This window comes from Pinus tabuliformis, chromosome 7, assembly GCF_031772625.1.
Source record: "Pinus tabuliformis cultivar Carrire ecotype Pingquan chromosome 7, CPIR1, whole genome shotgun sequence".
NCBI lineage: Eukaryota > Viridiplantae > Streptophyta > Pinopsida > Pinales > Pinaceae > Pinus > Pinus tabuliformis.
The window spans coordinates 45233957-45522314 of NC_142293.1; the positions used below are offsets into that span (position 1 = coordinate 45233957).

At 39.2% G+C, this 288358-nt stretch overlaps 2 protein-coding genes across 8 annotated transcripts; both read right to left on the reverse strand.

The window, feature by feature from the left end:
* Positions 1 to 23827: 23827 nt before the first annotated feature.
* Positions 23828 to 220737, reverse strand: LOC149245151 (protein cornichon homolog 1-like). Of its 7 annotated transcripts, XR_016266502.1 has the most exons (7): positions 220404 to 220737; positions 66241 to 66422; positions 33286 to 33408; positions 33043 to 33085; positions 32874 to 32943; positions 24457 to 24553; positions 23828 to 24153 (listed from the first exon to the last, which is right to left on the reverse strand). XR_016266502.1 is itself a non-coding variant. In XM_089457678.1 (5 exons), the coding sequence occupies exons 1-4, from the start codon at positions 220476 to 220478 to the stop codon at positions 33052 to 33054; spliced, it is 414 nt and encodes a 137-aa protein (XP_089313804.1). In that variant the 5' UTR covers positions 220479 to 220735; the 3' UTR covers positions 24306 to 24553; positions 33043 to 33051. The 7 variants fall into 7 exon arrangements, 3 of the variants coding, with proteins under 3 accessions (XP_089313804.1, XP_089313805.1, XP_089313806.1); XR_016266499.1 differs by lacking the exon at positions 32874 to 32943 and having other exon boundaries at positions 220404 to 220735; XR_016266500.1 differs by lacking the exon at positions 32874 to 32943 and having other exon boundaries at positions 24453 to 24553; positions 220404 to 220735.
* Positions 220738 to 258461: 37724 nt separating this feature from the next.
* On the reverse strand, positions 258462 to 259274 carry LOC149245152 (uncharacterized). The gene has a single exon (XM_089437249.1). The coding sequence runs from the start codon at positions 259272 to 259274 to the stop codon at positions 258462 to 258464; it is 813 nt and encodes a 270-aa protein (XP_089293375.1).
* Positions 259275 to 288358: the final 29084 nt, after the last annotated feature.

Genomic DNA, 288358 nt, shown 5'->3' on the forward strand with positions numbered 1-288358 from the left:
CCTGCAGGCCAGTACAAAAAGTAATATAACACACAGTTATGATTAGTGTTGGAAGATATAACACACGGTTACTTGAAGACCAATTGAAACCGAGCAGAATCTCAGTTTCTCCCTGGTTACAACTTTTGTTCACATATCTGCAGGATTTTGGCTAGTGTGTATATTTTCCAGCTTCAACTGTCCATCTTCCAACACTATCCGTATGAAATGGTGCTTGACTTGTATATGTTTAGTTTTGGAATAAAATACAGAGTTCTTTGCAAGATGAATGGCACTCTGGTTGTAACTATATAACCTGCCCAACTCTTGCTTATTACCCAATTCATCCATAAACCTTTGTAACCAAATCATTTCTTTATTAGCCTCTGTAGCAGCAACATACTCTGCTTCCGTTGTTGAGAGTGCAATAACACTTTGCAATTTTGAAACCTAAATGACAGTTTTTCCACCTACAGTAAACACATACCATGTGGTGCTCCTCCTATTATCTCTATCACCTGCCATATCTACATCAACATATCTCTGTAGAGAAATTTTTGAACCACCAAAGCATAATGCTTGATATGTGGTACCTCTCAAATACCTTAGAATCCACTTCACTGCCATCCAATATTCTTTTCCTGGGTTGTTCATGTACCTGCTTACAACTCCCACTACATGCGTAATATCAAACCTTGTGCAGACCATTGCATACATTAAGCTTCCAACAGCTGATGAATATGGAACTTTAGACATATAATCCATCTCTTCCTGAATCTTTGGACACATATCCTTACCTAGTTTGAAATGGCTAGCCAAAGGTGTAGTAACTAGTTTTGCGTCCTGCATATTAAATCTTTCCAACACCTTTTGTGTGTACTCACTCTGAGACAATGTTAATTTACGATTTTTTCTGTCTCTAGTTATTCTCATACCAAGGATTTGTTTTGCAACACCCAAATCCTTCATTGCAAATGAATTTGCCATTTTTTCTTTGAGCACGTTTATTTCCTGCATGTTAGACCCTGCAACAAGAATGTAATCTACATACAATAATAATATAATATAGCTACCATCATTTTTTCTTTTCAAATAAACACAATGATCAAAGTGACATCTAGTATAACCTTGTTCAGACATAGCCTGTCAAATTTTAAATACGACTGCCTTGGAGCCTGTTTTAAGCCATACAAGCTCTTCTTCAACCTGCACACTAGTTTCTCCTTCCCTTTGACCTCATATCCTTGTGGTTGCTGCATATAGATCTCTTCCTCCAAATCCCCATGGAGAAAGTTCATCTTTACATCTAACTGCTCAAGACATAAATCTTCAACTGCTATTAGACTTAAAATAGTTCTAATTGAAGTCATTTTAACAATAGGAGAAAATATTTCATCAAAGTCTATACCTTTTTTCTATGAAAACCACTTCACCACAAGTCTATCTTTATACCTTTTTCTACCTCCATCTTCTTCCTTCAGCCTGTAAACCCATTTATTTTGCAATGTTGTCTTACCCGTAGGCAACCTGACTAAGTTCCAAGTCTGTTTATGTACCAAGGGGTCCATCTCTTCTTTCATGGCTAGCTCCCACTTTTTCATGGTTTCTACCCGCACTGCTTCTTCATAAAATTTTGGTTCACTAGAATTAGTCAACAATACATAATATAATGAAGGAGAGTATCGTTCAGGGGGTCTACTTATCATGGTAGATCTTCTAACACCGCTTTCAGGGGTTTGAGGTGCTTGTTGTTGTTGTGGTTTCTATTGTTGTTCTGGATGTTCATCATTGTGATTTTCAGACAGCTTTACTTTTTTTGTATGATTTTCGCATGCATTATATTAGATATCATTTTTGGGATTCAACTGCGTTAAGTTCATTCTATGACCATTTCCATTTTAAAGTGACTAATTTCTCATGATTCTTGAATAGTTCACTTAGCACTCATTGCATTGATACAAAACATTGAAACTTCAAATGTGAATCACATAGCATCAATCATCACTTTTGCTAACCTAAGGTGAACTTTTGTTAACTGTTTTTCATCAATTAGCATAAAAGCAAGTATATGAACCAAAATCATTAATAAGTATATCCAATAAATAATATTCATTTCATTTGATTTCTGCCATCAAACTGTGTATCTCTATTTTCTTTATTAATGTTTCAAAGGCTTCACAATCAAATCTTTTTCATTGAATATGACATATTTTCTCCTAATCCATGTTTTTCCTCATGGAATACATATACCATCAAAGGAACTTGAAGGGTTCTTGGGACAAAGGCTAACAACAGTATCTACAGCATCTTTCCAAAAGTGTAAAGGCAATCCTACATGTAATCTCATGCACCTTAGATAACAACAGTATCTACAGCATCTTTCCAAAAGTGATCCTACATGTAATCTCATGCACCTTGCACGCTCCATGATTGTCATGTTCATCATTTCTGACATGCCATTTTCTTGTGGTGTTCCTGGAACTGTCTTCTCTCTGCGAATTCCATGCTATGAACAGTACTTATCAAACTCTTTTCTGCAATATTCTCCTCCATTGTATAATCTAAGACACTTCAACCTTTTTCCTGTATCATTCTCAACCAAATCTTTCCATTTCTTGAAAGTATCAAATACATCAGATTTATTTCGAATACAATAAATCCAGGTTTTTTTGGTTGCATCATCAATAAAAGTAACATAATAGTGAGAGCCACTGAGAGATGATAACCGAGTAGGTCCCATACATTTGTATGCACAAGATCTAATTTTTCACTATTCTTTTCTTTCCCAACTCTAAGAAATCTGACTCTCTTCTGTTTTCCATAAACACAATTTTCACATAATTCTAAATCAACAAGCTTTAAACCTAGCAACAAATTTCTTGAGTGAAGAATTTTCATCCCCTTCTCACTCATGTGCCTGAGACTATGATGCCACAATGTTGTATTTGCTCCTGTAGGGGTTTTAAACCATTAACATAATTAGAGATACCATTACATAAATACAATGTACCAACCTTTTCTCCTTTTGCTATGACCAGTGTTCCTTTAGTGACCTTCCAAGTTTTATCTATAAAAGTAGTTACACAACCTTCACCTCCCAACTTCTCTGTTGAAATTAGATTTTTCTTCATATCTAGAACATGCCTTACCTCCTTCAATAGCCATTGGTTTCCATTATGTTGTTTTATGAAAAATTTACCCATTCCAATGATTTTATAGGGTTTATCATCACCCAAACGAATTTGTCCAAATATCCTTGAACATAATCATGAAAATTTTTCCTATCAGGTGTGGCATGGAATGAGGCCCCTGAATCTACCACCTAGGCATCAATAATATTTTCTACAGAAAGAATCAAAGCATCTTGCAACACATCACCTGTCACATTTCCTTCATGATTATTTTCTTGTTGCATGTCTCCTTCTTTTCTTCGAGACTTACAATCTTTCTTCAGGTGTGACCCTTTCTTCCTGCATTTCCAGCACACTATCCTCGGTATGGACTTGGATCTGCCTTTCCTTGACTTACTATGATATCGTGGGCTCTTTCCTCTTTCCATTTTTCTTCCCATAGTCTTTGCAGTCAAAGCATTACCTGGTGTCTCACTGGAGCTTTTTTGTCGCATCTCCTCACTAAGGATTGCACCGACAATATCATCAAACTTTAAAGTACTAGATCCAGAGACAAAGTTACTAATGACCATAACTAAACCATTCCAAATTTCTGGAAATGAGCACAGAAATAATAGATCCCTAACTTCACCATCAAAAATTACCCCTCCAGAACTTAATTGACTGGTAACCATATTAAATTCATTTAAATGATCAGCAATGTATCCACCTTTTAACACCTTCATCTTAAATAAACGCTTCTTAAGAAATACTTTATTTAAGGCTGAGGGTTTTTCATATATTTTGGCTAATGCCGACATTAAACCCTTTGTTGTTGTTTCCTTTGAAATATTAAAGGCTACCGATGCTGCTAGGCACAGCCGTATTGTTCCAAGTGCCTTTCTATCAAGAATATCCCATTATGTGTCTATCATACTCGTCGACTTCTTTTTCTTTCCACTCAATGGTAGGTACGGATAATCTTCCATTTGCATCTCCCACAGCTGGTAGTTCTGGTCGTTAAATTTTTCGACCCTAAACCTACCATCTTCTGCCATTGATCCCACTCGAACTAGGAACCCTTCTCTCCTACAATTTTATCAGCCAAATAGACCTTCGGCTCTGATACCAGTTGTTAGAAAATTATATATTATAGAGCAATGGAACACATAAAATATTGCAAAAATATAAGCACAGAAAATGCATAAAACAAGAGAGACGTAGATATACGTGGTTCACCCAATTTAGATTACTTCCACAGAAAAACAATCAATCCTTCCTTTATATTATGCAGCAAAATGAAGAGATACAACCTACAACAAATCCGTTGTAATTCCCTCTTCGCTCTCACACAATCTCCTCTCTCTTTCTCGCTCAGAATACACACACATATCCAACCGCAATACAATTTTCTCATGTATAGCAAGGGGTTGCCTTCTAGGGAAAAAAAACCCTAAATTAAACATAACTTCTACTGTCAGATCATTCGCCTAATGAACAGCTCAGATTGACTACAAAATTATAATATTTTACAATGCAAGTTTACATCTATTTTTACCTTCGGGGGCGCTGCCCCTGAACCCCCGCCAGGGGGGGCTCTAAAAATCATTGTCACCACCCCTGGAGGCGAAAAAACGAGCAACGTTGCCACCCCATTACAAACTGGGGTCCAATGCGGCGATACCTTTGAGAAAAGAAGATAATCAGCGTCCACAATCATCATAGTCATATTTTTATGGCTTCTTCACTAAGCATGCTACTATGAAGATTATGTCTCAAGATATTAGCTCAATTTCTCATGAAAGTGGCATAGCTGGAAAATGCTTGGAAAGATCTTTCCAACAGTATGTGGAAGTCAGCAAATGACGCTCTGGATCAAAATTTATGGTTATTCAAGCTAGCGACCTTTAAGCCACAAGTAGCAGTGCCCGGAACCCTGAAAGTCCTGGAAGCCCGCAGGTTTATTTAAAATATTTATGGGATGGCATTGACCCAAGGTAGTAGGAATAGTGCCCAGAACCCCAAAAGGCCCAGAAGCCCGTAAAGAATACGGAATTTAGTTCAAAAGGGTTATGGGCAAGCGGGCATCCCAGATCTGACTCAACAGCTATAAATATATGAGTTGAGCCAACAGGAAAAGGCCAGCACTACTTACAAGATGTCGACAAGTGGGTCAGGTCAAAAGCCCGTAAGGAGTAGTCAATTTATTTTACAAAATGTTAAGGGCATGCAGGCATCCGAGCTCCAACTTTGCAAGGGCTAATAAACGTAAGAGGATAAATCATCGGTAATTTGTGGAAAGTAATAGAGATGGGTGACAGAAGTTTTCCTGACATTTGAGAGTCCATCAAAAGTCGAAAGGTGCGCCCAAGACATGGTTTTGCGGTGATTTCACAATTTTTTGTGACCAAGGAGCATGTGCTAATAATAAAAGAAATAACATCGTGGGTGTATGGTAATGGAGATTGTGGGCCATACACAGAGGCTATAGCCCAAAAGTTTGAAGAATTGAATTTTATAAAAGGTTATGGGCATGTGGGCCTCCAGGTTCATACTCTATGTTGTGATTTAGATGAGTGGGAAGCCCTTTGGACTATGTGCCATATTTGGCAATGTGTCACATTCATGGATGAGTTGACGGCTTTAGGGCACAGTATTCAAAGGACATACGAGTTGGTAGCTGAGTTAAATGTGCATGGTAAGGTGAGTGGTTGGATTAATGACGACTGCAAATTTTGTCCCGATCAGAAGAAGGCCTCCTTTATTCTCACTTGCACACCACGAGGAATTAAATTAAGAAAATGGCTCAGGGACACCATGCCAATGAATGATGGACTCTGATGGAGTGCTACAGTGAAAAGCAGGAATGGAGACATACCTAGAGCATGAGTTGAGATTTGTGGACATTTAAGAGGAATGGAGGACCATGTTATTTACGGAGGAATAATTCAATAGAAGTATATTTTTAGTGTGTAGGGTTGACTGAGATTTCTCAGTATGAAGAGACACTCAAATGTTCATTCTGTAATTTAATGCAACATCGATGGTTGAGTAAATAAATCACATTTTTAGCGTTTAATGTAGTTATAGTGGCCTTGCATTTTTATGGAACCAATAGCATTTAGAGCCATGCATAAGCACACTTTCAGGTATTGTGTTGCAAATACTGCATAGACAATAGATATGACAGGAGGACAATAGAGACAACATCGACCTTTGTGCAAAAGAGGAAAAAAACCCAGGATTTCCATTGAGCAAGTGGGGATGCAACAGTTGTGTTGAGTCAAAGTGTGTGAGGAGCAGAGATATAAGTGTTGAGAAGTAATTGTTTTATAGTGGATCTGAGGGCCATCATGTCGAGAAATGTAGAGGGCAGTGGAAAGTGGAACTACAAAGCAAAAGGAAAGGAGCTACTACATCAACAGATCAGGTTTATATTTCTGAGCATTTGTACTGCCTTCTATTTTCAGTCTGAAAATTGTATGAAAAGCATAACAGTGGCTAGAGCAGGTAGTGAGTTGCATTCAAAAGAGGTTGGTGTCTCTTGGCAAGTGGTGGATTTCTATATGAAGGGTGTTGGGGCCTCCTATGAGTGGGTGCTCACAAACAACTTGATGTAATTAAGTGGGTTCTTAATTTACATCATAATAACAAATAGATTGGTGGTTTTCTCCCTTTGGGTTTCCACATAAAAATACCTGTGTCAATATGTGTGTGCTGCTCAATTGATGGATTGTGTGCTCATGTGAATGGTTTACTTTATTGTACATCTATATTATAGTCTAAATTATCTCACAAATAACTGGCAGAAGTAAAAAGAAATATAAGAATTGAGCTAAAATTTTTAGAACCTCACTATTACTGATTCACCCCCCCTCTCAGTAATTCCTTATTCCAACACATCCTAGCATCAAATGTCAACATCCAAGGTCTTGGGGCTAAATAAGGGTTACATCATCTATTATTAGTCCTCATCAAGGCCATCAAGGCCAATGCTCCTTAAAGGAGCTCCAATGTCCTCAATCAATTTTATTACATTATCATGGAATGTGGCCATACATCTTCTACAAAGTGTTAGATCCCATCGCCCCTCAAGGGATCTCGGTTTCACTTGTAAACATCATCTAACACATACTAAACGAATCAAGTGAAATCAATGCCATGGGTACAAGAACCATTAAATCATCAAGGTGGAATATGTTTAATGTTAAAGCTATCAAAGTACTTCTCACAAGTATTATATTCAAGTGTCCTACTAGCTTATGATTGTGAACAAGTTATCATTCTTAGGTATGGTAGGGTTATCACATTACGTTATTAGGTGCTTCCTACCCTAAGGGGAGGAATGGTGCATAGGCCAGCCCTTTGAAATGATAGTTTCAAGACGCAGATGTTAAGGCTTGGGGTTTACTTCATGAAAGGTGTGACAATCTTATACTAGGTCATGTAAACCATTGTCCATCAACACCTTTGTAGAGGGAGTGTTTTAGTTTCTTGAGTTACCCTGGCTCACTTTTGTTATTTGAAGTGCTTGGACTTTCCTTTTTCTTTCTTTCTTTGAAATGGCTTGTTTAACAAAATTTGTTATTTTATTAAGTAATAACAATGACATAATTCTCCGTTAATTATGGGTAGTTTATGGCTTTGTCATGGTTGGGATGTTTTATAAGAATTCATTTTTCTTTGATGGGTCTGGTATGCATGTTGCATTCACACTTATATTGGGGGGGGGGGAGAATCAATATAAGAAATTTGCTTATTTAAACTTTCAAGAATCATAACCAAACAATCTCACTTATGAAACACAAGATATAAATGGAAACTTTTTTATACCAGTTCCTTATAGGCACCAACCTATTGATATAAATATTGCATGCACCATCCTACAAGAGACACCAATCTCCACTACTACAAGATCTGTACACAACAACTTACAAGACAGACCAAACACCCTTGCTACAAAATTCGTAGGCACCAACCTATAGGAGACACCAATCTCCTCTACTACAAGATTGGTAGGCACCAACCTATACACCAATCCCCTCTACTACAAGATATTTCTAGGAAATAACCTACTTCATTGATTCTGCTTGTTACTTCTACCTTGACTGGGTCTATTAGCGACTCTCGCCTTAACCAAGTCTAATTGTTGTTTTTCGTTCACTAGGTCTACTTGCTACTTCTACCTTCACCAAGTCTATTTCTCCTAGAACTAGTTGTTTTTATCCTCTTACCAAAAACAAACTTATACAAAAATTCATGTAACCAATTTTCGAAATATAATTACAAAATTTTTACATGGGGCACTTATGTATGTCTCCATTAATCTCTGAAATTTTCATAGTCTAAAAAGACCCAAAAAATAAGTTAAGGAAAAATGTCAAATTGGCCTATTTGGAGCTAATTTTAGGAATATTCAATAATTCCAACTTCCATAGGGAATATCTTTTAAATTATAGTAAATCAAAGTTTGAAATTTATATTGCATGTACCTAGATATCTCTTCTCGATATTTTCCATATTTCATAGCCTGAAACATCCTACAAACAAAACTATAACAAAAATTCCATCAAACTATTTGTAGCATATTTCAATAGCATTTAGGAACCCTGACTTCCTCATAACATATCCACAAAATTATAGAAAACCAAGATTTGAAATTTATATCATAAATACCTAGTGATCTATCATATGTTTCCTCTTTATTTAATAGTTTGAAACACATGAAATCAAGTTATAGTGGAAATGTCAAATTGACTTATTCGATGCATATTTCAGGAGCATCCAGAAAGCCTAACTTCCTAAGAGAATATATCCAAAATTGTAGCACAAAAAGATCTGAAATTTCTGCCCCGTGTACCTAATGATCTCTTCATTGTCTCCTCCATATTTACGAGTATGAAACATCTCAAGAAAAAATTATAGTGAAAATTCCAAGCTATTTTGTTTGAAGTAGATTTGAGTAGCATTCAGGAGCATTAACTTCCTCAAAGAATATCTCTAAAATTATATTAAACTAAAGCCTGAAATTTTTAGCATGGGTACTTGAATATGTCTCATCCATCTCTTTCGATTTTCACATTTTAAAATATCCCATAAGAAACATTATAGATAAAATTCCAAGTTGACATGTTTGAAGAAGATTTCAAAATCATTTAGGAACCTTGACTTCCTCAGAGCATATCTTCGAAATTATAGTGAACCAGTATATGAAATATCTAACACAAGTAGTTGAATATCTTACATCCACATCCTCCATACTTCATCATTTTGAAACATCTCAAAAGAAAAGTTATAGTGAAAATTCCAAGATGACTCATTCACTCCATAAATCACATTTTTGCTCCAACTTTAAGACCCCATGAGTATTCCCCAACTTCTGGTGTGCACATTAGATCTCTTCTTGATTCGATGGTATTCAAATGCACTCATATATCCTTTATTTATAGTGTTTCTATATTCACTTATGGGGATGACTTTTAAAACTAGTTGGCTTGACCTATACTTTATTATTGGAACGGCCTAACAAAATCTTTCACATCTCCTCATTCCTATGTAGTTAGAGGGAGTTACCTATATCATTGAAAAGGTATCAAAACTATATATATATATATATATATATATATATATATATATATCCCATTTTAACTAGGTATTTATAGTAAAAAATCCTTCAAAGTTAGGGTATCCAAACTATGCATTAAGAAAAAACCTAGGTATCGAAACAATATTTCCAACAATCATCATCTTTGAATCCTTACCTTGGGCATATGTAGTCTCCTTGTCTTTGATATCAATGACAACAATATTTCCAATAATCTCCCCCTTTGTCATTGATGGAAACCCCTAGGTAATTAGTCTCCCCCTATCTTTGGTATCAATGGAAATAATACTTCCAACAATCTCTCCCTTTGTCATTGATAGAAACCCTTAGTGATTATGCAACAATATTGTAGTACTCACTATCCTTTAGTTGGGCATCCATCTTGGTCTCCCCCTGACTTTGACATTCTTAGTCTCCCTCTATCTTTGACATCAATAAAAACACAATATTCAACAATCTCTCTCTTTGTCATTGACAGAAATCCCAGACATTTAAGCACCATTGTTGAAGAACTCCCCCTATCTACAATTCCTCCCACTTTGACATCAATGGAAAAGGGATACTCCCCTTGTCTACAATTTCTCCCTTTGTCTAAAACTTCTTTCTCTTTAACATCAAAGGCAAAGGGTTTCTCCCCCTGTGCTTACTCTTTTCTTTACTGATGATTTGAGAGGGATATCACAACAATTTTCTCCTTTAACTTCATCAAGGACATATGCATTACTTGAAGTCCTAGTTGCTTTTAACACCAATCTTCCTAAATCCACTTACCTGATTTTACATTATCTAGAACAAAATTGAGACCATACCTTGATCACACATTTGAATTAAACTTATAATATTATATTTTATACCTTCAACATACAAGACTTTCTGAGATTTAATCTTTCCATGATCAAGACTAATTGTGCCCCTTCTAGCTATCTGTGTGATCCAGGTGGCTCCAGACACATGCAGAAGTCCAAGAGGACTCAGGAAGGGTCAAAAATCAAAGTGTTTGGATTATGCTCGAACTAGGTTCATGTTAAATATCTCATCGTCGTGATCGTGGTGGTGTGAATGGTTCGTCAATCCGAGTTTGGATGAGGAAGATAGAGGAAGTCAAAGTTTGGTTGACTTTTGCTAACTGGGCAGGATTAAAAGAGACACAGTTTGGACTTTTCCGGCAGATAGAATCCGGCCAACTCTGGCAAGATTCCGGGCAAAATTGTTGCCTGGTTAAAAAGACTCCTTCAATCAAAATCCGAATTTTCAAAAACAGCCTGTTGTTTTTTATAACAAAAAAAAAAAGGTGGCGGGCCACCAACCCCGCCACCCCAACTCTCATCAATGCAATTATTAATGGAGGGGCAGGCCACGACCCCCGGCCCCTCCCACCATTCACGGGATTTTTGTACGCAGGCGGAATATTGGGTGGGTCGGCCCTTGGGGCACGGACCCAACCTTAACCCTTCCACCTTAATAAAGGGTATGATCCGGCAGTAGGTGGAATGGGCAGGTCGCCCAAGGTGGGCCCAGCCTAAACCTATTTTAAAATAACATTTTTGTTGTGTAAAAAAAGGAGGCGGGGTTTGACTGCCCGACCTCCTCCATAATAACCGAATCATAAACCAACTCGCCAACGGAAGTTCTTGTGATGTCTGCTGCCAACTTATTATTTAAACGTAGTTTATCAATGCGCCTAGGGCAGGGGGAGCATGGAGGAACCAGGAGCAGGCACAAAAAACAAGGCAGAGTTAATTTTTAATTAATTTTTATGCAGGTGGAACCATGACTGAGCAAAATTTCCAAGAGGGTGAAATTTTTGCAGTTTCCAAATTGGACAAACTTTATGTCAATCTTACACCTCTCAGCGACATGAACTTGATGGCACAATCAGTTTCTTGATCTAAGCAGCCGATTTGCAGAGGACTCGAAGGAGGAAATCTTTGAGGAATCTAGGGGGAATCTAAAAGATTCCTTGAGCCCCAGATTCTCACTTTCTCATAATTTAGAAATTTGACAGTCGATTTTGCACTATTCGACGCCACAAATTTGATGGTGCTTTCATATTTTTCATTTCTTCATTTCATTTTCTGGCACTTTTCTAAGTGGAGTGCGGGTGTCATCATTCATGTGCGAGTGGCCATTTCCATGAGATTCGACGTCGCGAGATTCGATGTGCGACCAACTTCAGCAGCTTGACATCCTTCTTCAGATGGCCCCATGATGTGAGGTATATGCAGTGTGTTCATGTACTTCTTTTTCTATGCATTGTGCTGCACAGATCCCTGTTTGATGTTTGATGTGGGATCCTGTTTCTTACTTGTTTGATGTGACGCGGAATCATCTGTGTGATTACTTGTTGTCATGATTCGTCATGTTTTATTTGAGATACCTTTGTCGTTATGTTGATGGGATACTCATGTTGTCGTCATGTATGTTTGCATTGAGATCCATTTTATGCCATGTTGACGGGATGTTCATTATCATCATGCATGAGTTTGTGTCATACTGATAGGAGTCCTTTTGACTAAGATTTCCTATAGCGGAACATCTCTTGGAGCCACTCCTGCATGAGGGCATTTTCCTTGTATGATAGCGACATCACCTCTTATGTACATCATCATTATTGACAACACTTAATGCAATAGCCTACACTATCTTGACACGGGGGCCCGAAGATGTAGTCCCTCCTGGACGATTTCCGTTATCAACGTCTTGTTATTTTATGTTGCTAATGATTGTCATGTTCCTCTTCTTTACAACATCTAGATGTATTCATTTATGTTCTTTTAAAAATGCAGTTTAACACATCACGAAAGTAAAAGGTCTTGGAAGGGTCCTTTGTCACACCTGAACCTGGATCAAGTGGTATCAGAGCGGTCTTTGCGTGGATGTGAATTGCAAGCGTGAACAATGGAACGTGCAGCAACAAAGGATGAAAAAACAATGTACGGGACCATGCTCAAAATTTCCAAAAGGGTGGAAATAATGTATGAAACTCTACAGAAAGAGATAGAGGAAAAGGAGCAATCGCAGCTTCAGTTGCAAGCCACGGAAGAGGCCCTAGAAGAACTGAAGCACAACAAGCAAAATCTTCAAGCAGAGAATGTTGAATTAAAGATTCTTCTACGTGAAGAGAAAGAGGAAAAACAAAGTTTGCTACGACAGCTGCAAGCTAAGGACGAGGCCTTGGAAAAGCTGCAGCATGACCCATGTGAAGTAAAATGTAATTCTCTGAATTCATGTATGTGTCCTGATGATGATTTTTGAAAATCATACCACAAGAATTGGCTCCAAACTATTGAAGAAAATGGGGTATGAAGGAAAAGGCTTGGACGTTAATGGCCAAGGCATTGTCAACCTCATCAAAGTAGAGGAATTACCCTATCGAACAGGACTTAGGTATGTCAGAAAAGAAGTTGGGTAATGCACCGAGACAGCTAGCAAACCACCAACAATAGATGATGAGAAGCCCTCATCAGTTCTTTCCAAATCGACAGAGGAGGTAAAAGATGTTGATTTCCTTTCGGTTTCGTCATCACATAGTATGAATTCTGTTGGAGATTTGGAGATCCCAATTACAGGGACAAGCATGAGGCTCCTTACAAGGACAAGGCGCGAGGAGGAGAAAGAACTTGGTGTTAATAACCAAGGCATAACTCAACCATTGGAGGTTGTGCAGAGACCTCAATTTGTAGGCTTGAGATACACCAAAGGATAATGCTCGAAGGTGTCAGATGCTTCCGAGACATCGTTGAAATCATCGAGGAAAGAGAATGATGGGAACACATTCCCATCATCCCATGGCAATTTCCATTGCAGAGAAAGAGCTGAGGCAAGCTCTCATCGCCATACTTACACCAGAGACAGCAAGGAAAGGTATAACCACTCTCGACATTCGAATGTTCATTTCGCTTATAATCATGTTGTTAATGATGAACGTAAAACATGGAATCGAAAAATATGTATCTTTTGTGGATCACATAACCATACATTTTCTAAGTGTCAGAAAAGAATGGCAGCACACAAAAGGATGAGGCGTGAAAAACCCTCTCAACAGCAGGTAAAGAAACATGTTAAGCAGATCTGGAGGAAGAAAACCTATTGCAGTCATTGCAACAGAAGTGGCCATCAAAAAGCCACTTGTTGGAGGCTCCATCCAGAGCAACGCCTTAAAGACAAAGTGTCAGTGCATGAACCAGGTGAGACAATTGTTCGACAAGCAAAACTGCCATAGGGGGATGACCCATTCACAGTGATAAGTGAAAAATGGTTTCTCGACATGTTAGCATTTCATGGTCATGCTTTTGTAAATCATTTGTTGCATTTTAAAATGTAAAACTGATGATGTGTTTTCCATCACTTGTTCAACAACAATGATGTCTGGTATTATTTTGAGTCGCATTTTACACTCTGAAAGTAATGTTGTGTTTCCATCACTTGTCAAAACAATGGTGTTTGGCCTTATCTTTGTAAATCATGTGTTGCAGTGATGAAGTGTTTTCCATCACTTGTTGAAGCAACAATGAGATGTTGGCCTTGTTTTCATAGCTGGGGTATTGTGTCCATCCTTATGTAAACTTGACCACCGAGTATGTGTTATAAACTTGTGGCAGGTATGGGATTCTTGGGTCATTAGTTGGTCTTGTAAATCAAGCATGTAATTTTCATAATTGTACTACAGGTTTGCAGAGGTGGTAGGTGTCGGCTCATCGCTTAAGGCTCCGAAGAACAAAGGTGAAGGAAATGGAAGCGAGACCTTTCAGGATGCTTGTGATGCAGACAAGGTACAGAGAAGTTACAGATTATTTTTCATGCTTTTGGAGGACCAAAAGCGCCTTAGTGGGGAGGATTGATCCAGGGGGCTCCAAACACATGCAAAAGTCCAAGAGGACTCAAGAAGGGTCAAAATCAAAGTGTTTGGATTATACTCGAACCAGGTTCATGTTAAAGATCTCGTCGTCGTGATCGTGGTGGTACAAACGGTTCATCAATCTGAGTCCGAATGAGGAAGATAGAGGCAGTCAAAGTTTGTTTGACTTTCGCTCATTGGGCAGGATTAAAAGAGACATAATTTGGACTTTTCTAGCGGACGGAATCCGTCCAACTCCGGCCAGATTCTGGGTGAAATTGTCGCCTGGTTAAAAAGACTCCTTCGGTCAAAATCCGAATTTTCAAAAACAGCCTGTTGTTTTTTATAACACAAAAAAAAAGGTGGCGGGCCACCAACCCCGCCACCCCAACTCTCATCAATGCAATTATTAATGGAGGGGCGGGCCACAACCCCCGGCCCCTCCCCCATTCACAAGACTTTTGTACGCACGTAGAAGATTGGGTGGGCCGGCCCTTGGGGCACAAACCCAACCCTCTTAACACAAAAACATGCACGCAAAAGGTGGGTTGACCCTTGGGGCACAGACCCAACCTTAACCCTTCCACCTTAATAAAGGATATGATCCGGCAGTAGGTGGAGTGGGCGGGTCACCCAAGGTGGGCCCAACCCAAACCTATTTTAAAATAACATTTATGTTGTGTAAAAAAAGGAGGAGGCGGGGTTTGACCGCCTGACCTCCTCCATAATAATCGGATCGTAAACCAACTCGCCAACAGAAGTTCTTGTGATGTCCACCGCCAACTTATTATTTAAACGTAGTTTATCAGTGCGCCCAGGGCAGGGGGAGCATGGAGGAACCAGGAGCGTGCACGGAAAACGAGGCAGATTTAATTTTTAATTAATTTTTATGAGGTGGAACCATGACTGAGCAAAATTTCCAAGAGGGTGAAATTTTCGGAGTGTCCAAATTGGACAATCTTTATGTTGATCTTACACCTCTCAGCGACACGAACTCAATGGAGTAGTCAATTTCCTGATTTGAGCAGCCGATTTGCAGAGGACCCGGAGGAGGGAATCTTTGAGGAATCTAGGGGGAATCTAAAAGATTCCTTGAGCCCCAAATTCTCACTTTCTCATAATTCAGAAATTTAACAATTGATTTTGCACTATTCGACGCCTCAAATCTGATGGTGCATTCATATTTTTCATTTTCTCATTTCATTTTCTGGCCACTTTTATAAGTGGAGTGCGAATGTCATCATTCATGTGCGAGCAGCCATTTCCATGAGATTTGACGTGCAACTAGCTTCAGCAGCTTGACATCCTTCTTCAGATGGCCCCAGGATGTGAGGTATATGCAGTGCGTTCATGTATTTCTTTTGTTATGCATTGTGTTGCACATATCCCTATTTGATGTTTGATGTGGGATCATGTTTCTTACTTGTTTTCATGATTCTTGCTTGATGTGACACGCAATCATCTGTGTGATGTACTTGTTGTCATGATTCGTCATGTTTTATTTGAGATCCCTTTGTCGTTATGTTGATGGGATACTCATTTTGTCATCATGTATGTTTCCATTGAGATCCATTTTATGCCATGTTTGCGAGATATTCATTATCATCATGCATGAGTTTGTGTCATACTGATAGGAGTCCTTTTGACTGACAATTCCTATAGCGGAACATCTCTTGGAGCCACTCTTACGTGAGGGAATTTTCCTTGTATGATAGCGACATCACCTCTTATGTACATCATCACTATTGACAGCACTTAATGCAGCAGCCTACACCATCTTGACACTAGGGCCCGGAGACGTCGTCCCTCCTGGACGAACTCCGTTATCAATGTCTTGTTATTTTATGTTGCTGATGATTGTCATGTTCCTCTTTTTTACAACATGTAGATGTATTCATTTATGTTCTTTTAAAAATGCAATTTAACGCATCGCGAAAGTAAAAGGTCTTGGAAGGGTCCTTTGTCACACCCGGACCTGGATCACTGTGTTGATGCATTATCTCTAAGGGTAGCATTGCCTCCTCTTTTTTAGAGTAAGAAATTTACCCTCATCTCTTATCAGGTGTTTTGAACATCCACTACCAATAAATCATTTTCTTTATTTTCTTTTAGTGTATAGAGCAAGTTCACGATCCTCTTATTTTTCTTGCTTCCTTTTCCAGACCTTTATTCATTGTTCACTTAGTATAGTAATATATTTTTCCTTCATTTGCGTAGGAAACCTTATTGTGTTGTGTGTACAATGACGTGCTTTGTGCCCATAGTTATGACACTTGTAACATTAAATATGATCCAATAGGGGAGAAAATGAGTTGTATCTTCTAAAACCACCTTCATTAACACTTCTAGTTTTGCTGCACACAAAACCATTTTTTGAGGTCTTATAAGATCCTTTGTTTCTATTTCTCACATAGTCATTTCTTACATAATCTCTATAATGCATTGTTTTATGACCAAATCTATTACAAGCAAAGCAATAGCCAAAGAAGAGAATTTAATACTGAGATGTGAAAGGCTTCTTTGTGGAGCATATATTTTGAATTCATTCTTGTTGATCTTGTGAGAAAAGTAACGACTTTCCTGGTCTTCATCTCCTTTCCTAGTGTTTCTTTCATTATTGAAGGAGCTCTTGACAACATTAGCATAGCTTTTGGGATTTTCTACATTTTCATTTTTTGATGGCCTTTTGCTTGACTCTCCCTTGGAGGTCTTATAATTTCCTTGTAACCAAGACTTGTTTTGATGAAAGGTGACCTCTGACAATTGAGAATATCGTCTAAGATTTCAATACTCTTTCCCAACTTCAAGCTTTGATTCAATTGAGGATTTTCTTTCTCTAGTTCCTTTCTCAAGGAAATAACTTTTGCTTGTAGCTTTTCACAATCTTCTTCGGTTTCTTTCAATTGACTTCTCAGTGCTTTTATCCTCCTTTCTCCTCTAGTTGTGTCTTTAGGATGGAATTATTGTTTCATAAAGATCACAATTCTTTTTCTTATATTTTTGCAATAGCTTATGCTTTTTTATCTTACCTCTAAGTCTATTTATTTTTTCTAGGGCACTAAAAAGTTTTGTGTTACACTTCCCCATAAATATCATAATCCAATGAATATATTTTCTCTTCTTGATGGTATTCATCTTCTTTATCAATATTCTTTGCATCAATGACCATGAAAATAAATTCATCTCTATCAATATTATATGCATATTATCACTCTTTTCTAAGGGGTCACTATCTTCTCTATAACAAAAACCTTTCTTCTTGGAATACTTTCATCTTTTGTGTCTATAATACTTACTTCTCTTTTCATGCTCTTCTGCATCATCATTGTCCTCACAATTTGCATATGGACATTTAGCAACAAAATGCCCTATTCTACCACAATTAAAACATTCGGATGGTATATTACCTTTGTATTTGCTAGGTCTTATTTTCATTGTTCTCATAATCCATGCTTCTTTTGCATCTGATTCAATTGGAATTGACTTTCCTTTTTCTATCCTCATTTCATATGTAATGTTAATCCCATGTAGCTCATCCATATTCATATTTTCTAGACCCTTCATTTCTTTAATAGTTGAGACCTTTACATCAAATATTAAAGGGAGAAATCTCAAACACCTTTTGTACAATCATTGATTCCATAACTTTTGCACCAAGTCCTTTGATAATATTGATAATCTCATCCAACGAAGGAAGTAGGCCGCAATAGCTTCTTCATCATTAATTTTCAAGCTCTCAAATTGTCTTCTATGGATTTGAAGCTTTACACTCTTCACCTAATCATCTTCTTCATAATTGTTTTGAAATTTTCCCCAATGTTCTTTGCAAATTTAGCATGCATTCCTTTAACAAACTCTAATTCTAATAGGCCGCACAAGATGGCACCCATGGATTTTGCATTATTTACACAAGGGTTCTTACCATCTTGATTAGTTGGAGGAATTATTGGAACTTTATAACCATCCACTGCAGATTACCAAATGTCAAAAACAAGACACATTAGATAAGTCCTCATCTTTACCCTCTAGAAGGTAGAATTTGTTGTTATCACACTAAAAGTAATTGCCTCGCAAAAATCACTATGTGGATTGAAATACACTATGTTAACATGGGTTTTACACATTAAAACCCACTTTCACCTAAGGAAATAGCTTAAGGAACCACTTTGTCTAAGTTATTTCCATTAGTTTACTTTTTTACATGAGAATAATACCAAGATAAAGTAAATAAATTAACTTGCTTTACCATGCAACAACCAATATCCCCATAGCCATCCATGAAAAGAGATCACACCAAATCACAAGATCCACCCAAGAAAGTATCTTTATTGATCCTCCATTGTGCACTAGAGAAAGGTCACTAATGAAGAGTTCTTATGTTCCAAGTGCAACAATAATCCAAAAGAAAATCAACTCCCATATGTGTACGAGGGTAACCAAGTCTATTTCCTTCAAAATAGACTAGAAGCCTTAATTTTCTTATTCTATTTGCTTCACAGTTAGTTAGGGTTAAATTGCAACACATTCTTGTGTTTTAAGAATTTAATGACTTTTTTATGTAATCCCTAGGGTTAGGTCTTGTATAAAAGTGCATTAAAGAAACTAGTTTAATTTTTTTCATGCATTTTTATGACGCCAAACTTTATTTGTTGTTAGTACAAGCCATATTAACCATCAAAATTTGTTGTATTGAGATGAACATTATGCATTGCAATAATGTATATCATTATGTTAATAATGATTATTAGTGAGTTAAAGATAGCCATGTTTTTTAATCTATCTATGGCTTGGCTATGACATTTTTGGTGTTGTCTCTTATGCTAGACATTGTTATGGAAATATGTTATGCCTTTTTGTTCAAAAAAACTAGTAGGAATTTGTATTCAAAAAAAAATTGGTTACTAGGCCAGAACCTTTACATATTCCAATTTTGCTTGGAGTTTTGAAATTTAGCACAGGGGCTCAATCCAAACCCTCAAACAAGTTCCCCATGACACAAAAATTTCAGACCCTTTCCAGCGAAAAATTCTCCAAAAGACTCCCAATATCTAGATATTTTTACATTCCATTATTCACTACTTTTGCTTTGACTTAGTCGGACTTCTTGTTTTCCTTGGTGAAATGTCTTTTCCTTTCTTCCCAACTTGAGTCCAATTCATGTTTTTTTTCTATTTCCAGCATATCATTCTTCAACAAATGAAATTTGGATTCTTCCTCATCCACTTGATCTACCCAAGAAGATGTTTTTCCAACAAGAATCCTTGTGGATTCAGGAGGGGATCCCTTTTCCACAAGGGTTTGTTGGTTTTCTACTATTGGTGAGTGTAGAGGATCATCATTGGCATTCAATATTTCCTACTTGGTTTTTGTTGTTGTTGATGCAATTTCTTTGGTCTTATATGCTTCCTTCTTGTATTTTGGTTCTTATTATCCTGAATCACTTGCTCTTTAAATACCATATAGTGGATACCCTAAGCTCCTTCCCACCATTTGAGCCTTCGGTATTTTTTTCCAATCTTTGTTGTTTGATAAATGCTTGGGGCACTTTTTAATTACATGCCCCATTTCCTAGCATGCTCTACACCAGAAAGAAGTATTCCCATAATCGAGCCTCTGGACCCAAACATAATTTAGAGTTGTTATATTAATTTTCGCGAGAAAACCCTTGTTGAAGTCTCTCCACACATATTCGGGCATACGTAGCCTTGAAAATTTTTGCAGTTGCAAGACAACAACAATAAAACTTTCCCAACGAGTTCCCAATGGAGGACAGTAATGGAAGATTCCAAAATTGCAAGAAAATTTTCGAAAGTCGTACCCAAACTGAGCAATAGAGATTGATGTCATTACCGGATCAAAAGTGGGAGCCCAGGGCTACATGAAGAAGCCCACACTACCCCAAAACCACAGCTAACTTCGTAAATGGCCATATTGTCCTCTATATTATCAAAAAGCACAACAAAAAAACCTTGTGCCAAAGGGTAAATATTTAATTCATTCATCAAAAGGGGTTTTCATGTCTCAAAGATCCATTTGTGCATATCAACCAACCGAAGCAAGAACCCATTAAACTTGCAAACCAAACCTTGCTCCAAATTTTTTTATTATCAAATGCTCCAAAATTCTTTTTAATGTTAATTCTCATTTTATATGTAAGATAACCATATTTTTGTTGTTACATTATTAAATTATTGTTGATCATCTTTTATATTTTGTTAAATCTTGTTTCATGGTCTATTATTACAGCTTAAGTGGGCTTAATGGTTAAGAGCATGTGTTTCTTCCTAAGGGGTAACAGGTTCAAAACCAGAGGGGGTAGAGTATGTATTTCTTCGTAGACTTAGCAGTGAAATTGTTGCGTGGAAGGGGGTCCCTTGTCCCACAAACAAAGGGGTCTCATACACCAATTTGATATCTGGCTTGGTTGTAACCTTAAAAATGAATAATAGTCATTATTATTATAATTTTATTGTCAAATTGTTGCATGGAGGTGGGTCCCTTGTCCCATAAACAAAGGGGTCTCATACACCAATTTGATATCTGGCTTGGTCGTGACCTTAAAAATGAATAATAATTATTATTATTATAATTTTATTGATTATCTTTTAATATATTTCTATCATTTCTTTTGTATTCTTCACATTCAAATATCCTTGTATGTCTCTTCCATCAAAGTACACCCTTTTTTAATTGCCATACAAACAGGTTTGTTTATTTGAGAATCACAAACATTATTACATACAATATTTATATATTTGAAAAAGAAAAAATAAAATAAAATAAAATATTTGTAATAAAAATTGACATGTATAGTAAAATATGAGAATTTTAAACCATTAAATTGAATTACTTACTTTCTCCAAAAAAAAATTAGAAAAAAATACTTTAAAAAATATATATTAACAAAAACAAAAAAAAAATAATGAACTCATAAAATACTTCAAACTTTTGACGAAATTCAAACATAAAATCTCTTTGCAAATTTTTGAACTTTTGACGAAATTCAAACATAAAATCTCTTTGCAAATTTTTAACTTCGTAGAGAAATTTAAAATTTTATATAAAATTATTTACATTAAAAAATTATTATTATAATTTTAAATTTTTGTCTACAAAATCATCCATTCGGAATTAAAAAATAAAGAAATATATATATATATATATATATATATATATATATATACTTTATTTTTACAAAATCCTTTAAAAAAATTATTTTATTTTATTTCTACAAAATCCTTTATATTCCTCAAGAGCCACTCATTTTACATACATTAATATATTCTTCTTATCAAAATAAATAAATAAAATTTTCTTATTAGCTTTCAAAATCTCTTCTTATTAGCTTTCAATATTTCTTTTACACTTCTAAGGAATTAAGTATTCAAAAAAAATTCATTATTTTTGCCATCGCCCCATAAGACTCCATCAACGATATTAAAGTAATGACTCCATTGCCAATAAGCACGCATTTAATGATTTGGTTCCTTATGTTTGAAGTTTAAAGTTACATCAGAGTATCTAAAATGGGGAATGAACGTTCTTGCACCGCACATAGTGGAAATATTCAACAACATCATTCAGCAAGGATTCCCAAGAGACTGGACAACTAGCCTAGCAATACCCATTTTTAAAAGTAGAGACATAAATAATCCATCCAACTATAGAACCATTATAACCAATCCTTCGTTAGCAAATCTTTTCGGCAACATGGTAGAAAACGAAATCAATAAGGGAGCAGAAGTAAAAGAAAAGAGGGCAAGAGGACAAGCGGGTTTTAGGCCGAAGCATTCTATAGTGGATCGTGGTATCACGTTGAGACACATTATTGAAAAGGTTTGGGAGGACAAAGAAGTATTTTGTTGCTTTGTTGACTTCAAAAAAAGCATTTGACACAGTCCTTAGAGATAAGTTGTGGCGTAGAATGGAAGAACTTGAAATTCTTGTGCATTATAGAGCCGTTGTCCATAGACTTTATGAAGAGGTGAAAGCCAAAATTAGAACCTCAGCAGATATTTCAAAAAGTTTTAGAAGTGACATTGGAGTCAAGCAAGGTTGCCCTTTATCCCCTACTCTTTTTGGTTTATATATTGATAACTTGGAAGAGTGGCTAAATCTGCAAGGTGGAGACGGTGTTCGGTTGGGGGGGTTTGTGATAAAGCTTATTTTATATGCTGATGATATTGTATTGATTTCTAAATCGACCCATGGATTGCAAATACACTTATATGCCATTGAGCATTTTTGTAGAGCAGTGGGGATGCAAGTCAATACTAGCAAGACCAAAATAATGATTTTCTCTAATAAAAGAAAGCGGAGCCAGCATACTTTTTTCTTTGAAGACAACATTCTTGAAGAAGTAAATGAATACAAGTACCTCGGGATTGATTTCAACAAAAAACTCAATTGGGAGGACTGCAGAAAGTGAATTTTAGGAGGGTGGAAAGCATTATATGCTCTTCAAAATAAGTGCTTTTTGGACTCCTAGTTTGTCCAACGATGCTATATGGGTGTGAATCGTGAGCTAGTAGCACCCCCGTCTCAAAATGGAAAAGGATTGAGAAAATCCAAAAACATTGGATCATGAGCAAGTTCAAAATAAAAAGTTTAGTACCTTGTTAGATAATGTTGAGTGAAACAGGAGCAACTTCCATCGAAGCAATTGCTATGGTGCAGCTCATAAGATGTCTAAAAAGCACTGAGCAAATGAGAGTAGGTAGATGGCCTAATGTTATCTTCAACGAAGGTATGAGTGAAAGAAAGAAAACATGGATGAAACAAAACTACACATGGATGCAAAAATGGAATATCTACCTCAATGCATGTCCCACAAATAGCAAGGGGCTAAAGAATTTTGCTATGGAGAAGTTTAGTAAAAGGGTATGGGGAAAATAGTTGGGTAGAAAGAAGAAGTACTACATTGAGGAATTCAACCCTACGTGTGATCTACAGCAAAAAGAGTTCATTGGAGCTAGCATTCCATGGAGGGTAAAGGTTCTTACTTCTCAATTAAGGACCAACTCACATCAACTTCGGTGTGAAACAGGACAATGGAAAAGGCCTAAAGAAACTTGGGAAGAACGGGTGTGTACATTTTGCACGTCTGGGGCAGTGGAATCGGAAAAACATTTCATTTTGAAATGTGAGGCATTCAAAGACATCAGAGAAAGTTATGAGAACATGTTAGCATTAGTTTCTTGGCATTGTCTTTTCAGCGAGGGGATTTTTGGAAGGTTGGGCCAGCACATCATCAATTTGAATCGGAAAAGGATTGAATTGCAAAAAGCGAAAAACAAGGAACTAATGGTCTCATAGACTATTTTTAGTGTCGTGGACCTTAAAATATCATTTCATTTCAAAATACTAACATCATTATCACAGCTAAATGAAATTGTTAGAAACGTTTTATAACTTTGTTGACAATAAGCTCTTAGTCATTTGGCTCATTATGCTAAACACCAAGTTTAATGTGACATCAGTTGAAAATCCTATATCATTATCACAAATAGGATGAAATTAGAAACGTTCTCCATAAATCTGATAAAGAAATGCATATCGATATGCCACGGAAAAGAGAGTTGTGTACCATAATATTACCATGAAATCTTCCACAGAAGTGAAGTCTACAAAGAGGTAGATGACCAAAGAATCCATCGGTCCAAAAATGAAATGCATAAATGCGTATCCATATGCCACACAAAAGAGAGTAGTAAGATATTGCAATGCAATCTTTGGCACGAAGGTAAAGTCTACAAAGGTGCAGATGACTAAAGAATGATTGAAAAACAAATAACTTCATTAAGGTTATGCCATCCCATCAAAAGTTACCAAGACCAAAGAAATATTGATTATCTATACAATTCATTAAACTTGGTTGCACATGAAAATGAACTCAATCTTTTCAAAATTTGAAGCGACTCACTCACTGTAGTATTCAATAGCCATTGTCTCTTCGCTCATCAACAGTCTTCAACGACGAGACGTGGTTGTCCAACCCTCAAGGAGAAGACGAGACAAGAAGTCCTGGTGACATTCAAATCACAGAAACCCAATTTTATTCTTATATGCTAAGATTACTCTAGCAATAATCAGCAACAGTGGTAATCAACTCAGTTGAATTAAATTGGCAAATAGCCTTTGTAATAATTAAGCATTTGCATCACAAACATATTGAACATAAAAAGATAAAACTTGAATAAGCTTAATGGTTGTCTTTTTTCAGGAGGTTAAAATCAAGAGGTTATCTACACCTCGATAATGTTTAGCAGTTAAATCACTTATCTTTATATTTAGCTTAACAGCATTTCTCCAACCAATGAAGAGGTTTCATAAATACCATGTTTATGTTTAGGTTAACAGTATTATTATTAGTATTAGCAGTAACTGTTTGTGTAATATTTTAACATTGGCATTCACAAATAAATTAGGAATGAAACTAACTTATGAGGTGTAGACCAATTGGTTTGTGGGGGGTTTAGTCCTCATCAAGTCATAGATTCAAATCGCATGGGGAGAGATTGAAGATAGGGGAATTAAACTATCCCAAAGGGCGTCTAAGCTTGACTGATCTTTGCACAACCTTGATGATAGCATCTCACTGGTGTGCAAATCATTCTTCCATCCAACATTAAGGCTGGCCCAGCCTAGTTAGTTAATAAAATAAAATAAAAAAACTCTTTACCCATAAATAAAAAAATCAAATCCGAGATGACTTCTGTAATAGTTAAACATCGGCATTCACAAATTAAGAATACAAACATAAAATCATCAATTGACTCGAAATTGTGACGAAATATAATTGTGAATGGATTTATAAATCATTTCAATCAAATCAGTAGTGTATTGACACTCAAAATATGTTCAGAATAAAATATGTGACTATATACTAAATCGACCTAAAGACATAACAGGAAGACTTAAGTGCATTAACTAAAAGCTTGATATTAACAGATAAATAAATCATTTAAACAACGGTTAAATCAAAACAACACATTTTTTCATATGACAAATCGCCCTTTCGTGGGCTTTACTTCCGAAGGTGTGTTTGGCATTAATCTTAGATCCCATCATTAAAGGTATCCATTAAATCACGACATATGCCTGGCCTTGTTCATTGCTCATTGAAATATCTTGTACCCCATAAACTGCTGAGGTTGTCAATAAATTCACAATTCATCTGGAGTTGTGGTAATTTAATAATTTCCTCTATATGAATATCACGAGCATCGCTGTCATAAGCTAGGTCATTATCATACGAAGCACTCCAAATACAGCCAGATCACAACCTGTTAAGTAAAATGGACTTTGTTAATTATAGAAGTGATAATTTATGTTAGATATGGATGACTCTAACTTACAGAAACGACAACTCACTCCGAGTTACAGGTAAATCACAACCTGATAGATACGCTGGACTTTGTTACTTGTAGAAACAATAAATTGTAACATTTTTAATAGGAAGAACTTTTATTTTTATTTTTGCAAAATACATCTTTATATTTACAAAAATATGTACAAAGGGTATTTACTGTGGTGATCATAACCTAGTCCTTAGAGAAACAAGAGCAGAAATAAAGTTAGAATAACCAACTGGATTCAAAGAACTAACGTCATGTACAAAAACAGCATTGCATCTAATTTTCCGAAGAAAAAATAAAGCAAAGATCCTCAAACAATGAAAACAACTTGCAAATGCAGGGCGAACCTAAAAGCAATAATCACCAAATACAGTGCTAGTGAATCCTGCCCTGAAGCACCCTTGAACATTGATTCTCAAGAAACCTCCAGCATTGCCTGACAAATTGACACTCCCAAAATATTTGTTTAACTACCTTTGAACTCCTTCAAAATGGACAAAGGTTATTAGGGAGTCCACTGTTGGCTAGCCTGGCGTTGGATGGAATCCCTTGATATATCCCAACCATGCAAAAACTTTCAGCTTATAGGAAAGCCATATTGATGAATCCGTGGAGAGTTAGCAAGCATTTGGGACCAGGGATAACAAATGTATTTGATGAAGCATGGAATACAAATGAATAGAATCATACTGCACAAGCCAACAACCAAAGAACCAACACCAATCCTTCCAAAATGGCTCAAACATTCCAATGTTCATTTTATGTAATTCAGTCTCCTAGACAACCCTTCCCAACTCCATAATTGAGAGACGATTAAGGGCAAGGAGGCCACACTCCTTAGCAAGACCATGCCACTTCCAAAAATAAAAGGTTGAATCCCATAAAAAATATCCTTTCTGCTCAATCTACGAGACTGGAAGCAAGATGACTCTGCCACAGAAGAACCCTGAACCCTCCACCTCCAAGTAGGTTGACAAGCTAAGTCCCAACCTGCCTTGTTGCCCTCCCATTGTCAATGGACCAAAATTGCAACCATTTTCCAAGATACCTAGATGCTCCCAAAAATGAGGGAATCCAACCTCTAAAAAAAGGTGAGGCGGCAGATGATATTGCAAAGTCCAAAAGTCCCTTAAACTTGTTATCATGTAAATCTACACCAGCATGTTTGCTTAATGACTATAGATAGCCAACCTTGTCACGTTGGAAGCCTCTCCATTCAGACTAGTGCTCTTCCAGTCTCAAGGGGGTGTCCCTAGCAGTTGCATGTTGTTATCAAACTAAAAATTCTGTGTAAAGCTTTAATTGATTAAAAATAATAAAAACTCGCTCTTAAGCTATCAATAAGCCATCAAAGGCAAGTTAAGCTTCAAAAAAAGTTATAGTGGTTAGGGTCAGATCCTAAAGATAGTTATAACAATGAGTTTAATTTAATGTGTGAAGTGAATGTGCACCTTAGGTAAAGAAGATGCAAAATAAATGCACTGTAAACTATCATAACACTGCAAAACAACTTAATAAATGACATCCAAAAGGTTCAAACTGTTAGAAACTTAGAACAAAGCATAATTGTACCAAATCACATATAACCCAAGAGATTGATTGCATCATAGTAAGTCATAAGTTGCAGGCTGCCATGCATCTCCTTGCTTGTAGTGGAGGTAGTGATCAAAGGTCTTGAAGGTGGCAGAGAGAAAAGTTGTCCACTGCTACAATCTGCTATCACAAAATACTATTTAACCCCCTCATTGTCTTCTTCCTCTACATATATAGATACTTTAGATCTCCAAGGCCAATTCACCCAACTACTGTTAAAAGGAAAGAAAGCACATCAGGACAAAAAGACTTTTGTACGCATGTCAAATTTGCCTTGTTTTCTTTTTAGGTTAGTTTTTATGAAAAAGAACGCTGTTGTAATGTCCCCATCCGCTTAGGATACATAAGGAAGGGGATTCGCTAGACTAATAAGGTTCCCATAGGCTAGTATGGGAAAAATTAATCAAGGGAACACAATTCACCTAGGAGACAACATTACAAAAGTTAAAGTGGTGAAAAGGGGGACATGGGTCCTAAGCTAATCAAAAGTCACTTTTAAATTATAAAGTGAGAAAACCTACTCAAGTGACTTTATTAAAATAAAAAAGTAACAAACTGGCAAAAATGGCGAATGAGTTATAAAATGGGAAAATGAGGAGTCTCTCCTCATTCTTGCTTTTGCTCACTTGAAAATTAGAATTTTGGAGAGCTCTTGAGAAAGAGTCTAGGGTTTTGGAAACCCTCATTCCTATTACTGGTTTCGATGTTGAAACTATACACCCTAGCTAGTTTAGGGGCGGGATCACAGATAACGACATTGTGCTTCAAGGAGAAGAAGATATTTGTAGAAAAGAAGTACAAGGTGTTATCAGTTTATTTTATGAACTCATTCCTTGTATTTCACATTCTCTATGCAGGTTGGTTTATGAGCTATATCTGACCCGATTTTCTTCTCTCTTAACTGTCTAAGTTCATCCATAACACAAAGGGATGAGTTATGCTACAAAGAGCTCGAGTATCATTGATAAGGAAGGAACCGAGTTACCCATATTTGTTGGTCGTATCATTGTCCAATAATCTATATATTTGGGGGTCAAGTTCCCTATTCTGTGGGAGTTGTGTGTGACCAAGGGCAGCATCAGGAAGAGGGTTGAGTTCTATCTTGAAATAGCAGGTCGAGTTACCATCTGTTGTGAAGAGATTGTGTGCTAATCTATTGGTCTACCATCCCACTATTAGAAAATCAAAAAAGCAGAAAGAATTTCTTATATAGATAATTACTCGTGATTCTTTTATCTTTATGTTCTTTTATCTTTTAGTTCATCAAGCAATTACCAAAACAATAGCACAAAGAACACACACACCAAATATAGGCAGACAGCTAGGAAAAAACCCCTATCTAGAGGAAAACCCAGTCAACAACCCTTTCTTAATAACTTCTTGAGATAATCCAAGACTCTTGACCTAGACCCAAACTTTCTCCACACCAAGTCAGCCCTTTCTTCCTTCTTGCAAATGATAACCCTTCAATAGCAACTTCGACCGAGCAGCGACAACTTGCAGTAGCAGCTTCGACCCAGCAACTAGCAGCAGCAGCAATAATTTCGACTTGACAAAAGAGACTTCGATCTCCTAGAGGAATCAACACGAGAGAGAGAGAGAGAGATAGCCCAAAATTTTGATTTTCTCTTTTTCTTCCTCTTTCTCCAACTTCACACTCCTTTTGCCCTTCTTTCTTACTTCGCACTTTGCCAGCGCTTTCTTCTAGATATCGAACTTGTGTGTGAGACAACATTACAAACGCTAAAGTGGTGAAAAGGGGGACATTGGTCCTAGGCTAATCAAAAGTCACTTTTAAATTATAAAGTGAGAAAACCCACTAAAACTGGCAAAAATGGTGAATGAATTATAAAATGGGAAAATGAGGAGTCTCTCCTCATTCTTGCTTTTGCTCACTTGAAAATTAGAATTTTGGAGAGCTCTTGAAAAAGAGTCTAGGGTTTTGGAAACCCTCATTCCTATTACTGGTTTCGATGTTGAAACTATACACCCTAGCTAGTTTAGGAGTGGGGTCACTCAGATAACGACATTGTGCTTCAAGAAAGAAAATATTTGTAGAAAGGAAGTAAAAGGTGCTATCAGTTGATTTTATGAGCTCATTCCTTGTATTTCACATTCTCTATGCAGGTTGGTTTTTGAGCTATATCTGACCCGATTTTCTTCTCTCTTAACTGACTGAGTTCATCCATAACACAAAGGGATGAGTTCTGCTACAAAGAGCTCGAGTATCATTGATAAGTAAGGAACCGAGTTACCCATATTTGTTGGTCGTATCACTGTCCAATAATCTATGTATTTGGGGGTCGAGTTCCCTGTTCTGTGGGAGTTGTGTGTGACCAAGGGAAGCGTTGGGAAGAGGGTTGAGTTCTATCTTGAAATAGCAGGTCAAGTTACCATCTGTTGTGAAGAGATTGTGTGCTAATCTGTTGGTCTACCATCCCACTATTAGAAAATCAGAAAAGTAGAAAGATTTTCTTATGTAGATAATTACTTGTGATTCTTTTATCTTTATGTTCTTCTTTTATCTTTTAGTTCATCAAGAAATTATCAAAACAATAGCACAAAGAACACACACACACCAGATATAGGCGGACAGCCAGGGAAAAACCCCTATCTAAGGGAAAACCCAATCAACAACTCTTTCTTAATAACTTCTTGAGATAATCCAAGTCTCTTGACCTAGACCCAGATTTTCTCCACACCAAATCAGCCCTTTCTTCCTTCTTGCAAATGATAACCCTTCAATAGCAACTTCGACCTAGCAACAACAACTTGAAATAGCAGCTTTGACCTAGCAACTGGCAGCAGTAGCAGCAACAACAATTTCGACTTGACAAAAGAGACTTCGATCTCCTAGAGGAATCAACACGAGAGAGAGAGAAAGAGAGAGAGATAGCCCAAAATTTCGATTCTCTTTTTCTTCCTCTTTCTCCAACTTCACACTCTTTTTGCCCTTCTTTCTTACTTCACACTTTTCCAGCTCTTTCTTCTGGATATCGAACTTGTGTGTGAGTCAGTGAATGCTCCAAATGAAATCGAACTGCTCCAATATATAGGCTTCTGGTGAGGTCGAATTACCCTATTTGAGGCCGAATTAGTGTGGAGGTGACAAATAGCTTATTTGACTCAATATTAATTCTTTTTACATGATTCAAAAGCCCAATAAGGGTCTCTTTAAATGGACAATGACTCTAATGACTCAGAATAAATCCTAGAAGTCCTCAATGGGGACTTTGACCTAAAACATGATGACCCAAGCATGAAACCCATGGTTTAATAAGTCGTAATAATAATAATAATAATAATAATAATAAAATTCTTTTTTCATAAGTACATTTCATTGTGACTCAAATACAATTATGAAGACCAAACCTAGTTACATTTTTCAACATCCACCACTTTCAGGATACATCCCTCCACTCCCAGCATCAAAGCATTGCCCTCTTTATGGATGCCTTCCAATAAAAATAGCCACTGAAAACCACAAATAATAATTTCTCAATCGTCATCCACGGCCTTCAAATTCACCTCCATGTAGTACTTTGTTGTTGTTGAAATAGAGTTTCCAAGGTTACCCTATTTCCCAACATCTTCTTCTTCCTTGACCTCATGAAGCATCTTTTCAATTCATCCTTCTCTTCAATAGGATGCACAACCCAATAGATTGTGAGTACTTCATCACCATTCTATGGATCATCATCGTGGGCCACGTATGGCATTTCCTAATCTACAAAACCCTTCTAACTCTCAAAAGAGGGTTCTAGGTTTCCACAATACATGAAACTTATGGCAGATTTTCATGCAAAGGCACTTGCAATATTTCCTAACTTGCAAAACACTTGTAACTCTCGAAAGAGGGTTCTAGGTTTCCATAATCCATGGGCCTTTTTCCCTCCAACTATAGCTGCAAGATCCCTCTGACTTCATCTACAAAGAACTTAAAGTTCTCTTGGAACTCGGCCTTGGAGTTAACAATATCTTCTCACAATTTTCTCTTTTCTTTTCGTATGTGTTTTTCTCCCTTAAAAACCCATGCACAAACCCTATGAATTTTGACTAAAGCTCTGATACCACTTGCTTCATCCCTAAATACCAAATGGCACAACACTTGCACACCTACTAATCTAAATAAATGGAGGAAAATATTTCCACGAATAACAGATTGAAGTTCATTGTTATATTGATAAAGATAATAAGGTACATAAGATAGGGGAAACCCCTGTTTATAACAATAAGATGTATAAACCCTAAACTAAGCTTATATCAGGCCTTTAATATATAAAGGTAACCTCTATGGACATTTGACCTTATTACAAAGACTACCTATCTTGTGTTTGGGTACACAACATCAACTAACTAATTTGTACAATTTATAATGGCCCCAGTGAAGGATTCTAGGCCATCAGCATATGCTCATCTCCCAAGATGATGATGTGGCAACTTCAGTGCATCTCACTTGCCCCTGCACCAAAACAAAAAACCTTTGCACCAAAAGCTTCATCAAACTACGTGCCCTCAGCAGATCTTCTCCTATATTTTCTCTTTCCTTTTCTATAGTATCTTGGTACTGTTACTGTATCACCGTTTGTTGAATTCTGTAACTTTTGGTTTGGCTACTAAACAAGGGAAAACGACCACCAGCCAAAGATTGGTTTCTGTCACAAGGTGGCACTGGCCACAGCCAGCAGCGATGAAACCCACTCTGATACCAATTGTCATGAACCTAACATTTCATCAAACAAGCATGCATCAACAAAGAATACAAGACTTGTAAATATTATGTCGAAGGAAAAATAATAAAATATGATTGCTATGAAAAGTAATGATAGAATTGAAGGATATGATCTCTTGATATAGCACTGAAGAAATGGGTCACAAGAATGGCCATGATCACAAGGACTTTAATTACTAATAATTAATAATTATATATATTTTATAACGCATCAAACCTATATTAGGATAAGGAAAATTGTACAATTTACAAAAAAGGGTTGCATAGCAGCCACCACAAGCTATAGCCGAAAGGAATAAAAGGGTTAGCCAATCAAAAACGCTCACACAGGGCCACTCAAAAATAAATTGCATGAAGTATCCCATGCCAAGGAAGAAAGAAATCAATACATAAACATTAAGCCAACCAGCCAGAGAACGGAAAGATCAGGATGCTGAAGGAATTAATCCCAAATCAGGTGAAAGGCTTTTGTCCTTAGGAGGAGACCCCCATCCTTCATCTATGGTTTAAATATCAGCCACAATGGACTCCCATCAGTCATTGCCCTGCTTGGGTTCTTCAGGATGCTTTAGTTCAGATATGGCCAGACTCCAGAGGTACAGTAGTAAACATGTCAAACCACAGGATCTCCAGTTTCCTTCTTTGAGGCCAGCTTCTTCACCTCTCTCGGTGCTCCATTTCAGCTCAGCCTCCTTTGTGATGGTGCTGATGGCCACTGGAGGCCCAGAACTCTGAAGATAAAATGATATATTATATAATTAACTTATATTATATTATAGTAGGTATATAACAGCCATTGGACAGTTGACAAATAAAGACTACGGGAATACCTGCATCCATTAGATATCTTCTTCGATTACAGCCCAAAGCATCCTGCAAATAATGAAAACAAGTTTTCAAATATAAAACAAGTCTTTTTTTCTTTTCCTGGAATTTCAATGGCATTGCTGAATATAAGCATCAAATGATTTTTTACCATCTCTACTGTTTCTTGTATAAGATGCACTGCTCAAGAGTGATGAAAAATCCAGTATGCAATAACATAAATGAAAAGATTCAAGCAAAAATCAAACCTGTAGAGAACGATGAAGAAAAGAACGAGATAATAGCCAAGTTTGATCATGCGATATTTTTTCTCACCATTTAGCAGATTAAAAATTTCTGTCACATCCAACAAATGCCTTCCAGTAATATACCTGCAACATAAAGAAAAATCTCCATAAACTGAGCCTGAAAATCAATATATGCTAAGCACAATTACTAAATAATGCAGAAATTAATAAGGTCATCATCAACATCAACAAAATAATAAAGCATATGCGAGCTTTTCTCATTCAATAATATAGCTTAATGAGAAGTTCCAGTATGTATTTCAAACTATAGGCAACAATTGCAAATTTTAAATCAACATCAAAAGATTAACAGAAACACCCACAAAAATTTAGCCAAAATTAAATTTAAATTCAATATTTTATACTGTAGCAGCAAACTTGCAAAGATAGCAGAAGAAATCCAGACAGATTTTCTGCCTCGAGGAGATTAGGTTGTCAATATCCATTTTGTTCCTGATTCCATGCGTAACTCACCATAAATAAGACAATGTAGAAAGCAGATATTTGTGTGTTTGACAGTATCATATCTCCTCCGAGGTACTGAACCATGCCAAAACACAATTCCTGCTAAACAGGGAATATGAGACACCATAGCAGATCAACAAGATGCCATTGAGGATCAGGTGAATACAGCTTTACAAGGTTTATAGGAATCCCATTTGGTCTCCGTGTCTTATATTTACATAAAAATATTTGCAAATAGTAGAACAAAAAGTGGAAGGGTATATACAATGGAAATCATTACCACTTTCATACAGCAACTAAAATAGAAATAAATTCAGAGTATGCTATGGACTCTAAAGTCTTAACATTTTTTATCAAGAAAGCAACTTTAGCCAGGGGCTGATGGCGAACCTTATCACACCACAAGGAAAACCAAAGGTAGACAATGAGCTAACTTCATTCTCATAAACAGATTTACATCAAATCTTCCAAAGAATGAATAAAGAAGAGATTCTCAAGCATGTCAAAACTAGAAAAGGAAAAATGGACTAGAGATCAGCAATAGTCAGACAGGCAGCCTGCCAATGAATGTGTCCTTCACACATCACTAACTACCAATCCTGCAGAAGTTGCCAGAAACTCTTGGCAAACTGACACTCCAAAAGAATATGCGTTACAGTATCCAACCAATGATATAAAACACAAAGACCATCTAAACATCCACTCTTGACCAATCGGGCCTTGGCCGGAAATTGGAATCTCCTGATACATCATAAACCAGGCAAAAACTTGCAGCTTATAAGAACCTGGACAGACCAGATGTTGTGGAGTCTATGCACTATTAACCCACAGATTCTGCATAGCTAGAGGGTTAAGATCTAGCTGCATTTTGTAATTCTACTTCCATTACAGGTGCATCTAGGTCTTGTTAGCACATGTTACCCCTCTTGTTAGCTGGGGTACATACATTTTTTTAGTGCAGCATTCACCACCATTGTAAGCCGAAGGTCACATGTCAGAAGCCATGTAAAATGCATGTGAGGCCCTATAGTAGGCTTCCTAGACCTGTGACTTGTCAATTTGAATATGTATTCAATTGTTTGATCAGACCATGCCCTGTCCCTCAAAAGCTTCACTTAAGCATTCTCATCCCTAATTGGATTGGATGGCTTTTGGTGGACTCTCTTGAGTCATGGTTTTATGGGAGCCTACATTTTGTAGGGATGATCCTAAGTTGCACGAAACGGGGAAACGGGTACGAGTTTCCGAAATGGGCACTGGTACGAAACATGACCTCCCAAAATTTTGGAAACGGGGAAACGCAATATATATATATATACATATTAGGACATTTAAGAAACATGTGCAATCATAAAGTGTATATGATACATTCTAATTTATTACATTATGATTAAATTGTCAATGCATAAACTATAAGCCCCTAAATTTACATCACATTTACTCATGAATGATCACATAATGAAAATAGCAATATCCAAAATCAACCACGAGAAATTTCTAATTTCTTGTCTCATGCTTGATTGGGAGTCTCCTCCTACATATAGTTGAACGACCTTAGTGCTCTTGATTAAATACAAGTTCCATACCCTAGTATCCTACTTGCTCTTGATTATTGGGAGTCTCCCCTGCATAGAGGGCTTGGTTCTCTTGATTAAATACAAGTTCCATACCCTAGTACATGACAAAATCCAATGGAAACATTGTAATCCCCCCAATCCTGGAATCCTGAAAAATAGATAAGTCTGCGGGATTTTGAGTGAGATCTAAAATTCTACTTTCTCCATATGAAATCCAATGAGGGCGAAACCACTCTCAAACATCCTGAGTCATTTCGTGGTAATGTTAAAAATTTAAGTAAAAGTGACATTCTCCTTTATTTTTCATTTTCATCCTTTTACTTAAAGAATTTAACATTACCATGAACTGCATATCAACACTAGGGCCATAGGCTTGAACATTAGGTTGCCCCACTCAAAAAAATCCTCTTTTTTATAACTTGAGAGGCATCCAAAAGATATTTTAGTCGCCCAATAAAAAATTAGAAGCTGAAAAATAAAATAAAAAATACAAGAAAAAGTCAAGTTAGAAGAGGAAACTCTGTCATACGGCCTGGAAACGCGTTTCCGGCCGTACTGGCCACATTTCCTCCTCGAGAAACGGGCCAGTACGGCTGGAAACGCATTTCCAGGCTGTACGGTACGAGTTTCCTCGTTTCCATTTCGTTTCCGGCTAGAAACATGCCCTTCTCCAACGTTTCCTGCAACTTAGGGGTGACCACTGTGTGAAGGTGCACCTATGTCATTCCACGTGGTTAGAGTCTTATGAGTCAATAGGTGACCTTGGCCTCGGTGCAGTATTCCCCATGAGAGCTCTCATATGACAGTTTCCATATTCCCTGAGGTAGTTCAAGGTTCCCAATGCAAAATGGTCCAGGTTGTCAAAAAGTCTATCTAGTATCAAATTGCAGAGCATGACTAGAGGATTCCATGCCATGTGGAATATTCCTAATCTGAGCATCTAGTGGCTAGTTATAGCTTGATCAAACTAGGTCAATGGGTCAGAAAAAGATTCTGAGGGATTTTCAGGCATAGCGTTGGACAAAATCTTGCATGCATTACATCAAAAGTGGTAAACACGAAGAAACGAACAATACCCAGGTGTCAGAATTCAATGATCCACAAGGGATTTAAACAACAGGCACATGGGAAATATGACGTGGCACACATGGTGATAATGTGGCAACACCCTAGGTTGTGTGGCAAAACAAAGATATACCTAGTACAGATCAACACCAATACAACAAAACCCAGGTTTTGGAACTACCTGAAGGAAAAGGGCATTGGAGATATAGTGGTAGGGTGACCAAGTCGAATTTACCAAAGCAAAGTCAATGCCAAGGCAAGTCAAACTAGTCGTTGGGGAGGACTTGACTAGTTGTTATACTCACCATGGATCAGGAAGTTAAGTGATGAACCAATGAAACAACTGTTATAACAAATTCCTCTTTCAAGGGACCAAATCGAGCTACTCTAACAATTCACACTTCTTTTGGGCAAGTCGAGTGGGAATATTAACCAAGCAAGCTAAATGTTGGAGAAAAGTTGCTACTACATTGATTTTTGACCACCAAAAACAATTTTCAAAGGGAAGTCGTGGCATTTCTTGGAACATTTGATTCAATTCAACCCACTTGGGGAGTAATTAAATTTATTTTGTAATATTTTCAAGGAATTAAAAAATTGCTAAGTCCCAATATGTGGAGGACTTTAGCAATATTTTATTGAGAAGAGTCTTACTAGCCATTAGAAATTTTTCTATAAAGGCTAGGATCTCCTTTGTAAGTTGTTGTTGTTCATTTGACACAAAGTGCTATCACAATAAATAGCTCATTTAATTGCAAACATTATGTAATTTTTGTACATAGGTGGAGTGGTTCTGGTTCTATTTTTTCTCTTGTTATCTGATTTGGGCATTTTAATTTAATTCATTTGAATGATAAATAAAATTATCCCAAGACTAATGCTCCTTGCCATTGAGGAACTACATAGTTACATGGAGAAAAACAATTAGGGGGAAAACCCACTTGAAAATTTATTTTGCAGGTAAAGTCAATCCTAACAATGAACTATTTCAAGAGAAAGTTTCACTAGTCTTCTGGATTTCGTATTTTTTCGCACATAAGGGACGAAAGTTGGAGACACCATTCCAAGAAAAGGTCATGTTGCCGCAAAATCTAGCAGGCCTTGAAAAGGGAAACCCTACAAGGCATAAATTAGACCAAGAGACAACAACAGGGTACTGGCTTCTTACCCACCATTTTGTGGGTGATATCCCTATAAGAAAATTTTTCTCCCAGATGGTCCTCAGCCGGCAGTCAACAACCCCTTGCAGCCACCAACTAGCTCATTGTGCCATTTCTCCACCACCTAAGCCAGCCATTTGGTCCCTCGCCCATCTACCATGATCGTATGTTTAAAGGTGGGCCTCCCAAACCTAAAGGTATGCCTTGTTATTTGGTAATTGGCTATTGTAGTTTGCTTATCATGGACACTTTTGGGCATGGATTAATGGGGGGATTCGACAGAAAGAATGGGTTAGGTCTGTACCCCTGTCCCCTAGACCCTTTTGGATATTAACGTTGCATTCTAGTCCTGTGGGATCTCTTTTACTGGCCATTTGGATTTAGGGATGGTATTTCATGGGAAACCCCAATTTTGGTTGCGTGGTCCCGCTCCCTTACCTGATTATATTACTCTCTTTCCACTCATTATTACCCCATTCATCATTTCTCCCACCTGGGTCCGCATTCTTCCACTGGATCCACCTAGGGTTAGCTCACCCCTTCCCCTCACCCACACCTCAGGCCATGGCCTAGAATGATGCCTGGAGGTTGATGCAACTAAAAAGAAAGATGAACGCATATTTGGCCACATTCAACAGGAAAATGTACCGCAAAATGCAAAAGATGGCCAAGACAAACATATTTAGCACGTGGGCAAAAGCCAATACATGAGCTCTACCCCCTCATCATGGCCATCACCCTAGTTCCTACAGGTTCTATGAACCTCCATCATATAGGAACCCATGATTGTCCCAACTCCTGGTGGGCAATGAACCGTGCTAACTTAAAAGGGGGTATTCACTACTATATCCTATGCATCATGCTCTTACCCCTTGAGCCCCGAGCAGTTAATCAAAGAAAATCATAAAAAGGCAAAAGGCATATAAAAAAGGATGGAAAAATCAAGGCCAGGGCACCTCATGTACCACGATTGCTCCCTCTTATACATTATAAACCCAAGTGTGGGCTTCCATTTTATTAGCTACCCTTGTACCCCAGCATGTGGCCCAGGGTTTCCCCTTCTCATCCCCTACTTCATTCACCTATTTGTCACATGCCACCACCTTTTGAAGGATGTACCTTAAATATATTATCCCCTTTAGAAGTAGAAACCACCTAAAAGGATTCTTGGTTAACCCCATTTAAATTTAGGAGACATTGGCACATCCCAAAGCCCATTATGGAAGGGCGGGCCGTTATGAAATCCCCACCTATGGTCCATGATTGGTAAGCTCATTTGCTCGATTTCTCTAATGACTTGTTGTACTGGAAGGCTAGGGGACGCATTGGATCTTATGCAAGATTGTAGATGGTCTCCATCTTGGGTTTGGTCTCCCTATACAAGATCCTAATCCTCCAGAGGGCTACATTGGCACATGTAGGGTGTGCGTTGAGAGCCATGGGCCTCCATAGCAGTAGACAGCACTCCATGGATCCCCGAGGATGGTCAGAGATGCTCGAGATACTCCCATTGGACGAGGAAGATGCACCTGGTTCATTTTTGCCCAACTGACCCCACAGATGTATCATGCACTTGGCAGTTAACCCAGGACTTGTAGGACGATGTGGCATCCCCTACATCATCATCAGAGCCCTTGCAGATGATCTACAGGCATCTTCGACTCATTTTGGAGACCCATGAGGTTATTGATGTGCCCCCACACCCATTGGGAGCACCACAGGTTTATTGTTTGGAGAACAAGGGACCCCCTTGTCCATCACTTTTGAGGGTCCTACTCTTCATTATGGCACCCATGGACCTCATTAGGCCTCTTAGAGGGCCCTATGACATGCTAAGATTATTATTTGACCTCTTGAGAGGCTTATTCCTTCATTTATGAGCTAGTTTGGTGGGCTTGTCACCTAAAGTTAGATTATTAGAACATTATTTTAATTTTGGGGCTTATGTAGGCCAGGGAGGCTAATTCGAACCCCTCATTAGTGTATAAATACAAGTGAGATGAGTTCATTATCTCATCATCACTTTGGATTATATATCTCTCTCTCCCTTGAGAATTTCACACTTTTTCTTAGTGGATGAATTGGAGCTTTATGGATGAATTTTTATGTGTGGATTTGGTCGATCTTACCTTAGAGCTTCTCTCTTGTCAAATTGTGGATGGTTGGATATATTCTATTACATGTAAGTACATGCTTTTAATGTTATTCTTGTTTTACTTTGTCATATACATTGGACTGGGGTTTTCGTTATTCTTAGGGCTAATTGTTGCATGCATTTACTGCTTTAAATTGTGGAGTTTTGTCTCTATTATAGCATCTCTCAATGTATCGGCCATGTAATGTCAACGAAATCTCGGGCAATTCTATTAACAAATCGATCTTGATAATCCATCACCTTTTGCACATTGAAGTATAAAAGCTGCAAGATTGCTTCTCGTTGACCTAGAAGGCTAGCGAAGTAGTCTTGAGGCCTCCTTGACCAAGAACCAAAGGTCCTCACTCATATTCATCATAGACTCCATTCTCTCAAGACTAAAGGCAAACCAACTTCTTTCACCTTTTCCTGGGTCTAGCCAAGTTGGGTCACCTAGGGCACCATTTTCCAGATGAACTAGCCCTCCAAAAAGTTTGATCTCCTAGGCCCTCCTGCGTTGGTGTTTCCTCAAGAACTCCTCCAAATTTGAGGCCATTCCGATGGTGGAGTTATGAGAAAATCCAAGCCCTAGCTCGGAGACCAAACTTCGCCCTAGCATCCTCAAAGGCTAGTACCTTATTAGATCAATTCAACACCTTTAAGTGAATATTCTTTCTTTGATCCTTTCCCCTACCTTGTTTAGGCTAAGGACACCATTGGTTGCTAAACTCCTTCCTCCTAACCTAGACCGAGTCCACTTGGTCCCGTGTGGTCCCGTTCCTTTAAAAGACAATTCTTCAAGAACCATCCGAGATTCCAATTTCGACAAGGATTTCACGGATTGGGAAACTCCTTCACAAGTCATATCCTCGAGGACCTACCGGAAGTCCTGGTTACCGGGTGCAAGCCCCAAAAGTGAGGATTGACTCTATGTGATTCATTTCACTAGTTTTAATCCCACTACTTCAACCCTGTGAGCATCACCCGATGCAATGAGTGCTAAGTGGACTATTCAAAAATCATGAGAAATTAGTCAGTTACGACTACCTCTCATGGAAATGGCCATAGAAGAATGACTTTCTTAACGCAGTTGAATCCCAAAAAATGATATGCAATATAATGCACTACGAAAGACCCTCAATACTTAAAGTCGTATCCTATAAACCTAACCCTCAAATCCACTCTTCCTTTTCCCAGAAGACATTGTACCATGCTTAGAAAGCAAGCAAACTCCATCTTTCAAACTCTTCTGAAAAGGGCATTATTTGGGTCACTCCATATCCATTCATTGGTTTATCCTTCATCGGTGACTCCATAATATACTAGGTCTCCTCCCATGGGTGAAAGTCTATAAATAAAAGGGAGCCTTAGCTGAGGTGACAGTGGGCTAAGTCTCCATTTGTTGCCCTTGTTCTAGCATTTTCCCTTTAGGGATCCCCTTTAGGTCCTCTGCTAGTTTGAGCGGTAACATTTTGGCATTGTTGCCGAGGAGGAAGCAGGTCTACCTCCCTAGTGAATCATTAAGGAATTGATTCATTAACAAAATCTATAAAATATTCCTCTAGCGACTCCACATTCTCTTTCCTAAATGGAAAATCTTGAGGTTATGACTTACCATCGACGGAGAGATGATGAACCCCATATTCCTTTCTTTAACAAAAAGTTCAATCTATTAAGGAAGAAACACAAGACCTTTAGGCCTTTCCTCCATGACTGGGGCTCTCTTTTGTGCAGTAATTGAAGACCACAAAAGTGTGAAAATTCGAAAACCCCGAATCCTACTGCAACAACTGATTTAGTTTCTTCTATTTGTTAAATAACTGAACAAATTATTTACTGTGTTCTATAGTGAATATCGAAACTAATACACCGCAGCCTTCACAAATACAATATTGCAAAAGAAAAATAATGTTGAAGAATAGAATCACACAAACATAAATAACACTGTTATTTTTGGACCAATGTCCCCGGAAAAACCCAACTTGGGAAAACTGATTCAACAACTGAGGGTTTTATTTATTATGCAGTAGTAAATCTCAGTACCAATCTATGGAAGCTCAAATCTAGCTTTCCATACAGAGAAATAACTGACAGGAGATCTAGTGAGAAAAATCTCACTCCCACTAGTGATCCGACATTGACCTTGGCTCAAGATGAGCTGCCTCTTGTTGCCTCTGCATCAACCCACACAGATATGTGTCACCCATCTCAGACCAGCGTCTCTCTCACTAACTAATCAGCTTCTATCTGGAAAGTTGATCCTCTTGGCCTCCAGGCTCCTGCTCCAACATCCGGGACTGAATTTCAACTTCTCCTCAGCAAAATACAGATCTCCCTCAGAAGCTCTGCGCTGCCTCTCTGTGGCACTCACTGCCTCTCTACTATGCACTCACCGGACTGGAGAAACTTCCTTCCGGTCTTCCTATCCTTGCCCCCCTCTCTCACTGCTTCGCTCTTACTGAATCACCTCGGGCAACTCACAACTGCTACTCTGGAGTTTGATTTCCCAGCAAAATCGAATTCCTTGTCTCTCAAGTGTGTTCTCCAACCCCCATCGAATTTCTTCTTATAATCTCTCGTTGAGACATCAATGGCCAAGATTAAAACATAATCGATGGCTAAGATTAACTAGAACTCGATCCATGTCTTCTTCTACAAGATTTCACCATGACTTAATTAATACCTTTAATTAATCAATTTTCCCGAGTTTAGACTTAGGTACCATTAAAAAAAGATTAATTATTTTATTTAAGTCGTCTCTAGGTGGAATTTCCAGAAACGATTTATGGGTTTTGAAGAATACATATATTCTAGCCTCTCCACCAAATTTCGTGGCTAGAACACATCCGATGCTACAAAAATCAACACTCCCTCTTAGAGAGGAATGTGTTCTAGCACTGCAACCCACTGAAGCAACACCCTAACTCTGTACCACCTCCTGTTACGTTGTTGATGTCTAGCTGCTGCTGCCCACCAACTACTGTGCAACTCTGATAAACGTTGCATCCGTGTTGCTGCTGCCCTGCTGAACTGTTTCTAACCCTGCATCTACACTGCAAATCCCTCTCCATCTGTTGTTGTTGCCCATCAAATACTGTGCAACTCTAATAAACGTTGCATCCGTGTTGCTGCTGGCCCTGCTGAACTATTGCCAACCATGCATCTACACTGCAACTCCCTCTCCATCTATTGTTGCTGCAACTGCAACGAAAATGCATCCAAAATACTGAACCAACTATGGTTAATATGATGCATTTGTCACCTGAGTCCTGACTGTTGCTAGACTCTGCATTGTCACTGAAGCCTTTGTATTGCTGCTAACTCTGCTCTGTGCCAACTGCACTACTGCCAACTCTACTCTGCGTTAACCAGTATCTAACATGCTACTAGCCACTGCATTTGTCACTCTAGCACCTGAATGCACCAACTGCCACTGATCCATCCTACTACTACATGTTTTTGGCTCTCATAGCAAGATATTGATTCATGACATGGACCTCCTCAAGAATCCTACCCATCCTGTAGCTCTTTGGGGCTACAAAACCAAATCACCCCACCTCACTCCTGAAGGTATATCGGTGACCATGGCAAACTCTTCCTCCAATTTGGAGGACAACCTGTCAATCTCCATGGATGCAGCCTGTTGATCTTGCTTCTCCTCCTTGTCCTTCTTTCTGAGAGGACATTGAGTGTTGTAGCGTCCAAGCTCACCACATCTAAAGCATTTCACCTTGCAAATGTCCTCCTTCCTCCTGCGCTGCTCTTGCTGCCCCTTCAATGTGAGGGCCACATCTTCCTCTTCCTTTACTAACTTCGTCCCACTGTTGTTGCTGCTGCCAGTGATGGTGGTCTTCACCAAATCTCACCTCATCTCTTCCTGCTGCAGATCAACCCACATACGATCCCAGTCTGGCAACTTTTCTCTGCCCATAATACTCTGGACGAAGACTTGCCACTCTTCGGAAACGTTGTTTAGAGAAAACCGCACCAACTCAGTAGGCTGAGGTGCTGACCCTATTGCAAACAGTTGGTCTTGGATATCCTAAAGCCTAGTAAGGAATGGGTCTATACGCTCCCCTTTCTGCATCCTCGTGCATCTCAACTTCTCCTCAAGATACATCTTCCACTGCTTGGAAGATCCCTCGTATAGTGTAGCAAGTGCTTCCCACATCTGTCGGGCAGTATCTTTGCCAGCTATGTGAGACACCACATGATCTCGAACTCCATCGAGAATCAGCCTCTTTGCCTTCGCCATCTCCTTCTTGTAGGCCTTAAGCAGATCTGCATCTGCGGGTATAGCTACCACTCCATTGATATAAGCTTTGAGATCATACTCATCCAGAAGACAGGAAATTCTTTCCTTCTAGATCACATAGTTGGAGGCTCCATCCAACCGATCCTGATCTCTTAGCCCTACTGATGCCATCTCTGCAAAAATGTTGAATTCCTCCTCTTCTCCTCTGCGCAACTGCTGACTAGCTCTACGCACTCCCTGCTGGAGTGGGCAAATATGCTCATGGCTATTGCTGCTCTGCTAGGAAAATTCGAACTTCTGGGCTAGAAGTCCCCTGAGGAAAGAATTCCCTCAGTGTGTGCTCTTCCTTCCTCCTGACGCTATTTTGCACTAGCAAACTGCTGCAAAATAACTACGTCCCAGCTGAAGATCTGCTCTACAAGGAAAAATATTGTGTCTCCCTCTGCCTCTAGTAACCTCTAATCTGGAAAATCTATTCTCTGTCGACTCTCTCAGAGAAATAAATCTTCCTCAAAAACTGACCCTCCTAGCCCACGGACTGTGCTTCCTCTTGAGGTTTTCGAACCGCTGCCTATGTAGAAATTTGAACCTCCTTCTCCTTTGCTACTACTGAGCTCTCTGGCTTCTATCTGTGCTCCGATACCATGTGAAAATTTAGAAACCTCGAATCCTACTCAGCAACTGATTTAGTTTCTTCTAGTTGTTAAATAACTAAACAAATTATTTATTGTGTTCTACGGTAAATATTGAAAGTAATACACTGGCCTTTTTTTTCGAAAAATTTTCGGGGGAATACTTGGAGCTCTGAAAACGCGCGGAACTAGGGTTTGCAGCAGGATTTCAGAGTTGGGCACCATGGAGGGGCGAGAAGGGGGGAGCTCCACTCCCTCCTACAGTCATGTTGTATCAAACCGCTTCAAGAAGCCCATGGAAGCGGAAACCGGGGGTACAGACAGAGGAAAACAGGAAAACAACAGAGCACAGAGGCAGGCAGAAACACAGGAGGAAGTCAGAAGAGAGAAGCATACAGGAGTAGATAGTCAGAAGGCTAACCCCAGCAGTAGGACAGGACCATGTAAACCTAAGGCATCCATCACACCCTGAGTGGTGTTAAGTGACCTAGTGCTACAGGCGCATAGGGAGCACATGGCGACTTATGCAGTGATATGTAAATTCATGGGGTTTTGGCCAACAGAGAAGGCACTACACGCATGGATAAAGAACCATTGGAAACCTAAGGGAGAAATAGATCTACACCTTGGATCCAAGGGTTTCTTCACAGTTGTGTTTACAAACCTAGTGGATAAAGATAGGGTGTTTGAAGGAGGACCTTACTTCTATGCGGTTGTAGGCCTCTATATGAGGCCATGGGTAATGAACTTTGTTCTGGAGCAAGAAACATTTACATCGGTGCCGGTATGGGTAAGGCTATATTCCCTACCTCTAGATTACTGGCTACCAGAATCATTAAAAGCCATAGGTAATAAACTACGGCATTTTTTAAAAATATCAAAAGCCACTCTGCAAGGAAAATATACCTCCTTTGCCAGAATATGCGTGGAAATGGACCTTTCTAGGGCTTTGCCAAATGAAATAATTCTAGAAGTATATGATGAAGAATGGGTACAGGCGGTGGACTATGAGCATGTACCCTTTAGATGTCGCAAATGCCATGAACACGGGCACCTCTTCAGAGACTGCCCTTTAAGTAAAATGGAGAGCAGTATCAAAGCAACCTCAGGTAAAGAGACTGAAAGCTTTACCAAGGTGGGGGGCAAAGGAAAAGGAGGGAGAAAAAACCCAAAAAAAAGCTATGAGGAAAAACAACCTAGTCATAATAGGTTCAAGATATTAGAAGAAGAAGAGGGGGATGAAAAAACGAATCAAGTAATGAAGGACAATCCTATAGAGAAGGAAAAGGATGAGAGCATGGAGGATAGACCTGATAAAATCCAGCAAAAGGAGGATCAGCCAAGCACTATGGAACTTGATAGGGACCAAGAGATGACCCCAAGCGAAGTGGGTACGGAGGATCATGAACTGCAGGACATTCTGGAAAGGGAGCATCTCGATCTAGAAAAGTTCCTGGAGGAAGGAACAACCAAAGGAGTGGATTCGCTACCTCAAGATGAATTTAACAGAGTACAACAACTCTTTCTCTAGAGAATGCAGGAAAAGGGTTCAGGGGTCAAAAGAAACTATGATAGTCAGGATAATGGAGGGGTTAAAACTATGGAGGCAACAGAAGGAAAAGCTCCCAAGAACCCAGGAAGGAAAAGAGGAAGAAAAAAACAGAATGAGTTGTTGATTGAATGTGGAAAACTCATGATCAACTCAGGTAAGATGAAAGACCTAACTAGTTACTCATTTACAAATCTTTCTTAATGAAGCTTACAACATGGAATATTAGGGGTCTAGGAAGCAAAAGGAAACAAAGAAATCTCAGCAATAGAATGAAAGAAGAAAAACCAGATATGATATTTATCCAGGAAACAAAATGTTCAATAGAAAAAATAAGAGAAATACACAGCAAATGGTTGATTAAATATGAATATCTAGAAGTTAAAGCAGATAAAACAGCAAGAGGAATTCTCACACTTTGGAACCCTTAGAAAATAGGAATCCTAGATGTTGAAGCATCCAGGAACTATCTATCAGTGGTCATCCAACCTTTGGGGGACAAGGAAGTTTATTTGATCACAAATGTTTATGGTCCACAAAAGCCTGAAGACAAACTCGGGCTTCTTACCTCACTGGAGGAATTAAGAAACAGACATTTGGGTATCCCCTGGATTCTGGGAGGGGACTTTAACATGATCAGGTCCCTATCAAAAAAAAAAGGTGGAACCAGATCACTAGGCAGAGATTCCATAGCATTTCAGAATTTCATAAACAACATGAGGCTAGTAGATACAGAGACAAGTAATGGTATCTTCACCTGGAATAATAAAAGGGGAGGAGAGTCTCAAGTGGCCTCAAAACTAGACAGATTTATTATCTCGAAGGACCTCATCCTTACAGGCCTTGACTTGTCAGCTACGATACTCCCTTTTGGTGGCTCGGATCACTGGTTTAAAAACATTTGGCTTACCCATCCTGACTTTATCAGCAATATTGAAAAATGGTGGACAGAGGATATCCAAGTTCAAGGCACTAAAATGTTCCTCCTGCATAAAAGATTGAAACACATCAAACTCGGGCTTAAAGATTGGAATAAGAATGAGTTTGGCAACATTTTTTAAGCCAAAAAAGTAGTTGAACGAAAGCTACAAGAAATTAACCAGATCCTCATCACAAATGGCTTCAACGAGGAGAGAAAGGAACAAGCTGACCATCATCAACAAGAATGGGAAGGATTATGCAAGCAAGAGGAGATATTCTGGAAACAGAAATCAAGGGTACAATGGTTAAAAGAAGGAGAAAGGAATACACGGTTTTTTCACAAATCTACCATGGATCACAGGTCTCATAATAGGATTTCAAAAATCAAAGATTCTCAAGGAAATCAACTCAATACCCATAAAGAAATAGAAGTTGCTCTGGGTCAACATTTCCAAGCCATAGTTGAGGAACCTCTCTTAGACAGATCACAATTCATCAATGACTTTACAAAGCACATCCCTAAGCTTGTGACAAGAAAAGAAAATTATAATCTAAACAAAGCAGTGAATGAAGAGGAGGTCATCGGAGTCATCAAAGAGATGCAAAATGGAAAAGCACCAGGTTGGGATGCTTTCAATGTTGACTTCTTTAAAGCATGTTAGGGAATAGTCAAGCACGATATCATCGATGTGGTGGAGGACTCAAGGAAAAACAAAATTATTTTGAAGGTGCTCAATACCTCTTTCATATCCTTGATTCCAAAGTAGGATAATGCTATGACACCAGACAGATTTAGACCAATAGCATTATGCAATGTGGTGTACAAAATTATTTCCAAAATAATTGCCAACAGGCTTAAGCCCCTTCTTCCAACTCTCGTGTCTGAGGAGCAAACTGGATATGTGGAAGGCAGGCAAATTCTCAACAATATCATTCAAGCTCACGAGGTGGTTCACTCACTTAAGAGCAATAGGCAGGCAGGAATGATTATACAACTTGACCTAGAAAAGGCTTATGATAAGCTAAGCTGGGCTTACATCAGGGAAGTTCTAATAGCTTATGGCTTCGACCATAACTGGATAAGATGGGTAATGGCCCTTGTAACTACCTCCAGTTTTTCAATCTTGTTAAATGGTTCACCATCCACAACCTTTAAACCTTCGAGAGGTCTCAGACAAGGAGATCCACTCTCACCCTTCCTCTTTATTCTCATGATGGAAGGGCTAGGCAATGCTATCAAATCTGCCAAAGCAGAAGGCCAAATCCAGGGTCTCAAACTCACCATGAATGGAGAGGCTTTGACCCATCAACAATTTGTGGACGATACCATGCTGCAGGGTACACCCACGGTCAAGGAAGCTCTAGCCTACAAACAAATCCTAAACGACTTTGCAATGGCTGCGGGTACAGAGGTAAGCCTTACCAAATCAAAGATTTTCTTTTTTAATACTGACATTGCTATTCAGAGAAATATATCTACAATTCTAGGCTTTCAAAGAGATATGCTACCCTCCAAATATTTGGGAGTACCTCTAACAGACAAACCTTTGAGCAAGGCAGTTTGGGAACCTGTGACTAATAAGCTCCAGGATAAAATCCGGAAATGGACAAACAAATCTTTGAATTTAATAGGAAGACTAGTGCTCACAAAAGTTGTCCTACAAACTGTCCCCATCCTTATGTTTTCAGCCCTTCCAGCTCCTAAAGGAGTTATGCAACAATGTAGAAATATCCAAAGAGATTTTCTTTCGAGCAAAGGGGAAGAGAAAAAAAAATGGGCTTTGGTAGCCTGGGAGAAGATCTGTAAACCTAAGACACATGAAGGTTTGGGACTTGATGACCCTGAAATACTTAACAAAGTTTTGGGGGCAAAACTATGGTGGAGATGGCTAAAAGATTTGGTTTCACCTTGGGCCAAAATTTGGAAAAAGAAATATGCAAACAATTGGCAAGAGAGGGATCACATTAGAATGTCTGGGCTCATCAAAGGCTCCCACATTTGGAACAAAGCTTGGGAGAATAGAGCCATTGTTCAGAAACACAGTTTCTGGGAAATAAGAGATGGAAACCTTGCTTGGTTTGGGGAAGATAATTGGCAACAGGAACCTAAGCTGTTAAGAGAAGAATTCGTCAATCTGTGATGACTCCCCGTTGAAGGCACAGGCAGAAGCTTTAACAGCCATCTTGGAACAGAGAAAGATTCTGACATCAGCAGATTCAGACCAGTTGAGATGGGGCAAAAACAATGAAGGCAACTTTAACCTCAAAGAGGCCAAGCGCATAGCCCTTGGGCTTGACTTTCCAAACCCTGATTGGGTATGGAAGGACCTATGGCAGAACCAAAGCTAGATGAAAATCAAACTGTTCATGTGGTTAGTGCAGCATAAAAAAAATTGACCTGGGAAAACCTTAGGAAAAGAGGGGTATCCGGTCCATCTAGATGCCAGCTATGTGAATTACAAGAAGAAACTATGGATCACCTACTCAACTTCTGCCCATTCACATCCACCTTGTGGAACTGGGTAGCTTCAATATTCAGACAAACAGACAGGGACATGGGCAACATTACCAGCACTTTGAAGAAGTGGAGGAAAAATTTCTCTGATAATGAAATAATCAACAAAGCTTGGGCTTTAGTTCCAGGCTTTCTAATCTGGGATGTCTGGAAAGAACGCAACAACAGAATATTCAAGAACAAGAAAGGTTCTTCCCAGAGCATCATGGCTCAGATTTTAAGACAGCTCAATGAGACGGTAGGAACCCTCATTAAAAACCCCCCTGAGGACCAACCAAAAGATACGGATGTGCAGATACTACTACATTTGGGTCTTCAGGGGCTTGTCCCACAGGGCAAAAACATGAATGTAAGTCATATACTAACTGATAAGGATTTCTGGCAACCTCCCCCTCAGGGTTTTATGAAATGCAATATAGATGGGGCCTCAAAAGGAAACCTGGGTATGGCTGGGTATGGAGGAGTAATAAGAGATGAAAAGGGTTTCATAAAAACCATCTTTCATAGTCATTTGGGGAAAGCCACTAATAATATGGCAGAGCTCATGGCCCTTGAGCAATGCCTAGAAATCTTGAGGGACTCAAATCTTCATAATACCATAATTGAAGCTGATTCTGAATTGATTATTAATTCAGTCAAGAAAATTTGTTATGGCTCAGCTCCAGATAAAGTATCGAGACATTGGCAACTTCTGCAAGTTTATCAACGAATTCAATCCCACCTGCAGAACATGAGAACCCTTAGTTTTACTCATGTGTGCCAAACAACCAACAAATTAGCGGATATATTAGCTAATGAAGGCGTACTCTGTGCTAAGAGCAATAAAAAATATGACTGGATAGAGACCCCCCAAGGTAGATTGAGGGAAGAGTGTCTCAGACAGGCGAATGCGGACAGGGAGTTCTATCAGAGCAGGGGAAACTAGCAGGAGGTAGACTAATGGAAACAGAGGAATTTTGGTCTATACGGTGAAGCAGTGCATGGAAATATGCGGACAGGATATCCGATCTTCGGGCGGGAATATGTACCCAGAACTCTACAAACCCAAAGTTCTCAGGCAGGAGTCAATATATAGGACAAGTCTTTTTATGAAAACAAAATTCACTAAAGATCGCCTTTGAATTAGCTATGCCGGGAACTTAGTTAACGTGTTGGCAGATAGGCAAAATAGAGGCAATCCTAGGAATTTCGCATGGCAAATAGCAAGGCAGTTACCATGCCAAACGGACCCAAAATTAACTTAAGCAATGGCTTTATTAGACTTCGGGTCCGGGGGCGTTGTTAATTACCATGCAAGTTACTCAGCAAGGTTGGGATCGGTGGATTTTGGGCATCTTTATATTGTTGTCTCTATATCCTTATCGGGTTCGATTCAAAGCTTAAAGGGTTTGCATGTTAGCTTTCCGAAATAGATCCTCGACCGTAAGATCTCGGGAGGCAGATCGCACGGTCTTGGCGAAAGATTGAATTATGGAGGTCACGATGTAATGTTTTGTGGGCCCTTGGCCCAGATTGTGGGCCTTTGGCTCGGCTCCCAAGGCTTTGTGTGGCTCGATAACTTTATGGCCCACATCTCCTTTGGGTATGTTGTACTTTATGTAATTTGTTTTTATGATATAATTAAATAGAAGGACCGACTCTTGCTTTAGCAAAAAAAAGAAAGTAATACACTGCAGCCTTCACAAATACAATACTGTGGAAGAAAAATAATGATGAAGAATAGAATCACACCCACATAAATAACACTGTTATTTTTGGACCATTGTCCCCGAAAAAACCCAACTTCGGAAAATTGGTGCAGCAACTGAGGGCTTTATTTATTATGTAGTAGTAAATCTGAGTACAAATCTATGGAAGCTAAAATGTAGCTTTCCATACAAAGAAATAACTGACAGGAGATCTAGTTAGAAAAATCTCACTCCCACCGGTGATCTGACACTGACCTTGGCTCAAGATGAGTTGCCTCTTGCCGCCTCTGTGTCAGCCTACGCAGATATGCGTCACCCAGCTCGAACCAGCGTCTCTCTCATTGACTGATCAATTGCTATCTGGAAAGTCTATCCTCCTGGCTTTCGAGCTCCCACTCCAGCTTCTGGCACTGAATTTCGGCTTCTCCTCAACAAAATACGGATTTCCCTCTGAAGCTTTGCATTGCCTCTCTGTGGCACTCACTGCCTCTCTACTATGCACTCACCGAACTGGAGAAACTTCCTTCCAATCTTACTATCCCTGCCCCTCTCTCACTGCTTCGATCTTATTGAATCACCTCCAGAAACTCACAACTGCTACTCTGGAATTCGATTTCCCAACAAAATCGAATTCCTTGTCTCTCAAGTGTGTTCTCCAACCCCCATCGAATTTCTTCTTATAATCTCTCGTTGAGACATCAACGGACAAGATTAAACCATAATCAATGGCTAAGATTATCTAGAACTCGATCCATGTCTTCCTCTAGAAGATTTCACCATGACTTAATTAATACCCTTTAATTAATCAATTTTCCTAAGTTTAGACTTAGGTACCATTAAAAAAAATTAATTATTTTAATTAAGTCTTCTCTAGGTGGAATTTCCAGAAACGATTTCTGGGTTTTGGAGAATACATGTATTCTAGCCATTCCACCAAATTTCGTGGCTAGAACACATCTGATGCTACAAAAATCAACAAAATGCCTGTGTTCATAAGGGAAGAAGACCCCCAAGAACATCTCCAAAAATTTGAATACCAGACATGCGATAACCTATATAATGAGTATAGCCAAATGATTGCCTTTGCTACAACCATGATAGGAAACGCCCAGGATTGGTATTTCAACCTTCCATCATCTTCCATATCTACATGGGAAGGATTTGTCCAAACTTTTTGAAGAAGGTGGTTCCCCAGAAAGGACGGGGTCCAAATATACAAAGGGCTCTTGTCTAGTGAAACAAGGGGGGATGAGATCATTGTCGAGTTCAACCAACGATTCAATATGGTTATCCATTCTATCCCTCAAGAAATGTCTCCCCCAAAGGATGTAGCCATGGTCGCTTACCTCAATGCCTTCGAAATGAAGTTGGTCTTCGATGTCCAAAACAAAAACCCCTCTAGTCTCTTCCAAGCTCAAAACATGATGATTGACCTTGATGAAGCCATGAGGCATAATTCCATCAACATGCTACAAATCGAAGATGAGCCTCCCCCCTCAAGTGAAAGTATTCCCCATCATGAAGAAATTATGTTGCAAGAAATCAGCTACAAGGCAAAGGAACCTCTTGACCCCACTACAAGAATTCCCCTAAGACTGATTTTAAGCATGACTGACCCTTTCTATGTGACTCTGGGAATAAACGGGCATACTTTGAAAAATTGCATCCTAAACTTTGGGAGCCCTATCCATATCATGCCTTTGAGTATTAGGAAAAGATTGGCATTACTTTGTCAAAGAAATGTCGGGGCAAGGTGATTCTAAACTGTGAAGAATTCAGGGTATCTGGGCTGGTAAAAGGTAGAAAGATCTTTTTCCATACATACCCTGAAAAAGAGTTCTCCATAAACATTATCATTATCAAAACAAATCCAACATGGGGTATGATTCTATCAAAACAATTCATTGAAGACCTTAACCTATCCATCAGTGAAGATAGTTCCACTATATACCTCCCTTGGAAAGAAAACTCCTATGTGTCCATCCCTAGGCAGGAATTCTCTACCCCAATGATTGCCACCTCTCAAGAATCTGATAATGACTTAGAAGAAGAAGATAATAAACTTGGGGAATGGAGAATTTTCAAAAGTGAGCATATCAAGACTCCCCCTCTCCCTGGGTGATGGGTTATGTATTTTGATGGGGCTCACTCTAAGATTGGATCAGGGGCTGGCATTGTCATCATATCCCCTTTTGAGGAGTACTTGTTATTCTCTTTAAGACTCCAATTTACTTGCACCAATAACATAGCTGAGTATGAGGCCCTCCTATTAGGACTTGAGGCGGCCCGATCAAGGGAGATCCAACAATTAATCATAATTGGAGACTCTGACCTTGTCATCTCACAAATAAGGGGGACTTTCGAAACAAAGGATGAAAAATTGAAACCCTATAGGGAAAGAATCACTAGCATGATCAAGGGGTTCAAAGAGCTATAATTTGTGGCCCTTGATCGATGTCTTAATGACATGGCCAATGCCATAGCCATAGTTGCATCCACGTCCTCAATCATTCAGAGTGATATCGCTAAAAGGGGGAAGTGTATAGTTGACACAATCCACCAGCCCTTCGTCCTTGACTATGAGGAACATTGGCCTGTTTTTGAAGATGATCAAGATATAGCCAATTTCCTTCAAGACCATGAAGATCCCGATAGGAAAGGTAAAGATTTAATAAACGAACAACACTTTGATAGTGAAGCAACAAAACTTATGGCTTTTTGACTTTAATGTAAAAATACACAAAGGTATTTGTAATAATAATTTATTAATATCTATAAAATGTACAAGTGATGTTGAATGTTACAATGAGGCCCTGCTTTTATACATAGGCAGGTGTCCTTTCATGATTAGGCATGTCTTTTAGACATGCCTTTTCACTTAACTAATGACTATTTCAAATAATCATTATTATTTACATTTATTTATATTTATTTTATTTTATATAATTTATGTTTGTAACATAGGCCATAGGTCTTAAGGGAAATTCTGGGTAGTATTTATCATCCTTTGCTGACCAAGATCCAACAAGAATGTAGCCGCAGATCTGAGGGTTGTTTGGAAGATATTTTAGGGTTGTCTTGTATGGAGTTCCTCTTGTGCAGGTGGGCCGCAACTCCAGGAGTTTGTTTCAGGTAAGTCGCAAGCCTAAAGAAGCTTGTTCTGAGGTCACAAGACTGCTCAGATAAGTCGCAGACATCAGGAGGGTTTTGAGGTAAGCTTGAGGGTTGAAACTAGCCCAGATCAGCCCTAAAGACCAGCAAAGGATAGCTCCTTGTGTGCCAGGGTAAGTCGCACTTAAAAGAAGGTGCTTTGGAACAGTTGAGCAAGACAACAGTATATTGTAAGAAGCCCTAACCAGACCATGGGTAACTACCATTGGCAAAGTGCTGGAATTGCAACCTTTTGAGCCATCTTCTTGTCTAAGGTTGGATCTTCAAATTGGCAAGTCATTTTGACTTTAAGTTATTGTACTCTCTCTCTATTGAACATTCGATATTAATAATAAGAAGATTTGATCAAGGGTTTTCCCTGGCTTGAGCCATATTATTGTGTCCTCTTGTCTTGGCTTGTCTTCGTTATTTATTGTACATGTTCTTTCTTCAGTTACTGTCAATATGATAATGTTTCACGTGATTGCTAATGGTTTAATAATTGGGCTAATATGAGAATTGAATCAATTGTCCTAAGCAAAGAACATGTTATCCTAAATATTAACAGAATCACTTGATGAAGATCAATATGATGACCAATAGGAAAAAGGGAGGAAGAAGCATTGTATTCAATGGGTTTTTCTTTTCCCAATATCATAATCTAAAGGCTCAAGCGATTTGAAGATAGAATCATACTCATGAGAAGTGGGAGCCTTATCAATTTCCTTAGTATCAAAGATTGGGTCTCTCCTAAAATGAAAATTGATCACTTCCAACTGCCCCTTTTTATGCAAAGGAAAATGAAGGTTCTCCTTCCCAAGGGATCAATGGGTATTTCATCATAAATAGTGTCTGAGGGGAAGGGAAGACCAATCTCATCCTCATCCTCCTTGTTAGTGTCGTAAATGGGAGCACAATCAAATTGAGGACCAACAATTTCCCATATCTCCCTTTAAATGTGGAAATAATCTTCAATGTCATCTTTCAAGGGGTTAATGGGGTCACCTTCTTCAAGGTTCTCAAAAGGAAAATCATCAGGTGTACTATCCTTAAGAAAGGTAAGATTAGTCTCAACTTCACTTTTCATAGATTCATTCTGACCAACACATGTGTCCTCATCCTCTTCATCATGTGGACCCAAGGAGGACTCGTCTTCCTTCTCATAACTTAGATTCTCAATGTCTTGATGATGCTCGATGAAGGCTTCCTCTTGGATGCTTAATGCGGGGTGTACTTGAAAATGTCTGAGAAAGCCATCAACGAACTCTTCAATACAGCAAATACTCCTAGGTTAATGATCATGCAACGATGAGTTATGACCACCGAGAGATCCCATGAACAATAACATAAGGACATCTTGGTGAACAACCTTCTCTTTCAAAGCATGTGCATTAAATCTTTCTACTTGGCCAATTGCGAAGAGTGGATCACCATCAAACACAGGCACCCCATGTACCATCCTTCCCATGACATGATTAGGATGCCCAGGGATGCTAGCAATGTCCAAAGCGGGAAATTTATCAAAGAAAGACAACCTATTTGAGGTATACATGAAAAATATGTAGGAGTCTCCAAGGTGAATTTAAAGATGCCTAGAAAAATGCTTGCTTCACCCTACAAGCATCGACTTTAAAGTTCAATGAAGAACTAGGGCTTTTTTCTTCCAATGGAGTCGCCAATAATGATATGTCAATATACCGCATGGGGAATAAAACACATGTTTCGTGTCCTCGGCAATGGCGCCAAAATGTTACTGCTCAAACTAGCAGGGGCATAAAAGGGACTCCTAAAGGGAAACTGCTAGATCAAATGGTAACGATGGAGGCTTAGCCCACTGTCACCTCAGCTAAGAATCCCCACTCTTTACGGACTTTCACTGATGGGAGGAGACCCGGTATAAAGAAGGTTACTTGTGAAGGATGAATCAACCAATGGATGTGAAGTGACTCTTATAATCCTTTTCCTAGAAGGGGTTTAAGAATAGAGCTTTCTTGCTTGTTAAGAAAGGTTCAAAGATTTCTGGATGAGGTGAGGATTTAAGGGTTAAAAAAGAGGAATATGCCTTGTGAAGGAGTTTCCCAATCCTGAAATCCTTATTGAACTTGACTTCCCGAATGGTTCTTGAAGATTTTACTTTTCAAAGGTGTGGGACCACATGGGACCAAGTGGACCCAGCCTAGGTTAAGGGGGAAGAATCTAGCAACCAATGGTGTTCTTAACCCAGACAAGGAAGGGGAAAGAATCAAAGCAATAATTTCCACTTAAAGGTGTCAAATTGATCCTATGGGGCACTAGCCTGGGGAACACTAGGGAAAAGTTTGTTCTCGGAGCTAGGGCTTGGGTTATCTCACAACTCCACCTTCGGAATGGCTTCAAAATTGGAAGAGGCGTTCAGGACACACCAACGCAGGAGAGGCTAGGAGATCAAACATTTTCTTGGGCTATTTTGTCAGGAAAATGTTCACCTAGGTGACCCAACTTGGCTAGACGTAGAAGAGAGGGAAAGGTGAAGAAAAGTATTCTGAGTGATCACCTATTGGAGGTTCAGTGCCTTAATCCCTTGGAGATAATGGAGTCTAGGAAAATGATGAGAAAGGAACTTGTATTTCGGTCAAGGAGGCCTTGAGGACTTCTTCGCTTAGCTTTTAGGGCAAGAGGAAGAGACCTCAAAGCTTTTATACTTCGCTTGGCAAAAAGAGATGGCTTATCAAGATAAATTCCCTTGGGATATTCCAAATGGTCAGTGAAAGAGATCCCACGGGACTAGAATCCAAGGTTAATATCCCAAAGGGGTCTAGGGGACAAAAGCATAGACCTAGCCCATTCTTTTCGTCGAATCTCGCATCTCGCCATTAATCCATGCCAAGAACTATCCATGATAAGCAAACTATAATACTCAATTACCAAATGACAAGGCATACCTTTGGGTTCGGGAGGCCCACCTTCAAACATACATGTTGGGAATCACAATTGTCATTAGACCAAAACCCGCATGCTGTTGGCTGTCGGTTGAGGACCATCTTGGAGAAAAAAAAAATCTCTTTGGCATATCACCCACAAAATGGTGGGTAACAGGTCCCATCTCTTGAAAGGACTCATCAATTTTATTATTTATTAAAAAGCCAACAAAAAAACTACTTTGTGACTAACTAAGTAGGTGTACCCTCCCTGTATCTGTTTTCGGGGGACCACGCACCCTTTTACGGGGTACCGAATAGCCACCACAAAGAAAACCCATTTTTAAATTTCAAAGTATCAGGTTCTTCATACCCAAACTGGGTTCGGAAGGGTGCATTTGAGAAGAACCAGAACCTGTTTCCAGTGCGCGAATCGGGTACGGGTACGCGGACCCCACCTTTGGGTTCGTGTACCCCTGCTTCACATATTATATTCATTTATTGTTATTCTATTCTAGTCAAAGCATTTTCTTCATGCTTATAGGGTCATTTGAGTCAAAAGAAATTTATTATGAGTTAAAGAAATGTAATTGAGTCAAAGTCCCATTTGGACTTCTTGTAAGAAAAAGGATAAAATATTTTATTTGAGTCAAAAATGTCACCACATAGACCAAGTTGGCCCTCCTTGACTAGTCAGCCTAAGAGGCATCTTTTTGACCTCCTGGACAACAATAAATATAAGGCAATTTGATCACTTGAGGAGCTAATCAATTCAGCGATCCATCACATCGATTTTTGTGCTAAGATAAGAAGAAAAAATAGCTAGGTCAAGGGGGAGAGAATACGAAGCTATTTCTGCCCTAGTTCTGCTCACACATGCAGTTTCCTGAGGCAAATTTTGTGCTACTACAAGCTCGAAATTTCAGGGGGGGAAATTTCAGGAGATGATCAAATTTCAGAGATTTGACTAGTGTTGACTTCTATTGACTATGACTTGTTGGAGATGGCTTGGGGGAGGGTTGAATTGGATCTTTGTAGCAGTCTTGATCTTGGTCTTGGGTCTTGGATATCTCATTTTGATCTGATTCTATAAGAAGAGATTTTCTTGGGTTTTCCCCCTTGTGGGGTTTTTCCCAGGCTTGCGGCGTGATTTCTTGTGTCCTTTGTCTCTCTATGATCTTCATGTTTTGTACATTTTGGTAATTGCTTGATAAATAGAATATAAATTTAATACAAAGCCAACAAACATTCACAAGTAATTATCAAGTTAAGAGAAATCAATTCTAATTTACAAGCATCTTGGTTTTTCAACATGGTATCAGAACTAAGGTTAAGGGTATGCAGCTTGAAGATCACACCTTGTTGGCATATTTGAAGACACTCTTGCAACAGTTATCTCTCTTCCTCTATCTAAGCAAAGGAAGAAGATTCGAAGATCACCATCTTCGCAGCAGCCATCACTCTAGTACATCCTTGGAAACCAAATCAATATTCTGGATAGTTTCTCTCTCCTTTTTACAAGTAAGTTCTCCTCTATGTTGTAAAGCCCAAATTGGGCAATTTAACTAGAGAACTTATTCTAAAACCCGTAACTGTGTAATTTTAACCAAATAGTATAAAGCCCTTATTTTGAAATTTTAACCAAATAGTAACTGAAATTTTAAAGAAGAATTTAAATTTCAGGAGAATACCTGGTAATCGATTGAAAGTGTTGTTGTTCCTGCTACTGCAGTTACCAAACCGCCCTTCACCTCCCAGCCTATCTGGGGTCTACCTGTATGGTCCCTAGATCCAGAAAACAAATCTTCTAGCCCCCGTGCCCAAAATTCCAAGAACAATCAAGCTCAATGTCTCCCTCTGTGGCTCAGTTGAAAGTTTTTGTCCTCTCTCTATCTCCATCTCCTTTTCCCAAAATTTCTCTCCCCTTGTTATGGCCTCTTTGACTACCTTATATGCTCAAACCCAACATCTTCCAACCTCCTTGCTATCAATCTCCTTCTTTCCACCGTCTCTCCATTATTTTCCGTTGTCACTCTCCTACCTTCTCGACCCTTCTCTCCTTTTGGTTAAAGGCAATTGTATTATATAACCAAAAAAAATCCCCGTGAGTTTGATTATTTCACCTTTAAATAATATAATTTGTCGACTATTTTTATTCCATAGATTTTATTTAGGGGATCATATTTATTCAAATATCTATGTCCTTTATTCTTTTGATATACTTATATTTAGTATTATTATTTTTGTAAAGTAAAATATATAATTATTTTGGTTAATATATGAAAGAAATAATGTATATTTTTACTCATTTTTATTTTATACAATCCTTTGTATTTATTAATATGTATATTATTTGAAAAATGCTTTGATTTGTGTTATTTATAGTGATGGTATACTTAATAAGTACCCTACTCTACATATTCATTACATTCCGGTGAATTAGATATTTACTTAGTGCTTCATAATTAATCCATTACCCTATACTTAGTCATTTTCCAATATCAGCTAATATATATATATATATACTAGTGCGATACATGCGATGCATGCATATGTAGCTATCATATGCATGCCTCGTATGCTTTCTAATATTCCTATGTTCACTGTAATTTGATGGGTCATTACGTATGCTCTATGTCTGCAATCTAAAGTCCATATCCAAGTTTGAGACTATGGTTTGAAGCATCTGTCTAAGAGGTTTGTACGACGAATCCTAAAAGAGTCTAGACCGAGATTGAAAGAATAAATCCTATGTCTCTTTGAAGCTAATCTCTAGACCAAGCTATAGGAACAAGCCTTCATGACATCCAAGCCTTCTACAGTTTACAGTATTCTTTATGATTTATGGAGGAAAAATGGTGAGTGCCCATTAAATTTTAAAGCCTTTTAACCATCTATTATAGCTCGCTCTTGCTCTAGGTTGAAGGTCGAGTTTATGAGAATCATATTTAAAAAAGGATCAATATATTCTAGGTAAACAAAGGTAGAAAATGAAGCATATCGAAACTTGAAAGAGCCCCTTATATCTGTGATCAATCACTATTCAAAAGAAATCTGAATTCTATGACATGTGACATGAGTAAAAGTATTAAAGTAAAGCATTTAATTTCAAAGATTGGGACAATTGTTTTATGTGTACAGTCTACATCAATTCTCAAGAATTTACAATGGCAAAGACAAGAAGCATACACGACAGTTCCAAACCTATGACTTCTATGGTGGCATCTGAATCTTTTATAGCTCTGTAGTATATGAAATTTTTGACACTATGACATACTAGTCTTGAAATCTCTCTGGCATTATGCCTATGTAGCATCTGAGTTTTATGACACATCTCTCTCTTTATACAAATCTTTGTGATTGTGCTAGTACAAATTTCAAAGGTTCATAATGATGTGAATTTTAGAAGCACCTTCTTTTCAATAACAAAGAAGTAGCCCTCGCTCAAGTGGAAGCTTATAGTCTAAATATACATGAAGTTTATTTTTGTGATACCTTGAACAAAGTACTATGCAAAGGTCCGAAGCATACTCTTTCTCAAGTTCTATAACCCTGAGGAAAGTCTGAATTTAGTACTCTTGCACTGCCATCCGAAATCTAGTTCTAGATCGAGACATAGAAATTCAAGCATCCAAGAGTTTGTTTTTTATCTTTGCATTCAAAAGTTAATCTCTAGGTTGAGCCCTAGAGGGACAATGTTTGGTCCAAGGTACTGATGAATATTACTATGTGATGAATATGAAGGACGGAATAGAAGTTTATCATTAAGATTCTAAGACTCATCATTTATGCAACAAGATTAATGTTGAAGATGACCTTGTTATAAATCTTCATAAGGGACAAACCTATAACATTTAGTTTAATAAAATATCATGGTATAGTGAAAGGGACTGAAACTATAAAGGCATAGGAAGCCCATCCCAGAAGCACAAGTATGAAAAGCAGCTATGTTACCTCTCGTCCAATACATAAAAGAAGGACCTACTACATCAATGAAGTTGACCTATCTAAGAAGCCCTAGCAGCTCAAAGAAAGATGACATTTCGTGACTAAAAAGTGTTGAAAATTGAATGTGGCAGTTATTAATTTCGCTTTTCCTTAACCTTAACAATTGCTTATGATCTTTATTTATCTTCTTGCGTTTACTTTATTAGGTCTTCTTCATCAAACAATTATTAAGAGCAAAATAGTAAAGACAGTGGACACAGAAATTAGGCTCCAAGCTAGGGCAAAACCCCTCCATGGGGAAAACCTAGAAAATATCTTCTCTTCTTATAGAATTTGCTTCAAATGAGAAAAACCAAGACCCAAAAACCTAGACCAAGTCCTCTAGCACCAAGTCAGCCCTCCAAAAAGACCTTCCAATTAGGTCAATGTCAAACCAAGTCAACCAAAGACAAACCCTTCCATTACTGCAACAAACTCAGAATTCCGGACCCCCTACAACAGAATTTCAGACCTGCAGTTACTTCAGAAATTTCGGCCCCTATAGCTGCTCCAGAAACTCGCACATGAGAGTGAGAATGCCCAAAAACTCGTCTTCTTTCCTTCGCTAGGGTTTTTCTCCTTGATTCCTTGTCCTTCACTCTTCTTTCTTCTTCTTTCTATTGCCAATCGAACTTGTTGACGTGATGTGTCAAATGAGGTTGAAGATGTCTCTATATATAACCTTTCCAAGAGGTCGAAATGCCAACTTGTCTCTGCCAGGGCCAACTTGTACTAGGAGGCTTCCAAGACTTTCTAGACTCAAAAATAAATTCTTTTACAAAGTATATCTTGCCCGGAAGGGTCTTATAAACATGTTGACTCTCTTGACTCATGACAATATATCCTCTGACCTAAAAAACCCTAGAAGCACAAAGAACATGCTTTTACCTAGAAGACCATCAATAAGAAGCATGAAACCCATGCTTTACAATAATAACTTTTCTTTCTTCTTTTTTTTGTTACATAAGATATATATATTGAAATGAGTACAATAACAATGATGAAGACCGAAACCAGTTACATTTCCAACAGAAAGTACATAAGACATCTTGAAGACTGAATCCTTCTAGGATTTATCTCTATGGTTTGAAGCCTAGCTTGAAGGACAAATCACTGAGATCAATGCCAAGACCATATGAACACCTGGTTGCCGAAGTGTATGGACAGAATTGAATAAGACGTTTGAATTTAGTGTAAGCATATCTTTTAAAGTAGCCCCAAGTAGTTACAATATAATACCATACTCGAAGGTAATAATGGAGATCAAGTAAAGTTAAAAGAGGTACGTGTAAACTATGTTCAATCAATGATCTATGTCAATAGTAGTAATGCTAAGATATCTCTTGAAAGATGCTAATGAATCATAAAAAGGGTTTGTGTAGATATATTTTAGAGATCAAAGTCATGATAGCATTTGAAGCCTTTCCTTGCTAGTTTCTTTATGATCAAGAAATGAAAATCTCATGCATAGAAGGCTTGACTAGAGTTTTGCAACTAACTCTCTAGTACATTTGTAGAATTTGCAATTTTTCACTAACAGGTCTTAAAGACTTCGACATCTAGGGTTTGCAAACCCTAGCAAAGTTTGGACTAAGAAGAACCCTATGAACAAAACCCTATCTTCCATTGTAAGAAGTAGATCTAATCCTTGACATCATGCTAATATGAGAACAAGGTTGTTGAACAGGTCCAAGATTAAGAGGGAGCTGACCTTCTCCAAAAGATAAGTACTCTACATCTCCTTGAATACAGTAATGTTATTGTCTTTATACTTTGTCTTTTGATCTTTCTTGGTCTTTTAATAAAGCTTGCAAATCAAGACAAGAACTATCTAAACTTGACAAATAGTTGGAAGAATTGAAAGAATGCAACAAAGCACGAAGACTTGTCTAGATCCTAATAGAAGTAATTGACAAAGGAGAAAGCAATTTAAAGTATGCATTAAAGAACTCGATTAGATGGCAAGAAGTTCACTTATCTCAACTAGAAAGTGGGAGCTATAAGATTTTAGATGGATACATATTAATTGAAGTTTTGACAGAAAAGCCAGAGAAGCTTGTGATCAAAAAAGAGAAGATGGTTCATGTAGGGCAATATCCTGTAGCAAGAAGTTGAAGAGTTCTAATATCGTTGTACCAGCAGCTGATTAGTTCGATCTAGGAACACATTGATTGGGTTGACAATACTGATGCTAATAGAGATATTACTGTTGATTGGAAGTTGATATAATTTCTTGGAAGAGCATGAAAGCATAACTTTGTTACAAAGAAAGAAGATGTGAAGGCTTGTGCAATCAACTGTGAAGAAGTTTGGCTCCATAAGATGTTTGATGAACTACTTGATGACATGTTGGATTCAAAGTTGCATGAAGATTGTCAGAGAACCAGGAAGGTTGAAGCTCGTTATGACGTGATGTAGATAGGAGCCAAGAAGCTACAATAGATCTCCACGGAAGAACAAGTAGTCAATGCATTAATGAGTATTTTTAACAAGCTTAAGCTTGTGGTTATTTCTTCCTGTTGAAAGGGAGTGAGGATGGACACCATATTCTCCATGTGTCATGCACTATGGCCAAGACTAACAATCGTAATCCTAGTGAAGGCACTGGTAGGGAGAATGGTGGATTGGATAAGCATCTGGGACCGATATTCTTTGAGGATTTGTATCCAAGATAAGAATAGTCCCGAGGACTGATATTCTTTGAGGATAGGTATCCAAGATAAGAATAGTCCTGTGAGGACATACCTGGTGAACATTTGGATGGGGTATGTGCCTAGAGAGGTGGTGGTGTCCAAATTTATGCCTCCCAGCATTGTGCTCTAATCTAGTGGAGAGATAGAGCTTGTTAGTCAAGGCCTTGCTATTTTTGACAATGCTAGTTATGATGATGCTTATCAATTTGAATCCCTTCTTATGAGAATATTTCAACTTGAGAGTATCATGTTGTGTCATTATGAATACCTCCCTAATTAAGAGGGAGTGTTGGAAATGTAGCCATTGTCGGTATTCATAATGTAATTCAAATGTACTATTGATGTATCTATTATATTCATTTATTATTATTCTATTTTAGTCAAAGTATATTCTTCATGCTTATAGGGTCATTTGAGTCAAAAGAAAATTTACTATGAGTCAAAGAAATGTAATTTTGAGTCAAATTCTCATTTGGACTTCTTGTAAGAAAAAAGAAAAATGATTTTAATTGAGTCAAAAATGTCACCACATAGACCAAGTTGGCCCTCCTTGACTAGTCGGCCTAGGAGGCATCTTTTCGACCTCATGAACAGCTATAATATAAGGCAATCCGATCACTTGAGGAGCTAATCCATTCAATCATCCATCACATCGATTTCTATGCCAAGATAAGAAGAAAAAACAGTAAAGTCAAGGGAGAGAGAAGACAGTCAAAGGAGAGAGAAGACGAAGCTATTTCTGCCCTAGTTCTGCTCACACGTGTGAGTTTTCCTGAGGCAAATTCTGTGCTACTGCAGGACCGAAATTCAAAGATTTGACCTGCGTTGACTTCTGTTGACTATGACTTGTTGGAGATGACTTGGAGGAGGGTTGATTTGGGTCTTTGCAGCAGTCTTGGTCTTGGGTCTTGGATATCTCACTTTGATCTGATTCTATAAGAAGAGGATTTTCTTGGGTTTTCCCCCTTGTGGGATTTTGCCCTGGCTTGGAGCCTAATTTCTTGTGTCCTTTGTCTCTTTGTGATCTTCATGTTTTGTACATTTTGGTAATTGCTTGATGAAGAGAATATAAATTTAATAAGAAGCCAACAAACATTCACAAGTAATTATCAAGTTAAGAGAAATCAATTCTAATTTACAAGCATCTTGATTTCTCAACATCTTCTACCATTTATCTATATATTTGCCAGTCCCACCTTGAACTTACCTTCTCATAACCTTCTTTCCCATTTCTCCTTGACTGTCTACAGACTTTCTGACTCTTTCTAATTACTCACTGAAATGTCTGGTTTCATTTTTCTATTTTGAACCATTTCTAAAGCTCAAATATTTCCTAGCCCTACCCTAGTCCACGATGTGTATACATAACAAGTGGAACATCCACTGAAAAGTTATTGTCAAACTTTGGTTTTTGTCTCCAATTTAGCTTCTAATTAGATTTGAATATACTGAACAATTTCCAACCACTATTAGGTTTTAAGAAAAATAACTCTTTTGGTGTTCTGTTATATCAGCATGAGATCCTTCATTGCCTGTTTTAAACAACGATTATTTCGCTGAATAGATATACATTCAGGAGCTAGGTCTTGCCCTTGTATGATGATGTGTTGTGTGAACAATCATCATAGTTTGCAGGAAAGGCGCAGGCAATTATTAGGCCAAGAACAAGTTAAAAATAAGAATAGAATGACTTCAATGCCCTCCTGTCAAGAAAAGGGGGTTCCCTGACCCAGAAAAAAAAAAATAATAAAACCATGCACAAAAAAGTCAATATCTTTAAAGAATAAAGGGAGTAGATATTAAGTGATGCCCATTCAGAGCAGATTATGATAATTCCTTATCCAAAACTTGAAATCAATGTTTTCGCTATTGTTTTAAACACCTATTAAAAGAATTAATAGGTGGAAGTACGATATTTATTGAAAGAACACTGAAATTTTCACAATTAGGATACCATAAATACAATGTAATTTTCTATGTCTTTCCCCCTTCTCTCATGCCCTTGCAAATGGTGGTTAATTTTTGTAAAAGATATCTGAATCTAAAAACAAAATATACCTATAAATTTCTAGCTGTTATATATGTTTGGCTCATTTAAATCCCCTGTTGCATGTAGCAGAAATTCCACTAAAACCATCAAACATTTCTCAAACACTTTCCACTCAGAACAACTCCTGACAGTAGCATTCTTACAATCAACCATTTCCATCCAAAAAAAGAAAACTTACAATTGTGCATGGTAGTACATAAGGGGTGCAGATAATAGGAACATAATCCAATGCCCAGTGAAAAGAAACAGTAAGCCAAGGCCTCCTTGGATTGCAAATTCTGGAATCACAAGCATATTTACACGAGATGATGAATCATAAGGATTGATGAAGTCAAATTCCAAGTCTGACAAGCTCATCAGCTGCAAACGCACCAAACATATATTAGAGTGGGTTAGAAGCCAGCTGTAGCTCTTTTAAAGGGGCCCCATGACCGATTGATTCTCAAGGTATCTGAAAGCTGATAAAAAAGAGAAGATGAAAAGCATAACTTGCCTTGCAATTCTAGGCAAATACAAAACTGTGTAAAAAAATGCTAGAAGCTCTAGAAAATTATGCAAAGAAAGAAAAGACGCGTTTCTCACTTTTATCTTTTCCATGTTCTACATCCTTCAAGAGTTTCGTCGCAACAAGACAATAGTATGCTAGCAGTCAAAAGATGAGTCCCATGTAACCTACTTACTGTGACCAACCTGTTACCTACTAGGATCTCACTAGGTGCAAAAGTAGTAATCATGCTATGAGGCCTTAATAGCAACTATAGGCAAGAGTCAAGACACCACTATCACTTTGGTGACTTTGCCTTTCTCACTTTAGACTACAAAGATTCCTAGTTAAGCTCAAAGTGTAGTAATGTGTAGTGGGAGCAAGTAAAAGCTTAGTAATGTCATTGATATCCAATTTCACATGTATCATTACCATCTTTAATTTAACCACTTAAATCAAAATTTATTTGGCCTTAACATTATCCAATGCACAACAGGGTTAGATAACGTAAGTAAATCCAATATAATGCAATAAATCTCAAAAAGTCTTGCTTATAAACAATAAAAGATCACTTCTAAATCTGTTTATGAGATAAAAATGCAGAAAATTCCAGATTTAAAGAAGTTTACAAACAGCCCACTTATTCAAGATGTTACAAGTGACAAACTAGGCTATTTCTTGCAAATCAACTTAGAGATTTTACCAAGTTATTATAGATTTGCCACTTAAACACATAAGTGAATCTAAAATCTGATATTATAATAATATTTAAAGAGAAATTTCAGATTTTTAACTAGCTTATCAAATGCCCTTAAAACAAGAAGAGACAAACATGAAACTAGGCAAATTGGAAAAGATATCTAGGTTTTTTAGCCCTAGAGTCTTGTTCCGTAAGTCTAAATCTGTGTGAACGATATTGTAGAAGTAAATTCCAGATTTATGACTAAATTTAAACAATGCTCTCTCACAATGAACAAGATAATGCCAAACTAGTGCAAAAAAGAGCAATACATCTAGGGTTTTCTTGACCTAGATCATACAATTCCAACTTCAAACCTGTGTATGTGATATTCTAAGATGTTCAAATGAGATTTAAAACCAGAATATAATGTCTATTTAACAGAGTTTCAACAAATAATGAGGAGACCAAACAAAGAAAAGCATCTAGGGAACGTAAGACAATTTGCCTTTAAACTATATCTAAAACAAGCTCAAATATGCTTTTATGATTTCCATTCAAAATCAGATCTAAACAATGATTCATGGCCCTGTCATCATGGCCAATGAATGTCTCACAATATTCAAGGCAATCACAATGCCCAAGGTAGGTCTCATGGATCCCAAAGCAGTCACAAACCTCAAAGCAGGTACATGGATCCCGAGGCAATACAAATCCCAATGCAACATAAATGATAAATTATGTCAAAATGCAAGTGCCATTAGGTATAGAAACATTAACATATAATCTTCAAACTTCTCAATAACTCATAGAACTTATACTGTTAGCCAAGTTTAACCATGTTGTGGACAACATTAAACCCCTATGACATGTGACAACTCCTAAGACAAGAAATAGTTCCTAGGACACTAAGTAAGGGTATGTGCCATGAAGGATGATCCGACTTGGCGGGTGACTTCATGAATTGATTAGCATAGCCACATAAGCCATGTTAAAGATATTCATCCACATGAACACCTTTAAAGATTAGGGTGCACTTACTTGCATTGGGTTACCATTTTCTTAGCACTTACTTCCACTTTTCTTGCCTTTTTCTTTATTTGATTTGCCCATTTTTCTTTACTTATGCTTTTTTATTTTCAAGCATGGAACTTGTGGCATTGGCCTCCGAGTGAGGTGGCATACCTCAAGATTTTCATTTGGCTTTATGTTTTTTCTTTGGCTACATCCACCTCGACCTTATAGCTCTTAAGATGAGGCTTCTCTCATGAGCTAAGTCTAACACAGGGACACGCAGGACACGAAAATTTGACTGCCTGACACGGGCACGTTGACACCCCGAAACAGGACACGTAGGACACGTTATATATTATTTATTAAAATATATATATATATATATATATATAAAAAAATTAATACTAAATAGATATTGCTTACAGAAATTCTCATTCATGATACAAATTCAAACATAGATCTAGATTCTACATTGTAAATTTAAAATTTGTAAGTTTTACAAAGTAATATTATGCATACAAATACAATTGTGATAGATTCATCAATGATCCAATAGGAGAAAGACAAGAAACTGCAGTTTTCTCATTAAGTCATCAAAATCAAAATGTGTTACATAGGTAGTAGCAATGTCAATGGAAAATAGAAATAGAAAATACAAAACAACTACAAGGTAGTAGGTAGCTCATCAATCATCAATATCATCATCAAAATCAGCATCACTATCATGGTCACCACTGCTCTCCTCTGCTGCATCCTCCTCCTCTATATCCAATGTAATCTTTGCATCTACTGGTGTGGAGGATGACCCCTCAAGAGTATCACCATCATCAAAAGTCACAGACTCGAGCATTGGGTCATTAAGATCCAAGTTGGCCAATGCCAACTCAACACTGTCCAAACCCATATCATTAGGAAAGACATCCCACGTCTATGTCTTTCCCTTCAACCACTCATCCCTTTGCATGTAAATAAGACAAAGATTGGTGTGCACATACACCATTGTCTCTGCACTAGACTACTCAAGCCTACTCTTTTTGACACTACAAATTCCCATATGTGCTCCAATTCCTCTCGTAACAAGAGGATGAAGTCACCTGAGAGAGTTGTCTCATGGCTAACTGTTGTAGAGGAGGGCTTGTTGCCCCATGAGTTTCCCACCAAGAATAGGGCTTCTTAGCCCCCCTGTCTCTAATCACATCATAGTCTACAAATCGCCCAGTGCCAGTGGGAAAATCTACAAAGACATCCTCCACCTCATCAAGGGATGCTCTATCCTAAAATATTATGCTCAACGCATCCTTCCTCCCCTGTGAAAGTTCAAAATCCATGTGAGGAGGGAATCTACGGCAAGGTCCACCATTCAACCACTCATGGTCGTAGTATTTTGGGTTCAATGAGTGAGCCAAACAATGCAAAGGTGTGCAATTCGTGTCCCATCTGCTAACAAGAATATCCTATATGCTAGTGAAGAAGGCCTTTGATGATGTCTCATACTTAGGGCACTCACTATGTAAAATAATGGTCCTCACGGACTCAACCATGGAATCCCATCCCTCATAAACCTCTCCTAGGATGAGTTGGTGTGTATCTGCAAATCGTAGCAAAGCAATGATAGAGTCCATGATCTTAATAGTAAAGATCTACCCTGTCCCACCAAGCATCATCTAACATTGTGTCCTTGACTCTTTTTTAGGTTGTTTGATCTATCTTTCTCCATAAAAACCAAAACTCTGAAATAACCATGGCCCCAAGAGTAGTCTTGACCTCCCTCAACCTCTTCAACGTGATGAATGAAGAGGCAAACCGTGTATCTGCAATCTTCAAAAATGATGGATGGGTGTACTCCTTGTAGATTATGAGGGCATTTATATGATTTTGTACAAAGTTGTGGATATGTCGTGCATCCTCAATAATACTTCCAATCCAAGGCACATCATAAGCAATAGATTTAAGTGCTAAATTCAAGGAATGGAAAATGCAAGGTATCCAAAATACTTGTGGATATTTAGATTCCACAATCATGTCAGCAGCCTTGCAAACAAGTGCATTGTCTGTAATGATTTGCGCACAAGAACCAACACCTACATCTTCAATAACTTTAATGAACAACTCACCAATACATTGTGCATCCTTGTATTTTCCAAGTGCAACCACTGATTTCAAGAAAACTGGCTCATTCAAGGAAGACACCATGAAGTTGATGAGTGGGTGGCGTGCAAGATCTGTCCATCCATCAAAAACAATACTATCCCCAAATGTTGGCCATGCTGATTTAATAGGTTCAAGCATTTTGCCCGCCTCTTTCTTTGCCTTAGTCAACATTGTGGTTCTAAGCTTCTCTGATCCAAGAGGTGTTAGAAAATGTAAATAAGTTCGGTCTTCAATAATGTACTTGAGTCATCATGTAATGTACTTGTCAAAAGAATAAGGAAAGAATTTTTGTTACTATTATTGTGGCCTATTAAAGCATGGGTTTCATGCTTGGGTCACCTTGTTTTAGGTCAAAGTCCCCATTGACGACTTCTAAGATTTATTCTAAGTCTATAGAGTTATTATACATTTAAAGAGACCCTTCTTGGGCTTTTGAATCATGTAAAAAGGTTAAGTATTGAGTCAAATATGAATTATGTAACCTCCACACCATGTCGGCCTAAGGAAAGATCAAGTCAGCCTAAGGACCCTATTCAACCCCACAAGAATCCTATAAAAGGAAGGTCATCGAATTCATTTGGAGCATCATTCTCTCATCAAGTTCGAATTCTCTTGTAGCTGGGAAGAAGTGCGAAAATCTCTTGTTGTTGGGCAGAAGTGCGAAGTTCTCTTGTAGCTGGGAAAAGGTGCGAAGTTTGTTGCCGAGAAGCCGAAGTGAATGCGAGTTTGGGGAAGTCTAAGGAGACAAGGAAAAATGAAATTTTGGTGTGTCTCTCTCTCTGTTTTGTGTCCTGGATTGGGAGATCGGAGTCTTCCAAGTTTCACTATTGTCGAAAGTTGTTGCATAATCGAAGTTGCTAGGAAGAGGTCGAAATTTTGGGAGGCTGACTTGGTGTGGAGGGAAGGTCTGGTCTTGGTCTAGGGTGAAGAGTCTCAAAGAATACTATTGAAAGGAAGAATTATCTTGACTGGGTTTTCCCCTCGAGGGGGGTTTTGCCCTGGCATGTGCCTACTGTTAGTTTTGGTAGCATCGGATGTGTTCTAGCCACGAAATTTGGTGGATAGGCTAGAATAGATCTATTCTCCAAAACCCAGAAATCGTTTCTAGAAATTCCACCTAGAGACGACTTAATTAAAATAATTAATCGTGTTTTAATGTTTTTAAGTCTAAACTTAGGAAATCTGATTAATTAAAGGATATTAATTAAGTCATGGTGAGAATCTTCTAGAAGAAGACATGGATCGAGTTCTAGTTAATCTTAGCCATCGATAATGTTTGAATCTTAGCCGTTGATGCCCCAATGAAAGATTATAAAAATAAATTTGATGGGGCTTGGAGAACACACTGGAGGCACCAAAGCAGTTACTCAGTTGGCCAGGCAGATCGATTATCTCAATCGCTGAAGTTCAGCAGAGGACATAGAGCCAGTGGGTGAGTTGCAGGGGAGAGAGAGAGGGCATTAGCAGTGGTCCAGAAAGTGTTGGTCGAATTCAGGAGACAGCGTGAGGAAAGAGGGACAGACGCAATCCACTAGAGCCCTGTGCAGTCACTGCGCAGAAGGTGACACAGAAACACCTGCGTATGGGCAAAGGGTCCATCTCGAGATCAGGAAGTCACTGTGGAGAGTGAGAAATTTGTTTCTAAATTTCTCTCAGTATTTTCCTCTAATTTGTTGTCTGAATTCTTGTACTTGAATTATTGTTGAAGAATTAGTAAAAAAACCCTCATCTACTACACCAGTTTTCCCACATTGGGTTTTTTCAAGAACAATTGTCTAAAAATAACTGTGTCAATATCTTTATGTGTGTACTAGAATTTCTCTAATTTTCCAGCATTTATTTTCTTCCACAGTATTTGTTTTGTGAAGGATGCAATGTGTATGTTTCGATATTTGTCGTAGGAAACTGCGTATAATTTGTTTAATTAATTTAACAAATAGAAGAAATATTATCAGTTGCTACAGTAGGATTCCGAATTTCGGAATTTTCACATAGTATCAGAGTATAGCTTGGAAACTAGAGAGCTTAGTGGCAAAAGGGAAGAGGAATTTTGAAGCTCTACGTAGACAGCAATTCGAAACCCTCAAAGGTAGCGCAGTGCCTTTGGCCAGAAGATTCTGTTTTGAGAAAAATAATATCTTTCTAAGAGAATTGACAGAGAATAAATTTTCCAGATCAAAGATTACTAGAGGCAGAGGGAGCAACAGTATTTTCCTTTCATAACAGAGCTTCAGCTGAGACGCAGTTATTTTGCAGCAGTTTGTTGGTACAAAACAACGTCAAGAAGGAAAGGAGAAATAGCACAAAAAATCATGGACAGAATCAACAGTCAGGAAGCCTCAGAATTATCTTCCAAGTTGGAGGATGAGTTCGTGTGCTTGTCAGGTTCAACATCATCTGGTGTCTAGTATATTGATAGTGAAGCTTCAGCTCATACGACAGGAGTTAGAGAATATTTCTCTAGCTATTAGGAGGAGCAGATGGACTTCCAGATCACTATGGGTAACAAAACTAAATGTACTCCAATAGGGAGAGGCACATAGAATTTCAGACAAAAACAGCAACCAGCACCAACGCTACTAATGTACTACATGTGCAAGGATTGGGTATGAACATAATTTCAGTGTCCCAGTTGCAGGACAAGGGGTACAATGTACACTTCATGGGGAAGAAAGTGTATGTCAAACACTCTAGCTGGAAGAAGGTGAGACAGATTGGAGCTCAAAGCAACAGGTTATACAAGTTGCAACTCGATTCTCCAATGGCACTGATAGGCAGTGAGAATAGCAGTGGGAAGGAGCTGAACGAACTATGGCACAGGAGGATGGGACATTTACACCATGGAGCACTTAGGATGCTCAGAGAAACTGTAACAGGAGTTCCAGTTCTCAGCACAGAGCACGATGATGTGTGTAGAGGATGCGTACTTGGGAAGTATGCAAAGGCAGCATTTCCTAGAAGTGACAGTAGAGCAAATGGCGTGTTGGGATTGATACACTCAGATATTTGTGGCCCTATGTCCACTAGAGCTCTTAGCAATGGCGAATATTTCGTCACCTTTATTGATGATCATTCCAAGAAAACCTGGATCTATTTCTTAAAGACCAAAGATGAGGTCTTTGATCGGTTCAGAGAGTTCAAGGCTCTCATAGAGAACACGACAAGGAAAAATATCAAGGTGCTACATTCAGATAATGGTGGAGAATACACAGATAAAGACTTCACAGACTTTTGCGCAAAGGAAGGCATCAAAAGAGAATGGACAGCTCCATATAATCCTCAGCAAAATGGAGTAGCAGAGCGAAAGAACAGAACAATAGTTGGGGCTGCAAAGGCTATGATGTATGACCAGGATTTGCCTAGATTTTTATGGGCAAAGGCATGCAACACAGCGGTGTACATTCAAAACAAAACACCTCATAGAGCATTGGGGAAGAAAACGCCAAAGGGGGTCTTCACAGGAAAGAAGCCTGAAGTAAGTCATTTGAGGATATTCGAGAGTGTGGCTTACTGTCACATACCAAATGAAAAACGCAGTAAATTGGATCAGACTGCAGAAAAGGGGTTCCTTGTAGGGTATAGGGAGACCTCAAAGGCATACAGGATCTACATTCCTAGCAGTAGGAAGATTGTAGTGAGACTAGATGTAAATTTCATGGAAGACAGAGCTTTCAGAAGATCTCGAGAAATGCCTGCAGGTGATGAGTCAGCAGAAGTTCTGTTAGTCCAGCAGCAGGGACAGCAAGTAAGACAAGCAGGAGGACAATCACAGGGATTGAGAACGGTGACCAGTGCCAGTATCTCCTTAGGGGTAGGAGATCCAGCGAGTTCTCAGCAGACGGAACAACAGGAACAGGAGGAGGAACTGATTAAGCCTCCCACCACCAGTGGTAGAGCCAGTAGGGAAGTGCGTCAGCCCTTGAGGGACGTAGAGGAGTTTGTCAGAGCTCCTAGGACAGACAAGAGATAGCGCAGGCAACCTGACAACTATCAAGCTTTGGTAGCTTAGGTTACAGAACCCTCCAGCTTTCAAGAAGCCACACAGCATCAGGTGTGGGTGGATGTCATGGTAGAAGAATACAGTTCTATCATGACAAACAATGTTTAGGAGGTAGTGCCTGGACCAAAAGGCAAATCAGTTGTAGGTTCCAAATGGATCTAGAAGATCAAGTACGCTGCAGATGGAAATGTAGAGAAGTATAAGGCTAGATTCGTGGCAAAGGGGTATGCACAGAAGGAAGGGATAGACTATGAGGAGACCTTCACCCCCATTGCCATATATACCTCTATCAGATTTGTTATATCCCTAGCAATGCGGTTAGGATGGGAGATTCACCAGATGGTTGTCAAGACAACATTCTTGAACGGGGTGATAGAAGAAGAGGTGTATATAGAACAGCCTGAAGGCTTCGAAACTTATGAGAAAGACACTCATGTATGCAGGTTGAAGAAATCCATATATGGGCTCAAACAGGAACCTAGGGCGTAGTATGCTCGAACTGACAGTTATTTGCAGCAGTTGGGATTCATCAACGGTGATGCAGATCCCAATCTCTACTATTTGATGGTGGAGAATGAGCCTCTCATTCTAGTTTTGTATGTAGATGACCTGTTTCTGACAAGATCATCAAGGCTTATAAAGGACTGCAAAAGAAACCTTGAAGCAGAATTCGACATGAAGGATATGGGGTTAATGCACTATTTTCTAGGATTGGAAGTATGGCAGAAGAATGGGGAGATTTTCCTTGGGCAAGGGAGATATGCTACAGATATTCTGAAGAGGTTCAAAATGCAAGATTGTCGACCCATGACGACGCCCATGATCACCAATTGGAAGAAGATAGATGCATCAGGGGACAAAGAAGTTGACCCCACCTTGTACAGATAGCTCATTGGGTCGCTCATGTATCTAGTTAACACTAGGCTACACATTTGTTTCACTATCAATACCCTTAGTCAGTTCATGGTAGAACCGAAAAGGGTACATTGGGCAGCAACTAGGCACATTCTTAGATATGTGCGTGGAACAGTCAGATATGGGTTGAAATACACTCAAGGAGATGACATCAAATTATGTGGATTCACAGATGCAGATTGGGCAGGTAGTTCAATGGACAGGAAAAGTACCTTCGGGTACTGCTTCAGTGTTGGATCAGGGATGGTCTCATGGTGCAACAGGAAGCAGAAGTCAGTAGCACTAAGCTCAACAGAAGCTGAATATATGGCAACCAGCACAGCTACGTGTGAAGCTATATGGCTTAAGAAGTTGCTCGTGTGTTTGTTCAGGAAGAAGATGGGAGCGACTAGTGTTTACTGTGATAATTAAAGTTGCATAAAACTCTCTGAGAATCCAGTATTTCATGATAGGTCAGAGCACATTGATATCAGATGTCATTTCATTAGAGACTATGTCCAGCACGGGGCAGTCCAACTGCAGTATGTTCCCACAGGAGATCAGGTAGAAGACATACTCATGAAAGCTCTATGGAGAGCTAAATTCATCCTGTTCAGGGAACAAATGGGTATGGTGGAGAACTCGTTTCAGCAGCAAAAACAAATGGATTCTCAGTTGCAGCTGCAGTAGATGAGGGGGAGTTGCAGTGCAGATGCAGTAGTTGACAGTGGTTCAGCAGGGTCAACAGTAGCACAGATGCAGCTCATATCAGAGTTGCGCAGTAGTGATGAGCAGAGCAGCCATACATCAGCAACGTGACAGGAGATGGTGCAGAGACAGGGTGTTGCTTCAATGGGTTGCAACACTAGAACCTAAGTCACATGACACGAGGACACAAGACACGAAGGACACATAAATACGAGTATTTGCCACGAGACAGTGGCCCTAGAAACAAGACACAAGGGACACGTTTTATATATATTTATATATATATATAATAGTATAATATTGAAATATAGTATTAGTTTATTAATTTACTACTTCAATGATGTTCAATGGTTCATTGTTCATAGTTCAATGTTCGTTCTTGAATCTTCATTAGTATTAGTTTATTAATTTACTACTTCAATGATGTTAAATGGTTCATTGTTCATAGTTCAATGTTCGTTCTTGAATCTTCATGTTATTAACTTATTAACAATTGTACAAGGCTACAAGCACATAAGAAAAAACTAACTAGAAATTTAGAAGAACTTAGATATTAAAACCATAAAATGCAGATTTTCCATTAAGTAAAAGGTAGGAAGACACTTCCAATAGTGATGGCATGAAATTGGTTGTTTAAGACCACAAGCAACAAAATGCAAGTTCTATTTTAGAAATGTAGAAGAGCTTTTTGCATTTGCTTTGTTGGACTAATTCGAATAGTTTTTAACTTTTTACAAAGACAAGCTTGAGACAATTCCAAAGGTGTATGCTGCTCCAACATGTGAGTTGCAGGAATTGCTCCAACATGAGCTGCACACTTCTCTTGACCTCCACTTCAAGCCTCATCACATTGCTCTGTGAAAGTGTGGGCACTTGCAAGTCAGGCAACTCTCCATTGAATAATGAAGATCACCCTTCCGTGATTGGTGACATGTAACCTTCTTCTATATCACTAGCAGCAGAGGGCATAACCCATTTGCTCAAGAATGATGTAAGGTGCAGATTTTGGCAGTTTAAAGAACAAGAAGTCAAATAAGGTAGGGTATGCCTTGTTAGGCATGAAATCTATTATTTTTAGCACACCTTATCCCATCCTATTTTTATCCTGAAGTCATGCACATGCATACTATGGCACTAGATGTTTTCTTTATTGGAAATTCCCTTTATTTAATTGGCACAAGTGCATGTGGATCTTGGAAGAGGATTCGATGGGCTACTGAGGTTGGTGTATTCTTGGAAAGATGGCCATTTACTATGTAGTTGTTTTAGATGATATGTTCCTTGAAGTAGGGTTAGGCTCAAAACATCAAGGGTGGAATAAACACCAGACGATTGCAACAGTCTTTGATGCATTGTAATGGAAAGTCTAATAAAGTCGTGACAACAGAATGGGAATAGACACGACAGTGTGAACCATTGTAATATTGTCATGACAAAGAAATATAACTCGGCTACCTCGCATAACTCGGTTACAAGACAGTTGCCATCTGTTTGTTTGGTTTTTTGATATTACAAATTATACATGAATTTGCAAAATGCTTGCATGGCTCCACACAAACAATGACCAGCAACTCAGCGAGCAAACAAAGAAACTCCAGCAAGACGACAAAAACTCCAGCGAGCTTCGACGATGAAAATTGATTGAAAAACCCGAAAAAATGAACCTTATGTGGGCTTTATGAGCGATTTTTCATGGGACACATGTCCTCGGAGGAAAAAATGATAGGGCACATTTTCGCCACGTCAAACACGCATGTCTTGATTGGAGGAAACGTTCAACACTGTGTTGGACACGTTTTAGGTCGCATTTCATGTCCAAGACGTGAAATACGGGACACGTGACCCTGGGGGACGTGTCCTGTGACTTAGACTAGAACACATTCGTCGCTAAGAGGAAGTGTTAGTTTTTGTAGCATCGGATGTGTTCTAGCCACGAAATTTGGTGGAGAGGCTAGAATACATGTATTCTCCAAAACCTAGAAATCATTTCTGGAAATTCCACTTAAAGACGACTTAATTAAAATAATTAATCATTTTTTTAACATTTCCTAAGTCTAAACTTAGGAAATCTGATTAATTAAAGGGTATTAATTAAGTCATGGTGAGAATCTTCTATAAAAAGACATGGATCAGGTTCTAATTAATCGTAGCCATCAATTATGTTTTAATCTTGGTTGTTGATGCCTCAACGAGAGATTATAAGAAATTCGATGAGGGTTGGAGAACACACTGGAGACACCAAGGCAGTTACTCACTTGCCCAAGCATATCGATTTTCTCAGTGGCTAAAGTTCAACAGAGGAGATAGAGCCAGTGGGTGAGTTGTAGGGGAGAGAGAGAGGGCATCAGGAGTAGTCCGGAAAGTGCTAGTCGAATTCAAGAGGAGACAGCATGAGGAGAGAGGGAGAGATGCAATCCACTAGAGCACTACGCAGTCACTGCACAGAAGGTAACGCAGAAACACTTGCTTATGGGCAGAAGGTCCATCTCGGGGTCAAGAAATCACTGTGGAGAGTGAGAAATTTGTTTCTCAATTTCTCTCAGTGTTTTCCTCTGTTTTGCTATCTGAATTCTTGTACATGAATTATTGTTGAAAAATTAATAAAGAAACCCTCATCTGTTGCACCAGTTTTCCCACATTGGCTTTTTCTGGGGACAATTGTCCAAAAACCATTGTGTCAATATCTTTATGTGTGTACTAGAATTTCTCTAATTTTCCAACATTTATTTTCTTCCGCAATGTTTGTTTTGTGAAGGCTGCAATGTATATGTTTCAATATTTGCCATAGGGAAATGCAAATAATTTGTTTAATTAATTCAACAAATAGAAGAAATATTATCAGTTGCTGCAGCAGGATTCCAAATCTCAGAATTTTCACACCTACATCTAGGGTCTATTGTTTTATGTGTTGTTGCTTTTGGTAATTTCTTGATGAACTAAAGAAAGAAGATATAAAAAATTGTAACAATAAGAAACATCACACGTAATTATCAAGAACAAGAAAATATTTACTACCTTTCTGATTTTCCAAAATGATATAAAAGCTTTGGTGGAAAAAAGGAAGAAAAAGGTAGTCTCAAGCACTTGATCCATTCATAGGTACTATCTCAAGAAAGGAATCTACCATGTCTAACTCAATCAAGGGTGAGAACAAACTTGAAGGAGCATCTAACTTTAGATCCTAAAGGAGTATCAAATGCTTATGTTGCTCATCATAAAGGAAAGAGATCGAGGGGCCGAGGAAGAAAGTTGACATGTCCAAGATAGAGTGCTATCAATGTCATAAGAAGGGTCACTACAAGAGTGATTGTCCCAAGAATCCAAAGAATAAGAAGAGAGGAAGGGATCAAGCCAACCTTGTTGTAGAAGGAGACTTAAAGAAAGTCAAGCCCGAAGAACCCAACATTAGGGACTTACACTATTAAGTCTTTTGCTTGTAGCTTTAGATACTTTGTTTTATGTTTTTAGAATTTATAGGTTTTTAACATATTTTAGAAAAGAATTTTTGTATTGTTTTTATAAGTTTGTAGGTATCCCTCAGGCTTTGGAGGGAGCCCCCAACAACTCCCAAAGATAACTATGTCATGTATTTTTCAATTTTGGGTTCATGTATTCATGTAGTTCTGATTATATTAAATACTAATCACCTTTCTCCCTCTATTGTATTGATTAGGAAAAACATCTGCAAGAAGGAGGATCTCTCAAGACAAGGTTAGTCAAGAAACAACGGTATTTTTTGAATACATTGATTGAAAGGATTATTCATTTGATGATCTATTACTAACTTTGTTATGACTAGTTGTATTGAATTTTAGTGATTCTTGTTTGGGTGATTCATCTCTTAATAAATCTACCCACCCCACTCATATTCTTGATTGACTATGTAGAACCCTAGACAGGTTCTGGAAAACCCTAACCAAAGGGTATGCTATTGTGAATGTCTGGAAACCCTAAACAGCTTAGGGATATTGTGAAATGCTAGTTGAAGTTTTATTGATGATGTCTTGTTTGAGATTTTGGTATGATCAAAAAATCCTAACTTGTTAGGGTTGAATGATAAGGTCTAAAATCCTAGAACCTTTGAAGTTTTGGTAATGTTGGGTTTGCTATGTTTCTACATTGGAACCCTAGCTCATTATGGTTTTATGGAATGTATGAGAAAAACCCTTATATTGTCTTAGAATTGATTTACTTGGTATTTGTGTGTTTGTCTGATCAAACCCTAGTGTAATCAAGATGGTTGTGTGTCTAAATCTTATTGATCGTTATGAAAATGGGTTTGACTAACACATGATATAAAATGTATTTGCATGATGAAATCTAGGCATATATAGATATATCCTTTTGGTTGAAACACTAGCTTGGTCTAGGTCAGATGTATTAATGTTGTTGGACATATGATATGCTTATGAATGATTATGAATTACTAAATGTGTGTTGAACTAGTCATTGATGGTCATGAGTCTTAGGATTTGATGGAAGTCCTTGTCTGAGATTCTAGGATGATGATATTTGGAAATCTGGGGTTTTATAGCTAAACCCTAGTGAAGTTAAATTGTCTAGTATGTGTGATATAACAATCTGAAATCTATTTAAATGATTGTTGGAAAATGGAAATCTAGGATTTTGCAGTTAAATCCTAGTAGTGTCATTGTCTAATGTGTGTAATATAACAATCTGAGAGTTTCTTTTAAAGGTTTAGATATGCATGCATCAACATCAAATGCACAAAAAGAACAAGTAGAGTCTCTGCAAGTCTCTGTAAACAGTATAAATAAAAGTCTGAATGATTTCCAATTTTTTGTTTCTACAATAGAAGGATTTGTACGAGAAGGTCATAGTGAAGCAAGAACATTGTCTGCAAAAATAGATGGACAATTTGAGGAAATCGAAAATGAAATCCACAAAGCCTTTGTGTTGACCCATACAAAGATTGAAGATCTTTCCTCACAATTGGGAAAATTGTCTTCTACGTCCAAAGATAAAGACATTCCTTCTTCACTATTGTTTAGCCATCCTGTCCCTGTACATTCTATCCAGAAATCAGTAGATAAATTTCCCAGTTTGTTTCCTAAAGAAAAATCAGAAAAATCAGAAACCTCATTTGACTCTCATCTACTGCCAGTTTATGATCCATTGCCCAGCCAATACTCAAGATATCCTGCTCCTGATTTGAGTGGTAAGGGTAAGCTGCCAAAATCTCAAACATTTTTCAATGATGCACATAAAGAATGGAACATTGACAATCTAAGTTCCAGTCAGATAAGACAGATGATTGATCAAATGTTCACTGAATATAAGCTAATGTGCATGAGGGGTAAAAGTGAAGTAGAAGCCTGTAAGACACTAATTCAGTGTTTTACTGGTACACTTAGAAGATGGTGGGAAACAGAATCCTCTCCAGCATTGGTAGATAAAATGGCAGAAGAAATAGTTAAAGATGAAGCAGGGGATGTTGTACATAATGAAAATGGGGATCCCCAAAATAACATGATTGGAGCTTTGACATCATTCATCCTTGAACACTGGTGTGGTGCAGAATCAAAAATATCAGATAAACACTCTCTGATATTAATGAATCTCAAATGTAAAAAAATGTCCCAGTATGAAGACTTCCATAGGGATTGGATTCAAAGAATCTATGAAGTAAAAGATAGCAAGAATCTCTTATGGAAACAGGTGTATCTTGCAGCTCTGCCTTCTAAATTTGTAGATTACTTGAAAATTCAAGAAGTATTCCAAAACCCCTATGAATCTTATACTTGGGGGGAAATATATAGTACCATAACAAAAGCCTTGGTTGGACTATGCACAAATATGAAGGTGAATAAATCTATACAGAAATTGTCCAGGCTACCTGACAGTAGATCTATCTGCAACAAATATGGTCTATCTATAGATGATCCATTGTACAAAAGAAAAGGGTGAAGAAGGCCCTCAAGAAAATCTCAAAAAGAAAAATGAACCATCCTGCAAAACCCCAAAGAATAAGAAAAGAAAAAGGCTACTACAAAAGAATTCCAAATTCCCACTATTATGGTCCTCAAGATATTCATCTTAAGACTCACAAACAAGAAGCCTGGAACAGGCTCACCTGTTGGTTATGTGGGAAAAAAGGACATACTTCAAATAATTGTCCACAGGGGGGAGAATCAAAACTACACAGAGGGAAAAGGTCCCAAGAAAATGTTAGAAAATACCAACAGGATAGGCAAAAAAGAGAAGAAAGAAAACCCTTAGTCCACATCTAGTGCTATAAATGTGGTTCCAAACTACATAAAACTAAAAATTGTCCCAATATTCATATCAAAGAAGAAATACATATTATGGGACAAAACTGTTGTGATTCTACAGAAACTTCCAGTTTCAGTAATTCTGACACAGAATCTGAAGATGATCATGAAGCAGTTTTCTTGTTGACTATTGTGACTGTACAGATTCAGAAGAATGTCATTGCAAAGGCTCAGAGTCAGAATCAGAATATAGCACTGAAGATGAATCTGCCTTACAGCAGAAATTAAAAATATGCATGGCACATATTTCAGACGATGAAGAAGCTAAAGTCCTGGCAGGCATTAAGATGCTTCCTAAAGGAGAAATGAAAGAAAAGTTGATGGATACGTTTCTACAGACTATGATAAAAAATCAAGGGTCTACTTCAACTCCTTCAAGCAAAGGTACTATCACAAAGACCCTCTTTGTTGATGCTTCATATGAGAAAAACACTAAATCATTCCAAAGAAACCATCAGCAAGATAAGCAGAGAATACTCACATTAAATGAAGTCAGCCATGAAATAAAAAAATTGAAGAAAGAGATTAGTGAACTTAGAACTCAGGTTTCCAGAATAGAAAAGGGGAAAGAAAAGTAGGAAGATTATATCTCAGAACAACAACCTCTTTTCAAAAAGAATACCAATGTGGAAATTTATGAGGTCAAGACAGATGATTTCTCAGGATTAAGCAACATGAAAATCATGGCGGTCCAGCACCAACCATACCATGTCATGCTCAAATTCAAAATACAAGGGGAAGTCTTTATTCTAAAGACTTTGTTAGACACAGGAGCTGACCTAAATGTGTTAAATAAAAACTCAATTCCTGCAAAATACTGGGTTAAGGCAAAAAGAGAAGTCATAGGATTGGGAAAACAAGAATACAACTTCCAATATGAAGTCCCTAAAGCCACCCTCTGCCTAGAAAATTACTGCATAAACATCAAATTTGCAGTAGGGGGTATTCCAGTAGACTGCATCCTAGGAAACCCATTCCTTGCAGCTGTAGAACCCCATGGATCAGCAAGACTAGATGATGGCAGATCTGGATATTTTATTTATGTTCCAGATCAACAAGGATATTTGCAAGCTATCACATTGCCTTTTGTATCAACACCAAGAATCTCAACCATGGTCCAAGCTATGCAGGAATTAGGACAAACAGAAAAATGTCTAGAAGAGCTCAAGGATCTAAAGTCCTACTTGAAGATTGAAGAAGGATTGAAGCAAGATGCAGTCATCAGAAAAATAGAAGGATTAAAGGGACAGTTAGAGAAAGAATGTTGTGCAGAAGAACCAAATGCTTTCTAGCACAGGAAACAATACTTTGTAGAACTGCCCTACAAGGCAGATTATAAAGGAAAACCCTATAAAAGTAGAGCCATCCCCATGAATGAAGAATATAGAAAGCTCTGCCAGAAAGAGATACATGACCTTTTGAAGAGAAAATTGATAAGAGAATCAAACAGTCCTTGGAATTGTTATGGCTTCTATGTAAATAAACTTTCTGAACAGATTAGAGGAGTACCTAGATTGGTGATAAATTATAGGCCATTAAATAATGTTTTGGCTGATGATACTTATCCAATCCCCCATAAGGGAAATCTTATATCAAAAATTGCAGGGGCAAAAATATTTTCAAAATTTGATATGAAATCAGGCTTTTGGCAAGTATCAATCAAAGATCGGTTCAAGACAACATTCAATGTCCCCTCTGGACATTATGAATGGAATGTTATGCCATTCGGCCTCAAGCATGCTCCTTCCAAATTCCAAAAAGTTATGGATTTGGTATTCAGGCCATATTTTGATTGGCTAATTGTATATATTGATGATGTTTTAGTATTTTCCAAATCATTAGATGAACACTTCAAGCATGTAAATAAATTCAAGCAGATAGTCAAAAGCAGTGGGTTAGTTTTGAGCAAGAAAAAGATGGAATTTTTTTAGACCAAGGTCAAATTCCTTGGACATACCATAGAAAATGGCCAAATTTCTCTCTAGCAGCATGCAGTAGCATTTGCAGACAAATTCCCAAACGAGATTAAAGACAGAACCCAACTTCAACGATTCTTGGGTTGTCTCAACTATGTTTGCAATTTCTACAAAGATTGTGCACAAGATAGAAAGATGCTAAATCAAAGACTTCAAAAGAATCCAAAACCATGGACTGCAGCACATACAGTTGTTGTTAAAAAGATTAAAGAAAAGGTAAAAATGCTTCCCATTTTGTACATCTCTGATGAAAGTCTCTATAAAATTGTTGAAATTGATGCCAGTGACATAGGATGGGGAGGAGTCCTCAAGCAAATCAAAGAAGATCAAGAACAAATTATCCAATTTGCCTTAGGTGTGTGGAATCCTGCAGAGAAAAACTATTCAACTATTGAGAAAGAAGTAAAAGTTGCTTGGAATTGCATTGATAAATTTGATATACACCTAATAAACAAAATATTTCTTCTCAGAACTGATGCTTCAGCCATGAAGAAGGTGTTAACCAAAGATATCAAGAAACCAGGAGAGTCAAAGTTTGCATGATGGCAAGCTCTCTTCACAAACTTTGATTTTGAAATTGAACACATCAAGGGCAGTAAAAATTGTATTCCTGATTTTCTCAGCAGAGAAAATCTCCAAGAACAGGCCCATCTAATGGTTATAGTAACTGAATGGGATCATGTTCTTAGTCATGAAACTCTCAGAGAAATTCCAGACTCCATGAAGTGGGAAGATTATATAAATTCTTGGAAACCAACTTGGCAGCTTCGAAACACTCAGGTCTTAGACGCAAATCTCCAACCTCATGGAGATCTACAACATTTGGTCCCAGAACAAAAGGTTTATCCAAAATCCAGCAAATGGATCCATGATATGGTTTTTGACCATTCTAGACATCTCACAAATCTAGCAGAAGATGCTTTAAACCTTCATTTCAAAGACCTGGCCATAATTTGGGGAGAGGAAAATAACAGATTTAATATTTTATGTTGATTTTGGGTAGCATCGGATGTGCTCTAGCCATGAAAATTGGTAGAGAAGCTAAAGCACATGAGATCTTCAAGACCCAGAAATGGTTTGAACAGATTCTAACCGGTTTGGGAGATATTAAAATAATTAATATTTTTAATGGAGTTCCTAAGCCTAAACTTCGGAAAAATAAAATATTAATGAGTATTAATATAAAACTGGGTTAGAAGGCTCCAAAAGTCATGGATCAAGCCAAATCTAATCTTAGTCGTTGATTAGAGATTTAATCTCGGTCGTTGAAGGACCAACAAGAAAAGTATAAGAGGAGGCTTGAGGGTCAGTTGGAAGATACACTGAGGGATACCAGTCAGTTCGATTTCTGGAGTAGGGTTAGCTGAGAAATTCGAACTAGTGGTCTGGAGAACAGCGAGAGGCAACAAGTACGGAACAGAGAGTCAAGATCAGCAACAGAAGACCAACGCAGAGGCAGGAGAGGCAGACGCAGAGCCTTTCAGGCAGACGCAGAGGCAGCAGGAGACTGCACAGTCACTAGAGGGCCTGCGTGGGTGACGCAAAGAGGCCTAGGGCTGACACAATCAAGCAAGGGCTGATGCAATCAAGCAAGGGTTGACGCAGAGTGTCTAGGAGCTACGCAAAGGTCAGCCAGGCTAACGCTAGGACTGGGAGAATTGTTGGGGAATTTTTCTCTTTGTTGGGTAAGCTAGTTTGGCACCTTGTTGTACTGAAGAATTGTTGAATAATAAAATCCTCCCTTGCTGCACCAGTTTTCCCACATTGGGTTTTTCCAGGGACTATTGTCCAAAATATTTGTGTCGATGTGTTGATTCTTGTGCACGTGTTTGTTTTTGTATTATGGTGTGATATCTGCAACAGAATTTATTTTAATGTTTCTTGAAGGAATTTCATAAATAACTTATTGAAAATAAGTAGGCAAAGTAAATCAGATGTTGCAGTGATAGAATTTTCACATGGTATTAGAGCAAGTAATCAGAGACAGGAAGGGAAAATCAGTTATGCGTCGAGACCATGATGCAGAGGCATCCACGTCAGGGGACTCGCATAGGTTTTCAGAAAATTGCACAAGAGAAAGAGATTTCGATTTCTCTATGTTGGATTCTAGGCTGGAAGAAGAAGTGGCTTGTATGACTAGTTCTGCATCATCGAAGTATGGTATATGTTAGGGTTCAAGAGAAATAAATATAAGAATCAAGAAATACACATTCAAACTATGTACACCATGATTATCTAGAAAACCCCAATTGGGGGAAAAACCAACCAACAATAGATCTATTATTGTCCTTGGCTAAAACACAGCCAAGCTAGCCAACAACCTAAGCTTTCACCGCTCAACCATGGCTACCTACAATGGAGAATACACAAGCCTTTTAAGGGCTTCAACTACATGTAATACCATGAGCTCAATACCATGAGTCACCAATACTAGGTGCCCAAAACCACAACTGTTAACCATAATTGTTGACATAACCTCAACTCCACCATAGGGTCAAGTTTATCTAACAATCCCCCCTTTAAACTTGACTTTGGGTTTTCCTTGGCCAAATCTGGCCAAATCTGCGAAGTGAGCCAGCCACCATTCACCTCCAGGCCCTACCCAGTCAATGTTAGGGTATTTGATAATCTCACATGTTGTCCTAGTTCAGCATGCTTCATCATACCACCACATGCCTTACTGGGGTACGCATGCCTTACCAGGTCTTACAGTCGTATACCCATTTACATGAAAATTTTCATTTTATTTTTTATTTTGTTGCTATCTTGACCCACACACAACTTGAACTACTGCAAGTTTAACCATGCATCCATGCATTTCACCCTGTAAGGCTCCTATCCCACTATTTAAACCTTCTCTTGTAACTGAATTTTTATTGAAAATTTATGTTACTATTTCAAAATAGAAATTTTTTCTTTAACCATAAAAGCTCTTCAACGAATTTTCTGGAAAAAAAAAAAAAGAATTACACTTTCTTGATTTTCTGAAAACAATGCTCTATTCTTTTGTTTTGAGCTCTCGGCTTCAGCAGATCAGACAAGTTTTCGACTCAGACAGGCTTTCTAGTAATCCTTTGCGTTCTCCTTTCTCTTTACACAAGTCTGGCAGAGCAGTCTGGCAGCATAAATCTGAGGTTCAGGCAGCAAGTTTCAAGCAGCAAACGGCCTCCACATGCCGTTCCACGCTCCTTCTTCCTCTACCAACCAACACGCGCCACTGGCAGCGCAGAACTGAGGTTCAGGCAGCAAACACAATACACGCAGGGTGCTGCGACAGTGGTCTGACAGCGTTGGTCTTGCACGCAGCAACTCAACTCAATCGCTCTGGTGTTTACGTCCAGCAAAGATGTTTGCAGGCAGGCTCGCAGAGTATTAATGCTCAAATGCTTCCACACGCAGGACTCAAACTCAACTCATTCACTCTGATTTAAACTTTCAAAATTTAATTTAAATTTCCAAAAAATATTTCCAGGGCTTGGCAAAGGCTTGAGACTTCATTTTCTTCATCCTCCTCATCGAACTATCACTCAATGGACATTGCTAGTTTGTGCAACGAGCTATTGCTTCAACCAGCGCCACCACTTCGTCGATGGTAACATTTCGAACAGCTATCCAAGGCCCTTACCAACCAGAGCTCTGATACCACTTGTTAGGGTTCAAGAGAAATAAATATAACAATCAAGAAATACACATTCAAACTATGTACACCATGATTATCTGGGAAACCCAAATTGGGGGAAAAACCAACCAACAATAGATCTATTATTGTCCTTGGCTAAAACACAACCAAGCCGGCCAACAACCTGAGCTTTCACCGCTCAACCATGACTACCTACAATGGCGAATACACAAGCCTTTTAAGGGCTTCAACTACATGTAATACCATGAGTCACCAATACTAGGTGCCCAAAACCACAACTGTTAACCATAACTGTTGACATAACCTCAACTCCACCATAGGGTCAAGTTTATCTAACAGTATATAGACAGTGGAGCCTCTTGGCATATGACGGGAATCAAAAAATGTTTCTCAAAATATTGAGAAGAGAAGATGAACTTTCAAATCACCATGGGGAACAAGGCAAATTGTACTCCCATAGGGAAGGGCACCATAGTTTCTCAAATAGAATCGGGAAAACGGTTATGTGCTACAAATGTGCTGCATGTACCAGGATTGGGGATGAACTTACTTTCCGTGTCGCAACTTCAAGGAAAGGGCTATGACGTTTACTTCATAAAGGAGAAGGTATACGTCAAACACCCAAGCTGGAAAAAGAAAGTGCGGATCGGGACCAAAAGTAACAGGTTGTATAGATTACAACTAGAATCACCAATGGCACTAATAGGCAGTCATGGAGACAAGGACTTGAACGAACTATGGCACAGAAGAATGGGACATTTGCACCATGGAGCTCTGAGAGTTCTCAAGAGCACTGTAACAGGAGTCTCGAATCTTAGTACGGAACGAGATGATGTATGCAAAGGATGTGCTCTAAGAAAGTATGCCAAGGGAGCGTTTCCTAGGAGTAGACACAAGGCCAAGAGTGTACTAGGATTGATACACTGAGATATCTGCGAACCTATGTCCGTCAAAGCTCTTAGTGGTGCCGAGTATTTCCTTACATTCATTGATGACCACTCAAGGAAAACTTGGATTTATTTTCTAAAAACCAAGGACGAGGTTTTCTGTCGATTCAAAGAGTTCAAGGCTTTGGTGGAGAATCTGACTAGGAAGAAAATAAAAGTTTTGCACTCAGATAATGGTGGAGAGTATGTCAATAAGGACTTCACTGATTTTTGCAGTAAGGAGGGCATCAGAAGAGAGTGGACAGCTCCCTACAATCCAGAGCAGAATGAAGTAGCAGAAAGGAAAAACAGGACTATTGTAGAAGCAGCTAGGGCCACGATGTCTGATCAGGATATACCAAAATTTTTGTGGGCAGAAGCATGCAACATAGCAGTCTACATTCAGAACAAGACTCCACATCGAGCGTTGGGCAAGATTCCTCCAAAGAAAGTTTTTACAGGGAAGACACCTGAAGTCAGTCATTTCAGGATATTTGGGAGTTTAGAATATTGCCGCAGACCTGAGGAAAAGAGGAAAAAGATGATCAAACTGCGGAAAAGGGATATCTGGTGCGATATAGCGAGAACGCTAAGGCATACAGAATCTATCTTCCAGGGAGCAGGAAGGTAGTAGTTCGACGAGATGTAAAGTTCATGGAGGACAGGGCTTTCAGAAAATCTCGTGAGATGCCTTCTAAGGAGCAGTCAAAAGAGGAGTCGTTGGTTAAACCTCTTCAACCAACGAAAGTAAAGAATTCTTCCTCGGGTCAGGAAGATTCACAGGATGAGGAGGAGCTAACTGAAGCACCTGGTGGCAGAGGAAGAACTAGCACGGAATTTCGTCAGATTCGGCAAGATGCAGAGCACTTCATTGGTAGCTCAAGATGGGAGCCTACCAGTTTCCAGAAAGATATAAGGCATTAGTAGCTCAGGATGGGAGCCCGCCAGTTTCCAAGAGGCAGCTCAACATCAGGTTTGGCTAGATGCGATGGTAGAGGAATACAACTCCATTATGGTGAACGATGTCTAGGAGGTAGTGCCAAGACCTAAAGACAAATTAGTGGTAGGTTCGAGATGGATCTACAAGATCAAATATGCTGCAAACGGCAGTGTTGAGAAATATAAGGCCAGGTTTGTGGCTAAGGGGTATGCTTAGAAGGAAGGAATTGACTACGAAGAGACCTTCGCCCCAGTGACTAGGTATACATCTCTATTAGAACCGTGATATCTCTCACAACTCAGATGGGGTGGGAGATTCATCAGATGGATGTCAAAACAGCTTTTCTGAATAGGGTAATAGCAAAAGAGGTATACATTGAACAACCAGAGGGCTTTGAGACACATGAGAATAAGTCTCATGTATGCAGGTTGAAGAAAGCCTTGTATGGGCTGAAACAGGCACCTAGAGCATGGTATGGTAGAATCGATGGCTACTTGCAGAAGATGGGATTTGTCAAGAGTGACGCGGATCCAAATCTCTACTATCTGGTTGTAGAGAATGAGCCGCTAATCTTAGTATTGTATGTGGATGATCTCTTTCTGACAGGATCATCCAGGCTCATTAGGGACTGCAAGAAGAATCTAGCCACAGAATTCGATATGAAGGATTTGGGACGAATGCATTATTTCCTGGGGTTGGAAGTTTGGCAGCAAGAGGGAAAGATCTTCCTTGGGCAAGGGAGGTATACTACAGAAATCCTGAAAAGATTCAGGATGGAGGACTGTAGACCCATGGCTACTCCAATGATCACCAACTGGAAGAAGATTGATGCATCAGAAGACAAGGATGTTGATCCCACCTTATACAGGCAGCTCATAGGGTCCCTAATGTATCTGGTCAATACTAGGTCGGACATTTGCTACGTTGTCAACACCCTCAGTTAGTTCATGGTGGAACCGAAGAGGGTGCACTGGGTAGCAGCTAAACATGTTCTCAGGTATTTACAGGGAACAGCTGATTATGGACTCTTGTACACCAAGAATAAGGATATCAAATTGAGTGGATTTACTGATGCAGATTGGGCAGGAAGCTTAGTGGATCGGAAAAGTACCTCTAGGTACTGTTTCAACATTGGATCAGGAATAACTTCCTGGTGTAGTAGGAAACAGAAGTTCGTGGCTCTGAGCTCATTTGAGGCAGAATATATGGTGGCAAGCACAGCTTCGTGTGAGGCCATATGGCTTAGAAAACTGCTTGTGAACCTATTCAGAAGGAAAATGGAGGCGACCAGGATCATGTGCGATAATCAGAGTTGCATCAAGCTCTCTGAGAATCCATTGTTTCACGATCGGTCAAAGCATATTGATATCCAGTGTCATTTTGTCAAAGACTGTGTCCAACGAGGAGTTGTACAGTTGAGCTACACTCCTACAGGAGAACAGGTGGCAAACATCCTTACCAAGGCCCTTGGAAGAAACAAGTTTGATTATTTCAGGGAGAAGATGGGGATGATAAAGAATCCATTTCAGTAGCATAAATGGGTATGATGTTGTAGTGCAGATGCAGTGTTGGGAAGAAGGACTAGCAGCAACATGGATGCAGAGGGAGTTGCAGTGCAGATGTAGTGTTGGGAAGATGGACCAGCAGTAGCACGGATGCAGAGGGAGGAGCAGTACAGGATGCAGCAGTGGAGAGGATGTTGGGCAGAGAGGCTTAGCATCATCATAGGTGTCGATGCCATATGATCAGAGTAATGCTCAGTGTGGAGTATTACTAGAGCACAGTCCTCGCTAAGAGGGAATGTTGATTTGGGGTAGCATCGAATGTGCTCTAGCCATGAAAATTGGTAGAGAGGCTAAAGCGCATGAGATCTCCAAGACCCAGAAATGGTTTGGGCAGATTCTAACCGGTTTGGGAGATATTGAAATAATTAATATTTTTAATGGAGTTCCTAAGTCTAAACTCGGGAAAAATAAAATATTAACAAGTATTAATATAAAACTGGATTAGAAGGTTCCAAAAGTCATGAATCAAGCCAAATCTAATCTTAGCCATTGATTAAAGATTTAATCTCAGTTGTTGAAGAACCAACAGGAAAAGTATAAGAGGGGGCTTGAGGGTCAATTGGAAGATACACTGAGGGAGACCAGTCAATTCGATTTCTGGAGTGTGGTTAGCTGAGAAATTCGAACTAGTGGTCTGGAGAGCAGCAGGAGGCAGCAAGTATGGAACAAAGAGTCGGGATCAACAACAGAAGACTAGCGCAGAGGCAGAAGAGGCAAACGTAGAGCCTTTCAGGCAAGATGTAGAGGCAACAAGACACTACGCAGTCACTAGAGGGCCTACATGTGTGACGCAGAGAGGCCCAGGGCTGACACAGAGTGTTTGGGAGCTACGTAGAGGTCAGCCAGGCTGATGCTGGTATTGGGAGAATTGCTAGGGAATTTTTCTCTCTGTTGGGTAAGCCAATTTCGCACCCTGTTGTACTAAAGAATTGCTGAATAATAAAATCCTCCCTTGCTACATCGGTTTTCCCACATTGGGATTTTCCGGGACTGTTGTCCAAAATATCTGTGTCGATGTGTTGATTCTTGTGCATGTGTTTGTTTCTGTATTATGGTGTGCAATAGAATTTATTTTAATGTTTATTGAAGGAATTTCATAAATAACTTATTGAAAATAAGTAGGCAAAGTAAATCAGATGTTGCAGTGATAGAATTTTCACATTTTCCACAAATATTATGTGAGAAATAGAGCTAGAGATCCAGATTTCCATAGACTCCTGTGGCCTCAACACAATCCAGAACTTATTTTTCCTGATTCTGTTTATGATTTCTCTGGATATAAAAATTTATGGTGGAACCTACTTTGCAGAGACAAACTAGATGGTACCTATTACACTCTTAAAATTTGGATCACTATTTGTCACTCAGCTACTACATCGACCCAACTAGTTAAAAGCATGGTGGACATGGTTCGGCATCAAAAAAATTGTTATGGACCCCATTTATTTCCAATCAAATTACAGACAAGCATGCGAAGAATGTATGGACTGCTTTCACCAGCCTTGTAAAATTGTAGTAGATTTAAACAGATTCACAGATGATGGGATTCTTTTGGATTTTATGGCTAAACATCACCAATGGTTAGTCATGACAAAAATAAAGCATCAAATAGTACTTGGGAAGCCCATGATAGTTCGACGCATCTTTTCTAAAGCATGGGACACCAGTGGAAGATATTCCAAACAAAGATTCCCTGGCACAAATATGTTGGGAACATAATTATTGTACATATATTCATTTCTCGTGGGCTTTGCATGATAAAAGCATCCACTGTGTGAAATAATGTAAAAGTCTAGTCACCTGATGATGAGTGTGACCGGTATCATGGGATTCCGATAATATCTCCACTATGTAAATAAAGGTATCGATGGAGGCCTTACATCTCCACTTTGTATACTTTATACTTTTAGGATGATTCCCTGTCCCAAAAAGTCATTATTATAAGACTTTACCAGACGATTCTCTGAGACTCGGAGCACTTCTCCGATGATTGGTGTAGTTTGACCCACATCTCAGAGCATCTACGAAAATGACACTAGTCAGTATCAGTAGTACCATAGGATTCCTTTTGTCCCCCCTGCCCCCCACTTCTTATAAATAAGGGGGAAGAGAACCATTTGGGGCATCGAGAGTTTGAGAGAGATTGAGAGAGCTCAGTGTGTAAGAGTCTAGGAGTTGAAAGTTTGAGAAGCCTACGCATCAGGACCTGTGAGCCTGGTGAGAACCTAAAGTGGCCGAACTTTCATAGGTGAAGAGTCCTTTGGTTTAGACTACTCTGGTTCATAGACAGAGTCTGCAACAGGCCAGGAAGCCTTTGGTTCCTAGCTTATAATGAGCTAGTATAACTAGTAAATGCCTTTGCAGTCAATCTCTAGTTTGGCCTGAGATAGTTTTGTGTCTTATTGATCTTTGGATCTATTTGTAATATCCAGTTTCTTTAATAAAAAGAAGAGGTTCCATTTTGTCCTATATCTCTGTGCATAAACTTTCTGTGATTGATTGAAGTTCATCTGAGGTTCACTTAGGATCCTCGAGTGCAGTTTGCTTGTATAGGCAAGAGGTCGTTGAAAGAGTGCATTTGCATTGGATCTGTTTGAAGGTTCGTGTAAGAGTTTGTGTAGCTCAATCCAGAATCATTTTCATCTGCAAGCTTCATTCTCCGTCGGAGGAAGCCTCTGTGACAAATTGGTATCAGAGCCAATAACTTCTGGTTCTCCGAGTAATTCTATAACTTCTTCTCAGTTAAAAATGGAAGTTGGACGCAAATCTATTTCTTTTTGTGAAGTTCAAGAGAATGAACAAAAAAACAGAAAATCTTGATATGCAAAGTCTGTTTCATAATGCATCGTCATCTATAATAAATTCAGCCGAGCTAGAGATTGTAGAAAGCCAACCTTCATCATGCTGGAAGCTTCCTAATATCAGCCCCTCAGAAGTGTACTCTGATCTCTCTGTATTTCATCTCAAAGTTGTAACAAGAGTCTCTATTAAAGAATGTGTTAGTCAAATTCAGGAAAACACAGAAGCCATCCAAACCATTCCTCTGTTAGATCCCAAAGAACTTCAACGAGAAGCCCGCAAACATAATACTTCATATGTCCATCTTGGTTGTATAAGAGTCAGGATCTCTACTTTAACTCACAGAGGATTAAACACATTCGTCTTAGCAACTATAAGAGACCTCACTCATAACAAGTACACTGACTCCCTACTTGGTGGGATTGTTGCTCCCCTATCCAATGGGCCAGTATGGTTTGATTGTTATCCAAATTTCTCGGTCTATGTCTTTGATGAATGTATTAAAGACATTCTGCAACTACAAATCAAAACCTCTGGATTTGATATGAAGAAAAAGAGAACAAATATTTCAATCCATACAAGGGGTTGTTTTCGGCATACAAATACCTTGTATCCTGTTGTGTTACATTCTCCCAGCCAAGATTCAAAGTCAAGTGTTGTAGTCATTACAGATGCTCAAAATCAGAAGATTGAACACCAGGTCATAAAATGGGAAGAATTAAGTTTTCCAAAAAGTTGGGTAGTGGACATGCCCAGATCTCCAAAAATACAGAACATCACCTCTGCACAAATTCAAGAGAATCCCTCCTCTGCCATTCTGTCATTTCCAAGGAGATCCACCATCCCAACTCAAAAAATTGAAAGAGAATGCCAAGAATATAAAGCTTCCCATCCTATTCCTTCTGAAGCATCTGCGTCACATCATCTATCCGCCTGTACAGATTGTTCCCACATTGAGTTATTTGAGCTTGCACAAATTTTAAATTTTTCAGATTTAGTAATCAAGTGTCTTGCCTGTCAGACATTAGTAAATATAAAGTCTCTTGTACATATTACCTCCCATAGAAATCATAATCCCAGGACAGGAGAAGCTCCATCTACTCTGTTAAACAATTCTTGTCCAAATCCAAAATGCAGTGACATCTCATTTCCACATGATATTGTCATGATGATACATGAACTTCCATCCCTCGAAAATGAAGATCCAAGGCTAACAGAAATGTTTAGCAAAATGAGGCTGCCAGGTATGCCTAGATATGGATTAGGGTATTTGGAACAAATGGACCATCTCATCCCATCAAGCTGATTTCATAACACTGTCCCAAGTGACTGCAAAAGGCCATCTAAGCCTGAGATGTTTAAGTTCTTCTCTCTCATGGAAGGTTGTCCTAAGTATAAAGTAAATTCAAACTGGATGAAAAGAATGATAAATTGGGATTTATTTACTCATTCAGATGCCAAGGAATTCAATTTGACTACATCCCTAGCAGAAAAAACAAATCTTTCATTAAGTATAAAGTAATGTTTAGCAAAATGAGGCTGCCAGGCATGCCTAGATATGGATTAGGGTATTTTGGAACAAATGGACAATCTCATTCCATCAAGCTAATTTCATAACACTGTCCCAAGTGACTGCAAAAGGCCATCTAAGCCTGAGATGTTTAAGTTATTCTCTCTCATGGAAGGTTGCCCTAAGTATAAAGTAAATTCAAACTGGATGAAAAGAATGATAAATTGGGATTTATTTACTCATCCAGATGCCAAGGAATTCAATTTGACTACATCCCTAGCAGAAAAAACAAATCTTTCATTAAGATGGAAGGAATATATGGATTATATAGATTCATGGATTTCTTTTTATGAATGGAAGAAGCAAGAAGAAAACATGGATTTACAGATGTTATCAATAGAATCTTAGAGACTTCAATTGATGAATTCCAAGACCTAGACCCTTGACACAACCTCTCCAAGACCAAGTCACAAGACACTTCTTCACTGCTTCTTCTTCTTGCCTAAGTCAACACTTAGTCAAATTGCTTTCCTTTCTTTGAATTTCGGCTACCCTTTAGATTTTGGCCTCTAGGATTAGGTCTACAACTTTTCGGCCTCCTCAGAAACCCTAGATGCAGCATGTGGGAAGTATTACCAACAATTTCATACCCTTGTTCCCTTCGCTTTGGATGGAGACTTCTTCTACTTCAACTTGGCCTGCCTTCTTGACTTGTCCTCTTCCTCAATTCGGCCTCCTAATATGATTGTCACAATCTTGACTTTTCCTGTAGCAGATGATACCACTCCTCTTCTCGCATGTGACAGATATTAGCCCAAAAATAGACCCAAACTAACTCGGCTTTTAGATCTTCCTTCTTCACTTGGAGAGAGACTCTTCTTATGTGATTCTCGCACTCCTTTCCTTGACTTAGATGCTACACCAAATGCTCTTCTAGGTGAGGTCGAGTTGCCCTATATATAGTAGTCTATCCATCAAGAATAAGCCGACTTGAAAAGGTGCCTAGGCCAACATCCCTTTTCTAGAATCCTCCTTAGGTCGACTCAAAGGTGACAAGGTCTTGGAGGGTTGGAGGGTAATTGACATAATCAAAATAACTTCTTATAATGTGTAACATGTCTTTAATACATGACAATGACTCCCTAGTCTCTATGACTTGATGGGAGCCTTAACTAAAATAAAATTCCTTGATCATGAAACCCATGAGTCAAGCATGGCAAATAATTTTATTTTCTTCTTTATATCAATTACATAAAATCATAATTACATATGTCATTATGAAGACCGAACCAAGTTGCACTTTTCAACACTTCTCATCCAAGTTGACTGTTCATTTTCATTTTATTTCGGCTAGAGCATTATTTCCAAATGTGACACTGTCTTTCCTATCTTCTCTCAGCAATAGGAGTTCACTTTTGTCTCCAATCATCTATTTAGAACACCCACTGTGTCAACATACCATTTTCTTCTTGGTCATGCACATATAGGACAACTCCACATTCTCCAGTCCTCTGTCTTTTGCTCCCATTTCTTCATATTCCTTTAAGGTGTTGATTGTTCGTAAGTTTATTGTCCAGGAGGATTAAACAATTTGCTTTAGCATTCACTGGCCTTGCAACCAAAGTTGTTACAATTGAAACATTCAATCTCATTTCGGCTAGAGCATTATTTCCAAATGTGACACTGCCTTTCCTATCTTCTGTCAGCAATAGGAGTTCACTTTTGTCTCCAATCATCTATTTAGAACACCCACTGTGTCAACATACCATTTTCTTCTTGGTCATGCACATATAGGACAACTCCACATTCTCCAGTCCTCTGTCTTTTGCTCCCATTTCTTCATATTCCTTTAAGGTGTTGAGTGTTCATAAGTTTGTTGTCCAGGAGGATTAAACAATTTACTTTAGCATTCACTGGCCTTGCGACCAAAGTTGTTACAATTGAAACATTCAATCTCATTCACAAGAGGGGAGAATGAATTTCTCTTTCCAACAACAAAAATTCTAGATCTAGAATTTGGACAGAAGTTAGATCTAACGTTTTCATCTCTTTCAACTGTATTGGCTCTATAATTAACAGCCTTATGTCCAAAGTTATGACAAGCATAGCCATTACCATAAAATAACTTTGGGTACCTGAAATAGTGCATTCACTATGAATGGATAGATCTATTGAAACTCAGCTATCTTGCTTGCTAGTCCACGAGTCTTTGTTGAGGAGTATTTGCAGTCTTGACAGGATTAGCACCTTTCTGGTTGCTTCTTTGATCATTTTTCTATCGTCTATGCTAGCCTTCCCTTTGAGTGTTTCTGCATAGCTTTGATGACCTTTGTTTCCTAGGGACTTGGTGCAGGACTCACCTTTTGAGGTCTGTTATGGATCTTTGTATCCCAGACCTATTTTAGTTGCAGGTGGTCTTTGAAAATTGGGAATGTCATTCAAGGCCTCTGACCCTTTAGCAGATTTGAGATTCAAATTCATCTTGGTCTTGGATTTCTCCAAATCCATTCTCAGAGATACAACTTCTGCTTCTAGCTTATGGCAATTATTTTTCCCGTTCTGCCACCTGGTTCATAAGAAACTCCTCTTTTCTTCTTGCCTCGTCAAGCTAAGTTTTCAGAGATATAATGTCTTCTTCATATTCATTTGAACCTATCTTTTCTAGCTTCTTGGACAATTCTTTCTTTAGAGTCTCATTTTCATCTTCTAATTTATCATGATTCTTTTGTTTTTCTTTTAATTGTTGTACTAGAATGTCTTTAAGATTAACATTGTCTTTTAATTTTACTTTCTGAAGATTAAAATCTCCATTATCAGAGTGATATATACCACCTTTAGCTCTCAGTAGTTGTTCCTTCAGCTGTATGTTCTTTCTAGTCTTCTTTAGTTCATCTAGAGCATTGATAAGCTCTGCTTCAAGGTCCACCACACCTTCAACTTCTTCTTCAGTGTCTGATCCTTCCTTAAACTTCAATTTAGAGTCCAATGCCATAAGTAGGCATTCATCATGCTCTCCTTCAGATAATTCTTCACCGTTGGCTTCAAATGAATCGTTGTCTTCTTTAGAGGAGAAGCTCTTCTTCCTTTGGGTCTTTCTCTTCTGATATTTCTGAGATTTATCTCTGTTCATTTGTTCTTTCTCTTTCTCCTGCTTCTCACCTTTAGTATAGGGCATTTCGAGGCAAAATGACCAACTCTTCCACAGTCAAAGCATTTAAAGGGCAGCTTACCTTTATACTTGCATGAACCTTGCTTTCACTTCCTTACAAATTGAGCCATCTCTTGATCTAATTTGTAGTTAGAGCAACCTTGATATTCTTTAGGTTCTTTAGACTTCTTTGAGGCTTTGAACGTTGCCTCCTTTGGCTCTGACTTCTCTTTTCCAATCCTCGTCTCATAAACAGTGAGAGTTCCATGAGGTTGCCCCATTGTGAGAGCTTTCAAGTCTTGCATCTCTTCTATAGCAAAGATCTTAGCATTGAATCTCATTGGAAGAGATCCTAATACTTTTTGGACAACTAATTCATTTTCAAGTTTCTCATCAAGTCCTCTAATCATATTATAGCCACCTCATCAACTCAAAGAAAATATTCAGCAATGCTCTTATCCTCATTCATCTTTAAACTTTCAAATCTCATTCTATAGGTCTGAAGTTTAGCTTGTTTTACCTTCTCATCTCCTTCATAGTTGTTCTTGAGTTTGTCCCAGACTTCCTTAGAAAATTTGTAGTGCATCACCTTGACTAGCTCAGATTGGTTAAGACCAAATAGAATTGCATTCCTAGCCTTTGCATTATTTGTATAGGCTCTTCCTTCATCTAGATTTGTTGGAAGAGTGGTTGGAACTGTGTATCCAACTTCTACAGAACCCCATACATAAACACCAAGAGACATGAGGTAGGCTTCCATTCTAACTTTTCGTAACACATAATTTGTTCCAACAAACACTAGTGCTCTGCTTGGGAAAGCATCCTGACTTGCCATGATTCCCTGTAGATCTACCTTCTAGTGGTTAAATTGCTCCGAAAGGAACATGCTTTGATACCAATTGTTGGGAATCAAGGAACATTGAGAGGGGAGTTGGATCAGTATTCTACAAATTGTACCCTTATTTAAACAATTATACAATCAATTTGCAATTAACAAACAACAATGTGCCATTTGCATGACATATGTACACAGAGATTTAACATGGAAACCCTTCCGAGAGAAAAACCACAAAAGCTTGTTTTTATTATGATGTAAATCTAAGACACTACTTTGGATTCCATCAATATTTATGAGCACCAACTCACAAGAGGCACCATCCCCCTCAGACTAGTAAGCAACAACTTGCTAGAGGAACCAACCTCAGATCTATACAAACACCAACCTATTGTAGCCAAGCAAATCTATGTTTCATACATTTTCAAACTGAGATCTCTGACAGTGTTCCCCTATTCTTAATCAATCCAATACCTCTTTATCTTCAGTAGCCTCCTCCCCTTCTCCAATTGATCTCTTTCACTCACACACAGCACAACAGCTTCAGTTTCACTTCATCACACACTTACACAGCACCCCAACTTCTGCCTCGATTCATCTCTCTATTGCACTCAACATAGTTGCATCAGCGACAATTCACCTCACACTACTAGACACTCCACTCAGCTCAGCAACTTTTGCTTCAATTTGTCGCACACAGCTACAAACATAGGCTTCATTAATTCACACACTGCTCGAAGAAGAACTTCCGAAATACTCTCACAGCTCGAGGAGTAACTTCAGTAATCCTTACACAGCTCAAGGAGGAACTTCCCATAACGAATGCAATTTGCTTCATCTACTGCATTACTTTCACTCGTACTGTTCTCCCATTAATTTCTCATAACTAAATTTGCGCTTTGTCTCGGCCTTTGAATTGTATTTGACCCAACGAAAACAAATTCGATCCAACAGTCTATCATTTATATTCATTGCGCTTGAATTACCATGGACTTGGTAATCGCAACCCAAATCTCAGTTTTTCCCTTTAACTGCCATTAACTGAATTTGCTACTCGGACCACCACATTTAATTATGTCACACCCTTTAACTTCAGCTCTCGACACATATGACTAAGACCTCAAACCTTGTTCTCACTCAAAATGTGCTTAGCCTCATAATTTGGGATCCAGGTGTTTTGTGCTCTTGCGCTTGCGGAGAATGCCTAGAGGCCCAAATGCTTGGATGCACTTTACACTAGGGAAAACTTACAAACACGAACTCCTAGTGCAAATCCCAAAGCTTTGCCATGTCATTTGCTAACGCCATCATCGCCACATGGCAGTCTCTAAGTGGTGTCATGTATCACTCAGATTCGACCAACATGACCACTCAAAAGGTCAAAGATACCTACCACGTGTCACGCTACCGAGGCAACACATCATCATACTTGCCATGTCATCACCAAATGTCTACCATATGTCTTCTTATCATTGGGCCACTATTTTTCTGTCACGTCATTGCCACCTATCTCTAGTACATAGAGGGGCACCAACCTCAAATATGTACAAGCGCCAACATATTGTAGCCAAGAAGATCTATATTTCATACATTTTCAGACTAAGATCTTTGGCAATGTTCTCCTTGTTACTGCTCAAACTAGCAGGGGACCTAAAGGGCAAATGCTAGACCAAGGGCAACAAATGGAGACTTAGCCCACTGTCACCCCAACTAAGACTCCCTTTTATTTACGGACTTTCACCAATGGGACGAGACCAGATATATTATAGAGTCACCAATGAAAGATAAATCAATGGATGGATATGAGTGACCCAAAAGATCCCTTTCCCATAAGAGCTTGAAGGATGGAGCTTGCTTACTTTCTATGAGGGGTACAATGTCTTCTAGGGAAAGGAAGGGAGGATTTGAGGGTTAGGTTTATGGGATATGGCTTATGAAGGAGTTTCCCAATCCCTAAAATCCTTATTGAAATTGGTATCCCGGATGATTCTTGAAATATTGTCTTTTCAAAGGAACAGGACCACACGGGCCCAAGTGGGCCCAGTCTAGGGTAGGGGAGAAGAGTATGGCAACCAATGATGCTCTTACCATAGACAAGGTGAGGGAAAGGATCAAAGAAAGAATTTCCACTTAAAGGTGTTGAATTGATCCTATGAGGCACTAGCCTTGGGGATGCTAGGGCAAAGTTTGATCCCGAAGCTAGGGCTTGGCTTTTGTCTCAACTCCACCATTGGAATGGCCTCAAATTTGGGGGAGGTCTTGAGGAAACACCAGCATGGGAGGACCTAGGGGATAGAACTTTCTAGAGGGCTAGTTCATCAAGAAAATGATGCGCTAGATGACACAATTTGGCTAGGCCTAGGAGAAGGTGAAAAAGGTATGATTTAGGTGACCACCTCTTGGTAGATTGGTGCCTTAGTCTTGGGAGAACAGAGTATATGATGAATATGAGTGAAGACCTTTGGTTCTTGGTCAAGGAGGCCTCAAGACTACTTCGCTAACCTTCTAGGTCTTGCAGCTTTTATACTTCGATGTGCAAAGGAGATGGCTTATCAAGGTCAATTCGCTGTTAGAATTACCAGTAGGAGAGTTTGTTCACATTACATGGCCCATACATTGAGAGATGCTATAATAGAGACAAAATTCAACAATTTAACACATTAAATGCATGCAGAAATTAGCCCTAAAAATTTCGAAAATCTCAGTCCAATGTATATGACAAAGTAAAACAAGAATAACATTAAAAGCATGTACTTACATGTAACAGAATATATCCAACCATCCACAATTGACAAGAGAGGAGCTCCAAGATAAGATAGACCAATATCCCTAGATCAAAATTCGTCCATAAAGCTCCAATTCATCCTCTAGAAAAAGTGTGAAATTCTCAAGAGAGAGAAAAGACCAATCCAAAGTGATGATGAGCAAATGAACTCATCTCACTTGTATTTATACACTAATTAGGAGTTTGAATTAGCCTCCTCGGCCTACATAAGCTCCAAAAATAAAATAATGTTCTAATAATTCAACTTTTGGTGACAAGCCCACCAAACTAGCTTAGAAATGAAAAAATAATCCTCTCAAGAGGTCAAATAATAATCTATGCATGTCGTTGGGCCCTCTAAGAGGCCTAATGAGGTCCATGGGTGCCATAATGAAAAGTAGGGCCCTCAAAAGTGATGGACAAGGGATTGGCCCCTTGTTCTCCAAACAATAAATCAGTGGTGCTCCCAATGGGTGTGGGGGCACAATAATAACCTCATGGGTCTCCAAATGAGTCGAGGATGTCTATGGATAATCTGCAAGGGCTTTGATGATGGTGTAGGGGATGCCACATCATCCTACAAGTCTTGGGCTGACAGCTGCCAAGCGCATGGTACATCTGTGGGGTTAGCTGGGCAAAGGTGAACTAGGTGCATCATCCTCGTCCAATGGGAATATCTCAAGCATCTTTGATCATCCTTGAGGATCCATGGAGTATTGTCTATTATTGTGGAGGCCCATGGCTCTCCACACACACCCTACGTGTGCCAATGTAGTCCTCTGGAGGATTAGGACCCCGTATAGGGAAACCAAACCCAAAATGAAGACCATCTGCAATCCTGCATAAGATCCAATGTGACCCCTAGCCTTCCAGTACAACAAGTCATTAGGAAAATAGAGTAAATGAGCTTACCAACCATGCACCACGGGTGGGGACTTCATAATGGTCTGCCCTTCCATAATGGGCTTCGGGATGTGCCAATGTCTCCTAAACTCCCAATGGGGTTAACTAGGTATCCTATTAGGTGGTTTCTACTTCTAAAGGGGGATATGTTCAAGGTACATCCTTCAAAAGGTGGTGGCTTGTGACAAATAGGTGAATGAAGTAGGGGATGAGAAGGGGCAACCCTGGGCCACATACTTGGTTTATAATGTATAGGAGGGAGCAATCGTTGTATTTGAGGTGCCCCAGCCTTGATTTTTCCACCCTTCTTTATATGCCTTTTGTCTTTTTATGATTTTCTTTGATTAATTGCTAGAGGCTAAAGGGGTAAGAGCATGATGCATAAGATATAGCAGAGAATATCCCATTTTAAAGGTAGGATGGTTCATTGCCCACCAAGGGTTGGGACAATCACAGGTTCCTATGTGATAATGAAGGCTCATAGAACCTGTAGGAACCAGGGTGATGGCCATGATGATGGGGTAGAACTCATCTATTGGCTTTTGCCCACGTGCTAAATGTGTTTGTCCCAGCTATCATTTGCATTTTGTGGTACATTTTCCTATTGAATGTGGCCAAATATGCTTTTATCTTTCTTTTTTAGTTGCATCAACCTCCAAGCATCATTCCAGTCCCAACCCAAGGTGTGGGTGAGGGGAAGGGGCAAGCTAACCCTATGTGGACCCAGTGGAGGAATGTGGACCCAGTGGAGGAATGTGGACCCAAGTGGGAGAAACGATGAATGAAGTAATAATGAGCGGAAAGAAGGCAATATAAGCGGATAAGGAAGTGGGACCACGCAACCAAAATCGAGGTTTCCCATGAAATACCATCCCTAAAGCCAAATGGTCAGTGAAAGAGATCCCACGTGGCTAGAATCCAAGGTTAATATCCAAAAGGGGTATAGGGGACAAAAGCACAAACCTCACCCATGCTTTCTTCTGAATACCCACATTAATCCATACCCAAAAGTCTCCATGATAAGCAAACTACAAGACTCAATTACCAAATGACAAGGCATACCTTTAGTTTCGGGAGGCCCACCTTCAAACATATGATCATGGCAGATGGGTGAGGGACCACATGGTTGGCTCAGGTAGAAAAGAAATGACACAATGAGCTAACTAGTGGCTGCAAGGGGCTGTCGGCTGCGGACCATCTTGGAGAAAAAAATCTCCTAGGGATATCACACACAAAATGGTGGGTAACATCTGGCTCCCACTGGAACATGATCTCTCAAAAAAGTGGGCAAAGCTACTCGAACGGAAAGTCACGAGAACTCTAGCAATATCTTGGTTACCGTAGACATGTTACCTGCACATATAATAGATGGAAAAACACTAGGCAACATGCTTTCGCAGTGTCTCATGATTGCACATGCTATATGTCAGGCCATAAAATCAACAGAAAATAAAATATGCAAATATGCATCTATCTACCATGAGAAATATCATATGATGTTAGTTCTAATGCAAAAATCATCATGCGATGCATCCCACTCTAACATGCATATGACAAAGTTATTATTAAGTGTAATCATAAAGCCAGTGCAACCAACATATCATCAAGTCAATATAAATATCCCTGCCTATATGATTACTCATGTAGCAGACCTCAAAGCGAATACAAACCCAAACACATTGGGGATGTTGCAGGCAGGAGGTGGGAAAATATGATGCCCACACATGGATGATTATGTGAGAATAGGTAAGAAAAGGATGTAATCAAGTCCATGAGATCTTCTCTTGCAACCAAAATATGGAGATGGCAACGACCAAGCTCATAAACTTTTGATGGATGACAACCTCTGGCATATCACTTCCACCATTGTCCTTATTATTTATTGTTGATGAATCTAGAGCATCTAGGTTAGGATGAGATTTTTCTAATGATGATAACTATTTGTGAGGTACTTTTTACTTTTTCTTATTGGCACAATCTTCTCTTATTATTATTAGTGTGTGTTCTCTTACTTCATCAAATAGTTATCAAAAACAAAAGAGATAAGAATGCAAGATGTTGGCTCTAAGCCAGGGCAAAACCTCTCTCTCCTAGAAAGGAAAACCCTTCTGCAAATTTCTCTTATTGAAGCTTCAATTGACAAATGCCAAACCCTAGACCCTTGATCAATAGATCCTCCAAGCACAAGACACAATCTCTCTTTTGCAACTTCCTTTTTGTTCTTCAATCAATGCCTCCTTCTATGTTGCACCTTGATCTCTTTCTTCGCACTTCTTCCGGCAACTGATGGCACTTTCCTTCGCTCCTTTTCCGACAACTGCAAAAACCCTAGGTCTCCTTAGAGACCTCTTCTTTGGTGCCTTACTTTCCTTCGCTTGGCAATCTTCCTTCTCCTTGATACTTAGACTAGAGAATTGAGGCTCTTCTTCTGGTATATCTCTGAGTTAGAGGTTGATCCTCTTAACCCTACTGCAGACCTGATTTCTTCGCACATGTGGCTGATCTAGGGCTTGAGATAGGCCTTTTTACTTGCTCCCTTCCTTCGCTAGATGTGGGACCTCCTTCGCTTGAGATGGAGGCCTATTTGGAGTCTCTTCTTAGCCCAATCGAACTCTATTATGTTGTTGCACTTGTGGATCTGATGTGACTGCAGAACTACCCTCCTTTCTTCACACGTGTGACAGAATTAGGCCCTAAAACAATCCTCCCAAACTCGGTTTCTACTTTTCCTTCTTTGCTGCCCTAGAAGCACCTTTCTGCTCCTTTTTCGCACCTCTTTCTTGACTCTCTTCTTCGCTGATTTCAAAGATCACTTGATGGTCTATTGGTGAGGTCGAATTGCCCTATATATAGGAGTCTGTCCCTCCTATTTGGGCCAACTTGAGCTAGTAAGGCCGACATGTCCTTAAGTGCACCAAAAATTCATTTCTTTGAGCCGACTTGAAGAGGAAACTTGTATTTACTTTGGAGGATCTCTTTTGATATATTTCTTTGACTCTAATACATAGATTTACATAGTGTAACATGTCGACATGGGTCTTCAACAATTACATTACCTCTTTGACTTTCCTAGAAGCACCTAAACATGTGCTTCACCTATCAAATGGGCAAGAAACCCATTCTTGATAATGACAAAAATAATAATTCTTTTCTTTTACAAGTACAAAGATCAAAATTACATTTATGAAGACCGAACCTAGTTACACTTTCTTCAACATTTACATCATGGCTTATGGCCTTCATTGGGTTATGATTAGTAGGAAAGGGAGGCACATGATGATTACACTGGAGAGGGGAGACTATGGAGTGATCAAAACCCTGAGGGTGCGTCCAAGGAGGAAAAGTATAATCAATTAAGGGCTTTTCCTTGACACTATACTCGAGAGGGGGGAAGGTATCACAGTTACTTGAGATCATATGACCAGGGGTGAGCGAATCACTTGATGAAGACTTAATGACCAATAGGAAAAAGGGAGGAAGAAGTAGTGTATTGAATAGGTTTTGCTTTCCCAAAATCATAATCTAAAGCACAAGTGATTTGAACATAGAATCATACTAAGGGGAAGTGGGAGCCTTATCAATTTCCTTAGTATCAAAGATTGGGTCTCTCCTAAAAGGAAAATTGATCACTTCCAACTGCCCCTCTTTATGCAAAGGAAAATGAAGATTCTCCTTCCCAAGGGTATCAATGGGTATGTCATCATAAATAATGCTTGAGGGGAAGGGAAGACCAATCTCATCCTCATCCTCCTTGTCGGTGTCGTAAATGTGAGCACAATCAAATTGAGGACCAACAATTTCCCATTTCTCCCTTTAAATGTGGAAATAATCTTCAATGTCATCTTTCAAGGGGTTAACGGAGTCACCTTCTTCAAGGTTCTCAAAAGGCAAATCATCGGGTGTACTATCCTTAAGAAAGCTAAGATTAGTCTCAACTTCACTTTTCATAGATTCCTTCTTCCCAACACATGTGTCCTCAAAATCATCATTTTCATCATGCGGACCCAAGGAGGACTCGTCTTCTTGCTCATTACCTAGACTCTTAATGTCTTGATGATGCTCGATGAAGGCTTCCTCTTGGATGCTTAATGCAGGATGCACTTGAAAATGTCTAAGAAAGCCATCAACAAACTCTTCAATAGATGAGATGCTCCTAGGTTCATGATCATGCAGCCATGAGTTATGACCACCGAGAGATCCCATGAATAATAACATAAGGACATCTTGGTGGACAACCTTCTCTCTTGAAGTATGTGCATTAAATCTTTCTATGTGGTCAATTGCGAAGAGTGGATCACCATCAAACATGGGCACCCCACATACCATCCTTCTCGCGACATGATTAGGATGCCTAGGGATGCTAGCAATGTCCAAAGTGGGAAATTTATCAAAGAATGACAACCTATTTGAGGTATACATGAAAAATATGTAGGAGTCGCCAAGGTGAAATTAAAGATGCCTAGAAAAATGATTGCTTCACCCTACAAGCATCGACCTTAAAGTTCAATGAAGAACTAGGGCTTTGTTCTTCCAATGGAGTCGCCAATAATGATATGTCGATATGGCGTATGGGGAACAAAACACACATTTCGTATCCCCGACAACGGCGCCAAAATGTTACCGCCCAAACTAGCAAGGGACCTGTTACTCCTGCTGCCTACACCTACCTATAGGTTAGTGAGAAAAGCTTTCAACCCCACAAGGTGTGGTTGGTGGCAAGGAACTCAGAAAATGGGTTGTCACACGAATCCCCACTCTCTTCGTTTGAGCTATGTCCTAAGTTAGCTAAGGGGGATGGTCCCTAATGAAAAGTTATAGGAATTTCTAGGAGAGTTATTAGAGTTAAATAGATTACTTCTTAAGGTTTATAAACAAAAACCAATATGAGCAATAACCATCAATACACAAGATAAGCATGAAATATATAAACAACCAATGCCTTCAGAGTATTGCACTTTAAGAAATGAAATTGCATTTGCTTAACATGAAATGAAATGCTTTCAAATGGAAAGCCAAAGTAATCCTAAAAAGTGAAAGAATAAATTGTTAGCACAAGAAATTATACATGTTTTTAAGATGAATAAGTCTACAAATCAAAGCATGGAAACTATCTTGCTCAAAAGGATACAATTATAAATCTACTTGTGAGAATGAGATGACAAAAGAACTCAAATGTTTGACCAAGATGACAACATGCATTTAAGTTTGCAACCCAAAATAATAGCACTTGAAAGCGAAATCAACCATTCATGACAATATGCAATTAAACAAAAAAGTAAGCCAATTTTCAAGTACAAGAAAATTAAACTTGTTGCAAAATTAAAAGAGATTACAATGCTTGCATCCAAAGTGCCTCTTGAAATAAGATTTGCATGTGAGACTTTAAACCATCAAGATAGCAAGAAATTTAAGAACTTTGCAAACAAAACAAATGTGATGAAATGTTGTTCTTGGTTTATTTTATTAATTAGTGCTAAGGCAAAGTTACAATTGAACTCTAGTCCTCAGACCTCATCCTCGCCCAAATATTTGGATCTCACAATGAGGAGTCAATAGAGGTAGAGGGTCCCTAAAAGTCTATTCAACCAACTTAAGTTGGAGGTAAGTTTTAATGATGCTTGGAGCTTGTAAGTAAATTAACCAAACACATGAAAATTAAGATCAACTTGAAATGTATTTGCTTGACATGAAATAAAATGTTACTTTATGGATAAAATTTGCCCAAATACTTGATGCATGTAAGATGTGTTTAATGGTGAAGCATAAGTAAACTTGGAACTATGTTCAAGCCAAATAAGATAAAGTAAAAAGTGCTTGCATGCAAAAACTCTAAACTTGTTTTGGATTTAAAACATGTAGGAAATTAAATTAAAGTTCATGCAAAATGAGTGTGATGCACGTTGTGTTAATTTCCCAATTAGATGATATGCATGTAAAATGGAATAAACCAACAAAATCAAACCACCAAGCCTCTCCAAAAGGTGGAGAGATAGGGACACCAATGGGTAAAACCCACGCTCCCAAAATCAGAAATTTTATTAGTTGTTAAAAAAAGGAAAAGACAATGAAATCTTCTCTAAATACAAGGTAAGTCTTAACAAATTGGCATCAAACCATAGACCTTTCCTTGCTGAAAATTTCTCCAATTTGAGGCCCACAAAGTCTCAACAAAATGCAGATTTTTTAAGATGGAGAAAAGAAAATAAGCCTCATCTATGGCCACGGCCAAGAGAGAGAAAGAGGTGGCCAAAATGAACTCGACCTCCCTCAAGAAAAGCACGGCCTTGTCCAAGATGAATTTGGCCTAAAGATGGAAGTAGTCAATAAATCCGAGCCCCAAGGCCCTGCATGCAAACTTGTCAATAGTTTTATGATGATGAATCCCGCAAGTCGCTGCAAGAGAACAGGTTAGAACCAATCTATAATAACAAATGTTAGCTCAAGAAACTACAAAGTATGTTATAAAAAATAATCTACAAGAGGCTAGGCCAAAGAGTATGAGCAAGCTCTCCTCTTTGACTAGCCATGACATAGCTCTTTGAAATAGCCATATTTTGATAAATGAAGTGCAATACAATAGAAATAAAACTATTTTAAATTTGATATTTTGATGCAAGAAATAAAAGCTTTTAAGAAACTTGAAAGAATCCCTGTAAGACACAAATAAGATGTAGATGAGACTTTGGAGTTCAACACATGTGGGTTCTCCTTGAATATTTTTCAAGAATTGGTTGATTCCTCCGAGAATTTCCCCTCACGCTTGAAAAGCTTGACCAAATAATTATTCCTCTACAAAACTTCACCGCAAATCATTAAATCGACATGAAATTAAATAAGTGCAGTGGAAAGAATTCATAGAGATACATCTATTATCCATTAGAAGATTTCTTTTCCTAAAACAAATAAGTAATTTTTATGCTAATATGAGATTGTATACTAACATAACTTGAAACAAGCATGAAAGAAACAATGACATGAGGAAATAAATAGAAGCATAACAAGAAGTCAAGAATTTACCACATATACAAGGAGTAGAACACCATTACGCTTTACCCCAAAGGTGGTTGTATTATATTGCAAATAGTGAATACAATCCCGCAGAGTCTCCTCAAGCACAATAACTCGTATTACATGATACAATATGAGAGCCCATAGCCTCATTATATAGAGAGGTGGGAGCAAATCCCAAGGAAGAATGCATGTTAGAACTGAACTTGGAGCAAATCCCAAGCAAGAGCAAGTCGAGTTCCAAGTGGAGATGATAGAGACACCAAGGCAAATCGAATTCCTCATGTGGCACCCAAGGAAAATCAAATTTTCTATATGGCATAGTAAATGATCTGAAAATGGGGCTCTTAGGATTCTTGTCTAACTTACAAGAACCTCTCCCACTTCCAAAGCTTTAAATTTTCCCAAGTCTTAATGATTAACCAACGCGGAAATAAGAAATGCTTGAAAATATGGGTGTATGCTTGTATTTGTTTTCAGCTGATTATTTACTTTAAAATATGTTGTTTGTGCTAATATGGGAATGTGCTTAAACTGATATATAAATGCATATAACAGTAGATAAAGCAGCAGTAAAAACAAACACATAAGACAACAATATAATATGGAGTTCACCTTGATATCTTGGGCTACGTCTCCTTGAGCTCTAATCAACTCGATTAGGCTCTCTGGGATTATGGCAACAGTTCTTTTACAAGTTCCACACTCAACTCCAATGTTTTACACAGGAACATTGAGCTCAAAACACCATCTTATCCCTTGGCTCTTGAAGCTCTTCGGCTTTCTAGCTCTGGCTCTTGGCTCTGGCTTTGGCTCTGGCTCTGACTCTGGCTCTGGCTCTGGCTCTTGGGCTCGAGCTCTGGTCCTGGCTCTCAGCTCTCGCTTCTGGCACTCGCTCTGGCTCTTGGCTCTGGTTGTGGCTCGTGGCTCTCTGCTCTGGCTTCTCTAAGCTCTTTCTCTTGGCCTTTGCATGCCTCTGTGAGTCGCTCGACCTCCAAGCAACTCCAACAACAATATGCTGCTGTCAATTGAGTTCTCTGGCTTTTCACTCGACCTCCGAGTGACTCCAAAGACTCTCTGCGCGTTCAGCTTTTCTCGTTGTTCACTCTCCTCTCTTCTTCTGTCCTCTCTGTGCATCTCCCCCTTTCTCTCTCTGTCAGCCTATGGCTTTAAGCCATCTGTTTCCTGACTGTTTGTTTCCGCTTCCAGCTCTCTCGTTCCCTGCCTGTCCATTTGAATCCCTTCTTTCGGCTGTTACAGTCACTACATCACACCTCACAGGGAAACGACCACCTATTCCGTAACGGATAAGCATCAGGTTCACTGGAACACTAAATCGTTTGAAACGGTCGTTATTTCAGTTTACTCCAAGAACGCCCGCGAATCACGAATCTCTGCCAACTCATCGTCCACGTCGGACATCAAATCTTTACGCGTTGTAGCTTATTTCTTCTTGTCAAATCCAATCTCCCAACGGGTGCAATCTCCATCGTTAGATCTGGGGCCTCCAGATCCTACGGTTATCGCTCTTATCGCGCGGTTGACTTGCTCGAACATTAGCCCGTGATGAGAGCGGTTTTCTCTCTCATCCGCCGGACATGCGTCATGCAATGTATGGCATCGCTGGGTCCTCTGACAAACCCGCTTACCGCCCAAAACGCCTCTGATATTCCACCGGTTTTGGAGCGCGGGACCCGCCTGTCGTTTTAGCGCTTTTCCCACGGTTTCCCGGTTTTCCCTTGTGACCGTGCGCTCGGGGTTTTTCCTTCTCGAGGGGTTTTGCCCAGCGATGCGCGATTCAGAAACAGCTTCCGTTTCTGGGTTTGAGCCTCCCAACTATTATTTTTGCGTCATGCACAGTCTCCATGGGCCAACGGTCAAGCGCTTTGACTGAAGGTCCTCGTTGCCCTGTGCTGGCTGCAAAATTACCATTATTCAGAGGTTATTTCTAGTAGCTTCGACATCTACAAGACTTTAAACTTCGGCATGAGTTTCTTTATAGAGTTTGGATAACTTGAAGAGAGTTTAAGGATCCAATTTCAGATCACACCTTCCCACTAAAAGAACTTTTGGTCCACCAAAAGACTGATACACCGATCTGAGCAGTAATGAGAGTAACAACACCCTCTTCTTTCAGCCTCTCTACACTTGCCTTTGCATAGTGGCTCTGAACCACAATCTCTAACCACTTCCCTTCTTGGATGGGTTAGTCGTCTTGGGAAGAACTGTTTTTCTCCTTGACTTCATGCAGAACTTCTGCTGTGAAGTTTAGAGAAGGTAGTTTGAACTTCTTTGCCTTGATCCTTGATCCAAGGTCGCTCAAACAAATGTGAAGTACATCTACTCCACAAAAATTTCATTTGTACTTGTTTGAAAAGCTGCCAACAACAACAATTAACAACAGCAGGCATACAGACAACAACTGCATGGGTTAACTCCTGCTTCAACAAAGAAATAGATTTCACATCTTGTGAACCCTTCCATGTCTTATATCTGCATACAAATGATTAACTAGATAAAAGCCAATAAAACATGCCTTTACAACAAATGACCCTTCAAGTCAAGTATGTAGGAAAAAGACCTTTAGGACTCTTTTCCAAAAGATGAAACACTTCATCATTATCTCCATTTTGGAGACCAGGTTAACTTCTTCCAAGCCAACATGGCATCACATGCATGTCAAAGCAATCAACCCTGCAAGTTAATTACACATACATGTTCAAAAACAAGGAAATCATCAACATCCCTGTGTTCATGCACATCATTCTCATGCATGCATTTCGTCCTTCAACTTTCGCTTAAGCACACTGTACTTTCGAAGTTGAGATGAAATATATTGTTGCAGCAATAAAGTGAGTTTCCTACTCAACCTCTTTCCATTTACCATTTTGGTAAGATCCTGCAACTTGCATTTATTCTACAAAGAAATGCAAATAGATGCATCAAGGGACATGCAGTCTTAATTGGATAAGAATTCTAACCATTTCTTACCAATCCATTTCAAAGGTCCCTCCTTTGATTGCACATCAGCATCAATATGTGAATCATCCTGAAACACATCAATCATGGAATCTTTATTTCCATCCCTGCCATTTTCTTTTTCCACCTTCTCCTTCAGCTTTGGTGGAAGCAGTGCTGGATTCAAAGTCCAACACCCTTCACCAAGATGCCCTTGCTTATCGCAATAAGTGCAACACATGTGCATCCTTTTAACAACATGATTTGCCTTGTCCTATGGACCTTTGGCTGCTTGCTTCTTTTCCTTCAAAAGTTTCCTATATGCGGTCATCCTCTTCCAACATCTGAAACATAATGGTTATCCAAACCACAAAAAGAACATGCAATTCTTTTTCCATGCTTTACAAAATCAAAAGGAATGTGTTTAGAACCAGATTTATACCTGCCTCTTTCACCTTTATTGCCTTCATGAGGAGGTGAGACAAATGAAGAAGTAGCTCCCTTTGGAACACTATCACTTTCTTCAAGGCTATCAGAGTTTCCACAACCCTCTGGTTCAAGTATGTGCTTCTGAACACCTGCATCATGCGAATGATGTTTCGAGCTATTGCATTCCTCTTGAATACAATCCTCACACTTCTGAGGTAGAGGACCTGCAATGAAACTCCCTTTGGGAACTGTTTCAATGGCCTTCATGGAAGCTTTGGAACTCTCTCCATAAGACTGTCCATAACCAAGACACAAATACTTAGGCCTTTCCTCAACCATTATTGGCTCAACAATACCTTGTGCATGTTTTCCCAAGCACTTTCCTTCATAGCCCATCTTGGACATTAGCTTGGAACCTATGCCTCTAGTATGTTTTTCAAAATAACCAATATGAGCATTCTTAGAAAAATCTGAAGACAAACAGGAATGGTTTACCTCTTCTTCAAGCTGATACTTGGCCAAGGCTTATTTTGCAACAAAGAATTGTGACTCCAACTCATGCATCCTTCTCAGGTTCATATTTGCAATATGAAGTTGCCTCTCCATTTCCTGCAATTTGTCAGAACACATCTGCTTCTCTTCCTCCACGGAATTCAACTGCTCTCTAAGTATGTTGCTCTTCCTTCCATCCTCATACATTTCTCTCACCATATCCATCATAGTGGACAAGTCTTGCTTCATGTCTCCATCAAAGGAACTTGGGAAGCAATAAGAATTTGAGGACTCACTTGTAAAAGTTGTCATTTTCAAAAAGCACAAAAAAACTTCAAACAAGATTATTAAAGAGCTTACTCAAGCAACCTTTTGCAACAAACCTCGGTGCTTCAAGGGTTGCTTTGAGATCCTTTAGGGATAAGAAGGATGCCTTCAGCCCTTCTTCCTTCTTGTCCTTCCTGGACTGAGATATCAATAGCTTTCCCATCACCTCTACAAACCCAAACAATAGTCAGTCTGCAACCAAGCATACAATCAATGAGGCAATCAATCCTTGACTATCCAAACACCTTTCAGACAAGCAATCTTCGCCCTGTCAATCAAGCATCCTGATACAACCTTTTTTGAAGGTGGGGTTAATCAATCTTAGGCTCCGATACCACCTGATCTGAAAATGGGGCTCTTAGGATTCTTGTCTGACTTACAAGAACCTCTCCCACTTCCAAAGCTTTAAATTTTCCCAAGTCTTAATGATTAACCAATGCGGAATTAAGAAATGCTTGAAAATATGGGTGTATGCTTGTATTTGTTTTTAGCTGATTATTTACTTTAAAATATGTTGTTTGTTGATATGGAAATGTGCTTAAACTGATATATAAATGCATATAACAGTAGATAAAGCAGCAGTAAAAACAAACACATAAGACAACAATATAATATGGAGTTCACTCTGATATCTTGGGTTACGTCTCCTTGAGCTCTAATCAACTCGATTAGGCTCTCTGGGATTATGACAACAGTTCTTTTACAAGTTCCACACTCAACTCCAATGTTTTACACAGGAACATTGGGCTCAGAACACCATCTTATCCCTTGGCTCTTAGAGCTCTTCGGCTTTCTAGCTCTGGCTCTTGGCTCTAGCTCTGACTCTTGCTCTTGCTCTTGGCTCTGACTCTGGCTCTGACTCTTGGGCTCGAGCTTTGGTCCTGGCTCTCAGCTCTCGCTTCTGGCGCTCGCTCTGGCTCTTGGCTCTGGTTGTGGCTCGTGGCTCTCCGCTTTGGCTTCTCTAAGCTCTTTCTCTTAGACTTTGCATGCCTCTGTGAGTTGCTTGACCTCCAAGCAACTCCAACAACAATATGCTGTTGTCAATTGAGTTCTCTGGCTTTTCACTCGACCTTCGAGTGACTCCAAAGACTCTCTGCGCGTTCAGCTTTTCTCGTTGTTCGCTCTCCTCTCTTCTTTTGTCCTCTCTGTGCATCTCCCCCTTTCTCTCTCTGTCAGCCTGTGGCTTTAAGCCATCTGTTTCCTGACTGTTTGTTTCCGCTTTCAGCTCTCTCGTTCCCTGCCTCTGTCCGTTTGAATCCCTTCTTTCGACTGTTAAAGTCACTGCATCACACCTCACAGGGAAACGGCCACCTATTCCAAAACGGATAAGTGTCAGGTTTACCGGAACACTCGATCGTTTGAAACGGTCGTTATTTCCGTTTACTCCAAGAATGCCCGCGAAACACGAATCTCTGCCAACTCATCCTCCACGTCGGACGTCAAATCTTTACGTGCCATAGCTTATTTCTTCCTGTCAAATCCAGTCTCCCATCGGGTGCAATCTCCGCCGTTAGATCTGGGGCCTCCAGATCCTACGGTTATCGCTCTTATCGCACGGTTGACTTGCTCGAACGTTAGCCCGCGATGAGAGCGGTTTTCTCTCTCATCCACCGGACACGCGTCATGCAATGTATGGCATCGTTGGGTCCTTTGACAAACCCACTTACCGCGCAAAATGCCTCCGATATTCCGCCGGTTTTGAAGCGCGGGACCCGCCTGTTGTTTTAGCGCTTTTCCCACAGTTTCCCGGTTTTCCCTTATGACCATGCGCTCGGGGCCTTTCCTTCTCAAGGGGTTTTGCCCAGCGATGCGCGATTCAGAAACAGCCTCCGTTTCTAGGTTTGAGCCTCCCAACTGCTATTTTTGCGTCATGCACAGTCAAGCGCTTTGACAGAAGGTCCTCGTTGCCCCGTGCTGGTCGCAAAATTACCATTATTCAGGGGTTATTTCTGGTAGCTTCGACATCCACAAGACTTTAAACTTCGGCATGAGTTTCTTTATAGAGTTTGGGTAACTTTAAGAGAGTTTAAGGATCCAATTTCGGATCAGTGAACATATCCATGAGTGAACCAAAGTAATGAGATAACTCCAGTCAAACCAAATCAACCTCGAACCAAGTGTTGCCACATCAGATGATGATCCCAAAGATGCTTTGTGCAGATCCCTAGGAACTGCGTGATTTCCTCTAAGTGAAGCTCGTAATCCTCCATATGAAGTGCTAAGTGTAGAAGCAACTTGAGCTAACAGTAAGAGAAGGCCCCATGAAATCTTCAGTTTAAATATTTTGTAGAATATTCCTTCAATACATGAGTTCCTTTAATAAATTTGATTTTCCACATGTGCAACTGTTGCTTTATCTCTTGGAAATTCGATTTTGCCAAATAATAGTGTATTTACGATGCAGTGTTCTCAGTCATCCTGCACATGCCCGTTGACTCAACTCTTTGACTTACAATAATTTCCAAGTCATTTCCACATCATTCTGTCACATGGAATAATTTACTTCTCTATTTTATTTGATTCTAGCCTAATTAAATGCCACAATTTCAATTAAACTTAGGAAAAGTGGGTTTTGAGGGTCCAAAAAACATTATTAACTCCTAACCCCTCAAAGTGTGTCATAGTAGAAAGTTGAGAGTGAGAAGTGTAATTTTTATTACTCATACCCCATACAACTTCTCTACACTACACTTATTACAATTTAAATACAATTTTATTTGTAATTTTTGACCTGCGGGAAATCTAAAAATTAAAAAAATGACTACCTAGACCTAACCAAATTCCACGAAATTTTTTGTGTGATCTAGTATGGTAATATACATCAACTCTAGACACTAAGATGTGTTAGGGGCTCAACCTTCAAACTGTCACCCCGGCTTTGGGGTAAAAAGTGAGTGAAAAAAACTAGAAAAATTATCTGCCTCTAAAAAAGAATGGATAATTAACCAAATAAAAAAACACTCCAAGGTCTACTCGTTTGTTGATCGAGTCTCAATATCCTATGTCTATTATAGACTCAAAACTCATCATACTAGTATCACTTATTACAATTCCTCACAGGGTATAGAATGTGGGTATAAGAAAGATGATGAGAAGTAGAAGTGGAGTTTAAAAACTCTATTGGTTGATGATATCTGATGGTACAAGTGTCGTCTGGATCATCCTTGGGCATGGAGTCTTCATATAATCATCAAATGCCACTCTAGTGGTCAACAGGTCCTAAAAGACAAATGCTAGGCCAAGGGCAACAAATGGAGACTTAGCCCACTGTCACCTCAGCTAAGGCTCTCTTCTATTTACGGAGTTTCACCAATGGGAGGAGACCCGGTATATTATGGAGTCACTAATGAAGGATAAATCAATGAATGGATATGAGTGACCCAAATGATCATTTTTCCAGAAGAGCTTAAAGGATTGAGCTTGCTTGCTTTCTAAGCAAGGTACAGACTGTATAGTGTCTTTTAGGGAAAGGAAGGCAGGATTTGAGGGTTAGGTTTATGGAATATGACTTATGAAAGAGTTTCCCAATCCCTAAATCCTTATTGAAATTGGTATCTCGAATGGCTCTTGAAGAATTGTCTTTTAAGAGGAATGGGACCACACAGGACCAAGTGGACCCAGTTTAGGGTAGGGGAGAAGAGTATGGCAACCAATGATGTTCTTACCCTAGACAAGGTGGGGGAAAGGATCAAAGAAAGAATTTCCACTTAAAGGTGGTGAATTGATCCTATGAGGCACTAGCCTTGGGGATGCTAGGGCAAAGTTTGATCTCGGAGCTAGGGCTTGGCGTTTCTCTTAACTCCACCGTCGGAATGGCCTCAAATTTGGAGGAGGTCTTGTGGAAACACCAACACGGGAGGACCTAGGAGATCGAACTTTTTGGAGGGCTAGTTCATCGGGAAAATGATGCCCTAGATGACCCAATTTGGTTAGCCCTAGGAGAAGGTGAAAAAGGTATGATTTAGGTGACCCCCTCTTGGTAGATCAATGCCTTAGTCTTGGGAGAATGGAGTCTATGATGAATATTAGTGAAGACCTTTGGTTCTTGGTCAAGGAGGACTCAAGACTACTTTGCGTTATATAAAAAATTAGTTAATATATAGTTAGTAGGCAAAGAGCATAATCAAAGATCATGCCCATTCACCAAGAGGCACCCAAGGCAGTATATAGCCAGGGCCTCCCACAAAATGTAAACATCATCTATTCATTTATTAATAAAATATTTATCATGGCTGTCAATTGCTAATTCATGTGTTCTATCTAGTATCAAAGCAGTCGATTCTCCCTGGAATTCTTTATCTGTCCCTTCTTTTATTCGACTTCCTTCACTCATTCGACTCCACTGTCGTGCTCCCACACCCTATTCTTCCACAATCCGACTGTGCCACTACGCCAGTTCTGCCATGCCACTCCGTTGTTTTGCCCGTCTCTGCATTGTCCCCCATCACCCCGTTGTTCTGCCCATCACTCCTTCCCGGCTCCAATTCTATCGACCCTCTGCATCTACACCGTCGTTGTCAACACCCCTCCGCACAGTGCCAAGTTCTCCGATTCGCTTTCGTGTCTCGGTCAACTGGCCGCATTCCTTAACGTCGTGGCTTATTCAACTTGCTGGAGAGGATTGGGGTATATAACTATATTACGTTGGGGTATAACAGTATAACTATAAAAGGTTTATAACTTAATATAGTTACATGATATTAATCAGTTAAATTAAATTAATTAATTTAATTTAATTTTAAACAAAAAAAACATATGTTATATAATTAAATTAATTAATTTAATTTAATTGTTTAAAAAAAAAATTAGTCAACTTCAGGAAGAAAGTTAAGTTCGTTGACAAATATACACCCCCACAAAATCATTCAATGTCGTCGATGTCAATGGCCGATTTCAGCGAAAAATTGATTGATTTGGAGAATAAAATTACTAGCCACTCTGATGATTGCTACAAAAAATTAGTCGATCTTGAGAGTAAGGTTATCGGGCATTCCTATGGTATCAAGAAGCTTCAGGATACAACAAATCAGATAGAACTACAACTCGGGCAAAACCATATCCAATCCGAAATGAATCATAATCAGACAATAACGTTGTTGAACACTTTGTGTGGAAGGACGAAGGTTACACCCAAAAAACTACTCCAAGATGATGGAGGTAATCAACAACACAATTCATCAGATTCAAAAAATTCGGCAGATTCTCGTGAAAAAGCGGAATCTCCAAAAAAATCATCCACGCACCATCAAGGAAATAGTAAGGCGACTTTTTCAAATAAGCAACTCTAGGATACATTCACCAATCAACACCCTCTTTTCACTCCACCGTTAGCAACGTATCAGCGAAAGGCAAAAATCGAGTTGCCCAAATTCGATGGGAACGAAAAATGCAGCATTGCGTGGTTGAATAAAGCAGAAGAATACTTCGAGATTTACGACATCGACAATGATGACGAAAAGATTAGGCACGCTTCCATGAAAATGGAAGGAGAAGCATATAATTGGTATATGTGGTGGAAGAAGACTACAATCGCCATCAATTTGAGAAAATTTAAGGATGCATTCTTTAAAAGATTCCAAGGTGTAAAGGAAGAAGAGTTCTTTTCAACACTCATCAGATTACAACAAAAAGGAAATGTGGATGAGTACACTCGAGAATGGGAGACCTTCGCAACACGAGTACTTGGGTTATCAGAATCTCGTCTAATTCAATCATACATCTCCGAACTTAAAACTCATCTACAAGTAGAACTTGAGCTTCATGACATTACGTCAATAGAAGTAGCAAGACGAAAAGCAAAAACTGCTGAAAAGAAATTTGAACAAATACTGTGGTCAAAATCGAAAAAAGTATATTCGAGACGAAGAATGCCCCAGTCTGTGGATACGGATAATACAAGGTATGTTCCACCACATCGTCGTGAAGGTGAAAAATCTAACATAGAAATGCAAAGGTTAAAAGAAGGCAAATGCAAACGTTGTGGCCAGAAGTGGGACCCTAAACATAGGTGTGCAAAAGGAAAAGAATCAAAGAACTTATATAATTGTGAAGCAACTAATGATTCAGACATAGAAGAAATAGAAGATGCCCCAAAATTCTCTCCAAAATTAGATAGTGGAAGTATTCCGAAAGTGTCACTATCAGCGATGACAGGTATATCACAACCCCAGACTCTAAAATTGAAAGGACATATAAAGAAGAACAACGTAGTGATTCTCATCGACTCCAGTAGCACCCACAATTTTTTAAATGCAACTGTGGCAAAGAGACTCAACATTTTCTCATTTCCCTTATCCAACATGAAGGTGATGGTAGCCGATGGTAAGAAGATCGAAAAAGTAGGGAAATGCCATAAAGTCAAATTGCATATTCAAGACTTTAATTTAGAATCCCCATTCCTCATTGTACCATTAGGTGGAGTAGATGTGGTCTTAGCTATCCAATGGCTACGAACTCTAGGCAGTTATTCTGCGAACCATCAAGTACAGTTCATAAGATTTAACTAGGAAGGGTAGAGGTACAAGCTATATGGATCCAAAGCACCAAAGAATCAATTTGTATCGTCATCTCAGATGATGAAGATGATTCGAAAAGGAGCACTAGCTTATGTTGTACAATTTCACCAATTAGAAATGTTATCTGCAAACATGATCAGCAAAGAGTCACCAGAGATACAAGATCTAATTCAGAAGAATGAAAAGGTATTCCAAGTTCTACCTGTGAAAATGCCTCCTATCAGGGAAATTGAGCATACAATAGAAGTCAAAGCAGGGTCAAACCCTGTCAACATCAAGCCGTATCAATATCCACATCACCAAAAGACGAAAATTGAGATATTAATCCAAGACCTTTTAAAGTGTGGGGTCATCTCGAAAAGTAGAAGTCCGTATGCTGCTCCAGTGGTATTGGTAAGAAAGAAGGATGGTTCATTCAAGCTATGCATTGCCTATAGAGGATTAAACAAAATAACGATTAAAAACAAATTCTCAATCCCCTTTATCAACAAAATGTTGGATGAACTACATGGCGCAAAATACTTCTCAAAATTGGACTTAAGTTCAGGTTATTACCAAATTAAAATCAAGTTGGAAGACATACCAAAAACGGCATTCCGAACACATGAAGGTCACTATGAATTTAAAGTAATGCCATTTGGGTTAACCAATGCACCAGCAACGTTCCAAGCCACTATGAACGAATTATTTCGTCCATATCTTAGGAAGTTTGTATTAGTATTATTTGATGATATTGTAATTTACAATAAAACTTGGAAGGAGCACTTACAACATCTGGATAAAGTTCTTACACTGCTAAAAGAGCATCAGTTCTACGCAAAAAAATCCAAATGCACCTTTGGAAAGGAAGAAGTAGAATACTTTGGACACATTTTATCCCATGAAGGCGTAAAAGTGGACCCTATTAAAATCAAAGCTATAAAGGAATGGACCAAACCGGTTAATATATCCAAGCTAAGAGGGTTCTTAGGATTGACTGGATATTACCGAAGATTCATTAAAAACTATGCACATATAGCTGCACCTCTGACAAACCTTCTAAAGAAGAATTCATTTCAGTGGGATGAGGAAGCAGGAAGGTGTTTTGAAGAACTGAAGGAAGTTATATCTAATGCCCCGGTATTGGCAACTCCAGATTTCTCTAAACCTTTTATCATCGAGTGCGATGCTTCCGGATTCGGTATAGGAGCAGTGTTAATGCAAGAAGGGCATCCAATAGCTTTTGAAAGCAGGAAGCTCAATAAAAGAGAAAGTCTCAAGTCCACATACAACAAGGAAATGTTCGCTATTATGCATGCACTAGCTAAGTGGAGACAATATCTTTTGGGAAGTAAGTTCTCCATTCGAACGGACCATAACAGTGTCCAGCACCTCTTTCAACAAAAAACACTTTCCGAAGAACAACAAAAATGGATTGAAAAAATTGTCGCCTTTGACATGGAGGTATTACATAAAGGTGGAAAAGACAATGTAGTAGCAGATGCCCTATCTAGGAAGGACAAAGAACCAGCATTACTTGCAGTCTCGGTTGTTGTTCTTGAATGGCTTAATGAGATTCGAAGTGAGTATACCAAGGATCCAGAAATAACTGCGATAATCAATAACCTTCCAGACAACTCAAAATTTGAATGGAAGAATGATATTCTATGGTACAAAGTTAGAATCTATCTGAATGCAAACTCCAAGTTTAAATCCAAGATACTCAAGGAGTCACATGATTCACTGTCAGTCGGACATGTAGGATTCTTTTAAAATTACTACAACGCACGTTAATCATTCTTTTGGAAGGGGATGAGTTACGACATTCAAAAGTATGTAGCAGAATGTGGCACATGTCAAAGAAATAAAAGTGAAAATATTATAACACCTAGATTACTTCACCCCTTAAACATTCCGAATCAGAAATGGGAAGAAATATCAATGGAATTTATTGAGGGATTACCTGTATCTGAAGGCAAAGACAAGATTTTCGTAGTGGTCGACAGACTCACAAAATATGCTCACTTTATGGCAATAAAAAAATCAAACTCAGCTAAACAAATCGCTGAAATATTTTGCAAAAATATATATATTTTACACGGTTTTCCAAAAGTCATTGTGAGTGATAGAGATGCCAAATTCAAGGGTAATTTTTGGAAGGAATTGTTCAACCACATAGGAACCTACCTAAATATGAGTTCTGCTTCTCACCCTCAAACAGATGGACAAACAAGGGTTGTCATAAATGTTTAAGCATACCTACGTTGTTACACTACAGAAAAACAAAATAAGTGGGCCCAATGGTTGCATCTCGCTGAATGGTGGTATAATTCTACTTATCATACGTCAGCAAAAATGACTCCATTCCAAGCTTTGTATGGATATGAACCTCCAAAATGCAAGGATCTAGCTACCATCCAAACGAATCTTCCTGCTGTTAAAAACCAACTATAAGAAACCCTAAAAATTGTCCAAACCCTAAAAGAAAACTTGAATAATGCAAGGAACCATATGAAGCAACAAGCGGACCGAAACAAAACCGAAAGAGAATTTGAAGTCAGAGAATGGGTATTTGTCAAACTCCAGCCATACAAACAGTTGTCCTTGAAACAAAAAGAAAAAAATAAATTGGCACTAAAGTTCTATGGACCATATCAAATCAATAAAAGGATCAACCACGTTGCATATAGTTTAAGCCTTCCAGAGAAAAGTCATGTTCACAACATCTTCCATGTCTCCTACCTTAAAAGGGCACTGGGCGACCATCAATCAGCACAAACAACACTTCCATCCCTAGATGATGAAGGAAGGGTCATTTTAGAACCAGAAGGTATCTTATCTACCAAAGAAAGGAAGTTTCAATCTCATGTAATCAAGGAATACTTGATCAAGTGGAAGGACTTACCAAAAGAAGAAGCTTCTTGGGAGACTGAAGCATTTTGTCAGCAACATCCGTCGTTACATATGCTTTGAGGACAAAGCATTCTTTTGAGAGGAAGGCAATGTTATATAAAAAATTAGTTAGTATATAGTTATTAGGCAAAGGGCATGATCAAAGAGCATGCCCATTCACCAAGAGGCACCCAAGGCAGTACATAGCCAGGGACTCCCACAAAATGTAAAACATCATCTATTCATTTATTAATAAAATATTTATCATGGTTGTCGATTGCTAATTCGTGTGTTCCACTTTGCCAGCCTTCTAGGTCAAAGGAAAGCAATCTTGTAGCTTTTATACTTTGATGTGCAAAGGAGATGGCTTATCAAGGTCAATTCATTGTTAGAATTACCCTTAGGAGATTTCGTTCACATTACATGGCCCATACATTGAGAGATGCTATAATAGAGACAAAATTTCACAATTTAAAGCAATAAATGCATGCAGAAATTAGCTCTAAAAATAGCAAAAATCCTAGTCCAATGTATATGAAAAAGTAAAACAAAAATAACATTAAAAGCATGTACTTACATGTAACAGAATATATCCAACCATCCACAATTGACAAGAGAGAAGCTTCAAAATAGGATAGACCAATATCCACACATCAAAATTCATCCATAAAGCTTTAATTCATCCTCTAGAAAAAGTGTGAAATTCTCAGGAGAGAGAGAGTCAATCGAAAGTGATGATGAGAAAATGAACTCATCTCACTTCTATTTATACATTGATTAGGAGTTCGAATTAGCCTCCTTGGTCTACATAAGCCCCAAAAATAAAATAATGTTCTAATAATTCAACTTTTGGTGACAAGCCCACCAAACTAGCTCATAAATGAAAGAATAAGCCTCTCAAGATGTCAAATAATAATCTACGCATGTCATCGGGCCCTTTAAGAAGCCTAATGAGGTACATGGGTGCCATAATGAAGAGTAGGACCCTCACAAGTGATGGACAAGGGGTTGGCCCCTTGTTCTCCAAACAATAAACTGGTGGTGCTCCCAATGGATGTGGGGGCACAATAATAACCGCATGGGTTTCCAAATGAGTCAAGGATGCCTGTAGATCGTCTACAAGGGATCTGATGATGGTGTACGGCATGCCATATCATCCTACAAGTCCTGGGTCAGCTGCCAAGTGCATGGTACATCTGTGGGGTCGGTTGGGCAACGATGAACCACGTGCATCATCCTCATCCAATGGGAATATCTCGAGCATCTCTAATCATCCTCGAGGATCCATAGAGTGTTGTCTACTGTTGTGGATGCCCGTGGCTCTCAACACACACCCTATGTATGTCAATGTAACCCTTTGGAGGATTAGGACTCCGTATAGGGAGACCAAACCCAAAATGGAGACCATCTACAATCCGGCATAAGATCCAATGCTTCCCCTAGCCTTCCAGTACAACAAATCATTAGGGAAATCAAGTAAACGAGCTTACCAACCATGGACCACAGGTGGGGAATTCATAATGGCCTGCCCTTCCATAACGTTCTTCGGGATGTGCCAATGTCTCCTAAACTCTAAATGGGGTTAACCAGGTATCCTATTAGGTGGTTTCTACTTTTAAAGGGGATAATATGTTCAAGGTACATCCTTTAAAAGGTGGTGGCATGTGACAGATAGGTGAATGAAGTAGGGGATGAAAAGGGGCAACCCTAGGCCACATGCTGGGGTACAAGCGTAGCTAATAAAAGGGAAGCCCACACTTGGGTTTATAATGTATAGGAGGGAGCAATCGTGGTACATGAGGTGCCCCGGCCTTGATTTTTCCACCCTTCTTTATATGTCTTTTGTCTTTTTATGATTTTCTTTTATTAACTGCTCGAGGCTCAAGAGGTAAGAGCATGATGCATAAGATATAGTAGTGAATATCCCCTTTTAAAGGTAGGTTGATTCATTGCCCACGAGGGGTTGGGACAATCATGGGTTCCTATGTGATGATGGAGGCTCATAAACCCTCATAGAACCTGTAGGAACCAGGGTGATGGCCATTATGATGGGGTAGAGCTCATGTATTGGCTTTTGCCTACGTGCTAAATGTGTTTGTCCTGACCATATTTTGCATTTTGTGGTACATTTTCTTGTTGAATGTGGCCATCTTTTCTTTTTAGTTGCATCAACCTTCGGGCATCATTCCAGGCCCGACCCAAGGTATGGGTGAGGGGAAGGGGTGAGCTAACCCTATGTGGACCCAGTGGAGGAATGTGGAACCAAGTGGGAGAAATGATGAATGGGGTAATAATGAGCGAAAAGAGGGTAATATAAGTGGATAAGGGAGGACCACGCAACCAAAATCGGGGTTTCCCGTGAAATACCATCCCTAAAGCCAAATGATTAGTAAAAGAGATCCCACGAGGCTAGAATCCAAGGCTAATACCCAAAAGGGGTATAGGGGACAAAAGCACAAACCTCCAAGGCTAATACCCAAAAGGGGTATAGGGGACAAAAGCACAAACCTCACCCATTCTTTTAGTCGAATCCCCCCATTAATCCATGACCATGAGTGTCCATGATAAGCAAACTACAATACTCAATTACCAAATGACAAGGCATACCTTTAGGTTCGGGAGGCCCACCTTCAAACATACGATCATGGAAGATGGGCAAGGGACCACATGGTTGGCTTAAGTGGCGGAGGAAGGGCACAATGAGCTCGCTGGTGGCTGCAAGGGGCTGTTGGCTGTCGTCTGAGGACCACCTTGGAGAAAAAAAATCTCCTAGGGATATCACCCACAAAATGGTGGGTAACACTCCTATTTTGAATCAGTCCAATACCACTTTGTCTTTGGCAGCCTCCTCCCTTTCTCCAATTGAGTCCTTTCACTCACATGCAGCACAATTGCTTCAGCTTCACTTCATCACACACTTATGCAACACCCCAGCTTCTGCATCAACACAATTCACCTCACACTCCAATTAGCTCAACAGCGCTTGCTTCAATTAGTTGCACACAGCTCGAAACAAAGGCTTCATTAATTCACGCATTGCTCAAAGAACTTTCATAATACTCTCACAGCTCGAGGAGGAATTTCCCACAACGAATGCAATCTACTTTGATCTACTACATTATTTTCACTTGTATTGTTCTCTTGTTAATTTCTCAAAACCAAATTTGCGCTTTGCCTCAACCTTTGAATTGTATTTGACTCAGCAAAAACAATTTTGATCCAACACTCTGTCATTTATATTCACTGCACTTGAATCACCATGGACTCAATCATCGCAACCTGAATCTCACTTTTTCCCTTTAACTGCCATTAACTGAATTTGTTGCTCAAACTACCAATTGGATTATGTCGCGCCCTTTAACTTGTTGAAATTCTAATGTTCTATGTTGTAACAATCACTTATTACAAAACTTCTTGATGTTGCAATATTAGATAAGCAATTGTACATAGAACATAAATCAAATGCACAATAGAAGACAACCAAGAATGCAATGAGACACAGAGAATTTGGGTCCAATAACTAGGGCAAAACCCACAAGGGAAAAACCCAACTAGAGTCTTCTTCTGTTAGAAATCAGTTGTTCAGCAGAGATATAGAGTACAATGAGAGATCAAGAGAATGATAAGTTCACCCAAATATGAACAAGATGTGGCATAAAGATCATCGATAACAGCAACAGATGCACACACTAAATCAACCTTCCCTTCAATTGAATCAACACTGAAACACTGAATCAACCTTGGCTCACCAAGTTCTTCTCTTACTCTTCAAGACTTTCTCTCTCTCACACACACAATTCTTCTCTAGACTCTAACTCTCTATTTCTCAAGTTCGTACTCTCCTTTCACAATGCATAAGCAGTGAGGAGAGAAAGAATGAGGCACGTATATATAGGAGAAGCAACAAATCCATGCCATAAATGAGGTATAACTCGCATTCCTTAAGGAGTGTAACTCATGCCCATTTAGGAAATGTAACTCATGCCATTAAGAAGGTACACATGTCTTTGTAACTTATTGCTTTTAAGAGAGAGTGTAACATATGCATTAGAGAGTGTGTAAGACGAATCTTTTATGACATGCTTTTATTGTGTAAGAGAGCGTAGGAGAATCTTTTATGACGTGCTTTAAGGAGTGTAAGAGAGTGTAAGCACATTAATGAGAGTGTAAGAGGAATTTGCCATGCCAATAATGACCGTGTAAGAGAACATTATTGAAAGTCACGATTGAGTGAGTTGAATTTCTTTTTAATAATAATATAATAGTATCATAAGAATAAGAATAATAATATTAATGATAATCTTGATGATTAAGTCGAAATTAAACTATTAGGATTGATTGATGATCATAAGGGATTTTCCATCAACAATACTTGATTACTAATTGATGCAAGGTAATTTACTACTTTTGGAAAGTCATACTTGATACTTTCTATTTTTAGAATTTCTGTTTTCTATTTTTAGAAATTCTATTTTTAGACTTTCTATTTTTAGAAATTCATCCCTGAGCTGCCAAATTTTTAATGCTCCCTCTCAGCTAGGGAAGTATTTCTTTCTGCAACAAAAAATATTCGCTTTCTCTACTCATTTTTGTTCATCTCTGCTTTGTATCATCTGGAACAATGATGTCTCACTCTAATGAAGAAGAATCATCATAGGGGAGCTCCAGCTACCACCCTATATTCACTTGGGGAATTGCCACTTGCCAACATATGACAAGGATCTCGCACAACCAAGTCTCATCTCTGCTTAGGGAGATAAGCCACATAACAAAGATCTCACATAACCAAGTCTCATCTCTTCTTGGGGGGATCCACTTGTCAACAAAAGACAAGGATCTCGCACAACCAAGTCTCATCTATGCTTGGGGGGATCCACTTGTCAACACATGACAAGGATCTCGCACATCCAAGGCTCAGCGCTGCTAGGGGGGATCCACTTATCAACACATGTAAAGGATCTCGCACAACTAAGTCTCATCTCTACTTGGGGGGTCCACTACATGACAAGGATCTCGCGCATCCAAGGCTCATCACCACTTGCGGAGATCCACTTTTCAACACATGACAAGGATCTCACACATCCAAGGCTTATCATTGCTTGGGGGGATCCACTTGTCAACACATGACAAGGATCTCGCACAACCAAGTCTCATCTCTACATGGGGGGATCCACTTGGCAATAGATGACAAGGATATTGCACATACAAGGCTCATCACTGCTTGGGGGGATCCACTTGTCAACATATGACAAAGATCTCGTACATCCAAGGCTTATCATCCATGACCACCCTCTTTAGGAAGGGTCACATCTGTTAGTCCAAGTTGCTCTCTGAAAACCAAGAACTTTCCTTTTGGCAAAGGCTTGGTAAAAATGTCAGCGATCTGGTCATCAGTCGCCATATGATGGATTCTTACTACTTCTCTCCGTACCATATCCTGGATATAGTGATATTTGATCTCAATATGCTCGGACTCGTCATGGAACACGAGATTTTTCTGCAAGTTGAATTCCACTCTTATTGTCGCAATAAATTATTGTTGTGTCTAGAACATGCTCAAACAACTCTCCAAAGAGCTTCCTCAGCCATACTGCCTCACAGATAGCCATGCTAGCCGCAATGTACTTAGCTTCAGCCACGCTGAGGGCTACGGTTTTTTGCTTCCTGTTCATCCAAGATATCATGGCAGATCCTAGGCTGAAGCAGCACCGAGATGTGTTTTTTCTATCAGTAGAGTTACCAGCCCAATCAACATAAGTATCCATGTAGTCTTATATCACCGGCAGCATATTTCAATCCCACGTTGATGGTCCCATGCATGTATCTTAGCACATGCTTTACAGCAATCTAGTGTGCATGAGATGGTTTAATCATATATTGGCTCAAAGTATTGACCACAAAACATATGAACATCAATGCCCCAATCAGTTGACGATACTCGGAAGGATATTCCAAATCAGGACTTGCAGATTCACCACATTGCTTCTTGAAGTTTATCTCCATTAGAGTATTCATGGATTTACATTTTGTCATACCAAATATTTCAAGCAAGTTGACAACATATTTTCCTTGAGAAAGGAAAATCTCACTAGGTTTCAGCAATACTTCAAGACCCAAAAAGTAGTGCATTAAGTGAAGATCTTTCATTTCAAATTCAGAAGCTAACTCCCTCTTACACTGGAGGATAAGAGGTTCACTACTGGTCAAAAATAAATCATCAACATATAATACTAAAATCAAAGGCATACCTTGGACTTGTTGCACTCATTTTTGTCAAAGTTCCAAGGAAGTGGAGGTACCAATTTTTTCAACAGGATCGGATCATCTGTCAACAGTTTATGTGTCATTGTAAACTCATTCTACAAGTTATGTAATGTAAATGATGTTGATAAGACCATGCATGTATGTAATAACCTAGGTAAGCCTATTGTTTTGGCAAGAGTTTCATCCTAGGAGGTTTTTCATCTCACTGACTCATTTGTGTTTCTAAACACAGATGGTCGGCAAAGTTTTTCCCTCCAACCTCACCTCAAAGCTAGGGTGGAATTCTTCGTCAAAGTCTTAGGTGAGTCCTAGCATTCTAGTCAAGTCTTATGTAAAAGTGATTTGCTAATAATTTAAGCTAGTTGGCTAGATTATTTTGGTCTACTAGATCATGTTGTGTCGCAGATTGGGTATGTAATTTGAGGGTCTAAGCGAATGGGTATTCTGGGGTTGAATTGTAAAAAGTCGTATGCAAAAAATATTTTAATACATGGTACCTCATACTTAGACACCATGGTTAAAATGAAAAACATTAAATCCCCTCAAGTGTCAGTTAATTAAATTTTCTTTCATTGATTTCCAATAACTGTTATTATTTATATTATGATATGTTTAATGCTTCTCATGTGCAATTTGTTATAACTAATTCTAATAGAGTATTATCCCTAGAATCGTATATTTATAAGAGTCTAATTGTTGGTGATCTAAACTTTCGAAATGGGAGGATGAGATGATGTCTTTGAGGTTATTTCAATATCTCCCTTGTCAACATTTTAGGTGGGAAAATGTTATTTTAATGGATACTTGTAAAAGTATATCTTTTCCAAATTTTTGCATTGCCATGGATGAAAAATATGAAAGCCATTGTTGTTGTCATGTACAATTTGCTGACATCATTAGTTTTATGATACTTTAAACATATAGTCTAATTATTTCAATGTTGAATCATTCAAGTATCATGACCCTCTACAGACTCTTGGTAATTTGGGATATCAATTACAAGGTAGTGAGGTAATTGAGGTACTTCATTCTCAATCTATGGTTATGTCAAATCATCCTCCTTTTTTTTCTCTGACATGAATGGCATATATGATCATGAGGAAAGTGTCTTTCACTCCTAACTAGCAATAAGTATGTACTTTTATCATTAACTTTATTTAGTAATTTCTTGATACTAAAATTTATAAAAGGAAGAATTTTTTTTTATTCAAAATAATTGAAAGATCAAATCTTCACAAGGATAACCATTTATATTTAGAAGTCATTATCTCCCTTAGAATCTAGTTCTTCCATTTTGTTTTGAATTATGACATGTTAAGATTTTGGTGCACATGTTTCCTTGATTTCATTATGCTCATCAGGATGTTGGTATTTTTCATGCCTATCTTAATTTAACAATTTATTTTAAATGCTTAGATTATTTTGATGAAATAAACTACTGATATTTTTTGTAAATTGTTAATTTCAGATTTCTTTTCTCACATTTTTTAAGCTTGCTGCATTATTTATGATTTTTCAATTACAGCTTTAACATTTATAACTTTTTTCCAAGTTTTTTTTTTTTTTTTTTTGGGAAGGAGTTGTAACCCCTGACAAAGGAGAATGATAACACGTGTTGTGCTTGAATTAATGTCTATAATTGAACACATCACACTCAATCATTTTGAAAAATACTAGGACTTACAGATAGGAGTTCTATATTTATGGTGGAATTCCTGTGTTACCATGAATTCATATCTAGAATGTTAGCACATCAAACTTTAGGTCTCTTACGAAACTCTTCTTTAAGCTCCATACACCTCACATTAAAAGTTTATTTCTATAATGACTGAGAGAGGAAAGAACTTAGGACAAAATTTGAAAGTAATTGTTCCACTAAACAAATCTAAAATACTCTCATATCATCCCACTTCCCTAAAACCGATCGGACATACAATATATACATACAAATAAATATGTATAAAACACAAAGGAAGGTAAAAGCACTATGTATAGTGTTGGAAGTACAAGTAAACCTATCAGGGCTATGGACACTTGTTGGTAGCAGGACCATGCTTTTATAATCTTTGTCAGGGCTATGGATGTTTGCGAGAAACAAAATGATGTCGGGTAAAGGAAGATGGGGAATACATATATGTAACTATATTACTCACACAAAGTGAAATCCCTAGGTCATGCCTTCAATCAACCACGCGTAGATTAAATGTTTGGGGAAATTAATTTTATAAATTCGCTCAAAGAGTTGGTCTATTAGTTACTCAATGTTTGGTGCTTATTGAGAATATCTTTTAAATTCAAGAACATATGGCGGTACCCATAATTAAAAAATACATTCTTATAGTCATTGAACTTATCTTTAACATTAAGTGTGAATAGGTCTTTAGAAAAAGAATAGACAGAGATAACTAATTTTCCCAGTGTATCACCATTTGTTGAGTCCTCAACAACTCACCTTAATTTTTAGTAAAAATAAAGGGCCTCTAATTAAATGTTGAAATACTTTCTTTTTCATGTCACTGGATCTTATGTTTCTTAATTTTGAATGGTGGTTCTATGATATTTTATTTTAAACATTTTCATTCTTTTTAAGTGTTAAAGTTATTTATGGTTGATTTTGGTTCATGGAGTGATGACTTGATTCTTTCAAATGAAACTTAAAAATATAATTATGCCGATAGGCATCTTATGGTGAGGTTCTTCTCAACAACACTATACAACTTCGTCACCCACTACTGTATAGATTCAAATGACTCAGATGACGTCAACGAGTTGAATTCCTCTTGGGTTTGGTGTGTTAAGCAAGATTGGCGTGTCATGCTCAACGATACGATTCTTGCATTCCCTGAGAATTTGACGAATCTGGAAAGATTAAATTTGAAACATATTTGCTCATGGAGAGATCTCAGGGCCATTGCTACAACTTAGAACTTGAGTATTCAAACTCAGACCCTTATTTCTATCTCTACTTTCCTTCCATTTCGGCAGGAGTCAAATTTTGCAAGGCTTGTTTTGTTTGATTCAATGTGACTTTTGATATTTTCTGCAAAGGTAAGGCACCATTGCTAAGATTTCTTCAGTTTTTCTGTATTTTGCTCTTTTTCTTAGTGGCATCTGTTCAGAGTTTTGTTTTCATGCTATTTTTTAGATTTCAAGGGTTGTATTCAATTATTATTTTTTTAAATAATACTTCTGCAAAAGTTTCTGTAGATTTTATTTTTCTTCCATTTTAATTTTTTCCCTGCAACTTTGTTTAGCAATGTGAAGCATTTGTACTGTTTTGGAATGTGAAGTGTTTCTGTACAAGCAATTCTCTACATTCAGGGTTGAGAGGCCATTTGGAGAACACAAAATTTTGATTATTTTTGAAGGTAAGATATTGCTCATATTCTTGTTTTTGTTTTTTCCTCTGCAACATTTTTGCCAGAATGCAATGACCTATGGAGACATTTGTTCCTTATTTAGAGGACTCAATACCATGATTTTCGTGAGATATGTTGAATTTGATATTTATTCTTTTAAATTTAGCAGTCATGATATGAGCAACACCTTGCTGCGATTGATGTTCGTGAAGATGTTTTGTTTAAGCTGCTTATTGCTCGTTTAGTCGTTCTAATGTCATTATTTGGAGAAATGTTTATGTCGAAAATTTTCATCTCATGCAGTTTAATACTTTTTATCTTATCCAGAGGGAGTCATTTTTCCATATATACATATATATATATTGGTGAGATTCTGCAGTTTTATTTCTGTTTTTATAAAGATTTGGCATAAATTGATTGGATAAATGAGCAAGACAGGGACATAATCATTGAACTCCCTGGTAAGCCCTCAGAATCAAACTTTGCCCAATATTCTAGTTACATAAATGTAGACAAAAAGGCTGGTAGAGCCCTTTCTACTAGATCATTGAAGCCACAAAAGACCCATCTTCTAAACCTTTGGTCTTGTGGTTGAATGGAGGTATCTATAACTATTAGAAATTCAAATATTGTACCCATAATAGTATCATTATATAATATCTTCTACAAAATTGTTATTTTGTCTAACCAAAGCCAAAATCAGATAATTGCAATGAAGAATTATTCTACAATGATTTGGTTGGATTGTAGGTATTGGGTGTTCTTCTGTGGGATGTGGGGAAGAAGAAGAGCTTAGGACTTTTCACATCAATTCTGATGCGATAACTCTCCACCTTAACCCATATTCATGGAACAGATGTATGTATTTATGAACTTGGTTATTTTCATTCTTCTCCTCGAATTCATGCAGAATGAATAATACAACTGTTTGTTGTTTTGAATTGATCCATTTATCTATAAGTCATGCTTGGTATCAACTGTATCAACTCGTTTCTATTTTCTTTCATGCAATGGCAAATATATTGTTCTTAGATTCCCCTACTGCAGTTGGTTTTTATTACACCAACACTTCAATGCTAAGAGAAAATTAACATTGTGAAGATAAGAACTAATTCTCATGAGATTTGAAATGAAATTGGGCGTTAGTCAATTCCCAAAGCACCTTGGGATGAAAGAGTCTATCACCTTTGCGATACTGACAAGGTTAAAGATGAAAAACATTTTCCCTTGGATTGGCTGCCTCTTACTCACGTCCGTTCTAATTTCCAAAACCTTTGCCACACTACTAACCTTCTTGACTTATTAAATCAACAAAACTATATTGATCGGAAACGCTTCTCTCCCTTCTTTTTTATCTCAATTAATCTCTTACTTTCTTAAGGTCTCATAGACCATATTGGTCTTAATGGGTGTTAATCATCATCATCATCATTTAAAGAAATTGAATTTAACTTTTAATAGCACAATATTCTTTCTAAAATTGAAATTAAATTTAAGGAATATTATTTTGTTATTTATTTAAAAAGTAAAATTTTAAATGTTTTAAATAAAAACCAATAATTTATTTATAAATAAAAATATTATTTATATTTACATTTAAATATTGAAATATTAAAAAAGTGATATATTTTCTTTATTTACTTTAAATATAAATTTTAACATATTTTAAATTAAAAAAAAAAAATGAAAGGAAAAATAATTTTATATATGGAGTATAGAGTAGTTAGCGATAGGGTGTTCTATTAAGGTACTTGATGATGAAAATATGACCATTTCAAAGGCACAAATCCAACTATAAGTACGAGTTGGTACAGCCTAGGTCAAATGTGATCCTCTAGTGATTTTGACTACTTAAATACCCTTGAACCATAATTTTTCAAATCACAAATTAATTTTACCCATTTAACAAAAAATAAAATAAAAAACATTACTTATACTTATAATCAATATTTTTATTTGTTATAATTATAAATATTTTAACCCAAATCTATCAGTAATACTTTACAAGAAGAATTTTTTTTGAACTTCTGAAACCATAAGTCTCCTACGTGCACATCAACGACCTCCTCGTTGACCTCCAATGGGGGAATGGGGGGGGCTGCCACCCCTCCCTGCAATGAAGAAGAGGCCTTTTGCACCTAGATTTTAAATCTAAAGTCCAACCCTAGGCCATAGGAGGTGAGAAAAAATTCATTAAAAAGGTGGCAAATATTCCTTATGTTGTGTTTCCTTAGAGCTTCCAGAGGACTTCACTGACTTTTTATAACATAGCACTTGTTGGGAAGTTCATGGGCATGTGGCCCTCCCAATCAGTGGTGCAGTAGGCTGACAGAACCTAGAAGTAAATGATGAAAGGAAACCTGGATGTTTACGTGGTGGGTAACATATTTTTCACCCTACCTTTGAGTTTAAGGAAAACTGAGATGTGATATTCCTCAATGGCCTGTAATTTCTTTTGAACCAGAGGCATGTAATTGAATTCTTGGTCACTCAACTTCAATCCAGACGAGCATGTTCCAAAGGTTGTTTCAGTATGGGTTAAATTGCCACATCTTCCTCTTGCTTGTTGGAGTGATGAATTTTTGAAAGCCATTAAGAACGGCGCCAATCAATATCTCAACAGGGATGATCCAAAAGATCAATAGATCTCCTTGTAGAAATTGTAAGAAACTTGCTACTACTAATGAAATCGAACTGAAATCAAGAGACATAAATTTTGTCTACTATTTTTCAGAAAGTAAAACACATGATAGAAACACATGCAATACATGCAACCATCAAAACACAAGGAACACAATGATATACGGTGAAACCCAACTGGGAAATACCCCTCTGCTGCTTTGCATTAATTCAGATGAAAAGAGAAACAAGTACAATATCTTGCTTCAACTTTGAAGCACATCCTGCACTGTAAACTATTCTCCTTCTTCCTGACCTGTTTTGACCAACACTTAGCCAATTCAAGCCTCAAGAAACCTCCTATTTCCTTGTGCAATCCTAGAAGAATTAAGCTCCTAAAGAATAAGTAAAATCCCTCTTTCCTTGCACAACAAATGTAAATGATGTTGATAAAACAATGCATGTATGTAACAGCCTAGGTAAGCCTATTGTTTTGGCAAGAGTTTCATCTTAAAAGGTTTTTCGTCTCACTGACTCATTTGTGTTTCTAAACACAAATGGTCAGCAAAGTTTTTCCCTCCAACCTCACCTCAAAGCTAGGGTGGAATTCTCCGTCAAATTCTTAGGTGAGTCTTAGCGTTCTAGTTGAATCTTATGTAAAAGTGATTTGGTAATAATTTCAGCTAGTTCGCTAGATTATTTTATTACAAATCACTTGATCTACTAGATCATGTTGTGTCGCAAATTGGGTATGTAATTTGACGGTCTAAGCGAATGGGTAGTCTGGGGTTGAATTGTAAAAAAGTCTTATGCAAAAAAAAATTTAATGCATGGTCCCTCATATTTAGATACCATGGTTAAAATATTCGATGGTGGAAAAACATTAAATCCCCTCAAGTGTCAATTAATTAAATTTTTTAGCAAAATTAAATGAAAATCCTAAGCCAAAAATTTAATTAAAAGTCTAAATAAATTAAATTCTCAAATTGGAAAAATTCGTAGATCTAAAAAGAATTAATTTTCGGAGGTCCTCCACCAAGAAATATTGGATATTTCAAGAAAAATTGAACCCTTGGACCTTGTTGGTTAAGTCCAAATTAATTTTTTGAGGATATTAGCTCAAAATAATTAATTTTGAGCTAATAAAAATGGAATTAAATAATAAATTCGAAAATTCCTCAAAAATAAAAATTCAACAGCTAAGGTCCATGGGGTCTTGGATAGATGGTAATCAGGTGCTTTGTTAAGGCACTCCTCAATGTGAGGTCAACGGTTCAATTCCCCGCCCCAATAGGTATGATATATTGGACATGATGATGATGTAGTCCTGCCAAGCTTACAAAAAAGAAATCAATCGCTGAGATTAAAGGATCATCAAATATTTTTCAACAACCAAGATTATTTTGACAAGGATCAAGCCAACTAGCCGTAATTTTCCAATTGGAGGATTTATTTATAAATTAAAGTCATTTGAATCCCTAGCCATTTGATTTATGGCTAATAAATTGTTGCTAAAGCATTGATGTAACATTATTGTCCCGCTGCGAACTTTTATTTCTATCATAATAAAGACTTTGGAGTTCAAGGTGTTGATTGTTCGTTGTTTTGTGGTATGTGTTGGCTACGAGTTTTCCTATGTTGTGCTAGTAAATGGTAAAAATTTGTTTTTCATTAGATGAAGATAAAGTCATTCTATTGGTAGTTTTGGGCTAATCTTAGATGATTTGATTCGCCATATGATTAACATATTTTCTTGAGATATATACATAGTGTTTGCAGTTATCCCAGTCCTTGGTCTCCAAGTTCACAAATCGTGGGCATGACCTGACTTTGTTTGGATCACAAATATTTATGTGGTGGATTTAAACTTCACTAAGGCTATAGTGTGCATTGGGTTTCTAGCATTTTTAGCCATTTATCAAAGAAAAAATTCCATAAAAATTATCTCTCTAAATTTATTTTAAAACCCTTGTATATTTGTAAAATTATTTTTGTTAATTGGGGTTTTGCGATTTTGTATATATTTGGGGTTTTCGGTGTTTGTGAATCTATTTGTGCACGTCAAATCTATTGAAGAAAGTTGGAATAGAGCTAGATCTAAGCCCTTAAGGGTAAAATCTAGTCTCTAAAATTTTTGTAGGGTTTGTCATTGGAAAATTTGCAGCAAAATTCAGATCTCGAAGAGAAAAAAATTATGAAGCAAGGGTTTCATTTTTAGGGCTCCCAAGGCCAGATTCGGCCTCTCTAGGGCCAGCGTCCTCCTCTATCCCCCCATGCGTCAGCCTAAGAAGGCCTTGCATCACTCTTTCCGGCCTCTTAGAGGCAAGTCGTAGCCTCTTAGGGCCTTGGCACTCCTTTAAACCCCCTGCATCAAGGGTTTTAGCCATTTTTAGGGTTGGTCGTGGGCCTAGAAGGCCTCGGCCCCCCTTTCCTACCCTAAACGGCTGCCCTTTGGGCTAGCTGTGAGCTTTCCAAGCCCTATTCTGCCCTCTAGCCTCAGCGTCTAGCCTTTTAGGGCTTTTTCTGCCTCCTTGCCCTTCACTCTTCCCTCTTTGGCCCATTTTGACCCCTGATCTGCCTTCCTCTAGCCTTTAGCCCTCAACGCTAGCCCTACTGGGCTTAGTGTTGGCCCTCTTTGGCCCTAGTTTGCCCTAAATCCATCTATGAATTTTCTGTACTGAATACTTGGTGGCTTTGCAGGTTTTTGGCCTCAAAAAATTTAATTTTCAGGTGGCAAACTCATCCTAAAGTTTCAGCAATTTGGACCAAGGGATCTTCAAGGCCTTGGGCCTAGGGTTTGTTCTTTAAACCCTAGCTTTTCACTGTTTTATTGTTGTTGTAAATTCTGAATCATAACAGTGACACATAGGCCCTAAAATCACATTAAGTTGGTAAAAATACTCTTAATTTACAAAATCTAAATTTTCCTAAAATTTGGCCACTTGGGCATCAAGGATCTAGCTTAGATCTAAAATTTTCTTTTTGGAATTTTCAATGTAAATCACTTAATCATATCTATAATTTTCTGAATAATTCACCTAAGAAGGCTCAAAAACTAAAATTTTTAGTTTTGGCAAATTTTTTCTAGTTTTGGGCATATTTAGCACTTGTTATAGCATCACGATTTGTTGATTTGTTTACCGTTGTAATAAGTTATATCAGATCTGATCTAATTCTGAAAATTGCATTTCAAGTAAACTAAATTTCACTGTTTCACTTTGGAAAATTGTTGGGCACTTTAGTGATTAAATCTAGTAGCTTTTGGCTTGTCATTTCTTGGGTTTAAAGTGATTTCCTTGCTGCTGTCATAAGATTAATAAGTGCTAGAATTTTTAAAGTATTACTGCTGATTTTTGTCATTTGGAATCTAATGTTGGCTTGTCTTATCGTGAGTTATAAGAATTTTTGCACTTACATCACTCATACTTGAGGTCTAAAATTATGATCTTGTTGATGGTATAAGTTGCTTTGGCATTTGAAATATAATTGGCATTGTGATAAGAACATCTTGAATAATTTTTATTGGCATCGTGTAATCATTGGCTAATTGACAATTGGATAATTTGTTCTAAGTATCTTGTGGATTGATTCAATGGCAGTTGTATTTTTAAACACTTGTCTTAAGATTGTCATCTAATTATCGTTAAGTACTATTGTCATAAAAAGTAATCATAACTTAAGTACTTAAACACTTAAACAATCTTAACTCAAGTGACTTCACTCATAATCATTGCATAAGCATTCTAGTCTTAGTTTTGCACTTAATAACTTACCTCCAAGCATAAGCTTGGTTGATAGACTCTTAGGACAACTACTTGTGGTCAATAATGGGATGGGCCCATTACATTATTATTAACTACTTGTGGTCCCTTACATGACATGGGTTAACCACCTTATTTATTACTATGGCCCATCCCATTATTACATTATTACCTTGGGTACCTCCCTTGGTACCCCATATTATCCCCCCTAGGTATATAACATTCCACCCCCCTAAGCATGTTTCGTCCCCGAAACATGGGAAGAACATAAATAATAAGATCTACTCAAAAGAGTAGTCCACTGATACCATGCACATGCATCTAGCCATCCAAGAGAAAGGTGAACCGTCGATCTCGCTGGTGCCTCGCTCGCTTGAGATGGAAGTTGACCGTGGCAGCTCTTCTGTGTTGATGTGTAGTGGGTGGATCTTCTCTCCTCGCTATCCGTCATGTGACTACTTGGTTTCTATCTTGATGGTTGTCTTGTGGGGTGATGTGGGTGATGATATGTTGAAGTTTTAACCCACGATGTCTTTTTCTTTAATTCATCCTGCTGTGGTGCCTGTTGTGGTGTCTTCTTTTCCAATATGACTTCAACCACTGAACCCTCATCAGATGTGTCAGTACCTGTAACCTGTTCTGCTTCAGCCTCTATTTGTGTTTGATTGTCGACCATCAACTGCTCATCATCTGATATGTCAGTCCCTGGAACATCTTCTGCGTCAACCTCCTTGGACTCTACCTGCTTATTAATGGAAATATCCTGTAATGTAATTTTCTTCTTTTTATACTAGAGCTTTAGGAATTTCTTCTGCACATTAATATTGAGAGTACCCGCAGATTCCATCCAAGGATATCCCAAAACAACATCCATATTATCCATCTCTGAATCATAAAAATCACCATGCAACACATATTTATCCATAGAAATTTTCAAATCCTTGTACACTTGAACATCCTCATTATCAACTTGTGCAGTTTCAATGTGTTTTGCTGGAACTTGCAATCTTTTTGCCAAATTAACATTGATGAAATTATGCTTGCAACTAGGATTTATAGAAACAATGATTTTCTTTCTGAATCAATCCATGAACCTGCAATAAAGATATACCAGTAGGAAATAACCCCACATGTTTCCCCTTATCTTGTTTTCTAGTCTGAAACCATTTGTCCATAAGGAGTTTTTCCATTTCTTCATTCGAAAATTTGGACAAAGCTATATGGCCCAGTGAGTTCCACCATATGGTGGCCTCTTCTTTCAAAAAAAGTGGTACCATAAACTTCCATCTCTTCTCAAATATTTTCTTTAGGTTTTGTATGAATTCTTCAATAGTAGGGCTATCATCTTGTCCAGTAAAAGTTTCCATGAAGAGGGTTTGAAAAAAAATTCACTTACTTTGGCGAAAATTTGAAATTGTCACAGTTTCGTCAATATTGCTCAGAATCTCTATTATAACCTGTTTTTAGAAATGGAACAATCATTCTGCATCTGCCTATGTGGTAGAAATCTTGATCCAGACACTTGAAATTTCAGATTTGTGTTGCTACTCTCTCGCCGTCACCAAAATTTCTGCAAAAAGAGCTGATTTTAAATCAGCGATATCTCCCTCATCCAGACTCCGATTCGACTGATTTTTTTTTTGAAATTAGGTATTTTTTCACAAAGATTCCAGATCTACAATTAGATTTTGCAAATCTTGCACCAGGACGTCCAGATCTGCGCCGCAAACTCGCTGCCCTGAAAAATTGTCTGCAACCCCACTGATTTTTAGATCAGTGATATCTCCTTCATCCGGACTCCCATTCAACCGATTTTTTTTTGAAATCGGCTATTTTTTCACAAAGAATACAGATCTGCAATTAGATTTTGCAGATCTTGCACCAAAACGTATAGATCTGATCTGCAAATTCACCACCCAAAAATCCCTGCAAAAAATTAAAAAAAAAATTCTCCACTTTTGTGCCCAAGAAAGTGCTCTGATACCACTTGTTGTGGATCTAACCCGGAAATACTATAGATCTGATATGAAAATATAAGATAATGCAAATAAACCCAGAAATAGTATGAAATGATTCTTTATAGATCAAACCCTTAAGGTAGGGCAACACCATACATTCACTCCTTAAGGAAGGAGAACACTCCACAAGCCATATGCCTGTTCATACAATAACCTTTCACTATCTCCCATGTGGAGTCTCTAGCCTCTATATAGGCCTCATACATACAATACCATGGGTCATTACCATGGTTCCCTCATACCATCAACTAATACCATGGGCCCATTACATTATTATTAACTACTTGTGGTCCCTTACATGACATGGGTTAACCACCTTATTTATTACTATGGCCCATCCCATTATTACATTATTACCTTGGGTACCTCCCTTGGTACCCCATATTATCCCCCCTAGGTATATAATTTTCACTTTTGTGCCCAAGAAAGAGCTCTGATACCAATTGTTGTAGCTTTGATACCAATTGTTGTAGATCTAACCCAGAAATATATGATAATAGAAATAAACCCAGAAACAATAAGATAGAAATGATTCTTTATTGATATCAAACCCTTACGGTAGGGAAACACCATATATTCACTCTTTAAGGAACGAGAACACTCCACAAGCCATATGCTTGTTCATACAATAATCCTTCACTCTCTCCCATGTGGAGTCTCTAGCCTCTATATAGGCCTCATACATACAATACCATGGGTCATTACCATGGTTCCCTCATACCATCAACTAATACCATGGGCCCATTACATTATTATTAACTACTTGTGGTCCCTTACATGACATGGGTTAACCACTTTATTTATTACTATGGCCCATCCCATTATTACATTATTACCTTGGGTACCTCCCTTGGTACCCCATATTATCCCCCCTAGGTATATAACATTCCACCCCCCTGAGCATGTTTCGTCCCCGAAACATGGGAAGAACACAAATAATAAGATCTACTCAAAAGAGTAGTCCACTGATACCATGCACGTGCATCTAGCCATCCAAGAGAAAGGTAAACCGTCGATCTCGCTGGTGCCTCGCTCGCTTGAGATGGAAGTTGACCGTGGCAGCTCTTCTGTGTTGATGTGTAGTAGGTGGATCTTCTCTCCTCGCTATCCGTCATGTGACTACTTGGTTTCCATCTTGATGGTTGTCTTGCTGGGTGATGTGGGTGATGATATGTTGAAGTTGTAACCCACGATGGCTTTTGCTTTACTTCACCCTGCTGTGGTGCCTGTTGTGGTGTCTTCTTTTTCAATATGACTTCAACCACTGAGCCCTCCTCTGATGTATCATCACCTGTAACCTTTTCTTCTTCAGCCTCTGTTTGTGTTTGATTGTCGACCATCAACTGCTCATCATCTGATATGTCAATCCCTGTAACATCTCCTCCTTGGACTCTACCTGCTTATTAATGGAAATATCCTGTAATGTAATTTTCTTCTTTTTATACCAGAGCTTCAGGAATTTCTTCTGCACATTAATATTTATAGTACCCACTAATTCTATCCAAGGGTATCCCAAAACAACATCCATGTTATCCATATCTGAAGCATAAAAATCACCATGAAACACATACTTATCCATAGAAAGTTTCAAATCCTTATAAATTTGAACATCCTTATCATCAACCTGCGTATTTTTAATTTGTTTAGCTGGAACTTGCAATTTTTTTGCCAAATTAACATTGATGAAATTATGCTTACAACTAGGATTTATAGAAACAATGATTTTCTCCTTCTGAATCAATCCATGAACCTGCAATAAAGATATACCAGTAGGAAATAACCCCACATGTTTCCCCTTATCTTGTTTTCTAGTCTGAGACCATTTGTCCATAAGGAGTTTTTCCATTTCTTCATTCGAGAATTTGGACAAGGCTATATGGCCCAGTGAGTTCCACCATATGGTGGCCTCTTCTTTCAAAAAAAGTGGTACCATAAACTTCCATGTCTCCTCAAATAATTTCTTTAGGTTTTGTATGAATTCTTCAATAGTAGGGCTATCATCTTTTCCAGTAAAATTTTCCATGAAGCGGGTTTGAAAAAAATTCACTTACTTTGGCGAAAATTTGAAATTGTCACAATTTCGTCAATATTGCTCAGAATCTCTATTATAACCTGTTTTTAGAAATGGAACAATCATTTTGCATCTGTCCATGTGGTAGAAATCTTGATCCAAGCACTTGAAATTTCAGATCTGTGCTGCTATTCTCCTGCCGTCACCAAAATTTCTGCAAAAAGCGCTGATTTTAAATCAGCGATATCTCCCTCATCTGGACTCCGATTCGACTGATTTTTTTTTTGAAATTGGGTATTTTTCCCCAAAGAATCCAGATCTGCAATTATATTTTGCAGATCTTGTACCAGGACGTCTAGATCTGCGCCGCAAACTCGCTGTCCCGAAAAATTGTCTACAACACCACTGATTTTTAGATCAGCGATATCTCCTTCATCCGGACTCCGATTCGACCGATTTTTTTTTTGAAATCGGCTATTTTTTCACAAAGAGTACAGATCTGCAATTAGATTTTGCAGATCTTACACCAAAACGTACAGATCTGATCTGCAAACTCGCCGCCCAAAAATCCCTGCAAAAATTAAAAAAAAAATTCCACTTTTGTGCCCAAGAAAGAGCTCTGATACCAATTGTTGTAGTTTTGATATGAAAATATAGCTCTGCTACCAATTGTTGTAAATCTAACCTGGAAATACTATAGATCTGATATGAAAATATATGATAATGGAAATAAACCCAAGAATAACAAGCTCAAAATAGATAGAAATGCTTCTTTATTATCAAACCCTTAAGGTAGGGCAACACCATACATTCACTCTTTAAGGAAGGAGAACACTCCACAAGCCATATGTCTGTTTATACAATAATCCTTCACTATCTCCCATGTGGAGTCTCTAGCCTCTATATAGGCCTCATACATACAATACCATGGGTCATTACCATGGTTCCCTCATACCATCAACTAATTCCATGGGCCCATTACATTATTATTAACTACTTGTGGTCCCTTACATGACATGGGTTAACCACCTTATTTATTACTATGGCCCATCCCATTATTACATTATTACCTTGGGTACCTCCCTTGGTACCCCATATTATCCCCCCTAGGTATATAACACTTGTTCAAGTGGCAACTCCACTTCTTTCATTTCTTACAAGAGTTCCTGCTAGAAGTTTGCTTGTTGTGGATCTCTGGTTTTTCTTGAACAAGGATTTCTCTCTGACATCCATTAGCCCCTTTTCCCCTAAAGCAGGTCATCATGGATGACTTGTTCGCCCTGTGTCGTTTTACTAATATTCTTCATGATATTCCAGAAAATGCCATTAATAAATTACCTTTGTTCACGGGTGATGATGCAGTCACTGCTGCAAAACATATCTTAAAGTTTACTCATTGTATGATAATGTGTTGTGGATCTTCATGTTATGATCATGAAGACATCAAGATGCGACTTTTTGTCCTTTCTTTGGAAGGTAATGCTAGAGATTGGTTTTGCAATTTCCCTGATGATTCTTTTGATTCTTTACAAGACATGTTAACATGCTTTTAAAGATAGATATGGAGATCAAAGTGGCTCGCCTTGTGCCCCTAGTACTATAAAGAAAGAAGAAAGTGATCCTGTAAAGGACCCAATTATCGAAGAAAGATTTCAAGAAAATGAACCACATCAAAATGTGCCTTATTGCAGACCTTGTGACCACTTTCATGATGAATCCACTTGTGCCTTTGCAATCAAAATCCGAGATAGTGGAAAGGCAGGAACAAGTGATCAAGGGGATCTTATCAGGGAATTAACTCAGAGACTTAGAGACATGCAATTTAGTCAAGCTCAATTGATGAGAACTATGGAGCTTAATCAAGAGAAATTGTTAGCAGATCACTCCAAGGAAATGAAATCCCTGCACATCAAGTGGATGGCTATTGAGAAAAAGCATGTTGAAGAGCTAAGCTCCATAAAGGAAAATCATAAGAAAGAAATGAGCTCTATTCAAGACAGGGAGGCCAATCTTCAGAACAAATTATTAGCCATGGAAGAGCAGCATGCTGAGGATATGAAAACCATGGAAATTGATCATTTGAATCAAATGGCCACCATGTAAAGTTATCTGGTCACCGTGGAAGTAAATCATAAAGAAGAAATGACTTCTATTCACATAAATCATGATAAAGTAATAAAGGAAATCAGTTTTCATAGTAGGTTGTCATATGTAAAAGGAAAACGTGATGAGGAGCTAAAGGTCATGAAAATTAATCACTCCAATCAGGTAGCTACCATCAAGGGAAAATGTGCTCAAGAAATGAACGCTGTGATGTCTAATATGAAGGATCATTTGGTTAACATGAAAGCGGATAATGACAAAGTAATACAAGATATTGAAGCTGATCAGATATGTCTTCAGAATAAGTTGTTGATCATGGAGGAAAGTCATGCCAAAGAAATCAGTGTTCTAAAGGTTGAACACTCTAACCAGATTGACGCCATCAGAATTGAAAAGAACACTCTTCAGAATACACTGTAAATTATGGAAAAGACACAATTTGCATGACTTCATCTTAGACCAAAGGATCCAGGGGGGAAACACAAAGGGATTTTCACAACTCACAGGTCTTCCAGTGCGCCAAAGCAGTTATCATCTCATTGCGAGAAGGTCAATCACCCCATTCAAGACAACTCAATTAGAAGTGCCATGTTTGAAAAGAAAAATTGGAAAGATCAATCTTGTGTGTCTCCATTGACATAATATATCCAGGATAAAATAGGGCATGCCTCAAATATTCCATCCGAGCAGTTTCGAGATCAAAACAAAAAATCTACATCAGTCCCATTATTAGAATCACTGTTTACTGGAAAAAAGAATAAAAAGCAAAAAAGAAGAAGGAAGAAGTTTGATGCATCTGATGGCCAAGAGCAACTCGATATTCGGATAAGTCAAAGTCCTAGCATTTTCAGAATTCAGCATGGCACATCCGAGAAACAGCCCACAGACTTGTCGGAAAGTCGGCAGATGCTCAGAATGCATTATATTGAAGACATTTGATACCATGGGACATCTTTGTATAGTATCTCTAACCCTATCCCTTTTATTTCATGTCATTAGATAGTTTTATTTCACGCATTTATGATTATGTCTTCCATATTTCAGTTTGTTTTAAATTTTTATATTTCAACACGATTGATTATGTATACATGATGATTTTGATTTTGAAAGGATATCTATTTGATGGACTTTTGTTTTCTTGGATATAGGATTTTGGGATTCTCATGTTACTTCATGGAAGCAACGTGTCCCCATATGGAGCTAGATGTTGCACTCATTTTGTCAAAGTTCCAACGAAGTGAAGGTAACAAATTTTTCAACAGAATTGAATCATCTGTCAGCAGTCTGTGTCATTGTAAACCCATTTTGCAAGTTATGTAATGTAATTATGTAAATGATGTTAGTAAAACCATGAATGTATGTAAAAACATAGTGAAGCCTATTGTTTTGGCAAGAGTTTCATCCTAGAAGGATTTTCATCTCACTACCTCATTTTTGTTTCTAAACACAGATGGTCAGCAAAGTTTTTCCCTGCAACCTCACCCCAAAGCTTGTTGAAGTTTCTAAGTTTACTTAGCTTAGAAACCCTCCATGCACTTTATCTGATTTATTCCTACCTACTTGTTATTTTTCCTTAACAAGTTATTTACAAAGTAAATACTGAAAATAAACACCAGTGCACGCTCAACATATTACAAATCAGCAACTAAAAAAAACAAGAACAAACACACCACATGACACCATTATTTTTGGACTAATGTCCCCGAAAAAACCCAATGTGGGAAAACCGATGCAACTATCTGAGCGTTTTCTTATTAAGCAATATCAGAGTACAATCTGGGTGCCGAAACTGACCTACCCAACAGAGAATTTCCTTAGCAACTATACCTCACAGATTGAGAGAAATCTCCTGGCTGAAACCCCGAAAAACCCTTCCGGCAGCTCCTCAACACAAAACTGCTCCTACAACCCCAGCATCTGCCCAATCTGGACTGCATCAGCCCCTCTCTGTCTCACGTTGGCCCTGCGTCAGCCTTTCTTGGCCTGCGTCAGCCCCAGGAGGCCCTGCGTCAACTCTAGGAGCCTCTGCGTCAACACGCTGGCCTCTCTGGTGCTCTGCGCAGCACTTGGCTGCCTCTGCGTGGCCCTGCGTGAGCCCTTTCTGGCTCTACGTCACTCTCCTTAGCTGTTGCGCTGCTCTCCCGGCACAATCTCTGCCTTCTCTGCTTCTCTGTACTCAATGCCCCTCAGCTGCTCTCCCGATCACTAATTCTATCTCTCTTAGCAAACCCCGCTCTAGAGAATAGAATGACTAATCATCTGGTGTGCCCTCCAAGTGACCCTCAAGCCTCCTCTTATACTTTTCCTGTTGACATCTCAACGGCCGAGATTAAGTCCCTAATCAACGGCTAAGATTAGATCTGGCTTAATCCATGTCTTTTGAACCACTCTAACACGGATTCATATTAATACACATTAATATTTTATTTTCCCTAAATTTAGACTTAGGGACTCCATTAAAAATATTAATTATTTTAATATCTCCTGATCTGTTTAGAATCTGCCCAAACCCTTTCTGGGTATTGGAGATCTCATGTGCCCCAACCTCTCCACCAAATTTCGTGGCTAGAGCACATCCGATGCTACCCCAAATCAACATTCCCTCTTAGCAAGGACAGTGCTCTAGCAATACTCCTCTCTGAGTATTACTTTGATCATCCGGCATCGATACTTATGCTGATATTAGGTCTTCCTGCCCAACATCCTCTGCACTGCTACCTCCTGTACTGCTGCCCATGGTTCTGCCACTGCCACTGCTGCATCTGTACAACAGCTCCCTATGCATCTCGTGTTGTTACTGGTCCTTCCTCCCAACACTGCATCTGCGCTGCACCTCCTCTCATCATGTTGCATTGTGTTGCCCACTGCTGCACTGCAACTCAGTTACTGAGAAGTAAGTAACTGATCTCCCAACTGACCTCCCTGTTGGGCTAGACACCCTCTGATGTTGAAGCTCACTCTGCCGCTAACAAGTGCTCCCTCTCTAACCTCTGCGCTGCTGCAACAACTCTCCTACATCTCGCACCGTTGCACACCTCTTTGTGCCATCCTGCACTGGTGCAACACTCGTATGCCTGTCTTGGCACTTCTACACTGTAGCTCTCTCTGCCGCTCCATCCGCATTCGTCTCTACCCATCCAGCCAGTCCTACTACTCCTCGTTGAGGGTCCCGTAGCAAGGTCTAATCCAAGAGGCTGGGTACCTCAAGGATCCTACCCTCATAGCCTGTAGTCTGCCTGACTACAGCTCGATGTCTCCCCACTTCCGCTCAAGTGATGTGTGTGCACTCATGGCACAGTCATCGTCTGTCAAAACTTCTTTCTTTGCCCGTGCTGGCGCTCCCTTAGTCTCGAAAGACTCTCCCTTACTCTTCTTCTTTGGGCACTGGGTCGCATAATGACCCATCTCCCACAGTGGAAGCACTTGATCTTCGAGAGATCTTTCTTCTTCCGCTTCTCCTGCTTTCCCTCATATGCTAGGGCCACATCCTCCTCCTCCTGCTTGACCTTGATCCCTTTGCTACTGGTCCCTGTCTTTGACTGCCGTCTGATCTCTTCCTAGCGAAGCGCTGCCCACATCTCGTCCCAAGGTAGGAGAGTCTCTCTGCCCAGGATGCTTTGGACAAACACTTCCCACTCTTCTGAGATAGCATTCAAGGTTGTCCTTACCATAAGCTCATGATCCGGTGTCGCTCTTATAGCAATCAACTGATCTCGAATCCCATTCAGTCCTCCGTGGAAGGACTCAATCGTTTGACCTTTCTTTATCTAATACGACCTCATCTGGTTCTCGAACAACATTCTTCTCTGCACAGAAGTATGTTGGTACAGGTTCTTGAGAGACTCCCACATCTCAATTGTTGTTTCCTTCTCGGCTATATGTGGTACCACATAATCCTTTACCCCGTCAAGGATAATGCACTTGGCCTTCGCCATCGCCTCTTCGTACTTGTCATTATCATTGGGGTCGACTGGGATAGCTATAACCTTTAAGGCGAAGTTCTTGACACGATTTCTGTCAAATACGGATAAGATTATGGCCTTCCAGACTGTGAAGTTTAATGCTCTGTCCAGTCTATCCTGGTCTCTTACCCCGTGTAGTGCCATGACGCTCCTTTACTTCTCTCCTGGAAGTTCTTTGTTCGACTCCTCTGAGTCTCTACTTCCCGTCTGGAAGTTCTCTTCTGGACTCCCCTGAGTCTTGATTTCCCTCCTGGAAATCCTTTTGCCGCTTGTCAAGATGCCCCCTACTCTGATCGTCTTGTGCAACTGCACTGCTGATCTAGGTTCCTTGGCTAGAAACCCTCGATAACAACTCCTTTGGCCCTGCTCTGTCAAGTATTGTTCTGACTACAGCACCTCACCAGCTCCACTCTGCAATATTCCTGCAGCCTTCTAGTCCCCAACAACTACCTCTCTGTGCACTGCATTAGCCCTCTTCTGACTCACTCTGGCTCTCCGTCACCCTGGATGGGTCTGCGTTAGCCCTGGGATACCCTGCGTCAGCCCTCTGGCCCTCTGCGTCAGCAACGCTGGCCTCTCTGAGGCTCTACGCAGTTCCCGGCTTCTTCTGCGTGGCTCTGGCTGGCTTTGTGTCACACTTCCTTGCCTTTTTTGTTGCTAGAAACAGTGTCTGTCACCTCGGGACAGCTGTTTTCTGCTGCTATTGCTACGATCGGCTGATGCCTCTTAGTCCTCCTGTGATCTGCAATCACGCTCTGATACCATGTTGAAGTTTCTAAGTTTACTTAGCTTAGAAACCCTCCATGCACTTTATCTGATTTATTCCTACCTACTTGTTATTTTTCCTTAACAAGTTATTTACAAAGTAAATACTGAAAATAAACACCAGTGCATGCTCAACATATTACAGATCATGTTATGTAAAAAATTAGTTAGTCTTTAATTTTAGATTTATTATTTAGTTTTAGGATTAATTAGACGAAAGGGCACGATCATAAGATCATGCCCTTTCCCCAAAGGGTGCCCATGGCAGTATTTAAGCCAGGAAACCCCATTGTAAAAGACATCATCTGTCTATTCTTTTATTAATAAATTATTTCTATATATATTTCTGTTTATCCAGAAATTTTCTGTTCCATTGGTATCAGAGCGAGTTGATTCTCGGAGCGCTTCTCCTGCTACACAACTCCTCATACACGGTTCTGTCATTATTTCCTTCATCTGAATTTGCTTCATATACTCCTCACTGCCTTGTTCCGCTGCCATTTGCGTCCCCTGTCCACACCGCATTCCACAGCAGCCACAATCGCTTTCGTTAGGATCACCGATTACTGTAGCAGGCCGAACTCACGCCACCGAATTCCTGTGCAAACGTCCACAGTGCCCGGTAATCTCTGCGGTGATATACGGTTCGGTCAAGTTTGGACTTGGAATTCCTGTGCAAACGTCCACAGTGCCGTGTAATCTCTGCGGTGATATACGGTTGAGAAAAGTTTGTTTTTTCCTTTGAATGGTCAACGGAGGTGACCCCCCCACCAGCAAACGTGACGGTCAGCGGAACTATCAATATATACACTGCGTATAACATTTATTTGTATATATATAACGTGAAATATATATGATATAAAATATATATAACGTGTATATATAACGTTTATTTATATATAATATATATAATATATATAACATATATATAATTATATTATATATTATATATAATTTAATTAATTAAATTTATTTATTTATTTATTTATATATAATATATATAACATATATATATAATCATATTATATATAATATATATAATTTAATTAATTAAATTTATTTTAATTAATTAAAAGTTTTATATATATAAAAAGTTAATTTAATTAATTAAATTAATTTTAAAAGTTATATATATAAAATTTAATTTAATTAATTAAATTTATTTTAATTAATTAAAATTTATTTTAGCTAAAATAAAAAATAAAAAAAGGAGGGAGGAAAAATATTTTAGCTGGCAAATAAATACACGCCCCCGCAAACCCGCTCAATGTCGACAATGACAATGGCGGATTTCCAAAAAAGGTTGTTGGATGCAGAGCAAAAGATAAATAACAACCACGACGAGGTCAGTAAAAGATTAAATGAAGTCGAGAGCAAGCTTGGGGAGCAAGCGGACAAAATCAAAAATCTTGAAGATACGACAAATCGAATAGAGATAAAAATGGAAAGTCAACATGTCCAAACAGGAGTAAACTTCAAAGACGTCTTAACAATGCTAAAAGTTCTGTGTAAAAGGTCGAATTGTACGCCCGAACAACTGCTAAAAGAAGGTGAAGAGAATCAAGAACACCTTTCGCCAGATTCAACTAAGTCCACAGACTCTCATGACAAAGTTGAATCCCCAAAAAAATCAGTGACACCCCACCAAGAAGCGAGTAACATAGCCTTTACAAACAAGCAACTCTGGGATAACTTTACCAATCAACACCCTTTTTTCGCTCAACCAGTAGCAACATACCAGCGACGGGCAAAAGTCGAGATGCCTAAATTCGATGGAAACGAAAAAAACAATGTTGCATGGATAAATAAAGCAGAAGAATACTTTGAGATATATGACATCACTGACGATGACGAAAATCTCAGACATGCATCCATGAAAATGGAGGGAGAAGCATATAACTGGTATATGTGGTGGAAAAAGACAACACATGTCATTAGCTGGAGGAAATTTAAAGATGCATTCTTCAAAAGATTCCAAGGTGTAAAGGAAGAAGAGTTCTTTTCAAAACTCATCAAACTACGACAAAAAGGAAGTGTCGATGAATACACTCAAGAATGGGAGACCTTAGTAACACGAGTACCTGGGTTATCAGAATCTCGTCTAATTCAGTCATACATCTCGGGACTCAAAACCCATTTACAAGCAGAACTTGAGATGCATGATATTACATCTATAGAAGAAGCAAGACGAAAAGCAAAAACAGCCGAAAAGAAATCCGAACCAATATTTTGGTCAACAGCGGAAAAAGCTTATGCAAAACGAAGGATACCCCAGTATGTGGACTCAAATAATACAAGATATGTTCCACCACATCGTCGTGAAGATGAAAAATCTAATGTGGAAATGCAAAGAATAAAAGAGGGTAAATGTAAACGCTGTGGTGAGAAGTGGGACCCCAAACATAGATGTGTTAAAGGAAAAGAACCAAAGAACCTATATAATTGTGAAGCAACCAATGATTCGAACAGTGAAGATTATGACATAGAAGACACAGAAGACGCCGCAGAATTCTCACCAGAATTAGATGACGGAAGTATTCCGCAAGTGTCATTATCAGCCATGACAGGTATATCACAACCTCAGACCTTAAAGTTAAAAGGACACATAAAGAAGAACAACGTAGTGGTTCTCATCGACTCTGGAAGCACACACAATTTTTTAGATACAACCGTGGCAAAGAGACTCAATATATTTTCATTTCCCTTACCAAACATGAAAGTGATGATAGCTAACGGTAAAAAGATTGAAAAGGTGGGAAAATGCCATAAGGTTAAATTGCAGATTCAAGACTTCAGTTTAGAGTCTCCGTTTTTCACAGTACCGTTAGGAGGAGTAGATGTAGTCTTAGGTATCCAATGGCTACGAACTTTAGGTACTTATGCCGCCAACCATCAAGTACAATTTATAAAATTCAAATGGGGAGGTCAGAAGTACAAGCTACACGGATTCCAACCACCAGAAAATCAAGTTACATCATCATCCCAGATGATGAAGCTGAGTCGAAAAGGAGCACCTACTTATGTAGTACAATGTCACCAATTAGAAATGTTATCTGCAAATATGACCAGAGAAGAATCACCAGAGATTCAAGACCTACCTATGAAGATGCCGCCTAATACGGAAATTGAGCGTAGAACAGAAGTTAAAACAGAGTCAGACCTTGTCAACATCAAGCCATACCGATATCCACATCTCCAAAAAACGGAAATTGAGAGATTAATCCAAGACCTTTTACAGTGTGTGACTTTGATCATTTTGGAATATATAATCAAGTGGAAAGACTTGCCGAAGAAAACGCTTCATGGGAGAATGAAGAATTTTGTCAACAACATCCGTCGTTACGTATGCTTTGAGGACAAAGCATTCTTTCGAGAGGAAGGCAATGTTATGTAAAAAATTAGTTAGTCTTTAATTTTAGATTTATTATTTAGTTTTAGGATTAATTAGACGAAAGGGCACGATCATAAGATCATGCCCTTTCCCCAAAGGGTGCCCATGGCAGTATTTAAGCCGGGAAACCCCATTGTAAGAGACATCATCTGTCTATTCTTTTATTAATAAATTATTTCTATATATATTTCTGTTTATCCAGAAATTTTCTGTTCCAGATCAGCAACTAAAAAAAACAAGAACAAACACACCACATGACACCATTATTTTGGACTAATGTCCCCAAAAAAACCCAATGTGGGAAAATCGGTGCAACTATCTGAGGGTTTTTTTATTAAGCAATATCATAGTACAATCTGGGTGTCGAAACTGACCTACCCAACAGAGAATTTCCTTAGCAGCTATACCTCACAATTTGAGAGAAATCTCCTGGTTGAAACCCCGAAAAACCCTTCTGATAGCTCCTCAGTACAAAACTTCTCCTGCAACCCCAGCGCCTGCCCAATCTAGACTGCGTCAACCCCTCTCTGTCTCACGCTAGCCTTGCATCAGCCTTTCTTGGCCTGCGTCAGCCCCAAGAGGCCCTGCGTCATCTCTAGGAGCCTTTGCATCAACAAGCCTCTCTCATGCTCTGCACAGCAGTTGGCTGCCTCTGCGTGACCTTGCGTGAGCCCTTTCTGGCTCTGTGTCACTCTCCTTGGCTGCTACGCTACTCTCCCGGCACAATATCTGCCTTCTCTGCTTCTCTGTACTCAATGCCCCTCAGCTACTCTCTCGATCATTGATTCTATCTCTCTTAACAAACACCGCTCTAGAGAATAGAATGACTGATCATCTGATGTGCCCTCCAAGTGACCCTCAAAACTCCTCTTATACTTTTCTTGTTGACATCTCAATCGCCGAGATTAAGTCCATAATCAACGGCTAAGATTAGATCTGGCTTGATCCATGTCTTTTGGACCACTCTAACACGGATTCATATTAATACACATTAATATTTTATTTAAACTTAGGGACTCCATTAAAAATATTAATTATTTTAATATCTCCTGATCTGTTTAGAATCTGCCCAAACCCTTTCTGGGTATTGGAGATCTCCTGTGCCCCAACCTCTCCACCAAATTTTGTGGCTAGAGCACATCCGATGCTACCTCAAATCAACAAAGCTAAGGTGGAATTCTTCATCAAATTCTTAGGTGAGTCCTAGCATTCTAGTCGAGTCTTATGTAAAAGTGATTTGGGAATAATTTAAGCTAGTTGGCCAAATTATTTTACTACAAATCACTTGGTCTACTAGGTCATATTGTGTCGCAGATTGAGTATGTAATTTGAGGGTCTAAGCCGAACGGGGATTCCCCCTTGGAGGGTTGAATTGTAAAAAGTCTTATGTAAAAAATATTTTAATGCATGGTCCCTCATACTTAGACACCATGGTTAAAATATTAGAGGGTGGAAAAACATTAAATCCCCTCAAGTGTCAATTAATTAAATTTTCTCACAAAATTAAATTAAAATCTTAAACCAAAAATTTAATTAAAAGTCTAGAGAAATTAAATTCTTCAAGTCTAAAAAGTCATGGGTCTTAAAAGAAATCATTTTTGGGGGTCATCCACGAAGGGAATATTGGATATTTCAAGAAAAATTGGACCCTTGAACCTTGGTGGTTAAGTCAAAGTCAAATCTTTGAAGAAATTAACTCAAAATATTTAATTTTGAACTAATAAAAATGGAATTAAATGATAAATTCGAAAATTTCTCAAAAATAAAAATTCAACGGCTAAGATTAAAAGATCATCAAGTACTTTTCGATGGCCAAAATAGTTTAACAAGGATCAAGCTAACTAGCCATTATTTTCCACTTAGAGTATTTATTTATAAATTAAAGAGTCATTTGAATCTCCAACCATCTGATTTCTGGCTAAGAAATTGTTTCTGAAGCATTGATGTAACATTATTGTCCCGCTAAGAACTTTTATTTCTATCATAATAAAGACTTTGGGGTGAAGTTCAAAGTGTTCATTGTTCGTTGTTTTGTGGTATGTGTTGGCTACGGTTTTCCTATGTTGTGCTGGTAAATGGCAAAAAATTGCTTTTCATTAGATGGGGATAAAGTCATTCTATTGATAGTTTTGGGCTAATCTTATAGATATTTGATTCGCCATATGATTAACATATTTTCTTGAGATATATACATAGTGTTTGCAGGTATCCCAGTCCTTGGTCTCCAAGTTCACAAACTGTGGGCATGAGTTGACTTTGTTTGGATCACAAATATTAACATGGTGGACTTAAACTTCGCTAAGGCTATAGTGTGCATTGGGTTTCTAAAGTATTTTTAGCCATTTATCAAAGAAAAAATTCCATAAAAATTATCTCTCTAAATTTATTTTAAAACCCTTGCATATTTGTAAAATTATTTGTAAATTATTTTTGCTAATTAGGGTTTTGAGTTTTTGAGATTTTATATATAATTGGGGTCATGGGTGTTTGTGAATCTATTTGTGCACGTCAGATCTATTGAAGAAAACTAGAATAGAGCTAGATCTAGGCCTTTGAGGGTAAGATCTAGTCTCTAGAATTTTTGCAGGGCCAACCATTGGAAAATTTGCAGCGAAATTCAAATCTCGAAGAGAAAAAAAATTATGAAGCAAGAGTTTCATTTCAGGACCTCCCGAACCCAGATCCCGCCTCTCCAGGGCCAGCGTCCTCCTCTATCCCCCCTGCGTCAGCGTAAGAAGGCCCTACGTCACTCTTTTCGGCCTCTTGGTTGCAGTTTGTAGCCTCGGTCCTCCTTTAAACCCCCTGCATCAAGGGTTTTAACCCTTTTTAGGGCTGGTCGTGGGCCTAGAAGACCTCGTCCCCCCTTTCCTACCCTAAACGGCTACCCTTTGGCCTAGTCATGGGCTTTTCAAGCCCTAATCCACCCTCTAGCCTTAGCGTCCAACCTTTTAGGGCTTTTCCTACCTCCTTGCCCTTCGCTCTTCCCACTTTGGCCCATTTTAACCCCTGATCTGCCTTGCTTTAGCCTTTAGCCCTCAACGCTATCCCTACTAGGCTTAGTGTTGACCCTCTTTGGCCCTAGTTTGCCCTAAATCCATCTCTAAATTTTTTGAACTAAATACTTGGTGGTTTTGCATGTTTTTGGCCTCAAAAGATTTGTTTTTCAGGGGGCAAGCTCATTCTAAAGTTTCAGCAAATTTGGTACAAGGAATTTTCAAAGCCTTGGGCCTAGGGTTCGCTCTCTAAATCCTAGTTTTCAACTGTTTTATTACTGCTATAAATTCTAATTCATAACAGTGATACATAGGCCCTAAAATCACATTAAGTTGGTCAAATACTCTTAATTTACAAAATCTAAATTTTCCTAATATTTGGCTATTTGGGCCTCAAGGATCTAACTTAGATCTAAAATTTTGCTTGCTAGAATTTTCTGCATAAATCATTGAATCAGATTTGTAATTTTTGAATAATTCACCTAAGAAGGCTCAAAAACTAAAAAATTTTATTTTGGTAAATTTTTCCTAGTTTTCAGTATATTTGGCACTTGTTATAGCATCACTAACTCACTGATTTGTTGATTTGTTTACTGTTATAATAAGTTATATCAGATCTGATCTAATTCTGAAAATTGCATTTCAAGTAAGTTAAATTTCATTGTTTCACTTTAGCAAGTTGTTGGGCACTTTAATGATTAAATCTAGTTGTTTTTGGCTTGTCATGTCTTGGGTTTAAAGTGATTTCCTTGCTGCTGTCATAAGATTAATAAGTGCTGGAATTTCTAAAGTATTACCGCTGATTTTTGTCATTTGGAATCTAGCGTTGGCTTGTCTTATCATAAGTTATAAGATTTTTTTCACTTACATCACTCATACTTAAGCTCTAAAATTATGATCTTGTTGATGGTATAAGTTGCTTTGGCATTTGAAATCTAATTGGCATTGTGATAAGAACTTATTGAATAATTTTTATTGGCATCGTGTAATCATTGGCTAATTGACAATTGGATAATTTTTTCTAAGTATCTTGTGGATTGATTCATTGGCACTTGTATCATTAAGCACTTGTCTTAAGATTGTCATCTAATTATCATTAAGTACTATTGTCATAAAAAGTAATCATAACTTAAGTACTTAAACACTTAAACAATCTTAACTCAAGTGACTGCACTCATAATCATTGCATAAGCATTCTAGTCTTAGTTTTGCACTTATTAACTTACCTCCAAGAATAAGCTTGGTTGATAGACTTTTAGGACAACCCTCTCACATCTAACTTGAGTGATTCAGCGCTTCTTAATGGTTAACACAGTGACCTTGCAATCGTCAGAGCCACAATCTCTGCAGCACCAAAGGCATTGGGTGGTTGGAACACAGGGGGAGGTATCGTTAATCAGGCCACTGCCTGCTTCCCGTTGGTTTCCATCTCACAACCTACTCTGAACACTGTTTCTCAAAACAATTAAGAGAAAGGTTCAACTTATATTAAGCATTTAATCTAAAATTAACCAACATCCTTGCATCACACCTAGTTTTTAAGAGTTGCATTTTCATATAAGTTAGTTCATCATATAAGTAGCAGTTGTCCATCTGGTTACTTGGCTATAATTCCTAATAAGCAAGAGGTTTTGACTCCATCAGGGACTAGTCTCAATATTAAATGAAAATCTAGTCAAATTCTTGATCTTGCTAAATTCTACCAAGTAGCTAGGCCACTCAACTATGTCTCCCAAACAAGTTGGATCCCAACTTGTTTTCTTCCACCTCACTTCCATAGGGACTACCCCCCATAGTTTGTTGTTGGGAGACAGCTAGAACAAAGTGGACGAGGATCGTAGTGACAGCCCCCGCCCTTAGTAGTTGTTGCAGTGTCTGTACAATCCGAGTGACAACAAGACTGTCTTGAAGTAAAGATTTGGATCAACATTACTTCTAGTAAAACCAAGCTTCATCAAGAAGCTATCAATGTGGGCATACCAAGCTCTTGGAGCTTGCTTCAAACCATAAAGGGCCTGTCTACACACGAGTTTTCCAGTCATGTACTTCAAAGCCTTGTGGTTGATCCACAAATACTTCTTCCTTGAGGAAATCATGCAAAAAAGTAGCCTTCACATCCATTTGGTGAAAGGACCATCCTTGGCTAGCAAATAGAGCTATAATAGATCGGATGGCTTGGGGTCTTGGAACCACTTCCCATACATCATTATGAATGATGGACTCATATTCTTCAACCATTGCATCTTTCCACACTTGAGCCTTCTCAGATTCTTCAAAAGTGCATGGTTCAGCGTGAATAATGTTGCTCAAGGCTACAACATATTCCTAGAACCAGCATGGTTTTTTGCTTTCTCTGAAGGTTCCTCGGGGCGCAGCATGTCTATCAGCATTTTGTAAAGTGTCATGAAGCCATAATCGTCTCTTTCTGACACATGGAGAAGGATCCAAGGAGTCCATGGGATCCATGGGTTCATCAGCAAGATCGGGCTCAGGCTTGGGATCTTCTTGTGCATCCAAAGCATCATCCTTTTTACTTGAAGCTTCCAGCTTGTACTCTTTTCCTTTGGCACCTGAAAGTAGACAAGGTAGTCAAAGATCCTTAAGTGCCCATTTTGTTCTCGATTATATGGTACGATGGTCACTTTCTTGATTCTAGCTTCTTTGCTAAAAGTCTTGATCTCTTTTCCTCTTCATGTCCACTCAAGTCATGGGATGGCTCAACATCTTCCTCAATCTCGATACAAAGGACTTGGTTCTCACATTCATCAAATGTACTTGTTGATCCCAGAACAAGAGCAAGAGCAATAGTATCAAAGTAAATAAACATAATGAAAGTATACCTGGTGATGAGGCAAGTCTTTCTTTCTTTTCTAGATGTGAGAGTGGCTCCTTCATTATCCTTGCACCAGCTTCCTCTTGGATTTTACTCTTCCTGCACTATTTTGCACCCTGATGATCTTCAGGATCTGTTTTTCTTGATCGCATCCTCATCAAGAAGTTAGTGAAAGAATCATTCAAATACTCATGCAAGAAGAATAATCAATGATCTATAAAGATAAATCTAAACAAGAGTAGTGACACAAAGAAATAACATAAGACTTGAAAATACTTATTTTTTAATGGGAATTGAAAGAAGTTGTTAGCTCCCTCTTAATCTGACCTCTATAAATTACCATTTGTTGGACACCTAATCCTAAGTGGGTTAGTGTGGAAGTCGAATGGACAAAAGGAGTCCAAGAGACCTTGGGATCTGAAACCCAAGAGTCACATATTTGTACTATAAATGTATATCTGATGTTAATAAAAAATGTACTCACTGATTTATCTTTCCTATTCTATGTTTTCCATGTCTGTTTAACATGGTATCAGAGCCGCTTGTTTTTCTGTGGCCTGTTATGTGCATGTCAGTCCTGCACCTCTGCCCATAATCCTGTGTCTGAGCTGCCTTGAATAGCGCTAATGTGGTCTTCATTATCTCTGTCACTGTGTACGTTTTTTGCTAATGCGCTACTCCTGACTGACATCTCTGTCCATTGCTCCTGTGCTGCTCACCTCTGTCCATGGTATTTTTAGCGCTGACCTGATTTGAAACGTTTTCCTTGTACCTGCGCTCTGGGCCTGACACGGTATCTCTGCGCTTGTTAGCAAAAACGCTTCTGCCATTATTAATGTAACAGCCACTTGCAATTTCAAACCCGCCAATTCGAGTTAGTTGAGGAATATGAACCAGTGACGGTATGACCGCTTGTATGTCTCTCTAAGAGTAAACTTGGTCGACCGTGTGGATTGCCGACGGTGTTCAAGTATCAGTTCCATTTGCCGAGCGCTGGTGTTTCGAACCATATCTCCCATATGTCATTTCTAGCTTAATATGCAGAGATTCCCTCACGCCTGTTATCGTCGCAAGTTTCAGAAGACTCTCCTCCCTGGTGATGTGAGTGGCTTATGCCCTTGAGCCAGTGTAGCTCCATGTCTAGTCTTAGCGATAGAGCCGTGTATTTAACATCTCCCCAGAAGTAGAAGAACTTCATGAAAGTCTGAGCACACAAGCTCAAATTTTGAGCCTTGGCAATCGAGTCCCTTAGCCAAGCAGAGGTTGAGTTCGTTTTTTAAGGTGTTGGTCACTGTGTGGAGAATATCTGAAGATGCTGGTGGTTCGAGCTATCCTTTTGAGAGGCAGCTCTAATGTTTAGTCACGGTTAGGAGTATCTTTCACTGTGGTCAAGTTTCCCTTCCTCCTCGGCTGCGTGTTACTCAATGTCTTGAGCGTATGGGCTGTAAGGGATGAAGCACTGTACAAGGAGGTCGTACTTCATAATCTGGTCATGAAACAAATACTTAAGAGGTTGTACTCTGCTACTGTGTATGACCACGAGTTCTGGAAGCTGTATTGAGGACGACGAAGGTCATTTTCCATCTTTATCGTTGTTGTAGCTTCACTGTGGGACTGCATGCTATCTCAGGGTCAATCTTTATGTGTGATACTGTTGAAATAATGACCGCTGCCAATTGCTGTAGAGATAACCATATTTTTCCCTGGAAGGTTGGCTTATAAGCTTCTCACCTTTATCACCGGGACGCGATGAAGTGCCTTGGTCGCGTTTTTCAACGTTGTAGCTTCTTATAACCTGCTTACCTTTCTCACTGGGATGCGGTGAAGTGCTTCCGTGCCTGATCGTTGCGGGTTGGTCGACCTGATGCGAAATTATCCAATCATGCAGTGCCCACTCTACATCTGTCCTTGTCCATTTGTCACCATGAAGCATTCTTCCCGGCTCTTTCTTGACAAATAGAAAGCGTTCGCTGTCGCTGTCAATACCATGGAGATGCTGGACGATTGAAGTTACAGATTCTTCGGTAAGCTGCCCTTTGAGGCTTGAAAACATTCGCGCTTCATCTTTATAGTACTGGCGTTGCTGTAATGCCTCCAGTATAGATCTCCCAAAACGATTCTGAGCTCAAAGAGATTTAGCATGCGACTGCTCAACACCTTTCGAGGCAGTCACGCGTGCCGAGGACGAATTTAAGAGGTGGGCGTGGAGCATGTTTAAGTGGCTCTGCTTTATAAGTTTCCACCTTCAGGTAAGCTCTCTGCAACAGTTGGCAAGCTCTTTGACCGCTTGCAGGGTGGATATAGAATTTGACATAAGCTCCTTCAAGATCGAATTCTTGGACAATTAACAACATGAATGCTCTTTAATAATGGCGGTAATGGTTTGACTCAGAAGTTGCATCTTAGATGTGATTGCTTGCTAGCTTCCCGTGAATACTTTTGTGTTAATTTCATAATATATGAGCAACAGAATGAGGCCGGCATTTCTCATGCTAATTTCCGCATCATTAATCCTTCACTCCTTCCGAGCTTCACTAATCCTTCTTTTCATTTCCTTGTAAGTTGTGTAAATCTGATCTGGAGCTGTAAATCTGAATAAGATAAGGACCAACACAGTAGAAGGTATCGTGGGAAAGCAGGCACTCGATAGCCTCGAAGCAAGAGCGCTTCTTACCAAAGATTCAAATGGGGTTGTAAGTGTGCATAATGTCATTTTGTCTCTTGTTAAGAAAACGGAAACAGAAACGAGATTCAAACTCACCAATGCAGGTCAAATAGAGGAACTACCTGAGAAGGATATTAAAGGTATTTGGGTTGAAAGCGAAAATACGGATCTTTTCCGTAAACTGGCTACAAACTTGTATTTTCTGTGGTTGTTTCAGTTGAGCAGCATATCACTGTACCTGTGCTTGAAATCTTAATGAGTATAGAATATTGGAAGTGATGTTTGGTGATGTACCTCTGCTATAGAGGGTCTCAAACTTCCTCATCTCATTGGATGTGTGGTTGTGAATATATTAAAGACACTCCATATTTATTTCTCTGTCCTGGAGCTGAATACGTTGCATATATTACCACTGTGGTGTTTTGTCTGTAATGATGGAGCTTCTTTGATGTTATAACACTTATCTACAGCCACTGTTCTTCCTAACATTTGCTGGTATATTCTACTTCAGATCTCTGTTATTATTAGAGTTGATATATCAGAGGTATATGTAATCCATTCCTGTAGTTGAAGTTCGAATTTCAAAGAAGGAAGAAGTCATACAAAGCGTATCTTGGTATACCTGAGCATTTTAAGGGTGAAATATATCTATTGTATCTGTGTTGGAAGGACTTTGAGCCTCTCATTCTTGCTGGACACAAATCTGTTTGTGATTGGCTAAATTCTTAGCTGGAATTAGTTGAGTGTTCATTTCTTTGTTGAGACAATGGCTAGATTTGATGATGTATTAGAGTTACTGAATACACTAATACACTCCACTATTGGTGGGAAGGTAAATGTTAGCAAAGACACTCTTTGTGACATTCAGACCTGCCTGCATGATGCACAAGAAAAGATTGATTTTTTGCAACTAGAATCTTAGTTCCAGCAAGATGAGCTTCAACAGATTTGTCATTCCAAATTGTTTTCTGCTCAAAACAATATGTTGTTCAAGGTTAAACCAGCAAGTGGTGAAATTAGTAAGATTGAGGTTGAATCAGATCCAGAATCCAATAAAGCAGCAGTTGTACATGCAGATGCAGAAACTCAGTCTGCACTTCCCAAGCCCATCATCAGACCTTGGGAACAGCTTGTCCACAACAAGCACAGAACTGGTCTTGGATATGACAAGGACTTGTCCTTTCATATTCCAGACTATGCCAAGCCCATTCAGTTTCAAAGTGCTGGATTCATTCATGACAGTTCACCTGCTTCTCATGACAGTTCAGCTTCAGCTATTCCAGAATCTGCCCCTCTTCCACAGCAACAACAACAACAACAACAGATCGTGAAATGCCAACACTGTGACCGAGTTGGCCATTTGAAAGATCACTGTTTTGATCTTCATCCATGTAAGCACTGTCATAAAACCAGCCATTCTTCAAACAGATGCTTCAGAAACAAACACCCTGCAAGAACAAAGATTCATCTTGGATGGATCGCTTCTTGGCAATGGGCATCAACAGCCAAGAAGATATTCCAAACACATGTCAGAACTTGTTCCAGAATATTGAACAGTCTTGCAGTTGAGTTTTCTCCATCTTCTCACCTTGTATCTGACAGGGGGGGAAATGATGGTCATCTACAAGCTTCAAAGCCACATCAAGCGAGCCTGAGCCACAACCTGCCACACCAGTTTCAGAGTTGTAGCCAGAGACAAAGATGCCTGAACATGCCTTCAGTTGGCAATCTGGGACACTTCCTCTAGCAGAAGACTCCAGCTTCTTGCCAGTTTTGGAAGAATTCCAGGAATTACAGAGTTGTTGGTCATCCTTAAACCATCACAGATTAAGAACACTTCCTCTAGCAGAAGACTCCAGCTTCTTGCCAGTTTTGGAAGAGTTCCAGGAATTACATTAAGCATTCCAGAGTTGTTGGTCATCCTTAAACCATCACAGGTTGAGACTTCCCTTTTCAGGTTGAAGTTTTACCTTTTATGTGGGGTGAGACCTCCCTTTTATGGTTGAAGGTTTCCCTCTTTAAAACAATAGGATCACTTCCTCTAGCAGAAAACTTCAGTTTCTTGCCAGTTTTGGAAGAGTTCCGAGAACTGCACTAAGCGTTCCAGTGTTGGTGGTCATCCTTAAACCACTGCCCTTTATACCAACATTTCATAGAGCACATTCAGCCTAGTGCTGCCATGCATTTTTTGCACATTTTGTATTACAGCTCTCTTCTTGGACTCATACATAACCCTTCGGATTAAGGGGGGAATGTTGGACACCTAATCCTAAGTGGGTTAGTGTGGAAGTCGAATGGACAAAAGGAGTCCAAGAGACCTTGGGATCTGAAACCCAAGAGTCACATATTTGTACTATAAATGTATATCTGATGTTAATAAAAAATGTACTCACTGATTTATCTTTCCTATTCTATGTTTTCCATGTCTGTTTAACACCATTGTCCATCAACCATATGTCACCGGAAAAAGAAATGCATCTTCTTGAACACCACTTGGAAAATTCCATCATAATCCACTCTAATCTCAGGTATTTCAGAAACCATCTTTCTCACATGAAGTAATGTTTTATAGTGAAGATGAGTGAACTTTCGGTGCCACAATTTATATTGATGATTACTTATCTGAATCAATGCATTGATAGGTCCTTCATTGATTTTAATAAGATCTTCAAATCTTGATCCCATCGTGAAAACATGTAATAATAATTATACATATTGACTTCATTGCTTGCAATGATATTAGTTATAATCCATATTTAATCGATGCAAAAGAGGTTAGTTTAGAAAACTATCATTCCATCTTTTGCAAAATGTCATGATTCTTTTCTACAACCACTATTGTAGTTTAGAGTCAAAATCCCACTGTCTTCAACATTCAATCTCTATCAGTTATTCTTTCATAACCTTCTATGCATTATAGTTCTTTTCAAGACAACACTTTTTGTTTTGCACATGTATAAACAGAAATAAGATTACTCTTTACTTTTGCATTTATCAACAAGTACCAAAACCACAACTATTAAACACTTGCAACACTTTAATTACTATCGGAAAAATTAGTATCATATCTTGGGTTCCTTGAAATCTTGGAAGAATGGTAGCAATAAAATTTCAGCAGCAAAATTTCAACAGTAAAATTCAACAGAAAATGGGTTGCAAATGGAGTGGACAACACTTGATATTTCAACAAAAAATGAGTTGTAAATAGAGTAGACATCAAGAGATATTTTAGCAGAAATGGGCTACAAATAGAGTGGACAGGAAGAGATATTTTATCAAAAATTTGGCTACAAATGGGGAGGACAACAAGAGATATTTCAACAGAAAGAGAGTTGGAAATGGAGTGAACAGCAAGAGATATTCCAGTAGAAAGAGAGTTGCAAATGGAGCGGACAGCAAGAGATATTTCAGCAGATAGAGAGCTGCAAATGGAACTTGTCTTCACCAAAGCTCTGATACCATGTTGAAATTCTGATGTTCTATGCTGTAAAAATCACTTATTACAAAACTTCTTTATGCTACAATATTAGATAAATCAAATGCACAATAGAAGACAACCAAGAATACAATGACACAGAGTTTAGGTCCAATGACTAGGGCAAAACCCACAAGGGAAAGACCCAACCAGATTCTTTTTCTATTAGAAATCAATTGTTCAACAGAGATACAGAGTACAATGAGAGATCAAGAGAATGAGTAAGTTCACCCGAATCTGAACAAGTCGTAGCATGAAGATCGTTGGTAGCAGCAGCAGATGCACACACTAAATCAACCTTCCCTTCAACTGAATCAACACTAAAGCATTGAATCAACCTCCCCTCACCAAGTTCTACTCTTACTCTTCAAGACTTTCTCTCTCTCTCTCACAATTCTTTTCTAGACTCTCTAACTCTCTCTATCTCAAGTTCATACTCTCCTTTCACAATGGACAAGTGATGAGGGGAGAAAGAATGAAGCACGTATATAGGAGCAATGTATCCATGCCATAAAGGAGGTGTAACTTGCATGCTTTGAGGAGTGTAACTCATGCCCATTCAGGAAATGTAACTCATGCCATTAAGGAGGTACACATGCCTTTGTAACTTACGCTTTTAAGAGAGAGTGTAACATATGCATTAAAGAGTGCATAAGAGGAATTTTTTATGACATGCTTTTATTGAGTGTAAGAGAGTGTAAGAGAATCTTTTATGACATGCTTTAATGAGTGTAAAAGTATAAGAGAATATTTTATGATGTGTTTTAATGAGTGTAAGAGAGTGTAAGAGCACTAATGAGTGCAAGAGGAATTTGCCATATCAATAATGAGAGTGTAAGAGAACATGATTGAGTGACTTGAACCTTTTTTTTAATAATAATATAATCGTATCATAAGAATAATAATAATAATACTAATATTGATGATTAAGTCGAAATTGAACTATTAGGATTGATTGATAATCAAAAGGGATTTTCCATCAACAATACTTGATTACCAATTGATGCAAGGTGATTTACTATTTTTGGAAAGTCATACTTGAGACTTTCTATTTTTACACTTTATAATTTTAAACTTTTTATTTTTAGAAATTCTATTTTTAGACTTTTTATTTTAGAAATTCATCCCTGAGATGCCAAATTTTCAACATAACTTCAGCTCTTGGCGCATATGACTAAGACCTCAAACTGTGTTCTAACTCAAAAAGAGCTTAGCCTCATAATCTGGTATTCTAGTGTTTTGTGCTCCTGAGCTTGCGAAGAATGTCCAAAGGCCCGAATGCACTTTACACTGGGAAAAACTTACAAACACAAACTCCTGGTGCGAATCCCAAAGCTTTGCCACATCATTTGTTGACATCATCATATCCACATCGCAGTCTCTATGTGGTGCCACATGTCACTCAGATTCGGCCCACTTGGCCACCTAAAAGGTCCAAAACCACCTGCCATGAGTCACGTTATTGATGCGCTACATCATCATACTTGTCATGTCATTAATCTGGATTTATGGAGGAACGAAATGAAGTGCAAATTTAAAACATAAATGCAGAGACACAGTGAAACTGAAATTCAATTAATAAATAACAAATGTTGAAAATTCTTTACATGCAAAAGAAAAGAAAACTAGTTCGGGTGGTGGTAACTTATCTCTTAAAAGAGATGTGATGGCTACATGCCTTCTAAACTGTGTTACAACTAGTATTGTTGTAAAATGTAACTAGGTTCGGTCTTCATAATGACATGATCTTTGTAAATGATGAAATAAAAGGAATAAAATTATTTTTGTATGCCTTGCTACATTGGTTTCATGAGCAAGAGGTTTATTTGTTACTGGCTCCCATTGAGATCCTTAGAGTTTATTATTAATTCAAAGAGTCAATGTCATGTCTGAAGAAGCTCTTCTTGAGCATGAGTCAATGCATATAAATATGTCTAAATAGCCCTCCAAAAGACAAGCACGAATCTCCTCTTGAAGTCGGCCTGCAAGATGAATTAAATAGATCATGTCAGCTTGCATCAATAGACACATCTCTTGACATTGTCATGTCAGCTTAATATGTGGGTCGAACTACTATAAATACCCAGCTAGGGTCTTCGCAAAAGCGCAGTGCAGAACTCAGATTCATCTGATGTTTCAGAGGGCAGTCACAGGAAGGATTTCGAATGTCACTTCGGAGGTCTGTCCACAGTACACAATCTCGGATACCTCTGCAACTTCGATGGGTATTTCCAATAGGTAATTACAGTAACTATACTTCGCAAATCTCAGAGGATTCAGACAAGCATCTCTGTGTCTTTCGAATGGGTACCACAGAGATGAAGTCTCAACATATTTGTGATGAGGAGGATCTCGGTGATCCCACAGTAGCACACACAGTCTCGGCATATTTGTGATGAATAGGATCTCGGTGATCCCATAGTAAGACACTCTGTCTCGGCATACATTCTAAATGCATTCATGATCTCAACATAAATGTCATCATGATCTCGGTAGAGATACAGTCATGATCTTAATGGAGACATAGTTACAAGGTCATGATCTCAATGAATCAAGGAGCAGCAATGGTGCAATAGTAATGATCTCAGTGGTGCAGCAATGAAGACCTCGGTGTCAAGGCAGTAATGAAGATTTCGGTGCCAAGAATGAAGGATCTCAGTGTCAAGGTAGATCTCAGTTTCTAGACAATGATGAAGATCTCAAAGAGGACTGTCAAGAGAACGTATGTCTTGATCTTGGAGTGGCTATTAGGTCAAGGGTCTTGGTCTTGGTATTTGTCAATTGGAATCTCTATAAGAAGAATTTGTGCGAGTTTTCCTCTCAAAGAGTGAGAGGTTTTGGCCCTGGCAAAAAGCCATCATCTTGTGTTATTGTCTCTTTTGTTTTGGTAACTATTTGATGAAGTAAGAAAACATGCTCTAATAATAACAAGAGAAGATTGTGCTAATAAGAAAAAGTAAAAAGTACCTCACAAATAGTTATCATCGTGAGAAGAATCTAATTAACCTATTTGCCCTAGATTCTTCAACATGGTTTCAGAGCTAAGGTGTTGAAGTCAATGGAAGGGCAGCAAAGACACATTCAAGGATCAAGTTTCAAGAAGGGCATCAAAGGAAGTTGAAGGTTATCAAAGAAAAGGATCAAGATCTACATTGAAGAATCAAACCCTGATTTTGATCAAACCCTAGATCAAACCCCAGATCGAAGAAGCAGTCTACAACAACAAGAGCTTTTGTTTCCGTAGTCATCATCAAAAGGCCACTAATACCCTCATCAAGTTGTCTACAAAGTAAGGTAGCTCGAGGGACCTTAAAAACGAAGATCACGTCATCTTGGAGAAGGTCGAAACCCTAGAAGCAGTTTTGATCGACACTACAAAAGAAGGCGAAGCATATTGAAGGCAAGAAGGCATTGTCATCATCTTCAAGGTTATAAAACAAGCAAGGATCATCTCCTTGCCCTAGAAGAAGATCTTCCAAGGAAGCAACAAATCATCCTCATCAAAAGGAGTAACTTTTTTTTTGGAGAAAGGCTTTTTCATTTAAAAGAAGATCATCCAAGAGGAAGTTCTAATACATCTTCTTCAACCATCATCAAAGTGATCAAGTAGAAGAGTTCATCTTCACTTGTCAAGTAAGTATCTTTCATTCTATAGTGAAGTTTAGTTAAATGACTTCGTGTTTGCAAGGAGATCTATAAATTGGTTTGGTCATTGAAATGCCTTGCATAAGAAAGGAGGATAGATATAGTCCTCGAAAGAGAAGTCATTGATATCTATGGAAAAGTCTTTGAAGGTCAAGCATTGTTTGAATGCATGGAAAAGGATCAAGGGACTCATAGGATTCTTATGAAATCAGTCAAAGGTCCTCTCATCCCTATGTAGCAGAGGAGACATCAAAGAGATATATGAAATGCTAAAAGATATATTCTCTGAAAATGCAGTAAAGAAGGTCATATCACTTAGACCTGATCTACACAAAATTGAAGGTATCAAAGAATGAAGGGATATCTTTATAAGATCTCAATTGGGAGATCTGGGAGAGATGATAAGAAGATAATCATCATTGTTCTTAAATGCACTAAAGTTACCTCATTCGACAACTTGTGGTCTCTATGCTAGATAGAAAAAGACAAGTTGAGGGCAAAAGTGTTGAAAGTTAAAGGACTCAAAAAGGAAAGGGAAGTTTGGTCCTCAAACAAGACAGAACAGTATAGATTCAATCTTATGGAAAGAAAGCTCATATCACAGGAAAGATGGAGGAAGCTGAAGAAGAGGACCAAGGAAAGAGGGAGTAACAGATCTCTACTATGATTAAGATATCCCTCACAAAAGGGTATTATCATAAGCTCTTAAATCTTTTGTTATAGATATGACCATGATAAATAATAAGATGCATCATGGCATTAGAAACAAGAGCTCATAACATCACCATGGGAATCATGAAGGACAGAAGGAACAAAATCCATGGCAGTCAAACATGAAGGATATAGCTCTTGGGAACCTCATTGGACATTGAAGGAAAGGATGAAGTCATCCAGGACAAGTCGCATCATACATCAAGTCAAAAAGGGAACATCTACCAAATGGGGATATCCAAGAACCTCAAGATTCTCTGATGGAATCCTCATCAGAGAGTTCACTAATCTAAAGAGGAAGCAAGTGTTTCATCAGGAACACCAACTTGTGGAATTCATGGGATGATGGTATGATGACAAAAGAAATGAAGCTAATCAAGAGGTTGAAGATATTTTCAATCAAGGAAATTGTTGGAAGAAGCCTAGATGACCTAAAGGTAAAATGAGGTATGTACACTTGTGTTTAATATTATAAAGTCATGTCGTATGGTTGCAGGTAACATAGATCACTACTTCTATCTTGAGAAGCATAATCAAGGGAAAAGGATCTCCTCCTCTGAAAAGTTGCAGAAAGGCACAAGTCACACTAGATGAAATCAACATAATATGTCCTCATATGAAGTATGAGGTGGTTGACTACAATTAAGAACTATGTTTGGAAGCTCCTAGGAATGGAATGTGTAAAAGGAAGAGATCGTGAGATATGCAAAACCATGATAAAGGCGATCAACATCCAAAAGAACAAGAAGATTTGACTAGGAAATCTCCCCAAAAGATATGAAGACTCTCATGGAAAAGATGGAGACTCTTGACAATAAATATCTTTGGGAGATGTGTCAACATGTATGTAGGATGTTGATACCTACAAGAAGATGTCATGATGAAGAGCCATCTCGTAAGGTACTATTTGATTTAATGTTATGTTTTGATTTCTTGAATAATATCTGGATTGGTTCATGTAGGGCTACTGGAACAAGGGTTGTATGTACACGTACAACTAGAATTCATGTGGTGGATGAAAATTCCTGGAAGAAACATGATGAAGAAGAAGTAGCCATATGACGACGGTTCCAGTGATGTATCAAGAAGGCCACTTTCCATGAAGTAAGGAATGGTATGACGAACTAAGAAGGAAAGTGATTGATGGTTGATGCCCTACAAAGAAAAATCTCAACTAAATTTCATGACATCAAGGAAAGAAAGTGATCAAGCAACTGAAGGACCCACAAAGAAAAAGTTGTTGATGAAAAGGAGAGTCCCTAGTTGGGAGGGAGCTCTAACAAGTCCCTAATTAAGAGGGAGCTTGGGCAAGTTCCTGGTTAGAGGGATTTTGGGAACATTCCTTTACAGGAATGGGCATATCTTCCTTAGTTGAGAGGGAGAGATAGACACAACATTCTTGTCTTCACTTGGGAGAAAGAATGGAGGATTGGGTAATCATCTGGCATTTGATGCTCTTTGAGGATGTGTAGGGCATCCAAGATAAGAGTAGGCAAGAGGACTGATATTCTTTAGGGGCTGGGAACCCAAGATAAGAATAGTCCTAGAGGTCATACTCAGTGAACACCCAAGTGGGTATGTACCTTGAGAGACAATGATGAAGGTGTCTAGAGTCATTGGTCTCGCCAACATTGTGTTATGATTTGATGAGAGATAGAGCTATCAGTCAAGGCCTTGTTGTGGAAACAATGTTGGTTACTATGATGCTATACAGATGGGTTACCAATCCAATTCTTCTTATGAGAAATTCTTCAGATTGAGAATGACCAAGTACCATTATGAATACCTCCCTAGTTAAGAGGGAGTGTTGTAAAATGTAACTAGGTTCGGTCTTCATAATGACATGATCTTTGTAAATGATGAAATAAAAGGAATAAAATTATTTTTGTATGCCTTGCTACATGGGTTTCATGAGCAAGAGGTTTATTTGTTAGTGGCTCCCATTGAGAGCCTTAGGATTTATTATTAAGTCAAAGAGTCAATGTCATGTATGAAGAAGCTCTTCTTGAGCATGAGTCAATGTATATAAATATGTCTAAATAGCCCTCCAAAAGACAAGCACGAATCTCCTCTTGAAGTCAACCTGCAAGATGAATTAAATAGATCATGTCGGCTTGCATCAATAGACACATCTCTTCACACTGTCATGTTGGCTTAATATGTGGGTCAAACTACTATAAATACCCAGTTGGGGTCTTTGCAAAAGCGGAGTGCAGAACTCAGATTCATCTGATGTTTCAGAGGGCAGTCACAGGAAGGATTTTGGATGTCACTTCGGAGATCTATCCATGGTACACAATCTTGGATACCTCTGCAACTTCGATGGGTAATTACAGTAACTATACTTCGCAAACCTTAGAGGATTCGGACAAGCATCTCTGTATCTTTCAGATGGGTACCACAGAGATGAAGTCTCGACATATTTGTGATGAGGAGGATCTCGATGTAGCACACAGAGTCTCGACTTATTAGTGATGAATAAGATCTCGATTGATCCGGATTTACACAGGAACGCAACAAATTACAGATATAACCATAAATACAAAAATGCAGTAGAAATAACACTTCATTTCATTAATATCAAATACTGAAATATGCTTACAAACAAAATGGAAATAAGACTAGCTCGTGCGATGGTAGCTTATCTCTGAGAAGAGATGTGGTGGCTACATGCCTCCAAACTATTGAACTATGTTAACAATGAGGCTCAAAAGCCTATTTATTATTGAGAAACAATGGAAAACCCTAAACATCCAAAAGCCTAACCCTAGGAGATGAAGCGCCAAAATTGTGGGCCGGTACATCAACTTCCCGGGGTCGTAACTTTGGCATACGATCTCCATTTGGCTATCATAATACCTTGTTTCGAAGATTTCGAAGAGAAGGCCGAAAACAAACGAGCAAGTCAGTTTGGGGCGTTTCTAGTCTCTCCGTTTTCCCTAAAAACGTCGTTTAGGGCCTCAAAACAACTCCGGAAATTCAGGACCCAAAAAACTGTCAAAAATAGTAAACTATGCTACAATTAAAGAAACTGAAAAACTGAAAGAGACAGTGTTGGGGATCCAAGTGGAATAGGCAGGTGGCCACCAATATCCACTTGGATCATTCCTCCCCCCTTAAGAAGCAATGGTACCCATTGCATAGAGTTCCTCCATGAGATGAGGAAACTTCTGTTGAACTTGGTCCCTGGTGAGCCACTTGCCATGGTGAAGGATTGCTTGCTTTGACAACTCAATATAGTTGGATCCTTTGTTGTCGGGTGTTGTTGATCTGTGTGTCCATGATCCGAGCAATTGTGGCTTGTTCCATGCAATCTGGATTTAACTCTGTAGGTGTGAGTTGTTCTGCAATGTCTGATGTGGTGGGAAGTATGGTCGAAGGCGGTCCACATTGAACACTGGGTGCAGGCCAAGGAATGGGGGAATGCTGAGCTCAAATGCATTGCCTCCCACCGCCTTGGTAATGGTGTAAGTACCATATCGGAGTGGTCTGAGTTTCCGATAGGCTCCGGTAAGGCGTTCCTTTTGCCAATGCAACCTGACTTTGTCGCCCACCTGAAACTTGTGTGGCACCCGATGTTGATCATGTCACTGCTTGTACTTGGCATTTGATTTGTTTGCCTTATCTGTTTTGAACTGGACATGAGCCGAATCTGCATGAGTCGCTGCAAATGGCATGGCCACATCAATGGGACATAGTGGTTGGAATCCCAAGCCCACCTGAAAAGGGTTATGGCCAGTTGCGCTGTGGAGAGCCCAGTTATAGTCGTGTTGGACATAGGGGAGGCTCTCATCCCATGTGCGTGGATGCTTTGAGTTGTACATGCGCAGAATGTGTACGATCATCCTGTTGACGACCTCTGCTAGCCATCAGTTTGGGAATGGAAAGTTGTGGACTTAGTGAGCTTGGTGTCCAGCATCGACTAGAGACTCTACTGAGGAACCTGTTGTCCTGATCTGAGATGATAGACTGTGGGATCCCAAAGTGTACCCACACTCGTTCAAAGAAGAGTTTAGCAGTGGCTTTCGCTGTGATATTCTTCTTGCAGGCCGCCATAATGGCCATCTTCGAGAATCTGTCGACGACTACAAAAACACAGTCGTTGCCATGCTTAGTAGAATGAAGGCCCGACATGTAATCCATGGAAATGGATTCCCAAGGTCGATTAGGGGTAGGCAGCGGAGTATAGAAGCCTTGCTTTTTGATGGTTGGTTTGGCAATGGCACAGGCAGTGCAGGATCTTATGTACTTCCCGACATCCTGTCAAAGATTCAGCCAATAGAAATACTTTTGCAGTACTGCCAATGTTTTCTCGACCCCGAAATGCCCAGCAGCCCGACTGTAGTGTGCTTCCCAAATCATCTTGGCACGCTCTCTTGAAGGAACACAAAGGTGTCCCAGGTGGCATAATAGGGCATCCTAGAGGTGAAAATCTGGAACTTGCTGACCCTCCAAGAGCGTTTGGTATGTGTGGTCGAATTCTAGGTCGCTTTTGTAAAGAAGTGGCCAATCAGGTCTCGTGCCCACAAGAGTTGAGCACGGTGGTGCCCACAAGAGTTGAGCACGGTGGTTAACGCCATGATCGGTGGTCGGCTGAGGCAATCTGCAACATTATTGGTGCTGCCCTTCTTATACTTGATATTCAAATGGAACTGTTGCAGGTATGTGGACCACTTCTGATGGCGATCATTCCGCAACTTCCCTTGTGTCTGTATGAGCTGTAGGGGCCGGTGGTATGTGTGGATGATTGTTTCCTTCCCCAAAATGTAATACTTCCATTGTCGACAAACCTGCACAATGGAATACATCTCTTTGTCATAAGTGGGATACTTCCGGACTGTGTCTGAAAGTGTCTCACTGTGATATGCCACTGGATGCCCCTGTTGAGTAAGGACTGCCCCAATAGCATAGTCAGAGGCATCTGTCTCGATCTCAAATAGTTGTGGCAAGTCTAGTAATGTGAGCACTAGTGCAGAGCAGAGGCGATGTTTCAACCAGTGTTGCGAAAATCGCGATATTATCGCGATTTTTTAAGTTTGGGGATACTGTCGCCCGATTTTTACGCTAAAATTTTTTTCTGAAAAAATTGTGAATTTTTGGGTAAAAATCTTTGGACAAATACCAACCAAAAAAAAAAACCCAAGCTACCCCTGTCACCAGTAGCGGACGTGGTCTACTTCCTGTAGCTCCTAATTCTTCAGCTTCTAGAGCACAGCAAAAGTCCACTGCCAACTCCATCGGCATCTACATCTAGAGGGGTAGAGGAAATCAGTAGTATTAGACTTTAGTTATTTGGTTCATTTCATTGTATATAACATTATGACTCATGATATGAGATACATTATTATATTTTTTGTTGATATTTTGAGGCTGAGTTGGGACTCAGGAGTCAGGACTTACTATTCAGGACATGATTCACTGTTATGTGTGATGTAGCACTAGAAATGATATTACACATCTTATATATTAGTTCTTTTATCATATTTATGTGTCAATGTATTTATTTTATGTTGTAGATGTTTTAGATATTGAAAAAAATTGAAAAAAATGAATATTTTTGTATGTTACGATTTCTTCCAGATTTTTATCGATTTTTTCCATTTTTTCCCCTCGTCGATAATATCCCAATAACGAGTACTGCAACATTGGTTTCAACTCTGTGAATGCCTTCTATTGAAATACAGTCCAAAAGAAATTTGCTTTCACTCCTCCTTTGGTGACTTGACTCAAGGGCCAAGTGATATGAGAGAATCCCAACACGAACCTACAGTAGAAATTGGCAAGACCCAGAAAGCTACGGAGCTCTGTCAAAGTGGTTGGAGCTGGCCAATCTCGGATGACTTGGATCTTGGATGGATCCACATGCACCCCCCGTTCATCAACGATGTATCCCAGATATTGAACCTGGGTCATGCCAAAAGTGCATTTCTCCAAATTGGCACAGAGCTTGTGTTGCCGCAGTGCTTGGAGAACCTGTCAGATGTGGTGGAGGTGCTCTTCCCAACTCTGGCTGAAGATCAAGATGTCATCCAAGTATACCACTACAAATGAGTTGGTGAATGGCCACAAGATGTCATCTAAGTATACCACTACAAATGAGTTGGTGAATGGCCGCAAGATGTCATCCATCACCCTCATGAAGGTTGCAGGAGCATTCGCCAACCCGAAAGGCATAACCAACCATTCGAAAAGGCCCTCCTTGGCTTTCAAGGCAATGTTCCACACATCGGAGGTTTCGATTGGTCCCTGGTGATATCCTGACTTCAAGTCGATCTTGCTGAAATATGTTGCCCCCTTCAGTTGGTCCAAAAGGTCATCAATCCGTGGGATCGGGTACCTATTCCGGACAATGATCTTTTTCAGCGCCCGATATTCAATACTCCAAGTCCCATCCTTCTTTTGTACCAACACGAGTGAGCTCCCACAGGGCGATGAACTCGGCCGAATGTGACCTTTCTGCAACAGCTCCTGAATCTACCTCTTGATTTCGTCGTTCTCCAAAACGGAGCACTGATAGATTGGTCCATTGGGCAACGGCGCACTTGGGGTCAGATCGATGGAGTGCTTGACCTGACAGTGCAGAGGCAACCTTGCGGGGGAGGTGAAGATGTCCTCGTACTCCTCCACGACCTTGTCCATCTGTTGTTGTCGTGCGGAGGGGCCTTGTCTAGAGGTCGTGGCCACTGTCTTCTTCTTTCCCTGAGGACGTATCATTAGGAAAACAAATTTCCCGGTTTTGGAAATGAGCTTACTGCATTGTTTTGCAGTAACCAAAGAGATGGCGGTAGGCGGTGCTACCTCTGATATCCTGTACAACTTATTTCCCAAAGTAACAATAACAGCACGAGGCCTTGACTCATACACAAAATGTTGCTTCCATAAGTATGGTTGGCCTAATAATACATCACAAACATCAAGGGGAGCAACGTCACATAATACCTCTTCCGTGAAGGGCTTGATGCTGTATCTAAAGCGACATTGTTGGCTCACGGGAAGATCTCATCCTTGGTGAAGCCACCCAATGGTGTACGATTGTGGATGTGTTGTGGTCGATAAGCCCAGCCACTTCACGACCTTTATCGAATTAGGTTCTTTTGGCTCCCGCTGTCAACAATGAACTGTAGCGGGGAACCCTTTACCCACATCTGGGAGTGGAAGAGGCGCTCCTCCTCCTCTGGATCGTCGGGCTCCTCCTTCTGGATCTTCGTGGTGGCAACGGTGGCATTGGGCTCTGCATCAATAATCTGCTTCCCTTTGCCATTCCCCTTGTCGGATTCTAACTCAGAGTCGGAACATGCATCTGATTCCGAAGCCTTTAGCTCGGCCACCAGTGACTGCTTGGCCCAACACTCACTTGTGTTGTGAGTGGAGCTCTTATAGAACTCACACCACTTTCCCATGTCCTTCTTCGGCTTCACGGTGTTGTTCTTTGCTTGCGGCTTTGGCGGGTTGTCCTGGGCCGCCCTACCTTGGCTTTGTCCTTTGTTCTGCGGTTTGGGGGTACCTTTCCCTTGCTTCGGATTCGCAGATCCAAAGTCTCGCTTCTTCTGTTTAAACTTTTGCTCGATCTTGACGGCATATCGGTATGTCGTGCCGAGCGAGGAGATGTTCAGGAACTCCATCTCGTCCTGGATGTACCTGTGTAGGCAGCCACAGTACTTGAGAACCAAATGGTTCTCAGAATCCTTGATACCCAACTTCGTGCGAAGGGTATGAAAAACATTGGTAAACTCTGGTACATCTTGGTCCCTTCCCTGTCGCAGCGTTGTCCACTTTATGTATTTATCCTCATAGCTCCCAACAGGGTAGTACTGCTCCTTGATGGCATCCCGGAACGAGTTCCAAGTGGGTGCAGCTGAAAACAGTGAGTTTGTACTTTCATCCTTCTACTCACAGTAGGTTTCCCACCAGTCCTTGACGTGGGGGGCTGCTTTGAGAAGTGCAAAAGTGATATTTTCCCGGCTGGAAAAATCATGAACAGAAAAATATACTTCTAGCAAATTTAACCATGTATCTACAGCGGTTGCATCTATCTGACCCTGAAATATGGGAATGTCAAAGTTAACTTGTACGTTAAAGGGTGTGGCGCTTACATAGTAGCTACCGGAAGTAGATGCGTCGCCCTTGGGTAGCCGCTGAAGGATCTGGACAAAATTGTCCATCATCGCGTTCCTTTGTCGCTCGAAGGCTTCTACGAGCAAGATTTTGACAGGATCTCCTGCCTCCTCGTCTTTCTTTTCATCCGCCATGAGAAGCCGTTGGGATTTGTGAGGTTGGTCTTGCAAAGGTTCAACCAGTTCAAGCCCTAACTCCTTATATCCCAACCTCGTTGGAGACATGCAAAGAAAAACAAAGAAAGCGCAGACCGCTCTGATACCACTGATCCGGATTTAAACAGGGATGCAAGAAATTACAGATATAACCATAAATACAAAGATGCAGTAGAAATAACACTTCATTTCATTAATATCAAACACTGAAATATGCTTACAAGCAGAATGGAAATAAGACTAGCTCGGGCGATGGTAGCTTTATCTCTGAGAAAAGATGTGGCGGCTACATGCCTCCAAACTGTGTTATAATGAGGCTCAAAAGCCTATTTATTATTGAGAAGCAATGGAAAACCCTAAACATCCAAAAACCTAACCCTAGGAGATGAAGCGCCAAAACTGTGGGCCCTGTTTGGGTAAATTGGTACATCAACTTCCCGGGGTCGTAACTTTGGCATATGATCTCCGTTTGGCTATCATAATACCTCGTTTCAAAGATCTCGAAGAGAAGGCCAAAAACAAATAGGCAAGTCGATTTGGGGCATTTCCAATCTCTCCGTTTTCCCTAAAAACGTCATTTAGGGCCTCAAAATGGCTCCAGAAGTTCAGGACCAAAAAAACTGTCAAAAATAGTAAACTATGCTACAATTAAGGAAACCGAAGAATTGAAAGAGACAATGTTGGGGGTCCAAGTGGAATAGGCAGGTGGCCACCAATATCCACTTGGATCATCGATGATCCCATAGTAACACACTCTGTCTCAGCATACATTCTAAATGCAGTCATGATCTCGACATAGATGTAATCATGATCTCGATATAGATACAGTCACGATCTTAATGGAGACATAGTTACAAGGTCATGATCTCGATGAATCAAGAAGCAGCAATGGTGCAACAGTAATGATCTCAGTGGTGCAACAATGAAGATCTCAGTGTCGAGGCAACAATGAAGATTTCAATGTCAAGGCAGCAATGAAGATCTCAGTGTAAAGAATGAAGGATCTTAGTGTCAAGGCAGATCTCAATATCCAGACAATGATGAAGATCTCGAATAGGACTGTCAAGAGAACGTGTGTCTTGATCTTAGAGTGGCTATTAGGTCAAGGGTCTTGGTCTTGGTATTCATCAATTGGAATCTCTATAAGAAGAATTTGTGCGGGTTTTCCTCTCAAAGAGTGAGAGGTTTTGGCCCTGGCAGAAAGCCAACATCTTGTGTTCTTGTCTCTTTTGTTTTGGTAACTATTTGATGAAGTAAGAAAACATACTCATAATAACAAGAGAAGACTGTACTAATAAGAAAAAGTAAAAAGCACCTCACAAATAGTTATCATCGTGAGAAGAATCTTATTAACCTATTTGCCCTAGATTCTTCAACAAATATAGATCCATCTTAACCACAGATCTACCAAGCGTCGAGAGGGATCAAATCTCATTATATGCAAACCACTTTTAAGAATGCAAAAGCTGAAAAAAGATTTATCCAATGCTTTTCTACGTCTCTCTTTATATAAACCATGTGTAATTTTCATTGTTTAAATAGTATTTTTGAATAATTTATCATTATTAATATTTTATGTTAAAAATTGAACGAGTTACATATTTTTACTATTATTAAGAAGTAACTAAATTATTTTACCTTCAATTACTTTTTACTTTTTAGCATTGAAATATTTTACTATGATAAATATTAATATGCACAAATATACATACAGATTATATTACTATGATAAACATTAACACGCACAAATATACACAGATTATATATATACACACACTTTCTAGAGTTTATATTGAAAGTTTATATTGAAATATTTTATGGATATTCAAACAATTTATTTAAGTTCCATATTGAAATATTTATAAGAGAAATAGAAGCTTTTTTCGTAAATTTTAATTACTTTATCTTTGTAAAGCTATATAAAATTTTATTATTTAACATAGACATCAAAATGTTTTATTTATTACTTGAAGAGCGAAATTGAAATATCAACTAACCAAGAGATTATAATGAGAATAATAATAATGTGATTATTAATTTTTTTTAATGATTTTAATTAAAACTAATCAAATATATAATCATTTATGTTTTATTATAGCAAACAATTTCATATAAGGTATTTTTTAAAGGGGCACGAGTCAACTCCAAGTTGAGCACGGACAGAATTACACATCGCCCTCATATTGGATTGTAGAATGAGCCTCTCGACTCAATGACGCTCAGTGACCTTTTTATCATGAAAAAACAATGAGAAACTCTAAACATCTAAAAACCTAACCCTAGGAGATGAAGCGCCAAAAGGTATGGGCCCCAATGGGGTTAGTTGCAAAGTCAACTTCCCAGGGTCATAAATTTGGCATACAATCTCTGTTTGGCACGCACGATATCTATCTGAGGACAACAACTTTCGGTTGCAATTATATGTTTGCTCGTTTCCCTAAAAAGCGTGGTTTAGGGCCTTAAAACAGCTCCGGAAGTTCACAACCCGAAAACTACCAAAATATAAAACTACTGAAATAGGAAATTCTGCTGAAAAATAGGAAATTGATAGAAAATAGCTTTGGCATCCAAGTGGAATAGGCGGGTGACCACCAATATCCACCTGGATCAGTCCTTCCCCCTTAGGAAGTAATGGTCCCGATTACATTGAGCACCTCCATGAGGTGAGGAAACTTATGTTAAACTTGGTCCCTGGTGAGCCACTTGCCTTGGTGCAGGAGTTGGTTGGCTTTAACAACCCGATATAGTTGAATCCTCTGTTGGTGAGTGTTCTTAATTTGTGTCCATGATCCAATCAGTTGTGGCATGTTCAATGCAATATGGGTAGAGCTCTATTGGTGTCAACTGCTCAGCAATGTCTAATGTGTCCAACAATGGTGAAAAGTATGGCCGAAGGTGGTCCAAATTGAATAATGGTGCAAGCCAAGGAATGGGGGGATACTTAGCTCAAAAGTGTAATCACTCACAGCCTTATTGATGGTGTATGGCTTGTATCGGAGTGCTTGAAGCTTCCGACGAGCTCCAGTAAGGCGTTCCTTCTGCAAATGCAACCAAACATTGTCGCCCACTTGAAACTTATGTGGCACCCGATCTTGATCACGACATTGTTTATACTTAGTATTAGCTTTATCCAAGATATCATGAATCTGTTGGTGGATGTGTTGAATGCATTCAATAAACTTAATGGTCTTATCATCTTTAGATTGAAAAAGTGCAAATTTTGTCTGTGTAGTTGCAAGAGGCATTGCAACATCAATGGGACACAATGGTTGAAATCCCAGGCCCACCTGAAAGGGGTTGTGGCCAGTTGAGCTATGGAGAGCTTTGTTGTAGTTGTGTTGCACATAGGGGAGACTCTCATCCCATGTTCGTGGATGCTTAGAGTTGTACATGCGTAATATGTGCACTATCATCTTGTTGACGACCTTTGTCTGCCCATCAGTCTGGGGGTGCAATGCAGTCGACTTAGTGAGTTTGGTGTCCAACAATGACCAAAGGCTCGACCAAAATGCGCTTAGGAACCTGCTATCCCGATCTGATATAATGGTCTGCGAGATCCCAAAATGTACCCATACTCGTTTGAAGAAGAGCTTAGCAGTGGCTTCTGTTGTGATACTCTTCTTACAAGCAGTCAATAAGGCCATCTTAGAGAATCTATCAATGACCACAAACACATAGTCCATGGAGATGGATTCCCAAGGTCGGCTAGGAGTAGGCAGAGGAGTGTACAGCCTTGCTTCTTAATGGTTGGCTTGGCGATGGCACAATCAGTGCGGGATCTGATATATTTGCCAACATCTTATCGAAGTTTTGGCCAATAAAAATACTTCTACAGTACTACCATTGTCTTCTCCACACCAAAGTGTCCTGCGACCCTGTTGTAATGTGCCTCCCAAATCAGCGTGGCACACTCGCTTAAAGGAACACAAAGATGTCCTAAATAGCACAACAATCCATCCTTAAGGTGGAAGTCTTGAACTGGCCTTCCAGCCATCAACATCTTGTAGATGGCAATGAATTTCGAGTCATTTTCATATAGTTGTGACCATCCAAAGGTCTTGTGCCCACAAGAGTTGAGAATTGTGCTCAGTGCTACAATCAGGGGCTCGCTGAACTAGTCTGCGACGTGATTGGTACTACCCTTCTTGTATTTAATGTTCAAATAGAACTGTTTCTATTATGTGGACCATTTCTGATGGCGATCGTTCTACAACTTTCCTTATGTCTGCATAAATTGAAGAGGTCAGTGATCTGTGTGGATGATCGTCACCTTCCCCATAATATAATGTTTCCATTGTCAGCAGACCTGCACGATAAAGTACATTTTTTAATCATAGGTGGAGTACTTTCAAACAGTATCAGAGAGCATCTCACTATGATAGGCCACTGGATGTCCTTGTGAGTGAGGACTGCACCAATAGCATACTCGGAGGCATTTGTCTCAATCTCAAATGGTTGTTGTAGATTTGGCAAGGTTGGGACTGGTGCAGAGCAAAGGCAGTGTTTCAGTTCAATGAATCTTTTTTGTTCTGACTCAAACCAGAAAAACTTTGCTTTTGCTCCACCATTGGTAGCTTGACTCAAGGGCCAAGTGATATGAGAGAACCCCAACATGAATTTCTGATAGAAATTAGTAAGGCCCAAGAAGCTGCGAAGCTCTATTAGAGTCATCGAGGTCGGCCAATCCCGAATGACTTGGATATTAGTTGTATCCACATGCACGCCTTGCTCATCAATTATGTAGCCCAAATATTGAACCTGGTCCAAGCCAAAGGAGCATTTCTCTAGGTTGGCAAATAGCTTGTGCTGTCATAGGGTTTGAAGGGCCTGTCGAATTGCAAGTGCTCTGCCCAACTCTTGTTGAAGATGAGGATATCATCCAGATATACAACCACGAACAAGTTGGTGAAAGGTCGCAAGATGTCATCCATCAACCTCATAAAAGTTGTAGGGGCATTTGTCAACCCGAAGAGCATGACCAACCACTCAAAGAGACCCTCCTTGGACTTGAAGGCGGTCTTCCATACATTTGTGGACTCTATTGGAACTTGGTGATAGCCGAACTTTAAATCAATCTTGCTAAAGTTCTTAGCCCCCTTGAGCTAGTCAAGAAGGTCATCAATCCATGGGAGCAGGTATTTGTTCCTAACTGTGATTTTGTTTGGTGCCCGATAATCAATGCAAAGTCTCCAGGTCCCATCTTTCTCTGCAGGAGTAGAATTAGGCTCCCACAAGGTGAAGAACTTGGTTAGATGTGCCCTTTTTGTAGCAACTCCTGGATTTGCCGCTTGATTTATTCATTTTCTAAAAGATAGTGGTAGTAGATTAGCCCATTAGGTAAAGGTGCACTAGGGGTTAGATCGATCAAATGCTTGACCTGACAGTGCAAAGGTACCCCCGTGGGTAAGGAGAAGATGTCCTTGTACTCTTCCATGACCTTATCCACTTGTTTTTGCTGCGTGGCGGAGTCCTTTCAGGAGGCCATGGATGTGGCCATGATCTTCCCCTTACTTTGAGAAAAAATCAAGAATAAAACAAAGTTTCCAGTCTGGGAGATGATCTTACTACATTGCTTAGCAGAGATCAAAGAAATGGCGGCAAGTGGGGCCACTCCCAGTATCCTGTATAATTTTCTACCCAAAGTAATAATAACAATACAAGGTTTGGACTCATACATAGTATGATGTTTCCACAAGTATGGTTGGCCTAATAAAACATCAAAAACTTCAAGGGGAGCAACATCTACCTCATTCGTGAAAGGCTGATGTTGTAGGGCAGGCGGCATTGTTGGTTGACGCGGAGATCTCGCCCTTGGTGGAGACACCCAATGGTGTATGGCTACGTGTGTAGTGTTGTTGACAAGCCCAACTGCTTAATGACCTCTGCTGAGATGAGGTTCTTTTGACTCCCACTATCGACAATGAACTGCAGTGGAGCACCCTTCACCCACATTTGTGAGTGGAAAAGATGCTCACCCTCCTCAGTATCTTCGGGCTCACTTTTCTTTCCTTTGTTGGTGGTCACAGTGACACTCGGTTCTACATCAATGATTTGTTTCCCCTTGTCCGGTTTTGGCTCAGAGTCGGAACATACATTTGACTCTGAAGTTTTCAGCTCAACAACCAGTGACTACTTTGCACGACATTCACTTGTGTTGTGAGTGGGGCTCTTGTGGAACTCACACCACTTTCTTGTGTCTTTCTTCGTCTTCCAATTGTTATTCTTTGCTTCCGGATTTGACGAGTTGTCCTGAGTCGTTCCACCTTGGCTTTGTCCTTTGTTCTGTGGTTTATAGGTGTCCTTTCCATACTTCAAATTTGCAGATCCAAAGTCTTACTTCTTCTGTTTTTGAGTTTCTGCTCAATCTTGACAGCATATCGATATGTTGCACCAAGCGAGGAGATGTCCAGGAACTCCATTTTTGCCTGGATGTATTTGTGCAAACAACCACAATACTTGAGCACCAGATGTCGCTCAAAGTCCTTGATACCTAACTTCATGCGTAGGGTATGAAAGATATTCGTGAACTCTGGCACTTCTTGGTCCCTTTCCTATCGTAGTGTGGTCCATTTTATGTACTTGTCTTCATAGCTCCCAACAAGGTAATACTATTCCTTAACAACATCTCGGAAAGAGTCCCAAGAGGGTGCAATTGAAAATAGTGAGGATTCCTCCTCAGCCCTTTGCTCACAGTAAGTTTCCCACCAGTCCTTGACATGGGGGGCAGCCTTAAGGAGTGAAAAATTAATATTTTCTCTATCAGAAAAATTATGGACCAAAAAATATCCTTCCAGCAGATTTAACCATTTATCTAGAGCATCTACGTTTATCTGACCTTCAAATATGGGAATGTCAAAATTAACTTGTACCTTAAAGGGGGCGGCACCTCCAAAATGACATTTGGATGAAAATGCTTCGCCCATTGGTATCTGTCGAAAGATATAGGAAAAATTATCCATCATCTCATTCCTCTGTCGCTCAAGGGCTCTCCTGCTCCCTCATCTTTCTTTTCCTCTGCCATGGGAGTTCGTCGAAGTTGGCGAGGACGGACTTGCAAGAGTTCAAGTAGTTCAAGTCCCAACTCCTTATATCCCGACTTTGTTGGGGACATGCAAAAAAAAAAAAAGAAAGAGTAGACCGTGTTGAAGAAAATGTAATTAGATTCGGTCTTCATGATGACATGATCTTTGTAAACAAAGTAATAAAGAGAATAAATTATTTTTGTATGCCTTGCTACATAGGTTTCATGAGCAAGAAGTGTCGCTAGGTAAAAAACTTCTTCTTGATGTCTTTAGGATTTTATTACTATGTCAAAGTGTCATGTCATGTGTAGAGAAGCTCTTTAAGAGCCTATGTAAAATATATCTATGTTAATGTTGCCCTCCAAGACCAAGAAAAAACCTCCAAGAGCAAGCACACCGAAATCTGCAAGAAAAACAATGAAGAAATCTTATGTCGGCTCCAAAAATGAATTAAATACATAAATGGAAGTCATGTTGGCTCAAGAAAATGACATGTCAGTTCATGGGATCACGTCGGCTCAAATATATAGCACAAATCACTATAAATACCCATCTAGGGTCAGCGCAAAAAGAAGAAGTAGAACTCAGGCTTTTCTCTCTGAATTTTCGTGTGAATATAGGTGCAAGGATCCGCAATCAAGGATGGAAAGATCTCGCATTATCTTTCTGAGATTTCGCATTTATAAGGAGCCGCAGGTCCGCATTGTATTAGGGCATCTTTGTCTAAAGGCTTGACTACACCTCGGATGGGTATAAGGTGCAATCAAGTTGGATCCCGGATAGACGAAGCAGCAAGATCTCCGAATGGATAGACAGTCTCGGCATAGAGATGTCTCTGAGGTGCAGTCTTGGCGTATTGAAGAACCGTAGTCACAACAGTGACATAGATGATCAGAATCATGATGGTGAAGGAGAGTAACAGTCTCAGCATACCTGTAGGTGTAGTCAAGATGGAACTCGAATGGATGGAGCAGAGATCTCATACTCGACATACCTAGTAGATCTCGGATGGATGAAGGAGAGAGGACTACGGATCAGGACACAGTAGTAGCATGAAGTCTGGATTAATAATCTCGGTGTATCTATACTCTACTCAGATCTCAATGCAGTGATATACTTGGCTACAATATTGATGAGATCAAAGGCGCAATCCTAACCACTGTCATCTCGTTGCAATGAACAATATCACAGTGATAAGAAGAAACAGTCTTGGTGAATAGTAACAACTACAGTCTCGGCATCAAGAGAAATGGTAAGGATCCATAACGTTATCACAGTCTTGATAGATGTAAGACTCACAGTCTCGGCATAAGGAGGATCACAGTGATCCCTCAGTTATCCTTACAGTCTTGATCATGAAATACACTCTTCGTATATGATCTCAGGTAGAGCATGGTGATAGAGATATGATGAATCATTCATCATAGTATTAGTCACAGCGAAGACCTCAGTGACTTAATGAAGAAGCAAGATCTCAACAGTAAAGCAGAGTGATGACTTCAATGATGTAGCAGTCATATTGACTTCAGCAGTGTTCGAGCAAAAGGATTGATGTCTTGGTCTTAGAGAGGCAAAACGTGTCAAGGGTCATGGTCTTGGTGTTCGTCAATGGAATCTCTATAAGAAGAATTTTGCATGGGTTTTCCTCTCCAAGAGGGAGAGATTTTGGCCCTAGCAAAAAGCCAAACATTTGTGTTCTTGTCTCTTTTATTTTTGATAGCAATTTGATGAAGTGAAAAACACATGGTATCAAAGCGAGGGTATCAGCGGTCAAAGAAAGGGCAGAAAAGAGACATTCAAAAATCAAGATTCTAGCAAGCACAAGGATGGCAAATCAAACCCTAGATCAGAGATCGGTCTACAACAACAAGGATTTCGGATGTCAACAGTGTTCAGATCTCAAGGGGGGCTTGATTCAAAGGCATATATAGGAGTGCGTATGGACAGTACTCAAATCAGAAGTTGTACTATCTAATGAATCGCTATGCATCATGGCAAGCAACTTCAATTCGATATGTATCAGCAGTTTGTTGGAAGGCAATCTTCCTATCAAGGATCTCAGTCAATGGAAGCATCAAAACATCTGCTCCAACTACTGCCAACATGATCAAGGTGAAGACTTCATCTTCACAATCAAGTACCTTTTCATTTTATAATCAAATTTGGTTGTATGACTTCATAATTGCAAGAAGACCTAAATTGGATGGGTCATCAAGGGTCTTGCATGGAATGAGAAGGATTTGCCATTATCCTTAGAGAAGTCAGTAGATCAAGGTCTCCTTTAAAGTCATGAGAACTCTTAAGGTTCTATAAAGTAAGGAGACATAAGAAGAATACATGAAAATGTTAGAGGGTATACTATCTGAAATGCAGTAAAGAAGAATGAAGATATATCTTCATGAGATCTTAGTTACGAGATCTGGGAAAAATGATGAGAAAATAATCATCATTGATATTAATACTGATAAGCAAGGTAACAAATGTCCATGAATAAGAAAGTTACCTCGATCAACAGTTTGTGGTCTCTATGTTGAATAGAGAAAGACAAAAGACTCAAATATGTGCAAAGGAAAGGTTGACAAGGTAGTTCTATGGAAAGATTACCTAAAGGACGGATCAAGGAAAGATGGAGTGATAGATCTCCATTATGAATGAGATGGCGTCCCTCTCAAAACGATCTTATTAGAAGTCCTTGAAGATATGATCATGGTAAGAAGATGCATCGTGGCATCATGGAAACAAGAGCTCATATGAATCATGAAGAACATAGCTCTTGGGAATCTCATTGAATATCAAAGGAAAGGAAGAAGTCATCCAGGACAAAGGGAACATTTGCCAGATAGGGATATACTAGATCCTGAAGAGTCTCTGATAGAAACCTCAGCGGAGGATCCCCTAGTCTGGGAAGGCAACAAGAGCTTCATCAGGAATTCCAACTTATGGAAATCATGAGATGAAGGACTGATGACATGATGAAGCAGATCAAGGGATTGAAGATCTGTTCAATCAAGAAAGTTGCTAAAAGAAGCCTGAAGGAATAATGAGGTATGTATGCTTGTATTTGTTTAATATTGTAATATCATGTCATATGGTTGTAGGTAACATAGATCGAGCATGATCAAAAGGGAAAAGATCTCCTCCTCTGAAAGGATGCTGAAAGACTTAAGTCACAATAGATGAAATCAACATAATATGTCCTCATATAAAGTATGAGGTAGTTGATCACAATTGAAGAACTCTAATTGAAAGTTCCCAGGAATGAAAGATGTGAGGATGGAAGAGATCGTGAATTATGCAACCATGATGAAGGCAATCAACATCTAGAGGATCAGGAAGACTTGACCAGGAAATCTCCCGAAATGATGTGAAGACTCTGATGGAAGTTTGAAAAGATGAAGACCCTTGACAACAGATATCGTTGGGAGATGTGTCAACATGTATACAGGATGTTGATACCTACAAGGAGATGTCATTGGAAAAAGGCCATCACCAAAAGGTAACATGTGATTTGTTTTTGGTGTCTGACCTCTTGGAAAATTTTGGGTATGTGTGCAGGGCCAAGGTAAGGAGAGTTGTGAAGGATGTCACAACTATGTACCTTGTGAATCACCGTTGAAGAAAAAGGTGAAGATAGATGGCCCTACGAGGGAAGTCCCAGATGTAAAGCCAAGGAGGATACTTTCTGGGATGACATGACAGAGGAAAGTAATGGATGGTTGAACCCTACGTATGGAGAAAATTGATGACATCGAAGTCTTGGATCATCAGTCAACTAGAAGACCCTATAAAGCACTAATGATAGAGTCCCTGGGTAAGAGGGAGCTCTAGGAGGTTCCTATGAGTAAAGGAACTCGAGCAAGTTTTTGAGTAAAGAGAAACTTGGAACTCGTCCCTAGTTAAGAGGGAGAGTTAGACACAACATTCTTGTCTTCAGTTTGGAAGAAAGAATGGAGGATTGTGTAATCATCTGGCATCCGACACTCTTTGAGGATGTGGTAGGGCATCCAAGACAAGAGTGGGCAAGAGGACCAATATTCTTGAGGGCTGGGAACCCAAGATGAGAATAGTCCTAGTAGGGCATACTCAGAGAACACCCGGGTGGGTATGACCCTAAGAGAGACAATGATGATGTGTGTCTATCAGTCATTGGTCTCGCCAACATTGTGCTCTGATCTAAGAGAGAGATGGAGTTGTTAGTCAAGGCCTTGCTATATGGAAACAATGTTGGTTGAAATGATGCTATAACAGATGGATTGCAAATCTAATTCTTCTTATGAGAAATTCTTCAGATTGAGAATGACCAAGTACCATTATGAATACCTCCCTAGTTAAGAGGGAGTGTTGAAGAAAATGTAACTAGGTTTGGTCTTCATGATGACATGATCTTTGTAAATGATGTAATAAAGAGAATAAATTATTTTTGTATGCCTTGCTACATGGGTTTCATGAGCAAGAAGTGTCACTAGGTAAAAGACTTCTTCTTGATGTCTTTAGGATTTTATTACTATGTCAAAGAGTCATGTCATGTGTAGAGAAGCTCTTTAAGAGCCTATGTAAAATATATCTATGTTAATGCTGCCCTCCAAGACCAAGAAAAATCCTCCAAGAGCAATCACACTGAAATCTGCAAGCAAAACAATGAAGAAATCTTATATCGGCTCCAAAAATGAATTAAATACATAAATGGAAGTCATGTCGACTCAAGGAAATGACATGTCGGTTCATGGGATCACGTCGGCTCAAATATATGGCACAAATCGCTATAAATACCCATCTAGGGTCAACGCAGAAAGAACAAGAAGAACTCAAATTTTTCTCTCTAAATTTTCGTGTGAATACAGGTGCAGGGATCCGCAATCAAGGATGGAAAGATCTCACATTATCTTTCTGAGATTTCGCATTGATAAGGAGCCGCAGGTCCACATTGTATTAGGGAATCTTTGTCTAAAGGCTTGATTGCACCTCAAATGGGTATAAGGTGCAGTCAAGCTGGATCCCGGATAGATGGAGCAGCGAAATCTCCGAATGGATAGACAGCCTCGGCATAGAGATGTCTCTGAGGTGTAGTCTTGGCGTATTGAAGAACCGCAGTCACAACAATGACATAGATGATCAGAATCATGACGGTGAAGAAGAGTAACAGTGTCAGCATACCTGTAGGTGTAGTCAAGATGGAACTCGAATGGATGGAGCAGAGATCTCATACTCGACATACCTAGTAGATCTCGGATAGATGAATGTAGGAATTTACAGGGCAAGTTCCTCAGATAGAACACCAAAGGATACGGCTCACAAACAAATCACAGATCAATACACCAGTATTCTTGACATGGTTAAAACCCTCAAAGAGAGAAACAGTGCACGGCCTAAGCCAACGCAGCCACTTCAGGCAATTTATTAATAAGAGAAAGAAAATTTACATGTGCTTCTCTCGTGAACGGTCACCCTACAAATGACCCTCCATGCTCTGAAAATAGAGATCATGGACTAATCGGGTGTTAAGCCACAGATCAAGTGTCGGTAATATCGAGGAGAGAATGAACCATCGAATCATTTCATGTGTTGATTTGGGGTAGAATCGGATGTGCTCTAGCCACGAAATTTGGTGGAGAGGTTGGGGCATATGAGATCTCCAATACCCAAAAAGGGTTTGGGCAGATTCTAAACAGATCAGGAGATATTAAAATAATTAATATTTTTAATGGAGTCCCTAAGTCTAAACTTAGGGAAAATAATATATTAATGTGTATTAATATGAATCTGTGTTAAAATGGTCAAAAAGACATGGATCAAGCCAGATCTAATCTTAGCCGTTGATTAGGGACTTAATCTCGACCGTTGATATGTCAACAGGAAAAGTATAAGAGGAGGCTTGAGGGTCACTTGGAGAACACACTAGATGATCAGTCATTCTATTCTCTAAAGCGGGGTTTGCTAAGAGAGATAGAATCAGTGATCAGGAGAGTAGCTGAGGGGCATTGAATACAGAGAAACAGAGAAGGCAAAGATTGTGCCGGGAGGGCAGCGCAGCAGCAAAGGAGGGTGACGCAGAGCTAGCAAGGGCTCACGTAGGGCCACGCAGAGGCAGCCAAGTGTTGCGCAGAGCATCAGAGGGGCCAGCACAGCTTACGCAGAGGCTCCCAGAGCTGACGCAGGGCCTCCTAGGGCTGACACATGCCAAGAAACGCTGACGCAGGGCCAGCATGGGACAGAGAAGGGCTGACACAGTCCAAATTGGGCAGACGCTAGGGTTGCAGGAGCAGTTTTGTGTTGAGGAACTGCGGGAAGGATTTTCAGGGGTTTCAGCCAGGAGATTTCTCTCACACTGTGAGGTATAGCTGCTAAGGAAATTCTTTGTTGGGTAGGCCAATTTCAGCACCCAGATTGTACTCTAATATTGCTTAATAAGAAAACCCTTAGATAGTTGCACCGGTTTTCCCGCATTGGGTTTTTCCGGGGACATTGGTCCAAAAATAATGGTGTCATGTGGTGTGTTTGTTCTTTTTTCTTTTAGTTGCTGATCTGTAATATGTTGAGCATGCACTGGTGTTTATTTTCAGTATTTACTTGGTAAATAACTTGTTACTGGGGAAAACAAGTAGGTAGGAATAAATCAGAAAAAGTGCATGAAGAGTTTCTAAACTAAGTAAACTTAGAAACTTCAACATGGTATCAGAGCGTGATTGCAGATCACAGGAGGACTAAAAGACATCAGCCGAGCAGAGCAATAGCAGCAGAAAACAGTTGTCCCAAGGTGACAGAAGTTGTTTCTAGCAGCGCAGAAGCCAAGAAGTGTGACACAGAGCCAGCTAGAGCCATGCAGAAGAAGCCGGGAGTTGCGCAAAGCCTCAGAGAGGCCAGTGTTGCTAACGCAGAGGGCCAGAGGGCTGACGCAGACCCATCTGGGGTGACGCAGAGCCAGCGTGAGGCAGAGAGGGCTAATGCAGTTCACAAAGAGGCAATTGCTGGGGCCTAGAAGGCTGCAGAAATATTGCAGAGTGGAGCTGGTGAGGTACTATAGTCAGAACAGTGCCTGACAGAGCAGGACCAGAGGAGTTGTTACCGAGGGTTTCTAGCCGAGGAACCTAGATCAGCAGTGCAGTTGCACAAGATGATTAGAGTAGGAGGCATCTCGACAAGCGGTAGAAGGATTTCCAGGAGGGAAATCAGGACTCAGAGGGAGTCCAGAAGAGAACCTCCAGACGGGAAGTAGAGACTCAGAGGAATCGGACAGAGAACTTCCAGGAGGGAAGTAGAGGAGCGTCATGGCCCTACACGGGGTAAGAGACCAAGATAGACTGGACGGAGCATCGAACTTCGCAACCTGGAAGGCCAGAATCTTATCAGTGCTTGACTGGAATTGTGTCAAGAACTTCGCCTCGAAGGTTATAGCTATCCCAATCGACCCCAATGATAACGATAAGTGTTATGTACCTAGGGGGGATAATATGGGGTACCAAGGGAGGTACCCAAGGTAATAATGTAATAATGGGGTGGGCCATAGTAATAAATAAGGTGGTTAACCCATGTCATGTAAGGGACCACAAGTAGTTAATAATAATGTAATGGGCCCATGGTATTAGTGGATGGTATGAGGGAACCATGGTAATGACCCATGGTATTGTATGTATGAGGCCTATATAGAGGCTAGAGACTCCACATGGAGAGATATGAAGAGAAGAATTATTGTATGAACAGGCATATGGCTTGTGGAGTGTTCTCCTTCCTTAAGGAGTGAATGTATGGTGTTGCCCTACCTTAAGGGTTTGATAATAAAGAATCATTTCATCTTATTCTTGGGTTTATTTGCATTGTTATGTATTTTCATATCAGATCTATAATATTTCTGGATCAGATCTATAACAAGTGGTATCGGAGATACAACTTGGTATCAGAAGAAAAGGTTACAGGTGATGATACATCAAAGGAGGGCTCAGTGGTTGAAGTCATATTGAAAAAAAAGACACCACAACAGGCACCACAGCAGGGTGAAGTCAAGCAAAAGCCATCGTGGGTTAAAACTTCAACATATCATCACCCACATCACCCCGCAAGACAACCATCATGGAAACCAAGTAGTCACATGATGGATAGAAAGGAGAGACGATCCACCTACTACACATCAACACAGAAGAGCTGCCACGGTCAACTTCCATCTCAAGCGAGCGAGGCACCAGCGAGATCGAGGGTTCACCTTTCTCTTGGATGGCTAGATGCACGTGCATGGTATTAGTGGACTACTCTTTTGAGTAGATCTTATTATTTGTGTTCTTCCCATGTTTCGGGGACGAAACATGCTTAGGGGGGTGGAATGTTATATACCTAGGGGGGATAATATGGGGTACCAAGGGAGATACCCAAGGTAATAATGTAATAATGGGGTGGGCCATAGTAATAAATAAGGTGGTTAACCCATGTCATGTAAGGGACCACAAGTAGTTAATAATAATGTAATGGGCCCATGGTATTAGTGGATGGTATGAGGGAACCATGGTAATGACCCATGGTATTGTATGTATGAGGCCTATATAGAGGCTAGAGACTCCACATGGAGAGATATGAAGAGAAGAATTATTGTATGAACAGGCATATGGCTTGTGGAGTGTTCTCCTTCCTTAAGGAGTGAATGTATGGTGTTGCCCTACCATAAGGGTTTTGATAATAAAGAAGCATTTTCTATCTATTTCTCTCTTATTGTTTCTGGGTTTATTTCTATTATCATATGTTTTGGATCAGATTGGTATCAGAGCTACAACAATAAGTACAAAGAGGCAATGGCGAGGGCCAAGTGCATTATCCTTGACGGGGTCAAGGATCATGTGGTACCACATATAGCTGAGAAGGAAACAACAGTTGAGATGTGGGAGGCTCTCAAGAACCTATACTATCATACTTCTCTGCAGAGAAGAATGTTGCTCGAGAACCAGATGAGGTCGTATCAGATGAAGAAGGGTCAATTGATTGACACCTTCCTCGGAGAATTGAATGAGATCTGAGACCAGTTGACAGCTATAGGAGTGACACCGGATCAGGAGCTTATGGTGAGGACAGCCCCGAATGTTGTCTCAGAAGATTGGGAAGTGTTTGTTCAGAGTATCCTAGGCAGAGGGACTCTCCCACCTTGGGATGAGATGTGGGCAACTCTTCGCCAGGAAGAGATCAGACGACAATCGAAGACAAGTGGCAACAGCAAAGGGATCAAGGTCAAGCGGGAGGAGGAGGATGTGGCCCTAGCATCTGAAGGAAAGCAGGAGAAGCAGAAGAAGAAAGATCTCTCCAAGATCAAGTGCTTCCACTGTGGGGAGATGGGTCATTATGCGACCCGGTGCCTGAGGAAGAAGAGTAAGGGAGAGTCTTCCGAGACTAAGGTAGTGCTAGCACGGGCAAAGAAGGAAGTTTTGATAGACGATGACTATGCCATGAGTGCACACGCGCCACTTAAGCGGAAGTGGGGAGACATCGAGTTGTAGTCAGGCAGACTATAAGCGATGAGGGGCAGGATCCTTGAGGTACCCAGCCTCTTGGATTAGACCTTGCTACAGGAGCCCCGACGAGGAGTAGCAGGATTGGCTGAGTCGGGTAGAGACAGATGCGGATGGAGCGGCAGAGAGAGCTACAGTGCAGGAGTCCCGAGACAGCGCAGAGCTAGCAGGCTGCAGCAGTGCGAGAGGCACAGGAGTGTTGCACCAGTGCAGGAAGGCACAGAGAGGTGTGCAACGGTGCGAGATGCAGGGAGTTGTTGCAGCAGCGCAGAGGTCAGAGAGAGGGAGCACTTGTCAGCGACAGAGGGAGCTTCAGCATCAGTGGGTGTTTCTAGCCCAACAGGGAGGTCAGTTGGGAGATCAGTTACTTACTTCTCAGTAACTGAGTTGCAGTGCAGCAGTGGGCAGCACGATGCAACATGATGAGAGGAGGTGCAATGCAGATGTAGTGTTGGGAGAAAGGACCAGCAGCAGCACAGATGCAAAGGGAGCTGTCGTACAGATGCAACAATGGCAGTTGCAGAACCATGGGCAGCAGTACAGGATGCAGCAGTGCAAAGGATGTTGGTCAGGAAGGCCTAACATCAGTATAGGTACCAATGCCGAATGATCAGAGTAATACTCAGTGAGGAGTATTGCTAGAGCACAATCCTCGCTAAGAGGGAGTGTTGATTTGGGGTAGCATTGGATGTGCTCTAGCCACGAAATTTGGTGGAGAGGTTGGGGCACATGAGATTTCCAATACCCAAAAAGGGTTTGGGCAGATTCTAAACAGATTAGGAGATATTAAAATAATTAATATTTTTAATGGAGTCCCTAAATCTAAACTTAGGGAAAATAAAATATTAATGTGTATTAACATGAATCTGTGTTAGAATGGTCCAAAAGACATGGATCAAGCCAGACATAATCTTAGTCGTTGATATGTCAACAGGGAAAGTATAAGAGGAGGCTTGAGCGTCACTTGGAGAACACACCAGATGATCAATCATTCTATTCTCTAGAGCGGGGTTTGCTAAGAGAGATAGAATCAGTGATCGGGAGAGCAACTTAGAGGCATTGAGTACAGAGAAACAGAGAAGGCAGAGATTGTACCGGGAAAGTAGCGCAGCAGCCAAGGAGGGTGACGCAGAGCCAACAAGGGCTCATGCAGGGCCACGCAGAGGCAGCCAAGTGCTGCACAAAGCACCAGAGGGGCCAGCGCAGCTGACACAGAGGCTCCCAGAGCTGACGCAGGGCCTCCTGGGGTTGACGCAGGGCCAGCGTGGGATAGAGAGGGGCTAATGCAGTCCAGATTGGGCAGACGTTGGGGTTGCAGGAGCAGTTTTGTGCTGAGGAACTGCCGAAAGGATTTTCCGAGGTTTCAGCCAGGGGTTTTCTCTCAAACTGTGAGGTATAGCTGCTAAGGAAATTCTCTGGTGGGTACGCCAGTTTCGGCACCCAGAATGTACTCTAATATTGCTTAATAAGAAAACCCTCAAATAGTTGCATTGGTTTTCCTGCATTGGGTTTTTTTGGGGACATTGGTCCAAAAATAATGTTGTCATGTGGTGTGTTTGTTCTTGTTTATTTTAGTCGCTGATCTGTAATATGTTGAGCATGCACTGGTGTTTATTTTCAGTATTTACTTTGTAAATAAACTTGTTAAAGGAAAATAACAAGTAGGTAGGAATAAATCAGAAAAAGTGCATGAAGGGTTTCTAAACTAAGTAAACTTAGAAACTTCAACATCATGTCTAGAACATATCGTGATCGTCGGATTGTAAGTTACAAAAGTACATAGTAAAGAAACACACTTTACCTAACTCTACAATAGACCAAGTTATACTTAACTATTTCCTATGTGTCGGAATATCCTAACATCCCCCCCTTAAGAACAACTTGGGATAGGATTGAAGGATGTACAAATATGACACAATAGAAGGAAGGAGGTATTGGAACCTATCCCCCCTTGGTGACAACTTCTTGAACTCCAACCATAAATCGAAGTTTAGTAAACTTCGCTTCTGTGAGAGCCTTTGTAAAGATGTTTGCAACTTGATCATCGGTCGAACAATATTGCACTTCAAGAACATGGTCATGAATGAGCTTTCTGATGAAGTGCATGTGTAGTTCAATGTGTTTGTTGCGCTGATGTTGGACTGGATCTTTGCATAGTTGAATGGCACTTTGATTATCACACCAAAGTGTAGTCGGATGTTGTTGTTGAAAGCCAAACTCTGACAAGATCTGACGAAGCCACATGGCTTCCTTACTAGCTTCTACGGCGCCACGATACTCTGCTTCTGCTGAAAAAAGAGAAATGGCACTTTGTTTCTTGCAAGCCCATGTAATAGGTCCAGAACCAAGAGTGAAGACATAACCTGCAGTAGACTTCCGATCATCAGGGTCACCAGCCCAATCGAAATCAGTGAAACCAACCAATTGAGGAGATGTTTCTACACTGTAATGAATCCCAAACTGAACTATACCTCAAACATAACGAAGTATTCTTTTAGCTGCTTTCCAATGACTTTCATGTGGGTTTTGCATAAACCGAGAAATAAGGCCAACAGCAAAGGAAAGGTCAGGACGAGTATGGGTCGGATACAAAAGTTTTCCTAAAAGCTGACGGTATAAGGTAGCATCAACTTCAGGGGAAGCACAAGTGATTGAAAGATTGGCTCCAAACTAAAAGGGAGAAGGCGCTGGCTTACAGTCTTCCATGTGAAAGTGGCATAAAAGATCACATGCATACTTGGACTGGGAAAGGGAAATACCTTCCTTGGATTGCAAGACTTGAAGACCAAGAAAATAATGTAAGTGTCCTAAGTCTGTCATTTCAAACTTCTTTTTAATGTTGGACTTCACATGGTTTATAAGGTTGGGATCACTACCAGTAAGGATAAGATCATCAACATAAAAAACAAGAATGATAAGAGACTTACCCACTTTCTTGGTGTATACAGTATTGTCAGAATGACACCTAGAAAATCCAGTACCTAAAAGAAAGGTATCCATTTTGGCATACTTAGCCCGAGGAGCTTGTTTGAGACCATAAAGGGATTTCTTAAGCCGACATACAAGGTTGGAGTCTATTTGTATAAAGCCAATAGGTTGTTCCATATATATTTCTTCATGCAAGTCCCCATGCAAGAAGGCAAATTTAACATCCATATGATGGACTTCCCATTTGAAAGAGGCAGCAAGGGAAAGAACAAGGCGTATAGAGTTCATTTTGGCAACAGGGGAGAAGGTTTCAGTATAGTCAATGCCTTCAACTTGTGAAAAACCCTTAACAACAAGACGAGCTTCATGTTTATCAACTTTTCCATCTGGTCCAAACATGGTTTTGTAAACCCATTTGCATCTAACAAGTTTTCGTCCCTTTGGAAGAGGAACAAGATCCCATGTATCATTTGTCAATAATGAACGATATTCTTCATTCATAGCTGCGTCCCAATCTGGATGGCCTGAAGCTTCTGCAAATGTGTTAGGATCATAATTCGCTCAAGCTTGAGCCAGTAAAGAAGAGGCTCTATCGAACTGAGAAAGTGTACGTTGTTGATCTGTAGGATCACCTGCAAGAGCACCTACTGCATCCCGAGTAGCACGGACCCATTTTGGAAGCTAAGGAGTTGAAGGAGGACCTTGAGAAGGTGGGGGGATTGTCATCCTCATTGTCATCATCTGAAGAAGAAATAGTTTCAGAAGTAGAAGGGATAGAGAGAGGTAGCCCATGCGTCGAGGTAGGCTCATAGGTCAATATATTTTCAGCAAACTTTACATCTCTTCTAATGATAACATTTTTGGACTTAAGTGGAATAAGTCTATATCCTTTGAAATCTTCAGAATATCCAACAAAAAAACATTTTTCACTGTTAGGTTCTAAAGCTTTATGTTTCTCATCTGGAATATGGGCCCATGCTTCACTTCCAAAAACACGAAAGTGACTTACATTTGGTTTAATTGAGCTCCATGCTTCTTCTGGAGTGATATTCTTTAAAACCTTAGTAGGAGTGTGATTTACTATACAATTTGCACAGTTAATTGTTTCTGCCCAAAAATTAAGACTAAGTCCTTTAGATTGAAGCATAAAATTAGCCATTTCCTTTAAGGTGCGATTCTTCCTTTCAGCTACACCATTTTGTTGTGGAGTATATGGAACAGAGTGTAGCATTTGAATTCCATGCTCAGTGAAAAAGTTGATGAATTTGTTGTTAACATATTTTCCGCCATTATCAGATCTCTTAAGAATTTGATGTCCATATTGTTTTTAAACAAAGGCCAAGAATATGTTAAATACTTCACTCTTGAGTTTTAAGAAGTATACCCAAGTGCATCTGGAGAAATCATTAATGAAAGTTAAGAAATACTTGTAGCCAGAAAATGAAACAACTGGAAGTGGACCACATAAATCACTATGCACAAGCTGTAAAGGGGTTGAGGTGTGCCAAGAGGCACATTTTTCAAAACTATCTCGATGATGTTTTCCGAGTACACATCCAGAACAAACACCATCTCTGCAAGATACCATAGGAAGACCTGTCACCATATTTTCTTTAAATAGATTTTGAAGGGAGCGATAGTTTAAGTGACCAAATCGCTCATGCCAAAGTTTGCTCACTTCATCATTATGAGCAACAAATACCAAGGGAATAGTTGATGACCCAAAGTTGTTAAACTTATACAACCTTGTAGAATCATTAGCAATGCCAGTAGCTAAAATCTGTTTAGGATCTCTTAGGTCCTTAATTACAACATCGTGAGGTGAAAATCCAACGGTTTTACCTTCACCTGAATGAGTTATCTGATATACAAATAGAAGGTTGCAGGATAAGGTCGGAACACATAATACATCATTAAATTGACCATTGTCTAGATGAACAGTTCCAGCCTACAACACTAAGAGATCTATCATCACCAACATATAAATTTTTGGTGTTACAATCATTTAAAAAAGAAAACATGGCTTTATTTTTGGCCATGTGATAAGAAGCTCCAAAATCAATGAGCCACTCATGAGAATGAGAAGAAGAAGATACATTTAATGCATAACCAGACCGAGATGCTTGACAACCACATGCAGAAAGTGTTATTCCTGAAGATGAAGTTGAAATTGAAGAGTGCTCCAAATGAATGTTATGCTTCTTCATTGCTGCTTCTAAGGCTTCCACCTTCTTAAAGCATTTGGATTCTAAGTGGCCATCTCGATTACAAAAGTGGCAATGTCTATCAATCTTCTTCCCTTTGTTTTTATTGGCCTTATCATTTTGTTGAAATGATTTTTCATTTTGAGACTGAATTTGCTTAGGAACCTTGTTTGGTTTAGGACCATCCTTTTTAGGATACTGTTGCTTCTTAGGATTCTTTGAATTTGGTTGTTGTTGGGCGACTAAGGCTTTCTTAGAAGAGTTTCCAAGATTAAGAAGACCAAGATGTAAGAGTTTTTTTTGTTCTCTTATTAAAGAATCACAAAAGGCATCAAAAGAAGGGGACTTGTAGTCTTGTCCTTGAGAAATAAAGGCTTCTCTAGTAAAATGGAAGGTGGAAACAAACACAGAGTAGGCTAGTCCCAACTTAGTAAGAATGGAATAGATAAAACTACCATCTTCTTTCTTAACCTTAACACCTTCCAAGAGGAGTCTAAGGGTCTTGAACTTGGACAAAAAATCTTCAATGGAAGAAAAATTATTGGGGTCCAACATAAGCAATTCATTTTTGAGTTGATGGGTTCTAATTTCATTTTTAATTCCAAAAACTTTAGTGAGTTGTTTCATTGCTTCATTAGGGGTACCAAGTTCTGCGATATGGAATGGAGAAATAGACATCCCTATCAACCCACGTGCTTGATCTTTTGCCTATTTTCCCATTTGGTTGCCTTATCTTCATCTTTAGGTTTAGTTTCTTGGCCTGAGGCTATTCTGTAAAGACCTTTACTTCTAAGTAAATCCACAATGTAGAACCACCATTGGAAGTAGTTGGTGTTGTCAAGAATAACTTAGCATGGACTTTCCATTTTAACAGAAATTGAAGTTGTAGATGCTAAAACTAAGTGTTCCAATGGAAAGATCTCGAAAAATTAGGTTGATTCAAAAAAAACGGCTTCCAGATGAAAAAAATATGGTTTTTTGAAGAAAAGTTGTTAAAGATGCCAATGAAGTGCGTGAATATGCGGAAGTGAATAATAATGTTATATTTTAAAAAATCCCCTTCCCCCCTTCCAAACTTAATCTAATTAGCTCACTTAAAAAAAGATTTTATGTGACCCACTTTTATAAATAAGTGAAAGTCACTTTTACAATGGTACTTTATGAACTACTCACTAAATTGTAACTTAAATAAAAGATAAAGAGACTTTAGAATTATAAGTGACTCACTTTTTATAATGGGTGAGAACACTTTTACATAAAGTAACTTTAAAACATAAGTTACATGTGCTTTTTGAAAAAGTAACTCAATAAAAAGAAAGACTTGAACCCAAGACCTCTATTCTCATAAAGTAACTTTGGACCAAGTGAGCTAGTTTAAAAGGTTAGTAATTTTTGGAAAAGAGGAAGGGGGTTTTTTTCTCAGTCACTGAAGCTTTGGGGTGTGTTCTTACTTGAAAAAGATCTTTTTCCCTACAAAACAAAAACCACACAACCCAACACGGACATGCAAAAAAAACCAAACCTTATGGCTTGAAATTAGCTTTTGCCAGAAACTAAATATTTTCCTCAATGTTTCTGATTTTCCGAAATCACACTAAGGCGCAGCGGAAAAAAGCATACGCATGAGAAAAATCCTTCCTTTCTGTTTCTGATTTGTCGAGATCGCACAGAGTCGTGGGGCAAAGAGCATACGCAGAAATGAAAGGTATAGATCCGATAATAAAAAACTGAGAGATAAATGAACCGAAATAAACAGAGAGATGAATAACTAAAACTGCAAATAAAGATTGTATACCTCCAGATCTTATGTAATATTCTTAATTAGCCATGGCTAATTGAAATATTCAATTTTGCTCAATTTTGCCTTCTATAGTTATTTATAAATAAAAAGGTGAGGAAAAGGGGGACACAACTCACCTTTAGAATAAAGTCACTTCCTAGTGGCACAACGTTGTGACTTAAAGGGGAGCCAAGGGGGCCAAATGACCACGCAGAGATGGGGCCCACACAGACACTTGGAGGGACTGCACAGATGGAAAGGAACACGTGGCAAGAAAGGGACTGCGTTGGAGTAGGTGGGCCTTGGGATTGAGAGAGGCCAACGCTATAAAGGAGAGGGGAGCCTCCTCATTTTGTCATTCGATTATGTGCATTTGAGCTAGTCACTTTGACTTAGAGCACACTTGCTGTTTAGCTGGTCTGTAGCACTGTTTAGTGCATCGAGTGTCTCCGTTCGGAGATCTCACCCTTAGCCCCAGGGGACTTCGAGTGCCTGCTCAAGCAAGGTAGTTTTCAGCAGTCTTTTGCAGGAGGATTGATCTTTGGAGGGAGGAGAAACTGAGCATTTTGGATAACTGCGCAGTTTTGAGAGAGGGACGCAGTTCTTCTGGTGGGAGTTCCGGATTGAGGGTTTTGCGGAGGATTTGAGCCGGGAGATTGAGCAGGGGATCAGTCCTTGCATATTGGAGGATTTTAGCAGAGTTTCAGGTGGAGTTTTGGAGGATTCTATTCAGTGGCAACGCAGAGCCTTGAGGGACAGCGTAGATCCCCAAGGGGGTGATTTTCGGGGGTCGACTATTTCATAAAAGCTTTCTGGGTTTCTTGAGTAGAGTCTGATTCCAGAGTTTCAGCATTTTCTGAGAAGGGGAACAGCCCCAAATCCTCATTTGATTTCCAACAGTGGCAACAGCACGGCAGTTCTCCAGCAGCTTGGACACAGTTCAGAGAGAGGCCATCCCTTTGCTATTTTGAGTGTATTTCTTCACTTGCCTTGTGCAAGTCAAGGTGCTACCTGTCTGATCACCTCTTGTACTCTTTCCATTACTTAATATAATAAAATGGCTTATCATTTCTCTCTGCATTTCTTGAGTATCTGCTTATATTTCATGTTCATATTATTATATGTTGTACCACTGTTATTTTCATCACTTTGAGTTTCCCGATGACTATATCATTTGGACGTGTTTGGTTAGAGTTTGCTTGGGTTACAGTGGTATCAGAGCATAGATCTGGCTCAGCCTGTGGAGCTAGCAATATATGACATCGGGGGAAAAGCCCTACATCTGTTACAAAGGTAGGAGATACAGAGACACTAGGCGTAGGTTGGAGAACACCTACGGAGAGGGAGACTGTGTTCCAGTGGTGGACACGGAACAGGAGAAACCTGTGGTGGACGCAGAACAGGAGGATCCGATGGCAGATGATGACGGGAAGAAATTTGCGGGCATGCTCCTCAAATCAGTGCAGGATCTGTCGAGGCAGATCGAAGTGATGGGGCACAGATTCACTGCAGTGGAGTCTAGACATCATGAGAGCCCATGGGTTTTCCAGGTTGGAGAGGGATCAGGTGCATCTCACCATTTGCCAGAGCAGGGTGCCACTCAGCGTGATACTACTCAGCGGGTGGCCTCACATGCCCCTATACGCTCTACCATGCCCACTTTCCTAGGAGCAAACACGGGGGCCAGAGCACAGCAGGAGGCAGAGCCCGGTCATATGGGCGATTATTTTGCGGAGTACCAGGCCTATGGGTAGGGGTTCAGGGATGCTCTCTCATTCAGAGACTTTGTTCAGCTTCAGCGGGATAATAGACCCCGCGACCATCACAGAGGACACCGGCATTATCATGATGGAGACACCCACCGCACAGCGAGTAGATTCCACTTGCCTACGTTTGATGGTTCATCAAACAGTTTGGCAAGGTCTTGGGTGGAGAAGCTGGACATCTACTTCCAACTTAACCAAATGCTAGAGGCAAAGGCCATCAAGGTGCCGACATTACATTTGAATGGTGAGGCCCAGGATTGGTGGTTCCATGGGATGGTTACACTCGAACATTCCACAGTGACGACATATGCCGAGTTTACCAGGAGATTGATGGAGAGGTTTGACCGGAGGGATCCAGAACAGCACTTCGTTGAGCTAACAAGGCTCAAGCAGACAGGGAGCCCAGAGACTTACATTGCAGACTTCTTGAGGATTTCAGTGATGGTGCCAGATCTATCCACGACACAGAGGATCTACATGTATGTTGAGGGGTTAGCAAAGCCACTTCGGGGTCTAGTCAGGTCCACTAGACCAGCCACACTCCAGGATGCTATTAACAGGACCCAGGATTTATAGGATGCCTTACCCAGGACCCGGACACCTTACCCCCAGAGACAAGCTTTCCAGCCTAAAGGGAAGGATGTGAGGGTTCCGCCTCCAAAGGGGAATTCAGGACAAGCACAAATTGATGATGATGCCAGGAGGGAGTTGAAGAAGAAGCGGTTGTGCTTCACCTGTCAGGAGCCATGGACACCGGGACATAGATGTGCTGTTGGCAAAGCACATTTTCTTGAGGTCTTCTCCGAGAGCAATGGGGAAGAGGATGAGGAGGATGATGTAGAGACAGGAGGTAGTCATACCGCGCATGATCATTTGCCACCACCAGCAGGTGGTGCAGCTTTTGCACCTACGGGAGGGGCCCTTGCAACATTGTGAGTTCCCAAATATTTGACGCTGCCCATACAGGGGACAGTACGTGGCCAGCGGGTATCAGTTTTGGTTGACAGTGGGGCAACCCACAACTTCATCGATGCACAGATGGTTGAGCAGAGAGGTATATAGACAGAGAGCTTCAATGGATTTTCAGTTTTGGTCCCAGGAGATCAGACCATGGTGTGTGCTCGTTATGTTCCAGAGCTATCAGTGACGATGGGCACCTACACACTAACTAACCACTTTTTCGTGGTTGATATTCCGGACACCAACATGATATTGGGTGTTCAGTGGCTTATCACTTTAGGGAAGGTCACTACAGATTGGAAGACCTTAGAGATGGAGTGGGATGATGAGAAGACAGGGAAGCATGAGAAGATACGGGGACAGCACACATATCCACCTCAGACTGTTTCGGCTCATCGGATGGAGGCAGTCTTCCGAAGGGGAGACGTCGAGTGGGCAGTGAAGCTGCGTGCATTAGAGGTAGGGACTACAGGGCAGACAGTGCACCCAGAGATACAGTCCATCCTTGACCGGTATGCCATAGTATTTGGGAGATTCCGCCAGGACAGCCACCGAACCAAGGGTTTGAGCACACCATTGAGCTTGAGCAGGGCATACAGGCAGTGATTACTACCCCCTATAGGCATCCCAAGGCCTATCGGGATGAGATCGGGCGAGCCATTCAGGAGTTGTTGGCTCTTGGGCACATTCGGCCAAGCACGAGTCCTTTTGCTTCTTCCATGGTGTTGGTGAAGAAGAAGGACGGCACATTGAGGATGTGCATTGACTACAGGGCCCTGAACAAGAAGACCCTGAAGAACAGGTACCCATACCCAGGATCGATGAGTTGATGGATGAGTTGAGAGGAGCCTAGTTCTTCTCAAAGATTGATTTGAGATCTGGGTACCATCAGATTCGCGTGAGGGAACAGGACATTCCCAAGACCGCCTTCAGGTGTCACTATGGGCACTTTGAGTTTTTGGTGATGCCCTTCGAGCTAACCAACGCCCCAGCTACATTCCAGTCTTGCATGAATCACATCTTCCGCAGTCACTTGAGGAAGTTTGTGTTGGTATTCTTTGATGATATACTCATTTACAGCAGGACTTGGGAGGAGCATCTCCAGCACATTGAGACAGTGTTGCGCATCTTGGAGGAGCAGCAGTTCTATGCCAAGCTCTCCAAGTGTGAGTTTGGATTGACAGAGATGTTGTACTTGGGACACATCATAGAGGTGGACGGAGTGAGAGTCCACGAGGAGAAGATTAGGGCCATCAGAGATTGGCCGGAGTCGAGGAACGTGACGGAACTTCAAGGATTCATTGGTATTTGTACTTACTACCGGAAGCTCGTCAAGAGTTTCTCACAACTTGCTGCACCCCTGATAGATTTGACGAGCAAAGGGGCATTCAGTTGGTCAGATACAGCGCAGCGAGCCTTTGACAAGCTCAAGGAGGTGATGAGCAGCTGCCCAATGCTTGTATTGCCAGATTTTTCGCAACCATTTGTTTTGGAGTGTGATGCGTCAGGAGAGGGGATCGACGCAGTATTGATGCAGGGAGGTCACCCTATAGCCTTTGAGAGTTGGAAGCTCCTTCCGCACGAGAGGTTGTATTGTATATATGACAAGGAGATGTTGGCCATCATGCATGCATTGGCCAAGTTCTGGCAGTATTTAGTGGGTAACAGGTTCAGGGTGAGGACTGATCACAATAGCCTCAGGTTCTTTTTGGAGCAAAAGCAGCTACAGGAGAGGCAGCAGAAGTGGATCAGTAAGATCCAAGCATATGACTTTGACATTGAGTATGTCAAGGGTAAGAACAACGTGGTAGCAAATGCCCTTTCACGTAGACCAGCCACGTTGTCTCTTATGAGCTTGGACACAGACTGGAGGGCTCGACTCTTAGTAGAGTACTCCAAGGACAGATTTGCATGTGAGGTTCTAGATGGGCAGGTGGCGGATGACAGGTACAGGGTGATCGATGAGATCATTTACTATAGGGACCGGATCTTCTTGACTGAGGGATCTCAGCTCAAGAAGAAGATACTCCAGGCATCACATGATTCACCTTTGGCCGGCCATCAGGGGTTTACCAAAACCTACAGGGCCATTAGAGAGAGGTTCTCATGGAAGGGCCTCAAGGAAGACGTACTCTAGCATATCCGGGAGTGCGATGTTTGCCAGAGGAACAAGGGGGAGATGAGCCATCCCGTAGGATTATTGCAGCCTCTTCCCATTCCGGAGGGGAAATGGGAGTGTATTTCGATGGACTTCATCATAGGGTTGGCCATGGTACAGGGCAAGGATTGCATCTTTGTCGTCGTTGATCGACTGACAAAGTACTCACACTTTTTCGCCATATTCGCACACTACACAATAGCACAGGTGGCCGAGTTGTTCTTCAGAGAGATCTTCAGGCTACATGGTCTTCCCAAGACCATCACCAATGACAGGGATAGCCGTTTCATGGGCAGATTTTGGCAGGAGATTTTCTGTTTGGTGGGGACAGAGTTGACACCGAGTACCAGTTATCACCCACAGACGGACGGGCAGACAGAAATAGTTAACAAGTGGCTGGAGGGCTACTTGCGTAACTATGTCAGTGGGCAGCAGCGAGCATCGCTGAAGTGGCTGCATCTGGGGGAGTACTGCTACAACACTACACATCACATGTCCCTCGGTATGTCACCATTCTATGCTTTGTATGGATATCATCCTTTATCTTTTGCTGACGTGATGTTTGGTGCTAGCAAGGCTCCGAGAGCCAAGATTTGGATCCAAGAGAGTCAGGATATTCTCCGAGCTCTCAAGGATAATATGGCTACAGCGCAAAACCAGCAGAAGCTGTATGCTGACAGGGGTCGAGTGGAGAGACAGTTTGAGGTGGGGGGTTGGTCTACCTACGATTACAGCCATACCGACAGTCGTCATTGAAGCAAAATGGGGTTGAAAAGCTCAAGCCCCGCTTTTATGGGCCATACAGGGTGATACGCAGGATTGGACAGGTTGCATATGAGTTGGAGCTGCCCCAAGGCAGCAAGATTCATAACGTCTTTCATGTATCATGCCTGAAGAAGGCATTGGGACAGTATGTGACAATGACAGATGAGCTACCGCCCACGGATGATGAGGGGCATTTGGTGTTGCAGCCAGAGGCTATTATTGATACCAGGGAGAGGCAGCTACAGAGCAGGACGGTCCCGGAATGGTGAGGTGGAAGAATTTACCAGATGAGGATGCCACTTGGGGCAAAGAGAAAATTTTGCAGCATCCATCACTTCAATTGCTTGAGAACAAGCAACATTTTGCCGGGGGAGACTGTAATATTCCTAATTAGCCATGGCTAATTGGAATATTCGATTTTGCTCAATTTTGCCTTCTATAGTTATTTATAAATAAAAAGGTGAGGAAAAGGGGAACATAACTCACCTTTAGAATAAAGTCACTTCCTAGTAGCACAACGTTGTCACTTAAAGGGGAGCCAAATGACCACGCAGAGATGGGACCCACGCAGACACTTGGAGGGACTGCACAAATGGAAAGGAACACGTGGCAAGAAAGGGACTGCGTTGGAGGAGGTGGGCCTCAGGATTGAGAGAGGCCAACGCTATAAAGGAGAGGGGAGCCTCCTCATTTTGTCATTCGATTATGTGCATTTGAGCTAGTGACTTCGACTTAGAGCACGCTGGCTGTTTAGCTGGTCTGCAGCACTGTTTAGTGCATCAAGTGTCTTCGTTCGGAGATCTCACCCTTAGCCCCAGGGGACTTCGAGTGCCTGCTCGGGCAAGGTAGTTTTCAGTAGTCTTTTGCAGGAGGATTGATCTTTGGAGGGAGGAGAAACTGAGCATTTTGGATAGCTGCGCAGTCTTGAGAGAGGGACGCAGTTCTTCTGGTGAGAGTTCCGGATTGAGGGTTTTGCGGAGGATTTGAGTTGGGAGATTGAGCAAGGGATTAGTCCTTGCATATTGGAGGATTTTGGCAGAGTTTCAGGTGGAGTTTTGGAGGATTCTATTCAATGGCAGCGCAAAGCCTTGAGGGACAGCGTAGATCCCCAAGGGGGTGATTTTCGGGGGTCAGCTATTTCATAAAAGCTTTCTGGGTTTTTCTAGGTTTCTTGAGTAGAGTCTGATTCCAAAGTTTCAGCATTTTCTGAGGAGGGGAACAGCCCCAAATCCTCATTTGATTTCCAGTAGTGGCAGCAGCACGGCAGTTCTCCAGCAGCTTGGACACAGTTCAGAGAGAGGCCATTCCTTTGCTATTCTGAGTGTATTTCTTCACTTGCCTTGTGCAAGTCGAGGTGCTACCAATCTGATCACCTCTTGTACTCTTTCCATTACTCAATATAATAAAATGGCTTAGCATTTCTCTCTGCATTTCTTGAGTATCTGCTTATATTTCATGTTCATATTATTATATGTTGTACCACTGTTATGTTTATCACTTTGAGTTTCCCGGTCACTATATCATTTGGACGTGTTTGGTTAGAGTTTGCTTGGGTTTGAGGGATATCCCGAAAATAGGATATTACTTCTTAAAAATGACGTAGCTAGGGCTACCGGAAATTTTTTCGCGTGAAATGAAAGGGGTTCCTCACTGCAACATATACTCCTAACACAATAGAGCAGTCCTCTCGGCCTAGAAGCAGTCAAAAACAGTAGATCTAGAAAACGACAGTCGGATGCAGTTGTATCGGTTTCAGATTTGGATCACCAACGGATGCGGCCCTCAAATAGCTCTGATACCATGTAGGAATTTACAGGGTAAGTTCCTCAGATAGAACACCAAAGGACACCGCTCACAAACAGATCACAGATTAGTACACCAGTATTCTTAACATGGTCAAAACCCTCAAAAAGGGAACCAGTCCATGGCCTGAGCCAATGTGGCCACTTCAAGCAATTTATTAATAAAAGAGAGAAAATTTACATAAGCTTCTCTCGTGAACAATCACCCTACAAATGACCCTCCATGCTCTTAAAATAGAGATCATGAACCAATCGAGTGTTAAGCCACGGATCAAGTGCCAATGATACCGAGGAGAAAATGAACTGTCAGATCACTTCGTGTCTAAAACATATCGTGACCATCGGATTGTAAGTTACAAAAGTACATAGTAAAGAAACACACTTTACCGAACTCTACACTAGACCAAGTTATACTTAACTATTTCCTATGTGTCGGAATATCCTAACAATGAAGGAGAGAGGACTGCGGATCAGGACACAGTAGTAGCAAGAAGTTTAGATTAATAATCTCGATGTATCTATACTCTACTCAGATCTCTACACAGTGATATACTTGGCTACAGTATTGATGAGATCAAAGGCGCAGTCGTAATCATTGTCATCTCGTTGCAATGAACAATATCACAGTGATAAGAAGAAACAGTCTTGGTGAATAGTAACAACTAGAGTGTCGGCATCAAGAGAAATGGTAAGGATCCATAACGTTATCGAGTCTTGATAGATGTAAGACTCATAGTCTCGACATAAGGAGGATCACAGTGATCCCTCAGTTATCCTTACAGTCTTGATCGTGAAATACACTCTTCGTATATGATCTCAGCTAGAGTATGGTGATGGAGATATGATGAATCAATCATCATAGTATTAGTCACAGCGAAGACCTCAGTGACTTAATGAAGAAGCAAGATCTCAGCAGTACAGCAAAGTGATGAATTCAATGATGCAGCAGTCATGTTGACTTCAGCAGTGTTCGAGCAAAAGGATTGATGTCTTGGTCTTGGAGAGGCAAAACGTGTCAAGGGTCATGGTCTTGGTGTTCGCCGATAGAATCTCTATAAGAAGAATTTTGCATGGGTTTTCCTCTCCAAGAGAGAGAGGTCTTGGCCCTGGCATAAAGCCAAACATTTGTGTTCCTGTCTCTTTTGTTTTTTATAGCAGTTTGATGAAGTGAACAACACACACTAATAATGAATGTAAGATCAAGATAAGATGAATTGTATAAATACTTCACAAATTATTATCATGCATTAGAAGAATCATAGTAATTTCTAAATGCCCTAGATTCTTCAACAGACCGCTCTGATACCAATGATCTAGATTTATGAAGGAACGAAATGAAAAACAAATTTAAAACAAAAAAGCATAGATACAGTGAAACTAAACTTCAATTAATAAATAGCAAATGCTAAAAATTGTTTACATGCAAAATGAAGGAAAACTAGCTCGAGCGATGGTAGCTTACTTCTAAGAAGAGATGTGATGGCTACATGCCTTTTTAATTGTGTTACAATGAGGCTCGATGGTTTTTTAATCATGAATAAACAATGAGAAGCCCTAAACATCCAAAAAACTAACCATAGGAGATGAAGCGCCAAAAGCTTAATAGGGTTAGTTAGAACATCAACTTCATGGAGTTGTAACTTTGGCATACAATCTTTGTTTGCAGCACACGATAGCCCGTTAGAAAGATTCATCATGCATGTTGTCGTCCAAACTGTACAAGCAAGATGCGACAAGGCTCAGGGCAGGGGTTGTCACTCTGATCCCCGCCCTCTTCATGCTAGCTATCTCCCTACAGCAAGCTATGGGGAGTAGTCCCTATGAAATATGAAGATAAGAGACCTATTGGAAACCAACAAGTCCGGGAGACACAACTGAATGGCCTAGCAACTTGATTGAATTTAGTAAGTTAAGGATTAGATTAAATTATCGTGAAAGACCAGTGCCTCCAATGACCATAAACCAATGCCAAATAATTTTCAATGATGCCCCAAGCCTGCAACCACAAAAAAAATTAGCTAATGAACTGCTGCAAAACCCCACAACTTGGCTGAGATGACTGAAAACCCCCACAAAAACCCCAACGATGGAGAGAAAATGTTGAATAGGGCTAGTGGCTAGGGCTAAATCCCCTCCTAAGCCTGCGGCCTAGGGCTGCAAGGCCTCTAATGCCTGCAGCTGACTGGGAAAAGGCCTAAAAGGCCTGTGGCTTGAGGGAGAAGGCCCCTAAAGGCTAGCCGCAAACCCTCCAAGGGTTACGCTCAAGGGCAATGGCCCTTAGGACTTGCAGCTTAGCCCTAAATGGCTTCTGCTAAGGGAAAAGAGGGGGCCGAGGTCTCCAAGAGGATGGACAGCTCCCCTAAAGGGAGCTCAAGCCTTCAAAAAGATTGTGGCTAGGGTAAATAAGGGGGTTGAGGGACTAAGAAGCCCTTTGGGGCTCACAGCCAAGAGGAAACAGGCTTGACAGCTAGGCCTTAGGGCCAAAAAAAAATATTTGAAACCCCTGCAAATAGAAATTTCTCCACAAAATCACTGCAAAATTACTGGATGAATTCCTTTTCAGGCTGGACGTTGAGTTTGGAGGCTAGATCTTGCCTTCCTAAGCCTAGATCTACCTTAAAATCCTAGCAAAATTCTCTTGAAGTTCCTCAACACAAATGAATCAAAGAATTCCAAAACCCCAAAGATATACAAAAATATAAAATCCCAAAAATGAAATCCCAAGTGTTGCAAAGAACAAATGAGTTAGAAATTATTTACAAAAGTACAATGTTTGCAAATTAAAAAAATTTGGATAAATTTTTTTTAGTAATAGCCGTTAATGAATATATTTTTCGAAAAAATTGAATATTGGCCAAAACCCTCCTGCAAAATTAAAATAACATATAGGAATCTTAGAGCCCAAATATAGTCAACTCTTCCACACAGGTTGTGAACTTGGAGCCCAAGGGCCAATGTACCCGCAAATCTCTATAATTTTTCTCAAGTAGAGCTATTAGATCATATGGTCAATCAGATCACCTAAGATAAAAAAAATTACCAATAGAATGCTCTTATCACCAACAAATGAAATAAGTTCATAAAAATTTTGGCACAATATAAGAAAGCACATAACTAGCATGTACCACAGATCAATGGAAGAAAAACACCATGAACTGAACCCGAAAGTCTTTCTAATATGATATAAACATGTTCCTAGTAGAGCAATAGTTCAATACCAACTTTACAAAATTTACATCATCCAAAGATATCACATAGAAGCAAAATGACTTCTATTTATAGAGAAATCCCGCCAAGTGGAAAATAACGACTAGTTGGCTTGATCCCCGTCAAAATAATCTTGACCATTGAAAATAGCTTAATGATCTTTTAATCTCCAACATTGAATTTTTAATTTTGAGGAAAAATTCGAAATTTTCTTAAAACCCTTTTTTAATTAATCCAAAAATTAATATTTTGGATTAATTTCCTCAAAATTTTGATTTTGACTTAACCACCAAGGTCCAACGGATCAATTTTTCTTAAAATATCCATTTTCCTTTGACCCACGAATATTTTATTATTTTCCAGTTGGAGAGAAATTAATTTCTCTACAAGTATTTTTTGACTCAATAATTAATTAAATTTCTGGCTTAGAGTTTAATTTAATTTTGCCAGAAAAATTAGTTAATTGACTCTATCGAGGATTAATAATTTTTTCCACCCTCAAATATTTTAGCCATGTTGTCTAAGTATGAGAGACCATGCACTAAAATATTTTTTACATCAAGATATTACAATTTAATTCAACCCTCAGAGGAGGAATACACCTTTACATATAGACCCTCATGAAATTACCAAATTTTGCGACACAAAATGATCTAGTATACACCAAGTAGTTTGTACTAAACTAATTTAGCCAAATGTGCTTAAATTATTCCCACACTTTTACAAAGACTCAATATAACACTAGGACTCACCTAAGACCTTGTCAAGGGATTCTACCATTACTTTGGAGTTTAGGTTGAAAGAAAAACTCTGTCGATTATTCGTGTTTAGAAACACACATAATTCGGGGAGGTTAAAAAACTTCCTACGATGAAATCTGTTGCCAAGATCAAAGGCTTACCTAGGTGTAGTTACATAATTAAACAATCATACTAGCATCATTTACATTACAACTTGCAAAAATTGGGCTTACAATGATAAAACATGTGCTTGATGCTTGTTGATGAACCTGAATTTTGAAAAAAAATCTTCATGTCTTTGCATCCTGCTTCCTTGGATTGTTGACAAATTGTGGTCAACAGCACCAACCTTCTATAACTTCATCAGTTTAATCTTAGGGCGACATGACGTATATTTGTTAACGGGAAGTTTTCTCATCTGGAGCTTTTCATTAATCGCACCATCGCCCATCGCATCATTCTTCTATAGAACCTTCGCGGTGCGTTGTCTATTAACTAACAACAACTTTCCTATCAAGTGCTTCCTATCTCTTCAATTATGTTTATTGTGCCAACGAGCCAAAACCTTATAAACTCTTCAACTTAAACTCAGCAAAGCGAGCTAACATGTTTTGCCAGCTATCATCACACTACCACATGTCACCCTATGAGTGGTGCCACATGTCACCCCACAAAGGGCCACCTGGGCACCTGAAAGTGCCAAATTTGTATGCCACGTGTCCTTACCACATCATGCCACATCATCATCCTACTGAGTTGTCTTGCCAACTGGCTACCACATCATCCATATCTACCAATCATGTTTTGCCACCTATCATTGTCGCCACCACATCTGGGACGGAAGAAAGTCCCAGGGTCTGTTGTTTTTCAGCGAATTCCTTCATTAAATTAAAATGGCCCAGTGGTTGAATTTACATCATTTGCGGTGACAAACTATTTCTCTGTCCCATGCCTTTGTTAAACGCATCAACGACTTCACAAGTGATTGACTTAACTCGGCATGGCACAACAAATGTTATTTAATAGGAAAATTCTTGCCTCGTGCCTTCTGTTTGCCATGCCACACCTCTTATATCGACCGGCTATTGATTTATTTATCCTTTGTTTGGTTGATGGCTCAAATTAATTGCAAGGCCCCCTCTTATGCTCCACAGTTAACAGAGAGGGGTCCACAATTTGTCACTTCTGCGACTAAACCCCGTATACCTTCCTCGACGCACGCCACAAGCCAATCTCCACCGCTTTTTATCCAACGGTCCACATCAATTGTGGGGGCCCCCATGTCTGATGGTTAATAGAAGGGGGGGTCCACAATTTAGCATTTTGTAGAACCAAGAGGCTTGGAACCCTGCCAAACTTCAAACCACCATAACTCCTTATCCCTTAGGAGTTTTTCCAAATGCCATATACCGTTGGAAAGCTCTCTAAGAGCCCTCTCCAACTATACTCTTTGCAAGAGCACCTTAACTAATCCACTGCAAGCAAAATGTGATGGAGGAGCATCTTACCTCCAAGTCAAAATACATTTTGACTAAACTTATGGGTCTTTCATTTACTAAGGGAGTCGGTTCCCTAATTAGATGTAATTGTTAAATTATTTGTATTCTCTATATTTTTTTTAAAATCTAGATATATTGTATATAAGAGTGAGGATGTTGTAAGTAGATCTGCGTCTAAGGGGCAATTTCGAGAATGTTGAGTAAGAGTTAAAGAAATTTGAGGGTAGTTAGATCTAAGGGATCCTAGAATAGGGGTTTGTTGAGAATTTTGTGGATCAGAACTGAATGTAGTTCAAAGTCCTCTTTCATATAATTGTGTAAACTAAAGACAAAATGTATTAGTAGAAGTGAGTGAAAGAGGAGTGTCGAGAGGGCAAGCAGAGAAGGCCAAATATGGCCATAAGGCCAAGAGAGGTGATTAAAGCAAATCAGATCATAGAGGCCCGAGGGCCTCTATGTAATCTTGTACAAAGCATGTAACTTAATAAGAACATTATGTTTCGAGTATGATAGCACAATGTGAAACTTTTGTTATTGTGTGGATATAAATTCTTGTATTTTATGTGAATCTAGTGTGTTGCGGGTTTGTTACATTAAAACTCAAGAGGAAGAGTGCAGTAGAGAAGCAGCGCAGGAGTGTCAAGAAGGCATCAATCATTGATCCGACTGCGTGATCAACATTTCAAATGTTTGTGTAGATCAAAGTAACGCAACAGAAGTGATAGGTGTGTGTAGAGGAAGTGTGGAGATTCACAAAGCACGAGAAGAAGGTATTGCAGAAGCATTGCAGAGGAGTTAGTTGGAGGATCGAAACCTGTGTAACTCCTGCTAATAGAAGGACAAGTTGAAGCAGAACAAAGGTGAGACGTAGTTTATTAGTTTTGCAGGACTTTGGCATCCGACAGAGATTGAGGCCAATGATTGACTAAAAATATCTTTGTCTCCCGAAGTCTGTTACCCAGGCGATTGAAGAAGTGCGTTTATAATGGAACGACCGGGATGATTACACATCAAGATGACATGGAGGTCAGCCAATGTGTAAGAGGTCAGGATGATATGGAGTTTTGTTATTGGTATGAATACTAACAAACGACCCGCGAAGGATTGTTGACTCCTCCCGCAAGTAGAATGATGTGCACACTTTAATAAAGGTTAGGGTCCACTGTTGACATTAATAGACAACAATGTAACTGACAGAAATTATTCCCGCCTCCTGGAGTCTATCCCCGGGGAGGTATCAAAGTGTGCAGAGAAGGGAACAGCCAGGATGACTGGACGTCCAGCGGAGGTGGCAGCCGGCCAATAAGAAAAGAGTCAGGATGATATGTTAATAAAAGTATTAGGCAGCAGGCCCATAGCTTAGAGCGCATCGAAGGTTGAGTTCGCGTCGGTGTGACGTGTTCCGGAAGGATTTCCCAGGGAGTTTTTAAAAAAAAAGGAAACAAATGGAAGCACCAGGATGAAGTAAGATCGGGCTTATGTGTAGCATCAACAATGCAGAGCTGGCGTATTCCTCAACAAGACCAATAAAGAAAGTGACGTGTCTCGGGCAGATAAACAGTTGCGTACCAAGTAAAAGGACCAGGTCACGAGGTTGATCACATTGAGCGAGGCGGGAGGAAAATTTTAAGTGTCGGAAGCGATAGTGTAAAACGCACATAGTTAAAAGGTAAGGATTACAACCCCACGTTTGTGTACTGAAAAGAGCTTAGCTCCGGTGGCTATGATATAAAAGGGGCTTATCCTTTCTCTGGCATATATGTTATACAATGGGTCACGCACATGTTATATTATGAAGAGCTTGAATCTGGTGGCTTTATAAGGGATATGTATTGTACCCTTGCAGCTCCTCCCGCTCGAATTTAATTAAGGTGGGTTTGGCTTTAAAAGGGGATTTATTTCCTTGGTTGAAATTGAGGGAAGTGCCTATCAAATTCAAAATTTTGGGATGTTGATCAGATTCTAGCCACCCCTGCATCAAAATGCCTTCAAAGATAGACCCTTGGGCCTTGACATCAATGACAACCATCTTACAATTTGCTCAACACATGGATGCATTAGAGTGGACCATACTTAACTATTAAAAGCATAATAATACTTCAAACCAGGATCACCTTCAAATATGTTACCAGAACAAGTCCTGTAAAAGTGTTCCCTACCTTTGTAGAGGTGGTTGGGTAATCAACCCTATTAGGTGCTTCCAGGCCCTAATGGGAGGTGGCATTTCCAAGGTCAACCCTTCAATTCATAAGCGTCAGTGACAATAGGTGGCAATGTTGGGGAATGACTTCATGGCTAAGGGACATGACCAAGGGACCAACTAATGGAGGACCACATCCTGAGTGTATAGATGTAATGATGGGAGCAATTGTCGAAGCATGAGTTACCCCTTTCCTCTGCCTCTGGTGTGCATTTTACTTCTTTTTTATAATGCTTTTATATGATGCATAGTTCAAGGATCTAAGCTTGCTCTTTGTGATATAGCATTTATTTACCCTTAAGATGTGTCCATTTCTCACTTATTGGGGTTGGGACATGCAAGGCTTCCTTATGATGAGATGGAGCATCAAGCGCTCAGGAATTGAGTGATGGCTAATGAGGGGGTAGAGCTCATGCTAGGCTTCTGCCCACATGTTAACTATGTCTCAACCATCTTTTACATTTTAACTTTTCTTTTTCTTTTGTGGTGGTCATCGTATGCTTTTTCATTCTTGTACTTGCATCAACCTCCAAGGCAAAGTTTTTCAGCTCTACTAAAAAATGTGAATGTGTGAGTTGCCAAATCCCAATGAACCAATGACAGTTAACCCCAAGGATGGAAGTAGTATCAAGGAAATGATGAAAGATGTTATGTATGGAAGGGTTATGGACATGCTACTTCAATCCAAAATTCCCATGTAGTGCCCTTCCTATAACCCTAAGGCCTTAGAGGAGGTCCCATTGGTCTAGGGCTAAAGACTAACCCCTCTAGTAAGGTGAGAGAACAAGTTTACAATCAAGATCGGTCAATCATCCAGATCACCCCTTTATCCATGTTAGAATTCCCAAAACATTGAGTAAAATCACTTGATTGGCAAAATGGTTAAAGTACATATTGAGTGGTAGCCCACCCTCATTCGAGAGGAATGTCGGATGGTGAGACATGAATGATCCATGCAAATCACGAAGGAATGTAGCATATCATCATCACTAAGCAATGTGTATGGTTGTTCGTTAATTGGCTATCTAAGATGTGAGAAAAAGTTCTCCTATACAGTTACCCATTTTGGTGGGTAACAAGGCCCATAACTTATAACCTATGTTAGTAGGATATGGATCCAGATCTACCCAATTTTTTAAAATCCAGGATCCATATACCACGAGGAAACAATGAACCCTAAACCGTTATGGATTTTCCACTAGAAAAGTTTGTCACAACAAATCTTATAATATTCTCAAATCTTAGATTATGCAACCTATTTCCTTGGATCCTAGATTACTTATTTATTCCATGAATTTATGAAATAATTGAAATTGAAATGAAAGACCAAAGAAAATGAACACACCATCCATACAATGAACACAATATGTATATTCGGAACTAAAATGAGATAAAAGTTGACTAGGTGAGGCCTATGCTCTGCTCTCTTTTCTTCAATGATGATATGCAAATAAAAAGGAAGGGGTACTGACCATGGAGTTTTCTTCGATACTGTGGCCTGAATAGCTAACATGAAATCTTTTAAGCAAGGTCTTTTCTTTGATTCCTACCGAAAGACTTTGCTTAATTCATTATGGATCACAGAAGCTTGAATACAAAAAATGAAATCTTTTCCTCCTCTATTATGCTCTCAAATCCTACATGCTCTGCTCGACTATGGAACAAGTATAGTGCTAAAGAATGGAAACCCTTCACTTTCTAGTGACCTGACATTTAATATAGCCCAATAACCATCTAGGATTAGGTTTTTGCATCCTCAACCCTCAATTAGTGATAAGGTTTTGGACCTTCTAGAATCTTCTTTAAGGCGTTGACATGGCATCCACTTGTACAATGGTGGTCAACAAGGTTGGTTACCTTGCAATAGAAATAACTTCCATGCACGAGCTTCAATTGAAGCAATTTTCACATTGTTGGAAAGGTCTTGGTGTGTAGAACAATGCCAAGGGGTTATGAGCTATGCTCTCAGAGTTTTGTCCCACCAAAATATGGAATTTGATGCCTAAAAATGGCTCGGAAAGGTTCCAAAACCCAAATTTCCAAATTGGAACCTACCACTAAAATGGGCCCTGCAAGCCACTTCCGCCAATTTTTCCACCTAGAAAATACCAAGATAAATGAGAAATTATAAAATGTTCCATTCCTGATCAAACAACATATACAAACAATATAAAACTGTTTTTGTAATTTTACAATTAAAATTCATATAAGAATTACATAGAGAGAGACTACGGGTTAGATGGCTATTTCATCCTCCCTTGGGCAATTTAATTAGAAGAAGACATTACACAGATAACAAGCTTCCAAGGGTGCAAGAGGTGTCTTTTACCTTTCAATTCAACCAAAAAACCTAGATGGCTCACCCCGCCATTGCAGGGGTCAACAAAGCAAGTTGGTGCTTCATCTACTTCCTTTCAGGTAAGCCATCCCCTTAAAAATTCCATTGGTTATGTTGCATTAATGTCTTCCATTATTGATACAAAACCTTCCAATTAGGAAGAGGTAGCAGGGAAGCAAGTATGGAAGAATGCCATGATAGAGTACAACTAAATCGTGAATAATAATGTGTCGGAGATAGTGCTTAGACCAAAGGGAAAGTTAAAGTTAATGATTGAGTCTAGGTGGTCATGCAAGGCTAAGCGTGTGGTAGATGACAGCAAGGCTAAGCGTGTAGTAGAAGACAGCATAGAGACATACAAAGCTAAGTTTGTGGCCAGAGGATTCTCTTTTTTCAGGGAGTTGACTGTGGGGAGAATTTTGTTCCTCTGCCAAATATAAATTTCCCAGTAATTAAACACAATGACTGATCATCCTCTGCCATCTCAATATACTTGGATTGATCATGAAATTTATACTGGGAAGACGAAAACATCTTCCCAGTTAAGTAAACACAATGACTGAATGGCATGAACCAGGCTTTTACTAAGGGTTTATTTTTTACGGCAAAAGCTTCTAAACCTCTTTCATGCATATTTTCAGGGTTTAGGATTTTCAGGAACAGTTCGTCAGTACTTGAATTCCCATCTTGCGGCATCGCTTTCAAAGGAGTTCATTTAATTTGTGCAGCGAAGAAAAGCTTCAACCACAGATCGAGTTAAGTTCGCTATGATTTGTATTTTTTTCTTCACATTTTTCATAAGCATTTCAAAATTACCTGGTAAACCACGATTCCGAGAAGAGCCACCACAATGAAGAATACAAGGAGCCATAGCAGCACCTCCCAGGCCATGTGACTCCAGCGAAAACACCCGCAGTCAAAGAAACGCGCTTTAAACTTATATGAAATTTGGAGCAATGATTATTGCCGACAAAACCACCTCCAACCTCCGAAATTACTCAGTCAACGGCAATTTTCCTCAGAGATTTCAGAGGGGTCTGCCCCTTGAGAACGGCACGCTTTGTATGTTGAATGGCTATCTCACTGATGAAAAGGCCACGTTTTACATGCTGAAGTGCGATCTGACTTATGAGAAGGACGAACTCACGCCGTCTTAAAACGGGACGAAAAGAGATTCTTTTATTGATTTAGTAAAGCCGCATAAATTATTCCGGCAGGATAGAAAAATTTAAGCTGTAAAGCGTTTTACTCTATATATTGAGTTCTTAATAGTAAATAATAAAAAAATTACATTTAAAAATTTGTGTATAAATATAATTATTTATTTTTATCCATTATTATAGATATATATTTATGGTGGTTTATATTTATTTTTTTATATTATCATATATATTGAGATTTGTTGAGAGGTATTTTTAGTTTAGTATGTAGAGATGTTGTGTTGCACTGTAATGTTTTGGAAATATTTTAACTTGGTCAAAATAAAATAAAAATAATTATTATTTTTAGTAATTTTTATAAATTATTTAAAATAAAATAAAAATAAATTATTATGGTAGTTTTTGAGAATTAAACTTCATGTTATTCATGTGAAATATAGCTCATTTAAAGGAGGAAATTAAACCCTCTTTGATCCATCTTGACTTTAGATCTATCAAGTCTAGGAGCTAAGATGGATCTAGGTTGGAATAATAATATCCACAATGTAAAGCATTTTGTTAATTTGGACCAATGTGATTTGAGTTTAATTTTTGTTTTTCCTTTCTATTCTCAATTAATAATAAAATAATAGTTTTCCTTATTATCATTATGTATTGTAATCATTAATCTTTTATATTTCTAATTTAAACTTAAAAAATAAAATTATATTTATTATAAATTTGCAATATTTTTTCTTTTAAAATTCATTTTTATTTTTTTATTTTTTAATAGAAATTTCTTAATTCCCAGGATGGGGGTGATCAAGAGCTTATACATCTCTCACATGAGAGGTCACTGGGGCCTTCCCCTCCTCCACGCGATCATTAAATCCTCGCTCATGTGCTGTCCCTGCATTCAATTCCCTTGCGCGATGATATATCTCGCACATTCAGTTATTAAATTCAAGGTTTGGCGAGTGTTTCATTTCAGTCTAGAAGCTTGTCGGGCGATGAATTTGGCTCGAGAGGAGAATAGAGGTGTGTGGATCTAGTTCCATGGCAACTCACTAGGCTTTCAGCCTTGGTTGAGGGGCGAAGTGGAGGACAGTGGTATTTCAGCTTGGGTTGGATTCTGCCATCTGGTTTGTCCCTAGGATCTGGGCACCCGAGCAAACAGGGTATCGAGTTGAATCCATGCCTTAGCCTGCTACAAACCCTCACCAAGAAAATGAAAGCTCTTGGAATTCTTGCATTTTGCGTCGAGTAAGGTCTCTATGTTTATACATTCTTCTACATGTCATTGTTTTTGGTCGCTTTGTTGTCAGCTCCTTGTCGGAAATTATATCTGGTTTCTACTGGTGTGGATGTGCCACCCCGGTCTCTGGTCAGTTTTGTTGGTGGTCTGGGTGCCCATTCTAGGTTGGCGTTATTGAATTTGCCCCTCTGTGTGATTGGGATTGTGCAGTCTATTTTGGTGGGTTAATATGGTGGTGGGTGAGGTATGCCCAGTATAGCTCTCCAGCCTGGGCAGACGATTGCCCTTCCTGTTTCATAGCTCGTGGGGTAGGGGTTCTGGTGTACACTCGTTCGAGGCAATAGTTTCTTGGCCCTAGTTGTTATATTTCTTATTGCAGGTTCTGTGAAGGTTTTCCCTTCGATCACTCCTCATAGGCGGCAATCAGGTTCTGCCAAAATCGATATGCGCCGCCAACGAGGTCGCCCTCGTCGGGGGGGGTGGTGCAAGCATGTCCAGGCAGGGCGTCGAGCCAGGCCATAGTTCGTCATCTGCCAACTCGGTCAGTCGAGAAACCGAGGATGTCAAAGTTATTTCCCCAACTTGCTCTCCAAGTCACATAGTGACTCTCGCTACCTATGGAATCCATTACATAGTAGCTACAGAATATTCTAATCAATATTGGTATTCTCAGGGACCACAGGTATGAAAATCGCAACAAAATTATGGCCTATTTCAATGATATCCAATATAGTCAAAATGAAATTCTAGAACAGTTGGATAACCTTCGTCACGACCGTCGTCGTACTAATGACCATCTTCGCAACTTGGAAGCGCGGGTGGAACACATTGATTTCCATATGCATGATCATGTTGGTTACTTTGCAGCTCCCCATGTACTCCCCCCCCTCCCCACCCCCACCCCTACCCCTACCCCTCCTTGATATGTTGGTGCCATTTGTTCTCCTTTTTGTTTACTCCTAGTATGCTAAGGCTAGAATGCCTTCCGTAAATAATGTATGTAAAGTGTCTTCTATGGTATTCTCCAGTCCCCAATCTCAACAAGTCTGGTTGGAATGAGGGAGCGGGAACTGTTGAGACTAATTTTGTAAGCTATGCTTTCCTGAAAATCTAATGAAAGTTTTTTGAACGACAAAAAAATAGAAATGTCTTAATTATTTCTAATATAATTTTATTTAAAGTTAACATGACAATATCTCAATTAGTCTAGTTCTGGTTTTTAAAGCATCTTGTTATTGAGAGGTCACAAGGTCAATTCTTCTTGACGCTCTCCGGGCAGACCCTTTTAATGTGAAAGTGGGAATTGATCCTTCCCCCTTCGGATAAATTTGCCTGGAACAATGTTTTTTGTGGACGTAGCGGTCACTGGTCTCTGAAGTTCATAAACTATATCCAAAAACATGACAACGTCTCCTACTGTTGTGAAGGTAAATCCCCTCTGTGGACCAAGGCTATCCCTCTAGCCCAATGAGTGGGTCTAGCAACAAACTAAACTAACTTACACTTTCCTAGCTTATGTTTAACAAATGTAGAGAGACGGAGAAACCTACCTCTCTCTGATGCTAATCACTCAATCCTTTGGAGATGACTATGAATATTTCGCTCCAGGCCTCGCTCTTTACTTGTTCTTCACGTCTGAGTACCTGCAAGGAAGATCAAAGAGCCATACAAAAGACAAGAGCATATATGGCATACATCAAACATAAACTACTTAATAGATCAAGTAGTATTAAGCTAAAAGCATAAACAGTTACACAATTATGGAAGGTGGACATCAGATGTATATATTAATAAGCTAAAAAGGGAAGCATACAACCTACACCTTGATGTTGGAGACCTCCTTTTGGTGGATGTCCAAGTCCAATCAAATGCTCTTCAAGCACTCCTTCTCCAAGCTAGAATGGGTAGCATGTAAGCATAATCTCAGCATAGGGATGCAACAATCAAAAATCAACCATTTGGGGATGGAAGGGAGTTGATTTATAGGAAGGGAGAAGGAATTAGGGATCCACAAAAGAGGGAGGAAGGTCCACAACTCAAGGTGAAAGCCCATAATGATAAGATCAAGAGGTCCAAATGGAAGAGCTCGACCATATCAACAACAACCAATATCCAGCTCGATGTTCTCGAAGTTTCTAATGCACGAAGCTTCTCCTCCAATTTGGGAAAACCTGCCAGAAGAGGATTAGTGTGGGTTTTTATATCAAAACCTGTGTTGGTTGCGCTAGGGTAAAGCAGAGAAACCAGCCATCAGTACGAGCAGACAGTGGAGCAAAACGTATTGGCCCTAAAAACTAGGGTTTTAGCTAACCTTCTTTAGAATTGACTTAGGGAAGTTTTCCTTTGGTTCTTCAAGGAGGTTTTGGTCTGTATATCATGATGGACATGTTTCACATTCGTCAACATTTTGGCACTTCGGGGTACAGAACACGAAGTGAACAGGAGGTGTGACAAAATATTGTGTAACATCTACATTAAATTTTCTTGAGGAAACAAATATTTTGCTCTTTAACAATATCGAAAATGTTATTTTCTTCCTTAACCATATCTCCTTTAGTATAAATTTGAAAATTTTGATTTATGATATATTTATAAATTTCATGTGGTATTTCTTTGGTAACTAAATCCATGTGAAATTATGTAGGTGTATTTGTTTGTTGAGATACATTTTAAATACAACATTCATCTTTATAAGAAAACAATATCTCCCTTGGTATGAATTTGAAAATTTTGATTTATGAATTATTTATAAATTTCATGTGGCATTTCTTTGGTAACTAAATCCATGTGGAATTATGTAGGTATATTTGTTTGTTGAGATACTTTTTAAAGACTGCATTCATTTTTATAAGAAAATGAATTTTATAGTTTTGCGGTATCTCACTTGGAAAAAGCATGTAAGCATATTATGTAAAATATTATGAGGTTTTTAGTTTGATTCTTATGATTAATTTGTGTGCACATTAAGGGCGAGTATGGTGCACATAGCAGTTATAATGGTAGTAGACAAAATTGATCGTATGTCATGTGAGTACAAGGACGAAATGGACCTCGTGTCATGCAAGTACGAGACCGCTCCAATTGGCAATTCTACTAGTCACAAAGAATAATTTATTTTTCTTTCTGATTAGTAGAATTGTTAATTGGAGCGGTCTCCTACTTGTATGACAGGAGGTCCATTTTGTCCTTGTATATATATATATATATATATATAATTTTGGAGAATTTTATTTATTTGTCTTTCTCTTGAGTAGTGATAGGAAGAAAATGAACATTACTAAGATAAAAACTAATTCTCATAAACTTCATAAGAGTTGGTCAATTCTCAAAACATCACGAGATGAAAGAGTTTGTCACCTATGCTATCTTAAATTGTCCATCTTATACTAACATTTGATATAATTTTCAAAATATTTGTCACACTACCAACCTTATTTACCTTTTAAATCAAGAAAACTATGGTGATGTGAGAATGCTTCTCTCAATTCTTTTAGAACATAGAAATAATATGTTAAAGAAGTTTTATTAATCTCTTATGTTTTTAAGGCCCAATAAACCATGTAAGTGTTAGTGAACATTAATTATCATCATCATTATAAACTTTTGTTATATATATATATATAAGAAAGAGTTTGTTGAATTCTAAATAAAATGAGATTCTCTAGATTTTTCCAATTTAGGATTGTGAATTAATAAAAAAATTATGGGTACTCCTTTGGACTTGAAACATCAATTAAAAATGGTGAATGTGGATAAAATGTGGAAGTCAGTTCTTCAAATTCTAACAACCACATAAACTTAGAAACAAGGAAAATTTTGATTTCCTTATAGAATATTATTGAAAAATAATATAAAATTAAGTAATATGAACAAATTATTTTTTTAGTTATTTTAAACCTATATTTTAAAATTAATGTTTTCAATTTTCTTTTAATTATTGATATAAAAAAATATATCTATATAGAAAGTAATGTTTTCAATTGTCTTCGTTAATTACAGATGTTGAATTGTAAGATTTTATGTCAAAGAAACATTTTCGAGACTCAAAGTGACGCATGTGAAAGTTATTTTTTAAAATAGATAGATAGATAAACATGTAAAAAGAGTGTTATGTATTATTATCATTTAAGAGTAGTGGCGAACCATCTTTTAACATTCTTGAATGGGCAATTCACCCTTGATTTTGTGGCTCAAGGATAAGAGCTCCTAACAATCATTCTTCAGTTATTGTTTTACTATTGAAATGGCAATTTAATAGTTTTTTTTAATAGTTATGCTAGAGGAATTTGTGGTCAAATGTGGTGGTGTTCCATCCTTTTACTCATAGTCCAACCAACTTGATGCCTTTCTCACCCCTCACTTCATAAAGACCAACAACAACACAAAAGGGGGTTGGTGAAGCTTCTTTTGATCATGCAAATGCCCTTCCCTAACATTCCAAGAGTTGGCACAGATGTGTCACATCTAACTTGATATTTTGTACTTACATAATAATTTGCAGGAAGAAACGCCATACATTGAATTGGGTGTGAAAAACAATTAATAGGACCATGATTAAACGTAATGTTATTCCTCATTTCCAAATCATAAATTATGGAATTTCAATTCTAATGAGCTATCCTATAGAAGGTGGGGAGGCTACATCTTAAGTCTTATTACAATAGGCCAAAGATATCCTCATTAAATTTAAAACCAAGTAAAAAAAATAACACTTCATTATACTAACCACTTAATCGTCCCATAATAAAATTAATAAAAAAAATTTCCAAAAAAAAAATTAAAATAATTTACCAACCAAAAATTAAAAAACCAAAAAGACAATTAAAAAAAACACTCCTTGAGATTTTTAGAACCACTAAAAGTGGGCAAGGTGATAACTTACAATAATATTATCAAAGATAATCACCCATGCAAAGATTGAAAGCAGACAAAATGATGATCTATAATAAGGATACCAAAGATAAGCACATTTGAGATGAAAACCTCCTTTATAAAAAAAATTGCCCTATTGAGTTGAAACAACCATGTGATTTTTTTTCAATTTTAAATCCCCATACAGGGGTTAAATTTGACGGGTGACTCTACCCATCAAGGAATTTTTTTATGACGTTTTTATTTTTAAACTGCCCATCATATGACTTTTAATATTTATTCGTACCAGTTTCATCTAATTTCAAATTGTACTCATAATTGTTGCAAATTTTCCATTCTCTGTTGTACCATTCGACTCAAGTCTCATTGCTACACTTTGTTTTGAGACCTATTGATCAAACTTTTCTGCAAATTTTCCAGATTGTTGAAATGTTCCAAGTTTTTTTTTTTTTTTTTTTTTTTTTTTTTTTTTTAAGATGGAAATAGTGATAAAATAGATGGGAAATATGTATAGAAACAACAAAAAATAATATTATAAAGTGAAAAAATATATATTCATAATATTCTTCCTTCTTCACCTCAAGTTGTAGATTTCCTTAACATTGCTTGGGTTCTATTTGCAAAATTGAATTAGGATTTCTTTTCATTTCCTTTAGAGAAGAATTCAGAATTATCAGTGTTTAATGGCTATAGCGTATAGGTAAGAAATGAGAACTATAGTTGTAATAATTTTTAAATATCCCTTGGATTTCCCTCTAAAGTGTAACACACATTCCACTGCAGCTTATATATATAAACTTTCATAAAGTATTTTTTTTATATAATTATGTTTATTTTGGTTTAACTTCTAGTTATGTATTCTATTATGAACAATATATACCAAAAAATCTATGAAAATATAAAAAACAAATTTCTTCTTCTAATTATATTTATTTTCATTTAATTCCTTTTTCTGTAATATATTATGAACCATATACCCAACCCTATTAAAAGTCTCTGAAATTTGAAAAGATACCAAAAAAATTTATTTTCATTTTACTTCAAATTATGTTTTTCGTTATGAACAATATATACCAAAATGCTACAATGGTTGGCTAAAAAGATTTTGAAAAGTGAGCAGAGATGCGTTGTGAATATATCCAATCCCTGCAAAAAATTCTGGGAGGACTGAAAAGAAGCAAAACAGGGGCTTCGAAAAGTGATGGCCAAATATTTGGCGATGATTGATGGAACAGTCAAATATGTGAGAAATCAATCATGCTCCAACTAAATCAGAGAGTTGTTTAGAAATTAGGGGATCCCAAATCAAAGCCAACATCATCACATCACCCAAATAGTAATCTAGAAAAGCTCTTCCCCATCACTGAAAAGAAACTGCAACACCGGTTCAGAGAAAACCCCCAACTCAATCTCTTGCACAACGCTATGGAATTAGTTTTGAATATGATTATATAGAGGGAAAAACCACAGTATCCATCACATTTTCAATGAAGCACGTCCATTATCAATTGACCGAAGTATGGTCAATTGGGCGAACCAAAAAATAATTGTATTTCTTGTGTTGTTGGGTCAACAGTGCAGATCAATTTGCATGAGAATCTATGTGGTGTTAAACACTAGCCTACCAAGTTTGAAATATACCCCCTCCCGTCACACCTTGCTCTGCCCATTATAATATTATAATTATTTCACAAACTTATTTCTACGCTTTTGGACAAGATGCTCGACAACATAATCTCTGAAATGCCCTCATGCTTTGATTCTTCGGTTATGGGATCCTGAAAGCAGGGTATATGCCATCAACTTTTTAGAAAAGTCATTTTGACTATGAAACTATGTCACAGATATTTGAATACGAGTGTGTACACAAGTGTGAAAACCGAGACTTACAAATTTGGAAATATGTTGACCCCTGTCACTTGAATTATAGAATTATAGTATGCAATTCATAAACTTATTCCTACTCTTCCGACTTTGCTACGAGATTTTCACGTGTTAGGTTTAGTTCGGGCCACTCAGAAGCGTTGATAGTCACATGATGGCATACAATGACATTGTTTGGAAACAGAGATTCTTTCCAAATACGCCAGTGAGGGAAATTGGAATAAGTCCTGGCTAGGTCATGGCAACAAATCACGGTGAATTGATGGCGAAGGCAAACAAAACCATAGTAATGATGTGTCCAAAGATTATTTATTACTCATTACTTGCTATAATTTTCAGTCATTCCATGCCTGCAGCTCAAGATGGTGTGACCAAGGAGAGGTGTAACCAGGGTCCCTCTCCTGTTGGATAGACCACCTACCATTGTATGTGATCATTTCCCAAGTTCACAGTGAATGCATTGTGAATATATTCAATCCCTGCAAAAAGGCATGGGAGGACTGAAAAGAAGTAAAAGAGAGGCTTTGAAAAGTGATCTAAGCTGCATTGTGAATATATTAAATCTCTGAAGAAAGCAATGGAAGAATGAAAACAACTGCAACCTATGATTGCGTGACCATGGCACGACAATTGAACAAACCCCATCCTTAATTGACCATCGATCTTGATAAGGATTCCATAGTAACCTTACTTCCTCATCCGTTTCCGATCATGGCCCATATATATCCGATTTCATCAATCTGAGCTGGAAGTCCTTAAAGCTAGGCGTGAGGGTAAAGATGATATGAAGAAATTATTATCCAGGCATTCATATATTTTTTAGATGGCCAGGCTCTAGGGTTTATTTCTCTATAAATGTTGTGATAAATATAACCCACCTATCACATAATAATAAAACCACAATCAAAATACACAAAGCCGAGTAAAGATAGAGAAAAATTCAATTTATTAAAAATTAAAAAAACAAAACACCACTGCCTCAGAGAGATATCCAGCAAGCATGCATAGAAAAACGAATACAGATATGAGATATCCAGCGAGCATGCATAGAAAAACAAATACAGATATCCAACAAGCATGCTTAGAAAAACGAATAGAGCATAGCATCTCTCAAATATAAGTAGTGTGAAACACTATCTATGGCTATCACTCACTGGTTACTTGGTCGGCTAAGTTTGGTTCTGTAGCATTCAAAGTTCCAGACTTTGCAGAGTTTTTCTTATGCCCTGCGCCTCACCACATCAACCATGAATAACTTACAGATTGTTGTTGATTGGAATTTGACACAAATTGGAAGTTGTAGCTTGCAAACGAATCACCATAGATAATTAACATAACTCGGCAGTGGGTAGCTGGGAATTAATTACCATATCATTTACCTGTTGAAAACTAGAAAGTGATATTTATGACTTAGTCCGGAATCTGGATAGTTGTCCCTTGCGAAATTGCGATACGGGTGGATTATTAAATAAGATATTAATGATGTTAATGAATCACTATTCACAATGATTCACTCTCCCTTCAGCTCAAGCTTATATATATATAATTTTATTTTATTTTATTTATTTATTTATTTATTTTTTAAATATGCTCGTCATATTGACGTTTTTAAAAATTATTGGCAAGTTACAAATGATATGGAGATTAAACTAGAAAGTATTTTACGTGTAAAAAAGCCAAATACAGATATACGGACATCAAATTTAGCCCCTATCCCCATAGTTTATAGAGTTGAACTTCTATATAGGTTGATCCATGGTCACCAAAAAGTTTATATTTCTTAGCAACATTGCACCGATTGATCCAAACATATGTTATAATTGAACACACCCACCACTACGATGAGTTTAACTTATATGCACAATTACTATGAGTAGTTTATGACGAAACGAACATAAAACTAATCAACGTAAATGAATTCCTAAATTGTTCAACGTAAATGAATTCCTAAATTGTTCATGCACATTGATGCGATTAAATTGACAATAAGTCAATTTCTACATCAATTGAATGAGGTTCTATGGATATCATGAAGCTTACAACATAGTTACTAACATTTTATTATAAATACTTTTACCATTGAAAGTTGTGATATAGGGGATTTAAATAGTTTATTGAGGGTATAGTACAAAACTATTTTCATCGTAAATTACATAAGTGTGTAAATTTTTAGGAGATAAAAAGTTAAATTAGGAAGAAAATGATATGTTACTATTGTAACTAGAAAGTGTTGAGTAGACCATCCATACTAATGCATGTATTTATTTTTATTGAAGTGTGTAATGAGATAATATTTAAGCATGATTAAATTTTAACAATTACGCTGAGTCGTAGTGTTGAAACAACATAATAATAAGTAATTTTCTCCATAACATATTTTCGTAATGTTATTTTGGTCTACATTTAATTTGATCTCTTAAATGGATTTGGATTTGCACTTCTAGTATAGCGACCAAATACATGCACATATGGTTGGATGGACTTCTCTTAATATGCCTCTTTAAATTAGTGATATAATTGATTTTTAACTATGTTCAAGATCAAAACTCTTTACTTAAGAGTTGTTGGTCCCTAACAATTGTTATGCTAATTAGAAAACTTAGTTTGTATATGTTATAAGGTGTACCAATTACTAGCTTGGAATGATTATCCTTTCAATTCGACCTTGATAAGTTTTTCTTCTGTGGTTGCTCACTCACACCATGTCTCTAAGTTCATTATAATGTCCAAAGTAATATGCTCCTTAATTCACGCAACTAATTCTTCTACTTGCCTTTCAAACATACTTCAATATTCCATTGTAGTTTCTAGTGCAATTGTTTTCTATTTCAATGTCAACTCTTGATTCAACCCTTTATCTATCCTCTAGAATAAGTGCTTGTACCAAGGATACACTAACTATTGTTGAGAATTTAAACATACGTTCCTTTTAGTGGTACACAAACGTCGATTCAATATTTGAGGGTGTGTCTTGTTATGTTGTTTATTAAAAGGATAAAGTATCATATTAACATCTACTTAAATCAATTTCACTTATTAGACATGTGTTAAGTCCCATTGATGATGGAGTGAAAACAACCTTGAGATGTCAAACACCTTCCCTAATGTGCAAACAAGGGTTGTACATCCTTCAATATTATATCTTGATTGATTGTGCTAGCTTTTGAGGTTACCTTAAATGTGTTTTCACTTTGCTAAGAGAGTATCATGTCTCCTAGCCCCTTAGTGATATTTCATGAACACATAGATGGATCGGATTAGGTGGATGCTTAACCTTGGTTAGAGTGTTGGCATGGTGCCCTTACCTAGGAGGTTGATACCCTAGCCAACTTGTTGACTAATCCATTGGGTGCACATAGTGAGGGAGTTAGTGGCTCAACTAGGATAGGTACCTACCTAGGAGGAGGTACATTGGGCACTTGGAGGAGGGAAATTAACCCTCAAAGATTGGGACCATGTGATGTATACCATGGACTTGACTTGAGGATGCTTGGGTTAAGGAGCATCCATCATGGAGGTTGGTGATAGATCCCAAAACATGTATTAAGGAGGAGTATTAGAGCTCAATGACCACATTGATAGATTTAAGAGTAGCATTGGGCACATGAAAAGGGTATGTGGGACGCAGATTAAACAGGAGTGCCTTGCACAAGAACACTTGAAAAATGGAATAACACCTTTTTAGAGTGTGCACCAACTTGGAGGGGGGCATTGAGCCCAAGATCATGACTTGAAAGGTGTTTCACTTTCGAGGGTGGATAAACCCTAGTTTGACACATGTGCATCCCTATATTGTAGAATGCTCCATGTGGGATTTCCTTGTTGGTTATTTATATGGCAACATGTCCTTATTTTATGCTAGCCTCCCCCTTCGACCCAAGTGTTATATATATATAACACTTGGGTCCATTCATCATTGCATATTGTTCTTTATACTTACCTTAGAGATGATATAAGTTATAAGGAAATCCTAGGAGGTAGATGTTAGGCTTCATAGGGAAACCTTAGTATAAGATAAATGGAAAAATAGACATCTTGGATCCAACACTTATATAAAGGAGGAGACAACACTTGGGTCCATTCATCATTGCATATTGTTCTTTATACTTATCTTAGAGATGATATAAGTTATAAGGAAATCCTAGGAAGTAGATGTTAGGCTTCATAGGGAAACCTTAGTAGAAGATAAAGGGAAAAATAGACATCTCAAATGTTCCTAAAGAGCTTACTCTAGTGTGATGTTAGGGTTTACTATTGTGATGACTGGCGTTTGTTATATATATGTAAGCCCCACAAAAAGATATTGAATATTATGTTGGTTTTTGTTGTAGCACTAGGGTTTCTACCCTAGTAGAAAACATGGAGAGTGAATCTAGTAATGGGTGCCTAAAATGGCATATTTTGAACACTCGTTCGATACCCTTTTCTTATCATTTTCCCACTTTGCATTCCCTCCTAATACCTTTTTCATTCATTTTGCCCCATTTTTTGTGAAGGTGTGAATTTTTTCTTTTATGCTTATTCTTATGCATCTCGAAATGAAATTGTTACTTTTCATAGTGGCATTATTGAGCAAGAACAAGGACAATGGTTGTTACTCCATAAAGGTGTTGCAACAAGTGTTGCTACTCCATCTGCAAGTGTTGTAACTCCTTTGTCTGAGCTAGGCATAGTTGTTGCAACTCAAACCACAATTGTTGTTGCTGCAACTCTAGTGCTACCATTTACGAAGACAATTATGTTGCAACACACCATGGATATATTGAAGTTTTTGCAACTCTTGAACTCCCATTCCATTGTTGAAATTCTCAAGTTTTCCTATGTTGCAACTCCAAAATGACCTCATCAACACAGTGGTTAGCACTCCATTTGTACAATCATGAACCACTTCTCACGCAAGAAGATGACGAAGGAAAGAGGGTAGCCAAATGAAGAGGCCAACCAACCTACCAACCATCGCTCAACTAATTTGAGTTAGCATTTGACCAATGTTTGCTAAAATTCTAAAGAATCCCTATACACAGTTGAGCCACCTGATTCTCATAGGCTAGTCATCTGTCTCTTTGCTCAATATAGATATTGATGTTATTGTATAAATACCCATCTTGTCTCAAAGATGGGGGGGAAGGAGAATTTGTTGTTAAAAAAAAATTATTGTAATTTCAAGTTTCCTGCAATAAAATACTTTATATTTCATTTGTTCGATGGTATCATGGTGATCGTGTGGATTGAATTTTAACTAGTACCTCGCCTAAGGAGGTAGGCCCCCTACTTAGCCAAGTACTTCCTCTAATAGTATAATAGAATTAGCGTTGTAATTATGTGTTTATCTAATTCATAGTTACTTTGTTTTCCTTTGTTGCAACTTCAATTCCCCTATTGTTGTAACTATGATTTTCCATTTTGCTATAATTTTGTTTACTAACAATTGTTGCAATTCCATGTTATATGGCTATTACTAGTTAATAGACTATCCAACAGACTTTTTATAGAAATGAGAATTTCATGTGTTTTGGAAGTTGTTGCAACTCTCCATGTGGCTTTCATTTACTTTGTTCCTAGAACTATTACACTTTTATGATTAAGAACAACTTGAGTTGATATTTTGGTGTTTGCATTTGATCTCTAAGTTAACTGGTTTGTCATTCATTGCATCTTTTTTTTTTGCTAAGTAAGTTTAATCTATTAAAAGAAAATAAAAAGATATTTACAGAGGGGTTCTGGCTGTGAAGGAATACAACCTATCTCAACTTGCCGAAGAACTAGATCTAGGACTGCCCCAACAAAGGGGAAACCAGTTTGATAGTGAGGGAGATACAAAAAAGAAGACATCACTGAAAATTTGCCACAGTTTTCTGAAAAGTGCTAATAAACCCACATAAAACCAGCAATTCATCCTCCTTGGAGCTCCTACGTGGACAAAAAAGAGGAAGAAAAACCAAAAGTTAAATGAAGTGCCTCCTGGAATTGGTGATTTTGGTGATGAACTCCTCCGTGGCAGGTTCCTCCACTATCGGACAACTCCAATCATCTTGGTTGTCTGGCTTAGTTTGGCCCCTGTCCTATTGCTCGCCTTCTCTTCTACCATCGTCCAGCTGCGGGTCTGACCCGTCCATCTTGCACCTCTCCATGGCTAGCGTGGCAAGCTGTGGCGCTGAATCCTCTTGCAGGTCCCCAACAACCTCCTTCCCTTTCCGTTTGGGCTGCCCACCGTGCCCTTCAGGCTCGTCTTCCTTGTCTCTGTTTCTACTCGGTTCAGCTTTGTTTTGACTTGGTCCAACTTTGTGCTTATCGTCCCCGGGGAAGGTCATCGGGATGCTCTGTTCCGCTTCCTTAGAAAAGGAGATGGAAATGGTTGCGGTGATGATCGGTTGATTGAGAGTGCTTTGGAAGTGGAATAGCGTGGTATGGGGGGAGTGATGTTGGGGCAAAGGGAAGGGAGCAGAGCGAAGGCTTGCTCTACCACGACCGCTTCTAGTGTTGGGATAGCATGGGTTTTCCGCTGAGGAAGATGGAGAGCTCGAGGTGCTTCGCCTCCTGACCTGATGTCGAGAGCTCCCACCCCGCGAGCCGCCCCTTCTACTGATCAAACGCTGTCGAACCATGATGGGATGAGGAACAAAGAGAGCACCAGGATACTCTGAGGGAGGAAAGAAAAGCAAATTGGGAGCAGGCGAAGGGCGCGACGCAGAATTTGCCGAGCATAACCAAGCAGCCTCCCGTAACACGACTTTGCCAGACCAGCTATGCACCAGGAGCTTCCAAATGAGTCTATAGTTGTGCCTGAATTTAACATCAACTGCCTCTCCTAAGATTGCCCCCGCCATTACTCTTGCATTGAATGGAGCCGATGCCCAACTCGGGCTAAAGCATGCGGAAGTGATGGAAAGATCAGAGTACAGGTTGTGCATATTAGCGCCCCAATACGTGAAACCAAATGAACTCCCCTGCCTCTGTTGAAGTCACGTCCGGCCATTAACCAGGTGGTGTTGGGCAGGCAGGTGTCGTCCAGCCTTGCCGCACCCCTATCCCATCGCCTTAATTATCAGGATAAGCACCCGCATCCGGGGAGGCTGCATCCTTTTGGACCAGAATTTTGCATTCCTGTTCCTGTTCATGATTCTGAATTATGTCTAGGGCCCCAGTGAGAAGAGAGTGCCTATTTTCCACTCCCAGGTTGGCTAGGAGATCTGCGACCTTGTTGCTTTCCCGCCTAACATGGTTGAAAATGATTGCTCTATTGGCGTTGAGAGTTTTTTCTATGGCTTCCAGTCTGGCCTCAAGTCTCCAGCTATTGGAGATTTTATTCGCATGAGCTCCATTGAGCAGCTGTTTGGCCATGTTGATGAGGATTTGGGAGTCTCCTTCAATCTCAAGAGGCTGGAAACCATGGTGCTGGGCTATGAGTAATCCTTGCCAGAGCCCCTCCAGTTCAGCTGAGTTATTCGTGTCCCATCCTATGTTGCCGAGGTAGATCAGGAGAGGAGAGCCCTTATGATCTCTGAAAATGCCTCCAAATCCTGCTTTGCCTGGGTTACCCTTAGATGCTCCATCAAAGTTGAGCTTGAATCTATGCCTTGGAGGGGGGAGACAAAGATGCTTACTGATATTCGAGTTTTCTGGAGGTTTGCAAACAGGGCTTCCTTGTGGGAGTTGGATGTTCCAATTCTCCCATATGGCTTTCTCATTTGCCTGCATGGGAAAGTCATCCGGGAGCCAAGATTTGAGCGACAAAGTCTCTTTCAGGTTATGACAGAACTTGTCCCAGATGATTTCTAAAGGAGTGCTTTGGTCTTTGAAAATACGCTTGTTCCTTTCTTTCCAAATAGTCCATAGGAGGAGGCCAGGAATGATTCTCCATAGATGGTTAAGGACTACGCTTTTATAGGGGCTTTGGTGCCAGAGGCGTATAGAGTTGATAATGTCCTCAGATGTTCGGCAATTTCTTTGACAGCGGAAACTGGTCTTCTCCCACATATGGTTGGCCAGAGAACAGGAGTCCAGGAGATGTTGTAACGTTTCCTCTTAAGATTGATAGTTGGGGCAGATGGAGGGCCCGTGTATGTTCCTCTTCCTTAAATTGTCCCAAGTTAGGATTTTACGATGCCCAGTGAGCCACAGAAATATGGAGACTTTGGGCCAAATGCCCGGAGTCCAGACTCTTCCCCAGATGGGGTCCTGAGGCGCAGCATCTTGGCATTTGATTTTGTAGGCCTCTTTCATGGTGAAGGATCCTCTTGGGGTGTATCCCCATCTCAATAAATCTTTGCCTTCGGAGTATCTGATTCTGCGTTTTTGGAGCTCTCTTTCCAAGTTTTCTCTAGTCTGGTTGTCGACATTTCTTATCAGCCTGTCGGAATGCTTCCATTGTCTGTAGCCTTGTTCTATCTCCTGAGACCATTGTTGCTTGACCGTTTCCTTTTGTTGTTCCTCCCAATCATGGCTGGGTAGTAGGTGAAGAATGCGATCAAGCCTGGGAAGCTGATTCCAAGCGTCCGTCCAGAATCGAGCTGTACTGCCGCTTCTAATCTCCCAAAAGCTGTGTTGTTGGATCAGCAAGAAATGTTGACTGGCTGCATTCCAAATCAATGAGCCTTTCTTAGCAGGGGTGAATCTAATAAGCTCCTCCGCTGGTCTGTGGTTGGCATATTTGGCTGTCCAGATGGCCCCCCAAGGCTTGTTGGGTGCAGAGAGCCATTGCCACCAAATTCTTGCACCCATGATTTCATTGCTGTGATTAGGGTCTCTCAGGCCTAAGCCCCCTTTTTCCTTAGGTTTGCATGTTGTAGTCCATTTAACAAGGGCCCATTTACGATTTGTTCCATGTGTTCCCCACAGAAAATTGTGCTGAAGATCTCTGATTTTTTTAAGAACCCATTTAGGCGCTGCCAGGATTGAGAAGAGATAGAGGGGCATTGCCTAAAGCACAGCTTTGATGAGTACTAATCTGCTAGCAATGTTCAGAGCTCTATAGGTCCACAAGGAGAGACGAGATTCTAGCTTCTCTAAGAGCCTGCGCCAGGAGGCATGCTTAATAGCAGAGTCAATGAGAGGGGCACCTAGGTAATTGGAGGGCAGGGAGGCTATGGAGAAGCCTAGAATGCGGGCAATGGCACGTTGAATGATGGGAGGCGTGTGAAAGAAAAAGATTTGCGATTTGGCTTTGTTTATGCTTGTGCCTGAGGCATCTGAGAAGTCCTTCAGAAGGGCTTTGAATACGGTATGGGTACCCGAAAAGCATGTTGTCATCCACGAATTGTTGATGGGTGGTAGCAGGGGTATTGTGAATGGAGATTCCTTTGAGAAGCTGGGAGTGAAGGGCATGCTTGATGAGTCTGCCTAGCCCTTCAGCCATTAGAACAAAAAGGAAAGGAGATAGAGGGTCCCCTTGTCTGATGCCTCTGGAGGGGCTGAATGGTCGAGAGGGGATGCCATTAATGAGGATGGAAAAAAAGGTGGAGGAGATTAAACTCTGTATCCAGCGAACCCACATTAGTGAAAAGCCAAAGGCATGTAACATTTTTTGAATGTAAGTCCAACTTAATTTATCAAAAGCTTTGGAGAGGTCAATCTTGAGAATCATACCTGCCTGTTTGGAGATCTTGAGGGAGTGTATAATTTCATGAGTGAGGATGATGCCATCCAAAATTTGTCGTCCTTCAACGTACCCCGATTGTTCAGGCGATATGAGCAGGGGTAGCAGTGGCTTCAACCTGTTTGCAATGACTTTAGAGATAACCTTGTAGATGACATTACAAAGAGAAATTGGGCGAAATTTGTCCGGAGTGATAGTACTGTCTTCTTTGGGGATGAGGGCAATAAAAGTTGAATTGAGCGATGGCAGTAGCCAGTGAAGAGAGCGAGATTCCTCCACCACTTGCCACACTTCCCCTTTTATAAGCTCCCAGAATGAGTGGAAGAAGGTAGTGGAGAAGCCGTCCGGACCCGGTGCTTTGCCTTCCTTGAGCTGCTTCATGGCTAAGTCCACCTCCTCGGGCTCTACAGGTCGGAGAAGGAGTTGGTTGTGTTCTTCTGTGATAACTTTTGGCACATGTTGAGTGATCTTTTCTATGGCGTGCCGTCTGTCAATCAGGGGTTCTTGTAGGACCTCCTGAAAGTGATTGATGAATTCCTGTTCGATCTCTGCATGGTTTTCCACTCTTTCCCCCCTTGCTTTTGTATAAAGGAGATAGTATTGTGCATTCTTCTTTGAATAGTAGTTCTGTGGAAGAATTTAGTGTTTCTCTCGCCTTCTTTCAGCCATCTGATCCTGGATTTTTGCTTCCAGAGAGTTTCTTCCTGCTTTCTTCTCTCCTCCAATTGATTATGTATGTGCCTTTCCCGTTCCAGAGTTCCGTCCTTGTATCCCTCTGTTATTATCTGTTGCTGGAGATCCCTCATTTCCTTATTGAGGTTTTGTTGGGCCTAAAAGATATTGCCAAAAGTCTCCTTATTCCAGCTTTTGATTTGGGCTTTCAGATATTTGAGTTTCTGTTGGAACTGGAACATTTTTTATCCTTCTGGCGCAGAAAAGTTGTTCCAGGTAAGTCTGATGAAGTCATTGAAAGCGGGATGGGATAACCAACATGCCTCAAATCTAAAAGGATGTCTAGTTGAGTTGCCTGGTCGCTGCCATTGGAGAGCTATAGGCCAATGGTCAGATCCGGAGTATGGAAGGATGGATGCTGAGAGGTCGCCTCCGAGATGTATTGCGCTATCCGAGATGAGGAATCTATCAAGTTTCGAAGCAATTTGATGCCTCCCAGCCCTGCGATTGCTCCAAGTGTGCATGCCATTGGAGGTTTGCATGTCTATTAGCATATTGTTGTGGATAAAATCTTTGAAGTGGTCCATTTTCCTGTTCCAGCTTGGCCCGACCTCCCGTTTTTTCCTCTAACTTGGTGATCATATTAAAGTCTCCACCAATGAGCCATAGAGAGTGTTCTCTATTGGAGTTGAGTGCTGCTATGGTATCTAAAAGAGAAATTTTATTGGGAACGTCCTGCAGAAAGTAAACATTGGTCAGATGACCATGTGTGTTAGTGCCAATTATATGAAACGTTGCCTGGATGATGTTGTGGGATGCGTGGAAATTTGAAAGCATTATTGCTTGCGTGTTCCAGGCAATTGCCAAGCCTCCAGATGCGCCTGATGCATCCACTGCCACCGAGTGACAACCTGGCCAAGCTTTTGAAAGGATACTTCCCAGGGTGTTACTGTTGCACTTTGTTTCCTGCAGGAAGAATATCTGGGGCTGTTCCTGCTTTATCATATTTTTAATCATTCAGAGTTTCCCAGGGCTATTGAGCCCTCTTACATTCCATGAAGTGAGCTTCATGATTCACTGTGTGTAGTGGGCCTATAGTACTTCGTCAATTTAGCATATCTGCCTGAGTCGACCAGGATTTTCCCTATGGCTATAGTTCGCTAGAGATCTGTCTTTCTTCCCCGCTTTTTGGAGTCTTTTGGAAGGAGGTTGCCATCCCATTGACTTCCCGGTTGTATTCCCAATTGTTGTTGCTGATATGCTCTGGATATTATAACTTCCAGAGTACTGAGCTGATGCACTTGGATTTTATCATACTCCTTCTTTCTGCAAGCTTGTTCCAGTTCAAAAATGTCTAGCCCTCTCAGATCTATGCTTTCCGGTTCTTCATCCATATGCTGCGCTTGACTGCTTTCCTCTGAGATGAGCGCTAGTTGCCAGGATTGGTTTTGTGGATCATCCGTCTCCATGGCCTTGGATTTCCCTTCAGGGTTTTTTGGGCCTACTATGGGAGTTCCACTTAATATAATTGGAGACAGAGGTTTAGGAGTGGAGGTCGAAGGAGGGTTCAGGGGAGATGAGATATTCGGTTGAGGGGTAGACAAAGAGATCTGAGTAGGGTCTTCTGGAGTTTTTGCCAGAACCTCGAAACTGTTGCTCGTGGAGGGGATGGAGGCAGCATTCTGAAGGGGTTTTTTTCCAGAGGAGGGCTTTTTGTGCGATCTCTTGCGACTAGCAACCTTGGTGAAACCCTCATTGTCCACCTTGCCTGAGTGTTCAGAGGAGGGATGCACATTTAGAGGGCAGTCCCTGAACAAGTGTCCCAGGGCATGGCATTTACGACAGCGAAAGGGAACATGTTCAAAATCTAAGGGTTGGATCCATTCATAGTCATCGTGAAAGAGACTTACCGATTCAGGAAGGGCTTTGTCCAGGCGCATGAAGACACAGATGCGAGCGTATGAGGTGTATCTACACAACTTAGTTTCTTCAGCAATTTTAACAAACTCTCCCAGCCCATTTCCAATCTCTCTGAGTGATTCTTCATCCCAATATTCCACAGGGAGCGAGTATAACCTGATCCAAACTGGCGCCCAGCTCAAATCCTCCTTGTCAGGGTTGAATCTCTCTCTCCAAGCTCTTAAATACAATCCAGCAGAGTTGAAAAAATAGGGACCTTCATCCATAACCCTATTCCGATCTTCGATGCAGATGAAAATCACTGTGAAGAAGCCTTTCGGTCCTAGCTGCAAGGTGATCTGTCCCTTGGGTTTCCATTTGGCAAAGATCCATCCATGCAAGGCTTTTTCTGTCGGCCAGAGTCCAATAAATTTTCCAATGAGCGCATGGTCCTGCATGTATTGGATCCGACCATTGATTCGGTGGCTGGGAAATACTATTTTGGGTCTTTCAGCTGCTACAGGTCTGCATGTCGATGAGGTACATTTTGGTGTTTCTTGTTGCTTGGACTTTCCTTCTTGTTCTTCATTGTTGCTGTCAGGCTGCACAGTGAAATCATCTGTCGTTTCCTACATCGGGGGGTCCCTTTCTTCTCTGTCATGCTGCGCAGTGTTCAGAGGCTCAGTCGTATTCATCACTTGTGGAACGCTTTCAGAGGTGGGGGAGGGCATTGAAACCCCCCCTGGGAGAATGCCATTGTGGCGCCGCTAGTAACCACCGGCTGCAGTCACGGAATGGAGTGCAAAACGAAGAAGAGGATTCAAAGAAGGGAAAATAGGGATGCACCGTTGCAGAGGCACTTCAGAGCCGGTGTTGTAGATATTGCATTACCATAATTCATTGCATCTTAATGTACATTCAATTTCATAATTGTTACAACAACCAAGAATACTATAATACTTGAGCAAGTCACCTTTAGTTGATTGGTATGTTTACTTTCTTGCAAAGAGAATTTACTTTTTATGCGGATGTGATTTACTTTTCCTGCAATTTACTTTCCTGCAAGAGTTGTGTGCCTTGATTAAGTGGTGACTTATAAAAACATATATATCTTGTATTGTAATAACATAAGATTACTACAACTTCATGACACATACTAGAATGTACTATCTTAAATCGTGCACAACAATTCATAATTTCCAAATGAATTTCAGATTAGTAGTTAAATGAGTAGAATTTTGGTTGTCTTTTTGAAAAGTTAGAAAGGTGATTAAAAGGATCGTCATTTTTGGTGTTGTTTCCCGAGAACTGCCAATAATACAATATATGTTGTGTTAATTTATTTGTTGCTTTCTTATTGTTTTTCAGATCTATTTCTTTTCAGAATTTAATCATTGTTTCAACTTTTTTCCATTTTTCAGCAATTTATTTTTCAAAATGACTTGTTGGATGCCTAGGAGTAATGAATAACTTGTTTTAGTTTTCAAAACTCTCCCCCATACTAGCAGTGTAGGTTCTAGTGAAAGAGGGCACAACTAACCACACTATTTAACTCCAACAAAAAAATCACTAGTGAAACAAAGAACTAAATCCATTGAAGTAGAATATGAACTTGTGGAACCTTCTTTTGCTACTATAGAAGCTTTGTTTATTGAAGAATTCTCTGACGAACAAATCCATATAGAACTAAACCTTTTTGAGTCTCCCAAGGCTCCCTTAGAAGAGTAAGACAAGACTCTAAAGAAGATGGAACACCAAGTTAAGAAGGATTAGTTCTCATCTTTCAGATTCCCCATCAAAGAATCTAAGGAGCAAAGAACATCCCACCCTCAACTCTGCCTAAATTTCAAGGTGTCTCAAATGAATATCCATACACATTTATTTTTGAATTTGATGTCCTTTGCAAAAGTTATGACTATGTTTTAGATGCACAAAAGTTAAAGTTATTCCCCGCCACTCTCAAGGGAGAAACATTATGCTAGTTCATGGGTTTGGAGGAAGGAAGCATCAAAATGTGGGCACAAATGAAGGATAAGTTTCTAAAATAATATCAAGACTATTGCAAGGACAAGGAATAAAGAGTGGAAGTATTCCATATGACTCAATGTGAGGATGAAATCCTTGAATAATATGTTGAGAGATTCCATTATAATTTTTAGTAGTCAAAACAAACAAATTTATCTTTGGAAACACTTCTAGTATTGATGTTACATGGAATTAGAGATGAATATCTTGAGCTCATAAACCTTATGGGTGGAGAAGGCATTTCACAACAATACTTTAAAGAGATTGTGGAACTTCGTCTATGGTACTCCAGAGGAACATCGAAGTCTGGTAGGGGAGCCAAAGACACATTAACTAGAATAGATAAAACTGTTGGTGGAAGTGTCAGAAGAGTAGAATTTGGTAACATTTTATAGAAATTCAAAACCAATCCCTTGAGAACATTAATCTCTCAAATAAATACTCTACAAGTGAAGAACAAGAAAAAAGAGGCAAAACTAGAACTAGCAATTTTCTGCCCAAAATGTAGAAGAAAGCATCCACTAATGGAGTGCTTGATGGATCAAATTGATATTTATGCAATTTATAGTAAAAAGTATTCTACAAGTAGTTTTCCATTTATCTCAGGGATGGAAGTTGTGTATCAAGAAGCGGAGGAACCAAAACAATTATGCTTCGTGGCACATAAACGATCATGGCCCCAAATTCCACAAGGTATGAATCAAGATCAATCTCAACATTTCAATTCTTATTGGACTAAACCTTTGATATAGTATTCCTCTCAACCTTGTAGCCTAACTTCTCAACCATGGATGACCCTTCCTCCCTAACAGCTTTGGCAGCAAGGATGGAGAAACCCAATGTATGTAGCCACCCATGCAACTTATTCCTTCAATTCCCATGCAAACATCTACATATGCCCCTTCATGACCTCAATTACCCGCACAACCTGTAACTAACCCTAATAATGTTAGACCCATTCAACCAGCAGAAGTTGCTAAGATGGAAACTTACCCCACTTATGCTCCTAGATTACCATGACATTCACCTTCGATCATGGAAGATACCAACCAAAGAACACCCTCCAGTATACATCGAAGACCTTAATGAGGAAATTTCAAATGAAGAAATTAAGCAAGAGACATATCCTAAACCACTGAGAGTTGAACCTAAGAACCATGAACTTCAAGACACATGGTAGATTGTACTAGCATAAACGATGCATCATAGTTCACAAGTTCCAAATGAATTCTAAATTTACAATTAAATGAGTAGACTTTCAATCATCTTTATGAGGAATTAAAAAGGTGATTAAAAGGCCCGCCAACTAACATCTTACATGTTTTTTTAGATTTGTTCTTATGGGATATGAAGTTGGGGAAAATAATGGAGTTCTTGTATATTTGATTATTCATGGTGGTCTAGTTGCTTCTGATGATGAAAGAATCTATTGAGCCCTCAACAATTCCCTTTAATTTTTAGTGAAAATAAAGCCCCCCATTAAAGTTTGAAATTATTTTCCTTTTCATGTTTTTTTTTTTTTTGATAGAAACGGTTATGGAGTATTTATATTCATCTTGGCCTGAATGCCAAATATCTGATTACATTGAGGATGTTTATATCCTGTTGCATCTCATTGCTAAGAATGAGAATGCAGCTGAAGCTTGAAGACTTCTTCCTTGATAAGGAATCTATAGATTCGATTTCAGAGATTTTTCCCCACTTGAAGATACAAACAAATTTATTTAAGAGCAAGCAATAATCAGCTTATGGGATGGGTTCCCATGATTCTTCTTCATCTTTCATCTTGACCCCGGAAGAGAGGAGGGTATCTTTGTTGGCTTCAATGTCCGCCTCTTTATTATGAGTTCTCAGCACATGGTAGTAATTCAACTTCTAAAAAGTGTTTTCCAAGCCCTTAATTCTGGATATCAGCCTTGCTAGTTTAAGAAACAAAGCTAGGGAGTTGGAAACCATTGCGTTTATAATGATCTGGGAGTCACCTATAACATTAGCTTCACTTATATTTAAATCCTTGAGGATCTTGAGGCCTTGAAAGAGGGCCAAAGCCTCAACTTGAATGTTGGATGAATGTCCCCCCCAAGCAAAGGAATGATTTTTTTCCCCAATTGGATTTACAACAACACCTCCTGCACCAGCTTTGCCCAAATTTCCCTTTGCTGCCCCATCAAAAAAGAGAGAGTGCCTCGAATGCGATTTGAGCCAGTCTTGAAAGTTAGTTTCAGATTTCCTTATTTGCCAGTCTTTAAGAGAAGGGACGTTTCTAATTGCTGATTGAAATTGCAAGTCAAGGAATGATCCCCAAGCAATGTCCTGTTGTCTAAGATTAGAATCATCTTTTATATCAGTCAAGCACTCCTTTAAATGACATTTGATCTTGATTTCTAAGGCCTTGTGATTCTGATTAGTATTTCTGAAAATTCTTCTGTTTCGTTCTAGCCATATCTACCAACAAATAACCTTTGGGAGGACAGCCCATGCAGATTTGATTATCTGATTTTTAGGAGGTGGGCCAGGATATCTGATTGCCCAATTAGAAAAAAGATCAGCAGTGGAACAAGGAAGTAAAAAGTTGGGATCCAAATTGTGAATAAAGGAGAACCAGATCTGCTTAGACAAGTTGCATTCAAGGATTAAATGGAATGCTATCTCTACATTTTCGTTGCACAGTGAGCAGATGGAGGGACCGTAGAACCCTTTCCTCTGCAATATGTCATACGTTAGGATTTTTCCATGGCAAAGAAGCCAAGCAAAGAAGTCGACTTTGGGCCATGAAGGAAAACGCCAGACACCCTGCCAAGGTGCTGGGTCGGGGGGGACGTATGGCCTCTCATTCAGCTTGGCATATCCCATGGAGACAGCGTAGCCTCTGGCATTCGGCCCCCAGCCTTTCGAATCTCTTTTCCTCATGTGCGTGGGCGCCAGGCCATGAAGGAGGTCAAGCAGCGTGGACCATTCGTTGATCAGATGAGCCGGCACCTCAATACGTTTCCAACCTGCCCAAACAGAATCGCTCCAAAGAGAAATATCCCACAACGAACATAGCCCCTCTCTATCCATCCAGCATCGCAGCGCTCTAATGGAGGCTCTGTCTTCAATTGGGTCCATATTCATGATTTTATCAGTCCAGATGTTGATATTTTTGCCATTTCCTGGGATCCAGTAGGAGTGCGCATTGATTAAAGGAGCAGCTTTAACATAGAGTTTAAGGAAAGACGAGTTAGGCAAATGAATCAAATTGTATAAACATCAAGAACGAGGACCTCTGAAATACTTTTTCCAGAGAGCCAATTGGGCCCAGCCAGGCTTGGGCACAATGATCCTCCAGATAATCTTAGCTGCCATAGCCACATTCTGCTGACAGAGGTTTTTGAAATTCAAACCACCCTCCCACAGTGGCTTGGAGATGGTTTCCCAACTGATAAGGGGAATCTTGTTTTCATTCTGTTTTCCTCCCTTCCAAAAGAACCTCCGCATGAACTCTTCCATTTTTTTAATATGATTGCCGGAGCGAGAAGCCCAACAAATTGAAATAGAGGGAGGCTGGTGAGCACAGATTTAATTAGGATAGATTTGCCAGCAGTGTTGAGCCAGGAGTAACCCCAGGCTTGGATCCTAGTCTTGAATTTTTCAAGCTGAGGGAGCCAGTCTTTGCTTGCAGGTCTCTTATGAAAAACAGGAAGGCCCAAGTATTTGAAAGAGGTCCAAGAAGAGGAGGCTGCAAAACCCAAACATCTAGAAATAACGGAGAGCAATCTGGGCGAAGTGTTCCAGCTGAAGATGTGACATTTGTTCTTATTTACAACGCTGCCTGAGGCCTCACTGAATTCATCCAAAACTGCTTTAAATTTAGAGGCAGAGGAAAGAGAGGTAGTACCCAAAAGCAGAGTGTCATCCGCAAATAAGGCGTGATTTATGTTTTTGACCCCTCTTGCAATACACAGTCCATTAATATCTTGATCTTGCATCTTTTTGTCTAACAGGAAGCTGAGAACAAAGGCTTGGATGACAAATAGCAGAGGGGAAAGAGGGCACCCCTGCCTAAGCTCTCTCGAAGCTTTGAAAAAATCAGTGGCTCTTCCATTTACAAAAGGAGCAATCCATGGCTCTGAGATGCATGCTCGGATCCATTTAGTGAAGTTTTCTCCAAACCCAAACTTGCTCATGACTTTTAAAAGAAAGCTATGATTTACTCGATCAAAGGCATTTGCTAAATCGAGTTTAATAACCATACCTTATTCTTTTTGAAGAAGACTTGAATGAATTGCCTCTTAAACAAGGGTGAAGTTGTCCACGATCTGCCTTCCTTGGATGAAGCCTCCTTGATTCTCCGGAATTATTTTGGGAAGAATGAGCTTCAGTCTATTTGCAATTACTTTGGTGATTAACTTGTACCCAGTATTACATAAGGAAATTGGACGGAATCTGCTAAAGTTGTTGGCGCCTTTTTCCTTGGGAATGAGGGCTATGAAAGTGGAGTTTGTGCTGCCTCCTATTTTCTGAGTATTTTGAGACTTTTGAACCATTTTGAGAAGATCCTTTTCAACAATCGGCCAACAAACTTGGAGAAACCTGGCAGAGAAGCCATCCGGTCTAGGGGCCTTATCCGGATCCATATCAAAAAGGGCCTTTTTAACTTCATCTTTAGTGACTTTGGCCTCAAGGATCTCGTTCAGGCGAGGAGAAATTGCAGAAGGAATAATGTCTAACAGATTTGATTATTGGTGCAGATCCTTATCTTCACTATACAAGTTTTGAAAGTGAGAAAAGGCTGCTTTCTTAATGTCTTCAAAATCCTTGTGAGTGTCGTTATCCTCCTTAATCTCAGAAATAGTGTTGAAGCATTTCTTGGCCTGGGGTTACTTGTGGAAAAAAGCAGTGTTCCTGTCCCTTGCTTTGAGCCAGAGGTTTCAAGATTTTAATCTCCAGTATTCTTCTTCAGCTAAGCAGGCCTTATGAAAGCACTGTTGCAGAAGAGCCTCTTGATCTAACAACTCCTCTGTGACTATATCGTTCTCCATATGAGTTTGATGAGAGGCAAGAGAGGCTTTAATGGCTTTTCTTTCTGTATCAGGGTTGGACAGGGTCTTGACCCATCGTTTTAGAACTCCTTTAACCCTTCTAAGCTTTTCCTCACAGATAAAGAAAGGAGATCCTTTGATAGGTTGACTCCAACTATCCTTGACTGTTTGCATGAAGTCTGGCTCCTTGACCTAGAGGGGACTAAATCTAAAGGGAATAGGACCCAGATCAAGATGGGCTAGGAGCTCTAACTTTAAGGGTTTATGGTCCGAGATGTTGCTAGCAAGAATGTGCAGTCTGGGTTCTAAACCTAGTAACAGATAAGAGCTTTGAATGAAAAATATATCTAATCTGGCAGCGATATGACCAGGGCCCACTCTTTTGTTAGACCAAGAGTACTTACCGGAAGAAGGTGTTAGGATATTCCGACACATAGGATATAGTTAAGTTCAACTTGGTCTAGTATAGAGTTAGGTTAGAGTTAGGTAAAGTGTGTTTCTTTACCGTTGTACATTTTGTAACTTACAATCCGATGGTCACGATATGTAGTGATCCGACGGTTCACTCTCACCTCGGTATTACCGACACTTGATCCGTGGCTTGACACCCGATTGGTCCATGAGTTCTATTTAAAGCGCATGGAGGGTCATTGTTCGGGTAATCCGTGCATGAGAGAAGCTTATGTAAATTTTCATTCTTTGATTAATAAATTGCCTGTAGTACCCACGTTGGGACAGGCCGTGGACTGTTTCCCTCCTTGCACTCTGAGGGTTTTAACCACGTCAAAAATACTGGTGTATTGATTTGAGATCTGGTTGTGAGCGGTGTCCTTTTGGTATTCTTTCTGTGGAACTTACCCTGTAAATTCCTACAAAAAACACATTCATCAACTTTTGCACCGAAAATGGAATTCAAATGCAACATACTGTTCCATACACTCCACAACAAAATGGTGTAGCTGAAAGGAAAAATCGCACCTTAAAGGAAATGGCTAATTGTATGCTGCAATCTAAAGGACTCAGTCTTAGTTTTTGGGCCGAAGCAATTAATTGTGCAAATTATATAATCAATCGCACTCCTACTAAGGTTCTAGAGAATATCACTCCAGAAGAAGCTTGGAGTTCCATTAAACCAGATGTAAGTCACTTTCGTGTGTTTGGAAGTGAAGCATGGGCCCATATTCCAGATGAAAAGCATAAAGCTTTAGAACCTAAGAGTGAGAAATGTACTTTTGTTGGATATTCTGAAGATGTAAAAGGTTATAGACTTATTCCATTTAAGTCCAAAAATGTTATCATTAGAAGAGATGTAAAATTTGATGAAAATAAATCGGCCTGCGAGCCTAGTCCGACGGATGTGCCACCTCTTCCTATCTCTTCTATTTTTGAAAACCTTTCTTCTTCAGATGATGAAAGCGAGGATGATAATCCTCCCCCACCTTCTCAGGATCCTCAACTTCCAAGATGGGTCCGTGCTACTCGGGATGCAGCAGGTGATCTTGCCGGTGATCCTACAGATCAGCGACGTACACGTTCTCAGTTTGAAAGAGCCTCTTCTTTACTGGCTCAAGCTCCAGTAAATCATGATCCTGACACTTTTGCAGAAGCCTCAGGCCATCCACATTGGGAAGCAGCTATGAATGAAGAATATCATTCATTGATGACAAATGATACATGGGATCTTGTTCCTCTACCAAAGGGACGCAAACTTGTTAGATGTAAATGGGTTTATAGAACCAAGTATGGACCAGATGGGAAAGTTGATAAACATAAAGCTCGTCTCGTTGCTAAGGGCTTTTCACAGGTTGAAGGCGTTGACTACACTGAAACCTTTTCCCTTGTTACCAAAATGAACTCCATCCGCCTTGTTCTTTCCCTTGCTACCTCTTTAAAATGGGAAGTCCATCAGATGGATGTTAAATCTGCCTTCTTGCATGGGGACTTGCAGGAAGAAATCTATATGGAACAACCCATTGGCTTCATACAAACAGACTCCAGCCTTGTTTGTCGACTTAAGAAATCCCTTTATGGCCTCAAGCAAGCTCCTCGGGCTTGGTATGCCAAAATGGATAGCTTTCTTTTAGAATCTGGCTTTTCTAGGTGTCATTCTGACAATACTGTCTACACCAAGAAAGTGGGCAACTCTCTTATCATCCTTGTTCTTTATGTTGATGATCTTATTCTTACTGGTAGTGATCCCAACCTTATAAACCATGTGAAGTCCAGCCTTAAAAAGAAATTTGAAATGACAGACTTAGGACATTTACACTATTTTCTCGGTCTTCAAGTCTTGCAATCCCAAGAGGGTATTTTCCTTTCCCAGTCCAAGTATGCTTGTGATATTCTTCGTCATTTTCACATGGAAGACTGTAAGCCAGCCCCTTCTCCCTTTCAGTCTGGAGTCAAACTTTCAGTCTCTTGTAATTCTCCTGAAGTTGATGCTACCTTATACCGTCAACTTGTCGGAAAACTCTTGTATTTAACCCATACTCGTCCTGATCTTTCCTTTGTTGTTGGCCTTGTTGCTCATTTTATGCAAAACCCCCGTGAAAGTCATTGGAAAGCAGCTAAAAGAATACTTCGTTATGTTCGAGGTACAGTACAGTTTGGGATTCATTACAGTGCCAAAGCAGCTCCTCTGTTAGTTGGTTTCACTGATTTTGATTGGGCTGGTGACCCTGATGATCGGAAGTCTACTGCCGGTTATGTCTTCACTCTTGGTTCAGGACCTATTACATGGGCTTGTAAGAAACAGGCTGCCATTTCTCTTTCGTCAGCAGAAGCAGAGTATCGTGGTGCCGTGGAAGCTAGTAAGGAAGCCTTGTGGCTTCGTCAGATCCTATCAGAGTTTGGCTTTGAGCAGCAGCATTCAACCACACTTTGGTGTGATAATCAAAGTGCCATTCAGCTATGCAAAGATCCAGTCCAGCATCAGCGCAGCAAACACATTGAACTACACATGCACTTCATCAGAAAGCTCATTCATGACCATGTTCTTGAAGTGCAATATTGTCCAACAGATGATCAGGTTGCAGACATCTTCACAAAGGCTCTCACAGAGGCGAAGTTCACTAAACTTCGATATATGCTTGGAGTTCAGGAAGTTGTCACTAAGGGGGGATAGGCTCTAGTGCCTCCTTCCTTCTCCTATTGTGTCATATTTGTAAATCCTTCAATCCTATCCCAAGTTGTTCTTAAGGGGGGATGTTAGGATATTCCGACACATAGGATATAGTTAAGTTCAACTTGGTCTAGTATAGAGTTAGGTAAAGTGTGTTTCTTTACCGTTGTACATTTTGTAACTTACAATCCGACGGTCACGATATGTAGTGATCCGACGGTTCACTCTCACCTCGGTATTACCGACACTTGATTCGTGGCTTGACACCCGATTGGTCCATGAGTTCTATTTAAAGCGCATGGAGGGTCATTGTTCGGGTAATCCGTGCATGAGAGAAGCTTATGTAAATTTTCATTCTTTGATTAATAAATTGCCTGTAGTACCCACGTTGGGACAGGCCGTGGACTGTTTCCCTCCTTACACTCTGAGGGTTTTAACCACGTCAAAAATACTGGTGTATTGATTTGAGATCTGGTTGTGAGCGGTGTCCTTTTGGTATTCTTTCTGTGGAACTTACCCTGTAAATTCCTACAGAAGGTTTAATATCCAGCAAGTCCCAGTCCTGCATAAGATCCTCCGCCCATTCCCTTGCTGGATCTCGGACTGCGCTGCCTCCCCTTTTTCAGATGAGTGAAGAGTGAGATTGAGGTCTCCAGCAATAATTATATTTTCCAGGTTTATCAAGTCTGCTTGGTGCCTTATAGAATCCCAACAATCCTTTTTTTCCCCGACATTGACTGGAGAGTATATATTGAAAAGGCAAAAGATTTCCTTAGTATCCAGATTCTGCATTTTCAGTAGCAACTAGTGAGTATTACTAGCCTCAAAGGTGATTGCAAATTTGTTGGCGTTCCATAGAGTGCCAATCCCTCCCGAGGCGCCTCGAGCAGAGATTGCTCTTGCTTCACTTTTAAACCAAAGTTTCTTGCTTGCTTGCAGGAAGACTATGTCTTCCAGCTTAGTCTCCTGGACGAGAAGTATGTCTGGAGTTTCTATTCTTATTAAGCTTCTCATGGCTTCTTCCTTACCTTTACTCCCCATACCTCTACAATTCGAGGAGATGACCTTCATTATTTATGTTTCTGGTGGGCTCCCTTGGAGCCTTGGGGCTGATTTTTCAACATCCTAGGCTTTGAGGCTAACAGTTTTTCCAGAGTTGGCTGGCTGCCCTGTAGCTTGTCTTTGTAAGTCTCCTACTCTCTTTTTTCCCTGTCAGTTTTACGGCCTCTTGTAGATCTTCTTACCGAGGTTTGGGACTCTCCTATTTCTCCTTCCTCCTCTGACTCGTCTGTTTCCTACTCTTCTTCCTCATCTTCTAAAGTCATACCTTTGGGATCTTCAACACTTGTTCCTTTAAGGGAGGTTGAGGGAGTACCTTTGCTTGGAGAAACTGGTTTTTGGATCTCGATCTCCTGAGTAGGTTCTGTCCGCTGGCTTAGTGGATCAAATTTGTTTTCTTGCGTCTTTTTGGGTGGGGGGCGTTGAACATTAGCCTGAAGAGAGCCTTTTTGTTGGGTCCCTATAATACTAGTGATTACCCCATTACTATTGTAGTTGTACCCCTTATTACTATTGTTGTGCCCCTATTATCCCCATATTGTTATTACTGTGCCCCATAGAATCCCTCTATTGTTATTTTTGTGGCTTTATATTATTATTGTTAGGTCGGCTGGGTTATATTGTGACTCCTTATACTCCTATATATAGAAAGGAGGTTTTGTCATTTGAATCATCGAAGAATTGTTCATTTATGTAATGTAAAGGAGGTTGCCCCCTCAAAGAGGCTGAATTCTAAAGCGTTGATCTATCTTTTCTATCTTTTTCTTGAGCTGGTTACATAACATTTGGTATCAGAGCTTTGGATTCTAGGGTTTCGTTGCTCCAAACAGGTCATCGGGGCATTTTCACTAGAACCTTTTTTCTACGACATTTCAGAAGCTAAAAAAAAACCCATTTCAGAAGATGTCGCGCTGAATCTCAGGTCCGAATTTCAGAGCTTTTCGCGCTATATTTGCGGAGATATGATCTGAGGAAGTTGGTCTTTTTGCAGACTCCTGAATTACATTCCAAACAGGTGACCTGGGGAAAATCGTCATAACTTTCACTCTGAGTATCGGATTGGAATTTCGTAAAAAGCTACAGAAAGAGGATGGACTATAGTTTCTTGTATATCTTTTTCATAGCCAAAGGTCGAAACAGGGACACGTGGCACGTCGTACAAGTTCGCTCTACTGAACTAGTCTATAATCAGGTCACTGTGGGAGATTTGACATAACTCTTCCTTGGAGAATCCAATTCGGATCAGACTGGTGGCATTGGAAAGAGGACACAGAGGGCTACTACAGGTCACAATTTCAGAATTGGATGATCAGAAATTACAAAGATACATCAAAGGCAATATCGAGCTCCTACAAAGTGAAAGAAGCTGTGTAGATTTTTTTAAATTTTTGCTTAAGCTTGGTTTGAAAAATCATTTTGAAGGAATTCAAAGGGCATAATAGAGCATTGCTATCAGTAACTGATGCCCAGAGGAAAGAAAATGCAAACACCTAGTAAGCAACCTGAAAGCAGTAGCATGACTCATGAAGAAGAGGAAGAAATGCTACGTGATATATCAAAATTACAAGACCAAGTGCAACAAATGTTAGTCTCACAAAAGCTAACAGAAGGTCAGATAAATGGCATGGAATCTAAGATAAAGGGCGTGAAGCTAAGATGAATGGCATGGAAGCTAATATGGACGATTGGAAGACAGATTTGAAGACAGACATGGAAGAATTGAAGATAAATATGAATAAGTTGCTACAAGAAATGGTCACTAATGGTGAAAGGGTAGTAAAGGAAACTCATGATGAGAACAAAAGAAATGTTAATCATGACTCAATAGACCCTAATGTTGGATCGAAGACCCACCATATTCCAAAAATCGATATGAGGAAGTTTGATGGCAAGGATCCAGCAACATGGATATTACAGATGGAGTAATTTTTTGATCTCAATAATGTGCAAAACACACAAAAGGTACGTATTGCAACTTTATATTTGGAACCAAATCAGTTTGTATGGTATCAATGGCTTTGGTCTCATAAAAAAATTATCACTTGGGCAATTTTTACGAAAGAATTGACAGCACATTATGAGGATACAAAAAGCAACACTTTTTTTAGACAATTGATAAGTTTGAAACAAAAGGGTTCAATAATGGAGCACATTGAGGAGTTCCAAAAATTGAACATAAGGGTAAAAAATATTCTAGAGGAGCATAGGATTGATGTGTTCATAGGGACTTTAAAGGATAATATCCAACATGATGTTCGCCTTTGGGAACCTGATTCATTAGAGAAGGCATTCAGGTTAGCAAGAAAAATGGAAAGCAAAATTATGGAAACAAGGAAGCACACCACTCACAACTATAAAGATGGAAGTGTTGTTGCCCCTAGTCTTCCACGACATATAAGGTTGACACCACAACAATTGGAAGAAAAAAGAGCAAAAGGGCTTTGTTACAGTTGTGATAGCAAATACACTAAAGGTCATAAGTGTGCTAAGAAGAAATTATTCTACATAGATTGTGAAGAGGAAGAAGAAAAGGAGCAAGAAAGGTCAAAAGAAGAGGATATACTCCAGGAACAAAGCCTAGATAAAGAAGAAATGAATCCGACCATATCTTGTAATGCATTGGCGGGAATTACCACTCCTCAAACCATCAAGATAGAAGGACAAATCAAGAAGAAAAAGGTAATAGTGTTGATTGATTCAAGAAGTACCCACAATTTTATTCATTGTAAGGTAGCAAAAGAATTGAATTGCTTCTTATATCCAGCACCAGAGTGTCAAGTGATGGTTGCAAATGGAGGAACAATAAATTGCTCGGGAAAGTGCCATAATATCAAGCTATCCATGGGAGAATATGTATTGACTAGCCCAATGCTTTCCATTCCAATGGGAGGTGTTGATGTTGTACTAGGAGTCCAATGGCTACAATCCTTGGGTACAATAGCTTTTAATTTTCAAGAACTTTTCACGAAATTTTCTGTGGAAGGAAAGGAAGTTGAATTAAGGGGTATTGCAGGGAAACCAGGAAAGATAATCAGCTCTAACGGTATGACAAAGCTTCTAAAAAAGGAACAAAGAGGTGTAATTGCACAATTATGTTCGCTAGATGTTTCCACATTGGAATCATCTATTTCTCCAGATCTCCAAAAAGTCTTGGACATTCATTCCAAGGTATTTGAGACTCCCAAAGGTCTCCCACCTATTCGTGATCATGATCATGCTATTCATCTGATTCCAGGAAGTGTTCCTCCAAACATCAGGCCGTACAGATATCCCTATGCCCAAAAGAGTGAAATTGAACGTATGGTTTCAGAAATGCTAGAGGCTGGTATAATTCAACCAAGTCAAAGTTCTTTCTCTGTTCCAGTAGTATTGGTGCACAAGAAGGATGGATCATAGCGCATGTGTCCGGATTATAGGGAGCTCAACAAGCTCACTATTAAAGATAAGTTTCCCATTCCTGTCATTGATGAATTATTGGATGAATTGCATGGATCACTTTACTTCACCAAGTTGGATCTTCGTTCAAGATATCATCAAATCATAATGAAGACTGAAGACATTCCGAAAACAACATTTAGAACTCATGAGGGTCATTATGAATTGTTGGTCATGCCTTTTGGCCTTACCAATGCACCTTCAACATTTCAAGGTTTGATGAATTCAATTTTCAAACCATTCCTTAGAAAATTTGTGTTAGTATTTTTTGATGATATACTAATCTACAGCAAGTCTTGGAAGGATCATGTTGAACATGTTAACAGGGTGCTACAACTATTGGAGGAGAAACAATTATATGCAAAAAGATCCAAATGTTTCTTTGGAGTACAAGAGCTGGAATATCTGGGTCATATTGTATCTCATGAAGGAGTTAAGGTAGACCCTAGCAAAAATAAAGCCATTAAGAAATGGAAAATTCCCACATCCATAAAGCATATGCGAGGATTTCTCGGGTTGACAGGGTATTATCGCAAGTTTGTTAAGGATTATGGGAGAATAGCGGCACCTCTAACAACATTATTGAAGAAAGATGCATTTTCATGGACTCCAGAAGCAACAAAAGCACTTGAACATCTTAAAGAGGCAATGTGCCAAGCACCGGTCTTAGCTACACCAGACTTCACAAAAACCTTTATTGTGGAATTTGATGCTTCAGGAAATGGAATTGGTGCTGTTTTAATGCAAGATGAAAGACCCATTGCTTTTGAAAGTCATCCAATCAAGGGAAAGTTTTTACACAAAGCTATTTATGAGAAGGAAATGTTGGCAATACTCCATGCACTTAAGAAATGGCGACCCTACCTAATGGGAAGACACTTCAAGGTAAAAACAGATCATGATAGCCTTAAATACTTTTTAGAACAAAGATTATCCTCTGAAGAGCAACAAAATTGGGTAACAAAGATGTTGGGCTATGACTTTGAAATCATCTACAAAAAAGGGAAGCAAAATGTGGTGGCAGATGCACTCTCAAGAAAGGAGGATGTGGAAGCATTGTTGTGGGCCATTTCTATTATCCAACCAGATTGGATAAACGAAGCAAGGGAGGAATGGAAGAATGACGAAGAAGTGTGGGCACTTATTCGAAAGTTACAACAGGATTCCAGTATGTCTGATACATTTAGCTGGCAAAATGATTCGTTATGGTACAAAGATCGCTTATACCTCTGTAAGAATTCCCATTTAAAACAAAATATTCTTATGGAATTGCACACTTCTCCCTAGGAGGGCACTCAGGATTTTTAAAAACTTACCATAGGGTTAAGAAGGAATTTTTTGGGATGGCCTTAAATCAGATATTCAAAAGTTTGTGGCGTAATGTTTGGTTTGCCAACAAAATAAAGTTGAAACAATTAAGACACCGGGTCTATTACAACCTTTATCCATTCCAAGCCAACGCTGGGAGGAGGTTTCAATGGATTTTATCACAGGTTTATCCAAGTCTGAGGGAAAGAGTGTCATCATGGTGGTAGTTGACAGACTTACCAAGTATGCACACTTTTGTGCATTATCACATCCATTTAAAGCGAGTACAGTTTCTACTGCATTTATGGAAACAATTCAAAAGCTACATGGAAACCCAAAGATTATTGTAAGTGACAGAGATCCCATTTTCACTGGAAATTTTTGGACAGAATTATTTTCTTGTCTTGGTACTCAGTTAGCTCATACTCATCTTATCATCCTAAATCTGATGGGCAAACTGAGATAGTAAACAAATGTTTGGAAGGATATATTCGTTGCTTTGTATCTGATAAACAGACACAATGGGTCAAATGGTTGCCTCTGGCTGAATGGTGGTATAACACTTCCTTCCATACAGCAACAAAAATGACCCCATTTATGGCACTTTATGGGTATCAGCCACCATCCATCACATAATATTTAAGAGAAAATTCTAAGGTTCAAGAAGTGGAACATCACATCGAACATCAACAACAAGTCCTCCAACTCTTAAAGGATAACCTCGTGTTAGCACATAATAGAATGAAACAAGAGGCAGATCAACATCGTAGCAAAAGAAGTTTTGATGTAGGTGATTGGGTATTCCTACAGCTACACATATAAGCAAATGTCCCTCAAGAAAGCTAAGAAGGATAATAAATTATCACCAAAATATTATGGTCCATACAAGGTGTTGCAGAAGATTGGTACTATGGCATACAAATTGGAGCTTCCTGCAGCTTCTCGATTGCACCCAGTTTTCTATGTTTCATGTTTAAAGAAGGTTATAGGCGACAAGCTCCCAGTTCAAACAATATTGCTAGAACTTGACGAGGAAGGAAAAATTATATTGGAACCGGAAGCAGTCACAGAAACAAGAACTTGACAGCTACGAAATCGATCAATTTCGGAATATCTTATCAAATGGAAGAACTTATCTGCTGAAGATTCCACATGGGAGGATGAGAATTTTATACAGAAGCATCCAGAACTTCTCAAGCGTTGAGGACAACACTTTTTTGAAGGAGAGGGCATGTTGGGTCCCTATAATACTAGTGATTACCCCATTACTATTGTAGTTGTACCCCTTATTAATATTGTTGTGCCCCTATTATCCCCATATTGTTATTACTGTGCCCCATAGAATCCCTCTATTGTTATTTGTGGCTTTATATTATTATTGTTAGGTTGGCTGGGTTATATTGTGACTCCTTATACTCCTATATATAGAAAGGAGGTTTTGTCATTTGAATCATCGAAGAATTGTTCATTTATGTAATGTAAAGGAGGTTTCCCCCTCGAAGAGGCTGAATTCTAAGGTGTTGATCTATCTTTTCTATCTTTTTCTTGAGCTGGTTACATAACACTTTTCCAAAGGGTCCTCCCGGTTTTTACCCTTTGTGATTTATTTTTGCTCGCTTGACTTGATTCCAACCCTCTTCATTCCCTTTCTTTGGCTCTACGTTGGACGGACAATTTCTAGCAAATTGTCCATGAACATGGCATTTCCTACATTTGAATGGCAGTTGCTCATAATCCAAGATCTGCACATGAGACCAACTGCCAACTTTGATTTTGATTGCCTCTGGGAGACCCACCTCTAGATCTGCTTCTATGTAGATCCTAGCACAGTTGTACTGATCCTTGTTATTTGCCCGATCTATGAATTTCCTGGGAGTGTTGCCAATGTGTTTCAAGGAATCCCAGTTCCAGCAGTGAACTGGCAGATTTGGAAGACGAACCCACACTGGGACAGACTTGGGAACATCGATAGCCAGATCAAAGTCCGGAGTACATTTGTTCAGATAGAGGCCCTGAGAGCCCATGAAATACGGCCCATTTTGGAAGATCAGATCTTTGTCTTCTTTGGAGGAGAATTCGAAGAGGAAGTACCCTCGCCCAAGAAAGTAAGAGGTAACACTTTGCTTGATCAAAGGAGCCCGGTTCCTGTTGACCCATTGCTCAATAGTTTTCGGAGAAGGCCAAAGTCCTGTGAATTGGCCAATGAGACCACGATCAGCTAGAGATAGAGCTACTTGAATGGGGGTCTCTGGAGGCAAAGAGATCTCAGGAATTTCGTCGAGCTTCTTAACGAATTTTGTTGCTTCGATTCTTTTCTTCTGAGGCAAACCGGCAAGAAGCTGGTTGAAAGCGTCAATGGCAGGAGTAGAAGGCGGATCCTTAGGAGGACCCTGCGTCTCCATAGGATCAGGCCTGAGGCCGGTCGTCGCAGGGGCAGCCACACAGCGGAAACCCAAGCGCAGCTCAGAACACGCAGAGAGGGCCGATAGCAGAAACCCTAGCCAACATTTCCTTTAGATGGCCATTATTCCTTTTCATGTTATTTGATCTTACATTTCTTAATTTGAAGTGGTTGTTCTATGATATTTTAATTTTTTAAAGTTATGAAGTGTTTTATGATTGATTTTGGTTATGGATTGATGATTTGATTCCTTGGAATGGAACCTTGAAAAAATGATTAGTACAATTACATTCATAATTTGAATGAAAGTGAAGAGTCATTAAACATATGAGATTCATGATCATGATTTCAATATAAGGCTTACTATGTCACGAAAACTAGTTGTTTCGTCGCATTTCTGTCACATGCATAATGGTTGTGCCACTTGAGTCTATTTGTTTTATGATTATTGTTTAAACACTTATTTGGACTTACTCAAAGTGGTTTCATGCATATGTTTACTTAAATTTGGGTTATCATGATGTTTCAACATTTTCGTCAAAATTTGATTTTTAGTGCAAGAATCAATTAACTTGGTGGTTTGGTAGATTAAAATAATTTAAGTAAAATTTAAATCTTAAAATGATTAATCTACATGTTAAAGAGTAGAAACGAGTTGATAGTTTTTAATTTGAATAATGTATTATTTTTGATGAGCCTTAAAATTTTGTTTAAAAAGTATGCCTTATTTGTAATTTTACATTTTTTGGCAAAATAAAACAATTCAATTAAGGTTCACACATATGCAACTTAGTTTTCGTGTTAGAAGCATATATCTAAAAGATTAGAGACAAGTTAATGGTATTCGATTTGAGCGAAACATCATTGTTTTTGTAGCTCGCTCTTCATTAAAAAATGATTTTTTGCACTATGTTGCTTTTTGTTGGATTTGATTAATTTTTTTTCTCGAAACGCTTTGGTTTTAGTTTTCGATGTTCATGAACTCATTTCAATCGACAAAAGCTTGATAAAATGTAAATTATATTTACCTTATGGATGAAATCTATTGGAATTCTTAGCATACTTTCTATAATAAATTTTCATTGTTATGTATTTTTATTTTTAAATTTGTAAATAAAAATAAACATCATTGTTTTTGTAGCTCGCTCTTCATTAAAAAATGATTTTTTGCACTATGTTGCTTTTTGTTGGATTTGATTAATTTTTTCTCTCGAAACGCTTTGGTTTTAGTTTTCGATGTTCATGAACTCATTTCAATCGACAAAAGCTTGATAAAATGTAAATTATATTTACCTTATGGATGAAATCTATTGGAATTCTTAGCATACTTCTATAATAAATTTTCATTGTTATGTATTTTTATTTTTAAATTTGTAAATAAACTTTTTAAATGAAGAAAATACTTTATATTTCAATTGTCATGTTTGTTATTTTTGATATTTTTATTTGATAGTTTTATTAATTTGATATCTTGTGAATACTTTATTTTCTTTTTATTAACTATTTGGTTTTATGAATGTCCACACAATAATAAATATTTATTCTAGATAATAGGATTTTGACAATCTTTTGAAAAAGAGAAATAAAAGGATTTTGACAATCTTTTGAAAAAGAGAAATAAAAGATTATGCAACTCTTTAAAATATATTTTGGATCTTATAATATTTTGTAATTACTTTTAGAAAATAAAAACTAAATCCTAAATAAAAGGAATTAAAAAAATAATAATATATTCATGCATTATTTTCTTGTTTTACATTTTGTTTTTATAATAATTAGTGTATGCTTAACTATAGTATTTTGTTAATTATTCTGTGCCCATAATTAATAAATTTAATTTAATTTTGAATAAATTTCAAGTATCAAGCTAATACGAGAGATTGTTATCAATTGAAAGATCTTCAATCAATCAAGATTTAAATATTGACTTAGAAAAATGATTTTAATTTGTATTCCTTTTGTTAAGATGTGACTCTCTCAAATTAATTTAATAAATATCTATTTCCTTTTTTCATGAAAAAGAAAAGGTTGGAGGAAAACATTTATTTATTACAAAAACAACCATCACTTTATAGTTTGGGGTTGGAAATTTCAGAATTCAAACTTAGAAATTTTTGTCAAAGATGAGAAAAAGATTGAATACTTGGAAGGTGAAGGAAGATAAATGCTCACACACTATGGTGGAGTTTTGCTTGATAACTCATTAACTTAAGAGGACTAAATTATGTATTGCAAATTGTGTATTATTACTAGTTGAATATAACTTTAATGCCCTATTAGTATTCGGTGAATCTTAGCGTGAATGATTAAGGATTGGACAACAACATTTATGTAATTGTAGGTGTTCTTACTTATTCAGTTTCATGAGTAATTCCTTTCCATATTGTTGAACTTATTAATTGTTAATGAATTAGTTATGAGGACGCATATTCATGTTATCAAAATAATAACTTATCAATTTAACAAGATAGGTAATTATTAAAGATATTATATTATAGAACAATTGTATATTTTAGGTGTAAATAAAATTAGAGTTATTTCAATTGAGAAACTTATATTTAATTCCATCTCTTTAGTGGCTAACAGAACTTACATATCAGTTGGGAACTCCTACACCAAACAAAAGTTAATCTAATTGGGACTAGCCATTGGGTGGTTTTTTCCTATTGAAGGAGGAATTTTTATGCCTATCAACAACTAGAGCTAGAAGGAGGGCAGATAACACCCTGGCCCCATGGAACCATTATTTTTTAATGTCTTTAACTGCTCATGGATCCTCCCCATATGTATATTTTGGAACATGTTTTTAGTTCATATCAACCTAGTGGAAGCATTCCCAAAAGGACAATTGATTCAATGTCGAAATTAAAGTTCAATTATGAGAGTGTAATATATGATTTTGATCATCTTTGTTGATTTAATCATAAATGCAAATATTTTGCAATATCTAATGATAATGAATTGTGCAAGTTATACACACTCACCTTGCAAGGAAGAACCAAGAAATGGTTTCAAGCATAGCCATTTAAATCTATCCACTCATGGAAACCATTCATGGAATCATTTCTCATAGCTTATCACAATTATAATTACAATGAATTGTGTTTAGAAATGAAAACCTTCAGATATATGAAAACATATTTGTTAATAAATTTTTTTCTAGATTTATCTTACTTTGGTGTATGTTTTGTGTCGAAGATCTACCCTCTGGTGAAGATACAATAGAATGGTTTCATACTCTTGTTTATCTCACTAATTCACATGATCAAGTAAGTAATAACAAATACCATATAGATATTTCATAGTATATGCATGTTATTAAAGATGTTAACCATGTTTAATATTGATTTGGGATATAATGCTATTAGGTTTATTAACGACGATGAAATTATTTCTCAAGCACACATACTAGATTCATTTTTACACACTTTCAACAACTAGAAGATGCCAATTCTATGGATAATAATATAATACCTAAAAATGTCTTTAATGGATTTGAAGCTCATGTTAATGTCGCTTATATGGAAGGAAATTTAGTAGAAGGAGACTTGATAGATATTATTCAAACAAAAGATCCTAGTTCTAAAAATATAATTGATGAACATGTTCACGATGATATCATTTTTTTTCTTTTTTAGTAAATGATCTCGAGCTAGTCCTCTTGTTTCAATACACAATTTATCTTTTTATTAGAATCCATATAAAATGTTATGGAAAATGATTTATTATATGTTAATGGATAATCTCTCTTAATCAAATAATAAACGCTTAATCGTTTGTACTCTTAATTTGTTTATTGATCGTATCTAAATCTATTTGTTGATTTTTTTTCTATGTGGTTCATGGACCTTGGAGATCGGTGACTGCTACATCCACATAATATTTGTACCAGGCAGATCCACTCGAAGGGATCACTTCTTGTTAACTCAACCACAGAATTTGACCCCGAGAGTGTCGAGAGAACTGAACCCATGACCTCTCAATAGCAAAAGTACTTTAACCATGAGGACTCGACCAATTGAGCTAACCCTTGGGGCTTTATCTATTTCTTCATTATAATCCATATAATGGCCTTTATAATTTCCACACTAACATTTTATTATGGAAATTTTTTCATGCAACACAAAGTATTGAAATGGAGACTCTTAAGAGCGAGATAAATTACTTAATTCCACTCAAATCTATTGGATATTATGAAGCAAAAGAAGGTTCTTTGAATATTATTAATAAAATACATGCATGCACTAATTTGATTTGTGATTTGAAAGGGACAAATATTTACCTAAGGATGAAGAAAAATGTCGCTTCCTTGAAAATTTGGCTATCACTTTAGAAAGTTTTGAGGAACAATTTATCTCTTATGATCAATAGTGTATTTCAAAGAAGAAGGAGAATATCTTGAAGCTACACTTTTTGATCATCCTAATGGTTGTCTTATTGAGAGGAATCTTTAACCTTCTCATTCTGAAAATTTTGATGATATGCTTCCATGCTTTTTGACTACTCATGAACATAAACCTGATTTAGATAATCATTTGAATTCCAATGTCTTAAAAAGAATCAAGCAAACATTATTTAGTTGTAAAAATAAGTTGACATAGATATGCATGCTATTAAACATTTTACTTTTTTCTTAGGAAAATATAGAGTTGATTTTGATAAGGTTGATGATGTTAATATATTTCCCGTATTAAATCTCTTAAATAGTTCGTCATTAACTAATCAACATTTAGGAGAGAATATTTATTTTATAGGTACTTCTTGTAGTAAAGATTTTCATTCTTTGATTTCCAATAACTGTTATTATTTATATTATGATATGTTTACTGCTTCTCATGTGCAATTTGTTATAACTAATTCTAATAGAGTATTATCCCTAGAATCGTATATTTATTAGAGTCTAATTGTTAGTGATCTAAACTTTCAAAATTGAAAGGATGAGATGATGTCCTTGAGGTTATTTCAATATTGACATTTTAGGTGGGAAAATGTTATTTTAATGGATACTTGTAAAAGCATATATTTTCCAAATTTTTGCATTGCCATGGATGCAAAATATGAAAGGCATTGTTTTTGTCATGTACAATTTGTTGACATCATTAGTTTTATGATATTTTACACATATGGTCTAATTATTTCAATGTTGAATCATTCAAGTATCATGACCCTCTACAGATTCTTGATCATTTGGGATATCAATTACAAGGTAATGAGGTACTTCATTCTCAATCTATCGTTATGTCAAATCCTCCTTATTTTTTTTTTCTCTGACATGAATGACATATATGACCATGAGGAAAGTGTCTTTCACTCCTAACTAGCAATAAATATGTACTTTTATCATTAGGAAGAATTTTTTTATTCAAAATAATTGAAAGATCAAATCTTCATAAGGATAACCATTTATATTTAGAAGTCATTATCTCCCTTAGAATCTAGTTCTTCCATTTTGTTTTGGATTATGACATGTTAAGATTTTGGTTTGCACATGTTTCCTTGATTTCATTATGCTCATCGAAATGTTGGTATTTTTCATGCCTATCTTAATTTAACAATTTATTTTAAATGCTTAGATTATTTTGATGAAATAAACTTCTGATATTTTTTGTAAATTGTTAATTTCATATTTCTTTTCTCACATTTTTTAAGCTTGCTGCATTATTTATGTTTTTTTTATTACAGTTTTAACATTTATAAGTTTTTCTTGAAATGTTATATATAAAATTATCTATAAAGTCATAGCTAACAGGATGAAACCTATTCTTCCAGGCCTCATCTCTGAAGAGCAATCAGGATATGTTGAGGGGAGACAAATTCTGGACAACATTTTACTAGCTCAAGAAATGATTCATACACTTCACTCTAGGAAAATTGCAGGTATGATGATGCAACTTGACTTATCGAAGGCTTATGATAAAGTCAACTAGAATTACCTTGAAGCAATTTTAAAGGCCTTCGGTTTTGCCAGTCAATGGATAATGTGGATTCTAGCCCTGATCAAATCAACTAAATTTTCTATTCTGGTAAATGGTGCCCCTGCCGATAAATTTTCTCCGTCTCGTGGACTCAGGCAAGGTGACCCATTATCACCCTTCCTTTTTGTCATCTTGATGGAAGGTTTAAGTAGACTCATTCGCAACACCAAAGAGAAAGGAAATGTCAAAGGATTGCAGCCCCTGCCTTCCATCCCAGCGACCACTCACCAACAATTTGTTGATGACACAATGTTACATGGTACTCCAACAGTCAAAGAAGCCTTGAGCTATAAAAGGATCCTCAATCTTTTCAGCAAAGCTTCAGGTATGGAAGTTAACCTATCTAAATCCACCATCTTTTTTTTCAATACTCATTTAGCAGTGCAAAAAAATCTCTCTACCATTCTAGGCTTCCGGAGAAGCAACTTGCCCTCTAGGTACCTAGGAGCTCCTCTATCGGATAAACCCTGGCAAAAAATTCATTGGGAGAAGGTCTTAGCCAGCATGGAGAAAATATGCCAACATTGGACCCACAGGGCCCTCAATTTTGCTGGCAGACTAGTCTTAACCAAAATAGTCTTGCAAGCCATTCCGCAATACTTGTTATCTATAACTCCTGCTCCTAAAGGAGTCCTGCAGCAAATGAGGGTAATTCAGAGAACTTTCTTATGGTCGGGAAACGCAGAGAAGAAAAAGTGGGCACTAGTGGCATGGAATAAATTATGTAAACCCAAACAACTGGGAGGGTTAAGTCTACTAGACCCATCCACCATCAATAGGGCCTGCGGTGCCAAGCTATGGTGGAAATGGCTGAAGGAACCCAATCTTCCATGGGCTAGACATTGGAAGGAAAAATATGCTCCAATGCATAGTATTCAACACCTGATCAGAATGCAAGAGAATCCAGAAGGCTCTCCGATCTGGAACCTTGCAAGGAATAATCGACACATTATACAGGAGAATAGCTTCTGGGAAATTCGCAATGGAGAAACGGCCCTTTTCTGGGAGGATGCCTGGCAACAACTCCCCAAGCTAGAAAGGCCTGAGTTTGCAGGTGTGCAACGAAATTACCAGGAGCAGGGGAAAATAACGGTGAATCACTATTGGGCTCCTAATAATAGGGACCTGGAATGGAGACATTGGGTATTCAATGAAACAGGGAACATGGCCGAAGCAAACAATGACATCAGAGATCTGCAAATACTGCTAAACAAAAGAAGAATTAGAATGGCGGAAGACAACGATCAACTAAGATGGGGTAAGCAAGGAGGGGGCAATTTCACACTCAAAGAAGCCAAAAACTGTATCGAAGATTCGGAGCAAGAAGAAAAGGTTAAATGGAGCAATAAGGTTTGGGATTCTCAATTATGGCCAAAAATTAAAGCATTCCTTTGGCTCCTAATGCACAGGAAAACTCTCACTTGGGAGAATCTCCCAAAGAAAGGGTTATGTGATCCTTCTAGATGCCCAATGTGCGAAAAGGAAGAAGAAACAATGAATCATCTCTTCAACACTTGTGAGGTAGCAAACCGCCTGTGGAATTGGGTGGAATCCATTTTGCAGCAAACTGACAGAATAAGAGAGTCCATTCAAGCAACTATCAAAATTGGCGAGGCAATTTCTCCAACAATCAATTGGTCAACTTCATTTGCAAAACTATGCCAGGGTTTATCACATGGACTATCTGGAAGGAAAGGAATAGCAGAGTATTTTTAAACGAAACCAGAAACATAAATCACTCTATAGAAATAATCATTCAAAATACCAGGCAATTGATTCTTGTCAAAGGCAAACCTGACAAAGATACTAAAACATCAACTGGGGACTTACAGATCTTGAAAGCCTTTAACCTAGATAAAGGGACCTTTGCAGCTACAGTAAATCGCCAACAGGAGATAAGTTCCACTTTAAGCATCTGGAAACGACCACCTTCAGGCTTCCTCAAGCTAAATTTCGATGGTGCCTCTCGGGGAAATCCGGGTCTGGCCGGCATCGGAGGCATTATTAGGAATAGCGAAGGAGAAATTCAGTACATCTACAACAGAGCCTTAGGGGAAGGAACCAATAATGAGATGGAGTTCGCAGCAATGGAACAGGGACTGAGAATTCTCGGGAAATTACAGGTGGGCGCAGCGGTGGTAGAAGGAGACTCCCAGCTCGCAATCACAACAGCGAGAAGGCTGTACGCGGGAGCTAAAGCAAACAAAGTTACACAGCATTGGCGACTAGCTAAAGTAACAGAGAGTATTGCCGATCATCTTGGGCGTTTGAAAGGGTTAATCTTTCAAGCTGTTCGCCGCAAAGCCAATACAGTTGCGGACCATCTGGCAAATTATGGTATAGAGAACCCAAACGACATCATGGACAGCTGTTGGCAGGATTTCACTTGTCCGGAAGTCAGAAACAAATGTACCCTACTTTCAAGGCAGGATATGGTAAATGAAAGATAAGGACTTTGGGATAGCGTTCTAGCAGGCATTGGGATATGATTAAGATCAATTACACTGCGGGGAGAATTAAAGGTCAGCAGAGGAATGAAGGACAGGCAGGAAATGGGCATTCAATGCTCAAGCAGGTGAGAGTCACGCCCATCAAATCCATAAGCGGAAAGTATGAGCGATGTCGACACTCTTATAGAAATAAGGACACTTGGCACGCTTTGGAGAAGCCCAAGGGAGGCAAACTTAAGAGTAAAAATCCGAGACATCATCGAAAGGATATACCACGTTATAGAGATAATCATGAAGGAATTTGCGGCCAGCAGATGAAAAGATGGAAAGCGGCAAGTGGCTCACCCGATCTCTCCTATATAACTTCAACACTCGGTATCGGCAGCACCACTGTGCACTCAGTTAGTCTGCAGAAATTCTTTTCCTCGGTCCTCAGAGTACAGGGCAGTCGGGTGCTTGAGTTCAAGATAATGGCGGGCAAAAGTAGTAGAAATGCGGCTGCAAACTGGGATCTCAGGCACGCCCGGGAGGCCTATGAAACAAGGACATCGCAGAGGGAGAAAGGAAAGATCGAGGAATTGGAGGCCATTGTTACTGAGGAAGAGGAAAATTTGGAGGAGCAGGATCTGGAAAAAGACATGGAATGGGTCCATGACCCTAGAACGTCTACAACCCGAGCCACCCAATATATCCGCACACAAGCGGAGATGTGGAGAATGAAAACGCTACTAGCAAAGGCCATAAGTATGTAGGGTGACTACATTAGCCAAGCTAGACAGGCTGAGCATGCTATTGCTGTTACTTCTGCTGAGCATGCAGCGATACTGGAAGGATTGGATTTCAAAATCAGCGGCCTGAAGCAGCAATTCGACAGCATCTCTAAAAAACTAACTCTCCTGATCAGTCTTCTACGACACTCCATATGTCAGGAAGCTGTCAATGCGAGGGAAAGGGCAGGGGGGATCAAGCAACAGTAAGAGTACACTGTCAGCACCTCCTCAGGCGGGTTCAGCCAAGGCTCCGACTGGGCAGAATTCCCCCAAGAATTATGTGGTTCTCGAGATGTAACTGGTCTCCCCTGCAAGCTTTGGATGAGTTCTTGGGACATGGATCTGCATATGCGATCGTTGGCCTGGGAATTTATCTGTCTTATAAGCTTTTTTTGTTTTCTACTTTTACTGTCCATGACTCCATGTGGGTCTCTGTTTGCTCACTGTCTGTTTTTTGGTCAACCCCTGACTGTCTTTTCCGCCCTGCGTGGTGTGCCCTGGGGTTCTGTAGGAGGTCTTTTTGGTCAAGATGATGTGTATGCCAATCAGGAAAGCAGTCTTCTGTCTGCACGAGCAGACCCTTTGTAAATATGTATTACTATCTTAATATAAAATGCTGATTTACACAAAAAAAACATTTATAAGTTTTTCCAAGTTTATTTTATTTTATTTTTTGGAAGGATTTGTAACCCTTGACAAAGGAGAATTGTGCTTAAATTAATGTCTATAAATGAACACATCACACTTAATCATTTTGAAAAAGTTATAGGACTTATCGATAGGAGTTCTATATTTATGGTGGAATTCCTGTGTTACCATGAATTCATATCTAGAATGCTAGCACATCAAACTTTAGGTCTCTTACAAAAATCTTCTTTAAGCTCCATACACCTCACATTAAAAGTTTATTTCTATAATGATTAAGAGAGGAAAGACCTTAGGACAAAATTTGAAAGTAATTGTTCTACCAAGAAAAGCTAAAATACTCTCATATCATCCCACTTCCTTAAAACCGACCGGACATACAGTATATATATACAAATAAATAAGTGTGTATAAAAAACAAAGGAAGGTAAAAGCACTATGTATAGTGTTGGAAGTACAAGTAAATCTATCAGAGCTATGGACACTTGTTGGTAGCAGGACCATGCTTGTATAATACTAAGGCACCTTTGTCAGGGCTATGGATGTTTGCAAGAAACAAAATGATGTCGGGTAAAGGAAGATGGGGAATACATATATGTAACTATATTACTCACATAAAGTGAAATCCCTAGGTCATGCCTTCAATCAACCATGCGTAGATTAAATGTTTGGGGAAATTAATTTCATAAATTCACTCAAAGTGTTGGTATATTAGTCACCCAATGTTTGGTGCTTATTGAGAATATATTTTAACTTCAAGAACATATGGCGGTACCCATAATTAAAAAATACATTCTTACATTCATTGAACTTATCTTTAACATTAAGTGTGAATAGGTCTTTAGAAAAAAAATAAACATAGATAACTAATTTTCCCAGTGTATTGTCATTTGTTGAGTCCTGAACAACTCATCTTAATTTTTAACAAAAATAAAGGGCCCCTAATTAAATGTTGAAATACTTTCTTTTTTGTGTCACTTGATCTTACGTTTCAAAGTCGAAATACTTTCTTTTTTGTGTCACTTGATCTTACGTTTCTTAATTTTGAAGGGTGGTTCTATGATATTTTATTTTAAACCTTTTCATTCTTTTTAAGTTTTAAAGTTATTTATGGTTGATTTTGGTTCATGGAGTGATGACTTGATTCTTTAAAATGAAACCTTAAAAAGATAATTATGCCGATAGGCATCTTATGGTGAGGTTCTTCTCACCGACACTATACAACTTCGTCATTCGCTATTGTATAGATTTAGATGATGTCAGCGGGTTGAATTCCACTTGGGTTTCGTGTGTTAAGCAAGATTGAGGTAAGCGAGATTGGCGTGTCATGCTCCACCGATACGATTCTTGCATTCCTTGGGAATTTGACGAATATGGAGAGATTAAATTTGAAACATATTTGCTCATGGTGAGATCTCAGAGCCGTCACTACAACTTAGAACTTGAGCATTCAGAATCAGACTCTTATTTCTATCTCTACTTTCCTGCCATTTTGGCGAATTTTGCAAGGCTTGTTTTGTTTGATTCAACATGACTTTCGATATTTTCTACAAAGGTAAGGCACCATTGCTAAGATTTCTTTAGTTTTTTTGTATTTTTCTCTTTTTCTTAGTGGCATTTGTTCAGAGTTTTGTTTTCATGCTATTTTTTAGATTTCAAGGGTTGTATTCAAGTATTATTTTTTTTAAATAATACTTCTGCAAAAGTTTCTGTAGATTTTATTTTTCTTCCATTTTAATTTTTTCCTTGCAACTTTGTTTTGCAATGTGAAGCGTTTGTATTGTTTTAGAATGTGAAGTGTTTTTTTACAAGAGATTCTCTACATTGAGATTGAGAGACCATTTGGAGAACACAAAATTTTGATTATTTTTTAAAGTAATATATTATTCATATTCTTCCTTTTGTTTTTTCCTCTACAACGTTTGTGCCAGAATGCAATGACTTATGGAGACATTTGTTCCTTATATTTAGAGGACTAAGTACCATGATTTTGGGGAGATATGTTGAATTTGATATTATTCTTTTAAATTTAGTGGTCATGACATGAGCAACACCTTGTTGCGATTGATGTTCGTGAAGATGTTTTTTTTAACCTACTTATTGCTCGTTTAGTCGTTCTAATGTCATTATTTGGAGAAATGTTTATGTGGAGAATTTTCATCTCATGCAGTTTAATAATTTTTATCTTATCCACAAGGAGTCATTTTTCCATATCTCTCTCTCTCTCTCTCTACATAAATGTAGACAAAAAAGTCGGTAGAGCCATTTTCTACTAGATCATTGAAGCCACAAAAGACCCATCTTCTAAACCTCTGGTCTTGTGGTTGAATGGAGGTATATATAACTATTAGAAATTCAAATATTGTACCCATAATAGTATCATTATATAATATCTTCTACAAAGTTGTTATTTTGTCTACCCAAAGCCAAAATCAAATAATTGCAATGAAGAATTATTGTGCAATGATTTGGTTGGATTGTAGGTCTTGGGTGTTCTTCTGTGGGATGTGGGGAAGCAGAAGAGCTTAGGACTTTTCACATCAATTCTGATGAGATAACTCTCCACCTTAACCCATATTCATGGAATAGATGTATGTATTTATGAACTTGGTTATTTTCATTCTTCTCCTTTAATTCATGCATAATGAATAATATAGTTGTCTGTTGTTTTGAATTGATCCATTTATCTATAATTCATGTTTGTTATCAACTGTATCAACTCATTTATATTTTCTTTCATGTAATGGCAAATATATTGTTCTTAGATTCCCCTATTGGAGTTGGTTTTTATTACACCAGCACTTCTATAGATACCTCCAAGCCTGGAAAAAACGAACTGATATGATGTATGGTGCTTACAATATAGTTTAGCTTTTAGCTTTTTGCACTGGATAATTTTAAAAGAGATAGATTAAAATATTTTTAACCTTGCATTTATAGCTAAGGATTCACACACCTTTCTCAAATGGTTATAAAGATTCCCTCAGTATAAAAATAAAGATTTTTACATCACAGGAGAGAGCTATGGAGGTACATAAATTCCCCTTGTATTCATTATTTAGTCATGTATTGCTAAAGTAGGGTGTCCCTCTCTTTGTCCTATCATTGTGTGTATGCAGGCGTGAACATACAATAATATCCCAAGTAAGAGTATGCTAGTGCTAAAAAGAGTCGTATTCATTACATCGTATACATACAAATATGCATGGTTGAGGCTAGGATGTGGTCCCTACAAGCTGCCATGAACTTGTACTTTAGATAACATGGTTGTGGAAAGAAAATCTAGTGCAATGGGCCTCTAAGTTTGTGTTAGTTTAAATTCTAACTTAAGTGAATTGCTTCATCTAAAAAACAATTTTGGAAAAGAGACACCTTGTGTCAAACAAGGTGAATGAAATTGTTATACTAGGGTTTTAGAAGAAGCTCAAGCCTATTATAAAGGTGTGATTGAAGGTTAGAATAGAATCAACTACAAATACTATTGTTTGAAGACATTATGATTGCATGAGAAGGTGATGTAATTAATATTGGAAGCAAAGTAGCCGGAAGGAACTGTATTGACATCTTTGAATGAAGTCGATTTCATGAACATGTGGATCGTGGCAGAGTTGGATCATAGATTGAAACATATGAGGAGTCATTTGTTTAAAAATGAAAATACATTACAAAAAGGACATTGTCTTGAACAAATCATGGGAGGTTTATACAATTGGTTGTGAATCAAAATTCTATGACATCAATTTAATTCTCCCAACAATTGCTCTACGAATGAGCATCGAAATGCTTACATCAAACTAAGAATCACCAACATATGCCATTCCAAAGTGGAAAGGTAATGGATGGAGGTATTGTTATCACAAATTTAGTTGTTAATTTTTAAAAATGCTGACAGTTTCAGTGTCAGTGCCGATTTGTAATAAACAAGAGAATGTCGATAATGGGGTTATCAACATTTATCAGCTGCAGACAAATGATTAAGAGTAATATGTTGACAATGGGAGTTTCAGTGCTATCAGGTATTGGCTAATAGCGGGAATATCAGCCAAAAATAAATTTTTAATTTCAATTTGCACTGACCACATCAACAACGAAAATGATGGTTTTTGGAACCATGCCATGTCCAACTTAAAAGAGTAAGTACTTGTTAAATCAATGTTTTCTGCCACCATAGGATATGGCTAATTCAATAATCATCCCGAGTTTAAAGCAAAGATTCTTGATTGTAATTATTCACCTCACGTTGTAATTATTCACCCGTTGTTAAGTCATTTCACAATTAGTAATTTCTATCATTAGTTTTGAAATTGGCTACGTATGGAAAGATTGCATCCCTCGGTAAGTTTCCTCCGTTTGAGAACAAAACAAAATGGGAAAAAGCAGCAAAGCTAATAGAGTTGAGCCCAAGATGCATGACCTTTTGATGATCTATCTCGACATCCAACAACAATTTCAGCAGGTAGGGTGGGAGGAATTCTTCCACTGATGCACAAACTATCACGATGTCGTAGCTGGTGCATTTTCTCAAGGTTTTGATGGCAATTGGGTGGAAATCAATGGACTCTCTTTTCCAGTTATGGAGGAGATGTTAGGAAAGGCTATGGCCCAAATTGCAGATGGAGAGTGGGTTTTTAGGAGCCATGTATTAGCAGGGATCGATGTGCCATTTTTCTTCAAGGAGGAGTTCAAAAATCGAAATTGGAAAGAGAGGGTTCAAAGAGCCTAGTTGCAAGACAAATGAAACGGGTTGCTGAGAATAACCTAGTCCTATCTCACTTGTGAAGGACGTTTCAACCGGGTAAATCTCTATCATTTTCATTTCCTAGCACATTTAGTTGGTCAGGTTAGGATGAACACTTGTTTCTATTTATTGGAAAGTTTAAAACATATGGTCGCTCGTTTTAGAGCCAGAACCAACCCTTCTCCTCATTTTTTCTACCATAAAGCTCTGATCAAATTGTTGATTGAAAACCAACTGGCCAAAGCAAGGAGAACTTGGAGTCATTTCTTATTTTGGGGAGGTTTTCAACCTCAACCCCCTAAAGCTCTAAGAGGAAGGAAGAAAGGTACTAAACAGGGGAGGAAGACTCATGTAGGAGCTCCCACTGAGCCAACCCCTAGCCAAAAAGACACAAATATCCCTTCATCATCATCTGGTCCTAAATCCCTAAAGTTTATCAAAGGAGAAGTGTCAAGCTCAAGAAATTAGACCTTGCATCCCTTGAAAATTTTACCCTATGCTATCAGTTCTTCTCAACTTGTAAGTCCTCCCTTTGAAACATCCCCTATAGACAAGAATTTACTAGAAAATATTAAAGGAAAGGAAATTTAAATTGAGAGTCAAGTTGAAGAAACTCCATTGTCTGAAACTTTTAAAGGAGGCAAAAGACCCCATACAAGGCCAACAAACAAATTAAGGCTCGAAATAAAGTTGAGATGCAATCCATAATTGGCCAAGGATGTAATTGACGTAGACAACATGCCATTAAAGGACCTTATAATAATAAAAAAATGGTTTGCAAGTACTAAAAAGAATAAAGATAAAGCAACCAAGGGGAGAGGTCCTATGGCAACCAGGAAATGCAAAACATAGAGAATGGAGAAAGTAGATGTGATTTTGAAGGAAGCCAACACCCTTAGCTAAGAGGCTAGGGGTCATTTTGAAATTTCGATTATGCATTGAGAAACAACAAATTTTGGCTTATCGTTGATTATGTGCCTGATAATGTTATACATATAGAAATGCAGGGGAGAGATGACATCTCCGCTGTCAATGAATTTTGAAGGGATATGATGACACCTCCATTGATAGTAAATTTTGCAGAAAAGAGTGTTGAATTTCTCATTGTCAGCACATTCTGAAAACAAACAAAGAAGAAAACTTTGACAGCCAGTCAATTAACGAAATTGTTAACTTAGGAAACTAAAAAAGATTGGCAGTGACAATATCAACAATTACACTAGAAAACTTGAGGAAGAAGGAGCTCTAATAAAAGAGTGTTTTTCCAGAATGACTAGACTTATTTTGCAACAAGGGACTTGTTTTCCAACAAGGGAGTTGTTCTATCAGTAAGGGACTTGTTTCTATCATCAAGGGAGATATTATGAAGATACTTTTTCTTAGCCTAGATGTTAGTATATTTTCCAACAAATAGTTTTATTTTAGAAAAACTTTATGTATTTAGATATATATTTTAGATACATGAACTTAGAAGACTTTACTCTTTTTTTATTATTGGAATTAAGTCTGAAGCTAGAATCTTGTGAATAGTGGCTATAAAGTTTATAAAGACAATTTCTAAAGAATGAAACGAGGTTGGATTTTTACTTGAAAAGATAGCATGTTGGTGTATTATTTGAGAAGATCTGAAATATATACAATGTTTGATGAGAATTTACAGAAAATTCTTGTGTTGTAGTTCCATGTTTGTATTTTGTTTGTTTTAAAAACCTTCTTCATGTCTGGAAAACTTAGTATATGAATTTGGGATTCTTTATGCTCCTATTTCGTTATTTCTCAGGTGTTAGTACTTGTTTTTAAGTTAGATAAAATAATGTTTTCTTCAGTTTTATTTTTCAAAATTCTCAAAATTTCAAAGGAGTTATTGCTACCCTGCTTTTTGTGTCTTTCTCATTAAATATGTAGCATCATCTGATAAGCCTAAACTCCATGCCCAATGGTTTATTTTTTATACAACCCAACCAAATTTCATCATTTTGTAGACAAATCTAGCCATAGAGCTTAAAGTAAAACCTTCTACTATAGTAACCTTGAGTAGTTGAGTTTTTTAGGGAGAGATCCCTCTCCAGGTTGAAGGGCCATCTTTCAACCTCAAAGAGGTTTGAGGTTACCTTAGAGGTTTTCCCGCAGTCGGGTTTCCTCTAAGAGATAACAGGTATAAAGAACCTTATGTTATCATGAAACATACTTAGGTGGATTTATGAGGGTAGGAGAGATACTTAGTGGCAAGGGAGAGTATTTGTGGAGTGGTGAGATAATGCGTGCTATGTACATTTTATTTATATTTTAAATGAGTATGATAACTATGTTACAGTGATGGTCCCCTTTGTTAATAAAAATTCCAAGCATTACAAGGGTGAATGCAAGAAATTGGGTTCTTAATGAAGGGAAATTGGTGCAAGGTGTATTTTAGTGCCATCAATGTATCCCACTCACCTGAAAACCCAAACTCATCTTTCACCAACCATTGCTTACCAATTTTGATCAACAACAAACTTGTTTTACACCATGACAAATCTATTTAACCTATATCGACATGTATTTGCACCTTTTGGTGCAAATGCCAGTTATTAGAATTACATGCATAATTAGAATGAAAGTGAAGAACCATCACATACATGTAGCTTAACTAGATCCATCTTAACTCTGAATCTACCAAGCGTTGAGAAGGATAAAATCTCCTGACATGCAAACTACTTTTAAAGTGGAAAGATATTTGATCCAGATATTATTTTACAAACTATGATCTCCTTGTACTAGGGTCCCAACTTCGCTGGGACTAAGAAGGCTCACTACCAACTTGATCTATCCAAGCTCCTGAGCATTGCCACTGAGTAACCAAACCAAAATTGTTAGAATAAACACCTTCCCCTATCTACACTCCCCACATCGTTGCGACTATCCAGACTTGCACACCATTGACTCCAATACTATTTTCAGGACCACAAAGCTAGCGTCTCTGCCACCATGCGTGTCACACCCCTATCCCAGTGGTATTCTTTCAACCACTCATAGGCAGGTGCAGCACCGCCACACTTTTTCTTTTCACGAATACTTAAATGTGCAGACTACACCTAACCAAACACTTACCAATTTTCCAATTCTTCAAGTGTTATAACACAGCTGAAATAAACTTCAATTACTCTTCATCAATTATACATATGCACAACGGATAAAAACATTCAACATAATATTCAATGTGAGGGGCAACTCCTGTAAACTAAAGTTTGCCCAATATCAATAATAAACACAAGTTCTGTAATTCATTTGTACATAAAATTACAAAGTGTCATGCTGCCAACAAACACGTCCAACACACTTCCAATAGAAATCGTGCCTGCATAAATACCAAGCCGTGTCATGCATAGCCCACCCGAACTTCGGTCTACCATTGCCCATCGTATCGGCCTACCCGTGCCCTGCACCTTCACCGCACTACTACATGCTTATACTCCACTTTCGACACACACTCGTGCCTTAACATTGTTGCATTGTTTCCTCTCGGTTCAGGTCTATCACCCGTCGAACTTGCAACACGGGGCGCACGCCCTCGGGTCATCTACCTGCACAACTTTCGTGCTCGCCTGTAACTCGGGTCATCCACCAGGTCGTGTTGCCCATTGGGTCGGATCGCCTGTTGGTTTGGGTTTGCAATCTCCACCTGTGACTTGCGACGCCCTTGGGTCGAGTCACCCATCAGGTCAGTTATGCAACTCTGCACTCGCCACCTTGCAATACGTCTGCCTGTCCACTGGTTTCCTGCACCTTCCGCCCAGAAACCCTGAATTTCTCTTCGACAAACTTCGACCCTGCAAATGCCCTTTTCTTCGCCTTCTTCCTTATTTGCTCTTCTATGTTGAGTTGTTTGTTGGATGTCAAAATACCTTCAACGCACTTCTTATTTATACCCGTGCTACTTCGTTGTAACACGCCCAAGGGTCGTGACCCTTCACTCCAAGTGTGGGTCAACACGTCGCAAATGTCATGTTGGCCCAACACCAACACGTCGTCTTGCCCATACGCTCAAGTCGGCCTCATATAAACTCATCCTCCTCCATTGCATACTTGGCCAACACTTTACCATATCACACTTCATCTTCGTAGGTCACCCGACGCGCTTAACCGCCGTCACATGACTCCATCTCATGTCTCACCCTATGCCCGGTCATCTTGTCTACTTGCTATGGTTGCGCGTCCGCCCGTCGCCTTTAACCAATGCGCTCATCCAACGTGTTCTCCTCATTGCACATCAACTTGAGTTGGGTAATATGGGCACCCGTCACACATGGGTGCACCCGTCGCAACTCGGTCGCCTTTAACTGAATATCTTCCCGTCATCGCACTATGCCTGAGTTAATCAATACGAGCGATCGTCGCACGTGAGGACGGCCAAATCAACTTGTGGGCCTGACATCCTCCACCACTCTAAAAATGTTCTCACCCTCAAGAAAACCATCCTAGAAATATCCATCACTAAGACATATCCATAAGTGTGGGCACCTAGATAGCTCCACCCATGACCTGATCCATGCTACCAATCTGCGAAGCTCTTCAAGAAAATCTTGTGTTGGATACCCCTATGATGGTGACTAGTTAGGTAGTTAATCCAACTGTAACATCACCTCCACAAGAACGCATGCTCCCTACCTCCTCATGACCATCTTCGCATCCTATTGTCGATCGTGTCCATCTCGCCCCAAGTGTCTGCTCAAAGGTATAGAGGACTCACTGCCATGAGTATCAAACAATGAGCCTCATGCCCATGTCAGTCTAACAAGATAGGGAGGATGCGGAGGCCAAAGGATCTCCCTCATCCTCAACTCATAGCTCAATCCACCTATCTAGATCTTCCTCCAATTTCTACATATATGCTTCCCAAATTTCCTCCTGAATCTCGAGTCTAGCATCTCCATTCCCTTCCATTGCCTCTAGTCCTCCTGTCAAGTCCAGGATACTATCGGAAAATTCTCTAATAACATATAACTGCTCCATAAGTTTTTCCTCTCCAATAGACAACCTCTTATAGATTTCTTTGTCCCGCTTAATGTCCCCCACATTCATCGCTGTCAACTTACACCAAAATGTCATAACTTCCACGGTTGATACCCCCAAAGGATCATCCTCCTGTCCATCGTAAATGTACAACTTCTTCATATATGGCACCATCATAGCCTCATTGTTTCATAAATTCCATACCCAATACTGCTTCATAGTCATTCGTCCTCACAATCGTGAAGTCGATATTCCCAGACCACTCACCAATGTTCACATCCACATTCTCTACCATACCGATCACTGTATGTGGCAAAGAATTCACTGCTTTTAGACGAGCCCGGGTTGGTGAAAACTTAAGCCCAACTCTCCTTGCAACTTCCTCCTTAATGAAGTTATGAGTCACACCAATGTCCACCATCATGAGTAAAGTGCCTCGCCCAACCTTCATATTAACATACTCCAACTTGTTCCTCTCAAGATCCCATTGTGGGATAGCTTTCGTAGCTACTGTAGCTCCTAAATTCTACATCACCCCAACGACTGGTTCTTCTTTCTTCTTCTTCACATCGACTTATGCTGTTGCAGCCACCATCGGTCTTGAAGGACAATTATTCACTGCATGGTTCTCTCTGCACAACCAACATTTAGAGGCTTCTTTGTTTTCGACTTGTGATTTGATTTCGAATGCTCCTCTTTTGCAGACTTCTCTTTTGGTTTATCGGGTTTCTTCTTTCTCTCTTTGGTCCCTTCATCATAATGTTCTACCAAGCGATCAACTGCAACAAATGCTTCTTATAGTCTTGATCTTCTGCCTCTTCACCTCATTGTGTGCCCAAGGTTTCAATCCTATTGTTAGCGCTTGAATTTGGCCTCAGGCTGACAAAGACAAAATCCAAGGCAACATCAAACCACTTAGCCTCGTAGCTAGCCCTACGGGGCAGGAGAGGGCTCTCTCCGGGTCTATCTCGGCAAAAGGTCTTCAAAGGGCGGAGATGACCAATAAAGAACACTGATTTTAGGCTAGTAAACTGATTGAGAAGGTTTGATTTCATATTTTTAGGGTTTTGGTGGAAAACAGGAGGAGAGCAATTTTGGGTGCGGGGATGGGACACAGCTTTTGCAGAGGTATTTTTGGGGCAAGGTAGGAGATTGTCTTGATGCATTTTATTTAAGTGAATGGATAGGAATGACTGGTGAGGAGCTAAAGAGAGCAAGAAACTTTCGAGAGTTCTCTTTAGACAGAGGAAAACATAGATATTAAGCAAACTTAAAGGCAGAGCATATAAATTATGAATTCTACCTTAACACTTCATTTACTTAATGTGCAGAAAAGAAAAGTGGGAAAATGATACACATAACACACTTACAAGTACATGAGAGAAGCACACCATCAACACAAATAACCACAGGAATCCCAAAAAGTGCTGCAAAACCCTGGTCTTTCCTTTGCCAAAATTGCAGAGATACAAAGTGTAATACAATAGAAGCTTATCCCTCAAGAGTCCAACCCTGAAAATGACTAAGAAAATACATAATATAGGCAAGCTAACATCTTTCCTTGCCTCTAGGGGTCGAGCTCATCATCCTAGGAGCTATTTCAACCAATTCTAAACTGAGCACTACAATCTAGGCAGTCAAAACAACTTGCATCTATAAGCTAGGAAACCAATTCATTCATTAATTTTTTGCCATTTTATGAATGAATCTTCTAGAAGAGATAAATAAGTACCATGACATCATAAAATTACATCAATTACATCAAGGAGGATGAAAAATCACTCCAACAAGTCAAAACTAGTCAAATCTGCGTTTTGCTGAGCTGTAGGTGAAAATCTGGCAAATTTCCCTGATGCGTAGCGCCCCAATTCTCAACGCGTAGCGCACCTTTGAGCCAACTTTTGAGGCACTTTCCGGCATCCAAATGAGGCAAAAGTAGTCTTGTTGGAAAGGTCTGGATGTCTACTTTCCAGCCCAAGTGGAATTTCTCAATTAGGTGGTCATTTTCCCCTCCAAAATTTCAATCTCCCAAGACTTCTCCCTATGTGTCCAAAAAGTGGCAGAAAGTCATTTTTTGCATGTTTTTTGACCTTCTGAGGGCTCAAAACCTGATGAAATGTCTTGGCAATTGCTGAGCAAGTGTAATTTGTCATGAAAAATCCAAAAATGCTGAGTTTTTGAGGAATGGACTTGCCCATCTTCAGGGTAGCGCGCGACGCGCTATGTGTTGAGAGCAAAAACTTGTGTGTGGCACAAAAAAGTCAAAATTGACCAAAATTGCTCAAAATTTCCTGAAATTTGAGCTGGAAGTGCATCATTGAGCACCATACTCCTTCAAGTTAGCCTCAGCCAAAATATGAAGGGGATCGGGCCTTTTCCTCTGTTTTAGTGCCTTGGCCAACCGTCCTTTGAGCACCTTCATTCTTGCTTTACACACATGCATTCGAGCCCAATAGTGATTCTTCATGTGTCGGAGCATGTCTTTGTCCCTGTTTGCCTTTGCTATCAACCTCTCTAGATGTGTGTTCACCTGAATGAGCATAGAGCTTTGCTCCTTAGGTGTCAAATCACCGGGTCTCTTGCGAGCCAAGTTTCGATCTTCTCGGATCCTCCGCAACTCATCAAGAGAGTGTTCATCCTCTAATTTCTTGTTGCGCTGCTCTAAATAAGTAATTGTCCAATTTTCCATCTCCAATTTTTGCTGCAACAAGTCATTTTCAGCCCTTAGCTGCTGGATGATCTCCTTTGACTCTAGGCTAGGAGAAATGATATCAAGGTCAACAACATCTATGCCTGGAACACCTGATGGCCCCTCATCAATCTTGGGCTGCTTGCCTCTCTCTGGTACCTATGCTGCTGTCGAAAGCGAGGCCCCTTCCACCTGATGTGGAGATAAAACTCGCTGTGCTGATGAAGAAGGCGAGACCCCTTCCACCTGATGTGGAGATAATACTCGCCGTGCAGATGCAAATAAGGCCCTGTGGCCTCTTTGATATGTAACAAATGGAGGGGAGCTGACATGCTCGGGCTCTAGAATGTCAAACTGATGTGAAGGCCCTCCCTCATCACGGATAACCTCAGGAGGTGGCTGTGGCACTGTGAACAAGTCACGAGAAATGAAATCCTCCCATGGAATACCCTGCTGTGCCAACTGATGCATGACCACAATCTTGATCAGTGCATAATGATAAATGCTCTTGTGTTGCTGTGCTGGGCTCTTTCTTTGCACCAAGGGTACCATCCTCTCTATATTTCGGCACATGAAGAATGGAATGTTCATCATTAGTACTCGTGTGAAATGCATCAACAAACAGATATGGTACGAATGCAAACGTGAAAATCTGCCCTCGCAAGTGAAATAGCGAATGATGATCCTCATCAAAGGTGCATACTCGTCTCTTAAGAATCTGAAAGGAAAAACACCAGTTAGGTGCCTCATATATACAGGTTTGATATATGGCTCATAATGAAATCTGTCCAACTGCTGGCGCTTGTTCCACTCTTCTCCAATATTGGGTATCCCTGTTGCTTGAGCAACAATCTTGGGTGACAATGTGAAGTCCACTCCTGCAAGATTCACATGCCCATTATGAAAATGTAGGACAAACAAGCAGGCCAATTCCTCGTGGTGTTGAATTTGGGGGATTCTTTCACAATATTCATAGCATGATTGATATCGGAAACATGACACTGCAAGCGGACAAGCTTGTAGATAAGTCAAAGAGGTGGGCTCCTCCCTGACATGCTGACCACCTTTACCACCCCTGTGATGCCTCCTTGGCACCTCTACCTCTGGTGTTGTTTCACGGTCATCACTTTGCTCATAATCTGTTTCGGTTTCTGACATGGTTTTGGAGGCAAGTGACTGAAAAAATAATGCTGACTGTGCACCCAATGAATTGCTGTTTTGACTTGTTTAGATGCTGTTACCAAGGGGACAAACACACATGGGAAATGTTAGGGATAAGGGAACATTGAGGGGATTAGGGAAAACAAATGTGAAAGGAAATTTTAGGAAAGGAACATGGAACATATACAATCATAATTTGTGGGATTTTAATGGGAAGTAGGGTTTAGAAAATTTACATAGGGTTTTAGGAATTAGTAGGGTTTAGGGATTTTAATGATTTTTAATAGGGAAATTATATGATTTGCATGGAAAAATGTCAAGGAAAACGGTGAGGAAAATATGGGGAAAGAGGAATGGAAAATGGGTAACCTTGGGCAACAACTTTCAATGAAACCCTAGCACATTTGTATTTTTAAAATTTGATACAGCAAGGTGGGGTTTTTACTTCATATTAGCATGGCATTTTTTACATGTTCATTGCTCATTCATCTTAGCCAAACCAAAATCACCATGGATTAGAGGCCTACCTGAAAAGATTTTGAGAGAGAAGTAGTTTTGGTGGCTTGCTGGCGATTTCCTGAGCAAGAAACCCAACGCGTAGCGCGCCCAGCCTGATGCGTAGCGCGCCTCCAACGCGTAGCGCCCGAGTTAAATTGAACTGGAAAATGCGCGCTGATGCGTAGCGCGCCCCCAACGCGTAGCGCGCCTCCTCTGATGCGTAGCGCGCCGCTGCAATTGCCCAATTCGCCCAATGAACCTTGAAATCGACTTGACAAGTATTCTCTTGAAGTGTTGAGAGGAAAATGAGTTACCAATGAGGAATGGCATGCTTTTATAGGCTTCCTTTTAATTTTTACTTGCCCAAAACCCACTTTGTAATGTTTTGAATGTTGACACTTTTTGCTTTAATTGGCTCTGACCTTTAATTTCATTTCTTTGAAAAATTGGTTGAAATGATGATTTCTTCTGAAAATTTTTGCAGGGATAGCTTCTGGGATGCTTTGGAAAAGGAGACCAAGGCTGCACTTCGACATTTGAAGAATTTGAAATTTTGAGAACTTTTACAAAATGAGATAATGACCTTTGTTTTCAAAAACAGAGTTTTTGAGAACAAAGTGAAAATTTAGCTGTACAATGATAGGAATCTTTGAAAAAATATTTAAGGAAGAACATCCCTCTGGTCTGCTGGTCCTTTATGACCTCTCAAGACAAAGCTTGAATCAACCCTAGACCTAAGACCTAAAACTTAAAGCAAGATGAATGACCCTTTGAGTACTTTATTTACTCAGGAAAACATGATCCAGCAGTGCCAAACAAGAGGGGAATAAAAGACATAAGTTTCTTCACCAGGGTTATAGCATGCCTAACGGGATGCAACATGACCACACTGATGAGACACCTAACTATGAAATGCAAAGAGTTTTGATCTCTGGTGGAGGGCTACTAGACCGACTCTAACATTGGCTCCAATGGGGATGGTAGCTCCTTGGAGGTGCCAAGAACTGCAAACCTCTGGGAGAGCATACCAGTGTCTTCAACCATTGGGCGATGGAGTCATTATTTACTCATTTGACACAAACTCTGACAGCTTTAATGACTGCAGATTTGACCGAAAAATAGACACAACTTTGACCCAAACTAACTCAATAGTGAACAGAAAATGGACTGATAAAAACACCTTGACAAACCTCAAACCAACCAATCTCCATCTTCAGAATTATAGCCTTCACCGCGGGCCCCAGACTGAGGATGAAAGATCAGCACACACATGCGATAAAACAGAAGTAAAATGGTATATACAATGATGGTGAGAAGAACAAAAATGCTCAGACATGGTACCTCTTCAGCAGTCGACCATTGATCAACCCTCCGGGATAATCATCTCCGTTCATTTCCTTGAGAAGAAAAGCATTTTGGCCACGATATGCTGCGATCTTATAAGGACCCTTCCATAAATTATCAAATTTGCCGTGCTTCCCTTTGTCTTCATTCCGAGCATCCCACTTCAAAACCACATCATCTATTTGAAAGTCATCTTATTTTTCTTTCCTGTCATAAATCTTTTTTATGCGCTCTTGCAACTTGAGAGTATTGTGAAGAACCTCCTCCCGTGTCTGCTGTAAATGAATCATTTGATTAATCCGCCTCTGCATCGGATCTTCCTCACTATCAATTTCTTGAAGCAATTTGACCATCGGAATAGCAAGCGAAGTAGGAAACACTGCATCTGCCCCGTACACCAGCTCAAAAGGAGACATGCCAATTGACTTTTTATGACTTACCCTATCAGCCCACAGTGCATTCACTAACTTTTTATTCCAGCTCTTCTTATTGATTTCCAGCAACTTTTTAATGATATTTACCAAGGACTTATTTGAAGATTCTGCCAGCCCATTTCCTTGCGGATGGTAGGCAGTAGAACGCCCCAAGCTGATATTATACTTGTAGCAAAAATCAACCATTCTCTTTGATTTAAATGCTGCTGCATTATCTGTAATTAACTTACTTGGACAGCCAAAACGTGACAATATGTTATTTTCAAGGAAAGAAATAATTACCGCATCTGTGGCCTGCCGGGTGGGAATGGCTTCAATCCATTTTGTGAAGTAATCTGTGGCTGTCAATATCCATCTATGCTGTCCTGACGATGCCGGATGAATCTCACCGATAAAATCCAAGCCCCACTGCTGAAATGGTGCGCTGACTTCAATTGGTTTGAGAGGCAATGGCTGCAATTTCTGTTTTCCTTGAAAAATTTGGAACTCATGACAACTCTTAACAGCTTTATATACATCTGAAAACAATGAAGGCCAATAAAAACCTGCTCTTAGGATCTTGTTTGCTGTAGTCTTCCAAAAAAAATGACCCCCACAGTCACCTTTATGAAAATCTTCCACCACTGTTTTGGCTTCCTCCTCAACCAAACAATTTAGCAATTTCCAGCGGGGTCTTTCCAATATATTGCAGATTTAAGGATGCAAAACTTGGCTGCTTTCAACTTCAATGTCCTGCTTTTGTTTCGAGGCACCCCGGGAGGTGAAGACAAATTTTGAAGTACATATACAATATCAGCATAGCAAGGAGAAGAAATAAAGATGTTAGATCCCTGTTGTGCTGAATTCTCCTCATCTTCATCGGACATGGCAGTCATCAAATTGATGTCTAGGACATGTAGATTTGTTTCAGCCATCAACTTGGCAAGACCTTGCCCTTTGATCAACTTAGTGGGTTTAATCTCCACATCATACTCTAATAATGCAGCAATCCACTTTCCCCGCCTTCCTTCCGGTTCTGTCTGTACCAATACATCCTTTACTGCCGCGTTAGGAACATAAGCTATAATGTGGGAATGAAATACATACACACAGAAATCCTTCAGGGCCTTCACAAGTGTAAGTGCTTGTTTTTCAATGATCTTATACTTTAATGCTCCATCTCTAATAATACGGCTGAAAAAAGCAATAGGCTTCTCAACTCCATCTCTCTTTTGCATTAGTACAACTGCCAATGTGTGCTCAGAGGCAAATGAAAACAAAATAAAATCTTGTGTGTAATCCAGACTGATTAGAGTAGGGGCTGAAGATAAAACCAACTTTACCAAATTGAAAGATTTTACCGCCTCTTCAGTCCACTTTAGCTGGCTGTCCTTTTTCAGCATGTTTGTGATTTCTCTAAGATGCTCGGCAAGATTCGGAATGAAGCGACGCAGAAAATTCAGCTTACCATTAAAGGACTGTATTTCTTTTTGTTCCGGGGCTGCTCAAGTTGTTGAATAGCCTCAACACGTGCAGGATCTATACAGATGCCATCTTTGGAAATGATGTGACCCAAGAGCTTGCCTTCACTCATGGCGAAAAGACTTTTCTTTGGATTCAGCGAAATACGATATTTTCTGCACTTTTGAAAAACAATTTGCAAGTGATATAAATGTTCTTCATCAGATTTTGAAAATATAGTCAAATCATCAAGGTAAACAACTAAAAAGACATCTTTCTCATTGGCAAAAGCCATGTCCATCGCACGCTGAAAAGTGGCACCTACATTTTTCAAACCAAACGGCATTTTTGCATAATGAAATGTACCCCATGGAGTAGTGAATGCAGTTTTATCACGATCATCCTCATGCACCAAAATCTGATTGTACCCGGAATAGCCATCGAGTAGCGACATCCTTGATGCTCCAACTACTCGCTGCAATATATGATCCATTTTGGGCAGCGGATAATTGTCCTTTAAAGATACCTTATTCAAATTTTTGAAGTCAATGCATAAACGGATCTCACTGGTCTTCTTTCTTACGGGCACCAAATTTGATATCCAATCGGAAAATCTGATAGGTACTATGATTCCGAACTTGTACAACCTATTCACTTCTTTTTCTATCAATGGCAGCAATTTAGGATTGATTCTCCTCAACTTTTGGCGGAAAGGCTTTTGATTTGGCTTTATAGGAATAGTATGCTGAATGATATTAGTATCATATGTTTTCAGATCTGAATAGTCCCATGCAAAGACATTAGAAAACGAAGACAACAATCTGACATACTCCTTCTTTACCTTTGGTGACAATGACTTAGATAATTTTACCATCTTAGGATTCTCAGCTGCTCCAATATTTACCTCCTCAACACCTTCTTCGGTTGGTCTCAATGTCGGCTTGCGGGCCACATCATCTTGATCAAACAACTCTTCCAAAGGAATCAATCCTTTAGGAATAAAATTATCCTTAAGTTGCAGCACATCCATTTGATTCACTTCATCAGGTTCTGTATCTATGGAGATGTCTTTAAACTCACCTTCAACTTGCAGAAAATCTTTAATTTCTTCATCATCCTGGAAGACTTGCCAACATCTTTGATTATTCGGAACTGTAGGACGGTGCTTCACATAAATCTCAAATTTGTTGCTGGAATTCATGGGAATTTTTAAGTTACTTTCTGCCTTAGCCAATGCATCAACAACACCATTTTGTATGCGGGGCACACATGTCAAAGTATGTTCAGAAAATAGTTTCAAAATATCTAGGACAACATTTCGATATGCTCTCATACGAGGATGCTTGGCCTGAAATTCACCTTTAACTTGCTTTATCACTAACTCGGAGTCGCCATAGACTGCAATCTTCTTTGCTTTCAGCTTTCGAAGAATTTTAAGGCCAGCAATGAGAGCCTCATATTCCACCTCATTATTTGAACAATCAAATGCTAGTTTATACGAGCAAACTCTCACCTTGCTTGGGACTTTGTCTTGGGCAGAAAAGGGACTTCGAATCCACACACCAATACCAACACCATCGCTGCCCACAACGCCGTCAAAATCCATGGTCCAAAGACCTTCTTCATCGTCCTCCAAGTGCTGAAAATGTGTTGCCTCTGCTTTTTCTGCTTGCTGCCCATTAGCTTCAGCTGTTCGCTCCATGGCAGCTGGCACTTCTTCTCTTTCCTTTTGCAAAACTTCCCAAAAATTTTCAGTAATCTCTGGTATATCTTCTGCTTGAACTAACTGACTATCTATCTCATTAAAATTATCAGCAAACAAAACAAACGACTCCAAATCTGTATGTACATAATTTACAGGATGATTTATCGGCTTTTCTTTGCTAGTTATCATGTATTTCATCTTTTGCTCCCGATATAACTTTCTCATTTGACCGAAGACTGGAATT

Coding starts and splice junctions, on each gene's coding strand:
- LOC149245152 (XM_089437249.1), bottom strand. CDS start 259,274: ATGGAGACGCAGGGTCCTCCTAAGGATCCGCCTTCTACTCCTGCCATT.
- LOC149245151 (XM_089457678.1), bottom strand. CDS start 220,478: ATGGCCTGGGAGGTGCTGCTATGGCTCCTTGTATTCTTCATTGTGGTG. Junction 33,409..66,240: donor ATGTACTACCATGCACAATT/GTAAGTTTTCTT, acceptor TTTATGTTGCAG/GTATATTACTGGAAGGCATT. Junction 33,086..33,285: donor TTCTTCATCGTTCTCTACAG/GTTTGATTTTTG, acceptor CATTATTTGCAG/GATGCTTTGGGCTGTAATCG.